Raw genomic sequence first — 240248 nt, 5'->3', positions numbered from 1 at the left:
GAATGTGGCCATCATACTGTGGAGCATATCATCCTGACTTTTTTAGATTTGTGCTGCCTGCCTGTTTATTTCTGAGCTCAGTCTGAAGTGCTTGTTTGAACCTTTGTAGTCCATAACTGTTTTAGACTAGTTCCTGAGCTAGCGGAAGATTTTGACAAGCTGCAAAATCTTATAGCACAACCTTTTGTGTGTTTGCAAAAAGGTTTTCCACTAGCTGATGCGCCACATCATAGAATACCATAGCTTCGTGCAGCTCCACAAACATCTTAAGTGTGTGCAACATATCTTGTTGTACTAGCCCAACACTAGTCTGGATGTCAGCCATTGTGCTTTGAATTCCAGCTGCTAGATACCATCAAGAATTTTAGATGCCAGCTGTTGGGGACCATTAAAAACGTTTCTGATCACAGATTACAACACCTGCTTCGGATGTTAATCTGGTAAATTGCTGAGCTTTTCTCTTATAGTATTACACAAAATCTATAAAAAGTGTCAGCTCTGTTTCAGAAGAGAATGAAAAAGAAATATTTAAGAAGCTGGAGAAGCTGGACCTTCTCAATCTACAATAATGTGGATGGTTGAAATAATGCATTAAATAACCCATAAAAAAATTAAAACAGTCTTAGGTGTGCTTCCCTCAATCACTGCTCAGTATGTAAATGTGAGCAGTGATTGCTTAAAATAATTATAATTGCACATTAAACAGAGTGCATAATTTTCCCCCTCAATGAACCATAGTTAATTTTATCTGGAAATTAGTGAGTACCATTTCAGAGTTAATTACAGCATGCTAACTAGATTGTCACTAATAAGTGGCATGCCCTTATCTCTCCAGTATGTGCTACAAATGGGAAAGGGAACAGTGTCTTTGTGATTCAGAATGTATAACGAATAATGTATACCTAAAAAGGCATTCATCACTGCAGCCTAACAGGAAAGGCTAATTGTCAGGTTAGGCGGGCAGTTGAAAATTAGAATCTCTGTATTCTACATAGATTAATGTGTGTGTGTGTGTCCATGTAATTAGGATGAAGAGAGCCACAACATTTTAAGAGCACTGGGGCTGCGTTGAAAGCATCCTCGCCATGCTCAATGTAAGTGTACCTTTTTCACAGGGGCTTACCTGTGAAAACTGTTTGTGTGAGATACGAGCATGGTTCAGTCTGAATTAGAGAAAAGCGGCTATGGCAACTGCATCCTGAGTAGGAGCTATGCCATCATCAGCACACACATATTCCTAAGCTGTGGAGTGTTTTTTCAAGTGATGTGAATTTATTCTATGGTGATTTATGAATGTGCACACAGAAGCAGTGTCAGTACATGGCATCCCTGGGCAAGTGGTGGGGGCCCAGCCAGCATCCTAGGAGGGTCCATGGGCACTGACTCTGTGCCCTTTACATTGTTTCCCTCCTTTCCACTGGCACTCCTGGCAGCACCAGTGCAGACCTTTTTTGTTTTACCATTTAGATTTTGAGTTTGTCATTACAATAACTATAAATAATTGATAACCACCTATAACCACCACCTCCCATCTCTAACTGATCCTTGCTTTACCCCGTGAATTTAATATATAATACCATTCAGTTAAGCATTCTAAAACCAATAGATAAACAATGCACATGAGAACATAAGAACAGCCCTGCTGGATCAGGCCCAAGGAAGCCCATCTAGGCCAGCATCCTGTTTCACACAGTGGCCCACCAGATGCCGCTGGAAGCCACAAGCAGGAGTTGAGGGTATGCCCTCTCTACTGCTGTTATTTCTCCCCTGCAACTGGTACTCAGAGGCATCCTCCGTTTGAGGCTGGAGGTGGCCTATAGCCCTGAGACTAGTAGCCGATGATAGACCTCTCCTCCATGAGGTTATCCAAACCCCTCTTAAAGTCATCCAGGTTGTTGGCTGTCACTACATCTCATGGCAGAGAATTCCACAAGTTGATTATGTGTTGTGTGAAAAAGTACTTCCATTTGCTGGTCCTAGATTTCCTAGCAATCAATTTCATGGGATGACCCCTGATTCTAGTGTTATGGGAGAGGGAGAAGAATTTCTTTCTATCCACTTTCTCCACACCATGCATGATTTTATAGACCTCTATCATGTCTCCCCGCAGTCGTCTTTCTCTAAACTAAATAGTCCCAGTTGTTGTAGCCTTGCCTCATAAGAAAGGTGCTCTAGGCCCCTGATCATCTTGCTTGCCCTCTTCTGCACCTTTTCCAGTTCTACAATGTCCTTTTTTAGATGTGGTGAGCAGAATAGTACACAGTACTCCAGGTGTGGCTGCACCATAGTTTTGTATAAGGGCATTATAAGATTAGCCATTTTATTTTCAACCCCCTTCCTAATGATCCCTAGCATGGAACTGGCCTTTTTCACAGCTGCCACACATTGAGTCGACACTTTCAACAAGCTGTCCACAGTGACTCCAAGATCCCAATCCTGGTCAGTCACTGACAGCTCAGATCCCATCAACATATACTTGAAGTTGGGGATTTTTGCCCCAATATGCCTGGCACTATACACTTGCCAACATTGATCTGCATTTGTCATTTTGTTGCTCACTCACTCAGTTTGGAGAGTTCTTTTTGGAGCTCCTCACAATCTGATTTGGATATCACTGCCCTAGTTTGGTGTTATCTTCAAATTTGGCCACCTTGCTGCTCACCCCAACTTCTAGAACATTTATGAATAAATTTAAAAGCACCGGTCCCAGTACAGATCCCTGGGCGACCCCGCTTTTGACTTCCCTCCATTGTGAAAACTCTCCATTTATCCCTACCCTCTGTTTCCCGTCCTTCAACCAGTTAGCAATCCACAAATGTACTTGTCCCCTTATCCCATGACTGCTAAATTTCCTCAGGAGTCAATGATGAGGAACTTTGTTGAAAGCTTTTTGGAAGTCCAGGTATATTATGTCAACGGGCCAGTGTGGTATAGTGGTTAGAGTGCTGGATTAGGACCGAGGAGACCCGAGTTCAAATCTCCATTCAGCCATGATACTTGCTGGGTGACTCTGGGCCAGTCACGTCTCTCTCAGCCTAACCTTCTTCACAGTGCTGTTGTGAGGAGAAAATTAAGTATGTAGTACACTGCTCTGGGCTCCTTGGAGGAAGAGAGGGATATAAAACAAACAAACAAAAAACTGGATCACCTTTATCCACACACTTGTTGACACTCTCAAAGAACTCCAAAAGCTTGTGAAGCAAGATTACCTTTGCAGAAGCCATGCTGGTTCTCTCCTAGCAGGGCCTGCTGTTCTGTGTGCTTTACAGTGTTGCTAGGTGACCACGCACAGAGCATCTGTGTGGTAGTGCGTCGAGCCTGTGGCACCCCCCCTGCCCCCACCACTCTCTCGCTCACTCTCCCCCCCTTCTCTTGCTAGCTGTGCGGTAGTGCACCAAGCTTGTGGCATCCCCCCTCTCCCCCCACCACTCTCTCACTCATTCTCTCCCCCCCACTCTCTTGCTCGTTCTCTCCCCCCACACCTCTCTCACTTGCTCTCCCCCCCACTCTCTCTCCCCCCCACGCTCTCGCTCTCTTCCCCACCACTCTCTCACTTGTGCTCTCCCCCACTCTCTTGCTCGTTCTCCCCCACTCTCTCACTCCTCCCACTTGCTCTCTCCCCCTCCCACTCTCTTGCTTGCTGTCCCCCACTCTCTCGCTCGCTCTCTCCGCATCACTCTCTTGTTTTCTCTCTTCTCCTACTCTCTCACTCGCTCTCCCCCAATCTCGCATTCACTCTCTCCGCCACCACTCTCTCTCTCACTCTCTTGCCACCACTCTCTCTCTCACTCTCTCCCCACCACTCTCTTGCTTGCTCTCTGCTCCAGTCTCCCCTGCCCTCCCCCACCTTCTGCCCCAGTCCATTCCCCATCCTTCCACAGTCCGTTCCCTACCACTTCCCCCTCCCTCGCACCCCAGTCTGTGCCCCAGTCTTCCCCAGTCTGTTCCCCGCCACTTCCCTTCTCCCTTCTGTCCCTGTCCATTCCCTGTCCTTCCCCAGTCCATTTCCTGCCACCCCAGTCTGTTTCTCCCTTCTGCCCCAGTACGTTCTGCAGCGCTTTATCTGCCTGTTTCTCTCCCTGCCGGGCTCCCTCCCTCCCCACCATTTTCGCCCACCCGCCTCCTCTGCCGCCCAAAGTTGGGGTGCCTGTCGGAGTGCAGTGGCCATTCAATGGCCTCCTGCCATGCGTGAGCCTCCACTGCCCAGCCAGTCTGGTGTCTCCGCCACCCAGCCAATCTGCTGAATGCTGGGATGCATCCCCATGCATCCAGACCGGCATGTCTACGGGAAAAAATTATATAGATCCTTGAGGATGCTTTTCATCAATTTGCCTGGAATGGATGTTAAGCTAACTGGCCTGTAATTTCCCGGATCACCCCTGGATCCATTTTTGAAAATCGGTGTTACATTTGCTACTTTCCAGTCCTCCGGTACAGAGCCTGATTGTAGGGATAAGTTATGTATTTTAGCAAGGAGGTTGGCAATTTCACATTTGAATTCTTTGAGGACTCTAGGATGGATGCCAACCAGCCCTGGTGATTTGCTAGTTTTCAGTTTTCCCAGACAGTTTAGAACATCATATTTGTCACTTCTATCTGACTCTGTTTTTTAGCCTCCATCCCCAAAAAGCCTGGTTCAGGAACAGTATCCTCTGCCATGAAAATGGATGCAAAGAACTCATTTAGCTTCTCTTCCATATCCTCCTTAATAATCCCTTTCACTCCCTCATTGTCTAATGGTCCAACCACGTCCCTGGCAGGTTTCCTGCTTTTGATGTGTTTAAAGGAGTTTTTGTTATTCCCCTGATGCTTTTAGCCACATGTTGCTCAACTCTTTTCGCCTCGCTTATTGTCACCTTGCATTTCTTTTGCCAGAGTTTGTGTTCCTTTCTGTTCTCTTCATTTGGACAAGCCTTCCAATTTTGGAAGGAAGTCTTCTCCCCTTTTCTCTCCCTTTTTGATGTTACCTGTTAGCCATGCTGGCATCCTTGTGAATTTAGTGGTACCTATCCTCCTTTTGAGTATACAGTCTAACGGGACTTCTAGTATTGTAGTTTTGAGTAAACTCCATGCATTCTCAAGCAAAGTGACTCTCTGATTTTCTCTTTCAACTTACTTTTCACCATACTCCTCATTTTGGAGAAGTTTCCTTTTCTGAAATTCAAAGTGTCTGTGTTAGACTTCCTTGGTGATTCCCTCCATACATGTATGCTGAATTTGATTGCACTATGGTCACTGTTCCCTAAAGGGGAAATGACACTGACATCACGCACAAGGTCCTGGGTGCCACTCAGGATTAAGTCCAGGGTTGTGTTCTCTCTGGTTGATTCACTGATACCAAACTCTTTCGGGTAGTGAAATCCATAACTGATTGTGAAGAGCTCCAAAAGGATCTCTCCAAACTGGGTGAGTGGGCGACAAAGTGGCAAATGCGGTTCAGTGTTGGCAAGTGTAAAGTGATGCACATTGGGATGAAGAACCCCAACTTTAAGTATATGCTGATGGAATCTGAGCTGTCGGTGACTGACCAGGAGAGGGATCTTGCGGTCGTGGTGAACAGCTCGTTGAAAGTGTCGACTCAATGTGCTGCAACTGTAAAAAAAGGCCAATTCCATGCTAGGGATAATTAGGAAGGGGATTGAAAATAAAATGGCTAATATAATGCCCTTATACAAAACTATGGTGTGGCCACACCTGGAGTACTGCGTACAATTCTGGTCACCACATCTAAAAAAGGACATTGTAGAACTGGAAAAGGTGCAGAAGAGGGCAACCAAGATGATCAGGTGCCTAGAGCACCTTTCTTATGAGGCTAGGCTACAATACCTGGGGCTATTTAGATGAGAAAAAAGATGACTGCGGGGAGACATGATAGAGGTCTATAAAATCATGCATGGTGTGGAGAAAGTGGATAGAAAGAAATTCTTCTCCCTCTCCCATAACACTAGAACCAGGGGTCATCCCATGAAATTGATTGCCAGGAAATCTAGGACCAGCAAATGGAAGTACTTTTTCACATAACGCATAATCAACTTGTGGAATTCTCTGCCACGAGATGTGGTGATAGCCAACAACCTGGATGGCTTTAAGAGGGGTTTGGATAACTTCATGGAGGAGAGGTCTATTGATAGCTACTAGTTGGAGGGCTGTAGGCCACCTCCAGCCTTGGGGGCGGGGTGCCTCTGGATACCAGTTGTGGGGGAGTAACAGCAGGAGAGAGGGCATGTGCTCAACTCCTGCCTGTGGCTTCCAGTGGCATCTGGTGTGCCACTGTGCGAAACGGGATGCTGGACTAGATGGGCCTTGGGGCTGATCTAGCAGGGCTGTTCTTATGTTCTTATGTTCCAAGATCAACTAGGGCACAGTCATTCAGCGTATCTAGAAATCTGACCTCTTTTTCATGACCTGACTGTGAATTTTCCCAGTCTATGTGTGGGTAATTGAAGTCACCCTTTATTACAGCCCTGCCTCTCCTTGACACCTCCCTGATTTCCTCCTGCAACTCCCAGTCACTGTCAGCATTTTGATCTGGAGGGCGAGAGCATGTCCCCAGTAGCACATTTCCTTTCGAGCCTTGTATTGTCACCCACGGGGTTTCTGTGGAGGACTCCAGTCCACCTAGGTTTTCTAGCTTGTTAGATTCTATCCCTTCTTTAACATACAGTGTTACCCCTCCTCCAGGGCACCCCTCCCTGTCCTTTCTATAGAGTTATATCAAGGGAGAACAGTGCCCCACTGGTTCCCACTGTTCCACCATGTTTCTGTTATGCCCACTATATCTATTTCTGTGTGAGCAACCAAGGACTCCAGTTCACCCATCTTGTTCACCCATCCTCGAAGGCTTCTGGCATTGGCATATAAGCACCTATACATTGAACCTCTCACCTGGTGTATGCTACTTTTCTTTTGACTCTCTGACCAGCTGGCACAGCCTTCTGTCTGCTCTCTGTATGGTTCTGCTTCGTCTCCTTCTGTTTCATATGAATCCTTTGCACCTTCACACTTTAAAGGATGGCATTTGAGAAGAAGGGGAAAGAAGGGGAAGAAGAAGGGAATTGAGAAGAAAGGGAAAGCCGGGGAACTGAGCAACTTACCTGACCTTGGAAATCATTAGTATTTAGAATTGAGTTTTTAACAAATCCAAAACTCTTGAATATATATTCACATACGGTTTTGTAGCCACTTGTTGATTAGAAGCAATTGTTTTCCTTGATTGCCAAGTCAAAAATGTCTTCAGCCAGACAGTATATGGTGTGATTGTAGCTTTCTAGCTTCTGAGGACGATCCATTTGGCATCCATCACAATTCTAAGGAACTACAGTCTTTGGCCCACTTGAGGGTTCCACTCTGCTGGTAAGAAATCCAAAATCATATGTTATGCTGAGAGTTCAAATGATGTACTTAATTCATGGAATTACTTCTTTCCCAAAGAGTTCAGCAATAGATCACAACCACAATATACCTCTTCTTTATTACATCTCCAACTGTTTCTGGTCAAGTACTACAATAAAGATCTATATATCTATGATATCTCCCAATAGATGCTGAGATCCACAATGCCAAGTCTAAAAAGCATTTCTAGTGTCCAGTAAGCTTTGCGAAAAACCTTACACTGGATGAGACATAGCCTCAAGTTCCGGAGGCCTGCTGGGTTGTTTTAAGGAGTTCATTCAAATATGATATATGTAGATGTGTTCCTAAGTCTGCCAACTATCTGAAAAATAGAGCAGTTACCTACAATTTTGTGCAATTTTTCACAAATAAGTGAATATATACATGTATGGCGATATCAGAACTGCCCCTGCCCTGGCTTGACACTCCAATTCCTAATTAGAGATGGATCAGTTTGGCTAAGGCTTCCTGTAGAAAGTGCTTGAGACTGGGGAAGATGGAAAGAGAGGGCGGGCAGGCGGGAGGCTTAGAAGGGCAAGAGGTTAGTTTACCTATCCTTCCTAGTTTAAGTTGGTGTATTCATTCGTTGCACATTGTTTGGCCTCTTTGCCAGTAGGCAAGTGGGGGAAAGCAAGAAAGGAGTGAAAGGCTGCACCTTGCATATTTGAGAGTCTGGGTGAAAGTAATCCAAATAGGCACTGTGCTCAGGCTTCAGGCCTCTTAGATGATGGATGCAGGACTCTGAGGCCATGTGGCTTGCTAAGGGCATATATACCTTGAAACATGCCCTGAGGCAGTTTCCAAACATTCCAAGCCTTGCTGCCTACCCAGACAGTAACAGATTCCATGAAAGACAAAGAAGCTCATTGCTACTGGAGTGTAATCTGGTTGAGTGGATCTTGTCCATTAAAGGCAAGGGTAAAGTTATGGAGATTTGTTTGTGATGAATAGAGCTGTACCAGATTGACTATCTAGAGAACAGGATGTCTCTAGGTGTACAAGATTACACATGTCCAGTTTTGATGCACTCATTTCCCTGAGACCTTGCCAGCTCAATTGTTAACTTAGATCGGGCTGGGAAATCTGTGTGACTCCCAATGAGTGCTTCACGGTTATCTCTTGTGAAAGGGTGGATTTCTTCCTTTGATCAATTTACCTTTTGGAATGGAGTCTGCTCGCTGGCTTCTACCTTCTCTTCTGAAAGAGAGAGGGGTGGGGTGTATGTGTGTGTCCCATTCAGTCTTAGCTATTCTGACACTGGGGTGCACTGCCCCACGCTTTGCTCATGCTGAGTGACCAGCTGTGGGTCTTGCTAAACCCTAACCCAGGCAGGTGAAAAGTTCACGAGCTCATGAACTGCAGCATCTAAAATGGAGGCTGTGATCTCACTGTCCCATATAGTTATAACAATCACATAGAGGGGTGCTGCCCAAAATTGGGCAGTCTGGCAACAATGGGCTCTTGGAAAAATTTCCACAGATGTATGGATTTAGCAGATCTGGTGTTTCTGATGCTGTGAGAACGTCTGGCCAATTTATTTTATTGTAGTTTGTTTTTGTGTATACTGTACAACATTTCCTGCCCTTTTAGTCTTCCTCTGAGCCACATATCCACAAACAGCCTTCACACAGCTAAGGGATCGGTTAAATGACTTAATCATGTGGGTCTTTCCCACAGAACCTGATGCCAATTCCATGGGAAAGTCTAATGTGATTGTCCCTCACTCTCATAGTAGGGTCATTTAAACATTCTCCCAGCTGTGTAGGAGCTGTGTACATATAAGCGGCTCCTACATAGCTTGGATAATGCCTTAAGGGGACCCGAGACTGAAGGAAACATGAGGAGAGAGGTCTTTCTACTGGATCTGGAAAAAGAAAGCTAAAGGGCTCACATCCTGCTGCTCAACTCCTCCCCCAATTCCTCATTATTTTTCTTCTCTAGTTTCGCCAGCCCAGTCTCTGCTGCTTTGCAAATTGTCAGGCACAAACATTCCAACAGTAGATTTGGACTTGTAGTAATCAGAAAACCAGAAGAACCACAAAGAACACAGCATGGATATATAGAAAGTGTAATCAGCTAGAACTGAGAGCTGACTCAGCACTTCACACTGGCGGATATGCCAGAAGAGTTTGCTAATGGAACATTTTTGTACCCTTGATTGAATTCTTTTTATATTTAGTTCTCATTTTATATGTTCGTTCTTTTTTGCATGTAAATAAAATTACCTGCTCTTCTGTTTTTGCTTAGTAGATGGCATTCCCTTCCAGTGAGTAAAGGAAAAGATTTTTCTTATTCCAGCCAATGCTAAATGTTGTTCCCACTAGAATGCATAACATTTCTGTTGCTGCTGCCTTTCATTCCCTTTGAAAATAAGGCAGATCTATCTCTTATGAACGACATTGGAATTTGCCTGTGGTTAACAACATTTTGTTTCTGAGAAGGGGAATTTCATATTGGTTGAAATATGAAAATACAAACTTGATGGTGACGGAAATGAAATCAAGCCCTTGTTTAAAGTCCTACAGCCTAATCCTCACCTTGTTACTTGGAAGCAAGTCTCTTTGATTTTAGATGAGATTTATTAACAAGAAGACATGCTAAACTGCAGTCATATGCATGCTTACCTGGGAATTAGTTCCATTTAATTCAATGGTGCTTAGTAGGATCATGCTGCACCAGTCACTTTACACTTCAGCCCCCTAAATGTATTGGGCATTCATTTATTCAAAATAATCTGTGTTTATAATGCAAGGCCTCTTCCACTGATATTATTTCATCCAGACAAAATGGTAGCACAAGCACCAACATGACTGAGTAGCAGTAGCAGCCTAGGGGCAGTGGGTATTTGAAGGGTACACTCAGCTGATTCTTACTTACTTACTTACTTACTTATTTAAACAAACAAACAAACAAACAAACAAATTTCTATACCATATACTATTCTTGACCCAACATTCCTGATCTGCTCTCCCAGTGCTCAGAAGTGAGTGGACAAGAGAGTCCTGCTGAGGAGGAGCTGTTCTCTTATTCTTAAGGGCCTTTTGCCAGTATCTTAGCCCATGCTAAATATTATCAAACCACACAGTTTGATAAGCAGTCCTAAAAACACACACAGCTAGGCTGGTTCTCATGATGGGAAACTGGGTAGGACAAGTGTCCTCTGCAGGATAAAAACCTAGGTAGGAAGAGGGGGAAGTGACTGCGTGGGAGGCAGGCGCAGGCTCAGATGATGCTTCCTTCACCTTTGATAATATGCTGAATAAAAGTGCTGGGCAGCATGGCGCTGTCTGAGCCGGCCCCCGCCTCTCACACAATTACCCTTCCCTCCTTCTGTTTAGGTTTCTGCTGACAGATGAGTAAAAATCAGAAGCCTGCACGGTTCTCAAAGTTAGGAAGGATGCTTGTCCTTTCCAGCTTATGGTTGTGAGAACTGCCTTACTATTTTTTCTGGGTGCCACTGCTGTGCTAGTAGCAAGTATTGCAGTGCTCAGCAGAGTGTAAACGAAGATTGGTATATATCTTTTTGAATTAGCCAATTGGTGAAAACTGCAAGCTTCTAAAGTTTCAGACAGCAGCAGATAAAAAAAGTTGTATTTTATTCTTTTTAACACTAAATAACATGTGAAACTTTCACTTCTGCATTTCTTCAGCAAAATGGTCTAGTGCAATCTATCATCTTAACATACTCTGCTGTTCTATTGTCTATTGGCTTTCTTTTTGTTATACTGCTACAACCTGTAGCTTACCCCCTCGAAGTTAAAAAGAAAACAAGCAAAGGCCTTTTTGACACTAATTTATTCTCAGGAGAACACAGCTTCAAACCCATTTGGTGTAATGTCAGATTTAAAAGGATGGTGTGATGTCAGCCAATTTTACAAGTCAAAGCTGTGTTGCATTAGTGACTTCATACTGAATTGCAAAGCTGTTTTTCATCATTGAAAACTAATGTGTGTTTAAGCATTTCTGATTAAATCATGCTTTCTGTAGCCATGCAGATTGTTTGTTGGGTTAACTGCAAATGTGCAGTGTTCAAGGAAAGCAAGCAAGTTTGGGTCCAAAATGGCATTTTGCCTAATGTTGTCTAGTTTCAATGAAGTATTGTATGAAATGTGGAAATGACTACATTTGCACACTGCAAAACAATCAGATTGTCTACAACAGTGATAACAGCAGCAAATGACTGCTATTGTGTTTCACTTCTTCTGCATAAGATTACATTACTTCTGACAACAAGTTTGAGTACATTTCCCCCAGGAGAGTTTCTGTACACATAGACAGATGAATGAAGGATAACAAATTTATTAGCAGACTTCTGTAGCTGTTCTTCTGCAATTGGTAGAAACATGCTAATGCTGAAAGGAAGAGAAGTGAAACAGCCACAATGAGGGACTTTACAATGGAATATTAAAGGTTGTTGCCATAACACTTCTTCTACTAATTATTTGCATTTCCTTTGTTGTGGCCAAAGATGACTGCTACAGCAACAAGTTTCACTGTTACAGTTCAGCTGTTCTTGTGACTGTATTCTGCAGTGAATTCAGAATGTAGGGCTTTATGATCTCAAATCCTTGTTTTTATGCAGCGGGTATCACCAGTTTTTACTCCCCCCCCCCGAACAAATAAGCCAGGATCAAAATGCTGCTGACTATATATATGTATGTAAATGGAACAAGAGAAACTAGAGGCCGGGGTGGGGGGACAAAACTTAGGCAAGTTCCCAAAGAACAGGTTCTTTTCGAGAATTTCTGCAATGATAAAGAAGAGGAAAACAAAACAAAAACATTTATTTCAGCCTGATCTTGCTGGTGCTCATCTGAATTGCTGTGGTAAACTTAAGTAGAAGAAAAACCTCTCATTGGTAAAAGCAATGGCAAAATTAACATTGCAAATGTTGGGATAAAGATTTCATTTAACCAAAGTAAATGAAGACTCTATCTATGGATTGAATAGGGTTGTATTCTTGCCTACAGCTAAGCACAGGATAGGCCAGGATTTTTTTTTTTAATACTCCTGTCTTTATCTCTATGCAATGAATAACATACAGTGCAGTGAAATGTAGGCAGTTCAACACCACCATGTGTGTCCAAATCACCACCGGGTCTATTGCGGAACAGGGCTGTTCTGCTCAGACTTTACATTTCGCAAGAGCAGCTGCACAATGAGCCCTTTATTATTTCCAGTGGAGGTCACATTGCACAACTCCTCTTGCACAATTTAAAGTCGGAGTGGAACAGCCCTGGTGGTGATTTAGACACACACTGTCTAACTGGCTTGGGCAATGCTGAACCACCCACATTTCACTGTGCAGTATGTCAGCCAGTGTGATTGTGTTTCATGGCTCAGCAACACTGACTTGCGCCCAATGTGTTACAATTGGTAACTGAGGTCTATATCTAGCAGCTGGGGTAGTATGAAATGAATGATAATAATACACTGCTCCTGGACATTTCATAATTATTCCTACAAGCCAGTATGGAGCCATCTTTGGTCATTGTGAATCTAGACTTTGGTCTAGATTCAGATATCTTTCAGAGCTTAGCGAGGTTCTTGGTCAGAGGTTGTAGCTTAGCAGAACACATCCAGTAGTTTGCATACAGAAGATCCCAGGTTCAGTTTATTGCACCTCCAGAAAAAGACCCCTGGATGGAGAACTGCTTCCAATTGGTAGAACAAGGGTTTCCAACCTGTGGTACTCCAGATGTTGCTGTCTCATAATCCCCAGCCACAAATTGAAGCTAGGGGTGATGAGGATTGTAGTTCAGCAAAATGTGGACTACCACAGACAGTAGTCGGTGTATTAAGCCTAATGGACCAAGGGCCTGGCAGTAGGAGACAGTTTCATATGAGCCACCTGCTCCTTCTCAGCCTTGCTTCTAATATCTGCAAAATAACAATACTACTGGTATACCCTAGTGTGTGCAACTTCTCCCTACGGCAGTTTAAAATCTTGTTGTTCTAACTGCAACTGTCATATTGGCAAGTGTTAGAATTGAGAGATTCTCCCTGTCGTTTGTTTCTTGGTTAGGTAATTTTTCACCAGGCACCAGCATCAAAGTTTCAAACAAAGCTTTATTTCATTTGCTAGCAAAACAGCTTCTGGGTGCGGCCGGCCCCTCCTTCTGGCAATTCATTGTCTTCTATACTGAGCTGAAAACTTTCGCACCTGCGCATTGCGTACAAGCCAAAGCATTACTTTTAACTCCCAAGGTTCCGATTTGCTTCTAAATGCCACACTTCACATTTACATTTTAAAAATATCTAGCTCGTGGCCTTGGCTTCCCCCTCCCCTTGGGGACATATTCCTCAAGGTGAGGGTGGGAGAAATTTACCAAGCACTGCAAGTGAAGCTAATAAGGCGTCTGTGCACACCAACCGTGCTTTTTGGCTGTTTAAGTTAAAATATTAGCCCTATTCACACCTAATGTACATACAATCTGTGTAGAGTGTACATACCTAATGATCTGTATGCACATACAGTTATTTGCGCTTTGTATTCACTGCATGTTCAATGGTCCACTTCCTATCTGTACCCTTCATTTGAGGGAGCCTGTACTCAGGTTTCTTTTTAAAATAAGAATATGATGAATATTTATATACCGCTTCCCAAGTTCCCAAAGCGATTTACATAGATATAAATAAATAAATGGCTCCTTGTATCCAAAGGTCTCACAATCTAAAAAGAAACCAGCAACAGCCACTGGAGGAATGCTATGCTGGGGTTGAACAGGGCCAGTTGCTCTCCCCCTGCTAAATAAAGAGAATCACCAATATGAACTGTGTCCACTTAATTATACAAAAACATGTACACGTGTACAGACACCTTACACATGCAAAATGTAATGTCTGAATAGGGCTACTGTGAACCATATAATTAGTCAACATATACACCTATTTTGGGCACCCCTACATGTACACCAAACATACCATAGACATCAACAAGAGCTGAAACAAATTAAGAATGCAAATAATCAGCATACCAAAACAACAAATGCTAGAAATGTTTTACAACTGATGGGACATCAAATGCAATCCTTTAATTGGAATCTTGATAATTGGTATGCTGTTTATTGGTATATTACATAAATTCTATTTATGGTATATTACATAAATTCACAAAGAATGTATTCCTGCAAACGATTTGCTAATAGGCAGTCATGCTTATGGAGATCTTGATTTAAATTAATGTGTTTTTGGAATGTTTTCTGCAGACAGTATTTGAGGTCCATAATAGTAGCACGTGCAACATATTTTGGCACACACTAGAGAAGTGTCACATGGCAAATATCTAAACCATATGCACAATTTCCACTTTCTCAGTTTCATAAGCTTAATTCGCTTACTCTTAAATAGTGGTCATGGACCACAGAAATCAATTCTGAACTTGTTTTTCTCTTCAAGAAATCAACACTTTTTAGAGATCATTTTGCTTCTTAAGCTGACTTGGAAATGTATGTATTGAAGGCTAGGGTATAAATAAATAAATAGCCAAATGCAGTTTTGTAATGAGCTGAAAAACACAACTTAATCTTATAAATGTTTATTACCTAGTTGCATAACAAAGACAGACAAACCAACATGAGAAAAAATGGTTTTAAATGTTTGCGTGACTTGAAATTTTACAGGCCAGGTTTAGTCTGGAAGAAAATTTTCCTGTACTATTAAAATGTCTGAGAAATAACTAAAATAGTTATAGTATAGTAGCTGAATATATCATGCTTTGGACAACTGCTTCAGCTGTCTACAGAACATCAGTAAGTGAGGCTCATAAAGAAAGAAAGAAAAAAGAGTCACATTTAAAACCCATGGCAAAACTAGTGTAACATGCTAAAAATGAATCAAGAAATACAAGAAATGTTGTATTTCTGACAGGGACAGCCTACAATTAATAACAGTCTGAGTATTCTTTAACCCTTTTCCTAACACAACTAAATGAAAAGCAAATGCTACTTAATTTCCTGCAAGGCTGAGGCATGCCAAAATTGAATTAGTTGATTTTTTTATTATTATTAAAGAAGAGCATTTTCACTATTCCCTACAGTACAAATGACCAATTCAGCTCTTCCTGTTGAGTTAGAATGGACTCTGGAAACTGGCAGAGAGATTCAAAGTAGAGTTGGAAAGGGGAAAGGAAAATAAAAAGATCCTTTTGCTGACTCTTGAGTCATTCGCTTAATCCTTCTGCTTGGTTGAGCATCAAGATATGCAGCCTTGAGTCTCCTAAAAGGGATCAAGACACACAGCTCAGAGTTTCAGACACACACTCAGAGTTTCAAAGGAATAATTGGCCAGTACTTGGGCTGCTTTTTATCACAGTTCCTATCAAAGCTGAGTTGCATGGTGGTCTCCATTGCTTGGATTTTGCTGGCACCCACACCGTAGAGTTTTTTCATTTCAGCCATTCTCCTCTCACCAGGCTTTTCAGCTGGGGGCTGTGCTGACCGACCTGTTGATAGGTGAAGGTCATGGTCAGCGTCAACATACATCTCCTGGTGTTCTGCCTCAAGCTGCTGCTGTTTTCCTAAGAAAGTAAACACACAAGACACTTCATAAGTTGGTCTTCAATAAGGCCAGCTGTGTTTTACGTTATGCCCAAATTGTATGAGCCAAGTATGCATACTTCAAGACTTATGGATACCTATAAAGGAAAAACCACACAAATATAACTTGAGGCTTGTAAGAGTGCTGGTTTCCCCTCTTGGAAGAAGCCTGAAGGAAACAGTCATGCAGTTGTTGTGCAAAGGAGGTCCTCCCAGCTTTATACACTCTGTAGAAATAAATGAGCCAACAGTGTACCAGGGTATTGGGAAAATAATTAAACTGTTAGACTGAAGAGTGCATGTGTGGGGGAGTTGCGGAAATATAGCAAAAGGAATTGGACGGAGGGCATATATTCATGTAGTGAATGCTTTAAAATAAAGTGTGTGCAAAATAATGGAGCAGATTTTGCATAGGAAAACAGATACACACAGAGAGATTAAACTAACTTTTCTCTATCCACAAAATGGAAGCAGCAGCTGTGGTGGTGAAAGGATAAAACAGGACAATGTAACTTTACCCAAGCCTCTGCCAATGAAAACTGCTGATAGTTTCCACGGGAAGAGAAGAGACAAGTCTCAGCCTGTGCGCATGTCTGAGCTAAGTTTGTCTTGTGAATCACAGCTGTTGGCATTGTGTTTACAGACACCTGCCAAATTTACACACTACTGAATGCTCACATACACATTCTCATTATTTTTCCTATTAGACAAACCCAGGGTAGCAGCAGCAGGCCTGATAAAGTATTAAAGTAAAATTACCAGCATTCAGGCTGATAAACTCCCATATCCTCACTGCCTGAATGACTTTAATTTCCGGTAAACACTGTTAAATATTTAGTTTTGCGCACTCATGGATCTAGACTTACAGCTAGATTTATCTGCTGGTTTGAGAAATGGATAATTGGGATCCACAAATTGCTCTCATTCTATGAAGGCAGTGGAATGCTAAATATGGCATTTAGAATATTACTTCTTTATTTAAAGACACCATACTGGTAGACCCAGGAAAAATGGGAACACCTATCTTAACACAAAACTGACATTTTTTAAAAAAGTAAATGTGCACATTAAAAAAACACATATCTTAACATAAGAACAGCCCTGCTGGATTAGGCCCAAGGCCCATCTAGTCCAGCATCCTGTTTCACACAGTGGCCCACTAAATCTTAATGTTTGTATGTTGAGATCACTTAAAGACCACACGCATAGTGGTGTTTTGCCAAATGTATTTTTGTTGTTGTTGCAGGAAACAGGCATGTACAGACTTTAAGCAACAGTACATATACTTGAATCGAATAATTTTAGAACTGCAAGTCTAAATCCCTTGCTGAGTGCAGGAATCTGCAGTATCACAGGCGACTATCCACTGTATCCAGCCTATTTTTGAAAAAAAAAATCTGTTGTGATTTCACATCAGCATCAGCCATCCTTGTACTTGTGAACCAACAGTGAAGAGGGAAGATCATCATCTTAAGATATTAGCAGAGGACCTGATTATGCATTTTACAAAAAAAAAAAAAAGGTTTAAAAGAAAAAATAGGTCAGAAATATTTACATGCTTGATTTCATTAGGCTCTGGCATTTCATATGATGCACAAGTGTCAACGCATTGCAAGTGCTACAAGCCCAAGTGTAGATATCTTTACCCAAGTCCATGTATGCCATTTTTCATTGTAATGTGTCACAGGAAAGGGTGGGGAACAAAGTGAAAATATTCCTGCCTATCTAGGCAACAGAATACTAGTTTAGTGAGAGAGGAGCTGGGGAGCGCCAGCAGCCCTATGATAGTTGTACATGCAGGTATTGGATAGACTAGGTGAAAAAAGGATATTTCTTACCACATGTAGGTGCTTGGGCTGGAACTTGATGCTAAGTTAAGACACATTTATTTACCCAGACTTTTAAAGACAGTTTGCTGAATTTTGCTGTTGTTGGTCCTGAATATGTTTTTAGCTCTCTCTCTCTCTATCTATATCTATAGATACTTACATATTTTACTTGATTTGCTAGTTTTTACAAGCTGCTGTGCTGTTTGAATAATTTTTCATCTTGTCTGCTCTACCCTGCTGTTATTAAAAAAAAAAAAAACAACGATTATACATGGCTGATTCAAGATGGCCTACAGTAATCTATAACACAACATAATCAATAAACAGTATTATTATTATTATTATTATTATTATTATTATTATTAACAACAACATTTTATATCCCACTCTTCCTCCAAGGAGCCCAGAGCAGTGTACTACATACTTGAGTTTCTCCTCACAACAACCCTGTGAAGTAGGTTAGGCTGAGAGAGAAGTGACTGGCCCAGAATCACCCAGCAAGTATCATGGCTGAATACGGATTTGAACTCGGGTCTCCCCAGTCCTAGTCCAGCACTCTAACTACTACACCATGCTGGCTGACTGACTGATATAGTCAGTCAAAAACAATAAAACCTGTATAGAGGAGAAAAAACAATCAAAACTTACAATTTATTCAAACCACAGGAAAGCTTGTTGGAAATAGAATGTCTACACTTGCCACTGAAAAGCTAATAAGGCTGATTTATTGAGGTAGGGAGTTTCAGAGGGTGGGAGCCTTCATTGATGAGGTCCTCTCTTGCATGGCCACTAAATGAGCTTCTGGTGGAGGAGCACATGCAGGAGGACCTTCCTAAATAATAATATTGGGTGGGCAGTTCATGTGGCAGTTCACAAGCTGAAAAGGTGCCGAAGATCTTTGGCATATAGCTGCCAAAAGGACTCCGAATATCTTTTGTTCAGTGCATCTGCCCAACAGTTTTCCTTGGATGTGAATGTCAGAGAGAATTATCCCTTGAGCAATGCATCATTTCCAGAAGGGGATGGTAATGGCAAGAAATTTCCTTGAACCCATTCAAACTTGCCTGTTCATGTAGGTGGTGGTACTGTCTGTCCAAATTTGGATAGCGGATAATAGGGAGGAATGCCTTCAAGGCCTTGAAAATAGCCAAGGATTATAGATAATTTATATGATGCTGATCCTCTGATTTTGTCTAGTGTCCACTTATGGAGAGGTCTGTCAGATGCTCTCCCCAACTGTGCTCTGATGCATCTGATGTAATAACCAAGGCTGGCATTGGGAGTTTGAAAGGTCTTCCTTCATGGAGGTAGTCCCAATGGGTTCACCAGGACATTGATCTCTGGATGTCTGGTGCTACCTGCAGAATTAGTTTGGGAGGATCTTTCTGAATGTGGAAAGCGACCAAGAATCAACACTGTAAGATTATCATCCTTGGGCACGATGCACCAGAACAGATGTTGTTGATGCCATTAACCCTAAGAGGCACTGAACTGCCTAGGCTGCCTGGCATTCCGTTCTTACAATGTGTTTTGCCACTGTGGTTCGATCTTGGACATGGTCCTCAGGAAGGTATAACTTTCCTCTGGCCGTATCCAAGATTATTCCCAGGAATCTGAGCTGCTGAGTAGGCCGTAAATTCAATTTTTTTTGGTAATTTATTTGCAGTTCTAATTGTTGCAAGAGTGTTACTGTCATCTGGATGGCAGAGGTGGTTTCAGAGGGCATCTCCTATGATCATCCAATCGTACAGGTACGTAAGTATCTGAATATCTAACAGATATATCTTGCAGATGGGTGACCACTACCGCCATACATTTCATGAAAATCCTTGGGGCAGTAGCAAGACCAAAGGACAGGGATTTGAATTGGAACGTGTCTGGGCCTATGCAGAATCTCATAATTTTGTAGTGTTGGGGTCATATTGTTATATGGTAATAGGTATCTTTCAAGTCTAGGGACGCCAACCAGATTCTTTTGGAGATAAAATCACTTATGTTTTTAATCTTTTAAATGATTTTAAATGTTAATTGATTTAATATTTTAAATGATTTCAATTGTAATTTAACCACCCAGAGATGCATGTTTTGGACAGTATATACATATAATAAATAAATATAAGAAGAATAGTCACCATGTGAAACCTCTTGTAAATTATTAAACTGTTTACTTCCCTTAAATCTAGGATAGTGTGCAGGCCTCTGTCTCTCTTGGGAATTGCAAAGTAAAAGGAGTACAAGTCTCCTGTGCAGCATTCTGGTACATACTGTATAGTGTCCTTTGCCAGTAAGGAGATCACTTAATCCCCAAGGGCTGTAGAGGGAGCTGGGATGACCTTCCTTGAAGATCCAAACCTCTCTAAGAATTCTAGGGAATAGCCTATACAGATTATAGGAGGAACTCAAGTGTTGGTGGTGATATACTCCCAGACTGAAAGGTACATCTCAGGTATGTTCCTACGTTGATTCATGTGTAGTCATTGTCTCTGAATAAGAGGGCTGCTTGCTCTTCTGGGTTGACAACTTAGCAGTTGTCTCTCGTCTGTCTTGCTTCCAAACAGAGCTTCCCCACTGAACGGAAGGTCTTCTATTCATATGAAATAGCTTCATGTGAGCTCATGCGAGCTTCCCAAGGATTGGAGCCAGGCATGGTGTCTAATTGCCAGAGTCTAATCATTTTGCAACACACAATTTGCAGAATAGCACAAAGAGTGCAGCTGCTGTTTGGTGAGGCAGTATGCTTTGTTCTTGAACACTAATGCTGCCTTTCTCTTATCCACTGGTAAGTGATCCAAGAATGGTAAGATTGGCTCTGTTCCTTTCTTGGGGGGAGGGTCCAGAAGTGCTGGGGGACTACTAGTGCTGGGGGACTACTGCTCGGCCCCGTGGCCATTGGCCTGTGGGGTCCTGCAGGGTTCGGTTTTGTCTCCCATGCTGTTTAACATCTACACGAAACTGCTGGGAGAGGTCATCAGGAGACTTGGACTGAGTTGTCAGCAATATGCAGGTGACACTCAGCTCTATCTCTCCTTGTCACCTGATCCTAGGGAGGCAGTGGATGTCCTGAATCAGTGATTGGAGGCCGTGATGGGCTGGAACAGCAGACTCTACAGTCTGTGTCTGTGGTGCACTAGATGCTTGGGGTGGTGGCTTCTTTTGTGGCAGCAGTTTCAAAGCCGGTATTGGAGAGTCAGACTACTGATGGAGTGAGATACCCCGATGCTGGGAAGCATCCCTTTCCATGCAACATTTATCTAGGTGCGATGGTTACCCAGGCAATCAGGATTGATGCCTCTCCTGGTGTGAATCTTGCAACTGGGATCGTGACTGGAACCAAGAGTAGTGATTTTACTTATGATTCCAATCTTGGTTTGAAACATGCCTTTGGTATCAATTGATCGGATAATAGTTGGAACTGTGATGACTGTATTCTGAGTGGGCAGAATATACATCCCAAGAGTGATGGTACTGTTGCATTCGATCCCAATCCCTGGTTTCATAATAGGAATCATAATAGTCATGGGTTGTGGATTTCAATGGACTCCGGGGGCGCTTTGGCAGGATTGGCTCTGGCTTGTGTGGGACTGGGTCTAGCTCTTTGGGTGAAAAAGAGAGATAGCTGTGCTCTGGCTCTATACTCAAGTAGTCAGGCTCCTCATTGATCAGTTCTGTGATGGGAAGCGATGTTTTGGGATCAGCTCCAGCAATGGCGAGTGATGATTAAAGGTCGAGTCACCAGGGGAAGGCACTGGTGAAATCTGCTGACCTCTGAGTGAAAAGGTGGTTTTGTGCACTCTTTGGGATATTCTCTCTTTGTCAACCATTTTGTTGGATTTGGTTTAGTGGTAGAAACTTGAGCAGCATTTTTTTAAAAAGAAAACCAAGGGCTGGTGGTGGTTCTTTTTCTGCTTTAATATTGGAACCTTGGGAATTTCTACTGGAGCTGGTGAAGGGGTGGATGGTACTGATGTTTGTGTTGGTGTGCTAGGCAACTGCAACCAACTCACAGGCTGTGTCAGTGACTATGCCCATCTCACTTCCCCCACCGGGGTCAGGTTCCAAATGATTGATTGATTAAGTGCCGTCAAGTCAGTGTTGACTCTTAGCGACCACTTAGATAGATTTTCTTCAGGATGATCTGTCTTTAACTTGGCCTTTAAGGTCTCTCAGTAGTGCATTCATTGTTGTCATAATCTAGTCCATCCACCTTGCTGCTGGTCATTCTCTTCTTCTCCTTCCTTCAACTTTCCCCAGCATTATGGATTTCTCAAGGGATCTGTCTTCGCATAATGTGTCCCAAGTACGATAGTTTGAGCCAGGTCATTTGTGGCTTGAGTGAAAATTCTGGATTGATTTGTTCTATGATCCATTTGTTTGTTTTCCTGGCTATCCATGATATCCTCAAAAGTCTTCTCAAGCTCCAAAGTTCAAAAGCATCAATGCTTTTTCTATCTTGCTCCTTCAAAGTCTAGCTTCCGTATCCATAGAGTGTCAAGGGAAAAAACATTGTCCAAACGATTCTAATCTTTGTAGATGTAGACATGTCATGGCATCTAAATATCCTTTCCAAAGCCTTCATTACAACCCTACCAAGTGCTAGTCTGCGGCGTATTTCTTGACTGCTGGATCCTTTACAGTTGACAGTCGATCCTAAAAGGCAGAAGCCATCCACCACTTTAGTGTCTTCACTGTCAATTCTGAGGTTGCTTGCTGTATCCGTTGTCATTAGTTTAGTCTTCTTTACCTTTAGTCGTAGTCCCATTTTTTCACTGTGCCCCTTGACTTTCATTACTAGAGCTTGCAGATTATCCACATTCTCAGCTATCAGAGTGGTGTCATCAGCGTTGCACAGGTTATTGATGTTTCTTTTCCCAACTTTAAAACAATATTCGTCTTCTTCCAGCCCAGCTTCTCTAAGCATATGTTCAGCATACAAATTGAATAAATAAGGAGAAAGTACACAGCCTAGTCTTATTCCTTTGCCGATCTGGAACCAGTCTGTTTTACCATGTTCTGTTGGGCCTGTCGCTTCCTGTCCTGTGTATAGGTTTCTCATGAAAACAATAAGATGTTCTGGGATGCCCATTTTCCTGAGAAAGGAAATGCCCATTTTCCACAACTTGATATGGTCAATGCTATTGAAGGCTTTTCTGTAGTCAATAAAGCTAATATTGACTTCTTTTTGGTATTCTTTTGGCTTTCTCAGTTATCCAGCATACATCAGCAATGATGTCTCTTGTTCCTTGGCCTTTTCTGAAACCAGCTTGAACATCTGATATTTCCCTTTCCACGAAAGGCTTTAATCTGTGTTGGATGATCCTGAGCATTGAAATTAACTAGCATGTGAAATTAAGGATATTGTGCGATGGTTTGCACAATCTGTTAAGTCTCCTTTCTTTGGTATGGGTATGTAGACTGACCTCTTCCAATTTGTTGGCTATTGTGGTGTTCTCCAAATTTGCTGGCATAGTTTGGTTAGAGCAGGGATTCTCAACGTGTGGGTCCCCAGATGTAATTGGACTTCAGCTCCCATAATTCCCAACCAAAGGCCACTGAGGCTGAGGATTATGGGAGTTGAAGTCCAATAACATCTGGGGACCCACACGTTGAGAAACCCTGGGCTAGAGCCTTGACTGATTCTTTTTCTGTTGCCTGCCGTATTTCTGCAGCTATTCCATCAATTCCTATAGCCTTCCAACTTGGTAATGACCAGAGTGCTGATCCAAATCAAATCAAATCAAATATTTATCATTACGGTCATTTGACCAGCAAAACACAAAGTACAAAAGCTTTACATAAAAGTGAGCTTTACATAAAAATGAACTTGGTCAAATAAAATAATGAACTGTTGAAACATAAACAGAACCATAACACCCAAGTTCATCCATTACATAAAACAGAGGGCTCCATGCATTGTAATAATCTAAAATTTAATCCAATCCAACCCCATATCTCACTTCTCAACATTTCTTATCCTAGTCTTATTAGCCAGAAAACAATACTTCGCCACGTTGTAAGATACTACATCCCAATGGTCTGTCAAAAGTAATTCCTGATAGAAATGTTCAGAATAACTGAGGTATGCTGTTAAAAAAGGACTTATATATCTCTCCCGCAAAGTCCGATAAGACTGACAGTTCAAGATAACATGGGCCGTTGACTCCACTTCTCCAGAACCACAAGGGCAGACACGCTCCTTATAGGGGATCTTGCAGTATCTCCACTCCCAGACAGCCGTTTCTAAGGTATTACACCGGGCCAGCGTCAGAGCCCTCCGGAAACTAGGTACTAATATTTTATTAAGGTATCTTGCTGGGCCAGACAGTGATGTTTGATTGCCTAAATAGGTGTCAGCCCCTATCTGGCTTCTGTCCATCTGTTTCTCCATATCCATAATGTGTTGGTGCAGACATGATCTTGCTCTCCCATAGCCCAAGACAACCAAAGCATCGCTGGAGAAGCCATAGTAATTCAACCCTTTCTCCACATAATATTTCCACCTAGACTTATATGTATCACTCAACACTAGGGGTGCTAATCCTACTGGCTGAAAAATCAGCTTATTACCAGCCAAACACTTGCCTCCACCCGAATCCAGCCTACTTCCAATCGTAGATATGGACTGGGGACACCCCGGGGGAGTTGGAGCACACTTCTCAAGAACTTTGATTGGATTGCCTCTAGCCTGGCAAGGTTGGAATAGATACCTAGCTGCGCCCCGTAAAGGAGTAAAGGCTGGACTTTGGCCGAAAAAAGTCTAAGGGTAGCTGGAACAAACAGTGCACCTTGCCTCCTATGAAAGGAGTTAATAGCTGCTGCCGCCCTCGAGGCATTTTGCATTATATATTCCTTGTGCGCATTCTTCCTAGTATTGGTCGGGAAGACTATACCCAAATACTTAAACTGTGATACCTGTTCAAGTCTATGTCCATTTAACATCCAACAATGCTTCTTAGGTTTGTTGGCAAAAGCCATCACCTTGGTCTTTTCATAATTTATGGTGATCGCCTGTGAATCACAGTAGGACACCAAAGCATTAAGGGCTCTCTTGAGGCCAGTTGGAGTCCGTGATAAAATCACTGCGTCATCCACATATAGGAGTATATTCAAGTGTCTATTGGCCAGCTTAGGGGTGGTGGTGGTGAAAATCCTGGTTATTCATCTGAGTAACTAAGTTATTCATATAGAAATTGAATAACATTGGGGCCAAAATACACCCCTGCCTGACTGCTCTACCCGTTCTGATTTCATTTGTAAGATGCCTTTTGTTACTGCAACGCACCTTTATTCTTGAATTTTCATGCATCTTAATTATTAGGAGTAACAACCGCCTATCAACGGATGATCTTACCAATTTCCCCCACAGTATTTCCCTTGAGATTAGATCAAATGCATATTTAAAATCTACGAACGCAACGTATAATGTAGAATTTGACTTTCCATTAAGGACATATAAACTCAATCCATGGAATGTTTGCACTAGACGCAGACCTGCAAATGTCCACACCTTATCTTTAAATCTCCTAGCCATCAATGGGCTGGGAATATCAATGCTGGGGGATTGTAAATGGAATTTGGCATATAAGGCTGCATCATCACTACCCAGTCTTGCATTGAAATCCCCTGCAACTAGCGGGCTGCTTGTGGATGAGCAGACTAGAGACCCTGTATATAAGACTCCAGAGAACCCCATCTCTGGTTAATCTGGGCATTAGAGCGAGAAGGGGGGAAGTATACATTAATTATCAAAAGTGATCTATGATCTAGCTGTATAAGGATCACCATGGCATACCTATCAAGAGTAGGCAGCTCTTCGACTTGGGCTCTTATTGAAGATGCAATAGAAATAGAGAGCCCTCCACTTGGTCTTCCCCCTCTCCCTTCTGTCCCAGGCCCCGACACTGCACACAAGGCAAGGGTCACAAACCCCTCCATATATATGTCCTCTCTCAGCCATGTTTCCTGCAAGAGAATCACATCGCACTCTGCCAAATACTTGATGAAGGAAGGATCGCATAACTTAGATTTTAATCCTGCCACATTCCATGAGACCACCTTTAACAAGGCACCTCATTGGTCCATGAGTCAGATTTCAGAATTTTCTGGACCATTCTGGCTACTTGAGGCAGCATGCCCCTCTAGGGCAACTTCTTCAAGTCTAACATTTGAGATTGATGTTTCAGAGCTCTTCTGGGTCAATACTCCCTCAACTGTCTGGGCCTCAAGGCCAACATCAATAGATGGACTCTTAAGAGGGTTCCTGTTAGGTATTCCCAATTGCGACTTAATTCGAGCCCCCTTCACGTGGCAGGGCGATGTTATAGCCTCTTTTTCACTCCCAAACAAGAAATTTCTGTTCCTCGATCTGCAGAATTCTAACAGGTTCCAAATATATCAAGGCTACAGAGTCTGTTCCCTTGGGCAGGGGGTCACCAGCATCCCTCAAATGCTGACTCCTCTCCGTACACTCCTCTGCACATAACAATGCAGTAAATGCATCAAAGTGTGGATCACTTGCAAACATCATCCCCGGTCTCAGGTCCATCAAATCTGGCTCCAGAGGAGTCTTGGCCTTTCTGGCATGGACTTCCCCTCCAGCCAATTGACAAGCAACCACTTGGGGAGACCTCTGTACATCTTCCTCTATCTCTAGCCTGGAGGGTAACTTTGCATGTGTTTTACCCTTATGGGTGGATTCCATTTCACCTAACTTATCGAATTTCTCAGATAACTCCATGGTCAGCTCAGCGATCTCCATGTTATCATAGAAGGATAATTCCACTTTATTGATTGAATTTGAAGCCACTTCCTTTAAATCAGAATGAACTGGGGTTAACCGTCTATTGCTTTCTGCCACTGATTTAGCATTGCTACGTTGATGGAACTGGCTAACAGCCACATCTCCAGCTGGCCTTGGAGTCTTAGATTGTCTCTCATCAGTGACGACAGGAAAAAGGGGGCATATAGGCATTTCAAACACTCTATGTGGATAAATCTGAAACCTGCCCAAAAAGTCTCGCATTCTAATTAGAGCTAATAGAATCACATCAATACCAAAAGTCAGAACAAGCCTCATAGTCCTAAAATTTCTACTACGAAGCCTTTGATAAGATAGAAGATCCACTTGTGAAATGTTAAAATGCAACAGCTTACTCAGCGAAATCCTTGCATAATATTTATTCGTCCAGCAGTTACTATTTAGGGGGGCCCATACTATTGAGAGGGACACCATCTTTGTCTGCAGCACTCTTTCCGAACTCCCTCCTCCAGAAAACCTAAGTTGAACAGTTTCCTTCTCTGGAACGAAACTTGAGAATTGTTTGTCAAATTCCATCTGCTTCCTTGAATCTTTTAGCTTGCCACAAGTGTCTTTAGGAATTAAGAGGCTTATGACCTTGCCTAAAGAGGTTTCCATAGCTTACAATTTCTTTAAAACCAAAAGGAACGACTCAGCTGAAATATTGTTAGCTTTTAAAAGAGCGTCACTGTCCACAGATGCCAAAGGAACCTGCTTCACCACCTCTGGAGAGTTGATCAACAATTCCTGCCTATTATTATTGATATGCTTATAAGTCCTTAAAAATTCCTGCAGAGCTGGAGAACCTTCAGCTGTTGGCAAATTTATTAAATCAGTAGACAGTTCATTACTACGCAGCGAAAGGGTGTCACGTGTTTGCTCAGCTGTAATGTTTTCACACAAATCAATTAGCTCAGAGTATCTATTCTCCAAAGGTAGGTCAGTACTTACATTTCCCAAAGTCGTTAAATACTGATCAATCTTTAAGTTTTTCAGCTTCTTCTTTTGCCTGTCAGGCTGCCCCTCTAGAGGAGATCTGATCTTCTTTTTGTTTTTCTTCACATCGTGCCTGTTAATCTCAGCAGTAGCAAAGGAGAGCTTGTTGTTGAATGAAATACAGCACTCTAATCATGGAGGAGAGCTTGTTGTCGAGTGAAATACAGCAGTTTAATCAGTCCGGCAGCTCCAAGGCCATACAACCAAGTTAGCCTGTAAAATTCAGCGTGCAAAAGACCTGAGAAACTTCCTAAAACTGTAACTCAGCGAAGGAGCTCTCTGAAAAGGTTACTTGACCGGTTGCCATCTTGTGCAACCTCTCGCAACCTTAACATGTTTGAGACTAAATGGCTTTTACACAGGCTTTGGTTAGGTTTGGTCGCTGATCCAACTTCATCTTCCCGTACTAGAGGTTCTTACAAGTAGGGATTATCTTCTAGAGTGTCTTGGATGTTGACGTCGCTGCTGTACAGATTTTCAGTATACTCCTTCCATCTCTAGTTTGATTTTCTCTGAATCAGTTACTATCTGTCCTTTGGCATCCCTTGACATACCAATTTGAGGTTGGAACCTCCTTCTGAGTTCAGAGATCTTTTGGAAAACTTTCCTTGTTTTTCCATGTCTATTTCTATCTTCAAGGTCTTCACAGATGTCATTGTAGTACTGCCCCTTGTCTCTTCTCACAGCTTACTGAAATTCCCTATTATGTTCCTTACTGAGGTCTTTATCTTTCTTGACTTTGGCTTCTCTCCTCTTCTTGGCAATTCCACCAACTGTTCTGACATCCATTTTGCTTTCTTCTGTTTCTTGGTCTCCAGCACCTTCCTATATCGCTGCTGCCCAATACAGGTGCCTGCTTGCTTTAGCTGGACAGCTCGGATGACCGCGGTTTGAGTGACCCTTCTGGGAGTATACCTCCCAGTGTACTTCACTCATCCCTCCCATGAACAAATGATAGGGACCTACAAAGGTATCCAAGCAGGTCCAGCTTGGGAACTCATTTCCACAGCTTCTCAAAAGGTTTTCTTAAAATTCCTTTTCTTAAAATGCTGAGCAGAGTCTTGAAGCCGTGTTCTTACAGGCTTGTTTAGTGAACCTCAAACCATGAGCACATCAATAATATGGGCCTCACCCAGGCACAAGAGACAACAATTACATCCATCAGTTGTGGACAATTTAGCACTACCCTTGTACACATTAAATGATGTTCTGCTTACACAGAGAGGGAAATGGGGGAGAAGAAGGGTGGGAGACAGACAGTAATGTATAGATAGAAATCCATGTAAAATGGTCCAGGGCTTGGGAATATGCTCCCAGTTGAAATAAGAGCATCTCTTTCTCTGTTTTCAGGAAGACCATCAAGACTCACCTGTTTTTGCAGGCTTTTAATTAGAATTAATTTTAATAATTTGTTTTAATAATTATTTTATGCTAATGTTTTTATTGTGTGTTTTATGCAATTTTTATTGTTTTGTGTATTTTAATCTGTGTTGATTTTTAAATATAGTTTTAAATTTTGTACATCGCCTAGAGATGTACATATCAGAAGGTATAAAAATATGATAGATAGATAAACAAACAAACAAACAAATAAAAGTGGCAAGATAGGAAGAAAATACAAGGAGAGATGAAGGTAAACCTTTTAAAAAACACACAAAGAAGGGAAGCAAGAAGGATCAAAGAAGAGAATCTCATGGCAGAAGGGGGGAAAAAGACCGAGGGAGAGGCATGAGGGTACATCACTAAACTAAAAAGGGAAGGGGCTCCTGCCAAAATGCTGTAGAGAAATAAGCTTTAGAAGGTTCCTTATGAAGTCTCTGTGCAGGCGCAAAGCCCAGGAGTGTGAAGCACAGAGACTACATTGAAGAACATGGTCCTTCAGCTATCTCAGATCCAAGCAGCTTAGAAATTCAAAAGCTAGTTTTTGCTTTTAGTCATTTTAGCTGTGTGTGTTTTTATTTGATTTTATCACTGTATTATTTTTAAGCTGCCTTGAAATATCTTAGGGAGGTGGGATATAGATATATTAAATAAAGGTTGTGCTCATACAAAAATTGCAATCCTGGTTAAAGAGTTAATCAGGATTGCTGGGCCCTGCAGAGACAATTGTGAAAACCAGAATTTCCAGGCAATCCTGGTCAAATCACTGTGGTTAAACCACATTTAACCAGGATAGATAACAAGGATCTGATCTCTACATAAAAGTGATCTCTACTAAATGCTATATCCCCTTGCTTTAGCCCAGGCTTGCACAACTCAAATGACCTGGTGGGCTGAAACTGACCGTGACTTGGCTCATGGGGGCAGAGGTAAATTTTTAGGGTGCTGATTATCAAAGTAACACTTAATATTAATCAATCAATCAATTAAATCAAATTAAAATGAAATTAATTAAAATGAATGGAATCAAAATTAACTTTTGAAGTTCTGGCAGGGCAAGAGTAATTTAAATTAAAATAAAATGAATTGAATTAAAAAATCTAATAAAATAACTACAATTTGTACAAAATACATAACAATAACATGCATTGTTTTTCCTTTCCACCTCTGCCAAATCATCACACTTAAAACGGAGCACTTTTAAGGAAAAAAATTAGAGAAGTTTTTCTCTTAATTTTTGATAAGAAGGTTACACTTTGATCCTTCATCACACAGGCATTTATGAGGGAAAAAGAGAAGTGAGACAAGAAAAGAAAGGGGCAAGCTTCGCTTGAGAGAGAGAATGACGCAGGCTTGGAGAGAGAGAGAGAGAGAGAGAGATTTTTTTTAAAAAAAGAAACTGTTGGAATTAATTACCCCACCGTGCATGGCCTGCGTTACGGCGAGCTTCTTCAGCACCAAGAAATCACTAATCTGCTTCCGAGATAAGAACAGGGGACTCAAGAATGCAACTTGGCCCTTTCTGCCTTTGTTGGCCAAACAATTATCGCACACACGGCAAGAGTGGGCTGCTGCAAATGTTCTGGAGCGCTGCAGTGGTGGCTGACCTCGAAGGTGTTGCAGGAATTGAGGCTGATGTCCATGAAGACCAGAGGGGGCCCCAAGCAAGGGAGATCCCTGGTCGGGGAAGCCGGGCTCTCTGCTTCCTCAGAAGCCAGCAAAGAAGGGCTCCCTGAGGAAGGCGAAGGCGACATGGCAGGAGAGGTGGTGGCCTCAGCCCCCGTCAAACTGCAGCTCTTCAGCAGCTCCTCAAGAGCTACCATGCTGCTGCTGCCCCCCACCCCACCATTCCGCCATTCTGCCCCTCCCATTCTGCTGCCCTGGGACCCCGGCAGGAAAAGGCGCAGCCCCTGTTGCGGAGCTTCTCTTCCCCATGCTCTGGAGCTGGCGGCCCAGGTGGGACATGGGAGCTCAGCCAGTATTCCTGAGGCAGCAGCAGCAAGCTGCCTCTTGCCGGCCAAGTAGTGCTGCAGGTGCGGGAAAGCTGCGCAGGTGCTCCTCGGCCACGTGGCAGGGAGAATGGCCCAGTGGACCAGGAAAAATGCCTCGTGGGCCGCATGTTGTGCAGGCCTGTTTTAGCCTTTCAGGCATGTTTAGATTGACCTGCACCTCAGATGTACAATGATGTCTATATCATTCTACCAGAAGTAAAATCCAGGAGTGCATGCATAGCACTATACAGCAGAATAGTGACCTAATTATCTGTTCAGTAGATGTGTTGCCTGGGATGAAAAGAGTATTTCCATCTCCAGTATTTCCAGCCAACCACTCAGAAGCAGCTAAAACTACCCAAAGGATTAGAAACACTGGCACCTTCACATCCATAGGCATGCACTTTCCTTTCTTTATAAATCAAGATACATTTCTATACAAAGAGCCAAAACAACCAATATTTTGGCATTACGGAATGCAGTTCTTCCCAGGGAAGAAATCCAGACTAAAAGAGGAACATGTCAAAAAGAAATGTGTTTCCTTGTAAAGCCTGCTGTTGGCCTGATTGAGAGTCTCGTTGGATAAACAAGTAGGAAAGATTTAATACTACTAAAGGGCAACCTGCAAAAGAGGACAGACTTGTAATAGGCAATCTGTTATGGCAATAAAAACAAAGGGATTGCCCAAGTCAAATACATTCTGTACAGGCTGGAGCACATCTTTTAAGCTAAGGGCCGTTTCTAGAGGAGAGCAGACAAGTAGCAGTCAAGTGCAACTGCTACCAAGAGAACAGCTTGCAATCACTATATAATAAGTGCTGCAACAATCTGGAAAAGCGAGAGCTGGAAGGGAACTGGTAATAGTTCTGCATCTCTGGACCTCTGCCTATTGATCTGTAAAACAATTATTACTTTCCAGTCTCACAAGCTCTTGAGAAGGATTCATGAACTAATGAATGGCTGAGAGATTTAAAGATCCTTGGTTAAAGAAGAAAAACTTCAGAAGCAATGACATCCGAATGTTTAGTTTTCCACTGGCTGATGTTCCTGCCCAAGGAACTGGGATTCAATGCCACAGTGCCTCCGAAGATGGAAGGTTCCATTTAGCCCCTGATAAACTCATGTCTATCTAACCCCTGCTAACTGGGCAAAGAGGCACCTTTTACCATGGTGATTCTCTTTATTTAGCAGGAGGAGAGTAACTGGCCCTATCCACCCCCAGCACAGTATTTCCATTGACTGTTGCTGGTGTCTATCTTATGTTTCGTTTTAGAATGTGAGCCCTTTGGGGACAGGGAGCCATCTTATTTATTTATTTATTATTTCGCTGTGTAAACCGCCCTGAGCTATTTTTGGAAGGGCGGTATAGAAATCGAAATAATAATAATAATATCTAGTCCCCCTTTAAAGCCATTTAAACCAATGTTTACCACTACATCTTGACAGTGAATGCCATACATGTGTGTGTTGCCTGTCTTGAATCTGCTGCTAATCTGTGTTGTTTTACTGTAAACTGCCCAGAGATGTGAGATTTGGGTGGTATATAAATATGATATAATAAAATAAAAATAATCAGCTACAGTGTGTGACACCCCAGATCTAGTATTTATGGGAGAGCTGAAGAAGCTCTCACTAACCACCTTATTTCACAGCATGCAACATTTCATAATCCTCAATCATGTACCCTCCCCCTGCCCTTAAGCTGCCTTTTTTTTCTAAACCAAAAATCTCAAGAACACCTGATTCTTTCCTTGCACAAAAGGTGCTCCAGCTCCTTAATCATTTGGGTTATCTTCCTTGAAGCCCAAACTATCAAGGGGTTTGTTCCAGATTTGAGGGCATATTCTCCTCTTCTTTGCTCCCACCCCTTAAGGGCCAGAAGTATTATCCATCTCTTGTACCGCAATAAGATTAGAGACCAGCTGACTCTGCACTGTCTCCCCACCCCCACAAGACTCCAATCTGTCACAGCCAGGAGTGCTGATGCTAGACAAAGCCAGTAGCTATGTTTAATGGAGGATTAAACTCAACTCATCTTGGCTTGTTTTCACTCACACAGTTTGCACATATGAGATAACACACAAACAAACTGAAATAGTGTTAAATCAAAAGGAAAATTTTCAAATGTCTGCTTTTCTATTTAATCAATTATTTTTGCCTGCAGTTTGTGATAATTTAGTTAATTAATGACTACTACAATTCTAAATACATTATAGCTCATGCTAACTGAGCAAAGAGATACTATTTAAAGTGGTGGCTTTCTTATATTTAGCAAAAAGAGAGTAACTGTCCCTATTCATACCAGATAGTGTCCCTCGCAGTGGCTGTTGCCTCCCTTGAGTTTCTTTTCAGATTATGAGACAGAAACCTATCTTCTCATTTATTTTCCTAGGTAAACCGCTTTGTGAAGCATTTTGTTGAAAAAATGTGTGTGTGTGTGTGTATCTACCTACCTACCTACCTATATATTTCTCTTAGGTGTACCTGTTGCTATAGGTGTACCCATCGCTAATTCCATGTGTGGCAGCTCTCACGAGAGTTTGCGAGCAGCTGCTGGATAGAGAAGGGGATAGGTGGGAGGGGAAAAAATGGTGGCATCAGCCGGGCTGGAGGCCTGGCGGGGGAAAAAAGATGGCAATGAACAGTGATGCTGGTGGGCCAGCCAGCCAGTGGGTAGACAAAATGGTGGGGGCAGGCGGAAGAAGGCAGCAGAGGCTGGGTGGGAAGAAAACAATGGCGCGGGGGGGGGGGGGAGAGCAGCAGCGGGGGCGACAAACTAGAGGCACAGATGCTCTGTGACCGGCCCAGCTATGTGTGTGTGTGCAGACAGACTAATATGTTAAGGACTGAAAAATTAAAAAGGCAAGTAATATACTGCACAGAGCCATGGACCAATGAATATCACATCAATATATAAATTTAAACTTCTGTTTTAAAATTATCTTTGTTTTCTTTCAATTTTTTAAAAAAGCAACTCAAATAAAAGATTATATTCTTGATCAATTGTGATGCTCAAAAAAGGCAGAATTACATAAATATGATTAACACATTCAGTTAATTTAAAAAGTCTAAGTGTTAAATACACTATGTGATTGTCAATTTACCTTTAAAAAAAAGGGGGGGGGAGTATGTTAATGCCAGGAATAGTATCTCCAGCTGTCTAGCAGTTGTCTGAGTAACTATTGGTACAGACACAAAGGATTAAAAAAAAAAGTTCCACTGATCAGGATAAAGCTGGTCTAAGGAAGTTCAAAAAAATTAAAATTGTTTCCATGCTTCTTGGCAACACAGCAGGCCATCCTGTCTATCAGTTTTGCAAGGGGCCCCTTGAGAGGGTATAATTAAAATGTGTGACTTTAGTAGGAAAGGATGTAGGATTTCACTCTATGCTCTCTTCTCGTTCCATTTCTTCTGTCCTTTTGCAACCAGATTATACTTAACTGTGTAATGTTTCATGGGTCTTTCATTTTATGTCTTTTTGGATTTGTTGTACACTGCCCATAGCCTTTGGATGGGGTGGTTTATAAATGTAATAAAACAAACAAACAAACAAACAAACAAACACACACACACAACCCAGATACAATCAGAACAACCTCTTCTCAATATGGTTATGTCAGCCAACAGGCCTGCAAGCTTGATAGTTACCGAAAGTCTACGGACAACAAATGGAGGCAGGACAAGGATATGCTTTATGTGACTGCAAGTGAAATACCTTCTGGTCACGGCAGGAAATAGGACTGACCTGGCAGGAGGGAGCAGAAACAAAAAATGTCTGCCTTTCAAGACAGACTTGCTTTCCCACAGTCACTGGACACTCCCACCAACACTAAGGAGGAATGTCCAATAATGTCAGCAACCTTAGTTTGGATCAGTAGGGTTCATACTCTCTCTTCCTGAGTAGGATGCATTTCAGTAAGCCCATATCAGGCCTGCAAAGTACTAAACCAATCCCGCTTTCAGCTCTTCAAAAGGCATTTAAAAGCTAGTCAACATTTGCTGCTGCAAATTTCAAAGTGTAGCTCCTTGACAATCCCTGCCTTTATCCTGCCTGACACATAGGTGAACAGCAGAACACCCAGAGTTCTACCTGGGCCCAGTTCTTCCCCTCTGCAAGGTCTGAGGACAACAAAACATTTCATTGGGGAAATGCCAAATATTCACACCACCTGGCCCCTTATTCCCCATCCCATCCTGAACTGAGGAGATGCAGAGCCATGGTAACCGTCTGACTTCTGAGATTAGCCTCAACTAGATAGTGGTTTAATCTCTTGCTGTCCTTATTCTTCCTTTTGGTTTCACCCTCAAGTAACTTTGAAAACTGATCTATATATGTCAGTCGGTCACTGGTTCAAATCCCATTTTGCCATGAGTTCACTAGGCACCCTTAAGCAAACTGTATTCCCTCAGACTAAGGTCACCCCACTTGTAAAATGAGGATATCAAATGAGCTCATGTTGTAAGAACCATATAATGTGAAGTGCTTTGCACATTTGAAAATACCATATAAATGTAAATTATTTTCATTATGTGACTCCACAATAGCCATTAAGCAGGCTAGAGCACACTTTAGCAGATGCGTAAAGTGATCACCCACATGGGTACAGGTTGAGTATCCCTTATTCTGAGTGCTATTTTGGATTTTTCCAGATTTTGGAATATTTGCATAATGAGATATCTTGGACATGGGATCCAAGTCTAAACACGAAAGGTTGCTGTATTTTATCTTTTTAGGTGTTATTTAAAGCATAAAAACAAATAAGCATTGAATTTACGATAACTACAGGTAGCTGTAAATATAATGAAAGGGTCCTCCCTCTGAGTCTCTAGTTTCCCCATTGGCATTGAAGGAAGAAGCTGACCGAGAGAATCACACAAAACAAGCCACCCGAGAAGTGGACCCACTTCTGCCCCCTCCCTTTCTCTCTCTCTCTCTCTCTCTCTCTCTCTCTGTTTGTTTGGGCACGGAAACCTCCAGCCAAGCATGCCACTGGGCTATGGGGAGGAGGGGAGGAAGTGGTGGTTACCAGAGCGCCAGGGAGGTTGCTTTTCTCTCCTCAGCATAGGAACATAGGAAGCTGCCATATACTGAGTCAGACCACAGGTCCATCTCTCTCAGTATTGTCTACACAGACTGGCAGCGGCTTCTCCAAGGTTGCAGGTAGGAATCTCTCTCAGCCCTATCTTGGAGAAGCCAGGGAAGGAACTTGGAGCCTAGATGCTCTTCCCAGAGCGGCTCCATCCCCTAAGGGGAATATCTTACAGTGCTCACACTTCTAGTCTCCCTTTTGTATGCAACCAGGGCGGATCCTGCTTAGCTTAAGGGGACAAGTCATGCTTGCTACCACAAGACCAGCTGTCTTCCCATACAGTGGGAAAAGCATGTTGCTTTTCCCTTCAGCATGCTGCCGCCCTCCTCTTTGACTTCCTCCTCCTTCTGCCACCGCTGGAGAGTTTCTGGAGAAACACACACACACACACACACACACGGAGGGGAACAGAAACGGAGTCTCTTCTTGGCGCTGGAGTCCTGTGTAGAAACTATCCAGTGGCAGCACAGGGAGGAGGAGGTCAAGAAGGAGGAGGGCAGCAGCATGCCGAGGGGAAATGTAACATGCAACATCAAAAACATTAAAAAGCTTCACAATAAAAACAGAGCTGCAACTAGAGAGAATTACAGAAAAACTCCTGTCACTAACAGCCTTCTGAAACAAGTGAGTTTTGACTGCATGTTTAAAAGCAGCAAAATTGGGAATCTGCGAGCGACTGAACTGAGGCGTTTTGTTTTTTGTTACGATGTGGTGTCTGGATTTTGGAGCATTCCAGATTTTGGATGTCTGGATAAGGGATACTCAACCTGCAATATTGATACTTTGAGAACAACCAGCACTCATGGTTACAGCACCAAAAGTGTGAAGTCCTGCCCTGGCACTGACACTCAAGCCCCGTACCTTGTCACTCCCAGTCACAGTTGCAGAGTATCACAATGCCTTTTCACAACCTGTTTTAAAATGCCATTTTTAAAGAGGATGTTTGGTTTTGAGCTTGAAACATTCAAAATGGCTCATTTCGATTTGAAATGTTTTGCTGTCAAGATGTTCTGCACATCCCTAGAAGTAACGTAGGAAGAGGGCTAGTATCTCATAATACTCTGAAGAGCACAGATGAATACAGAATCCAATCAAATGAATGCAAGATCCAGTCAGCGTTGGTGTGACCTATTCCTGACTAGCAGCCAGTGGCGATACCTAAGTGCAGCATGACCAGTAGTAAGTAGATCCATAAAGTGTGACATTACTTTTTGTGTCATTTTAAAATAGACATTTCCAGAATTTGTTTTGAGACCAAATTCCAGTGCAAAACTTGAATTCATCAACTCTATGTTGCAATCTCCTTCAAAACCATTTTTAGCCAAAGTACAGTGATTTTTAAGACCTGCTAGAGAATGCTAAAATTTATCCAGAGCATCAGGGATCCACAGTCCATACAGAAAGATCATTCCTTCTCATGGGCCAGGGGTGCAGACCTATATGCATTTACAGATACGACCCTTTCCGTTCTGATGCGGCTACTTACTGGGAACAATGCTTCACCCTGAGGAGATGGGGAAAAACCTGGTGCCAATTCTGTCCCTATTTCTACTTGGGCAGCACTACCATGGGAACATCAGCCAAACAATATACTAAGCTGGTATATTTTGTGACCACTGTATTGCTCAAGGACTACATTTCTAGTTGTAGATGCCTATGCAATTCTATGGACTGCAAGAATTGTGGCTGTAACATAATACTTAAAGGATCTCTAATATAAAATAAATAAATAAAAGGGAACTGGTTGGAGTTGTTGAAATCTCCCTGGGAAAAACTAAAGATGAGAGTTCCCACCGAGCGGCAGAACTGTTTCAACGTATACAATGCAATTATGTAGCAGCATTTGTACAATGACAACACAAATCAGCCAGCTGTGGAGCTATCCAGCTGTGGCATGACGAGCAAATTATTCTAAGTGACATTTTTATCACTAAGTGGACAGTTTCACTGGTACTTTTCCAACGATTGCTAATGTGCTTTCACGTGTCTGACTGGCTGATCTCCAGCCATACTGTCACAAAATCTCCCCAAGGGACCAGTATCACTTCATTCTCCTCAGTTCCCTTCATCCAGGTGCGCATCTTGGTCCCACTCAGAAATGTAGACAGGAAAATGCCATTAAGTAATGGCAGGCTGACAAGAATGAACGATGCATTGTGAAGCATGACAGAGCCCAGGTGAGTAAAGGAAAAATTAACAGTGGCCTGTGGAACTTGTTAGTGAAAAGTGAAAATGTTTCAAGATGACCTTTTTTCTTTAGTAAAGCCTCACAAACATATTCTAATTTTTACAGCTATGACTGAGGACCAAAGTAGTCATGAGGACCAAACTAGGTATCTACATGCCTGTCACATTCACACATTAAGTCAGGTTAGAGGGACATCTACTCTTTACAATAGAGAAATGTGAGGGAAGGAAGTGACCCCCCCCTTCTTGCTTTACCTCACCATGTTCCACGGCTTTAAGCAAGCAATACTGGAGGCAAGCCAGGCTAGAAAATAATTGCTGAAAGCTACACAGGGCAATGCAGTAAGGTAGGGATGGGCAAGTGTTATTCCCTTTCTTGTGAGCTTTTCATATAAAGGGCAGACCCATTGCTTTTGATTTATATATAGAAAAGATACATACAGTATGGCTGCCTCATCATGTCCAGTTTTGCCCTAAATACATACATGCATTCATTGATTTTACTTTTATATCCTGCTTTTCATCCATGGAGACAAGAGTTATCTTTATCCTCACAGCAACCCTGTGAGGTAAGCTATGCTGAGAGAAAAGTGATTGGCCCAGAGTAACCCAGGGACTTTCATGGCTGAACAGGGAATTGAACTCAGGTCTCCCTGGTCCAAGTCCAACACTATCCATTTATGCGCCAACCCTCTCCCAGTCATCTCACTGCACCCCTCCTCCCCCCACAATGAAAGATTATACTAAGCAAAGATTCATGCTTTTGCTTCTGGAATAAGAGAAACACTTCTTCTATAATCTGTTTCTCAATTGTGAGCCCAAGAGGTTTGGCCTGAATTGTGCAAGGCATCTGAGAACATAGCTAACTCCTAAGTGCATAGGAGGAAGCAGTAAATAGTGGCTTCTGCTCCAGACTAGATTCAGTTTCCTAGTAGGGTGCCCCTCCCTTCTGTGAAATTCCATCAATTTCTGTTGGGGACATTCAGCAGTGGCATAAGCTGCTCTTTACCTGGAGAGTGCCTGGTGTCACCAGACCATTAAAATGTTGGCTACAAAGTAACAGGAACTACAGAAACAGAAGGTGCTTTCATCTATTTCAATATGCAAACATGTATGGATTGCTCCCTCTTTTCTGCAAACCCCAGTGTACAGTTAAAGCCCTCAGATGCCTGTGGTAGGCGAGCACTTAATCACATAAAGTACACTTTAAGGAGCATTTCCTAACAAATGTCAACTACAAGGTTTGACTGAGTTAGATACATGGAATAATACAGTAAGGTCGTCCACACAACCGCTATTGGTGTGGCCGGGGAGGGTGGGGGGGAGGCAGAATTGCACCTATCCCCCCCACCCCCACAACAAGTGCAGACCTCTCTTCAGCTGTGCCGCTCGCACATCCACACAAAGGAACTAGGAAGTGGGGTCCCCACTTTAGAGGGCATTAAACTATTATTTATTTTAAAGTATATCCTTTCTTCCTTCAAGGAGCCCAGAGCAGTATAAATTGGTATTTTTATCCTCACAACAGCCCTGTGAAGTAGGTTAGGTTGAGAGGTAAGTGACTGGCCCAGAGGCACCCAGTGAGTTGTATGGCTGAATGCGGATTGGAACTTGGGTGTCTCAGGTCCTAGTCCAACACTCTAACCTCTACACCACACTAATTCTCCAGTATTTAGGATCCTCCAAAAGGATTTCTCCAAATTGGATGTGTGGGTGACAAAATGGCAAATGCAGTTCAATGTAAGCAAGAGAAGCATACTGGGGCAAAAAACCCAACTTCACATATACGCTAGTGGGGTCTGAGCTGCCTGTGACTGACCCCGAGAGAGATCTTGGGGTCCTGGTGAACAGCTTGTTGAAAGTGTTGACTCAGTGTGCGGCACCTGTGAAAAACGCAAATTTCATGCTAGAAATCATTATGAAGAAGTGCTGATATTTGTAATGCCCTTATACAGGTCTGTAGTATGGCCATATTTGGAATACTACATACACTTCCGGTCACTGTATCTTAAAGAGGATATTGTAGAATCGGAAAAGGTGCAGAAGAGGACAACCAAGATGACCAGGGGCCTGGAGCACCTTCCTTGTGAGACAATACTACAGCATACGGACGTTTTGGTTTGTAAAAGAGGCAACTATGGGGAGGCATGATAGAGGTGTGTGAGATACTACATGATGGGGACAGGGTGGTTTTTCTCCCTTTCTCACAGCACCCATGAAGCAGAAGGCCAGGAAATTTAGGACTGACAGGGGGAATGACTTTTTCATCACGCATGATTGGTCTGTGGAGTCCTCTGCCATGGGATATGGTGGTGGCCACTAGCTTGGATGGCTTTGGAGGGGGCTTAGACAAATTCATGGAGAACAGGCCTATTGATGGCTACTGATCTGGTGGCTGTGGGCCACCTGCAGCCTCAGAGGCACGATGCCTCTAAATACCAGTTGCAGGGGAGCAACAGCAGGAGAGAGGGCATGCCCTTATCTCTTGTCCATGGGCTTCTCAGAGGCATCTGGTGGGCCACTGTGTGGGAGGGGATGCTGGAATGGATGGGCTTGGTCCAGCAGCGCTATTCTTGTGTGCGTATGAGCTGCGCTGAAATGAGAAGTGTTCCCAGCATGGCCTTAGGAACGAAGCCCAGCTTCCAGAAATCCCACAATGCACTGCTCGAAGAACACGGTGCATTGAGGAATTTCCCCACTGCTGGGTATTCTAGCTGCCCAGGCTAGAGATGTAACATTAAAGAATCTCTTTTGAAGCAGTTTTCTTTAGCAAAAAAAGAGAGTCTATTTTCTATCACTTGTTCAAACAGTGTTTTGTAGCGCGTGTAGAGGGCCGATTTGGGCGAATGCCCCTCTCATGTGAGTAAAGGTCATCCTAGCAGGGCATAAGAACACCCTTCGGCGATGTCTAGGTGGGTGTGTTCTTCTCACCACATCCTTACCCTCAACACATGAGTTGCTGGACGCTCACCCAAATCGGCCAAGTATGAAGCAACAAGAAGGATTCAGCAACTGAATTCTAATTTATGAGCTCCAATCTGGAGTCAGAACAGAGTGCAGTCTGTGATTCTGCCACAAAAAGAACGGGCTTGAGAAAAAGCTGGACATTCCTGGGAAAAGAGCAAGCACCGGAAATAGAAACCAGAATTCAAGGCCAGGGGGTGAGTGGGGCCATGACAAGATGTTGCAGAGGGAGGGAATGATTTTTCCTGAGAGGTGCTCCTGGCCACAGTATCACCTGCTCCTTTCCCCAGCAGCTGTTCTCTCAGGCTCCCCTGGAAAAGAAAGATGGAAAACTAAAAGAAACCATTAAGGGCAGCTGCAGACACTAGCAGAATAAGGCCATTAAAAGGCCTAAGTTAAGAGCAGTGCTTAGGTGGGAAAGCCCAGAATCATGAAGCAAACCGTCCTCTGCTGTCCCAGAAGGAGCCACTGACAAGCAGTCCCCCAAATCCCTAGCTAGAGCAGCTGCCCTCAGAAAGCTGCCAAATTCCCCTTGTTTTAAATGACTCTTTTGTCCCAGGAATTATTCCTGTCTGAGCTCCATAAAACACAACAGATACAATTTATTTTATTTCAGACAGTGCTACTCCAGGCTGTCTCAGACTTGAAATTTTGATTTTGTAACCTTCAGTGCAATCCCATTTGCTTCCTCAAAGCAGCATGGAGTATTCTCTCCATCTATCCAACTTCAATGTCCTATGATATTATTCCCCTTTTCAGGGCGTCAGGAGTGTAGGGAGGTCTTTGGCGGCCAGAGGGCGTAGTCCTGCCGGGCAGCTCCCCCCACCCCCTGTGATTTTTGCCCTAAGCCACGCCCCCGGCATCTCATGTCAGACACAGGGGGTGTGGCCAGCCAGCCCCTGCAGAGCTTTTCCCCAGTCAGTGGTTCATTGAACTGGGGACTGGGAGCACCTTTCCCTGCCTCCTTGCAAGGCAGGCAGACAGGCAAGCAAGGAGCTCCCAGTCAGCAATTGAACAAACCGCAGACTGGGGAAGCTCTGCAGGGGCTGACAGGCCCCGTTCCCGGTACTGGCCATACCCCATGCATCTGAAGTCAGACCCAGGAGATGTGCCACTGCCCGGGAGAGGGTCAGCTTTGTTCGCTGGCTGGGTGTGGGAGAGGGCAAAGGGATACCCTGGCCAAGGGCAAGTGGGTGCTTTGGCAGCTCCCCAGACCCTGGCGGCCGAGGGACAGCTATCTCCCATTGCACCATTGTTCCCAGGCCCCTGCAGGGTGTTTGGATTCTTGAAGGTTCAGTAGGACTCTTAAATCAATCTACTAGGAAAGAGGCTTTCATACATAAAACCACTGGGAGAAATCGGGGCAGAAAGGCTATTGAGAACAGTGAAGACCACCCCCTTAAGGCATGAGGCTGTTAGGGGAACTGTAATGCATTGAAGAAAGCACCAAGAAAATTATTCCCAAATTCCTCATATGCTTTCTAACCTGCTCAGTCAAAGAGATAGCTGGGCACCCTGACTCTTATATTTTCCCCATGGCAAAGATTCTTGATCATCTATTCCAGCGCTGCACAACTTCAGCCTTCCTGCAGATGTTATACTACAACTCCCATCATCCCCAACTACTGGCTGCTATGCTGGGGATGATGGGAACTGTGGTCCAACAACAGCTGGAGGGCCAAAGTTGGGCAGCCCTGATTTCTTCTCTAACAAATATTATGCCAATTGCCTAATTTGATGAAAAGTTCTCTTAAACACAGAATTGCAAAGCCTTCATTAAGTCCATCAACTTTCCATTACTTTTGAAATAAATGAAATGAAAAGAAAAGCTTAATTGCCTAGAAGTTGAGCAGACTGCCTTCGTCCTTGCAGAAGCAACACAGACAATAGAAAATCTGATGTATTCTCAGATTCTGTATACAGGACTCTAAATGGAACCAGCTTAGAGGCAATGAAACATAATCTATACAGTGATGAGAATATTTCTGATTGATGACCATGGCAAAAACATTTATGCAGCTGCTTCTTTATGGACAGAGGCAGATGTGGATGACGGTTTTCCTGCTGTTGGGTAAGCTCTACCTCTACCCATCCTCTGTTCTCTACTGCTACTTGACTCCAGCACCTATTTTCACTCCCTCCTCACCCCACTCCCTGCCCCCAGCATATGTATCCATTTAAATGTTTATTCAAATACCTCCCTCCCTTAAAAAAGAAGAAGCACCAATTCATTTCTTTAAAAATAAAACTTGAAGCATTGCTCTTGAGGTGGAATTGGTGAAGTGGCATATTATTATTACTATTATAAATATTTATAAACTGTTTCACAATTTTTAAAGAACAATTCTCAAAGCAATAAACATAACAAAAGGTCCGAGGAAATCATTCCCTGTCCCAAAGGGGCTCACAATCCTAGAAATAAACAAGAATGACACTAGCAGCCGTCACTGGAGAGATGCTGAAGAGGGGACAGTTGCTTTTCGCTTGCTAAATAAGAGAGAACCCCCACTATGACAAATATGAATACTTGTACAGTATATACAACGCTTTTCAACAAAAGGGCTCAGAGCTGTTTACATAAATAAAGACAGTTCTTGTCCCAAAAGAGTTCACAGTCTAAAAGGAAATATAAGATGCATACTAGCAACAACCACTGAAAGGATGCTGTACTGGGGTTGGATAGGGCCAACTGCTCTTCTGCTGCTAAATATATGAGAATCACCATTTTAAAAGGTGCCTCTATGCCAGGAGTGGGCAATCTTGGCCCTTCAGCTGTTGTTGAACTACCATCATTCCCAGCCACAATAAGCAGTGGCTGGGGATGATGGGAGTTGTAGTTCAACAGCAGCCAGAGTGCCAAGAATGGCTACTTCTGCTCTATGTTTCGTTAGCAGTAGGTGCTATCCTATGGGATTCCCTTTCCCCTTTTCAGGAAACAATACAGTATCTATCACATTCATATATGCCAAGCAGATGGAGTTGCAGGCCATGGTGCTTCGTTCTTGATGGAGAAGAAGATCTGAGGCAGATACGCAGCCCTTGAACAATGGGTCTGCTGTCAGATGCACCTTTCTGGACAGGGGGACACACTTCCAAACTGAATCCAGTCCAGAAGCAACAGGTTTCTCTTATTTGAAGGGGATTCAGACTGTGTTGACTGTTGATTGGCTAGCTCTTGTGGTAATCACTAAAGTAAAGTGTGCCTTCAAGTCGGTGTCGACTTCCGGAGACCACAGAGCCCTGTGGTTTTTCTTTGGTAGAATACAGGAGGGGTTTACCATTGCCATCTCCCACACAGTCTGAGATGATGACTTTCAGCATCTTCCAATATTGCTGCTGCCCAATATAAGTGCCTCCCATAGTCTGGGAAAAATACCAGTGGGGATTCAAACCGGAAACCTCATGCTTGCTAGGCAAGTCATTTCCCGCGGTGCCATTAGGTGGCTACTGGGAATCACTAAGCCCTGTTAACTGGGCAAAGAGGCACCTTTCATTATACAGTAAAGTTTTCTGACAAAAACAATTTTATGCAAATGAGAAACAATTTGCATGGGGAAAATGTCCAGATTTTTTTCTGGTTAATTTTCCAATTCAATTTTTTCTAGAGAACTCACATCTCTGGGCAAAATGAGGTGCAAGAATTTACAAACACTTCAGACCTTTACATGCAACAAAGGCCTATATGCATGATCCAATTGCAGTTCTCCCTTGGCAACAAGAAAAGGAGGGGGGACCTTGCCCAAAATGGTTTGAATTGTTTTGGGGGGGAAATGAGAGGCAGGAGAAAGTGGGCTCTTGATCTTGTGACTATAATGGAAAACTAGATCAATCCTAATAAGTTACAGACCGTAATCCTGCATTAACACGTGATGTAACTGGTATAGTTTGGTTTTCCAAGTTTTTAAAAGTTAAAAAGGGAAGGGAAAATCTCAGGAAACTATTTCTGTGTCAGTGAATTCTTCTGGAGCAGATGTTTCACCACTGTTCAGCAACAAATAAGTAGCATTCTGTTCTGTTTCCCATTTTATTCTTGCCCTAATTCATTTAAAGAAAAGAAATCAAAACGGAGATAAAGAAATACTATGAAACTCAGCATGTGTGTGTTGACATGGAAGGGAACAATAATGAGAGAATCTTGCAAGCCTTCTCCCTCGCCCTAATATTTTATATTTTTTCAGTTCTAAAAATAAATTCTCTCCAAACCTGGAAGGGCTATTCTTCCGCCTTGTGTTCTTCTAACCAGCATTCCTGAACAGCTTCACAACAAAACACTGGATACATCTGACAGGTGCAATAACCCGGAAAAATGACTTCATACTCTTCATAAATAGCCTCTGGGAAGTCATTTAAACAAAACCACAAAACATCTCCTTCAGATCAGAATTACCAGTTCCACAAGGAGCAATGAGAAAGAGCAGCTAATATAAAAACAAATAAGCTACCAAATAATTTTGAATACTGGTGGGGGGGGGGGGAAATCACTGAATGACAACCTCTTAGCTCAGGTCTTGTCTGAACAAAAAGTAAGCAAATGGTTGATATCAGCAGGAAAGGAAAGAAGCATTTGGTATTTTTTCTTAATGGCTGCACCCATATTTCACTTACGGTATATGATTTTCCAGAGCCTAATGATGTAAATAACTTGGCATATTATGAAGGCTCAGAGTTAAACACTCTTCATGCAGTGAGTTTGGGGCCATCAAAGAGCCTGGCACATGATGTGAATTACAAAGAGTTGGAGAACACTTGAGAAGAATTTCAAAGAAAGAAAAGAAAGCTTTTTGAAAAAGAGTGGGCTTAGTTTCGGTGGGGAGGGGGGAGCACCCATCCTTATTGGAGTGTTAAATCAGGCACAGAGCCTCAAGAGTTGCCAGTTTTAAATGCTTCACTATCAAAGTTAGAACTGTAGCAGTACATGCTGCCAGAAATGAAGCTGAAGTGGAAAGAAAGCCACAGATTGTCAGAGTCTGCAGAGGTTCCTGGGGTGAAGGCGGAAAGCAGGAAGGAAGGAATGAAAAATATTTCAAGCCAGTGGCTGTTGTTTTCTCTTCCCTTTAAGAAAGATCTTAAGGAGATGAAGAAGAGGATTATTCAGTCCAGCCTCAATCACACCTCTCAGCTATTCTGGATTTTCCAGAGTATTGCATGGGTAAATACAGATGACCATGTACAAAGTGGTAACTCATCTCTGCTTGGCTCTGCTGAAGTCTGCCTAGGAATGACTACAGAATAAATGGATTAATTTTTCAATGCTTACTGGATATTCAGAACATTAATACAAACTCTGATTTTAATCTGGAGACGATCAAGCCTCTGGGCCTTGCTGCAGGGCGATGACATCATTGGCATATGCCAGGGCATCAGTCCCTGCTACTACCTCCTGGATGCTTGCCAAAATATCTCCTACTTTGTGCAGCTTGATGGGGAAAGGGGAGATGACAAGGAAGATTCTCCAGAATTCCACTGGATAAATCATTAGTTTTAATGTTACCTAGTTTTAATTGTAATTTTAATCTGCTTTTAATTGGTTCTCGATTTTAATTGTTAAGTATTTTTTATTTTAATGTAAACTGTCCTGAGCCACCTTTGTAAGGGCAGTATATAAATAAAATAAATTTTAAAATAGGGATGCTGTGGTGCATGCTGATTGCAATAACTCAGATGTTGTAGTGAGCACGTGTCACTATATCCCAGACCTCAAGGTTCCCACATGACCTCCCAGATGTGTTCCCTCCCACCACAGTAAATTATACAAAGTTGGGTGGGATGAGCAGCTCTATGCCAAGGCAGAGACTAGTGGAAATTGTGGTTCAGTTCTGGACTAGGCTGGACTCTAAGAGTCTGAGGCCCAGTCCAAAATGGAGCAGGCTGGTGGTAGTGGTGTAAACTCCAGGTGTCCATATTCCTACATTTTAGAATTTGCCCAAACAATGCCTGCATGCACAGCGAGCATGCAGCCATCTGGTAAGCAAATCAACCACATCATCCAGTTAAATGGTGAGGAGAATTATACCATACATCTGCACCTAACCCCAAAATATGGAAAGCTACAAAGGGCAGGAAGTTACAGACAACTATCTTACCAAGTGGTTATACATACATATACACACACACACATGTGCTGTGGTAACTTTTCAACTGACAAATGGCTGTTAAAAGAGCACGATCCACCTTCACTGGGCTAGCAGATCTGCACCCCATCCCAGGTCTTGAATCTCTCAGAGTAGCAAGTTTCTGAGCAGAAACAGCAATGGCTCTATTCCACCCCCTAATCACCACCTGCAACCATCATTTCTGAGAATACTCAGAGAAGGATTTGTAGCTTTGTTTGCATCTTCCATTGATAAGATCACCACCAGGCATCTACAAATCCACTTGCCAGCTGGCCAATGCCGAGTGCCCCCAGCCCCCTGGTGAGCAAGATGCCCAGCACCACAGAGATCTCTCACCAGGGGTCTCATTTCCACTGCTATACCACTGCAGGTAAGAAACAGCAGAAATCCTTTCTAAGCTTGCTTTGAAGAGGGCTCCCACTTCTTCATATTTATTTATTTCACACATTTCTATACCACCCAAAACACAAGTTCTATGGGCGGTTTACAAAATAATAAAAACAGCCAATAAAAGATTAAAACATTTCAACAATTAAAATCAAAAAGTTAAAACTATTAAAACACTATTAAAACAGTATCTAGTTAAAAGCCCAGTGGAAATGACAGAAGTCCTGCTTCTCTCCTAAGCCCTTTGACTGTGTGCCAGAAAAAGATCTGAGGGAAGAGAAGGGATTGGTGGCGACCACAAATAATACCTGCCTAGTGAATGCCTGCTTAAGCTTGAATTTGTGGATCCTTGATCACTGCACACAACTCCCATCCACCCCACCCCCCATACTAATTATGTAGACTATGTATATACCACTTTTCAACAAAAAGGCTCTCAAAGTGGTTTACATAACAAAAAGGAATGAGATGATGGGTTCCTGTCCAAAAGAGTTCAAGGTCTAAAACGAAACATAGGGAAGACACAAGCAACAGTCACTTGGAGAGATGCTACCATGGGCTGAAGTTGCTATCCTGCTGATAAATGTAAGAGAGGCAGCACTTTTAAAGTTGCCTTTTTGCCCAGTTAGCAGGGATACATTTACTATTCATTCCCTCTTGCATCGTCTCAGTGTACCCATTACTGATGAGTGGTTCTGGTAGATAGATTGCTGCATGCACTTTAGCCCTGTGTGCTCTTTTCTCAGCTTCCTGCATCTAACAAGTACTGGCACACATTCAGCCTATTGCCCATTCCTCCTGTAGGATATGAAAGCAATGAAGTGTTACAAAACAGGTTATAAAAGAAAAAAAAATGATGAAAATTACTGATATTTAACACATGTCCCTTTTCTGAATTGGATAATCATCATCATCATCCAACATGTCCTTTTTCAACACACACTTAATGTAGCACAATTAGTTTTACAATGCACTTTGTATTCTGCAGGATGCTGTACACTAGAGAAACTCCAGTAATGCTACAGAAATCTCCCATTAACCTCCAGGTTAAATATACAAAACCTGTCCTTTCAATACAGGAGAAGATCTTGTAGATGCCGAGTCTTAAACAGTTTTAATCTGGCCATTTCTCTCTGTTGCTTTGATGCTTTTTAATGTAATGTCTTATTGCATTCATTATAGCTTCAATGTTAATATTGTTGGTGCTTTGGGAGGCTTGCACCTGAAGAGCAGGGCAGAAATCTCTAAAATATATAAACGAAACATCAACTCACTTGTTACACTTACAAAAAAATGTAGGTTTTGACACCTATATGGTTTCACGATCTGGGCAAAATGCACTTCAGATGGAAGCTGAGCAGTATGAATGTGGTCAATTAGGAACAATCCTTTGCAGTATATGCTATTCAAAAAGGTTAGGCATAAGCTCAGGATTGCAGAGTGTGATGAAGCAAGAGCATGTATCACCAGGTAGTATAGTTGCCTGGGACCTCATGGAAAGCAAGTCAAAGAATGAATGGAGGGAAAAATAGAGGCATGACATCAGGAAATAAGGAAGAATACATAGATAAGGAATAATATGGAGCTAGTTTCTTGTCTGCCATGTGCTTTGTTGTGCCTGGAATAATCAGGTTGGGAAGACATAGGCACATTAGGAATGTCACTGCTTCGAAGACTGTGGCTGGACACAATGGCTGACATACAGATTAATGCAGCACTGGTGCTATGCGGAAAGAGCCATCTCGCTTTTCCTCTGAAGCCCGCTGTGCCTCCTGAAAAAATGCACAGTGGTCTCCAGAGGTAAGGTGAGATTGACAAAATCCACCCCTGCCCTGTAGCACCAATACTGCATTAGTCTGAATGCTTCCCTATTCTGTGATTTCACCATAACTGTGATTGAAGAGGGTGAAGCAGGCAGTTGAAGATACAATGACACAATGAACAGCGATACAATGAAAAGAGATGGCAGCGGACAAGGGTTTTCAAGGGATTTAGAAAGATATCAATAATCTGTTTTAACAGCACTGGTAGGATTGGTCCAAATGCTCTAGATTCCAGTAGTGTGTGGAACCACCTCTGTTACCTCAAAAAGACTTACTAAAGCAACCAGCTTACTGTAACTTTCTAATAAGGTAGCAAATGGAACTTTCTAAGACAGTTCTCCACTTGATAAAGATCAAGAGCAAAACGGAGGTCACTATGTCACCACATAGCAGACTTGTATGAAACAGATAAAATGGATTTCTATATAATGGATTGAACTACCATACTCTTTCATCGGAATATATTTAGTTCTGTAAGTGTACATTTAGTTCCATCAAGTGACATTTAGGCTGAATCTTTGTTCCATCTCATATGTTTCTAGTTCTGTACAGTTTTGTATGGTAATATAAAGGATATTTAATTATTATTCCTGTACATCATTACCGTCTGTTATATGTTCTTTATTAAATGGCCTTTGTATAATATGGTGGGAATCTGTTTGGTTTATGTCTATAAGAATTCTCTGCAGAGGATGAAAACTGAAACATGATAACATAATTATAGCATTCAGCTTAATCAAATTCTGTCCTGAAATCTTATTTTCCTTAAGTACTGTACTCAGCAAAATCAATAGCCCTGTGTAATTAAACAGAGTTAGTATATCTCTTCCACATCAAGTCCCAGGGGGCTCTGTCCAGGCATTACTACTTCCAACAGAGTTGGAAAAATACTATTCCCTCTCTGTTTTTATTCTAAAGAGACACTCAGCAGTCGGGATTCTTGCTGGGTGAGGAATGGTGCTATCCTAGAACACAGGCACTATATTTTGTGAATGCCTAAGTCTACAACTCGAATGGGAGTAATGATTTTCTTCATGCTATCGACTGCACTAATCAAATAAAAATCATTAAAAGCCCTTCTAAACCCAAGACATTTTAATAAAGAATTACACCGGGATGAAGATACTATTGATTTGCCTAAAGGCTGTTCTCTAAAAATTAGAGTCCAATTACAATTATAAAAGGGGAGGGGGAAAAAGACAAGTACTACAGTAAACTAGAAGCACCTAGAGGGAGAAAGGAGCATTGGAATTCACAATGCTGGATGAAACCAAAGGAAAAGAAAGCAAATGACTGATCCATATGAAACTCTACGTCAGGGCTTCCTCTGGACATTAACAATGCAGCTAGGAAATTGTTTTGAGCTGTTCCAAGATTCTGCCGAATTTAACCATGTAAGTTCCAGATTAATAAAACCCATACACTGACTTAATTTCATACATTTAGAATGTAACGATCAGCTGTAAGATTTTGGTAATGTTTCAAAATGTCATTTTGGAGGTGAAACTCGAAAATTAGCACTGCAGGTCAAAGAAGCAGGCAGGGTAGACCTCTGGGTGTCACAACGAGATGGGGAGGAAACCCCCGCCAGGGACTACTTCTGCAAATCCCATAACAGTAATCTGACTGCAGATATTCCATATGAGCCTGCTCATTCACTCAAGTCCAAAAATATAGCACTGTTCTGAGTTCCATTGTCATCAGACTGATGACAAGGAACAGCATGGTAGCACAGCAAAATCAAATTTTCTCCCCAGGAAATCCCACCAGGCCAGTTTTTAAAAGGCTGGCCTAACTGGTTTTCAGGCTGGATGGCTAAACTGTGAGGAGAGAACTAGGATCTGTAGCAGCTAAGAGTGCGGCGGGAACTTGCTGGTAGAAATCTAACTCTACTCATGAATTCAGTAGTTGGCCTTAGGCAAGTCACTGTTCTCTACCTCAGCCCCCATTTACAACATGGGGATAGTAATATTGGCTGTCATTACAGAGTTGTTGGGGGAATTCCTGTGGTAATGTATGTGAAGTGCTTTCAACACTTTAAACAGCTATATAAATGTGTCTGTTTTTTAAACCCTTTGCTGTTTTGTTTGCTGCCTCTTGATGGAGTTTACTGAAAAGTGTTCTCTTAACTTAGGCATCTCACACACAAAAGATACCTACCCTGAACCTACTCAAAGGCACAGAAGTACATTTTTATTTCAATTTTTTATAGAAGCTATGTGTCTGTCAGTCAATCTTTATTATGGTCAGTGACCAACTATATATTTCTCATATTGAATAGACAAGCATACAACGTGCCCTAAATGCTAAAAAACAAGATTTAACTACTTTATAAGTGACATAGGAATCACTATCCTCTAAAACAGGGCTGCTCAACTTCAGCCCTCCTGCAGATGTTGGCCTACCCTTCCCATAATCCCTGGCTATTGGCCACTGTGTCTGGGGATTATGGGAGTTGTGGTCCAAAAACAGCTGGAGGGCCTAAGTTGAGCAGACCTGCTCTAAAAGAAACTTAACATAAAAATCATCCAAATGTCCTGGGAAATTCATTACTAATGGTAAAATCCAATCCAATCTCAAATCTTGATAGAAACAACATTGCAGAAGAACATGCTTCGATCTCACCAGTGCCACAAGGGCATTGTTACTGTGAAACAGGTATATGCTGAAATCTACCTTCCAGTAATGCTGAAGGGAGGGCATTGAAATGAGCCCTAGAAAATGCACAGCGATATTTTGAGTATGTCAAAGATGAAAGATCTTTGCTGGTGCAATTATAGAGGATTCCCTCAGTGTCTTAGAGTAGCTAGGTAGCTTCATTCTGCTGTTCAATGTCCCTTATATGCTGCTGAATAATTTCCTTTGACTGTTCATGACACAAGGAAAGTAAAAAATGAGGTAAAAGACCACAGAAAAACAATTTACCCTCTATATCCCTCTGCCAGGCAGACTGGAAATTACCCACCAATATCAAGGGTGTCAGTTCTACAGGAGTAAAATTAAGCTTAGGCCAGAAATTAATAATGGCCATCCAATTTCTGGCTTCTACTCTAATCAAACCTGCTTCGAGTCTTAGTGCAGCACTGACAATACATCTCAGCATTAGAAAGAGGCCTCTTAAAAATCCAGATTGAACCCTCTCAAAATTAGCATGAGGGCCCAATAGAACTCTTTACAGGAGTTGTGCTAAAGATTTTGCCCAAATCAATTTGATAGTCAAAGGGAGGAAACTTCCACCCTGGACATAATGACATCTTAAAATAGCCACAGCACTTCTTTGAGATGACAAAGCAGCTTACTTGGCCTATGTAGGTTTCTTCTGCATTGACCTGAAAAACAACGTCTAAATATTTGAAACATCTTACTTGCTCAATAGGTTGGTTATTAATATACCAATTAAAAATTTTTGACCAAGAAGAAAAAACCATGGTTTTTGTTTTAGAATAATTTATAAACAGGTGGTCTTCCTTACAATAATGTGCAAGAGCCTTAAGAGTTCACCTTAGGCCAATATGAGCCTGTGATAAAATAACCACACCATCCTCATACAAAAGAATAGCTGATGTCTCTCTGCTAACGCAGGGGCATGAAGAGAGAGGGAGGGGAGAGAGAACATGAACAAAAAAGGTGCCAGAATACAACCCTGTCTGACACCCTTCTAAGTGGAAATGGGGTTAGACAGTTGATCCATTAAATTACATCTGACTCAAAGGGTACTTTTAGCATAAAGTGTATACATTAATAACAACAAATGTTTATCAATTGTTGAATTTTTTAGCTTTGCTCAAAGAGAATGTCTTGATATTACAGGGTGGTCAAAGGCCACCCTGAAATCAACAAATGTGGTGAAGGAGGACTTTTTAGAGCTACCGGCATATTTTTCTAGAAGATGTTGCAAAAATAAACAATGATCCATGGTTAAGCTACCAGATCTAAAACCAGCCTGCGCCTCCTCTAAGATATTCTCCAATCGTATCCAATCATATAGATTCCAGCAAAAATGTTCTGCATATAATTTGCGGATTATATTTAAAAGACTAATCAGTCCATAGTTAGTGGGGTCCTCTTTGTTTCCTTTTTAAAATATAGGAACAATAATAGCCACACCCCAATGATGAGGGATGTGGGCAGTTTGATCTATATAAGTAAACAGGGCAGCTGGTAGACGAGCCCACCATTCCACATTGGATTTGACCACACCATTTGCAATGTTTAAATCTAGCCTATTTGACATTTGAGTCAAATACAGGCCTGCTAGATTACTTATATTATCAAGGCTGTGTGTCAGTGTCTGCATACCCTGCATGTAAACTCAAGAGCAAGGATGCCAGCATGGTACAACTCAGGGTGTCAAGCTCAATTGGGTGGTGGGACAGATTTGATTACAATGCACCTCTGGAGGATGGGTGGGCTGCATGTGCCTCGCTGCCTTCTCACACCCAACTTGTGCTTTCTGTCTTCCTCCTCCACCTTCTTGCACTCTCTTCTTTCCTTTCTCCCTCTCCCCTCTTCCTATCTCCCTTGCCCTCTACATACTCCTCATGACTTCCTTCAGTCCCTCTTTCTTCTCCTCCTTTTCTTCTGTCTGTCTTCTTCCCCCTTCTCTCTCTCTCCTTCCTCATCCTCTTCTCTTCTTCTCTCCTTAGAGAATGTGGGGTACATACATGCTAAATAAGAATAAACAATATCACATAGAAACATAGGAAGCTGCCATATACTGAGTCAGACCATTGGTCCATCTCGCTCAGTATTGTCTTCACAGACAGGCAGTGGCTTCTCCAAGCTTGCAGGCAGGAATCTCTCTCAGCCCTATCTTGAAGAAGCCAGAGAGGGAACTTGGAACCTTCTGCTCTTCCCAGAGTGGCTCCATCCCCTGACCGGAATATCTTACAGTGTTCACACTTCTAGTCTCCCTTTCATATGCAACCAGGGTGGACCCTGCTTAGCTAAGGGGACAAGTCATGCTTGCTACCACAAGACCAGCTCTCCTCTCCCAATTAACTGTTATGGAGAACATGGCATAGACATGTACTTACGCAGCTCTTCCCTGTGCTTCTCTGTCTGTTCAAAATATTGGCGGAGCTCTTCCGTGATTTCCATGTTGCTAAGGTCATATTCGATGGCTTCCTCATCATCAGAGTTCTCATCTGTTTCAGAATCTCTCTCTGCTGCTTCTCTTCTGCTGTTACGAGGGGCAGGCTGAGGCCTGGGTGTGCACCTGGGTCTGATGCTTTGGGTGTAGAGAGAATATGGTCCAGTTCTCCAGAACTTTCCATCCCAGTCAGGGTAACGCACTCTGGGATGGTTTTCAGGAGGACAAAATGACTGGTTGTAGAAGGACTCCATGGCTTTCCTGTAAGCATTTTTGTGCCTATGCATCCACTCCATGGCTTGGTTGTAATGCTTCCAGTATCTTGCATACACTTTTTGCGAATACCATGGTGCTTCATCTTGAGGCATCGAATTCTCCTAAAAATGTGGAGAAAGCATCTTGTGCATATTGAAGATTAACACATTTGGGGATCCCAAAGACCAGACTGTCTAGCTGTGGAAGCTTAAAGTGATACTTAGAGCAATTGTGACAATAAATCTAATGGCAAGTTTCAATATATCACCAATACTACCTATTTTGCTGAAGGCTCAGTTTTCTAAAGCAAGGAAGGGTGGCTCATCAAATCACAGCAAAACATCTGGAGGCAGGAGCTTTCTACTATTTTTGCTGTTGTGTTCCATTAGGAGCCTGAAACCAGGCTGATGGATGTAACATGGAGGCTGTTTTTAAGGGACCCTGTTGGATGTCATTCAGGTAGACAATACTGCCAATTTCAAGATTTTGTCATTTAAACCAACAGACCTAATGCAGCAGTCAAAAATGAGCAAACTCTCCTTTGCTCCACCACACAGATGACACAATATATTATTTGGGCTTCCATGTGAATGCTTAGCTGCATAGAGATGCCATGTATGAAATCTCACCCCTTACTCTATTTGGAGGGAGAAAAATCACACAAATTGGGCGTCTGAGCAACTGGCTAGAGACTCTAGTTCACATATTCTGCCATCTGTAAGTGTGTACACGCACATGCTACTCTTTCATGTGACGTGCCCAGGTAACATGAACTGACACAATGAAATCCCCTCACTAGGACACACCAATGAAGCTCAGTATTTCACTGTTATGGCAAGAAATGCCATGTGCATATTTCTCTGTGAAAAAGTTGGCAAGATAAACTTGATGAAATGAAGTTGCTCTCTTTACCTGTGCTAACAGATATAAAACGAGAAGGCCAAATCATAATACTACTGAATTAAACAGGATTGACTTCTGCCAAGTGAATACCCCATCCTAAACTATTAAGCATAAATGAATTCCAAAAGCCTAATTGTATTTACTCTTTCCTTTCAGTTTTGACAATGAGTCTTAAGAGGTCAGTCTCCTTTTGTTTAAGGCTAGTTTTACTTTCTGGTTCCCATGAGCTAGGACGACACTTTTGTGTGTGTCAGACATACTTGAATATAAGTAAACGTCTCCCTCTCCCCTCTAAAAGGGTTTGGGGTGTGTGGGCTAACAATAGGTTTGATCAGTATCTTACTGAAGTCAATGGCAACATTCTCATTATTTTAAGGATTCAGATCTAGACTCAATATCCTTTTGAAGTCAGCCTTCAAGGGCACAAGAACAAATAGCTTACTTTTATATACAATTTTAAAGATTTTGGTTAGGTTTAAACTTCTTGAGATCATATATACTTAGGTGTTTTTTTAATGCAAGCACCTTAAGATGCCAGTCTGCAGGTAGGACGTCTATTTCAGAAACCACTTTCTGGATCCAAGTCATACACCCAGTGCTGACTGGGACATTCAGAGCAGCTCCTAACTGATTGGCACAGTCCTCTCAGAGGACCGTATCATTTCAGAATGCACACAGATGATTAATCATTTGAAAGTGCCCCCATATCAAAAGCTCAGTAAGCTAGTCTTCTCCTTCAGCATGTTGGCTATCCATATGGACCCCAAAGCATGGTCTGAGGACACATGATGCAGCCACCCTGCTGAAGCTTAGCAGGTCTATGTGTGGGCAGTGCCTGCACAGATGACTAGAGGGGGACCCCATGTATGCAGCCTTGGATTCCACAATGGAAGAAACATGAAATATAAATGTATGAAATAAATGTATATTGGGACCAAGAAATGTCTTGCAGAGCTAAGTCAAGATATTACTGTATTGTGTCCAACGAAAAAACAGCACTACTATTCAATAGGATTTGTCTGGAAGGAGGATGCTCGCTTCACCCACTGTGATTTTTCTTTAGAGGAAACATCAGCAATAGTTTAAACAGTTGTGAAAGTGGTTAGTCTTATATTTTTCTTAAGACTATTTTGAACTGCAAACTATTATCAGCTGTTCTTTTTTAACCAAAATGCTTCTCAAGCAGATCTTGGTGGCGACTTCACGGAAAAGTGGAATACAGCTGGCTGATTTGCCTAGCTGTTGTTAATTTAGGAGAGGAACACAAAGGATCGTTTCAAGTAGTCAGAACTGTGATTCTGGTGCTTAGCCAAATACTTCTTTTAGAGAGCTGGGGCGGGTGGAGGGAGGAGGAGGAAAAGGGGTGGAAGTGACCCTGAGAAACCTCTAGCTTACACAGAATACTAAGGAGAATTCTGAAAAAGAGTGTTTTTTCTTTAAAAAAAACATTTAAAAGACAGAAGAAGCTACGAAGGCTAGTCAAATTAATTCTATTTACTATAACAACTATGTTTTAAAAGAAGCATGAATATATGGCTTTTCTAAGCTCCAGAATATGGAAACTAGAGGGGACATTTTGTCAAGTAAGTAGCAGTTATAAATCTAAGTAACACTGTTGCTTACTTTTCATAGGCATCTACTAACACCCATACACCCCAAGTCATTTCTTGGCTTTCTCTCCAGTTCCCAGCACCAACCTGGGCAGACCTTATCTATTGCCATGTCCCTTCTGGTTTCCACACTCCAGAGCTTACCAAAAGAGCCTCAATGCATATCACATTTTAGGTGTACATCTATGTACAGTATGAATGTGACAATAAGCTAGGAAAGGCTTCCCTATGCCTCAGCTCCCTACTCTCTTTTCACATTTCCAGCTTTCCCAGCTGATTCCTTTCTTTCCTGTGTTGCAACTAGAATACAGCTAATGCCTGATGGGTCCTAATGCTCCTTCCATTTACCCTCTGTTCCTCTTCTCCCACAACTCCAGGGAGCTTTCTTTACAAACCTACTATCTATAAACATTCTTGTGATCCTGGTGCACAACACAAACCTTAAGATGCTTGTCTCTCAAAAAGCACCCATTAGAAAAGTGATCACTAGCTGTCTACTTTCCCTTTACATTTATGTACTGTATTTATGAACTGTCTCTCCACTAGACTGTATGTATGTCAGAGGGGTAAAACAAGCTATGTGTGCACCGTTGCCTTCTATGCTTGACACAGGCTGATGGCTTTAATATATGAAGAAAGCAGTCAAAGGCAATCAGGGAATGCAAAAAGGCTGCTCTGTTATTTGTTTCCCCACCTCAGGGCAAGTTGGTTCATAAGTAGGACCTATCTGTTTGGCCTGACCTTCCAGGGTTCTTAAACGGTTGTAAAGGGTTTTAATATACCTGGTTTTTCAGGGTTTTTAAACTGTTTTTATTGTTTAACTGTTGTTTTATGGTATTTTAAAATCTTTGTCTTAATTGTTGATTGCTTTTAACTGTTTTTGTTTTATCTGTAAACTGCCCTGAGCCATTTTGGAAGGGCGGTAAAGAAATTGAACAAATTATTATTATTATTATTATTATTATTATTATTATTAAGTGGCTCTGTGGCAGGAGTGAGGGTTGGGAGAAGCCTCTTCAGTTGGAGCCTCCTAGCTGCATGGTAGGTAGCTCTGCCCAGGTTGGTGCATCTTCCCTTCTCTTATTTTAGGGGTCTTGACAAAGTTGCCTATTCACACAATGCACTGAATACTTAAGTTCTAGTTTAAATAAATATTGTGTTTTGGGAACTTCAAAACCCAATCCATATATCTGTATTCTGCCAATATGAAACATGCCAAATACTATCATCAGCAAATAGAAGAATTAAAAGAATCTTACCATTATCTGTGGAAATTTGTACCAGTGATGAACACAAACTGAAGAAAAAGGAAAAGAAGGTGAACATACAAATATCAACATTTAATGTATCAATTAATATAAATTAAACCCACAGCCAGCTACTTTCAGGGCTCGATTCAAGGTGCTAATTTTGAGCTTTAAGCCAAATGTGGTTGGGGGCCAGGGTATCTCGGGGAGCATATGTTTCTCATATAAACATTCAGGGTTGCTCCTGGTCTTTGCATGAGCTGAAGCAAGATTAGTAGCTACAGGGATCAGAGTCCTTTCTTGGATATTACCTGCCTGTGAGATTCCCCTCTCAGAAAGGCCTGCCAGGTCCCAAAGCAAAATAAACATCCAGGAGTCACATGGAGAATAATAATTTAGATTTACATCAATATTACACTTTTGTTTGCATTTTAAACCAATGAGTATGATGCTATGAGGGCTGCACAAGGTACAAGTCGAAACTCCCAATTATCTTTTGCAGCAGGAATTTTTCATTGCGCCGCACAGCGGATCTGAATGAAAGGAGATGGGTGATATCAGGATGGCCTCCATTCATCTGAAATGCAAATGAAGGCGCTACCACAAGGCAGCACAAAGGCACAGCTAGCACAATTGTACGGCTGAGAGGGAGCCTGAGCATTAGTCACCAACCTTCCCCCAAAAGTGCTGAGGTACATGAGTAGCTCTCTTGCCAGCAGACTACTCACACGGTTGGGGGGGGGGGGAGAGTTGAAATCTTTCAGGCCCACAGATGTGAGGAAGATGGAATTTGCTATTATCCCCCTGATTTTCAAGAGCAGAGGGTGGGGGGACAAACCAGACAGTTCTATGCACAGTTTATTATTGGCAGAATACTGCAGAGACTTGCAGCATTTCTGTCCTACAGATCTGTAACATACAGGCTCCTCTTCCATTCTATTTGTCTCAAAGACTGTTTCCCATGCTCCACTTCCTTTAAAGTTTATAGATGCTCATTGCATTTCTTTAATATAATACATCTGGGCTCTAGCAAGGTCACTGCTAGAAACATAAAGCTCCTTTTCTCACATGTGGAACACAAAGTCTTTTGTATCTGCCTCTCATTTCCTGTCTATAATTAAAAAAATAAAATCTGCATAGACAGCCAGCCAGCCTGCCTTGACTGTTATTCTACTGCCCGACTGGCCCTTCAGCTCTTATTGGACTTCCATTCCCATCATTCCCAGACACAGTGGCCTATAGTTATGGATGGTGAGAGTTGTAGTCCAACAAGAGCTAGAGGGCTAAAGTCCATGCAACCCTGATCTAACTAGACTACCTCTAAACTGACTCAGGTCTTAGAAAACAGCACTTGTGCACTGCTTTTCATTGTATGAGATTTAACACTAGCCTTATCGAGACATTACGTTGTGCAAGTGTACACTTGTACAAAATAGTAAGCCCATCCACACAATCAAAAACAGGGTAGGACAAGTGTCCTACCCAGGTTTGGGAGCTGTGTGAGCTCCGGATTTCTGGTTGAATGTGAACAAACAGCTAGGTAGGAGGGGAAAGTGATTGTGTAGGAAACAGGAGCTGGGTAGGGCCATTTTTCTTCCTACCTTGGTAAATTCCTGGGTATGAAAGCTGAGTAAGAGGATGCGGTCCTACCCAGCTCCTGCCTCACACCCCATGAAAACTGGGAGCTCCCCGCCTCCAACTTAGTGGTTTGCTCACACACAAGTGAAAATTGGGAGCTCACATAGCATTCAAATCAGTTTTCAACTGTGTGAATGGCCTTAGCGTCTGAATAGGGCCAATACTAGCAGTGCATGTTTTTGTGTGAATGACTGTAACTGTGCTCATTTTAAAAGGGAACCCAGGTATAGGTCCCTTAAATGCATAGTACAGATCAGAAGCATACTGCTGTACCCATGTTCAAGACAATGTGTGAAGAACTGTACCTATGTACAGATCTATGTACACAGTACCTCACTGCACAAGTGTTGAACACAACCACTGAATCGGGCTACTGTGTCTGCAGTAGCTACTAGCATTAGGAAAAAGAAAGGCTGATACGAGTGTCCACCACATCATGGATCAGCAGTTTCCATGTTTACATGAATCAAAGCAGTCATTTGAAAAGATCCAGCTTACCAACAAGTTTTGACTGTTGACTTCTTGAGAGAATCTACACCCATTTGATTTTCACCATAGCACTATTCAGACATGACTCTATACACATACGTGTTTTTGTGTGAATGAATGTACATGTGTTCGCTTTAAAACTGAACCTGGGTACAGGCCCTCCCAAATGCAGGATACAGACAGGAAGTGGACTACTGTACATGCATTGAGCATAATGTGTGAATAACGTATATGTGTATAGATCTGTACATGCATGTACACAGAAGCCCTGTTCAGGTGTTATAAAAACTGGGGACGTTGTACTGGTGTACAGTATGCCCAAGAGTGTGCCCTGAAGTCCTATCTCTGTGCTTAAGTGCTCAGAAGCCCCACCTCCCTGCGGTCCATGGTTACAGCGTGTCTAGAGAAATGAATACTGCCCTCGTGGAAATCTTCTTCTGCTGACTGGAACACTGGGGCACCCCAGAATTCCACATCATGGAAAAGATCTGTCCACGAGTACAGCGTTATGGACAAATGCTGCAACCATGGACAGCGGGGGGTGGGGGGGTCAGGCTTCAAGGGGTGCTGTACACAAGTACAGTGGTCCCTACTTTTTCTAATGCCTGAACAGGGCTAAACTGGATGTGCACTGAACATGTACTTGTGAATAAGGCCCATATGGTGCAGCAATAATCAATGTTCCAGACTACATTACAGTAATATGCAGAATGTGTGGAGCTGCCTTTGAAGACTGTGGGTGGGTTCAGCCTAAATAGCAGTGGTTAGTTAAGAATCATGCATGTGTTTACATGTTGTTCAGTCTAGGCCTGGTTAGTAAGTGACGGATGGCAACTGTTGCTAGGTACTGGGCTGGACAGGGAGAGTTCCATGGATTGCAGAACCCAGGAAACAGTCAGTTGGAAGTTAACTGCCAAGGAGGCGGCTGGCAGAAAGGGACTCAAGACTGGAAGTCAGTAAATTGCAACTGAGTGTGTGTTGAACTGCATATTTCTTGGAAAGGATCAGCTTCTGTTTTATTTGTTTTGCTTTGGGAAACAGTAAATCCTACTTATCTTTGAAATATCTGGACATCCTCTATTGGAGTCACACCCCCTGCCTAAACCATTCCCTGCTATGAAGGACAATAGCTATTATTATAGGAGAGGCCTTCCTGAGACAAATGGTGGCAGCGGACACAGGAACCGTGACAGGCAGCACCTCTGGTGAGTGCTTCACCCATCCTTGCACGAGCTTTCCATCTCAGTAACGACATGCCAAGATTGGTCATGTTGTACAAAATCAACAGTTTTGGTATATCCTACCCTATTTACAGCAGAGAACCCGATGTCTATCACTTCCTTCAAAGCTAATCTCAATTACTTCCCTGTGGTAGGTAGGGTACGATATGCCGAAACTGACATGACCAGGCTTGGCATATACCTTGGACCACAAGTTGTCCAGGTTATATAGGCTACCAACTTGGACCAGCTTTAGGGGACACATTTTGTCAACAGAAACAAGTCCACTGATTGCCAGTCCACCTCCAAGCACAATTCAAGGCACTGGTGTTTAGCCCTCAACAGGGAGACATGAAGGACCACTCTCATTCACCATGAGCTTGCCCATGAATTGAGGTCACCACCAGAGGGCCCTCTCTGGGTTGTCGCATCTACTGAGATGACCACCTTTTCCGATGTGGTGTCATCTTTCAAATGCTCTCTCCCCAAGCTTGATGTCTTTTTGGTGGCAGTTGAAGATTTTTTTTAAAAAAATAATTTTTTAAAAAATCCAGGCATTTTGAAAATATCAGTTAAATGTAGTATTATTCTGCTCCTGTTGAGTGTTCCTGCTGTCAACTATACAATTGTTTTATTGGTTTTCGATCGTCAGCCACCTCAATAGCATGTTGTTGAGGCCTGAGAGTGTACTTAAAAACAACAACAAATATATTCAGACTCTATGGACAGTGGCGAGGGGTCATTGAAATTGAAGCCTGCAAATTACAGGCTATTTGGAAGCATTAGGCCTGGTCACACATGTGCCCCTTGCCTCTCCCTCCTGGCAGGTAACATTCTACATTATACAGGCAGTCTATGTGGCCAAGTATCCACATGGAGCAGCTGCACCATACATCTGCCTATTGCCAACCCTGCAAAGGCTGTTGTCACCCAGAACATGCCTGTTCATTTTTTCAAAAACTTAGTTGCATGAGTTCTGGCTTACTTCTCACTTTTACACAGTAAACTCTCCTCCACCCCTATGAGCCTCCATCCTCTCCCCTCCCCACAATTGCAAAATCATCATGCAACCATGGGAAATCTCAGGGATTAGGAAGACATTCTATAGCTTTGTGGAAAAAATACCACAATCCAGAGCAGACTCCGCTGAGAATGATGGGGGAGAATTAATGGGAGAAAATGATTCAGGTTGCCAATTCCTGCCCAGCCACCATGATATAAGAACAAGGGACACTTCATTTAAGAAAGGGGCAGTAAATCTGGAACAAATGGGAGAAAATATCTCTGTACTGTCTACACAAAGCAGTGCTTTATTATTACATAGAGAGATGATTGCATTTTTTTGAAACTATATTAATCTTATGTAAGGAAAAACAGTATATTATTTTAAAAATCCTATGCAAGGTAGGTAATTAGAACCTTCACTTCGACATATACAAGCATCTGAAAATCTTTGCTCTCGCTCTCCATTTCAACTAGAGGGGAGGGAACCTCACAAAAATGTCAAGTTCTTGTCCTTGATAACAGAATGAAGAGCATAGATAAGTGAGGCAACATTTAACACACTATTAAAAATCAGTAGAAACGCTTGATTCATATTCCAAATGTTTACTGTATTTAAAAATTAACCCTCCAACAATCACAGAGTGCTCATTATGAAGGCTAGAATAACATCTAGAGCAAGGAAGTGTCTAAAGAACATCTCTTCAACCACTTGCCATTCAGCCATAAATTACTACTCTATATTTTCTACAGACATTAATTCTAATGCCAACCATGTCCAATTATCACATGCATGCAAATCCCCAAATGTGCATGAATGACAGCCTCATTAGTTACACAATATAAAGTTTAAAAACCCTGTAGAAATTTTAATCTTGGTTAAAACAATATTCTGTTGATCTAATCAAGACGACTGGATTACTCTTAATTTACTGTAATACACATTCTGGATCAAAGTAACTCTCCATAAAGAAATCTGAACTCTGAAACTATAATGTTTCATATATTAATTAAGTGAGAGTGTCTGAATAAATCAACTTCTTTGCATGATTTATTCTTCTTCTGTTAGTCCTGAGAGTACACTGAACCCCTATATACAAAGTTCCTATTCATCTTCCTCCTGGCTTCTGAGAATTCACTAGACTATGCTCCCACACTTTTCAAGCCCATTTCTATAGCCATGAGAGCTAGAAACTTCTCTCTCTCTCAAAGCCGAGATACTCAGGAGGCCAATTTCTATGCTCAATCCAAAATCTAGGTTTGCATGAAATACACATAGTCCTCCTAATAAATTGTGCATAGGTATCCCTTGAATTACACTGTTAAGTTCATGTTCAGCAAACAGCCAGTCATTCACAAACCACACCAGTGAGTGCAATAAGGGCCAAACTCTGCAAGATCCAGGAGAGTTGTGATCAGATATCCCCAACATTACTTTTTTTAGTCAAGAACAGCTCCAATAGTCCCCAAAATGGACTGGGATAGCAACACTGGAGAGGGTTTTTATAAGCTGTTTTCACAATCTAAATCCAGATATCCCACCAGCTGCTATTTGTCCTGGAGGGGAAACATATGGGTGCCTATAGCATGCTTTATCCACCCACCCCACCCATGAAGCACAAACAGCAGCTGGGAGTAGGGAAGATTTAAGAAGAAAACAGCATGGGGCAAAAGAGCTAAACTCTCCCCCTGCCAGCATTGCTCTTTCAATACAATTCAACCCCCTTTGAACTATGGTAGAACTAGACATATGAAGGGATCCAAACATAGATCTCTCATGTTTTTGAGTAACCTGGCATTAATTTGTCAGTAATTTGTCAACTCTAAGCAGCAGACCTGTAGAGCAGCGATTCTCAAAGAGGTGCAGTCACCACTGCACATCTGCATAGCCACGGTTTGAAAGATGACTTTTTGAATGAATAAGTTGGAAATTTACAGTGGGCAGGGGAAGACACACCAACCCAGATTAAGCCTTCCCTTAGGATTTAGGGTCAAACACTCGTCTCCATACAGGATTTGTTATGACTGAACTTCCTCTCTGGTTCTATATGAATCAATGAGTGAATAGAAGTGGTGAGGGGGGGGCACGCTCCATAGCTTTCATAAGTGCTCTCTTCTCATAGTCTCACCACCTCTTTTCCACCAGACAGTGCCTCTTTTGATCATCTTCTGCCATCTCTAGAGAGCATCCTTAAAAGGAGTTTCAATGAGGTCTGGGGCCAACATTCCTGCATGTCACGCTCAGGAAGGGCAACTTTCTGAAGCAATCCTGCTTTCTCTTTGGAGGGTAGGAGTTCCTAGTAGAGTTATCATATTTTTATAACTGTATAGCACCCGGGAGGCAGATAGTCACCAGGAGCTGCTGGTCCCACTCACTGTAACACTATGCCAGGACAGGCCTCATTTGTTGATTTTTCTGATATATACTTAATTTAATTATTACTATTATTTAAAGCACACCACCTTCCCTGTCCATAAATTAGCTGGCAACTCAAACTGCTGATCTCCTCCAACAATGGAAGCGACACACTCCTTGGAGAATCCTGATACATTCCGTAATTGAGAAAAACAAGTTTGCGTAAGATGTGATGGCCTGAAAATAGTGTTCCCTCTAATCCTCCCACCCCGCAGCTGTGCAAGGAATTACTTGTGTTCTGGGTGGCAGCATCAAGACAGTATGTGCACACATGCATTTAGGAGAGCTGGTCCTGTGTAAGCAAGCATGAACTGTCCCCTTGGCTAAGCAGGGCCTTCCTTGGTTTGTATTTGAATGGGAGACTACATTTGTGAGCACTGCAAGATATCCCCCTTAGGGAATGAGGCTGCTCTAGGGAGAGCATCCGCAGAGCCGGACTGGGGGCACTGAGAGGGTGGGGGAATGTATGTGGGGAGGGGTCAAGCTTTGAGCAGAATGGGTAATTCAGGGTGGGAGTTGGGGCACAGGAGTGGGGTGGGGCGCACCAGGAGGAGCACACTGAGAATATGCCCTGTTGCCCTAAGGGCAGTCTGAGCCTACTTCTTGCGACCAATTGGAAGGAGAGGAGGTGGGGGTCTCCAGACAGGGAGAGTGGGGAAGGGGAGCCGGGCAGCTGGTGCGGGGAGAGCGCAGTGAGCGCAGGAGGCGAGGGTGCACTGGGAAAATGCCCTGCTGCTCGGTGAGCCAGTCCGAGCCTGAGCATCTGCCTGCTTGCAAGCAGAAGGTTCCAAGTTCCCTCCCTGGCAGCATCTCCAAGATAGGGCTGAGAGAGACTCCTGCCGGCAACCTTGGAGAAGCCGCTGCCAGTCTGGGTAAACAATACTGCGCTTGACGGGCCAATGGTCTGACTCGGTATATGGCAGCTTCCTATGTTTCCCTATGCAGAACGGGGCCTTCCTGAACGGGGTCTGAAATTTACTGAGCGGACATTAAAAAAAAAAAAAGCGCTCTCCGCTTCAGAAGTAAGCGAGAGGGAAGATAATTTCCTCCTCTTGTCTCTTCTCCACCCGAGCAGCATAAGCGGGATCTTTACTTTTTACCCACGACGGGAGCTGAATGTAAGAGGGAACAACATAAGCAGCTGGTGGATGCGGTTCCTTCCCAGGGCATCACCCCGCACCCCCCGGATCACTGACCAGGACTGCAGCTCAGCCTTCTTCTCTGGCTAACACTAACAAAGACAAACACACGGCGGGAACCGCGGCACACATACTTTGAGCGCAGGCTGCAAAACTGGAACCACGCCGCGCCTGCCCTGCTATTCTTTCCTGTAGGCGGGGAAAGGAAAGGAAGAGGAGGGGCTCCGGTACTGCCGGCGTGCAGGAAGCCGAGGTCCAGAGCTGCCTCTTTCGTAAAACGGGTCTCAGTTTGTTTTCTGTTGGGCAATAGCGCCATCTGCTGGATCAGTGCCAGCATCACAGGCAGCGTTACCGGAAATCCTTATGGCGTTCCTGGACGCTTTATATATTACATTCCAACCCCTGCAAACCCTCAAAAGCTTAAGCATAGTTGGCATTACAAAGCTTTGGGGAAACACAAATGATTTTTCTTCTTCTGAAAGAGCAAGATTTTTTTAACTAAGATAAACCAAAATGGGATCTAAAGATTATGGAGATTTTGCTTTGGCTTCCACTTGTTCCGCTGTGTGTTGACATAACCAACCATTTGTCCTCAAGATGTCATGGCTATACAGATTCCTATGATGGGATTCCCATGCAGAAGTATCTTGGCAATGATGCCAACTTTGCTATATACCAGAATTCCAGGTATTCAAATCAGTGGTATCAGACAAATTTGATTCCTGCGAGTTTTGATGTGCAATACCATTGGAGAGGGTGTTTTTGTTTTTTTTTTAAAGGAATCTGAAGCTGATGTTACCCAAGCACAGGCTGTTGTCCAGACAGCAACTCATAGAGCACCATTCTGTAGGAAAACATGTCCACCTTTTTGTCATAGACAATCCAAGATCGTATCTCTGGGGCTTGGTACCCAGGTGTGCCCTCCACACCTACAGCCCCTTCGTGGAAGGACTGTCAAGAAATCCTGTAGTCCTACAGTTTTCTATTGATGCCCTCTTTCATATCTTTTGCAGACACGAATGAAGATGCCCTCTACCAAGTCAAACCATAATTCTGTTAGCTCAGTATTGTCTACACTGCCTGGCAGGGGCTCCCCAGAGTTTGACAGGACTTTCCCAGCCCTACCTGGAGATGCTAGGGATTGAATAAGACCTTCTGCATGCAAAGCATATGCTATACCACTAATATACAGCCCCTCTCTACTGTAGCAGGGGAGGTAGTTCATATCTCTCCTACTCTTATGCTGTTGTCACAACCCAGCACAAAAGATCTGCACGTATTAGTGGTTTTCCATTCTCATTGCCAAATGCATATCCAGAATGGATCACATCCCTATCTGCACCATGAACTATGTTGCTTTTTGTGAAGCCCATTGAATTTGCAGTATGCATTTTATAATACATATGGAGATGCACCTCTGCATCTGGGTAACACACATCACTAGAACAGCAGCTAGATTTGGATCCAGTTTTGCACAACATTTCCCTAGAAAGACATTTGACATACTGGGAATATTTGTTCTTTGGGCAAAATGTAAACACATCCTTCATTTGACCCTGACCCTCTACAGATAAATGAGTACATTGGCTAAAAGTCATGCTGCTGTTAATATGATTTCCATGGTATATTTCTGGTGATTATGCTTTCATATCGGCTGGCATTTCAAGTAAGTACAGCATTTATAGGCAACCAAATAGCCTCCAAGCAATTACCAAACTGGAATTAAAAACAAACTCAAAAAAGGATTGATCTCTACAGACCTGACATGGTCTCCTCTCTCTGTAAGAGAGTATTGAACACAACTGATCATGACAGTCTTCTTATAATTGACAAGTTCTCTAGTTCCTATCAATCCTGCTCAGCCTAATAGCTGGGAGACAGCATAACTCCAAACAACTAGGAGCTGACTTTCACATACTGTAATTGGGTCTTAAAAATGCTTGTCTGTGTTTAGGGAGGAGAATTCTCTGAATTTATTTATTTATTTAATTCACAGTATAAATAAACTTTCCACCCTCTTGCACTAAATTATAGGCGCAGGCATTGTTTCAGAGTTGGGGGAGGAGGAAAGTATAGTCACTCTGCTCCTCCACCTATCAGCAGGAGCCAAAAGCCTGAGATCCTCTCTGGGAGTCCACCAGACCAACAAACTCCATCCCCGCTGATCATCTCATCTTTGGCAGCCCCTGCCTTCAATAAAGCCCTACATTTAGGACACCCCTCCCCCCCTCCCCATTTGCTTCTTCTTCCTGGCCAGGCAGGTGGATTGGCCAGCCAATCCCTGGCCTCCAAAGGGAACTTATTCTCCAACTCTACCCCCTTCAGTAGCCTTTCTACACCTGTTTACAGCTGTGGAGTTGATATCATCACTATTCCCTTCCCACCACTCTGCTGCCTCTTGGGCTGCACCAACCCATCCCCCAGCAGCTGTTGCACGCCTCTCTGAGCCCTTCCTGATTTCTGAAAGGTATTTACTGGGGTTGTCCTGGCATCTGGAGCCCCCTGCTTCTCCCGGCATACTGCCGTTTTACTGGGTAAACGACCCTGTCCCATGGAGGAGGGTAGAAAAAGCTGACAATGCTATACTTATTATTTAAAAAATGCAAATAAACAACTTCTTCCCTTATCAATCCTGAATTTAAGAGATGCTACATAAGAAGAAGTAATCAGTAACAATTGTCTCCTAGACGAAGATGAATGTTTCAGTAGTGGCCGGTGAGGGTGGTGCTGGCCAGAGGTACCTTTAAAAACCCATTACCTGCAGTATCCTGGGCGGCTGCTGCCATGGCTCTGGCACTCATCCGGCCTCTGCACATGTGTGGAGGCCATTTGCATGGTCAGCATGGCCTCCATGCATGTGCAGAGGCCGGATGAGTGTCAGAGCCACAGCAGTCACCACGCAGGATACCAGGCGGGGCGCCGCTGTTCATGGTGGCTTTCAGGTAGCTGGTGGTATTGTAGGTAATGACTCTTTAAAGGTACCTCTCGCCACCCCCACTGCACTGCCCTCACCGGCCGCCACTGGAATGTTTGATACAGCGTGTACAGCAGTGATCTTCACTGCTTTTCAAGGGAGGGTCACTTGGGGCGGGAGGAACCCAACCCTGCAATTTGAGAGTCATTTCCCACTGTGTTGACTTCCAGTAAAGCAGTACTGCTTTTTTCTTAGTGCTGCGTGGGCCCTTTAAGAGAGACAAAGCTGTCTTTTAAGTTCTCTGTGGAGAAAGCCCTGGGAAGGACTACATTTCCCAGTATTCCATGTAGACCTTCCAAGATGGTGCAGGGGCTCAAGAAGGTTCCATTTCCATTTCCCTTAAAGGAGCCCCACCAGCACTGGGCAAAGTGCAGCACTGCACAGTGGGGATGGTAGCCTCCACATTGTATTCAACTTCGGCAAAAGCTTCACACAGGCCCACAAAAGAATTAGTCAGGGAGCTGCACAGTAGGACCTGCCACTGGCCAACTCAATGTGCGGCAGCAGTGAAAAAGGCCAATTCCATGCTAGGGATCATTAGGAAGGGGATTGAAAATAAAACGGCTAATATTATAATGCCCTTATACAATACTATGGTGAGGCCACACTTGGAGTACTTGCATACAATTCTGGTCACCACATCTAAAAAGGGACATTGTAGAACTGGAAAAGGTGCAGAAGAGGGCAACCAAGATGATCAGGGGCCTAGAGCACCTTTCTTATGAGGCAAGACTACAACACCTTTTTAGTTTAGAAAAAAGATGATTGCGGGGAGACATGATAGAGGTCTATAAAATCATGCATGGTGTGGAGAAAGCAGATAGAGAGAAATTATTCTCCCTCTCACATAACACTAGAACCAGGGGTCATCCCATGAAATTGATTGGCGGGAAATACAGGAACAACAAACAGAGGTACTTTCTCACACAACGCATAGTTCACTTGTGCAATTCTCTGCCACAATATGTGGTGACAGCCAACAACCTGGATCGCTTTAAGAGGGGTTTGGATAACTTCATAGAGGAGAGGTATATCAATGGCTACTAGCTGGATGGCTATAGGCCAGCCTCAAAGGCAGGATGCCTCTGAGTACCAGTTGCAGGGGAGTAACAGAAGGAGAGAGGGCATGCCCTCAACTCTTTCCTGTAAGCTTCTAGTGGCATCTGGTGGGCCACTGTGTGATATAGGCTGCGGGACTAGATGGGCTTTGGGCCTGATCCAGCAGGGCTCTTCTTAGGCCACCAGATCTTATAATGAAGACTATTATTAGTCCCAAAGAACAGGATACACAATGGCAGGGAGAGTTAAGTCAAATGTGCAGATCTACCAAAGCATACTCTATAGTCTGTTTTATTAATAGAAGAGCACAAAGAGAACATTTGAAAATGTGTCTTGCATTACTTCTCCAGTTCCTTTATTTTGTTCCAAAAGGAAATTGGGTAACACCTTTCCATCACATGCCTCAACCTAAACTTCATAACCATGCTGTATTTGAACAAAGGATTAAACAAAATCTTCAACTTCTTGAAACATGATTAAGCTACTGTCAGTTTTCCTTTGATGTTCTTACGATTTATTTTTAACACAACATCCTCTTAAGCTGGCTAGCAAATTTCCATGTCAAACCAGCTTATGCCCCAGTATTCTATTTGGGGACTGGAGGAAATTACAATGTCCACGTGGGAGGTATAAGAATATGAATAAATTGTTTTCTAAATATTCTGGATACTCTACTAAAGGATTGTCTGAACCAACAGTTCAGCAGTGGAACAATTTGCATAGCAGACTCTCTTTTGCTGGAAATGTTCCTTTGGTGGAGGCTGCACGGTACTCTTTAAGGGATGCTGCAGTGGTTTCCTGCTCTGAAAGCCTCCAAAGTCCCTTCCAGCTCTAACATTCTGTGATTCTATTAACCGGCCTCACTTACACACACAATTAGGAATATGAGCGTGCATGTCCCTCTCCCTCTTCCACAGTGCTATTCCACTTTTCATAAGCACATGGGGGCACTAGTGTGCATTTAAATACTGCATTAAAGTTGTGTTTAAATTGCATCAGCGGTGACTGGAGACAATTATGAAAAGTGGAATAAGAAGTGCACTCATATGCTGATGGCATGCTGAACAATTGATATTTTGTACATACAATGATAATTTTTCACACTTAAAAAAGATTGGCTGAGGATTCCCTGTGCATTTGTATGAATCACTGAAGGACTCATAGCATATTAACAAGTGAAGATACACTCGGTGCTCCAACTACATGCACAATAAACCCCGTCACACTACATTTTTGTTTCTTATTTCTGCTTGATGACTATCTATCTATTCAGCGTTCTCTTCTTTCTTATTGTCCTTTCCATAAGAAAATCTGGGTCCACAGTGTTTCTCCTGTTCTCCTCTGTTTGAAAAAGTATGTACAATGTCAGAGGTCCTCTTTTTATTTTATTTTCCTGCCTTTTTGTAGTTCCTCTTACTAGATATAAGTCAACTTCCTGTTACCTCTTGTCTATTGTGTGCTGTTTCTGTATAGACAGCTTATCTATCTTTGCTGTTTGCATGAAAACTCTGCCTCACATACAGTGCAGTCCAGGACCACTCACCTCTCTCTCTCTCCCCGTACATATGTGTAAAATACCACCTGAACTATTGCAGAACAGGGCTGTTTTACTGAAACTTTAAACTTTTGCTGCAACTCTTTTGCTGCCTCCATTATTTCCAGTGAAGTAAGTCAGTGTTGCCCAACTGTGGTTGTGCAATTTTAAGTCACAGTAAAGCAGCCCTCTTCTGCAAAAGTGCAGGCAATACACACACACTCACTCACTCACAGTAGTGTGGGCAGTGATGAACCGTCCTTGTTTTGCTGCACCACATGTGACTCATGGTTTCATTTCCCCCCTCTTGTCTTCTATGTATTTGTTTCCCCACGCACTCTGCCACTCCCGGCTGCTGTGCCTGAGGGGAGCTGGGTTGTGCTCCCGGCTCCATAGACAGACAAAGGGGGCTACCATCTTGCCTCCCCTGGTATGTTATTTGAGACGGCCGATTAAGCTGTTATCTGGCCTCCCCCTGCATGTGACACAGGCCAGCCAATGAGGAGCAGGAAGTGCCTGAATACGCAGCAGGCTTTAGTAAAGTCTGTTAGTTGCTCTTGGACAAGGCACCCACCTGCCCATCCCATTCTCAGAAAGAGAAAGTGTGTGTGCCCTGAGAGGAAGGCAAGAAAGGAAGCAGCTGAGCCAGGGGAAAGCATAACAACGGCCCCCATCGAGACCAGCTCTGGCCTGTGAAAACTATTGGGGCAGCCCCTCCCCACACCTTCCCAGGAGTACAGAAAGACCAGTGTGTCATGAGAGGAAGGCGAGGCACCCAGGCCAGGGAGCTCTTGTCCTGAAAAGACCAACAGCCTGAGACAACTTTTTTTTTAATCTTCTGTAATTTGCTTCTTTTAATATTGTAAACCACTTTGGGTGCCTTTGTCAAGGTAGAAAGGCGGTATAAAAATGTAGTAAATAAAATAAAATAAAATAAAATAAAATAAAATAATATAATATAATATAATATATAGCCATGGAGTTTGGACTAGACAAGTGTGCTGCATTAATAATGAACAGAGGGAAAATATCAAAAACAGAAGGAATAGAACTGCCCAATGGAAGCAACATCAAGAACCTGAAAAAGAAAGAACCTTACAAATACTTGGGCCTTCTCCAGGCTGATAACATCGCACACACTGAAGTTAAAAGAAAAATTGGAAGTGAATACATCAGGAGAGTTAGAAAAATCCTCAAGTCCAAACTCAATGGCAGGAACACCATACAAGCCATAAACACCTGGGCTATACCTGGTGTTTCAGATACACTGGGCTATACCTGGTGTTATCAGATACACTGCAGGAATAATAGACTGGACCCAGGCAGAGCTAGAGATGCTAGATTGTAAGACCAGGAAAATAACGACCATCAATCATGCTCTGCACCCCCGCAGTGATGTAGATAGGCTATACCTCCCTTGCAGCTCAGGTGGAAGAGGAATGCTGCAAGTGCATCAAACAGTCGAGGAGGAGAAAAGAGGCCTTGAAGAATATATCAAGGTGTCAAGGTCTGGCCCAAGGCCAGGGAAGTTCTCAGCTCAGCTGCACGCTGTCGGCTGAATGACAAACGTTGAATCTCAGCAATGAGTCGGAGTTTGGAGCTGTGATTTATGGAGCAAGCCGAGAGCTCCCAGCTGGTAGGAATTTACGGCTTGTCAGCCTTCAACAATAGCTGTTTGCTCCTCCTAACCGCTTCTAATTGTGTCCTGCATTTAGAACACCTGCGTTGTTGCGGTGTCAGCGGTGTTCCAATGTCTAGTTCACCCTCTGATTGGTTCCTCACGCTTTCCGTTGACTCAGGCTGCTGAGCCTGTTCTAAATCATCAGCTGGATTTACTGCAGCTGTCTTAGGAACGCTGACAGCCGGGTTCTGCCCTTCAGACATTCCTGACTCGGCTGGAAAGCTGACAGCTTCCCCTTTCTCCTCACTGTCGGAGCTCGAGGGCATGACACAAGGACAGTGAAGAAGATGCACTTCAAATGTTCAATGAGAAACTATTCAACACCAATGAAACAAAGCAGGCCTACAAGAAAGAACAAGTCAAGAACCGAGCAGAAAAATGGAGAAATAAGCCCCTGCATGGTCAATATTTGCACAACATAAGTGGAAAATCAGACATCACCAAGACCTGGCAATGGCTTAAGAATGGCAACTTGAAGAAAGAAACAGAGGGTTTAATACTGGCTGTGCAAGAACAGGCACTAAGAACAAATGCAATAAGAGCAAAAGTCGAAAAATCAACCACAAACAGCAAGTGCCGCCTTTGTAAAGAAGCAGATGAAACAGTGGACCACCTTATCAGCTGTTGTAAAAAGATCGCACAGACTGACTACAAACAAAGGCATGACAAGGTAGCAGGGACGATACACTGGAACATCTGCAAAAAATACAAGCTACCTGTAGCCAAACATTGGTGGGACCATAAAATTGAAAAAGTGGTAGAAAATGAAGATGCAAAAATATTATGGGACTTCTGACTACAAACAGACAAACATCCTCCACACAATACACCAGATATAACTCTAGTCGAGAAGAAAGAAAAACAAGTTAAAATAACCGACATAGCAATACCAGGGAATAGCAGAAAAGAAGAAAAAGAAATAGAAAAAATCACCAAATACAAAGATCTACAAATTGAAATGGAAAGGCTGTGGCAGAAAAAGACCAAAATAATCCCAGTGGTAATTGGCGCCCTGGGTGCAGTTCCAAAAGACCTTGAAGAGCACCTCAACACTATAGGGGCCACAGAAATCACCACCAGCCAATTACAAAAAGCAGCTTTACTGGGAACAGCCTATATTCTGCGACAATATCTATAACAATGGACAATAAAATTCTGGCATCCCAGGTCCTTGGGAAGGACTCGATGTCTGGATAAAACAAACCAGTCAATAACACCTGTCTGACTGTGTAAACAAGAAATAATAATAATAATAATAATAATAAATAATTAAGCTTTTGGCAAAAACACCTAACAAGCCTCATAAACAACTATCAAAACAGTTTAACCACATTTTTCAAGGAGGTGATATTCAACAATGGTTAACAACCAGGAAAACTCATGTCATAATGAAAGACCCAGCAAAAGGTGCAGTTCCAAATAATTATAGACCGATAACCTGCCTGCCAACCATGTTCAAATTATTAACTGGAATAATAGCAGATGAAGTAATGCAACACTTATTAACTAATAAGCAGCTTCCAGTTGAACAGAAAGGAAATTGTCCGAACACCAGAGGCATAAAAGACCAGCTGCTGATTGACAAAATGATTTTAGAAAATTGCAAGAGAAGAAAAACCAATCTAAGTGTTGCATGGATTGACTACAATAAAGCCTCTGACTCATTGCCTCACACATGGAGACTAAAATGTTTAGAAACAACTGGTGTCAGCAAAAACATTCAGATATTTAATTTTAAAAAGCAATGAGCATATGGAGTACACGGTTAACAATCAATGGTGAGACACTTGGACAGATTAGCATTAGAAGAGGTATTTTCCAAGGGGACTCACTATCCCCTCTGTTGTTTGTAATCACCATGATTCCACTTTCACAAATACTAAACAATACAGGCCTCAGATGTCCAACATCTAAAACATCAAGTAAAATCAACCATCTGCTGTATATGGACGATCTGAAGTTGTATGCAAAGTTCCGGTCAGAAATCGAATCACTGCTAAACACTGTCCATATATTCAGTAGCGATATAGCAATGGAGTTTGGACTAGACAAGTGTGCTGCATTAATAATGAACAGAGGAAAAATAAGAAAAACAGAAGGAATAGAACTGACCAATGCAAGCAAGATCAAGAAACTGGAAGAGAAAGAACCTTACAAATACTTGGGCATTCTCCAGGCTGATAACATCGCACACACTGAAGTTAAAAGATAAATTGGAAGTGAATACATCAGGAGAGTTAGAAAAATCCTAAAGTCCAAACTCAATGGCAGGAACACCATACAAGCCATAAACACTTGGGCAATACCTATTATCAGATACACTGCAGGAATAATAGACAGGACCCAGGCAGAGCTAGAGATACTAGATTGTAAGACAAGGAAAATTATGACCATCAATCATGCTCTACACCCCTGCAGTGATGTAGATAGGCTATACCCCACTCGCAGCTCCGGTGGAAGAGGAATGCTGCAAGTCCATCCAAAAGTAGAGGAGGAGAAAAGAGGCCTTGAAGAATATATCAAGGACAGTGAAGAAGATGCACTTCAAATGGTCAATAATGCGAAACTATTCAACACCAATGGAACAAAGCAGGCCAACAAGAAAGAACAAGTTAAGAACCGAGCAGAAAAATGGAAAAATAAGCCGCAGTGGTCAATTACAAAAGCAACTTTACTGGGAACAGCCTATATTCTGTGATGATATCTATAATAATAATAACCACCACATTGATAATAAAATTCAGCCATCCCAGGTCCTTGGGAAGGACTCAATGTCTGGATAAAACAAACCAGTCAATAACAGCTGTCTGACTGTGTAAACAAGAAATCATCATCATCATCTCCTTGTTGGCGTTTTTCGTATATTTTTTTCGGTTAAGCGATGTTTCTTCCAGTAACTCTGCAGTCTCCAGCCCTGGTTGTTTAACTGAAGATCCTGAGTCCTGTTGCCCACTTGCCACCAGATGTCCAGGGACTCCAGCACCTGGCGCGGTCCTTGTTGACCCGGGCGACGACCGATCCGGTATAGATTTATTAAAGTTACGTCTCACCATATTGTTGATGGGAGAGGCACTCTTTGTCTGGCTCCTCTGATGATACCTGTCCAGTATGGTTGGACCTCTGGCATAGCTCTCACCTTCCTCAGAGCATGCAAGCCCCACAACCACACCAAAATAGTGCCTCACTGGCGGCCAAGGTAGTGCCTCACTGGGGGCCACAGAGATCACCATCAGCCAATTACAAAAAGCAACTTTTCTGGGAACAGCCTATATTCTCAGACGATATCTATAATAACAACAACAACCATATTGATAATAAAATTCAGCCATCCCAGGTCCTTGGGAAGGACTTGATGTCTGGATAAAACAAACCAGTCAGTAACACCTGTCTGACTGTGTAAACAACAACAACAACAACAACAACAACAACAACAACAACAACATAATAGTTATCCGGTCATCATCTGGGGCCAAGTAGGATATTTTTTGGTCACACCTGATTGGCACTAGCCTTTTTTCGCCTACTTCTCACTGAGTTTGATGATAGAGGCTCCACCAGATTTAAGATCTTTGGTCACTTAGCAGGAGAGTGCAGGTTTGGGGTAGATTATTTTGGTAATGGTGTTGGGCTGGAGGACCATTTAAGACGGAAAGGGGCTGAAGAACAGCCACTCCCGGTTTTGCAGCCCTCTGGCTGGCATCTGCCCTGACTTGGAGGGTTGCTTGGCTTCACCATTCAGTGTTTTGCGGCCTGGGTGGGTGTGGGTCAGGCAGCCCTCCCCTCAGTAGGGTTAAGCCCCATGGTGAGATGATATCAGGACTTGGTGCCTGGCTGAATCAGCACTCCTTATGAGGTTTACCCACATGTGGAGTACCTGCACTCTGATTAATTTAAGTTCATCGTTGCAGGTTCTGTGTTGTAATATCAATAAAGTTGCCCTAGTTTTCTCCAGTATTGTGTGTCTTGTCTTTATTGGGCCCTGGGGTTGCAATACATTAGACTGTTGTTAATACCCCATGTCTTAATTATTATTTATTATTTTTATTTATTTATTGTTAGATTTATATATCGCCTTTCATTAAAAACAATCCCAAGGCGGTTTACAAAAGTTAAAACACATAATAAAAATGAGTTAAAAGTATTTAGCTAAAAATATAAAAACAGTCTGATATTAAAATATATAATATACAAATACAGAAAACTATACAAGGATAAAAACACACAGAAGCAGCAACAAAACAATCATGTAAAGGCCTGGATAAAAAGCCAAGATTTAACCAGCTTTCTAAAAACTGTGACGGAGTCTGAGGAGTGAATGGCCACTGGGAGAGCATTCCAAAGCCTGGGGGCAGCAACAGAGAAGGCCCTGTCCCAAGTGCATGACAACCTAGCCTCCCTCATTGTTGGCACCTGGAGCAGAGCCCCCTCAGTTGATCTCGTCAAGTGGGCAGAAACCCATGGGAGCAGGCGGTCCCTCAGGTATCCCGGACCCAAACTGTTAAGGGCTTTAAAGGTCAAAACCAGCACCTTGAATTGGACCCAGAAACACACTGGTAAGCAGTGTAGCTCTTTCAAAATAGGTGTGATGCGATCACACCGGGCAGCTCCAGATAGAACTCTAGCTGCCACATTTTGTACAAGCTGCAGTTTCCAGATATTCTTCAAGGGCAGCCCCACAGAGAGTGCATTGCAGTAATCCAGCCATGACGTGACTAAGGCATGGGTAACTGTGGCCAGATCTGCCTTCTCGAGAAAGAGACGCAGCTGGCGCACTAGCCGAAGCCATGCAAAGGCACCCTTGGCCACCGCCTCCACCTGAGCTCCCAAAAGCAGAGCTGGGTCCAGTAGTACCCCCAAGCTGCATACTTGCCTTCAAGGGAGTGCAACCCCATCCAGAACTGGTAAAATCTCATCCCGATTCTCTCCTACTGACCAATATTACCTCCATCTTGTCTGGATTCAGTCTCAGTTTATTAGCTCACATACAGCCCATCACGGCTTCCAATCCATGTTTCAGGACATCCACCGCCTCCCTAGGATCCGGTGACAAGGAGAGATAGAGCTGAGTGTCATCTGCATATTGTGATGACTCAGTCCAAGTCTCCGAATGACCTCTCCCAGCAACTTCATGTAGATGTTAAACAGCATGGGGGACAAAATCGAAACCTGCGGGACCTCACAGACCAATGGCCACAAGGCCGAGCAGTAGTCCCCCAGCACAACTTTCTGGACCCTCCCCCCCAAGAAAGGAACGGAGCCACTCGAACACAGTACCTCCAATTCCCATACTCAAGAGGTGATCCAGAAGGATACAATGGTCGATGGTATTGAATGCCACCAAGAGGTCCAGCAGAACCAACAGGGACACACTCCCCCTGTCTAGCTCCCGGAAAAGGTCATCCACTAGAGCGACCAAGGCAGTTTCAGTCCCATATCCAGGGTGGAAGTCAGACTGAAAAGGGTCCAGATAATCCATATCATCCAAGACCCTCTGCAGCTGGGACACCACCACTCGCTCTATCACCTTGCCCAAAAAGGGAAGGTTAGATACAGGTCTATAGTTGTCCAGGTTGGAGGGATCAAGGGAGGGCTTTTTTAATAGAGGTCTTACCACCACCTCCTTGAGGCACGATGGCATCCTGTCCTCCCTTAATGAAGCATTAATGATCATCTCCAACCATCTGCCTGTACCCTCCCTGGCAGATTTTATTAGCCATGAAGGGCAAGGGTCAAGAGCGCATGATGTCGCCCACACACTGGACAGGATCCTCAGGCCGCACTAACTGAAAAGAATCCAACACAACTGGACCAGATGGTACCAAAGGCACATCTGCCAGAACTGCCCAAACTCTGGAGTCCAAGTCAGCATGGATCCGAGCGACTTTATCTGCAAAGTGACATGCAAACTGATCACAATGGGCTGTAGATTATTCCTCTCCCATTACCTGGTGGGATGTGTGGAGCAATGTTTTTACCACACGAAACAGCTCTGTTTGTCTGCGCTGAGCAGATGCAATGAAGGTGGAGAAAAAACATTTCTTCGCCACCCCCACCGCCACGGAATAGTCCCTAAAATGGACTCTAACCCGTGTTCGGTCGGATTCAGCATGACTCTTCCTCCAGCATCGTTCCAGTCATCGTCCAAGTTGTTTCATCGCCCTAAGCTCTGAGGAAAACCAAGGAGCCGAACAGGCTCCACCAAGCTGGAGAGGGCATTTAGGAGCTACCGTGTCAACAGCCTGGGTCGTCTCTTTATTCCAGAGATCAACCAGGGCCTCAACAGGGTCACCAGCTCTGGACACTGGAAACTCCCCAAGGGCTGTCTGGAATCCAAGCGGATCCATAAGCCTCCGGGGGTGGACCATTCTAATCAGTCCACCACCCCTGCAGAGGGCAGATGGAGCAGCCAAACTAAACCCCACCAGATGATGATCTGTCCATGACAAGGGAGTTATCTCAAACTTCCTCACCTCCAGATCAGAGTGTGTCCTGCCATGTGGAGGCCATGAAATCCTGAGCCAAACCCACTAGGGGGGCCTCAGCGTGGACATTGAAATCCCACAAAACAATAAGTTGGGGGGAACCCAAGGCCACCTCCGAGACCACCCCCACCAGCTCAGATAGGGAGACTGAATTGCGGTGGGGTGGTCGGTACACCCGCAAAATCCCCAGCCTATCTCGGAGGCCCACCCTCAAGGACAAACACTCAAAATTCTGAGATTGCCTGACTGGGCACCTGGAAATGGGGAGAGTCTCTCGATAGATGACTGCAACGCCTCCTCCCCGACCCTCCAGGTGGGGCTGCCGCACACTCAGGAAACCTGGAGGACAGAGCTGAGAGAGACCAACCCCGCCCAGCTCATCCAACCAGGTCTACGTCACACATATCAGGTCAGCACGCTCATCCACAATCAGATCGTGGATGAGAGATGTTTTAGCATTAACTGACCTGGCATTCAGCAGCAGCACCCTAATCCTAGAAGGAGTGTTCTCATAGCTCCCAGGGGTCTCAGGGTTGGGAGAAGGGCTGGAAAAAGGAACAGGCCTCAGTTGCCTGGACCATTTCCCCCTCTAATGGCCAGCCCAACTCCCACCGCCGTATCTCCCTCTGCTCGCTACCAGTGGTATTGCTGCCCCCACACCAACCCCACTTTCCTGCTCTCCCAGGCACACTCCTCAGTCCAGCCAACCACAGCTCCACTACTTAACGAAAACCAAATCCAGGACCCACACAACATATGCTGACTTCTTGATAGAAGAGATGTCAGGAAGATCTTCCAACCCCAGGCAGCTGACCCCAAGGCTGAGAGCCATAAGGACGAGAGCCCTTGTGCTCTCGCCCTTCGGCTCACGCCAAGAGGCTCGCACCCCTGGCTCAGCCTGAGTTTTAAAGCAGCAAAACCAGCCCCATAGATGGTACACACCTGGAAAAGGTGGGGCAGAATCAAAAAGCACAGTCAATGCCCTGCCCAAAATGTTCCCTCTTCCCCCATCACTACCCCATCTTTCAACTTCCCTCATCAATACCTTTGCTCTATGTTCCCAATTGTGTTATGTTTATTATAAAATGTTTTCCGCCCCCGATTACCTTGCAGGACTACTCTCATATTTTGCATTGGTGTAAGAATGTCCCCCCTCTGCTTAAAAAAAAAAGACACAAAACAAAACTATGGCCTATATCCAGACTAATGAAGCACTGATGATCCTAACTCTGCACATGTGCAATGGGGAGGGGGCAATTTTCATTGTTCTCCCCTTCCCTCTAAAGCCCACTATGATTCCCACAACTATATCCCTGAGGGCTGTGTGACCCTCAGGGACATATTTCTAGGGGTCACAGTCAGCTTCAGAGGGAAGGAAAGAGTGATGGAAGTCATGCTTCCCCCTTAGCACATGTGCTGTGTCCAAGCACTAGTGCTTCATAGTCTGAATTTTAGCCAATATTCTCATTTTTATAGGATGAAAAGAAAAACAAAGCACCATTTAAAAAATATGCAGCTCACAGAGCAACATACATCAGAGAGGGATGCTGTAAATGAAGGTTCTGGAAACAGATCAGAAACCAGCCCTGTTTGGGTGCCTTTGTATAGCTCAGTATAGCGGTGTTCAGTATGGCTACTGAACACAGTAGCTATACACAGTGCACACAGTTACAAAGCTACCAAGCCATTTGCAAACTTTGCAAACTTCATACCCTATATGACCCCCAATGCTATGCTGATGTGTTATATAACCCCCTCTCCTAATGCTCACGATTACAGCATTTGTCTGAAAAGACAACCACTATGTCTTAGAAGAGAGCCTCTTCATGATTAGGAACATCATGCGGTCATTCTCATGACCAGAAAAACTGGGTTTTAAAGAGAAAGCCCAGCTTTTCATGGTCATCTGCATGCACAAGAAGCCCTCACACCCACCCTATTCAGACCTGGTCCACACCAAGGTAGAAGGGAAACAGCTCTCCTCCCACCTTGATGGTTGGTCATCTGTATTGACGATCCAGTTCAACAGCTGCACTGGCAGCTGGCAGGACCGCAGAGTTCTGTGGAAAGTGGGGCCAGACAGAGCAGCACTGCTGCAATGCTGAGAGCAGCAGCTCTGTTGTTCACACATTGTTGGAAATTCTCTGTGGTGAAAGAATCCCTTTCTCATTATAGCAGAGTGCACAGAGGCACAACACACAGCGGCATTTAGTTAGGCATGCGTGTATGCTGAGAGTAAAGTAACTTGGAGCCAGTTCATAGTTTCAAATCAATATATAAGGCATTTATTAAGGAACTCCATTCTAGATAGGAAAGTGAGGAGTTAGGATCTCTAATCTATCTATCTAGCTGGATGCAGATGGATTCTGCATCTTCTCTGCACACATGGTGCAGGGAGAGAGGAGCTTGCCATGTTGCAAGGTAGAAGGACAGGTCGGGAAGAGAGAGAGGAAGGAAGTTAATCCCTGAGAGTACAAATCTACATTTCAAAGGGATAGTGTCAGAGCAGTAAAGAAGGGATGACCAATGTCTTGACCCTCTAGCCCTCTGACTTACTAGTCTGTCCTCCACTGTCTGAGACAAGAGACAGCGCAAAGTCCTTAACTTCCAACACATATTGCATTGTAGGACCCCGGAGGGCCCAGCACAAGCTTCCTTTCTCCCATCAGAGATCTGGAGCTTGCTGTTGGAGATCCAGTTCCAGATGGCATCGACCTTTTGAACCAGTAGACCTAATGACCACCAGTGGCATTGTGAGTTGAGATAGATAGTTAGGGTCTCCTTCTCTTTCCTGTATATCTCTGCCTCTATGACCCCTCTATGGATAGAATGTACCCAGGAATTTCCTGGGAGTGTCCTCCTCCTCTTCCTTCTCCTTCCTAGAATGCTGCTAGCTCTCTCTCTGAGCACCATGCTTCTTTAAGTCTCTCTCTGACCACCATGTAGCCAGTGGTTAGATATAGGTCTTTCCTATCATCATGGACTTCTGAATGAAGAAGATTAGTTTAAACTTACATGAATCTCCATGCTTATCATTTACAAGCTGTTGCCCCAGAGACTCTGTTAATGTCTGCTGTAATAAACTTTTTCTTATGGTCAGTGGGGCGGGTGAGGCTATATAATGCAGCAGGGGGGCTTGCAAATGTCATTGTAACTCTGCACTGTACATGGTTACCAAATGCCCGAACATGGCCAATGTATTCAAGCAATTGGTTTTGAGTATTTTTCTTCTTTTTTCTGAGATTAGATGTCTTTTCCTCCTAAGTTTGACATTATACTTTCAAACTATCTGTTTAGTTCATTTTTGAAAAATTTTCAGCAGGCTTTCCCACCTTGAATTTCTCCCCACACAAGGCTATGCCAGTCTCTATTGTACTATCATTTGTGCCTGGTAACTGAATTTAACTTGACACTCCCCTGCCTACCACTGCCTTTGCTTTCGATGTGTTGCCTATGTAACCCCCCCTCCCTTTTTTAATACAAAGCTTTTTTAAAAATACTACATGAATGTTATATGACATGCATTATAGAACATTCTGAAATGCTCGCTGTTATCTTCCTTAACATAGGCTCTGATGTCAACAATTCCTCCCACATAGCATTTCTACTTTTGCTCTCATGTTCATATCTGTCATTTCTTAAGTTTCTACAATTTATTTTCTACAATTACTTCAGTCTGCATTTGAACACCTTATCTGTGGCTTTCTGACTGCCTTTGTGTCATCCCTTTCTTCTTGCTTTAATGTACAATGTTTTCATCTTTTCATCTGTCATGGCCCAGTCTCAACCAGCCCTTGAACTAACAGACTTTACTGCTGCTACCAGGTAGATTTCTTTATTTTACTGGCTCTCTCTACCAAACAGCACTTCAGACCTCTGTCTACCAATTTACATTAGGTAGAATGATGAGGCATCTAAGTGTGGGGTGGGTAATACAGACAGAGACAGAAGTGTTGAATCAAAACAGTGAAAATTTTACTAAAAACTTTAGGTATGAAAAATAGAAACCATACTACAACAAACAAAGGTTGGAATAAATGCATTTAGCTAGCCCAGGGCTGCTCAGCTTCAGCCCTCTTGCAGATGTTGGCCTACAACTCCCATAATCCCTGGCTATTGGCCCTTGTGGCTGGGGATTAAGGGAGTTGCTGTCCAAAACAGCTGGAGGGCCAAAGCTGAGGAGCCCTGAGCTAGCCGATACTCTAGACCAGGGATTCTCAACATTGGGTCCCCAGATGTTATTGGACTTCAACTCCCATAATCCCCAACCAAAGGACTCTGGGGATGGGGATTATGGAAGTTGAAGTCCAATAACATCTGGGGACCCAACGCTGAGAATCCCTGCTCTAGACTAGCCCTAAAGCTCTCGCCAATCAGCTTCAGGTGAGCTCTCACTCTCTGTTGTGCTGTAGGCCTCTGGTTCCAATTTTCCATTAGCCTCTCTCTGTTTTGCAGTAGGCTTTGTTCTCTCTCTCTGCCCAGCCCTGGCAGATTCAGCTCTCATCTTCTGGCTCCTCTGCCCTTGACTCTTAGGAATTTCAATTCCTTTTCTGGAGTATTCCCAGTAACTCAGTTAGCAAGTGATTCCAGCGAACTCCACAACCAATTCTTCTGGGTGCTTTCCAGATTCCTCCCTCAATGGGGTCACAGTGGATCTCTGAAGTGTCCTTTCACACTTCCTGTGTTGTGACACCGCAGTTCCTACCCTGACAGCAGGGTTCTGTTCACATTTCCAATGCCTTTTTTCGAATCTAATCACTGCACTATAGTGCTATGACATCATGTATCCGGCATGAAAAGGTTGCTGTTTTTTCAGGTTGTTAGTTTCTGTGAGACTGCTGTTGACCCTGTTGTTTACGTTTCAAATGCAATTTGCCTGAATAGAAGCATTTTGCTGCTGTTGAGCAGCTAGTCTGGAAAGCATCCTGGTGATTTCAGCAGCTCAAACCGGCTCAAAACCAACTAACAACCAAGCTGCTCAAAACGTTATCTATCTATCTATCTATCTATCTATCTATCTATCTATCTATCTATCTATCTTCTCCTTTGTTCCCTGTTCATATGATTTTTGCATTTGTTTCTATGGGCGATTTGTTTGGGGTTATAATTTTTATCCCCTAGCTAATTAGCAGGGCACTAAAGAAGCTACCCACTCCAGTTACAGAGTAGTTGCAGAGTTTAGTTGTTGCAGCTAATTATAGAAGGTGCATGGAGAGTCTTGTAGAACTAAATACTAATTGGTGAAGTACACTTTGGATAGGAAAGACCTAACCCTAATCTATAGAACTACATAATGAATAGGTAGGGAGAGAGAGATGTTTCCATCTGCTCTCTAAGGGGAAAGGAAGGGATTCTGACTCTCAACAGAAAATACCTGAAGAGTACTAGCAGGAGTCATAGAGTAGAAACAGGTAGAACAGTTTGAGAGACCCTTACTCACTATCTCTACTCTAATGCCCCTTGTGGTCATTAGGACAGATCGTGCAAAAAGTTGATGCACTGGAAGTCCATATCCAACACGATTGCCTGTTTTATATTACTTTCCTATATTTTCCTCCTCAGAATTCTAAATTGGTCTATGGTTTTATTTGTGACCCTCCTTTCACTCACAATGTAAGTAGTTTATCTGCAGTTTTCCAGACAAACTGCCACTTTCAAATGTCACTAGAGCCCTATCCAGATGTTACAACATGTGTGTGTACAGATTTCTTTGCATATGTACATGTTTTGTATGAATGACTGTACATGTTTTCACTTTAAAAGTGAATATGCATGTAGACTCCCTTAATAGGGATGTGCACGGAACCGGGTGGGTGAGGCTTGAAGGTGGGGGGAAGTCACTGCTTTAAGGGCGATGGAGGGTGCTCTTACCCTTCCCACTGCTTTCCCCCGCCAGTGCTCCATTTCCCCAAAGTCGATTGGGGCAGTAGCATACCTCCCTGCTGCCCCATTGCCTTTACTGGAAGTAACTGGAAGTATCTGATGCGCCTGTGTGTGCTGGGCATGGGAGTGTACTGGGCGCACACACCGCATGATGCACACCCATGCCATGTGTGTGTGCGTGTGAGCCTGGTGTATGCAAATGCGTCGGAAACTTCCAATGACTTCCAGTAAAGGTGGTACACTGCCACCCTGATGGACTTTGGAAAAATGGAGGGCCGGTGGGGGGAAAGCGGAGGGAGAGGTAAGTGTACCCTCCCCCGCCCTTAAAGCAGTACCCCCTGCCTTCAAACTGGCGGAACCGCCTGCCGTTGAAACCAGTTTGGAGGCCCATAAAGGGCCTCCAAACCAGTTCTGTGCTCATCCCTACCACCTAAAGGCATGCAATAGATAGGAACTGTATTCAAGTCAATGTGTTGAATGTTACCTGTGAAAAACTGTATGTGCAAACAAATCTATACATGCACATGCAGTAAACAGATTGTATGTGCATTGAACATGTGTGTGTCAGACATCTGCAACTGCTACTCACTTTGCTTATATTTCATTTGGTGGCGCAGTGGTAAAACTGCCGCCCTGTAACCAGAAGGTTACAAGTTCGATCCTGACCAGGGGCTCAAGGTTGACTCAGCCTTCCATCCTTCCGAGGTCGGTAAAATGAGTACCCAGAATGTTGGGGGGGGGGCAATATGCTAAATCATTGTAAACCACTTAGAGAGCTTCGGCTATAAAGCGGTATATAAATGTAAGTGCTATTGCTATTGCTATTTAACCTTTTTTTCATCCCACTTTCATATGTGTAATCAGGCTGTGCAGAATGTGATTTAAAGTCCCCAGTGTACATTGATGTTAACTGCAAGGCAAATGCATTCCACTCAGCTTTCTTTTCTACAGAGGCTGGGTCTCCCCACACTCTATTTTCCACTTATGATATCAATGTGGACCTCCACCCCTCAGAAAAGCCCATGATTTTGCTGCAAACTTTCAGGGTCTCTGGTATCCGTAGCAACCTGGTATCCATGCCTGCTTCTTTCTTGGTTTGTTCTGGAACCCTTGCTCTCTACACATAGGACATCAGTTTTATCAGTAAGAAGTGTGATAACTATTACAAGACAAGATTGTTGAAGTACGCCCTCTTGTGCAACTCTACAATGAGTTGCAATTCTCTTTTGTGCCTTCTGCACAGGGATCTGAATGTCATTTAGAGATATGAAGGAATTCAGCTCTGGACAGAGAGTTTATTTTTTAGCAAGAAAAATAGGAAGAGCGAGATTAATGTTCTAGAAAGTGTACAGCTAAGTGGCAAACTTTGGTTATGACACAATATTCATTTTTGTCCAATAGATGGCACCATTGTCAGTATTAACACACATTTGGTACAATCACTAGTGTATAGCACCTGTTTGTATTTCTTGCCTCATAGGAGAAGAATATGGGAAAGGGGGTCAGAAAATAAATGACTAGATACGTAAAAGGAAAACTGGCTAAAACTGGTTGAAAATGTTTTGTCACATAAGATTTCCAGAATAAGGAAGGATTTTGTTCCTCTCAATCAGGGGTTCCAGACCATGGGCCCCCAGATGTTGTGGCTAGGAATGATTGGAGTTGTGGTCAATCAGTTGGAGACCCAAGGTTGGGACCTCCCACTCTGAATAATGAAAAAAAGGAGGACATGACCAGAATAAGAAGTGAATGTGAATTTTCTCCTTATACATGTCGATTGCAAGGACATCTGATCCAAATAACAGATATAAAAGAACAATTTTATTGTTTGTTTACCTTTGCATACACTGTTGTTCCAGAGAGTTTAGGAGAGTATATATAATTTCCTCCACATCCTTCTTGCTCATGATTTTATGCAACCTCTATCTAATTTAATCATCTTTTTACCATTTCTGTATTCCTTTATTTTAGTGTCCTGACATCTTTGAGTATATAGCAAACCACTGCTTGTTTCTTGCTTTAAAAGTTGTGTGCATTATAAATTACTAGCTTAACCTGCGCAGAGCATCTGCGTGCTAGTACTTGATTGTTCCCCTCACCCCCTGCCACAGCCCCCTCACCTCAGACTTCTCTTCACCCTCACCTAAACTGCACTTCTGCTGCTCCTCCTCCTCCTCCATCCCATCACTTCCACCCCCCTCATCCCCTCACCCCTCTTGGTTGCTCCTCCATCCAGTTGCTCCACCTCCCTCACCCTTCTTGGTCATGGCAGCGTTGCCGGTGCCGAATGACATTAACTAGCTCCTCGTCCCTATCTGCATATGGAATGCCTACTGCCCACTCACTATGGTGCTCCTGCTCTGTTACCTCCGATTGGTAAAACACTGTGTGGGCAGGGCTTGCCATACACCATTTGCCACGGATCACATAAGCCCCCCACCCCCCTCTCTCTCTACACACACACACACACACACACACACACACACACACACACACACACGTACGTTTAATTCCCAGACATGTATTAAGTAAACTTCCCAGAAGCTCCTTGGCTGAAACACATGTTCGACTACGAGCAAGTTACACAGATTTGCATGCTTTGCCCTCTTCTGGTCATTTCTACATGCCTTAAGGAAGTGTGCCATTAAGTTCCCAACCCTAATGGAGCCAAGAGCAGGAGTTGAGGGGATGTGAGGTGAGGGCTGCATCTAGGCTTGTAGCCCCCCAGGATTGGCCTGGGTTTTCTAGGAATCCGTGTCAATTTCAGTATCAGTATTAATATTTTATTACTATTACTTCTGTGAAAAATACTAGTAAAAATATTGGGGGCAGGGGAAGGATCTCTAGGAACAGCTCCATTGTTATGACCCAGATCCAGGACCCCTCCTTCCCCACTTGAGGGATGAGACAACAAAGTTCATAAGACAGGCTGGGGATGATTTAGGATCCAGACCAACTGGGACCCCTCACACCTGGCGAACCAAGCAAACACAAGCCAGCACTCCCACCTTGGGCCAGGGACAAGCCCTGCCTAGGGGTTTCCTGAGGACCTGCTGGCTGTGTTGCGGAGGCCTGCTACATAATGGATTGGGGCAGGGATGGAACTTTGTGTTTAGAGTGGCTTGGCTTGTGAAGTTACAGCCTGGCTCCAAGAGAAGCTGAATTTTAAAGGAAGGAAGGAAGAAAAAAGAATGAGCAGGCTCCTCAGAAGAAATCTATTCAAAAGAGAGAATAAAACTTTTGCAAAAGAGATGCTTTCATCTAGCTCTTTCCCTACTTTAAAACTTGTAGTGAGGATCCCAGATACAGTATATGGTTCAGCCTACTTTAGGGAATGTATTAACTTTGTTAATATTCAAGACCATTATGTTCTTCCCTGATCTCATGTGGAGACAAGTGAAATTATTATTGCTAGATTGACCTGCACAGAGCATCTGTGTGCTAGTTGCTTTTCTCACCCCCTGCCACAGCCCCCTCATCCCAGAGACCGCCCCACCTTTCAGCGTAATGGTACTGTAGCAGCAGCACTACTTTCTTTCCCTGCACCGCCTCCTCCTTGGGCCTCCCGCCTCTGCCACCCTCCTGCTCCTCCTCATTTCTCTTCTCTGGCTGCCCCATTGGGCTTCCCTGGTTCCCTAGCCACCCTTTAGCTTTCCCTACCTGCGCTGCTGCCATCACGGGCCTCCCTTTTCTGCTGCCCTCTTGCTCCTCCTTGTCCTCCTCAGCTACCCCATCAGACTCCTCCGGTTCCCCAGCTGCCTCCAAGCTGCCTGCTTCAGCCGCCACCATCATGCCACTGCAGCTCTCTCTCTCTCTCACCACGCATGCGCTTAGTGTGGGCGGGGCTTGCCACATACCACCTAAGGCTTAGATAGATAGATAGATAGATAGATAGATAGATTCTGACATGCATTTTGGATTTAACTGGAAGTGTACTTTTCCTGCCGCCTTTTAAAATTGTTTGATGAAATTATTTAACATTGTGATGATGGGGGAAGGTTTTGTGTATATTTTAAAAGGTTAATTTTTCCCCTTTCTGATCTTCACAATAGGCTCTTGTTTTGCTGCCACCATATATGCTCTCTTAATAATCAAGAACACTTTATAGAGGTCTTCAGGTTTGGTAACACAAAGATATTGGCATGGGGGTACTTTCAGAGACACTCTCCTTTGTTATTTCAAAAAACAAATAAAGATTTATTAATTTACAGTTGCTGCTGTTTGCTTGTTTCTCTGCTTAATAAGTAGGGTAAGTCTCTTGCTTGGTTACAAAACAGTTTCTTTGATAATGCAGTTTACCTTCAGTTACTTCCAGTAGCGGCTGGTGAGGGCAGCACGGGAAGGGGTGGGTGGGTGGCAAGAGGCACCTTTAAAAATAAATTAACAGGTGCTTACCAATGTTGGGCCAGCACCGGCAAGCTGCATCAAGCAGCGATGCTCCATCCAGGATCCCAGGGGGGTGAGGGTGGCATCCCACCTGGTATTCCCTGTGAGGTGGCAGCATGGCCCTGGCCTCTGTGAGTGTGCAGAGGCCAGAGCCACGCCACTGCAATGCAGGTATGCCAGGTGGGGAGCCACTGGTCCACACGGGATCCCAGGCAGAGCGCCGCTGCTTGAGGCATCTGTATCATAGAAGGTGTAACCTTTCTATGCTTTTATACCCACTTTCTTCCCAGAGCTCATATATTAGAATTACAACTGTGTTCATTCTTTACAGGACCTTCCCTGGCTCTCCTTAGCCCATCCTTCTCCCAGGCTGTATCTCAGACACCTCTCTGTGTCTTCACAGTACACACTAGGGATGCACATGAACTGCGGTTCAAGCACTTTTTGGTCAAGGGGACCAGGCACTTAAAAAAGCAAAAAAAGGGGAAAAAAGAAAAAGAAAAGGAGAGCAGGTCCTTACCTGCTTTCCGCCATCCCATGCAGCTTCCTGCTGGGGCAGTGCATGTCCCTAGAAACCCCACATTGCATTAGCATGCACATGGCACCCACATATGCGCGGATGCCATGTGCTTGCTAAGCGGCTTCTGGGGACAGTTTGTGCACATCCCTAGTACATACACCAACTGACATTCTCTGACTGAGTTCTAACTGTTCTAACTGCTCTCCACTGGGGGTTTCTAAGACATAGCTGCAGGTCTTATCTCTGCTAGGCACACTTACAGTTTATTCTCCAAACTCATTTTTAAATTTGATTTATAATTGTAAACTGCTTTACAACCATCTTAAAAGGTGTCATATTGATGGGCAAAGATAGATGATGTGGCTACCTTACTGAAAGTAAGCAGAGATGGCCTAGGAAGCCAGTGTTTGCCGTCTTCAGCTCTATGATGGAAGAAAGGTAGGGTATAAATATCATTAAATAAATACAATCAAAGGCATGAGCATGCTGATACCCACTTTAAACAGAATCTAGTAGGCTCCTGTAGGAGCATCTATACAAGCAGCAGGCTTCCTGAGTCTTCTCCACTGATCCAGATAGCTGCTTTCCAAGATGTTTTTCAGGTCTTCTGAAACAATAGCTCTTCAGGCATTATCTTCAGCATGTTCTAGTAGTTAGAATATTGGACTATGACTGGGAAGATCTGAGTTCAAATTTGTGTTCACCCATGAAACTCACTGGATGACTCTGGGCCAGTCAACTTATCTCTCAGCCTAACCTGCCTCAAAGGGTTGTTGTTGTTGTTATTATTATTATTACATTTATATCCCACTCTTCCTCCAAGGAGCCCAGAGTGGTGTACTACATACTTGAGTTTCTCTTTCACAACAACCCTGTGAAGTAGGTTAGGCTGAGAGAGAAGTGACTGGCCCAGAGTCACCCAGCAAGGCTCATGGCTGAATGGGGATTTGAACTCGGGTCTCCCTGGTCCTAGTCCAGCACTCTAACCACTACACCACGCTGGCTCCCGTATAACAATAAAGGGTTATTGTTGTTGTTGTTGTTGTTATTATTATTATTATTATTAATTTTATTTGACATATTTTTATACTGCCCAAAACTTACGTCTCTGGGCAGTTTACAAAGTTGTGACAATAAACATAACCATGTACTTTCTGGGCTCTTTGTAAGAAGAGCAGGCTATAAATGTAAAAATAAACAATCTAGTACTAAGAAAAAGTGTTATATATTTACTAAATCTCAAACACCTCTACTTGCATTATCTTAGTAATCCTCATGAGTTAGTGGTCGAGCTGGAATTTGAATTAGAGATTAGAACTGGAAATGTTGCCTCCTCACAGCCCATGAATGAATTTAGGCTACTGACTATACTACAGCAGAATCCATGCTGTGGCATGATAAAGCCACCTAACTCTAAACCCAAGATTTGACTCCATATATTCTAGTTATTTTTAAAGGTCCAAATGTCCCCCCAAATTTGACATTGTGAGCTATGGTCATATACTTCATCTAAATAGAAACAGCTGCTAGACATGCCAGAAAATATATGGACAAAGCAAATCAAATTTATGAACACACAAAACATATTTATTACAATGAAAATGAATAAACCTGGCAATAAATGAATTATGCATGTCCATAAATTTCAATCAATTTGGCTATTGTGAGTTGTTTTATTTTCTGTATTGCTGCAGTGATTGATTGAACCAATTTCCCCTGTACAGTAATGTCAGTGATATTGTTTCAGCCAGAGTGTTCCTTCAGATTATAGGTTTTGATAGAAATGTTTACTATTTGTCACATTGACATTGGCCCTCACACCATAGGAACCAATGCTTCAGCCAACCATAATTAGGGTTGCCAGCTATTTTCCTACTGTCCCTGAGAGGTCCCGTATTTTTAGTCTTTTGATACACAGAGGAAATTGCAGTCAGGTTTTTCTGATGTTGAACTGAGCCAGGAACTGACACCAGATAAGATGTGAGAGATGGAGGAGACAGCATCAGTGCTAAATTTTTGAAATAAAAATGCCAGAGCTAAAGCTTGGCTGGGTTTCACTACTACAGAGATATAGGCACTTCCCTCTTATGCTACACATGTGGGACTAATTCTTGGGAGTAGATAGTGAAGAAAATGAATTTTTAACATCCTCAGGGCTACAGTACCCCGTTCTACACCTCCCAGGGAATTTTGGCACTCGTTTTGGAAACGAGCATTTGAACATTCAAATATTCGAACATTCCTTCCTGCAGCCCTGATCAGCTTTGGCTGGCCATTTGTGTGGTCAGCATTGTGTTGCTGACCATGCAAATGGCTGGCGTGCGTGCGCCCTGGCCATGTATGTGCCGATGCCAACTGGGGCTGCAGGAAGAAATGCTGCAGCCTCCATCATGTAGTTGTTTCTAAAATGAGCACTGGCAGGGGAAAAGCAGTGGGGATGGGCCGAGCAGGTTAAGAGCTCCCTACCTGTGTTTTAAAGGCACCTCTCTCCGCCCCACAAGGGAGTGCAGAAACAACACACACACATCCCTAGTTGGTACACTGGATGGGATGCTATGGGAGGGAAGGCACAGGATGCTTTTGGGTCTGATCCAGCTTCTTAGCAAGAAAGATTCACAGTGCTTTAAGAGTGGGGGGGGGGCACCATTAATTTTCGGTGGGATGTGCATTTGCCATTCTTCTAAGCATACTTATCAGGAGGTAGGCCTCATGGAACTCAGTGGGACTTCTAAGTAAATATGTCGAGACTTCTGAGAAAAGAATTTGAAGATGGCATTTAAAACGTTGTAGATTTCAGGGGGTATTGATCAGAAAGAAAACAGGCCTGCTTCATTAAGCATCAGGAATATAAGAGGTGTAAGAGCAACCGGAAGAAAGGCAGAAAGCATATGCTTCTTTCTCAAGTAGTTGAAGCTTAGTAGAAGTGACATGAGTTCCCAAAGCATTAATTAGATATTGCAGCAGCGTCCATCTTCTGCTAATTTACATGATCCTTTGACATTTTAGCACTTCTATTTGGTGTGCTTTGATGTTTCATCTTAATAACAATAACAAAGAAAGAAAGAAAGAAAATAAATGCAATTCCAAAAATTAGCAGTAATTGTTCTATTCACCCCAAAACTTAGTAACACCTCATTGTCTTTCCTGTAGTAGTAGTAGTTCCTTGCCAAATCGCATGGTGAGTCAGCCATGTGATTTGCTGCTGGGGTTCAGCTGTAGTTGGGCGATCACCCACAACTACCCTGTCTTTCACAAGATTTTTTAAAGTTGCCATGCCCCTTTCCTCCCATTTGGACATATCACCTAAAATAGCTCTATAATTGATCTGTTCACTATGCATGATGTGTATGGAGAAAGACCAGGTGCCAACTTATATTTATATTTCCTCCAAATCTGAAATATTTAACAGATGGATATACTGAAATAATATCAAGATCGTTTTTAGTACAATACCAAAGAGCATTTTAAAGAGATCGATATATACAATTCTGTTCAAAATATTCCAGTCCAGTACCACTAACCCAGTTCCAAATAACTGATAGTCCACAAAGCTTCATCCTATACCATAAAAGCCTTCGGCGTGCGGCCGTGCTGCCCGTGTCTTTTTGGGCCGATCTGGGCATGCGCTCCGCGCATGCCCAGATCGGCCCAAAAAGACACGGCCGCCCAGACACGGGCGGCCATGTTGGAACAGGGGAAGCGGCGGCCTAGGAGAAGCGGCCACCGCCAACGAGAAAAGAGTGCTGGCGAGGCGGCAGGGGAGCCACGGCCTCGGCCAGAGGTGGCAGTGGCCGCGGCGGGGTGACTGGCCCCGATGGCGGCGGCGGCCGCCAGCGAGAATGCGGGTGAAGCGGCGGTGGCCGTGGCGGGCGACTGGCCCCGATGGCGGCGGCACAAGTGCGGGTGAGGCAGCGGCAGCTGGCCGACTGGCCCCCGATGGCGGCGGCCGCCGCCAAGGGAGTATGGGCGAGGTGGCGGCGGAGCTATAGGTACGGCCGAGGCAGCGGGGGAAGCCAGAAAGGGGAGGCCGAAGGTGGCGGGGCGGACTGGGAAGGACTGGGCCCGCTGGCGGCCGCACTCGGGGGGGCAGGGGTGGTCTACTAGCGCCCGTTTATCTAACGGGCTGAAAATTGCTAGTAGTAATATATAGAGTTAGATAGTTCAACACCACCATTCTTTAAGGGCTTACGTAAGGAGCTCAGTGCTATTCTAGAACTTTTTTTGGGCATATTAAGAAGTACATATTAGATTGCCAACATTTTAATCTGCTTTTTAAAATTTCCAAAAGTATATTCCAATGGTATATAACTTCACGTTCTGGATGAGGTTAAATTCCCCCAGAAAGAATAGGTTCATAGCTTGGGAGTGCTCTTGGACCTGGGTCTTGCCCTGATGTCTCAGGTTGAGATTGTGGCCAGGAGTGCTTACCATCTGCAACTGATTCAACAAATCTGCCTGTTCCTTGAGGAGAATGACCTGAAAACAGTGGTACACTAGCTGATAACCTCCAGGTTGGTTTACTGCAATGTGCTCTATGTAGGGCTGCCTTTGTACGTAGTCCGGAAACTTCAGTTAATCCAAAATGCAGCAGCCAGATTGGTCTCTGGGGTGTCCTGGAGAGACCACATGATGCCTAATCTTAAACAGTTGCACTGGCTGCTGATATGTTTCCAGGCAAAGTACAAAGTGCTGCTGGTTATTACCTTTAAAGCCCCGAATGCCTTAGGTCCAGGTTACCTGAGAGAGTGACTTTTTCCAGTATGGGGAGGGCATCCGTCATCAGATGGGTTGTCAGTCACTGCATGCTCCGAGACAGGGCCAATAAGATTTAAGCACTCTCAGTGCTCCCTCTGTCGAGCCCCAGCATACCCAGTTCTGGTCCTGTCTTCGCTCTGGGACAGTTCTTATTTTGCTGGCTCAGCCTTCATCACTTACCTTCCTTTCTGCTGTGTGCGAGGGGGGGAAGGAGTTGTTGGTGTTCTAGTTGATCTCCCATTGGTGGGCTAAGTACCATTTCCTAAACTTGCCTCCTGTTTTCCAGTTGTGCTTTGTCTGTTACTGCTACTCCTCACCGCTCCTCCGTTCGTCCCCCTCCCTTCTCCTCTCGTACGCTCTGTCAGTTGCAATGGAAATTTCACATACGGGCGATATGCTAACTGGCCCCCTTTCAGAGGGACCACTGTCTGACGCCCCCATTATTAGAGAGTCCCCAATAGTTCCTTCAGGGGCTGGGGAGATTAGCCTGCCAGTGGCTTCGGGTATGGCGGCTGAGGAGAGCGCGTCCGTGCACAGTACCGGGAAAGAAACCCCGAAACAGAAAGAGCACACAAAGGCAGCCAAGAAAGCTAAACATTTAAAGCCTGATGGCACAAAAACAAAAAAGAAGAAGAAGAAAACTTTATCGGCCAAATAGCCACTGAGCAAAAGGCTACAAATGAGGGCTGTAAGAGAACAGCAGCCGGGAAAAGAGCTAACGGCTCTTCCTGTGCAAATCGTGCCCGCCATTTTGACTACAGCCGAACCGCTCTCAGTGATTGCCCAGTCAGCCGGGTCTGTTTTAGTACCATCTGCACCAGCACTGCAAGCACAATTGGGGGTGTTGGACAAATCGATCGGGTCTGTACCTTCGGGATCGCGCCTGGTTGTTTTGGGCCATTTGCAGCATATAGCTGACTCCGTGAGTACTGCTTTGGTGAGTGCAGTGTCGGAGCAAGGCGCGGTGGGGCCAGGCGGGGAAATGCTCTCTGCCAGGGAGCTTGCCTGGCTGAGCGCCTTCGTACAGAAAAACTGCTTGGCAATAGTGTCGCCTCTTTTAGCTGCACAGGGTGCTGCAGAGGGGACTGCCTCTTTATCAACAAACTCTGTGCAAGGTCCCGGTTTACAAGGGACGGAAAATTGCAGGTCTGTGCAGACAAGCACACTGCATAGCAATAGGGATCCCTCCCCACGGGCTCCCCCGTCACACAGAGGGAGGCGTCCTTCATTCTCATCTTCCCCGGACTCCAGCCCGGCCAGGCAAGCGATTCCTGTAGGAGAGAGAGTTTGGCTGGCCAGGCATGCAAGAAAGAGGTGCCACAGGAGAATGGTGGAGGAAGGGGACTCTTCCACGGTTAAGCGCCCTTGTTTATCTAGGGATCCCGGTTTTACCAATAAGAGCCTGGTAACCGGTTCAACCCAGGCAGCCCAGGAGGTGTCTCTAGCCCACAGGGTTCCTGATGCCACTGACTGTGCAGTTAACAGTTCCAGGGACTCGGGTTCGAGTTCAGATGAGTCAGAGAAGGAGGAGGGGGAGCTCTCTGATGATCAGGCTCCATCAGATAAGCCTTCTACATCACGACTTTTCTCAATTAGTGAATTTGAGATCCTGTTAGCTAAGGCCAAAAGGGCTATCAAGGATGTCTCTAGCGAGTCTAGTTCCCAACCAGCAGCGGGTCTGGACCAGGAGGTCTTCCCTGCAACCTCGGCCGCTCCAGCCACAGTTCTCTTTCCATCGCAGTTTAAGGAGGTGATGTTGGCAGAATGGGGGGTACCGGTGGCGTCGAAGCCCGCTTTCAATTTTCCAAAAAAGTTATATACGTTACCTAATGATATTATGTCACTCATAGCAGTTCCCGTGGTCGATGCTCCCGTGGCCCAGTTGGTGACTGGAGCATTGGTGAAGAAAGAAGGCGAGGAATTTTTAAAGTCACCAGAAAAAAAGAAGACAGATCATTTGCTGAAAAAGGCTCACGAAGCTTCAGCAACGGTCATTCGGGCAGCGTCCACCAATTCCATCTTCGCAAGGGCAACGATCCTGTGGACGAAAGAATTGGCCAAATTAGTACCACCAGAGCTGACCAAGCTACGTCAGGGTTTGAACAAAATTGCCAGGGCCTCCGCACTTATGGCGGAGTCAAGCCTGGAATGTATACAACATGCGTCCAGGGCTATGGTGGCTAATGTTGCGGTCCGTAGGGGGCTGTGGTTAAGGCATTGGAACGCTGATACGAAGTCTAAGACTACTCTGGCCGCTACTCCCTTTCGGGGGGGTTAAGCTATTTGGGGAAGCACTGGATCCTGTTCTTGTAGAAACTCGTGATAAGAAAAAGGCGATGCCGGTTGGACGGGGAGAGGCGAGAAGGCCCTTTCGAGGGGGAACACCATTCCAACCTTCCTTTCGTTCCTTTAGACCCTATGGACGATCGGGAACCTCTGGTTTCAGAGACAGAGTCAGGGACTTCAAAGGGAACCAGTTCAGGCAGCCATGGCGTCAGTCCTGGAATTCCAGAACCAGAGGTACCGGCAGAAGAGGTGGTTCGTTTGGTGCCGGACAGGATCGACGTAACCGTAAGCAATGACTGCTCCCACATAGGGGGCAGATTGCGGGCCTTTGCCAGGGTTTGGGGGATCACGTCTTCAGACCGTTGGGTCCTTCAAACCATTACTCAGGGGTACCGCATAGAGTTCACCTACCCTCCTCCAAACTTTTTCTTCACTACTCCCCTTTCAAAAAACCCTGTGAAGAGGAAACTGATGCAGGCTGCCATTCAGCACCTGATGGACATTTGAGCAATAGAACCGGTGCCAATCCATCAGATTGCCGAAGGGGTCTTTTCCCTACTTTTTCTCATTCCGAAGAAGGACGACTCTTGGAGGGCGGTACTAGACCTCAAAAGGCTGAATCGATACGTGCAGAAACGGCATTTCAGGATGGAGTCGTTCAGATCCATCAAGGCGGCAGTTTTCCCAGGGGACTGGCTGGCCTCGCTCGATTTGTCAGAGGCCTATTTGCATGTACCGATTCACCCAGATCACCGCTGTTACCTTCGATTCGCATACGACGGCCACTACTACCAATACGCGGCCCTGCCATTCGGCCTTTCATCAGCCCCAGGAGTGTTTACGAAGCTGATGATAGCGGTCATCGCCCATGCCTGGATACAGGGGATCCATGCATATCCGTACCTGGATGATGTTTTAATCCGAGCACATTCCGCAGAGGAAGCAGAAGTGACAGTTCGTCACATGGTACGGATTATGCAGGAACACGGCTTCCTGGTCAACATGACAAAAAGCCATCTGCAGCCGTCACAGACCCTAGTACATCTCGGAGTGCTGTTCGATTCGCAGGCAGGTGTAGTTCGGCTTCCAAAAAAGAGAAGACTAAAGAGCTCCAAGATGGCCTCCGCATGCCTACGCGAGAGGAAGGTGCCACTGATGCGCTTGGCGCAACTCCTGGGGATGATGGTGGCCTGCTTTGATTGCACTCCCTGGTCAAGATGGCATTCCAGGCCTCTGCAATGGTTCCTCCTCCCGTTTCAGGAGAACATCATGGACAGAAAGAACATCTGGGTGCATCTTTCATCGAAGGCACGAACCTCACTGGCATGGTGGACATCTCCAGCTTTGCTCCAGGGAATTCCCTTGGAATTTCCGCAGAGGTGCATCCTTATGACAGATGCGAGCCTGATCGGGTGGGGAACACATTGTATGAACCAGCAAGCTCAAGGGGTTTGGGGTCCAGAAGACCTCAAACACAACATAAACTGGTTAGAGTTGAAGGCGGTGCGTCTGGGTCTACTGACCTTCTGAGGCCTGTTAGCAGGCCAGGATGTTCTCGTACGTACAGACAACATAACAACAAAAGCCCACATAAATCACCAAGGGGGCACAAGATCGCGGACCCTGATGCGGGAATCGGACGCACTGTTCTCTTGGGCAGAAACTCACCTGAACTCCATAGCGGCAGAGCATTTGGCGGGTCAAGTGAATGTCTTAGCGGACTGGCTAAGCAGGCAATATCTGAACCCGGGGGAGTGGGCACTCCACCCAGAAGTCTTCCAACAGCTGACTCGAATATGGGGTTTGCCGATGGTGGATCTCTTTGCTTCACCCCTGAACCACAAGTGCCCAAGATTCTTTTCCAGACACCTTTGTCATCAGGTAGAGCAAGTGGACGCCCTTGTATGCAGGTAGCCTCGAAATGTTCTGCTTTACGCATTTCCGCCAATAACTATTCTGCGGATGGTCATCAGGAAAGTGGTGGCTGAGAGGGCAGAAATTGTTTTGATTGCACCATTCTGGCCGAGGCGCCCTTGGTTCTTGGATCTGCTGGACCTCTCCGTACAGGAACCCTGGGCACTACCCATGAGGCCCGATCTGCTGACACAAGGACCAGTCCTCCATCCGGACCCAGATTGGCTGTGCCTGCACGCATGGAGATTGAGCGCAGGGCGCTAGAGGGTAAAGGATACCCAGTAGCAGTGCAACAGACGATCTTGGCGGCAAGACGCCAGTCCACGCGTAGAATATATCAGATGACATGGGCAACCTTTTGTTCATGGGCTAAGATTAATCACCTTGATCCGTTACTGGCAGGGGTGGCTATGGTCCTTAGATTTCTACAGGCAGGAATGGATAAAGGCCTCCGCACTAGCACTCTGAGGTGCCAAACTTCGGTGCTGTCCTCCATTTTAGACATCTCGGACAAACACTCTCGCGCTTTACATCCTGATGTTCAACGCTTCTTAAAAGGCACAGCAAACCTTAATCCTCCTCCGATTCCTAGATTCCCTTCCTGGGATTTAGATAAGGTCCTTCAGGCCCTTACGAAGGATCCCTTTGAGCCCTTACGAAAGACCTCCTTGCGCTTGCTGTCCTATAAAGTCCTTTTTCTGGTCGCAATTACCTCGGCCAGGTGAGTTTCGGAACTGGCAGCTCTATCTGTACTAGATGAACTCTGCACCTTTCAAAAAGAATCCGTCGTATTAAAGTTGGATCCTACCTTTTTGACCAAAGTAAATTCTGTCTTCCATAGGGCCCAAGAGTTGGTTTTACCTTCCTTTTGTCCTAAACCGAAACACCCAAAGGAACCTGTCTGGCACACGCTGGATGTTCGAAGGGCTCTTTGTATATATATTAGCCGGACGAAGGCCCTCCGAAAATCGGATTCTCTATTCATCTCCTTTTTGCCGTCCAAATTAGGGACCAAGGCCTCAAAGGATGCACTGGCACGCTGGTTGAGAGCTACCATTGCCCTGGCGTATGAAACTTCCAAGTTGAAGGTGCTGCAGGGTGTAACGGCACATTCTCTTAGGAGTGCATCCACTTCTGCTGCCTTCTCGGCGCAGGTTCCAGTGGAGGACATCTGTAAAGCAGCGGCGTGGTCCTCCACATCACCTTTTGTTAAGCACTACAAAATTCCGTCCTTCTATGAACCGCAGGCAGCCTTGGGTCGCACGGTTCTACAAAAGGTCTTATAGTAGCGTTATCAGCATCCGCTGCCCACCCAGGGCATTAGCTTGGATATGTCCCATCTGATGACGGATGCCCTCCCCATACTGGAAAAAGAAACATTGGTAGACTTACCGTGAAGGGTTCTTTTTCAGGTATGGGGAGGGCATCCGGCCCGCCCTCGGATGCGTGGGAAGGGTTTTCACTATGGGTGGTGGAGCAACTCCTAGGGTGCATAGTTTCAACTATCACTGCTCTTTGTTTCCGATCTGTTCCGTTCACTTCTGTTTGTGTGTTGCTATTTATATGTATATATATATATATTTCCTCTTCTCTGAACTGAGCTGAGAACCAGTCAGGTGTATATTCGTCGCTCCACGAGACCAGAACTGGGTATGCTGGGGCTCGACAGAGGGAGCACTGAGAGTGCTTAAATCTTATTGGCCCTGTCTCGAGCATGCAGATGATGACGGATGCCCTCCCCATACCTGAAAAAGAACCCTTCACGGTAAGTCTACCAATGTTTCTTTCTCTGCAAGATCCCCACCACTAATTGAGTTTATCAGGAGATAGCCATCTTTGGGTGCCACCAGTTCATCTGGGGTGACCTGGGACAAGGCCTTCTCAGTTGTCACTCTTAGGTTGTGGAACAACTTCCCATGGATATAAAAGGATTATCTTGCTTGGAGGACTTCAGAAGAGCCCTTAGGAACACCCCCCCACCGCCGCCCTTTTTAGCTTGGCTTTTAATGATATCTAGTTTTAATTTTAATTTTAATGTTTTAATCTGGTTTAAATGTTTTTTTAAAATTTTTTAATTGTTTTATTGTGTGTTTTTTATTTTAACGTAAACCACCCTGAGCCACTTTAGGAAGGATGGCATATAAATTGAATAAATAAATAAATATTAACCAACATAAACAACATTTTTGGTAATAATGTTGATCTTAATTAACGATACACATCCCATCCAACTTAAGTTCAATTTGTACCACTGCTTTAGACCATTTTGTAATATTTGGTATAACTTTTTGTGATTGAGTTCTACTTGTTCTTCCATATTTTCAGACAACCATATCCCTAAATATTTAACACCAGTTGTTTGCCAGTTAGCTTGATAATTTTGAGCCAATTCATCTTTTTGCTGTTTATATTGTCATACTGATACCCATCCAAGTAGACTTAGTATAATTCATTTTGTAGCCAGATATAGTGGCAAAATTTTAAAATAATGATATAGCCAATGGAAAGGTTATTGTTGGATCACCAAGTGTTATAAGTTTATTCGGTCATTGACCAGCAAATCACCAAGTGTGAGAATTGTATCATCTGCATACAGCAATAACTTTGAATATGTTGTCTGACATTTAAAACCAGTTATATGTTATTGTATTATATATTATTATTATTATTATTATTAATTCACACAGTCAGACAGATGTTATTGACTGGTTTGTTTTATCCAGACATCGAGTCCTTCCCGAGGACCTGGGATGCCTGAATTTTATTGTCAGTATTGTTGTTATAAATATCATCACAAAATGTAAGCTGTTCCCAGTAAAGATGCTTTTTGTAGTTGACTGATGGTAATTTACGTGACTCGGATGGTGCTCATCAAGGTGTTTTGGAATTGAACCTAGGGCGCCAGTTACCACTGGGATTATTTTGGTTTTCTTCTGCCACAATTTGCTTTCAATTTCGATTTGAAGATCTTTATATTTTGTTATATTTTCTGTTTCTTTTTCTTCTGTTCTGCTGTCACCTGGTATTGCTATGTCAATTATTTTGACTTATTTTTCTTTCTTCTTGACTACAGTTATATCTGGTGTATTGCATAGCAGATGTTTATTTCTTTGTAGTCAGCAGTCCCATAATATTTTTACATCTTAATTTTCTACAGCTTTTTCCATTTTGTGGTCCCACCAAACTTTGGCTCCAGGTAGCTTGTATTTTTTGCAGATGTTCCAATGTATCATTGCTGCTACCTTGTCATGCCTTTGTTTGTAGTCAGTCTGTGCAATCTTTTTGCAACAGCTAATTAAGTGGTCCACTGTTTCATCTTCTTCTTTACAAAGTTGGCACTTGCTGTTTGTTGTTGATTTTTCTACTTTTGCTCTTATTGCATTTGTTCTTAGTGCCTGTTTTTGCACAGCCAGTATTAAAACTTCTGCTTCTTTCTTCAAGTTGCCATGCTTAAGCCACTGCCATATCTTAATGAAGTTTGATTTTTCAGTTATATCGCACAAATATTGACCATGCAGTGGCTTATTTTTCCATTTTTCTGCTTGGTTCTTTACTTGTTCTTTCTTGTAGGCCTGCTTTGTTTCATTGATGTTTAATAATTTCTCATTGTTAACCATTCTTCTTCACTGTCCTTTATATATTCTTCAGGGTCTCTTTTCTCCTCTTCTACTGTTTGCTGCAGGACCTGCAGCATTCCTCTTCCACCCGAGCTGCGAGGAAGGTATAACCTATCTACATCACTGCGGGGATGCAGTGCATGATTGATAGTCATTATTTTCCTGAACCTACGATCCAGCGTCTCAGGCATCCAGTCTATTATTCCTGCAGTGTATCTAATGATGGGTATAGCACTGGTATTTATGGCTTGTATAATAGTGTTCCCACCATTGAGTTTGGACTTTAAAAAATTTCTAACTCTCCTGATGTATTCACTTCCAATTTTCCTTTTAACTTCAGTATGTTTGATGACTTCAGCCTGAAGAATTCCCAAGTATTTGTAGTGTTCTTTCTCTTCCAAATTCTTGATGTTGTTTCCATTGGGCAGTTCTATTCCTTCCGTTTTTGTTATTTTTCCTCTATTCATTATTAATACAGTACACTTATCTAGTCCAAACTCCATTGCTATGTCACTACTAAATATGCAAACAGTGTTTAGCAGTGATTCAATTTTTAATTGGGACCTTCTGTACAACTTCAAATCATCCATATAGAGCAGATGGTTTATTTTACTTGATGTTTTAGATGTTTGGTATGCAAGGCCTGTTCTGTTTAGTATTTGTGAATTTGTTTGTGATTTCTCTGTGTAAACCACCCTGAGCCATTTTTGGAAGGGCGGAATAGAAATTGAATTTATTATTATTATTATTATTATTATTATTATTATTATTATTATTAATTAGTCATGGCAATTACACATCATCATCATCATTAATTTATTCAATTTCTATACCGCCCTTCCAAAAATGGCTCAAGGAGGTTTACACAGAGAAATAATAAATAAATAAGATGGATCCCTGTCCTCAAAGGGCTCACAATCTAAAAAGAAACACAAGATAATCACCAGCAACAGTCACTGGAGGTACTATTCTGGGAGTGGATAGGGCCAGTTACTCTCCCCCTACTAAATAAAGAGAAATAAAGACGTTAAAAAGGTGCCTCTCTGCCAAGTTAGCAGAGATGTTGACATTTCCTAAGAACTATTGCCAGTGATTCAAATGCTTTTAAAGAATAAAATGCTTCTTAAGAATAAAGATTATTGGGGGGGGGGGGGTATTCATATCCTTGTCTTGTACCTTCTATTTAGTTTGAAAATTTCTGATGATATCCCATTAATAAAAACCTTTGCTGTTGTATTGGTATACATAATATCTATCTATGATCTAAAAGTTATCCCAATATGAACTTCAAATATTTTATAAAGATAGGGCCATTCAACCCTATCTAATGCTTTTTCTGCATCCAAAAATAATGAAGTGCGAGATTTTTTAGATTTGGGAGGGGGGGCGGTGAATGATGCTACTTCCTTTTATAATGTTTTGTGTTAATTGGTGTCCCTTTAAAAATTCTGACTGTCATTTATCAAAATATTTTTATATAATGCTGCTTAAACTTCTAGCCAGGATGGTGGTCCAAATTCTAACATCTTGATTCAATAAGGATATTTGATGGTGAGATGATATCAATTACATATCCTTTCCTGGTTTAGGAGAAACTACAATTTTTGCCTGCTCCCATAATTCTGGCATTTGCCTATTCTGCATTATGTGCCCAATTGTCAATAGTAAAGATGGCAATAATTCATTTATGATTACTTTATAGAATTCACCAGTAAATCCATCTATTTTAGGAGCATTGTTGCTTTTGAGATTTAATATCACTTGTTTAATTTCTTCAGATGTTTTAGGGGCCTCCAAAAACAACAGACTTCTTGTGTTGGGACATATAATCCTTTTAAAAATTCATCAGTTTTACAAGAATCTAGAGAATCAGACATATATAGTTCCTCATAATACTTTTGAAACTCTGTAGCTATGATTTCCCATCATTTTCTCATATTAATGATTTCTCTGTTTTAATGCATTTTTAAGTTTCCAATTTTTCCGTTTTTCATATATATATATATATATATATCTCAGGTCTCCTTATGTTGCTTTTCCAACACTCTAATCTCATTTTCTAATGCTCTAATCTCCTGATTCCTTTCCCTCTTTAAGATGCTAGTTTCTTCCAATCTACCACTGAATTTAACAAATTCTATTCCTTTAATCCTTTCCACTAGTCTTTTGTCTGACAATCATCAAATAACGACAAACATTGAATCCACTCTCATTTGCTACCAGAGATTCTACTCTCAGAACAACTCAGAAACAACAAAACCCAGTGCCTCATGGGTTTGTGGGTTTGAGGTTGGTTAGCATCCTATGTGCACTACACCACCACTCACTCTGGGCCACCCTGGTGCTCCCCAAGTGGAGTTATGGGGCTTCAGAAATCTCCATTATTCCCTATGGGGGAAAGCTTAAAGATGCACTAACCAGAAATTCTTCAAGAACCACCCCTTTCACCAATATATTTGAAATCTGGATGGTAACAGGCACCCATTAGTGCACAACCACCTGACCCACTCTTCTGCCCCCCAAACCCCTTTTCTGCTCTGAATCTGCCCCAAAGACATGCTATCTTCAAAAATTCTTTAAAAACCACCCCTTTGCCCAATTCTTTTGAAATATGGTGGTAGCTGCCTTGCACCCATTGGACACTACCACCCACCACAACCCACCCTGGTCCACCCAGGTGCAAGCCCCCGGGGAGTTATAACTAAGGCTGCTGAAATCCCCATTATTCCCTATAGGGGAAAACTTAATGATCCATAAACTACAAAAAATAATTTAAAAATCACCCCCTTGCCCAATTTCTTTGAAATCTGGGTGGTAGCTTCCTTGCACTCATTGGGCACTACTACCCACTGCAGCCCGCTCTGGGGCACCCTGGTACCCCCCACGTGGAGCTATAAGGTTGCTGAAATCCCCATTATTCCCTATGTGAAAAATCTTAAAGGTGCACCAATTTCAAAAATTCTTTAAAAATTACCCCTTTGCCCAATTTCTTTGGAATTTGGGTGGTAGCTTCCACTCATTGGACATTTCCACCCAACCCACTTTGGCCACAAAATGGAGGTCTGAATCTCTGGATTTTTTGGGTCTGTATTGGGGGTGATTTGTTTTGTACCTGAATCTGGGCAATTGAGGACAGGGGTCATTTGTTTTGTCTAGAAATCACTCAAATCAGCCAGATTTTGATACAAATCATTTTGTACTCAAATTGTTTCGCACATCCCTACTATAAACATCAAAAGGTTTCCCGTTTTCCTAAACATAAAATTTGTACAGCTTATAATATATTCAAGATTTTCATTTTGATCCAATAGATGTTCCAACTTCCTTTCTGAGTTTCCTCTTACATTCTTGAATCCACACCTCCTGTGTTTTCACTGTCTTCTTAAGGTTACTTTCAAACTATAATTGTGCTTGAACTGGCTGTTTAAGTTTAACTCTTTGCTTTTTTAGTTTATTTTAGTTTAAAACATTTAATAAAATTTAGTTTATTCCTAATGTTTTAATCGTCTGATCTAGTTTTTGATAAATTTCCATTTTGAATGTATCTAATTCTGTTCTTAATATAGATGCAAACTCTTCTGGTGTCATGTTCTCTAATGCCTAAATAATCTGTTTCCTACCAGTTCTTGTGCCCTTTTTCTGTATGAATTGAGCTATACTTTATTGACTCCCACTCTTTCTATTACTGTACCCTAAACAAGTCTCATTCAAGATAAACAAAACATACTACGCTTTTAAACTAATGTTTAAAATTATAAAATCTACTATAGTCTGTTATGACGATTGGGTTAAATCTTTAAACATAAAACTGTTGAAGGGATTAATACACAAAATTCCCACAACACAAGATTAGGTGACAAAAAGCCTTTGAGTGTCAAATCTTAAACACTAGACTATCCTATCCGTAACAGAGAAACAAACACTGAGTACAGTCACGTAGAAGGAGCAGACTTGCAATTATCCTACTCCCCTTTTTACTTTATTTTCTTCTTCTCCTTCACACAAATAATGCAGGAAAGAATCAATAAGCCTGATTCTGCAGATAGTTCTCAGCTTTTGAACATGTCTGATGAAGAAACACCCTAAAGTATTCAGATTCCATCTAAAGCAGGGCTTCTAATCTACCATGGTGAATTGGGGTAGAGCAGCAGTCTCCACAAATCTATTCAAATATCTGAAAATTCTCTTAATGGGGCTATAGAGTCACTACATGCACCACTGAGACTTGGTATTTTCCTATGTGCCCCAAATGTTGAGCCCTAGGCTAAGGGTGCTTTGGTTCTTGTCCTTCAACTCACACCAAGGTTCACACCTTGGGGCAAGGGCAAGGCACCAGCAATATATAGCAGAGTCAGGACACTGGACTCTCCATGGCTATTCTTTACTTCTTCTCACCTCCCTCAGGCAGGGCCTCAGAAATTTTGAGGGGAGGGGGTTTGGTTCACCTAAGTCCTCTTCCTCCAGGCTCCTCAGGGTCACTGTGGCACTCTCTTTCCGGAGGCCTCTGCTACTCACTCTCCAACTGCCCCTCTTCACTGGCCGAGCCTGCCTTAAATATCTCCTGACAACTGATGCATGCCACGCCCCTGCTAATTGGACCTCCACCCTGCCATATCAGGCTGCTCTCATCCTTATCCCCTTCAGCTGTGCCTCTGTCTGCAATTGCCTCCTTCCTCTCTCACTCCCACCCTTCCCCTAGCCCCTCTAGCCTAGCTCCTTGGTCCCACAGCATCTTGGTTGGCCACTCATCGGGCTGCTCTGCCTGCCTGCCCACCCTGCACTGGGGCCTCTCTGGCCTTAGCCACTGAGGGAACGTCGGAGCAGGTAAGGCCGGTGGGGCCTCCCACTGGACAAGCAGTTACCTGCAAAAAAGAGGAGGAGTGTACAAGCTCACTCAAACTGTTTCTAGGTGTTACAGCAAGATAAGACTTTCCCTGTTGAGATTTTCCCACACTTTCTCCTCCTCTTTTCTACTCCCTTGGAAAAGGAAAGGAGAGAAGTATGAAATAGTAGATGACCAATTGGTATAGAAGTAGGTCGGTATAACTTGATGATACCATTTCCTCGCTGAAAAAGTAAAGCAGATGTCTTTATTGCTGCAGAGAAAGACAGTTTAGTTGGATGGAAAAGTGGCCATGGAAGGAAGGTGGGAAAGGTCATGACTAGGAAAAGATAAGACTGTGGTTAAGAGAGAATAACAGCAGGGAAAGGCTGAGGCAAGGCACAATATAACCTCATTAAAGTATTCAGCCACAACTACAATTTAATATTTTTAAACACTGCATGTATTTAAAACATACAACATGTGTCATACAATATGTCTTATTGCTCTTGGCCAAAAGGAGGTTTTTATGCCATTGGCAGCATAACTTTTACCTCATGGGATTTGTTCTGCCAGGAATAGACTTAAGCACAATGGAATTTCCTGTATTAAGCCAGCTGGAATCTCAACATATATAAAAACATAAGGAGTCCTGTGGGGCTGTGTTGTTTAAAATGTTCGTCATGACCTTCAGAAGAGCTTTTGTGCATTTTAAACTATTTACTTCCATGGTTTTAAATAGACAGAGCTTGTTTGCTCTTACTTCCTCAAAGGCTTTCCTAGCCTATGGAAATGATGTTTTCGTTAGCAAAGAGAACTGTGACCTGTCCTATTTTCTGTTGAGAACATTGCTGAGATACCTTAAGGCAACAATTCAGGAAAGAAAATTCTAAGGAGACATATGCCATCTCTGCCAAGACCCTTGACTTCAGATAATATCATCTTGTCTGTCTTAGTTGCCAATCTGGCCATAGGGCTACTTGTTTTGCAAGCATCTTTTGATGATGTGTCCCCTCTCACTGCTTGTTGGATTCTGGATAGAGTGTTCTGTGGGAGAAGGACTGATCATGCCTCATTGTCTAGATGGCCCTTTGATCTCTTCCTTCTGCAATATTCTATTGTTTTAATTATCTTCAATCTTAGACACTGCATCAGCTTGTAATAGCAAAGCATGTGTGCCATGCATAAGAATGAATAATTATTGAGTATCTGAGATTAAAAATTCTGTTCTTATCTTCCATTAATTTGTAATAGTGGTTGTGCAGGATTATTCAGAAGCAACATTTTTTGTGCTTTAGTACCATTGTACCAAATGTACAATAGTCTCCAGTTTGAAGGATTCCCTCCTTCCCAAAAAGCTGTATATAGATAAGTGATTCTCAGACTATGTGGTGGAATCTCTTAGAGGGCCCGATGCCCCTGGAGTATGTTTGGGATGAGTTAGAGACTATGATTCTGATTACTAGAATAGATTAAATGATCAACAACAAACTTCTTAGAATAAGGCGTCTTAGAATTCCATAATGTCCAATGATATTTTCTGTTGTCACTTATTTATTAGTCTTTTTTCCAAATTCAGTTTCCTTAATGGATTGTATTTCAAATTGTATTTGTTTAAATATACTGGCTCAGTGCAATACGTCACCAATCCAAGAAAGGGGAATGTGTGCTGCTTGCAAAGATGGGGCTGCTCTGTGCCTGCTAGGCCGGTCCAGAGAGGCTCAGGCCACTTCCAGCTTTGGAGGCTCCTAGTAATAAAAAATAAAAATGATGCCATGTAAACCCAAAATAAGACACCGAGAGAGAGAGAATCTGAATTTTTTTTTAATTTGAGAAATGCTTTCCTAGCCTTTTTCTATGCCAAAAAATTAACGTGTCTAAACTGACATATAGAAATAGAATAGAATCTATCATTATTTTAAGCTGTTTTAGTATTTTAATATTTTTGTTTTTAATTTGTGTTGTTTTACTGTAAACCACCCAGAGACGTGAGTTCATTTGGGTGGTATATAAATGTGTGTGATAAATAAATAAATAAAGGCCCCGTTTGAGCTGATCCCTCTTAGATCAGTGGTTTACTGTGCTGTATGTGAGTCATTTTGATGATAGTCAATATTTGTAACTTATAAGAAAAGGAAGACAGGGAACCAGATCTCCATAATTAAATAATACTTGGAGTTGTCAGGTTCAGTGGAGGTAATACAAACACATGTAGTTAATTATGGAGTCAGACTATCAGTCCATCAAGCTCAGTATTGTCTACACTGATTAATAGTGACTCTCCAGGGTTTCAGACATGGATCTTTCCCAACCCGGTTATTGGACTTGGGATCTTCTGCCTGCAGAGCAGGCATTCTCGACCATGAACCTGCAGTCCCGACTCAGCTCTACCACTGGCTGTGGTCCCCTAATTGTGGAATGGCCCATCAGGCGAGTCTGGCGGGCACCTATACAGTTAGGCCACAGGTTGAAAGAACTGTTTTTATTCTTCAAAGCTTTTAATGAGAGATTGGTGGCTGCTGCTTTTATTGATCTGTTTCCCTCTGATTTTACTGCTCCTTTTGCTGCTGATGTTTAATTGTGGCTTTATAATTTTATGTCTTATTGTAAACAGTCTTATTGTAAACAGCTTTAAATAGTTTTATAGAAAAGCAATATATATATATAAAAATAAGAGTAGTAAGAGTATTAACAGCAAGGAGATGAAAATGTCAAATATTAAATTTCATAAAGCTTCTGATTGACAGTGATTATGTAAATTCCATCTTTCCTATTTTCACTATGATTGCATAACTATTTCAATCCATCACCGCTTCCCTCCTTAGTTTTATCATCCACTGAGAATTTTAGTTTAACTTTCTGTACTTTAATGGGATATTGCATTTTTCAGAAGCCTTAAGGAATTGTCATTATTGCATTATCTTTTCATAATTTACATCCTCTTTCTCAAATGCATTTCGCTGAAGCTCTCTGCGATTAACCGGCAGCACTTGTGTTAAGCTTTGCCTTGCTTGCAGTTTTTGACACAGTAGCAGTAAAACAACGAACAAAGGAATGCACACTCAGAATGTATTATTGTGTCTTCAGAGTTTATTTTGAAAAGGGTCCATGATGTAACAATAATAGCACTACTGTGTTTTACGGCCAGTCTTAAAACCAGTGCTCTCAATGTAGTGTACCAAACTGAATAAGAATGCAATGAGAAACACCATGAGATTATACTATTGTAGGACTATTATGTCAATGTTGCATGCAGATCTTTCTTAACATTCTGTTTAAAAAATCAAAATATGATAATCTGATTTTATTTGAGTGTTAGGTGGATATTCATGAGCTACTTCTAATATAAGAGATCATTTAGTACTAGGACTGCAGATAGGACTCCCAAAGGTCCCAAAGTAGGTTCCAGACTTGGATGATCCCCTGTACCCATAGATTCCTACTAGCCTGAACCTTCTCAAAACTGCTGATTGAATATTCACCACAAATGGGTCTCCCTAAAACTAATATATAGTGTATTTTCTAAAGCCCATACTATATAAATATTTCATTAAGCATGAATAAGTGGGACACTATGAAGTTTAGAAAACACCATTGCCATAATACTGGTGTTCTAAAATATGTACAGCTTATAAAATCTGTTAAATATGGACAACAAAGCAATATAATCATTCTGTTGTCAGATCTTTCCTTGTACTTTCATCCTTATCCAGAGCAGATGCAATAAAGCTCAATTCCTGTGTGTGCAGATTTCCCCATTTATTTAAATGGCTGGACAGATTTGGTTTCATCCACTTTCTATTTATGGAAACATCACATCCGGGGCATCTCATAGTATTCAGCACTTTAGTTTATCCACAGATATGTCTATACCTACTGCCCCACAGATACAAAAACCAGTTTCAGGAGGTTCAGGCTGGAACCAATGCTGGAGTGGGAGGCAGAAAAGGTGGGCTGAAACTCCAGGCTGCAGTACCAAGACGAAAGCAGAGGCTGAAGCAGAGAGCATTGTTAGAAGGCAGAAGCTGAGGGCTAGCTATATGAGGAGCTCCTAGTGTAGAACTTTTACACCAGCGAAGGGTAGAGCTGTTGCACCAGCAAAGGCCTGGCAAATGCTGAAAAATAGCTATAACCCCACCTTTCGCAGGAACTAGGTGGGTCTCAATCCAGGCTACATCTCAGACTTGCTTTGTCACTTTCCCAAATATATGTATTAGAAGGAAGGAAATGGGTGGGCACTTTGATTATGATTTTAGAGATTGCCTCTGAGTGGTTGCTGCTGTTCCTCAGATCCCAGGAGTAATTGAAGGAGTCTGGAACTAGAGCAAGGGGTCTGTGGTGGTGGTGGTGGTGGTGCTGGATTACCCAAAAGCTCAGGCTCTTTGAAATAAAAACCCATAGGAAGGGCAACCTTTTTAGGGGCTGTGATCACCAGTGCCACCAGCCCCCACAGGGGCTGGTTCCTCCCCATTCCCAGAGAAGGCAAAGAGGTAATCTAGCACCTTCCTGGACCTTTGCTCCAGTTCCAGACCCTTTCCATCACCCTTTGAATGTCATGAACAGTGGCAATAACATATCAGGGTTGACCTCTAGAAGCATCATCAAAGTGCCCATCCAGTACCTACCTTACAATATGACAATTTGGGAAAGTATGAAAGCTCTGGTGTCTACTCAGAGCCTGAGTGGATTCTATCTGGCTGCTTGAAAGCTGTGGCAGGCTAGTCAAATAAATAAACATGTACTTCAAATCTAAATCAGATTTTAATAGCTTAACCATTGCTGCTATAAGTTAATGCATAACATGATCTATTTTTATTTTCTTATATTATTTTCTCTATTATTTATTTTGAAACTCTTACTTTAATCATGCAAAAAAAAAAACCCCAAAAAGAGCTTATCTTCCTGTGCATTCACTGTACTTCAGTATTTCAAATAATGGGCCAAATGTCCTATTATTCTTGTCAAACTGGCAGTTTTGGGAAAGAGTTGCATGTCAAGGGCAGAGCAGCTGATTTGAATTACAATAGACCATGGAAAGTACTCCACCAATCATGGTAATTTCTACAAGTTATCAGTCACATAACCTTGCAAGCCTTTAGCTATAAAATACGGAAACAATTATCTTCATGAAGAGTTTCCTGGACCAAGATCACCTTGTGCTTCAGCAGCTTATTGATTATAACCCTACATCATTTTAATTTGCTTACATCAGAGAACCAGAGCTGTATACAGTAAGAACCATTTAAAAACTACATTGGTATCCTAATCTTTAATGTTTTTGTTGGCATAATGTCATTAGGGTGCTGGTGCAACAATACTGGCCTGTTCCATCCTAACCATGTTTGCTGTCCGGACAATCTAGGATCAGGATAGTTATTTTTATTTTATTTATTTGTTTTTTTTAATTTGTAGACCGCCCAAAACCTCTGTCTCTGGGTGGCTTCAGAGTCTAATTATACATGACCCCTCCTCACTTCATGTCACTCTTGCATTTGGGATCAGGGCCATATGGAGCTAATCTGTAAAATAAATGGACCTTTTCCAGGTTACTTCCAAGTTAAATTTGTATTCTAATGATGTATCAGCAAATATATCATTTTTAATAATTAGCCCCATGGGCTGGGAGAGTGTCATGTAGTGAAAGGGGTCAATACTTTCCCCCTACATCTCCTATCTTTTAGACAAGAACCCACAAACTCCTAAGGTCAAGGCCAGCAGGGCAGGAGAAGGCAAGGCAAGCAGCTCCAAGGGGCAAGTTGCTCCAATACTGAGCTTTCAAATATTTCTGAGTTTAGGTCTTCTGGATTCTGCCTCACTGTCTGGAGAGAGAAAGCCACTATTTGAAAAGGTAGAACATCTAATAACAACGAGTGATTGGTTGTCAATGTAATCTAGAATTCCATAAGGATTTGTGTGCTGTTTCTAGGAAGGACATAAACTCATCTCTGACCACTTGTCTGTTTATCATGTCTGAGAAATAGTTTGATGTTTATCTTGACTGGGCTATGAGGAAACAAAAAGAAAATCCTTTTGGCCTGATGTCTGGCATGCTGCCTTCTCTCTGTCAGATTCTGGTATGTAGATAACGAGGAGTGCATAGTCTTGGACCTGGGAGATGCTGGCTCTTCATGGGGCTCAAACTCTGAAGATGTCATTTCTGGGGGACCTGGTTCTGGGATTTATTCATACTCTGAATGAATGAATGTGTCAGGGCCTGAGACTAGTCTAGTGCTGGTCCTGCCTCCTCAGACTCAGAGTCACTAGCCAGAATGAGGATAATGACCCAATGACATTCTGAAAATATTGAAAAATCTGAAAATGAAGTGACAATTTGCTCCTGAAGTGGCAATTGGCTACAAATCACTATGTGGAGTGGGGCGGGTTTGGAGCAATTACTGGCATAGTGTCACGAGCCTGCCTGATGGCCGACGCCTAACCAAAGATTTACTGTATGCCACAGGAGCCAGTAGCAGGAGCCAGGCAACGTGTTGTTTCCAGTGGTTGTTTGCTGCCCACGCCACCTGATTTGCTAAAGATTCGGCGTTTTACCGAACTTCTAGATCATTTATGAATAAGTTGAAGAACATGGGTCCCAGTACAAATCTCTGGGGGACCCTACTTCTTACTTCCCTCCACGGTGAAAACTGTCCATTTATTCCTATCCTCTGTTTCCTGTGCTTCAACCAGTTACCAATCCACACATGAACCTGTCCCCTTATCCCATGACTGCTAAGTTTACTCAAAAGCCTTTGGTGGAAAACTATGTCAAAAGCTTTCTGGAAGTCCAAGTCCAATACTATGTCAACCAGATCACCTTTATCCACATGACTGTTGACACACTCGAAGAACTCCAGAAAGTTAGATCATTTCAAGGTGATCTAAATTGAAAAGTAAATATACTGTAGTTGTAAATGCCCATGAGGTATGGCCGCATCTTTCCTGCATCATTTGAAGAGAATTCAGCCAATCACAGCTCCTAGGAGCATATGTGCTGCTTATTTTTGGATGCATAGATGTCCTTCAAGCATCACAATAAAGACGTGGTCAACCTGCAATGGAAATGGAAGAACCTATGTTTTGGTGTAATGTGAAGCACCCCACATAAACATGCAACACTCTTTTGTAATGGGGTTGAATGTGCATGTTGCCCAAGGACGCCCCCAGCTTTACTGGAGGACAAACAACCAAAGGCCTGTTTTGATTTAATAAGGTCAGGAGATTATAGCTATGCCAGCAGATTGAGTGATTGTTTGTTTATAACTATCAGGCAGAGGGGATCTGAGCATCTCATAGACCGGAAGTTTCTGTATCAGTTATTCACTATTTGTCAACTCTTTTTGGGATAGGGGTCATGAAGAGAGTTTGTTACACTTAATTTTATTAAGTGAGGGCGGAGATGTACTGTAAATAGGTGTATGTTTAAATCAATTCCATTGCTAGACATATGTACTTCCTAAAATATTCATGTAAAAACTAGCTGATCCGGCGCAGAACATCTGTGCCCCTAGTTCACGCCCCCACTTTCTCCCCCACCCCATCCACCCCCATTTTTTGCCTGCCCACCGTCGTCTTCTTCTGACCCCGCCCTGTAGCAGCCTCCTCCTCCTCCTTCTTCCCCACCCTCCACCCCCATCTTCTTCTTTTGCACCTCCTGCCCTGCTGCTGCCATTTTCTGGCTGCCCACCACCACCACTACTGCAGCAACCATTTTATTCCCTCCCACCCGTCCCTTGGCCATCGGGCAGCTTTCAGAACACTTGTGAGAACTGCCACGCATGGGATTAGCCATGGCAATGGTAAAACCACTCCTGTATTCTGCCAAGGAAACCACTTGGCTCTGTGAACACCAGGAGTCAACACTGATTCAATGGCACAATCTTTCCTTTCCCACATCTTAGAGAATACAATATATAGATGTTTTAGGTGGTGACTCAAGGAACTTCAGAAGGGATCCTAGTCTGTACTGTTAGTGTAATATGCAGCTGATGAGCTGCAACATATAATGATATATATTCCAGTTGCAATGCACTGTGTGTGGACATTTGAATAGAAACCTTGGTAACAGCAGCCTTTGAATAGGTAAGCAGCATGAATGTTGAGCCGCTTTCATATTTGACCTTTCCTCTAGCTCATCTCTTGCCACCTTTCAATAGAGGGTGCTTCCAACTTCCAAACATCATTTTCTTGAGTGTAAAAAAAAAAAGTGTACATCTGTTTTGTGTGAAAATCCTGGAGCCAAGTACCCAGCAAAGTTTCAATGCCAACTTCCCTAGCCTGGATCTCTATACTGGCTGAATTCAAAAAGCGTTTTTACACTTATCACAGCAGCAAGCAGCCCAGTTTGACCCCTTCTATGAACTATATTTAAGCAAAAAGGATATGTGACTATAGTATATGTCTGTACAGTACACTACAGAAGGAAAAGCCACCAGTCTAGGAAGAAGTGCCAAGCTGCTTTCCTCCCCCTTTTTCATTTCTTCCTCCCCTCACATACTCAGCAAAACTGGATGTGTCTTAGTCTCTTAAACCAGAGTTTTCTCTGATGTTCAGAAGGTCCCAGATTCACTCCTTGGCATCTCCAGGTGGGACTGGGAAAGACTCCTGCCTGAAATCTTGGAGATCTACTGCCAGTCAGTGTAGGCAATACTGAGCTAGATGGTCCAATGGTCTGATTCGTTATAAGGAAGCTTCCTATGTTCGTAAGCACTCCATACAAATCAGGATATCAAATTTAAATTGTTGTGATGTTTTAAACTTTTCATTTTTGTTTTAACTAATGTTTTACTTTCTGTTTTTATTTTGTTGTAAACTACCCAGAGGCGTAAGTTTTGGGTGGTATAAAAATATGTTAATAAATAAATTTAAAAAAAAAATCAAGCTAATATTATTTGAAGTATACATACAGCTAAATGCACTAATATAAGGTATACGTCAGCATGGTTTTATTTTGTTTTCTTTGAGAGGGGCAGTAACAGGAGGTTGCATCTTTAATTGAACCATCATAAGCTGGTGATTTATTTATTTATTTTTGCAACAAACCCAAATGCATCCTGTTTCATCAGTAATATTTAATTTAGTAAAAGGTATTATTTTACCTATTTGACTCTCTTTATTGCTAGCCATTAAAATTCATTCAATGTATGTAGTTATCCTGGAATATATTTTGACTAATCTTATTAGCTGCATAAGGAGACTGCAACATTAGAACTTTTGTGCCTTTTGTCTGAAGTCCCCAAGGCACTTTACAACCACATCATAAAAACATGAGCACAAAAGGTGTTACATCTGCTGCTGCTCTGATTCTTCTAATCATTGCTCCTCAAAGCTTCTATGCTCAAGGTGGGGAGAAACATCTACATGAAACCAATGGGAGAGATCATCAGAAGATTTGGTGCTGGGTGTTATCAATATGCTGATGACACCCAGATCTACTTCTCCATGCCAACCTCATCAGGAAATGGCATATATTCCCTAAATGCCTGCCTGGAGGCAGTAATGGGCTGGATGAGGGATAACAAACAGAAGTTGACTCCAAATAAGGTGGAGGTACTGACTGTGAGGGTCCAGGACTCGAGAGGTGGTTTAGATCTGCCTGTTCTGGATGGGGTTACACTCCCCCTGAAAAATCAGGTATGTAGCTTGGGAGTGCTCCTGGACCCAAAGCTCTCCCTGGTTTTTCAGGTTGAGGTAGTGGCCAGAAGCTCTTTTTATCAGCTTTGGCTGATACATCAGCGGTGTCCATTTCTAGATGTGAATGGCCTTCAAACACTGGTACATATGCTGGTCACCTCCAGGCTTGACTACTGTTATGCACTCTACATGGGGCTGCCTTTGTACATAGTCCGGAAACTACAATTGGTACAGAATGCAGCAGCTAGAGTGGTCTCTGGGAAAACATGAAGGGACCACATGACACCAGGCTGCCAATATGTTTCTGGGTGAAATGCAAAGTGCTGGTTATTACCTATAAAGCCTTAAATGGCTTGGGTCCAAGGTACTTAAGAGAGCGCTTTCACTGTTGTAAACCCTGCAGCCTGTTACAATCTTCTAGAGAGGTCCAGTTATGGTTGCCACCGGCTTGCTTGGTCGCGACCCAGGATCAGGCTCTCTCTTTGCCTGCCCCAGGGCTTTGGAATATGCTCCCTCCTGAAATAAGAGCATCTCTTTCTCTGTTTGTTTTCAGGAAGAACCTCAAGACTCTCCAGTTTTCACAGGCTTTTAATCAGAATTAATTTTAATAATTTTTAAAACTTGTTTTAATAACTATTTTATTCTATTTTTATTGTGTTGTGTATTTTAATCTGTGATTTTTAAATATTTTAAATTTTGTACACTGCCTAGAGATGTACATATCAGGCAGTATAAATATATGATAGATAGATAGTCCACTTGAAAGTGTGCTACCTTGCAAATCAGTCTAGGTAGCACCAGATGTTTTTGGCTCCAGGGGCTGTACCTCTTTTCAACCTGGCAGCTAGGTAGTCTGCTGCTCTATTGGCAGGGGTGGCTATGTCCTGCAGGGGGGAGACAATGATGAAAAATATCCACTCCCTCTGGTGCTGCAACTTACAGGGATGTACACCTTGGGATTTCAATATCTTTTCCAAAGTCTAGAAAGTTGTGTAGCATGTAGGAGCTGTCTGTTCCATCGGCTCCCAAGGAACTCAAGAAATAATGATTTTCTAGTTGGGACTATTGTATAGAAGTTTTGTTTTCCTATGTGAAAGAATATTTGTTCCATAAGCTGTATGATGCAGGGCCATAGCTAGGGGAGAGGTCCATGTTTGCTCCCTCCCCCAGTGGCCCTGCAGAGTGAGAAAGAAAATGAAAGACAATCGGGAAGGGTGGAACTAGGGGGCCCTCAGGAGTTGGGTAGTCTGGGTTATTTGAATCCATCTGCTCAATTATAGCTACGCCCTAGTATGACATCAGATGTGTAAAGTGTGGGTGAGGAAGATGTTGGGAAGAAATTGTGCAGAGAATTTAGGCTCCACAAAAGGTTTATATTGTGTGTGGGTAAGGTCTAGTAGATCTAATATTTTTGGAGCAGAATGCAATTTCATAAGACTTTTAGAAACACTGCATTATGTGGAAATAAGTTTCACTGATTTTAGTATACTGTGTTTCCATGTAATTGAAGTTTACAACTGGTTGCTTTGGTTGCATTTCTCAAGTTACTCTATCATAACATGATCATCCATAGGATTACTCTGGCACAGAGGCGGATCCAGCAGGAAATTACAGGGGTGACACAGGAATACTCTCCCTCATAGCTCCCCCAATTTATAAAAATGTTGGGGCTTGGATTTTCTCTCTCTTGCAAATGCACTATGCTAGGAATGTGACTCAGAGCTAATGGTGAGCTGGATTGGATTCTGATGCACCTCTGGGGGATGCATACATAGTCTTGTGCTGCTTTCTGTTGCCTCACTCTCACCTCACACCACTTTCCATCTTCCTCCTCCCCCCTCTCTTTCTCTCATTTCCTTTCTTCCTACTCTTTTGCCTTGCCATTCAAACTAGCTGGATGCACTACTTTTTACACCAAAATACACTCAGGGAAAGATAGCATTTTATTTTTATTTTTAGAAGAAATTCTGAACAGCATAGCTGTCGATACCAGACTTTGCATGGACAATCCTGCCACTCTCCCCTCTTCCACTCTCCCTTGCAGAGGTGTTGCTAGGTACTTAAAAGATCCCTCTATTGGTACTGCTGCACCTGTAGAACTGCCATCTCCTTTGACAGAGAGAAGGCGTCAGTAGCATGATGATTCCATACTGGATTCTTCAGAAGTATTCCCATATGAAGTATTGGCAAAACAAACACTTCTGATTTTAGAGAACCTCCTTGATATTTATGATAAGATATATAATTTGGATAAGAAAATAGACACTCCAAGTTTGGCGATGACCTCACTAAAGAAGACCTGCGCAGTGCAGGTGATTCCAGTGGACAACCCTTATATTGCAAGCGAGGACAAAAGATCACCAAACCAGACTGTTTTTAAAGACTTGTACATCTCTCAGCTCTACACTTGCAGATTATCAAAAAACCAAATTGCTATAGCAGTAGGGAATCTACCTCGCAATTATGGCTGTTGGTCTGATTGGACAAGGGTATGAAGATCCTTAGGGCAACTTCTCAACTGTAGACCTTCTTCCATTGACATTAAATCAGTGTCCTGGCTTCCTAGACAGGGGTTACAAAAAATATTGGTGGTGGAATTCTACCGGGAGGTAATCCCTTCTAGGTTGCTTGCGATTAAGAGTTACTTCGAGAATTTTCATATTCTCATAACCAGAGTTTTCAGAAATGAGATCATTGCTCCGCTTTACCAAGGTAACAGACTTGATTTGGCCGAAGTGGAAATGTTGGTCTCAGAGGGGAAAAAGGCGGTACGAGTGGGAAAGAATAAGTCTCATCATTTGCTGAATCAAGTGACTAAGCCATTTGGGCCATCCAAATTGCGAGGTCCCAGGTTGGAAGACAATTGTTGATCCAAACCTTTATCTGGAGTGGCAGTTCCAATGAAGAACCCACAGAAAGAAACTGAAGAGGTCAGGGAAACTATCAATTCCCTTAAGGACATCCAGACCCTTTGGTTAAGGAGTCAAGACGCAGGTTTACGTGGGGTAGACATGGGGCCTGTGGAAGTTAAACATAAGCTAACTAAAAATCTGATTGATCTGGAGACCTCGAAAAGTTGTGTCATTGATAAGACGGAACCGGTTTCTGCTGACATCCATGGAGCAGAAGTGCTGGTGGCAGAAGGGTCTACTAAGAATAATTTGGATCCACTTGTGTGGTCAAACCCTAGTACAATTACACTGACTAGCTCTATAGGCTTGGTTCTATCATAAATTTTTGAGGGACACTTTACCTCACACCAGGAGGTCTCCTCTTGCCAAGGTCACAGTTATGGAGATGCAAACAACAAGCACTGGTGAAAAGGATCTGAGGCTAGCAGCTCAGGACAAGGACAAAGACATCAGTACCCTGTCAAGGATTGAATATGCTGGTGAATCTGTTCTTAGTTATAACCTTAAAGAGACATCAGGGATGATTTCATGCTCGCAGAAGGCAACTGAGCTGCAGGGGTTTGACCCCTATGAGGTGGAGGAATTGGAGGTTTGTTTTCGTTCTATCCCTCCTTCAATACAAAGTCCGTCTCTTCATCAGCATGATGTGAATTTGACAGTATCTTTAAATCTTGATAGGCAGTGCTTGCAGTCTGAATTAACACCAGTCTTGGACACATTGAGATACCTATCGGAAGACTGCATCCAGTAACGCCCCAGTTCCCACATAATGAAGTTGCCTTTTTGGCAATATCACTGGATGGGCAGCAAAGATTAAGGATACTTCCTTTTTGGAGTATATAGTCAGATTTGATGTCATCCAGGGCCTGGGCCCACAACCTTCCCACATTTTGATAAAATATTTCATGTTCTCTAAATGTATCCAACACTCTCCTCCTCACTAGTTTGCTTCACTGCTAAAAAGCTCCTTTTTCTCCTATAATCAATACCCACACCATTGAGAACCAGTGTGGTGTAGTGATTAGAGTGTTAAGACTAGATTGGGGGACTTGCATTCCCCATTTAGTCATGAAACTCACTGTGAGACTTTAGGTGACAGACTCTCTCTCTCTCTCTCTCTCTCTCTCTCTCTCTCTCTCTCTCTCTCTCTCTCTCTCTCTCCCCCCCCCCCCAAAACTGCCTCACAGGATTGTTGTGAGGATAACAGTGGGTAGAAAGAACATGTACACTACTCAACTCTTTGGAGAAAAGACAGGATGTATGTCATAATAAAATATATGTATATGTGCCTATAACATATACATATTTATGTTGACTTCCAGCCACATGCACTCCTATCTAAGCATGTAAACTCAGAAGTAAATTCAAATAGTGTTTTACACTTATCACAGCAGCAAGCAGCCCAGTTCAACCCATTCTATGAACTACATTTAAGCAAAAAGGATATGTGACTATAGTGTATGTCTGTACACTACAGAAAGAAAAGCCACCAATTTTATTTCAACAGGATAGCAGAATGCCATATATGGAGTTACCCCAATTTCTTAGATTTTCAAGACAAAAAAGCATTTCAAGGGCAAGAGAGCTTTTAAAATGAGTTTCCTGTGATCTGATTTGCAAAGCCTTATTTTGAAGCAAGTGTATAAAAATACCTTTGGTGGGGGATGGGAAAATGCTTAATGTTCATTTTAGCAATTTGTGAAGCTTCTTAAAAGAAGCTGGGGTATTTTAGTCCATTACAAGCTTATTAAAAAGACAATAAATAAGTTAATTATATAGGAGCTATTGTTACAAGCACGAAGCAAAAATAAAATAATAATTATGAGAAACATGTTGCAAAACATTTTTTCATATATTTTGCTATTTAAGCCATTTTGAGAGCTTTGTTGCTAAAAAACAAAGCAGCATATAAATATTTTAATAGAAAATATAAGGCAAAGACACAAGGAAAACACACCCAAATTAGAGCTATAAGTAGTTTAGTATCTTCAAACACAACAGTCAGCACATGGTAAACCAAAAGGCCAGAATAAAAACAAGAACAGATACACGTTGTTAGAGCATTTTTTCTTCCCTCTTATTCTTTTTAATGCTTTTAAGAACATAAGTACAGCCCTGCTGGATCAGGCCCATGGCCCATCTAGTCCAGCATCCTGTTTCACACAGTGGCCCACCAGATGCCTCTGTAAGTCTACAGGCAGGAGTTGAGGGCATGCCCTCTCTCCTGCTGTTACTCCCCTGCAACTGGTACTCAGAGGCATCCTGCCTTTGAGGCTGGAGGTGGCCTATAGCCCTCTGAGTAGTAGCCGTTGATAGACCTCACCTCCATGAAGTTAGTCATACCCCTCTTAAAGCCATCCAGGTTGTTGGCTGTCACCACATCTTGTGGCAGAGAATTCCACAAGTTGATTATGCATTGTATGAAAAAGTACCTGTCAGCAATCTGGCCACCCAGAAGGGAAGTCCAGGAAGACAGTCCACAATACAAACTGGGCTGCAGAAATGCAACACAGCTCAGAATAGTTCTTTATATCAGGCTCAGGCTGAAAGCGGTCAACACGAGGATTGACAAATGTTGTCTTCCAGCAGCTAACAGAAAGCTGCTGACGTGCTTTATTGTCCAAGCTGATAACTCTCAGCTGGCAGGGATTCAAGGCTTATCAGCCCTCTGCAAGAGGTGTTTACTCCTCCTGATAGTTTCCAGCTGTGCTCTTTGCCTTGTGACAGGCCGTTGCTGTGGAGTCAGTGGGGGTTGCCTGCATAGCTCATCTTCTAGTCTGTCTGTTGCTGTCTCCGCTGCCCCAGACTGCTGTGCCTGCTCCGAAACATCAGCCAGACCTTCCTCAGCCGTATCTTGGGAACTGACAGCTGGGCTATGCCCCTCAGGCACGCCCGCATCGGCTGAAAGGCTGTCAGCCTCCCCTTGCTCCTTGCTATCTGAGATTGAGGGCATGACAGAACCTCCATTTGTTGGCCCTAGATTTGCTGGCAATCAGTTTCATGGGATGACCCCTGGTTCTAGTGTTATGTGAGAGGGAGAAGAATTTCTCTCTATACACTTTCTCCACACCCTGCATAATTTTATAGGCCTCTATCATGTGTTCCCACAGTCGTCTTTTTTCTGAACTAAATAGCTCCTGGTGTTATAGCCTTGCCTCATAAGGTACTCTAGGCTCCTGATCATCTTGGTTGCCCTCTTCTGCACCTCTTTCCAGTTGCACAATGTCCTTTTTTAGATGTGGTGACCAGAATTGTACGCAGTACTTCAGTTGTGGCCGCACCATAGTTTTGTATAAGGGCACTATAATATTAGCTATTTTATTTTCAACCCCCTTCCTAATTATGCCTAGCATGGAATTTGTGTTTTTCACAGCAGCCGCACATTGAGTCAACAGTTTCAACGAGCTGTCCTCGACAACTGCAAAATCCCTCTTCCAGTCAGTCACCAAGAGCTCATATCCCATCAACATATATTTGAATTTGGGTTTTGCTGTCCCATTGTGCATCACTTTACACTTCTAATACTTTTGTACTGACTAATTTCCTCACAATAAGTTATATTGTTGCACTGAGGAGGATTTCTTACAAGTTTGTACTAGAACAGTTTTGGCTTATACTTGGCACCTTGCTGTAGTACTTTGATTTAAAAAAAAAAAAAAAAACAAAGTTTAAACTCTCTCTCTCCCTCCCTCTCCAAAGTGGGGAGGGAAGGGGAGGGGAGACACACAAGCAAACTGGCTTTCAAATGCACACAGTCATGTACAAGTTTTCAAGCTGGGAGGGAAGAAACAACACACACAAAAGGAGGTTTTCAAGTGGGAGTGGGGTGTCTCTCACATGTGTACACACATGATTCATACTGTGGGGGAGAAACACAGTGGCTTAAGCAAGGGATACAAATCACACACAGATAGAACAAACTGATAAGGGTTGGGTTTTTTTTTATGTTTTACTTTCCTTGAGGGAGACATGTTGAATAGCCAGCTTCCACCTTCCATTTAGCTCCTCCACATGGCTTCCTTGCTCTAAAATAACATTCAAATGCTGAGCGAGGGAGGAGCACTAAACTCCAGGGGAAAGAATCAGGTGGCTGCTGCTGGTCCTGCTGTGAGAGGGCAGGACTAGCAGCAGGAGGGCAAGTTAACCCTCTTTTTACTCTGCTACTGCTGATTCTAATCCAAATACATGGGGGATGCACCCCTTGCACTCTTCCACCCCAGATACGTCCCTGCTCGGCCATGAGTGGTTTGAAGATGACATTTATGGGAGCCTCTAGTGCTACTGACACTCAGTATTTCAAAGTAACCATTTTGACTTAAGCTTCTGAGACACTTAGCAAGTTTTGAAAATATTATCTGGGGACTCCTGTATTCACCCCATTAAAACTGAGAAAATGCCATCAACTCCCATCTCTTCACAAAATGATCTAATAGAAGCTTTTCTTTAACCTGTAGAGCTTTTTAGTAAATATATGCCAGTGGTTTCCTGGCCAGTTCCCTGGAGTTGACAGTTCTAGCTGGGCTTTTAATAATGCAAACATGATTTTAGCAGAGTATGTAATCTGTTAGAAGCACAGAAGTTCCCATGGAATCAGGTTTTGTAATAACTCCGAATGCAGGAGAACTTTCTTCACTATTGCTTTCCCCCCTTAAACATTTTATAGTTGGCTTTTCTTTTGGGGTTTTATTAAAGCCAACTGCAAATGTGTAGAATGCTTATTAACACATGAACCCAGATCTGCCAGTATAATAATGGGTCAAAGCCCATGTATACATTAAATTTTTCAGCTGGGGAGTCTGTCCAAATATCCCTTATTAACTGTGCCCTCCAGGTGTAGGGAGTTTGTAAGGAGACCTTTTGTATCCATTACATACACACACATTCCATTTTTCACTTGAATCTGGACATAAGAATGTCTTCAAGAGAGCTAAATCCAGTGAGTACTGCACAGATCTGTAAGGCAAACAAGAAGAAGAAACCGGGCAATACAGTATAAAAATGCAGACTCAAACATTCTGCTTGGTATTAAGCTAAAACATAAACCAATAATTTGCACTTTGCAATTTGCTTTAGATTCTATGCTTTCTGAGCAAAGCCTCCTAGTCTTTTCTAAGATAAATGATAGTGGTGTGTTTCATGCAAACAAATGGTGCCATATTCATGAAATGGAAATAAATAAAAGAATAAGCTAGCATTTTTTGGCATTCTAATGTGCATACTGTAGAATCCAAGGGGAAGAGCTGTGGTATGCAAGGACAAGGCAGTGGAGTGGAATCAGGAATATTAATAGTTTAATGAAATAGATATTATGCACAGAGAGGCAAGTGCAACCTGTTTTTCAGTGCTCTTGCTGCTGGTTGTTAGCCCTGCCTCTACTCTGGGACTGGAATACAAGTAACTAAAGCCCCATTCAAAAGCTGGCCTTGATCAAGGAATGGATTAACCAAAAACACCACATATAGCTAAACGAGATATGCTATGGGATCCACAAGTGTGTATTTTCTGGCAACTGTAAGTATAAATCTGTTAACTATAACAATCTTCTTCCTATTTAGCATTCATCGTTTGACCAGGAAATTATTCAAAAATGCTAAGAGTTTTTAAGGGGATTTCTTAACATTCAACCAACCAAGTTCACCTTCTGTTGATGTTTTTGTATGCTAAATGGCTGCACATGTGTTATTTTAAAAGAGTATATCAGTACAAGCCCCTTCAAATGCATGGTGCAGAAATGCATGGTGCCTTCAAATGCATGATGCAGTGTACTACCATGTGTGCACTGAACTGAACATGCATACAGATCCATATGTGGACACACTGCTCACAGATTGTATATGTGTTTAATATAACACGGGAACATGGCAATTGACTGGCCAAAGTCAGCAGTATGAAGATCCATTAGCACACTGGGTTTTGTATGAGGGCACATCTATGAGCAAGAGGATATTGCCATTCACTAGGCTAATGCTGTGCTCTAAACTGAGAAATCAGATGATGATGACTACTACTATGTTTGGCTGACATACTGCACAAGCTTCCTTTTGCCTTGTTATGAAAGCATGTGCTCAACTGCACAAGAGCACTCTTGTGCAAATGAGCAAAATTGCATCTAGTTGCACATTGGATGGCTATTATTTCTAATGGCCATCCATTGCTTCGCTGTGCTGGCACACTGCTGCATGTTTGCACAAGAACACTCATGTGCATTTTCCCCACACACTTCATTACATGGCAAACGGCAGCTTGCACTTGACGTCAGCCAATAGTGCTATCACATCAATGTAAAGTCATGACTTTTAACACATTGGGGGTGCTGTTAGTACAATTGATAAATTATGCTTTGATGTACCCCATTGACTTCAGTGAAATGTACACAAGAGTAACTGGGGTCAGAAATGCATCTCTAGAGTTTTCCAGTCTAGAATCAATGTCCTTCATTCTTCTGGTGATAAACCAAATATAGCCCCCTTTGTGGAAAAGATTGCTTTTCAGTTGTGGAATCTATTCATGGCATTACTAAAAAGTCTTCATTTCAATCATGACACCTACTTTTAAATTGCACAGATGGAGAAATCGTAAAGGAGCAATTGAATAATTTTGTTGTTGGAAGAAAGAGTCCCATGGCTGTAGAAGGTATCAAAAAGGAAACATTTATTCTAGAGGGGGGGAAATGATTTGTATTTTGCCAGGTATGTTTTAGCTCTCAATTTATAATCATGGCTTTCTATACAAATTGTTCTGCAGCCTTCAGCAAATTTTCCTTTTTGTATTTTTAAATGAACCTCTTAGGGGAATGTGTTCCTTTCTATTTAGAGATATAAACTTTGGTTCCAGCACTCCATAGAGTTGCCACTAATCAGCAGTGGCAGTGCAGTTTACAGGGATGCTGTGGAAGAGGCTGTCTGTAGGTGTTGCAATCTTACCTTTTTCTTTTTTCAGCTCCTGTTATGCTGTTAACTTGGCTGATGGTTGAGCATAGGACTGTGGCTGACTACATCACATTGGCATTAGCCCACCCAGGGAACTGGCACTCTATGCGATGTTCATTCAAGACCGTTGATGTTTCCAGTCCAGACCTCCTGTAGGGAAGGTCTGTAGTTTAGGGGTAGAGTATGTTTTGCATACAGGTGATCTCTATTTTAATTCCAGGCATCTTCAGGGATAACTGGAATAGACCCCTGTCTTTTCAGGCAGAGCTACTGCCTGTCGGTGTAGGAAATACTGAGCTAGATGATTTGGTATAAGGCACCTTCATCTGTTCAAATTCTGCAATCGATATGCATAGCAAGGAAAAAGCCAAATGAGATTTGGAAGGAAATTAAACAGGACAATAACAATACTTCTCACTTTAGGAGTGGCCGAAAATGAACTTCTGCCAGAATGCTTCTGAAGGGGTTTGAGATGAAATGTGGTTCTTGTAACAAATTGCTGGACAGCTTCTTAAATGTGTCACATGCTTTGATCAAGAGTTGTTGAAAAGATGGGACGTGTGGGTCATTCTTCTGGTCTGCTGCTTTCCTAATTTGCTGTAATAGGAACACAAGATTTCTTATTCTGATTGTCACTCACCTTATAGCACCAAGTTTAAAATGCTGTTTGTTGAAAAGCAATTACTGTTTCAGCAGCAGTTCCCCACCCCACTGCAAACGCCATGTATATGTCATGGCCCTTATAATTAAAATACTTTCTAAATAGTAAACATTTTCTAAATAGAAAATTTAATTCATTTTCCATCAAATCAGCTCAGTGTTCCAAACTAGATATTCTTGAAATATCTTCAAGAAAATGTTGGTGGTCTTTTGTTGTTTTTTTAAAACATTTTTATCACAATCAAGCTCAGGAGTAGGTCTAATTATTGTACTTGCACAATCTATCAGCAAGGTTCATTATGATAACATGACCTTTGGGTTTTGTTCCCTGGCAGTGAAAAGAGTAATGGTACAGCTAGGTAGGGGTTGAAATGGTGACAAATGCTTGAGTAGAGCTGCATACCGTGGTAATATGGCACTTGCACATGTGTTGGAGAAAAAATTGGCCACCCCCATAAATAAGAGTGCAGACTGGGAATTAGGAATCTGGATGCAGTTCTTCTCTGTCATTACTTGTAGCATTAGTGATTCAACTCTAGTTGACTCACTTAGCTATGTGCATCATTGCATTAGCTATAAATAAATTATTTTCAATCTTAAACTAATTCCTGTGGGAAAGTGACACAACTTGACTTAAAGTCTGCTATATTAAGTTTGCCTCACCCAGGATAACTAGATTACAGCCTTACTTTCTGCAAAAGAAACTACAAGCCAACTGAATAACAAAAAGCTCACATTGCTGCCTCTTGTATTGAATCCACAATGAACTATCCTAGACAAGAAACTTTGAGCTATATTGAAAATGATGTAGGAAATATGTAAACTGGAATGATGACAGCTTGGAAGGGGAAGAATAATAATTAGATTTTCTCCTATGCCAACTAAATGATGTGTAGGATAGTTGTCTGTCTGTTCCAATGTACTATTGACTGCTGGAGCAGAATGGTGTATATTTATCAACAAACAGGACAAAGAAATCTTGAAATTTTGGTACACCAAAGGAACTAACTTAATAGGGAAATAAATTCATTTCAAGAATGAAACCATTACGAATGGGGCCCATTTGTTCATTTTTTATTTGTTATGAAACAAAAGTCAGTTGAAACAAATGAGTAATAAATTACAATCATTTTCATTATTCATTCATTTTAGTTTAATGTGGGTTTTTTTGTTTGTTGCCAGCGCTGGTGGCTCATTTTGGTGACTGCTTCCTGGCAGCTGCCTTTTCCTTTTTCTTTTTTCCTCTTTTAAAAAAACTGCTGTTGAAGAGTTTTATCTGCAATTGCTTTCTTCACTATATTTGTCTTCTGTATCTGTGGATCTTGTTGCTGTTCTTTAGATTATGGTGTTGTTCCCTTATTTACTGTCTTGTAGCTCTTTTACTTCTTCTGTTTGACATTACTCTAGGTCAAGCCTGCTCAATTTAGGCCCCTCCAGCTGTTTTGGGATTACATCTCCCATAATCCCCAGCCACTGTGGCCAATAGCCAGAGATTATGGAAGTTGTAGGCCAACATCTGCAGGAGCACCGGAGTCTGCTCTAGGTCTTGAGCACCGTGACCTGCTCTAGGGGGTCACGGTGCTCATGTCTGCCAGTTTGCCCATCACTTCCTCAGTTCAGACATATAAACATGTCCTGCACTGAGAAGGCCTCTAAATGTCCCTTTCAGCTCTAACATTCTATGCTTCCATGGGAATGGCACAGTGATGTGAAGGATGCTCAGCCTCCTCAGGTTAAAAAATAATATAATTAAATTAAAATGGGTGTTTGTGCTCAAAAGTCCTCAAAATGGCATGGGGTGTGAGGTTAGTCACCTGCGATGGCACAGGCACTAACCAATAGGTGCTCATGGCGGTAGCCACAGCCAGCACCGTGCAACAAATGAAATGGTCACTGGAGTAAAGCTGGGAAATTGGATCTCTTCAGCAAGGATGGCGGCGTGAGCAATGGAAAGATGTTTCCTGCCGCTACAGGGAAAGAATCGTGCCCCCTTTGCCCAGGAAAGCAACCATCTGGAAAAGCCCTGAGTTTTCCTTCCCCAAGACCCTCGCTAGGGCCAGCCATGGGGAACAGGAGCAGAACACAGCGGAGAGTCTGCTCTTAGGAGAGGAGAGCTGGTCTGGGAGAGGAGAGCTGGTCTTGTGGTAGCAAGCATGACTTGTCCCCATAGCTAAGCAGAGTCTGCCCTGGTTGCATATGAATGGGAGACTTGATGTGTGAGCACTGCAAGATATTCCCCTCAGGGGATGAAGCCGCTCTGGGAAGAGCATCTAGGTTCCAAGTTCCCTCTCTGGCTTCTGCAAGATAGGGCTGAGAGAGATTCCTGCCTGCAACCTTGGAGAAGCCGCTGCCAGTCTGTGAAGACAATACTGAGCTAGATAGACAAATGGTCTGACTCAGTATATGGCAGTTTCCTATTTGAAGAGTACTATTATGACTCCCCACAGTCTTCTCTAGTTCAGTCTAAACACACCCAGTTCCTTCCATCTTTCTTCCTAGGACTTGTTTTCCAGATTCCTGACCATCTTTGCTGCCCTCTTCTGAACCTGTTCCAATTTATGCACAACTGGGATAATGCTGGTTCCAGGTTGAGGGGCCCCTCAGCCAAGTGCCTTTATGGGCCTCCAACCTGTGATGGGGACTTACCTGAGCATCAGGGCAGTAGGCCAAAGCACCTAGCATGGTTGTGCTGGCAGGCACCATCTTTTAAAACCACAATGCAAAGTGCCCATTAGAAAAATGTGGGATTAGCTGTTAATCTTTGCTGGTTGCCAGCTACAGGGTGGCTGACATTATAGGCTGGCAGAGTCCACTGTATGCTGGCCCTCTGCACAGGCACACCTTCTCAGCAACTACACCATATGAATCAGGCCCTCTTCCCACTTAGTAATAATGTCTGCAAAGTGCACAGGTCCTTTCTTTCCTTGTTATTGTTGTGGGAGCTGGAAATGCTATGTACATCCATAAATGAATTATGAATGATGGATTATTCTACAGCAGGTATTCCCACGGCTATCTCTGCCATTGGTATTTTGCCTGGAAGGGACAGAGATCCTCATTTGGACAGAATCGGTGTTTTGTTGTACATATCCAACGTAGTCCTCTCCACAACACTGCCTAGGTGTTGGAGATGAAATATAGAATATATTAGAAACCTATAGAAACCTTATAGAATGGTAATGTTGTTAGTTAGTTACTGTGATTAGCATCCAGACTATCATGGTGCTGATGCAACAGTGGCTGACAGCCCGATGAATGCCATCACAAGAGCAAGGAGGAGTACTTTTAAGTTCTCTTCCCTCTGAAACTCACTGTGCCTCCTGAAAATATGTCATGGTGGGTTGCACAGCCCTACAAGATATGAAAATCCAGCTTCTTCACAATGGAGAAAACTCACCTCAAACAATTAGGGTATAAGCAAAACAACTACATTTCATGAAAGCTGTTGCCCAAACCTTTTGGCCAAGCTGCATTCTTTGGGGGAAAATATGATGGAAATGACATTATAGCAACTAAGTTTTCTATCCATCATATTCAATCAACATGATTTCTTTTGATTTCTCCTGGCTTCATGAAACTCTGATGCCACATTCTTTCTTCCCATCTGCATTACCTATACAGACACGAACCACATCATTGCAGTCAATATTCCAGTTAATTTTGTGCCAGCACAGCTGCCCATGGAGGCTGCAACAAACCTGTTGGCTTGAAATGGAAGACTGATACTTAACAGCTGCAGTGCAGGGCACTTGGAAGAAGGCTGATGACTATACCTCATTGCCATAGCAAATGGGATCTTAATACTGCTGTTAAAGCCCAGTGTGCCCAATGTTTCATATGCAAATCAAAACAATGCTGATCATTGCACATTATCATTGCACAGCCTCTTTAATGTGTTACTGGTCACAGTCTCAGTTGACCAGGGCAATGGAGAGGTACAACACTCGCACCTGTGAACTGAGTGTGCAGCTTTGAAAATGCTCTCCAATCCTCTGCAATGTTCAGAGGTTTAGTGGTGGATCCCCAGGGCACCTTGATAGCCAAACCCCTTAAGGTTGTAAGTTTCAAAACCACTTTGATATACCACTGTGCATCAGCTGTCCATACTTTTCGGCTCTCAAATAATGGCAAGTGAAGGTAAAAGAGCGGCACACAGACAGCAGCAAATGGAAAACAGGAGGCAGACTCCAACAAGGTGCAAAATGATCTGTGGGATTCATTATGAACATGTAATCTCTATATATATTTCAATGGTGTACCATCTTCAGGGGCACTGCAATAAATAGATAAATTGTGTATATTCATTGTTTACTTTGCCTATTTATTGTAGGGTCCTTAAAAAGGTACATTGCTGAAATGCATTGGAGATATAGTGATTATAATTTCATGACTTTGTTGGACTAGGTATTACATACTGACAAAGACCTATTGTCAGATGTCACATGGTATCACATAGAAAAGTCCATCACATGACCAAAGTAGGGAGGGCTGGTGGAGGCGGGGAGAGGCAGGACCCTACCTTCCTTCACCTAGACGACCAGAGCCTCTTCGGGATTCCTCTGCTCATGTGCCCACATGACTGCTAAAGTGCAGATTCCAGAAGTGGGATTGGGAGGAGGAGGTCCTCCCACATTCCATAATGGACCACATGGGCAGTGGAGAAGCAGCCTGCGGTAGTGGAGTTGCACTCCTCTCCCTGGCCTCACTGTACACCAGACTGTATGGCTGCCACTCCTGGCAGCATTCCAAAAGCTGTGGTGCTGTAGATGACCACAAAGTGGTCCACCAAAGATGGACACTTTCCCCCTCCTGCTTCATATTTTGCCTAGGTAGCAGATCTAGGCTACCTGGTTCTGCAGCAGGTAGGTTGGGAGGCCTTCCGGTTGCCCAGATGACACAAGATGCTGGGGTTAACTTTCTCCTACCCAAGCAGTTTATGCCATGAGAATAGGCTCAGTGATTCCTAATACTTGAAGAATATTCAGCAAATATATGAGTGTGAGGAGAATATTCTGATAAAATATTCGGAGAAGAGAATATTCGGAGAGATGGACATGTCTGGAAGTCAGTTAATTTTTTTGTATGTGTGCTGGATAAAATATAGCAGCACTAGTAGGGTAATATTCCATCCCACTGAATGGGGGAAGAGTCGGTAGTTTCATTGGTTTGGGGGGATGGGGATACATCATTCACTGATTTTTTTGTTACTTTATCCAAATTCAGAAGTGCTTTTTTGATCATTCACTCACTTTTTATACTTGTATTAAATATAAAATCTGGGGGAGGAACCAGTTAAAGTCAAGAATGTTTAAGTCCCATTGGTTTCAGCGGGAGAAATGTAAACAAATGCTTAATTTTTTCCACTTGTCAATGGGACTTTAAGATGCCTGAAATTGGCTGGATTATGGTCTTTGTTTTTATTGTCTAGAAAGGCCCTTTGAGTATGTGAAAAATCATCCTATCCAAACACCTTACCGTTGCTGCTTGAGTCATTTCCTTCCCTATGGACCTGTTAGAACAGCTAGAAACCAGGTGTTTGTTTTGCTTGCTGTTCATCAATTTGAAGGGAATGTTTTTTTGTGCTCCTTTCAGTTATGATATCAATAGCCAAAGATACGAGTTTGATAAACATGAACTATCCACAAAATAAAATGTACAGTAGATCCCTTTACATTTCTATCACAAAGTCAGAATACCAAAGTGTGCTTTATGTTATGTTGCAGAACATAGTATAAGAAATCTCATTGTGTATTGAACACATATATAAACAGACTGATGTGTATAATAGGTATCACCCAGTCAATGGCAAAATGCTTCTGTTAGCATTTACCACTATCAGCTGGGAGTGGCGTGTACACAAACTGATTGTTTTAGGCTTTGTACTGGCTGTTGTTTGCTTTGGAAGCATCTCTTTGAATTGGGACATACCTATTGTTGCTTGTGTTTCTGGTCTTCTGGTCATACTTTGTAATAACATCTCACGTTCTCCTCCATTGATTTCAATGGGAGAGCACCAAGTAAAAGGTGCTTAACTTTGACCGAGTCATTCCCTGTTGTTTTTAAACATTCATAAAAAAATAAGAGTGGTCAAATAGGTAGGTGTTTTTTGAGTTTTTTTAGTAGATTCATCATTTAGTCAAAGTTTAACCAACTGGAAAAATACACTTAAATATTGCATTCTCTTGTGTGTTTTTAGATCTGATTTATGGTATGTTTTTTTAAAAAAAAAATAAAATGTAAATGCAGTTCCAGTCTGTCCACTGTAGACAAAGCACTCTTAAGCTTTTCAGGTCCCCTGTATTGCCAGGAGACATTTAAATTATACACTTCCAATTTGTAGGTTTAACTTCTTCTATTGCTTCAGTTAATCCAGGGTCGAGGATTATTGGGTAATTGAGCCTTTTATAACATTTTGTGAGTGACCCCATGCCTGTTCCCATGAGGTAAAATCTTTATCTCTTGCATCTGTTTATTATTTAAATAACAAAACTGACATGGGACAATTCACAGACAGGCTATTCAAGGGGCAATGACTTCCTCAGCTGGGATACAGATGAAGCAATAATATGGGCCAAACCTACAAGCAATAATATTTTTTGAAGTTGCCAGGTACCTTGCAGAATGAAAATTACTTGTGAGTAGATGTTATCGAACAGTGGTTCATAACCTTTTGTTTTATGCAGATCACAACATTGTCATCAAAAGCTTTTACAAACCACCACGTAAGCAAGTCATTTTAAATATTTTTAACATAGCCTATGGCTTATGGGAGTTAAACTTATATTAAGGCGTATTAAAAACACATCTAGTTGTCAGCAATATGCAGATGACACTCAGTTCTATCTCTCCTTATCAGCTGACCCTAGGGAGGCAACGGATGGCCTGAATCGAGGGCTGGAGGCAGTGGATTTGGGCTAATAAACTGAGATTGAATCTTGGCAAGATAGAGGCACTGTTGATCAGTGGGAGAGCCAGTTGGGATGAGAGGATTTGACTGGTTCTGGATGGAGTTGCATTGTTGCTGCTGCTTTGTATTTTATGGCCCTAATGTGTGTGTTTTTAGCCTACTTTTCAGTAGGCATATGAGATCACCCGGCATTTCTTGTGTCCATGTGAGTGCAATGCCTTGACCAATATGAACCAAATTTGTTGCAGTTGTAGGGACACCTCAACAGCATAGTTTTTGATGACTGAATTCACCTCAATTCAAGATGGTAGATGCATAAACATTTGAGGTGCATGTGGGTTAATCTTTGAACTGCCTAACCGATTTGAACCAAATTTGCTATAGCTGTAGGGACACATAGGGATGTCCCAATGGTGTAGTTTGTGATTATATCATCCACTCCAATCCAAGATGGTGGACGTGTGAACTATTGAACTGAACCAAATTTGGTTTAGTTGTATTGAGTGACACACAGGGACACCTCAATGGTGTAGTTTGTAATGATGTCATCCTCCCTGATCCAAGATGGTGGACACATGAACATTTGAAGTGCAAGAGGTCTAATTTGTGGACCTCAATTTGAACCAAATTTAGTCCAGTTGTAGGGATAGTGAAAGGAGAGCAGGCAGATTAGTTCTAACTAGAATAACTTGCTTCAACTTTTAATTAATTTGTATTTTTATATTCCAGTTTAATATTGTTATTGTGTTTTATAGTCTTATATTATTTTAAATGTTTTATAAACTGCCTTGATATTGTTTTGATGAAAGGTGGTATAAAAATTTAACACTAAATAAATAAATAAATAAAATTTCTAATAATTTATTTGTTATATTATACAATGATTTTTGTGAAGTGAATTATTTTGCAAATAATTTAATATTGAATATTAAATATTAATATTAGAGGGACTCACAATTATATTATATTATCCCCACCCCACTGCCCAATGGATCACCTGCATTTCCTCCACAGATCACCAGTGGTCCACGGAGCAAAGGTTGAGAACACCTGTTATATTTTTGGATTCTGATATACTTGGCCCTGGGGAATGATATTACTAGTTAATATATTCTTTATATTTATTTCTCTAAGGTGTATCCATGGCTAATCCCATGAGTAGCAGCTCTCGCGAGAGTTCACGAGCAGCTGCCAGATAGCCACTGGTACAAGCAAGAAAATGGTGGTGGCAGCTGGCCAACCAGTGGATAAAGAATGGTGGTGAATGGTTGCCTCCAGGCAGAGAAAGCAGTGGGAAGGCGAGAAAACACAGTGGTGGGCTGACAGTGGAGAGGGTGGCACAGCCTCTCTCTCTGGCCCGCCTGCTGGCCAAAAGGAAAGGTGGCCTGATCCACTGGGTAAAAGGTGGCTGGCCGGCCAGCGGGCAGGCAAAACTGGCGGGTGGGCGGTGGAGAGGGCAGCACACTCCCTCTCTGGCCTGCCTACTGACCAGAAGGAAAGATGGCCTGGCTGCCAGCAGAAGTGGTGGCCAGGCCAGCCGGCAGCCAGGAGAAGCAGAGGAGAGAACAAAATGGGGCTGTGCGGGGAGAATGAGGGGCACAGATGCTCTGCACCAGGTCAGCTGATAGTTCTGTAAAATGCCTTGTAGAGACTCTGTTTTGATTGTGCTTTCAGCAATGTTCAGCAGCATTGAAGGGCTCTAGTGTGGAAGTACCTCTTAGGGTAATTTACATGATTAAGAATAGTGTAGGACAAACACCCTGTCCTTATTCAGGAGCTGTGCACACTGCTGTTTTGAATTCATCTGGGAGGGGGAAATCAAGGTCAGAAGGGCAGAAAGTGATTGTCTGAGAGAGAGGATCTGGGTCGGACAGCATTTCATTCTACCTCAGTAAAATGCTGGGCATGAGAGCTGGGTGGAAGTGTTCCTTGCTCCTAAATGATTACGTCCTCCCCACCGACCTTGATTAACCCCTCACACATTTTCATAAAATGGGAGCAGGCGTAGCTCTTGAATTAGGGTAGGGTGTTCCTCCTACCCTATTGCAAATTGTGTGTGTGAGACTCTTGTTTTTGTATATAACAGAGGCCAGTTTTTAAAAAGTCTTTTTTCCTCCAGAGACTCTTCAATGGATGTGTGAACACAGAATTAACACATCAGTCAAAAATGGCATCATGGTATATGTCTTTAGTATTGTACTCACTACTATTCGGTGCTTGATCATTGTTATGTTGGGACCTTGAAATCCTGATGCTGTGATAATCCTAGAATCAGGAAGTGCTAGATGTCTGGATTTGATTAGAAGAATCCAGGTTTGCCTGAGGATTGGATCATCTGTCAGATTTAGGTCTAATGATATTTGGCCAGTCTACCTAAAAGTTAGTCATGCAGCTTTGCTACAGTGTACTTATAGGCAAACCTTCTCAGACAGATGAATTCCCCCTCCCCCCTTACTTAGTTCCTACTGCACTGCCCCCCGCTCCAATGTTTCCCATGTCAGAAAGCATTTCAAAATAAATTGCACTAATGTCAGCATTCACAAAAGTGTCTGAACTATCAGAACAATTTGCAACTGGAACACTTCAACACAGAAGTATGTCAGTACTGGTACCAGAGAAACACAAATTACTCAACAGAAAGTGACAGCATTTGATCCATTCCCACAGTGCTGAGGCTATCTGGGCTTGCACAACCAATTTTTGACCTGTCTGCTGAGACAGAAAGGTATAAAGATGCCATTGCACACTGTCAGAAGGTATCTATGTACATTAGACTCAGATCGGTTCATTCTCTGGCTATTTAGATGGCTATCAGCAAGTGCTATTGGTTTCATACATTTTGACAGCTTGGTAGAGGAACCGAGACTGGTTTAGGAAGCCAGGTTTCAAGTTCATTTATCCAGGGATCACAAAAATATGATCCTAAAGAGATAACATTTCAAAAATGTTAATCTTCTATTTATTTAAAGCATGTGTATACCACCTTTCAAATAATTTCTAAGGTACTTCACAATGAAAAACATATATAACTTACATATGAAAAGTATATTTCATTTCATTTCATTTCATTTCATTTCATTCATTTGATTTCTATACCGCCCTTCCAAAAATGGCTCAGGGCGGTTTACACATAGAAATAACAAATAAATAAGATGGATCCCTGTCCCCAAAGGGCTCACAATCTAAAAATAACCATAAGATAGACACCAGCAACAGTCACTGGAGGTACTGTGCTGGGGGTGGATAGGGCCAGTTTATCTCCCCCTGCTAAATAAAGAGAATCACCACGTTAAAAGGTGCCTCTTTGCCAAGTTAGCAGGGGTTATATAACATTACAACAATAAAAATGGGCAGTTGAAAATTAAAACCCTTAAAAGAAAACCATGTATGTGCCAGACAAGTCTCCCTGCAGAGCAAGTTCCATGAATATGAGTCCACAGTGGAAAAGAACTTCTCTCCAGTCCCCACCACAAGCAGCAGGAACACCCAGAAAAGGCCCTCCAAAGACCACCTTAGCAGCCTAAGTATTTTGTATATTTTCAGCTTAGCTTGAAATTGAAGGACTCCCCATTTAATCGTAGAAACAAAGATTGAGCCCAGTTGGGAGTTAGGAGCAAACACTCTAAATTATGTCTATGTGTGTGTGTATATGTATGTGTGGGTGTATGCGTGCGCGCGTGCGCGCACCCACCCACCCACCCACACACACACACACACACACACACACGTAAGTCCAAATAATGTTAATGGGGCTTATCTCCAGGAAAGTGTGCTTAGGTCAGAACCCAAGTCTAGTCCCCCTGCTTAAGCAGAATAGGGACAATAAATTCTTGATGAATATCCCGATAAAATTGACAATGCAAAAGGATATTGTCCACTGATTCAGCTTCCAGATTACCACACGGGCATAGTCTATTCCTATATGGGATGTTATGAAATCTGCAATCTAAAGCAGCCAAAAGTAAGATATCACAGCAAGCCTTCGTACAAACTTACCTCAAGTTTGGAGTTATAATTTATTTATTTATCATATGTTTATACCACCTGATATGTACATCTCTAGGTGGTGTACACATTTCTTCCAAATTGAATTTTTATTGATTTTAACAGTAATAATATTCATTCATAACAAACATAATAAACAGAAGTGGACTTCCCGCACATCTCTATTCGTGAAACATCAGCTATAAAATTTACCCTTGCTATAATAATAATTCAAAACATAAATTTAAACCCTGACAAACACAATTAGTCTACCCAACCTGCATTTTTTCTCTCTCTCTAAATTTCAAATCCAGCTGTAAGGTCCATAGTAGGAAAATAGTTTTTTAGATACAACAAAAATGGTTTCCAATCTTCTTTGAAACATTCTAAGTTTGGGTCTCTTATCAGTGTTGTAAGTTTTGCCATCTCTGCATATTCCAAAATTTTTATCAGCCAATCTTCTTTTGAGGGCAGTTCATTACTCTTCCATCTTTGTGCGTATATTATTCTGGCCGCCGTAGAAGCATACATGAAGAATGTTAAATTATTTGTAGAAATTAAACCTTGTGTTATTCCCAGTAGGAAGGATTCTGGCTTCTTAGGAAATATCATTTTAAATATTTTCTTTAACTCATTATATATAATATCCCAATAGGCCTTAGCCTTCCCACAGGTCCACCACATATGAAAAAAAGTACCTTCAGAATGTCCACACTTCCAACATTTGTTTGAAACATTTTTATACATTAACGCCAATTTTTTGGGTGTCAAGTACCATCTATACATCATTTTATAATAATTTTCTTTTAGAGCATAGCATGCAGTAAATTTTAAATCAGTTTTCCATAACTTTCCCCAGGCTGCCATTTCTATATTACGCCCCACATCTTGAGCCCACTTTATCATGGTCGTTTTAACCACTTCCTCTCTTGTCTCCTCCAGAAGTAACAGTTTATACATTTTAGAAACTAATTTTTCATCATTTTGACATAATTCCTTCTCAAAACTTGAAATCTGATCCTCAAATCCAACATTAAAGTCTTTCTTATATATCTCATTTAACTGATGATACTGAAACCAATCTCTAACCAAATTTTGTATTATATATAACTTTTTAACTTACAATCCTTGTCTTGAAAATGTAACAAATCCCTATAGGTACCCCAACACATTTGCATATTTACTTCTTTGCGTGATAAAGCTTCAATTGGAGATATCCATAATGGAGTTTTAGGTTCCAACCAATTTTTATATTTTAACCACACCCTCATTAAACTCCTTCTCACATAGTGATTCAAAAAGTCTTTGTGTGTTTTACTTTTTTCATACCACAGATACGCATGCCATCCAAACCTTCTATCAAATCCTTCCAAGTCCAGAATTCTAGGGTTTCTTAATGTTATCCATTCTTTTAGCCATGTCAAACAAACAGCATCAAAGTACAACCTTAAGTCTGGCAGGGTAAGACCACCTCTTTCCTTTGCATCTGTTAAATTCTTAAAATTAATTCTTGGTCTTTTCCCCTGCCAAACACACTTAGTTATGTCCTTCTGCCATTGCTTAAAACAAGTTAAAGTGTTAATTATGGGAATAGTCTGAAAGAGAAATAACATTTTAGGCAAAACATTCATTTTCACCACTGAAATTCTTCCCATTAAAGACAAATTCATTTTGGACCATCTTTGTAGATCAATTTTCAGGTGGTGTACAAATTTCAACATTAAAAATTACAGATTAAAACAGATAAAACACAATAAAAACAATATAAAACAACTTATTAAAATTATTAAAATTCTAATTAAAAGCTTGCGAGAAAACAAACCTGAAAACAAACAGAGAAGGAGATGCTCTTATTTCAGCTGGGAGCTTATTCCAGAGCTCTGGGGCAGCCACAGAGAAAGCCCAGTCCTGAGTCACCACCAGACGAGCTGGTGGCAACCGTAACCGGACCTCGGCGGCAGCGTTCATGACAATATAAATAATTAGCTGGCTTATAAATAATAAGACAAGATAAATAATAATAATTATTAAAAGAGATCTTAGAGCAGACTATCCTCCTCTGGGTCGTTATGCTGTGCGTGACATAAGACAAACTGTTGCCATTGGTGTCATCAGGGTGGTTGACAAGAAAGCAGCTGGTGCTGGCAAGGTCACAAAGTCTGCCCAGAAGTCTCAGGCGGCTCAATGAAAATTATATCCATTACAAAACAGTTAGCTGGCTTATAAATAAGTCTACACTCTCCTAATATAGCATAGTTAGGAAGAGCTCAAATTCCTCTTCCATTCCATACACAAAACGCTGTGCCTCAGTAAACCCATCACATTGTCATAACCCATTGTAATTAGCAACTGCAAAGAGAGTCCATATGTCATAAATTTTCTAATTACTAGCCAACCCACACAGAGCATCTGTGCGCTCTTTGGGGCTGGCTGTTCCCTTCTCCCTCCTGCCCCACTCTCCCTTCTTCCCCACACTCTTGCCTCTCTTCCCCTCCCTCCCACCCCACTCTCTCTTGTCCTCCCTCCCCCTCCCTTCTGCCCCACTCTCTCTTGCCCTCCTCCCCCCTCCCACACCTCTCTCTCACCCTCCCCTCCCTCTCACCCTCCTGCCCCAGTCTCTCTTGTCCTCCCTCCCCTCCCCCTGCTCCTCTCTCCTGCCCTCCCCCCTGCTCCTCTCCTCCCCTCCCCCACCCCACTCCCTCTTGCCCTCCCCTCCCCCTGACACACTCCCCCTGACACACTCCTTCCTGCCCTCCCCCTCACCCCTGCCCCACTCCCTCTTGCCCTCCCCTCCCCCTTGCCCTCCCCCCCTCCCCCTGCATTTTTAAAAGTTCTACTTACCGGGCTGCCGCCGCTCCTCCTCCTGGGTGGCGAACAGGAAAGTCCCGCTGCCCGGTTCCCTCCTACCCCAGTTTCCCACGGGCTCCTCCTGTCCTCAGCGGCCAGTCCTGGTGCTGCCTGTCTGAGAGCCACCTCTGGGTCCTGTCCCATCGGCGGGCCCATCATGCCAAGTGCCGCCTCCGCGGCCTGTCGTGCCCACTGCTGCTGCTTGCCAGTCTTTGCGGCCGGCCGCAGGTCAGCCACCTCTCCCCCACCCCCACCTTCTGCCCCGGTATTAGGGCCTGCCGCCTGCTACCTCACTGTCTCGGCCCTCGGCTGGGCCCACCACTTCGCTGTGGCCGGGCCCGCAGCCACCACCCGTCACCAGGCCGGGCCCACCAGCGGCCCTCGCTCGCAGCTGGCCAATTCTCCTCCTCCTGGGTGTGCCAGCCAATCAGGCGCCTCCGCAGCCCAGCCAATCAGCTGGGCTGCCGGGATGTATTTTCCCTGGCACACCCAGGAGAATATATATATATATATATATATATATATATATATATATATATATATATATAAAAAATCTTTGACCAATTCGTATTATAGGGATAATTTAGTACCAACGTGGCCAAGATGGATTAAAGGAAAATTAATTTTAGCAAAAAATTGAAGATATAAAACCAGGCAAGAGTTTCAACACTTGGTCATCCTATCTCTAGGCACACAACAGTTTTGGGTGTGCAACTTGGAACTGCTAAAATTGATCTAAGGAATTAAGATTGTACTACTTCCAAAGAGCAAAAATCCCAGTAAACACATATCTGTGAGCCATATAATAACTGAGGGAGAAATCTAGCCTGAAAGACCCTAATAGCTGAAGGGGCATGATGACCTCCTTTAGAAACATAGAATCTAAAAATAGCATTTGCTGACCCCTGGGCATTCTCCCACACATACTTAGCATGAGCACTCCAACTGCTTGTGGCTTGAAAAATAACACCCACATATGTGTAGCACATCTTCTGTTCAATAATCACTCTGTTAATCTGCCACTTATGTAAAGGGTCTTCTTGCAAAAACTGCAGCCTTGGACTTCTGATAATTTATTGTTAGCTGTTCTAGCCTGCAAAGGTATGTAACATCCTGCTCATACCAATTAATGTTAATGACAAAAGTACTGCATGATCTGCATAAAGTAGGACCCCTAGATGTCTGTCCCATATTTTGGGAGAATGAAACTTAATATCTGCTGGTTCTCTAACCATGTAATTAATATAAAAATTAAACAACAATGGGGCCAATATACAAGACTGCAGACTGCCTTTGAGACTATTACAGGTCTAGTCAAATTTATTTATTTATTTATTTGTTCGATTTCTATACCGCCTTTCCAAAAATGGCTCAGGGCAGTTTACACAGAGAAATAATACATAAATAAAATGGATCCCTGTCCCCAAAGGCCTCACAATCTAAAAAGAAATGCAAGATAGACACCAGCAATAGTCACTGGAGGTACTGTGCTGGGGGTGGATAGGGCCAGTTACTCTCCCCCTGCTAAATAAAGAGAATCACCACGTTAAAAGGTGCCTATTTGCTAAGTTAGTAGGGGCCCTGTTGGTCATAGTGTACCCTAAGACTGGTACTCTCATAGAGTGTCTATAGAAGTGGCTGCCAATTTCATTCATAGTCATTCTCTTGATATATGGTCAAAGACAGCTCTAAAATCAATAAATGTAGTGTATAAAACTCTTTTAGATTTGCCAACATACTTATTTACCAGATGTTGAAAGACTAGTCCATTGTAGTTCAACTGGCTCCAAATCCTGCCTGTTCATCTGCAATAATATTTTCAGAATCCATCCAACTTGACAGTGGTGATTCTCTTTATTTAGCAGGGGGAGAGCAACTGGCCATATCCAACCTCAGCACAGCATCCCTCCAGTGGCTGTTGCTGGTGCCTATCTTATGTTTCTTTTTAGCTTGTGAGTCCTTTGGGACAGGGAGCCATCTAATTAATTAATTAATTAATTAATTGAATAAAGTAATTATCTATGTGAACCACTTTGGGAACCTTTGTTGAAAAGTGGTATATAAATATTGGTAGTAGTAATCGTAGCAGTAGTTTCAGATACAAGTGCCTAGTATATGGCTTGCTTATGACACTCAGAAAGCTAATTGACCTTTAATTATATGGTTCAGACCTATTTCCCTTCTTAAAAATAGGGATAACAATGGCAAGCCCCCAGTCTTTAGTTACATGAGCAATCTGATCTATATAGGTAAATAAAACTGCCAGGACTGGCACCCACCAATTGATATTAGATTTGATTAGTTCTATAGGTGAAAAGTCACCTCTCCAGGAGCCTTGTCAGACTTTTGCTGTGCAGCGAGGAAGCAGCTTCCCTAGGGAGCAAGAGGCTGTAAGTTTGAATCACTGCCGTTGTGCTTCCCAGATTGTGCCTAGTGAATATATATTTGCAGTCACCTATATTGGGCAGCAGTGATACAGGAAGGTGCTGGAGGCGGATGCTCACTTCAGTGACAATGGCAAAAGCATCATCTCATTCTGCATGGGAGAAAGGCAATGATAAACCACTCCTCTGTTCTACCAAGAAAACCACATGGCTCTGTGGTCGCCAGGAATCAACGCTGACTCGACAGCACAATCTTTGCTTTTTAATGGGGCTTACCTCCAGGAAAGAGTACTTAGGTCAGAACCCAAGTCTAGTCTCCTAACAAAAGTGTTACAGACTGGGATTTTTGATAGGAGTTAGCAATGCTAAATACCTGAAGAACTTATTAAACAGAATTATGTGATGACCTAAATTTAAACAACATTTAGGGACCCTTCACATGTTATCCCAATGGGAACCACTTTCCTATGAGTGGCCTCTGCATCACTGGGCTGACATTTAAATGACCCACTATATGGGTCTAGGGCTGATTGCATGGGTTCCTCCCATGGAATCAGAATTCTTTTTTATAGCTGCTTTCCTCATAAACACAAAGCAATCTTTTGTTTGTTTAACTCAATTTTCCTCCTTCTCCTTTCCCTCCCTCTTCCTTTCTGACTCCACCCTCCACAATCTAGAGGATCCCCCCCAGGGACAAACTTCTAATTAACAAAACATAAAAGATTGCTAGATAGAATACAACACATTCCTTTTCTGACAAGATGCTGATTCTATGGCCAGAATGTGTGCGATTGCTCCTCACCACCATATGTGTGATAGGGTCATTATAAATCAATAACTGCATGAGTAAAATATTTCCATTATTTACTGTGCCTTCTTTCCCTCAAAAACCCAGTTGCTCATGGTTTATCATATTGTAAGAACATAAGAACAGCCCTGCTGGATTGGGCCCAAGGCCCATCTAGTCCAGCTTCATGTCTCACACAGCGGCCCACTAGATACCTCTAGGAAGCTCACAAGCAAGAGGTGAGGGCATGCCCTCTCTCCTGCTGTTGTTCGCCTGCAACTGGTATTCAGAGGCATCTTGCCTATAGCCACCAGACTAGTAGCCACTGATAGACAATGTCATTGCTATTGTAATTAGTTGAAAAAAGCAGGTGTGTGTGTCAAATACCCAGTTCATGGAATGAAGGAAAATTACAGTAAAAAGGATTTAAGTGCATTTAAGTTCTGCTGAAACCAATGGGACTTATAGCTCAGTTCTGCTTAGTCAGAAATAAGCCCTACTAATTCAAATAAGATTTCCCAAATAAATGTGCTATGAATTTAAGCTACTGCTGCTTTAAATTTCCCTAGAAATAAAGCCCTGCCATAATCTTGGTGCTCTGCATAAAGGAAGAGACCAGTCACTGATTTGTTCAACTCAGTTCTGTTGAGTCTTATGAGATATCCTATGTAAAGTCAAGAATGGGCTTATGCTTACTATAGGTCTGAACAGCTCTGGAGGCCACAAGGACCAAACACTCTAAGCCAAGAGCAGAAATGGCAGTGTATGGAAGCGGGGGTGGCTTCAGGGGGGCAAGTGCCCCCAGACAAGTAGATTGCTAGGGATGTGCACGAATAGCATTTCAAAGAGCGATTCACAGCACATACCCAGCACCTTTAAAAGGAAGGAGAGCAGCTCCATACCTGCTCCTCTGCTGCTTGCTGTAGCTTCCTGTTCGGGTGGTGCACCCCCATTTGCCACAGTGTGCTGGCGGCGCTCTCCCCAGCTGCCCTCGTGTGATGGTGGCATGCACATGGCCTCCGGATGTAACGCTGGCACTGCGGAACCAGAGGTCTAGGCAGTGGACTTCACTACAGACTGAAGGTACAAATACCTGTCCAGGGAGGGAAACCATGGGTCCATTTTATGGCAAAACTGTGGTTGTCCACAGTTTTTGAAAGTGGAGGTCCGTTTACCTCCTGTTTCATGTTACATGAAAATACGACCAGTGTGACTGTGACAGTGTTTACTGAGAAGGTTGGGGTTGCAGGACCCTCCAGGACATAGTTTCAGGAGGCACAGGCAGCTACAGAGGAAAGAAGGGATTCCTAAAAATCAACCAAAAACCCTGCTGCATTGGCCTAGAATTAGTCTGGATGTCAGCCACTGTCCAAGTTTGTTGGATTAAAAACAAAATATCTTAACTTATTCCTTCACATGATTTCCTAAAGCAGGGGTAGGCAACCTTGGCTTTCCCCAGCTATTGCTGAACTACAACTCCCATCATCCCTAGCCACAAGAAATTGTTGTAGTTCAGTAACAGCTGGAAAACCAAGTTGTCTACTCTTGCCCTAGGGAGTAGTTGCTAAGCATATAACTGCATTTCCTTTTCTATCAGTGGGAGTTAATTTAAAATTTCCACCGAGATGTGGGGTATGTTGTGGGGAATACAGGGCACTGTGTATTATAACACACTAGACCTTAAAAAACAGTTTATGCCAGCCTTAGTAAGGTTTTTAACATATTGTGCTATTTGATTTGTAATAAAAAAAGAAGGGGAGGATGTCACAAGAAAGACACATGCAAAATAAACTATGAAGGATTTTTTTTTGTGGGTCTCTTCTCAGACCATTGTACCATGTCAGCTCAGTGTCGCTCCTTTTGTTGCTGCTGTAACTATTGGAGCTCACAGGAAAAGCATCTACATTTCTAGAGGTAGTCACATTTCATGATTTGTACTGCACAGGCTCAGTTAAGATCTTCAGAGCTTCTCAGTAACACATCTAGTTTTCAAATTAAGGAGTTTTTGGGTTTTTGTGTGTGCCAAATTCTGATAAGGACATGCAATTTCAGTTGATATTAGATGTGGCAAACCATTCCACCAGAAACATGAATACTGCTGAAGGAGGCATTGCATGCCCATCTGCTGCTACTTTTTTCGATATTAATTTGCAATGCATCACTTCCTATTATTTCATGTCATAATGATTTTAAACTATTTAAAGACATCAGATGTGACTGCAGTGCATAGAGTATGTCACATCATATCACATCATGTAAACATTATGTTATAGGTAAGCTTTTAAATTTGCTTTTTTAAGTTGAGGAGTTGGGCCAGTTAGATAAATAAGTTGAAGGCGGAGTGGGGGTTGAAACTTCTGTAAATGAACAATATTAGGACAAGCTGCCAAGTGCCTGTTTGAAACATTGCTTGTTCAGTACCCTGTGCATTTATTTTCACTTCAAAGAGAATTTCATGCAATTTCATTCATTAAAAATACCACTATTGTTTTCTGTGTTTCCAGGGTCTTTTACACACAGCAGGCTTTACCACAAGTTTAGTGGGAAGCTTTACTGTAAACTTGAAGTTGTCCCAAAAAACTGGTGCAAAAAGTGGATTTTTTTAAACCCCGGATATACATCGGGCTGCCCTCTCAAACACAGTTTAAAAAATCTGAATTGTGTGTGAACTGCTCCCCGATAATTCGCAGGGACTTTGGGATAAATCTGGCCAATATGTGAACGCACTCCCTCCATTCTGTAGGAAATGCAAGTTAAAGGGCTTTAAAAGTCCCATGTGAAAAACTTCCAGTGATATGCTTCCATGTCTCAACGTTGACAGGCTAGCGGCTTTAAGCAACAACTGTGCAACAAGAGCTGGTCATGTGAAGCATGAATTGACCCCATTTGCTAGGCAGGGTCCACCCTGGTTTGCATTTAAATGGGAGACTACATGTGTGAGCCTTGTAAGATATTAATTAATTAATTAATTAATTATTAGAAACATTTTATCTACCGCCCACTCCGAAGACTCTGGGTGGTGTACAAAAACATGCAAAACAAGACAGCATTAAAATTACATTCTAAATAAAACTAAAGTAACTAAAACAAAAGAAAAAAGGGAGGAAAAAGCAAACAGGTAAACTACAGGGTAAAAGAAAAGTCCAATAGAGATTTAAAAATCAACAAGAAAGGAGCTAAACGAATCTGCAGGAGAAGGGAATTCCAGACAAGTGGGGCAGCAACTGAGAAGGCCCTTTCATGGGTCCTAGCACCCCGAACCTCTTGGAAATCAGGGTCCAACAAAAGGGCCATCTGAGCAGATCTCACCGGACGGGATGTAACTGGATGGGAGAGGCGGGTCTGTAGGTAGTATTCTTCTCAAGGGATGGGGCTGCTCTGGGAAGAATACCTGCACACTTGCATGAAGAAGGTTCCTTCCAAGTTCCCTTCCTGGCATTTCTTTCAGATACAGCTGAAAGAGACTCTCCTACTTGCAACCTTCGAGAAGCTTCTGCCAGTCTGTGTAGACAACACTGAGCTAGATGGACCAATGGTCTGACTAAGTATATGGCCGCTTCCGAAGTTCTTATGTAATTGTGTCTCCTCCTCCTTTAGGGTACATGCCTGCCCTTTTCCTTCATTTGTTTCCCCCCTGTCCACATACAACATACCCATTTTATTAACAGGGAGAGCAATTGTGGTATCAAGACTGGCTACCCTTTGTTACCACCAGAACATTTAGAGGGAAAACTACCTCCTTTGTCCAAGGCTATCTTTCTCACCCACCAATGTGCAGGCATGTGCCATATGACAGCACTATAGTAATTTCTGATGATGTTTTATGACTTTTTGCTTGGATTCAGTCTATGATACTTTGCCCTGTTTTTGTTTTTGCATTATATACTGTGGACAGAGAAAAAGATTCTGTAAAACTTCAGGCTCCATGGAAATAAGTAAGACAGGACTATAATTGTTTGCAGTGAGTGAATCTGTCTGTAGTTTCCATTCTTGTGATGATAGCAATAGCAATAGCACTTACATTTATATACCGCTTTATAGCCGGAGCTCTCTAAGCGGTTTACAATGATTTAGCATATTGCCCCCAACATTCTGGGTACTCATTTTACTGACCTCAGAAGGATGGAAGGCTGAGTCAGCCTTGAGCTCCTGGTCAGGATCGAACTTGTAACCTTCTGGTTACAGGGTGGCAGTTTTACCACTGCACCACCAGGGGCCATGTGTTTATTGAGTATGGAGAACTTCATGTGCTCCTACTAATTTTTCCTCTGTGAATTAGCTCACAGGGTAAATGAACACATCTAACAACCCGATGATATTAGGCAAAAAACCTTATATAACATAATGGACCGGGTCTCACGATCCGTGAGACCCGGTTTGGGGCGGTGAGCGGGAAGAGTGGGCTAAGCCCACTCTCCCTGCTCATGAGCAGTGAGGGAGCCCTGGGTGGCCATATCGGCCACCCACACGATTGCCGGCTCTGAGACGGAGCCGGCGGGGGCTGGGGAGCTCGGGGGCTGCGCGGACCCTGGAAGCCCCAGTATGCCCTGCGCGAGCGTGCAGGGCATACTGGGGAGACCCCCAGAGCTGGTAGGCGGCTTTTTGCCTCCCCTCCGGGGGTCTACTCATGAGTTGGTGCCGTGGCTACTCACGATTTAAAAAACCAGGTTTGCGGAGTGCTCGCTCCACAAACCTGGTTTTGGGACAGGTGTTCTCGAGCGGTTACCCGCTCCAGAACCAACGGGCTCGCAGCCGAGCCCGGTGTTTCTGACGATTGGGAAAAATCGGGATAGGCTTTCCTAGCCTGATTTTCCCCGATTGTGGGAATAGCCCCAATACATGCTTGGGAAGATATACTGTACCTCTTTTCAAACATGTTACCTTTAAGATCTGACCAACCAATTCTAACAAGAGGAAAATGTGAACACAGCTAATCTTTTCAGGACAACCTTTACCTGTCATTGTTCTTCTGTCAAAATCAAATTGTTTTCATCTAAAGAGAAATGATTCAAATGAGTTGCTTACACAGGGTTCTTTGGGATACTGAACAAAGTCATTCTTTTATCTTAATTGCTTGGGGGGACGTATCCCTTCACTTTTTTTTATTGCTATTAGCACATTCCAGCTGTAAGTAACTGATGAGAGGTACACTATCAAAGTATTCCTGGAATAGAGCAAACTAGTAGCAAGATCTGAAAAACAATTCAACAAAGCAAAGGGATAGAAGTAGGGACTTTATGGGCTCATTAACAGCTTTGTGTCTGACTTAAAAACCAATAACAGAATGGCTGAGACAACATTCATTGTTCTCTCCATGGCTTTCAAATGTAGAAGTTATCAAATTATGCACACAAAAGACTAAAGTATGAAACAAAGGAACCTGTCTTTCACCTTTGTGCAACCTTTACTTGATAACAAGTAAACCCCTGCTAACTTGGCAAAGAGGCACCTTTTAACGTGGTGATTCTCTTTATTTAGCAGGGGGAGAGTAACTGGCCCTATCCACCCCCAGCATAGTACCTCCAGTGACTGTTGCTGGTGTCTATCTTATGTTTCTTTTTAGATTGTGAGGCCTTTGGTGACAGGGATCCATTTTATTTTTTTAATTATTTTTCTGTGTAAACTGCCCTGAGTCATTTTTGGAAGGGTGGTATAGAAATCGAATCAGCAACAAAAACAACAACAAAATAGCTGCTCTAGAATCCCTGTAACTCATCCATTGATACAGCAACTCATAGAACACTTGGTTGCAACTTTCTGGGATTCTTGCTACACTATAAGCATGAATGGAAAGAAAATGATATTTCACGACATCAAATATAGGTTGACATCCTGACTAATGAAGGGCTGGTGTAGCATTCTAAATCAAGGCTGTGCCAGTGTGCTTGAAGTGATGATCTCCCTTCCTTCTGCAGCTGCCTATGCCATTTGAAAATATGTGCCCAAGTCTCAGGGGCATATTTTCAGGTGGAATGGGCAGCTGAGATGGAAGGGGAGATCATCTTGCCCCCACTTGTGCTGGTGCCGTCTTAGTCTGGAATGTAGCACTGGGATGACACTGGCCAACATGCTAACTAATGAAGTGCCAGTGCAGCAGTGCTACATTGCAGTGCTACATAACCCCCGCCCCCGCCCCCCCACACCAAATCTAAATGTGTATTGGAGAAGTCTCTTATCTAGCATTAGCAACATGTTAAAATGACTGGTTTTGGAATGGTTAATTTCCACTCATGTGACCAGAATATATACACGTTCATCATGAAAGCAGTAATAGTAGTGTGCATGGGCCAAATTGGGACCGACCCACCAGTCCTTGGACCGGTTCAGTTGAACTGGTCTGCCGGTTCGAGCGGCTATTTTAATGTAAAAAGTTGCTTGTAATAAAGGGGATAAAAAGCTTGAGCTGCCAAGCAGAGGGCCCTGACAGGATCATATTATTTGGCACATTTGGTCTTGATTCATTAACAGAAAGGGAAATACAGCATTCAGATAATACCGTTTCATCAGGACATGAATCACAGGTGTAATCGCATGAGTAAAAGTAATAATCAGACAGCTGCCATCTTGAAGAAGAGGGTAAGTAATTGTTCTGTCCTAGAAAGAGGACTAGAAGTAGCAGAGGAAATCCATGCTGCAATGAAAAGTAGGGCCAGAGAGAACACAGGTTAGCAGATGTATGCTGTGTCTGGAACGACTTGCTTGCATGCAAGACTACTCAGCAAATCCATGAATGAGTAGAAATTTGAACTCAGATCTCTCAGAGCAAATAAAAAGGGTCATAATTCAGTGTGAAAGAGCTCATGCTTTGTGTGCAGTCCCAAGGTAAATCCCTAGCCTCTCCAGATAGAGCAGGAAAAGACCCCATTCTGGAGAACTGATGTCAGTATAGACCAGGGATTCTCAACATTGGGTCTCCAGATGTTATTGAACTTCAACTCCCATAATCCCCAACCAAAGGCCATTGGGGCTGGAGAATCCCTAGTATAGACAATACTGAGCTAGATGGACTAATGATCTGATTCAGCAGAAGACAACTACCCAGCTTAGTTGCCTGATCTGCTGTTCCAGCCCACCACTTTCAGCCCACCACTTTTCTCCAAGGACAATGAAAACACATTTTCTAGATACTGCTTCTCTTAACAACCCTTCTGTAATACAAGTTGACTGTGGAGATCTCCAGAGTTGCATATACATGTGCAAGCCTATTGCTTTAAAATAAAAAAAAATCTGCACAAATCTTTTTTTTTGCACAGAGGCTGTGTACATCAAGGTGATCTTGAAGATTAGCAGTGGGCCCATTGCCCAGCACTGTTGACTCTGATGCTTGGGCCTTTGGCAGCTGCCTTACCACGTTGACCCCTGTGCAAAAACTTTCTACACCTACCTTTGTGCCAAACATCTCATCTCTTACATAAAAATATCAACTGCCACTGGAATAATCCATTCTGGTTTCTACTAGACTGTTTCAAATGTGGTTGGTTTGGTCTTTAAAGGCAAGCAATCCTGCCCAACCAGTTAACTGAGAATCCTTAGCAGAAACTAAGTCTTTTTGTAGCTGGACGTCCGACTACACGTCCCTGTCTCCTCTTCCCAGCCTGTCTAGGCTTATCAGGGCCGGCCTCAGAGCAGGGACAGGGAGGGGGTTGAGCGTCACCCTTTGCCTCCTCTGTCCCAGGCTGCTTGTTCCTACTCTGCCCCTCTCCGGGGGCCTCTGACACCAATTAGAGGGCCAATACCCCTCTTTATTACCTGTAATTGATTACCCCTTACAGCTGTTGCCAATGCCTCTTCCATTTTTCTTTCCTCCTGCTCAGACCCCCTCCCTTTGGGAGGCATGCTGCTGATGTTATTCTTGCGTGCCTCCCCTTTGGTCTTATCAGGGCTCATCTCCTCCTCCACTGGAGCTGAATCCTAGCCTGTTGGCAGTCTTTTCTCCATCTCTCCCCGGCTGCTACCCGTCCCTGTCGCCTTGGGCCCTCTCACCGCTCTGTCCTCAGAGGTAAGGACAGCCGGCCTCACCGAACACTCAGTTTGACTGGAGAAGGAAAATCCTGTCTGCATACTGATATCTGTTATACTTTAATATATTCATTTACCATAGATGAAACAGCTCCTGTATTCTGGACAAGTATGTGAAGGACTATTTGCACACACTGATTACTCATATATTCATTATTCCCTCAGCAACTGCTTAAACTAGGCTTAAGTTGCACCATCTGTTTGACCAGCTACAAGGCACGTTTTTCACCATTGAGATCTGCAGTTGTTACATCAAAACTATCCAAATTCTTCAGGGAAGAACTGTAGTATTTTCAGTATTTCCAGTCTCCAAAATTCAAATTCAGACTCCTCTCTGCTACTGAGGCTGTCTACATATTCTGTGATGCTTGAATAGGAATGGTTGTTGCTGAAGCACAGAGTTGGAAGAGGCATTGCAGGGTATAAGAGCATAAGAACAGCCCTGCTGGATCAGGCCCAAGGCCCATTAGTCCAGTGTCCTGTTTCACACAGTGGCCCACCAGATGCCGCTGGAAGCCTATAGGCAGGAGTTGAGGGCATGCCCTCTTTCTTGCTGTTACTCCCCTGCAACTGATACTCAGAGGCATCCTGCCTTTGAGGCTGGAGGTGGCCTATAGCGCTCTGACTAGTAGTCACTGATAGACCTCTCCTACATGAAATCCATGCCCCCCACCAAGCAGGTTTAGAGTTCTGTATTTGCATAGGCTGACTTCAGGCCTTCAAATGAAAGTGCACAGGCTGGGGTCAGAGCCAACTATTGCAATGCTAATTCCCACTGTGCACATCTACCCAAAATGGGGAGCAGGTGATAGTGATCTCCAGGCCTCTTGTGTGGGTTGGGCTCATAAAGGCCTCTGGGTCATTGTGGTGGAAGTGGAAAAATCATATTTTCCTGCTTAGCAGTTAGGACTGTTGGGCAGCTGAGAGTTGATTAGTAGGGGGAGTACGGGGGGAAAGCAGGGCAAGGGTACCTAATTAAATTGTTCCTACATTACTAGTGTGGCATAGGAGACAACAATAAGGGAGCAGTTCAGGGAGGCAACCACACTGCAAAAGTAACAGATGAATTGTGCTCTTTAGAATGATAACCTTTTATAATTATACTAGTAAAATGGCTTGCAGTTTTGCAAGCATATGAATGTCTTATCTTGTTGTGGCTATAGTCTTTTTATAGCTCTACAAGATATCGTTCCCCATGCTTTCCTAAGGGAGAGTTTTCCTGCCTTCTCTGGGACATTCTTGGACATTAATGAATTTTTCTAGGCTAATAGATTTATGTGGTGTTGTGACCAAGGTCTGGAACCTACCTGCGAAAATTGTGTGTTTCTTTCTTTCTTTCATGATTTGGTCTAGGAGTTTCATGTCAGTCAGTGAGTGACTCAGTGAGGGCTTGCAGTCTGCAAGCATATGATCATCTTATCTCACTGTGATGCTAGTCTTTTTCTAGCTCAATGTGATCTCATTCCTCATGTGTTTCAATGGCAGAGTTTCCCCAGATTTTCAGGTAAAATAATGTTTTATTCCAGGGGTCTGCATATTTGTGGGCAAGGTCTGGAACCACCTGCGAAAATGGCATGTTTCTATCTTTTTTGGTTTGGTCTGAGAGTTTTATGTCAGTGAGTGAGTGAGGCCCAAGCAACTTTATATTACAGATAAACAAAATACCAGATTAAGTGCACTGAGCCTTTCTGTATAATGGAGGCTAACTCTAAGGTTCTGTTCTTATATTAGGTGCAGAAACCACTGCAGTGTGTGACTCCTTCCTGCATCACCAGGGTAATTTGAGAAGCCCCACTCCATGGGGGTGGAACTCATATCACAGCACCTCCAACTTGTCCCGGTTTCTGAGAGAGGCAATGCTGGCAGGGGAGGAGCCTCCTAGCTCATCCTAGCTCATTTCATCTCATACAATTCTATAGCAGGAAAAAGCCATCTTGTAGCAGTTCCTCCATCTATTATAATACCTATATAAAATTATAAGTAGAGGGCCCAGGAATCTGTGCTTAAAAAGACACACAACATTAAAGGCACAACACACCTTTTAACAAGATTTTTCACTGAATGAAAATGAGATTTACTGAAATAATTAACATGTGTGTTCAGGCAGCAGCGATATAGGAAGATGCTGAAAGGCATCATCTCATATTGTGCAGGAGGAGGCAATGGTAAACCCCTTCTGTATTCTACCAAAGGCAACTACATGGCTCTGTGGTCACCAGGAGTCGGCACCGACCTGACTTTACTTTAAAGGAAATAACTGACCCATCTGTGTGCTGTCTTAAACAGGCAACAATAACAACAACAAAAGTCACTGTGGGGAATGGGAAGATTGTTCTTCAACTGAATGAGAAAATGAAGAACAGTCTTCAAAAGTGTTGTTTATTGCATTGTGAAAAAGCCAAGGGTTATGGTGCTATAATTCACAAATATATCCGGTTTCTGTGCGAAGGTGACGTACAAAGAGTTAATCAGAATGAAAAAGTTAATTGTATTTCTGTCTGAGGCAAAAAGGCTCAATGTTGCTTCCTTATTAAAATTTTAATTAATTTGTAACTTAATTGCCTGCTTGGCTCATTACCACACTGAACTAGCAGCACTATGGAAAATGGGTTCAAATAAAATGATGTGGGCATAACCATAGGCACATATTTGTTCAACTTACAGACAGCAGGAGGAGAACAGAATTAATTTGAATGCAAGAATAATAGAATATTCGAGTTGCAAGGGACCTCACAAGTCTTCTAGTCCAGTCCTCTAATCAGTAGAGGAAACTGCTACAGCATCCCTGTTGGACATCCAGCTCTATCTGAAAACTTCTAAGGAGGAGAGCCCACCAGTGCTAAAGAAGAGAGCCCACAGCTGAACAGCTCACAGTTAAGAAATTCTTCTTCTTCAGTTCTAGCCTAAATCTCCTTCTTTGTAATTTCAGTCCTTTTATTCTAGTTCTGCCCTCAGGAGCAAAAGAGAACAAGTCAAGTCCTTCTTCTATTTGACAGGCCTTCAGGTAGTTGAAGACAGCTATCATATTTCCCTTCAGTTTTTCTCTTCTCCAGGCTAAATATCCTTTCATTTTGCCCCTTTTTTATTTTTTATATAAATTCAATAGTTTCTCATCTGAATGACCTTGCGCTTCATCCCCCTAAACTTGCAAACAGGCATGTTTCGTTATTGCTTTACGCAGATGATATTGTCCTATTATCTCAAACCAAGATAGGGCTAAGCCGTGCCCTAACTTCCCTGAGCGTCTATACTGTGAAGGAGGCCTTGGAGGTAAACTATACCAAGACTAAGGTGATGGTTTTTGCAAAACGCCGCCAAATCCATAAATGGTCCATAAATTGACATAATATTGAGCAGGTCAAGGTTTTCAAATATTTAGGGGTTGTATTTCATTCCAGCGAATCTCGGAAAGCCCATCTTAGCGTTGTTTCTCACAGTGCCCAACAGATGGCAAATGTGATTAAATCTTTTTTACTTTTCGAGAGGCTCTCTTTTTGTCCCAGTGGCTGTCAAATTACTGAAGGCTAAAGTATACCCTCACATTCTTTATGGTGCACAAATTGGGCCTTTTGATAACTTTTCAGTATTAGAAACAGTTCAAACTAAATTCTTAAGGGCCATCCTTCAAGCCCCCAGAGGCATAGCCAATATGGCTCTTTGTAGAGAGGTTGGGGTTACCACCTTGAAAATGAAAATCTGGTTTTGTATAATCAAATTCTGGCTGCATTTCGTTTTCTCCCGTCAGTCTAGCGCCTTTAGTGTTAATCGCCAGCTTTACATCTAAATGGGAAATAGCTCTGAAAATGAAATTGCATTATCTGTGCACGTCCCAAGAAAACCTTATAGGGAGGGGTTTAGATCAGGCAACATGTTTCATCAGACAACGATTATTGGACATAGATCTGCAGGAGGAGTGTGAGGGGAATGTATATAGGCTCCCAAAATTTCAGTCATAAACCAGCTGAGTATTTAGATCATATATTTTTACCTAAGTTTAGGAGAGCATTGACCCTTGCTCGTTTGAATGCCCTTCCTTCTGCACTCCTAGACGGGAAATATAAACTAGTTCTGTATGCATTGCATCAATGCCCTTGTGGTTCAGGGGATATAGAGTCAGTTGTTCATGTTATTCTGTATCACCAATTTTATAGGGATGCTGGTATTAAATTTATTGCTCCTCTCTTAAAGAATCATCCTGGCCATACGGATCAATTTTACATGGAATTCTTGCTGTCAAAAGTTAAATCTGTTACCTCTATTAATGTGGCCAAGTTTTGTTTTGTTGCATCCAAACTTCGTAGAGTTTGTATTATCAATCTGAATATTTTGTAAATTATAAATGTATTATTTTAAATGTTAAGCTGGTCTAAGGACCATAATAAACTTACTGCTGCTGCTACTGCTGCTGCTGCTGCTGCTGCTGCTACTACTACTACTACTACTACTACTACCTCCTTCATTTGTTCCTCATAGGACTTTGTTTTTAGACCCTTCACTGTCTTCATTGCCGTCCTCTGAACCCGTTCGGGTTTATCAATTTCTTTCTTAAAATGTAGGGTCCAGAAATTGACACAGTATTCCAAGTGAGGTCTGCCCAGAACAGAATAGAGTGGAACAATAACTTATGATCTGGATACCATGCTTCTGTGTTAATGTAGCCTAAGGTTGCGTTAGACCCAGCAGCTATAAAATTTCTTCTCATATACAGTAGATTCAGGTAATTCATAAAGTTTCATGATTTTATACCTATCAAAAATGTGTTGGGAATAAAGGATGTCATCTTGAATCTTGCTCCCCACCCCTGCACTGAGAGCTAAGATGCACAACATCTTAGATGACCTGGCCTACTGAGGATATTGTGCCAGAGTGAATAGCAATAGTAGCTCCAACCATCCACACGTACCACCTTTTTGCAGAACTTTGTATTGTGTTTCCAGGTTTGATGGTGCTAGTGCTGGAATGATGTTTGCTCTCCATTCATCCACAGTTGTATTCTCCTGAACACTGAATGATATTGGGACTTCTTTCTTTCCTGCTGCATGCCATTTTCTTGCCTCTTTGAACAGGGACCCACCTTTCCTTTATTTACTTCATTTATAAACCGCCTAACACCTGAATCTCGGGGTAGTGTACACAACTTAAAACAATAAATAAAACTCAATAAAAAACAATGTAAACAATTTTAAAATCATAAAAATTTTTTAAATAATTTTAACAAAAGCATTTTAAAAATAGTTTAGCAAAAGGCCTGAGAAACCAGGTACCTTTTCCCCCCCTATGCTATTTCTGCATCCTGTGTGATATCTGCACAACATCTGTTACCTTAGCATAAGCATGTTTGCTGCAAAGTATTGCCCTTTGGAATTATCCAGAATTTCAGGCAACAGGATCTCAGGCAGGGGGATTATTGTAAACCCAAATGGTCTTGTTGACTGCAGTTCCTTCCAAATTCTTTACTAGGGCTGTGCACTGAATTGGCCCGATAATTGGTTCTGATGCGATGCAAGCCATATTGGGGCATTTTTCACCAGAAATTATTCTAATGAAAAATCTTCCCAATATTGAAAATAGATTTGATGCAATGCCAAATCATATTGGCATTGCATCAAACGTATTAGTCTGTGATTGTAGAGCATGGCCATTACTTCCCCCAGTAATGCACCAGGAAAAGGATGCAATGTCCTGATGTTGTCCCCTGACTAGGTGCATTCTGGGCTGAGAAGATGGGGGGAAAGGCAGCAATCTGAATCACTACCACTGCACTGAAGCTTTTGGACAGCTTCTTTCTTTAGGGAATGCTGGATCTTCAGCAAAGATAAGCCCCCCATATCCCCACCAGTTCATCAGGCCAATACTGATGTATCGACTTAATGCAATTCAGAGGCCCAATACTCAAATGTACAATTCAGTCATAAGCAGGACTGGGTCGAAACCGATCCTGTTCTCAATAATGGGTGCCATGCACAGGCCTAGTTGTTACCATCTGAATTATTTTATTAACTAGGAAAGCAATGTATTAGGGAAAGAAGATTTTGCAGTGCTTTTATTTTCTCGTAAAGAAAATATCTAACAAGAAATATCTAAGTTATTTTACTCAGAATGTCAAAGCTGATTTTGTTTAGTTGCTGTTTAGAACTGTGGGTTTGTCTCCCAGACTAACAGTTAAGCTTCCTTGATAATTAATAAACGTTCACAGGTTCCCCTAAGGAATGGAAGTGCTAGTCAATCTTAGCATTTCTGCCCAAGCCCCACTGCCTTCTAATATAGTCCACTCCATCTCTTTCCTGAAATCAGTGCTTCAGTATACAATTAGCAACAGTGCTATAGATAATGCAGTACTTAAACAAGGTGATCTAGACAGCCACAAGATCCTACCAATAGTTAAAAAGGGATGTGCATATTCTGTTCTTTTTTTAAATTAAAAAATAATCAATTTATATATGTATCTTTTTCTCAGGAGCCAAGCCATTAAAAACTTGGGTTCACTTCCAGCTCAGCTTCATTAGTATTTTTTAATTCTTTAGTTCAGATCCTGTTCATACACTAACATTAAAAAGTGGATTGATAACCAGTTCAGGCATTTTGAACTGATTTTGTACTTATTCTACATTTCATGCACTATAAGTTAGAATGCTTTTGCTTGCAATGCAACTCTATAAAATCATTATAATCGCAAGAATTTCATGAGTTATTTTTTTGAAAGCCCTGTTCATTTTTGAATTTAAAAAAAATAGTTTTCTAAATGAAATACATCTAACAGAAAGTAAGAACAACAAATTACCATGTTTCAGAATGGCAGCAAGGAGGAACAGAATGGCAGAATGGCAGCAAGGAGGAACTGCAGTGCCGAGGAAACAAGAACTTCCCAGTCTTTGTTTAGGAACCCACACTGAAGCCTTGTTGCTGGACAACAGATTATGGGTGGGCAAGCCTCTCCCTGAAATGCAAGAGAACTATCGATCTCAGGCCTTGCCTACCAATCACTCCTGCAGGGGTGGCCTGCTCATTTTGGCCTGCTCAAAGTGAGGCAACTACCTGAGATGGCAGATTAATGCAGGTGGCAGATTTGCTACCTCGGCTAATTGATACTGGGCTTTCTGCAACATCTCCCAGAGACAGTGTGAGCTAGCACCACCACTCTCCCAGTCCCCTTACTCTGTTGCTTCCTTCCTTTCCATGGCTGGCCTGGGAAGGGAGCTGATTGAAGTAAGAAATGTGTTGAGGCCAGCATTCTACTGACCTTAGCACACAGGCCAAGTTGAAGATAGATAATCTATCTATGTGGTTGCTAGGAGTTGACACCGACTTGACGGCACTCACTCACTCAATCAATCACTACACATCCACTCTTTTTCACAGTTTGAGAGGAAGCAGAAGACCACAAGGTGGTGACTCATGCTACCAACAGAGAAGGCAAAGCAAGCCTAGAATGGGATGATATGGGATGTGATGGGGAGCGGAGGGGAGAGCAGTGAGCAGGCAATTATTTGGGGTGAGGGTTCTGAACATAACCACTCAGAGCACTTTGTGAACCATGGGGGTGGATGCCTGGGGTGAGTGGCTTCTTCTCTTCTATCCAGAAGAGGGAAAATATAAGTTATCCAAATAGAGCTGGAGCAGAGAAGAGCTCCGACCACCCCTCAAAAGAACCTTGTGAATGCCTGATGATTGAACTGGTTACACCTTTTTGTTGGATTTGGCTCAAGGCAAGGCAAACAAGACATTTTAGGTTTAGGTTTTGTTTCAGTTCACCGAAAACACCAGCTGGCATGATGAAGAAAATTACTCAAAGTTGCCCCATTGAAATTATATCATTTTAGTATCAATGCAACTATTTTGAGTAATTTTCTTCATCATAACAGCTACCTTTCTGAATTGGGTTCTGAGTTCAGGTTCAGATTTGGGTCAATTCTTTTCTTTTTCTTATTTGTATTTTTCACCAAAATACAAAGAAAAAATGAATATAGAAAAAATAATAATAAAAAGATCATGTCCTATTTGGGTCCAAAAATATATAAAATGACCGAAGAAAACAATTCATACGGAGCACAAGCAAGAAAACAAAGATTATCAGGTCAATTAAACAGTAAGTGCATAAATATGTGAATGTATTATTATTAAGGAAACAAATTGTTCTGGTAAGAATTAATCTGCCTACTTTCCTTTCACTATAATTTTAACTGATAATTACCTTCCTCCCAAGTTAGCCCACTTCAGCCTTAAATATTCACATGCCTGCCATCGTGAATTGGGGTGGATGACATCAACACAAGGTATGCCACTGAGGTGTCCCTTTGAGTCTCTACATCTGTAGCACATAGGTTCAAATTGGTTAGGCGGTTCACAAGTTAGCAAACTTGCACCTCAAACATTCATGTGTCCACCATCTTGAATCAGGGGGGATGACATCATTACAAACTATGCTGTTGAGCAGTCCCTAATTGCTACACCTGTAGCAAATTTGGTTAAAATCGGTTAGGTGGTTCACAAATTAGGCCACTTGCGGTTCAAACGTTCATACACCCACCATCTTGAATTGGGGTGGATGACATTATCCCAAACTACACCATTGAGACATCCCTATGTGTCACTCACAACAACTGCACTGAATGTTGTTCAAACTGATTAGGTGGTCCACATGTTAGCCCACTTACGCCTCATACATTCACACATCTGTCAACTTGAATTGGGGTGGATGACATCATCACAAACTATGTTGTTGAGGTGTCCCTATGTGTCACTCATGACAACTATACCAAATTAGGTTCAAATCAGTTAGGTGGTCCACAGGTTAGCCTGCCCACATTAACCCATGTATGCCCCAAATGTTCATGTATACACCATCTTGAATCAGGTTGGATGACATCATCACAAACATCATTGAGGTGTCCCTATCTGTGCCTTCAGTTGCAGCAAATGTGGTTCAAATCGGTAAGGCAGTCTACAAGTTAGCCTACTTGCACCTCAAATGTTTACACATCCGCCATCTTGAATTGGAGTGGATGTCCCTGTGTGTCCCTACAACTGTACCTAATTTGGTTCATATTGGTCCAGGCATTGTGAAGTTGATAGTGGGGGTCACACACACAGAATGACGGGTGATCTCATAAGCATACTTTTCTTAAGGAAAGTAGGCTAATAAAGTATTTCTGAAATATGTCTTTCTAAAAAGAATGCTAAATGAAAAGAGGGTTTAGGAATAGACAGATGATTATTAATAAAATAAAGGGATACCAAACAGCAGAGAAAGTATGAGGTGTTCTTCCGACGCCTCCGGAGAACCGCATCTGATGGCTTAATTTATCTATGATGTATGAGTGTACCAATTTTGTAGCTGACACAGATCAGGTACCTCTTTCTAGTGCTGCACAATCTCCATACATGCAGCAACCAGGAGATATACAATGAGTTCTTTGTGTAGAATTCTCATGAGCATCCCCAGAACTGACTGCTTAGACTCCAGATTAATGGCTTAATGCTTTCTGGTGGTCATGGTAAAGATGGTAAAGTTCTGCCGTCGAGTCGGTGTTGACTCCTGGCGACCACAGAGTCCTGTGGTTGTCTTTGGTAGAACATAGCAGGGGTTTACCATTGCCATCTCCCGTGCAGTATGAGATGATGCCTTTCAGCATCTTCCTAGATCTCTGCTGCCCAATATAGGTGTTTCCCATAGTCTGGGGAACATACCAGCGGGGATTCGAACCAGCAACCTCTTGTTCCCTAGGCAAGTTACTTCCTTGCTGCACCATAAGGTGGCAGTGGTCGTGGTGGGTCTCCTATTTTTCTGGGTGTCCTATTTTTGCAGACCTAGCCCTGGTGGGTAGACATGCGCAGCTGGTGGACAATGTTCAACTTGGCAGGTCTCAAGGGGGAACATGCCTGCTTTAGAATGCTCAAAGAACTTCATAAGTTATCTCACTAATGTTTACAACTGTTACGTAGACCAATATTAATATGGCTTGCCTAAAGCCATCTAGCTTTGTAGCTGAGATTCATAGCTGAGGCAAAATTTGAATAGAGGTTTCCTGGTTCCCAGCTCTCATGCTTAGCCACAATACTATACCCAAATCTCTCAATTTCTCCTCTGCTCCCCTCTGCATTGATACAAAATTTAGGATGGAGAGTAAGTGGGGAAACAGACTACTATATATGAGGCTATTTGCCTTTATGTGATATTGGTATTGCTCAGATGTTCCTTTAATGGCAATATGCTTGAAAATTCATAGTACTCCACTTAGACTTTAATGGACCATAGTATAAAACACATGTGATCTCATTATTCATTTATAAGTGATACATGACTCAAATCTACAATGAGTTTGACTGCATATTAATCAGCTATTGAAAATGGGATAGGGTGAGCCAAAGTTCACTGAAATGGTTGAAAACGAAGGCCTTCATTAACTGTGCCCAAAATGACATTGCAGTGGCTTGTGTAAGGTCTATTTGACTATGACCTTAAGCCAAGTTTGGTTGTACAGTCAAAGCTGCTGCAATAGGACACATTTAGATTAATTAAAACCAGCAAAATCAAGGAGCTATGTCAGAAAAACAGTAATACAATTAGTCTAGCTCACCAACCTTGCAAATTAAATTAAATTCTGCAAAACATTTTCAAATCTTGGCAGTGTGTACAGCAAATTGTGAGACCTTAACAGCAAGATAAGTATCGTTATCACTGAATTTTTAAAAAAGGCAGCACTTGATATCAAGGTCCAGCCCTGTATCCTATCAAATAACATGCCTAAGGTGCTTCCTTCTATCTATGAATGATGAGATAGAAATGTGATTATTAATGTGAATATTAATGTTTCCTCTACAGAGCAGCATATTTATCAGGAGGACAGGTGTGCAACGAAAGCTAAGAGATGCTTGTTGGGACACAAATCTGGAGAGAGGAGAGCTGAGAGCTGATCTTGTGGTGGCAAGCATGATTTGTCCCCTTAGCTAAGCAGGGACTACCCTGGTTGCATATGAAAGGGAGACTAGAAGTGTGAGCACTGTTAGATCACCATTAGGGGATGGAGCCGCTCTGGGAAGAGTATCTAGGTTCCAAGTTCCCTCCCTGGCAGCATCTCCAAGATAGGGCTGAGAGAGATTCCTGCCTGAAACCTTGAAGAAGCCTCTGCCAGTCTGTGTAGACAAGTCAGAGCTAGATGGACCAAGGGCCTGACTAGAATATGCCTGCTTCCTATGTTCCTTTGTGATAGAGAGATAGATAATTGAGAATAATAGCTCTGGAGGAGGCTGTATAGCTGCTACCTCCCCAGACCTCAAAATTGCTTGCTGTGGACCTCATTGACTGGAAGGTGGAATGCAATATATGCCTGTTTTAAAACTAAGGAAATTCACGAATGACAGATAACTTGCTTTTTTGGGAGCTCAAATAAAGGAATAAAAAACCCCAAACGTTGGTCCTAGAAACTTGACTTGCTTGCTGCTAAATCACCTTGAAGATCAATAGATTGAGGTTGAGGAGAGAGTGGAGCCACTTGAGGTTGGTTTGCTTGTTTGTTCCTTCCACCTCTGCAGTCAAGTCTGAGAGACTGTGCTGCTTGCCTTTAAGGTAAAACAGGGAGGACAGGGAGTTATCTTATCTTATCTTATCTTATCTTATCTTATCTTATCTTATCTTATCTTATCTTATCTTATCTATTTATTTATTATTTCTATGTGTAAACCGCCCTGAGCCATTTTTGGAAGGGCGGTATAGAAATTGAATATAACAACAACAACAGTAGACGTGTAAAAAAGAAAGTAGTACATCACCTAAATGGAAGATTGGATTAGAAAATAAAATTGCCTGGCTTAGATCAGATGCTAGTACATTGAAAGACATGAAAGACAAGAAGCTGAAGAATGAAAACAACAAACAGTATCTGATCCAAAAATAACACCAAGATTCAAGGAGAATTAGAGAAGACCTGGAAATAATAAAGTAGCAAATAACAGTAGTGTCAAAAAAGATTAGCAGATACGAAGCCAGAATTACACAACACAGGCAGAATCTCCAATTCCAGGCGAATCAGAGAAGTTTCTACCAAAGCATAGAAGAAGAAACTGCAAGAAACGTAGAAACACTAAATAAAGAAGAAACAGTGCGATTCTGGGGGAAATTATGGGACAATCCAATAGATTATAATAAAAAAGCAGGCTGGGTGAAAGAGGTCGAAAAATATAACCAACAAATGCAAGATCTAATAATAACACCAGAATTAGTAAGTGAAAGAGCAAAGAAAATTAAAAATTGGACTGCACCAGGCGACGATGAATTGCATGGCTTTTGGCTTAAACACCTAACAAGCCTTCATAAACAACTATCAAAACAGTTCAATCACATTTTGCAAGGAGGTGATATTGAGCAATGGTCAACAACTGGGAAAACTCATCTCATAATGAAAGACCCAGCAAAAGGTGCCATTCCAAGAAATTATAGACTGATAACCTGTCTGCCAACCATGTTCAAATTATTAACTGGAATAATAGCAGATGAAGTAATGCAACACTTATTAACTAACAACAGCTTCCAGTTGAACAGAAAGGAAATTGCCCAAACACCAGAGGTACAAAAGACCAGCTTCTGATTGACAAAATAATTTTAGAAAATTGCAAGAGAAGAAAAACAAATCTAAGTGTTGCATGGATTGACTACAAGAAAGCCTTTGACTCATTGCCTCACACATGGATACTAAAATGTTTAGAAACAACTGGTGTCAGCAAAAACATTCAGATATTTATTTTAAAAAGCAATGAGCATGTGGAGTACACAGTTAACAATCAATGGTGAGACACTTGGACAGGTTAGCATTAGAAGAGGTAACATTTCCAAGGGGACTCACTGTCCCCTCTGTTGTTTGTAATTGCCATGACTCCACTTTCACAAATACTAAACAAAACAGGCCTTGGATACCAAACATCAAAAACATCAAGTAAAATCAACCATCTGCTGTACATGGACGATCTGAAGTTGTATGGAAAGTCCCAGTCAGAAATTGAATCACTGCTAAACACTGTCCGTATATTCAGTAGCGAGCAATATAGCAATGGAGTTTGGACTAGACAAGTGTGCTGCATTAATAATGAAAAGAGGAAAAATAACAAAAACAGAAGGAATAGAACTGCCCAATGGAAGCAAGATCAAGAACCTGGAAGAGAAAGAACATTACAAATACTTGGGCATTCTCCGGGCTGATAACATCGCACACACTGAAGTTAAAAGAAAAGTTGGAAGTGAATACATCAGGAGAGTTAGAAAAATCCTAAAGTCCAAACTCAATGGCGGGAACACCATACAAGCCATAAACACCTGGGCTATACCTGTTATCAGATACACTGCAGGAATAATAGACTGGACCCAGGCAGAGCTAGAGACGCTAGATCGTAAGACCAGCAAAATCATGACCATCAATCATGCTCTGCACCCCCGCAGTGATGTAGATAGGCTATACCTCCCTTGCAGTTCAGGTGGAAGAGGAATGCTGCAAGTCCATCAAACAGTAGAGGAGGAAAAAACAGGCCTTGAAGAATCTATAAAGGACAGTGAAGAAGATGCACTTAAAATGGTCAAGAACGAGAAACTATTCAACACCAATAAAACAAAGCAGGCCTACAAGAAAGAACAAGTCAAAAACTGAGCAGAAAAATTGAAAAATAAGACACTGCATGGTCAATATTTGCACAATATAAATGGAAAATCAGACATCACCAAGATCTGGCAATGGCTTAAGAATGGCAACTTGAAGAAAGAAACAGAGGGTTTAATATTGGCTGCACAAGAACAGGCACTAAGAACAAATGCAATAAGAGCAAAAGTAGAAAAATCCACCACAAACAGCAAGTGCCGCCTTTGTAAAGAAGCAGATGAAAACGTGGACCACCTAATCAGCTGTTGTAAAAAGATCGCACAGACTGACTACAAACAAAGGCATGACAAGGTAGCAGGGATGATACACTGGAACATCTGCAAAAAATACAAGCTACCTGTAGCCCAAAATTGGTGGGACCATAAAATTGAAAAAGTGGTAGAAAATGAAGATGTAAAAATATTATGGGACTTCCAACTACAAACAGACAAATATCTGCCACACAATACACCAGATATAACTGTAGTCAAGAAGAAAGGAAAACAAGTGAAAATAATCGACAAACAATACCAGGGGATAGCAGAATAGAAGAAAAAGAAATAGAAAAAAATCACATAATACAAAGATCTACAAATTGAAATTGAAAGGCGGTGGCAGAAAAAGACCACAATAATCCCAGTGGTAATTGGTGCCCTAGGTGCAGTTCCAAAAGACCTTGAAGAGCACCTCAACACCATAGGGGCCACAGAAATCACCATCAGCCAATTACCAAAAGCAACTTCACTGGGAACAGCCTATATTCGATATCTATAATAATAACAGCAACAACATTGATAATAAAATTCAGCCATCCCAGGTCCTTGGGAAGGACTTGATGTCTGGATAAAACAAACCAGTCAATAACACCTGTCTGATTGTGTAAACAAGAAATAATAATAAAAATAGGGTGGGTCAGCCCGAGGCCTTGTGCTGAAGTTGGGTATAGTGGAGCCAATCTGTCTGTCCCTCCCACTCAGGGGCGTACCAAGGTTGGAGTGGGCCCAGAGACGAGATTTTAAAATGGGCCCTTTACTGCTATATATATATATATACAAATGGGGTGAACAACTCAAATGCCCTGGTGGGCCAGAAGCAATCGTGATTTGGCTTGTGGGGGCTGAGATGAATTTTTAAGGTGCTGAATATTAAAGTAACACTTAATATCAGTTAATTAATTATTTAAATTAGTTAAAATTAGAGTGAAATTAATTAAAATGAATTTAATTAAAATTTAGCTTTTGAAGTTCTGACAGGCCAAGATTAATTTAAATTGAATTAAAATGAATTCTTATCAAATTCATAAATATAATACAATCTGTATAAATACATAATGATGTAAACTGGATTGCTGTTCCTTTCCACCTTTGCCAAATCATCCCATTTAACATGGGATGTTAAGTGGATGATAAAGAAAAAAGAGTTTTTCACAGGCAGCCTGACCCTTCCTCAGGTATAAGTCACACTGTGTTCAATGGGGGCGTCTTCTCCAGGAAGCATGCACACGATGTCAGTCCGATTGTCCTATGCATTTACTGTAGAGCAAGTCCTGCTGAGCTGTTCTATGGGACTTGCTCCTACGTTCAGTCTTAAAGAGAACCTTCCTCTGGCAAACTTCCAATTCCTTTAACCAAACAGAATATACTAACCTCCCACCCCCAGGTTGTCCCAAACCCCTTCTGAACAGCCTGCCCCACCTGCCATCCCACCAGGCAGCCCACCCCCAAATATATGACCCACTCACCGGGTACACTGGAGAAGCGGATGGAGGGTGATTGCGTGGGAGGGGGTGCTCCAGAAGTCGGGAGCATTTAACCTTCTAAGAGGGATCAGGAGAAAGAGGAATAATCTAAGAGCAAGGCACAGAACGGGTGCATTCTCAGCACCGCCACCAGAGGAATCCAAACTTAAGATGCTTGGAAGAAGTCGCAGCATTCTAGAATGTCCTGGCATCCACCTGCCAGCCAATGAGAGCCTCTGGATGGGGCCAGGATGTGGAAGGAGGAGTCTATGAGTAACGAGGCAAAAGGGAGATGGGGAAAGGAGGGAGGGAGGGAGGGAGTGAGAGAAAGAAGGAATATAGCACGGAACGAAGGAATACCGAAGGAAGCCCAGGTGAGCGCTGGATAGTCATGTGACTTGCCTGGGGGGGGCTGAGGCAGCAGGCTAGGAGACAACTGTCCCCCCTTGCCCAATGGATGGTATGCCCATGCCATCCCACTTGGGCAATTAAGCCTGAAGCTCAATATCTAGAAGACTGTGCCTTTATTCTCACTGGCCTTGTTCTGAGATTCTGGTATGAGCCAGGGCAGAGCCATCTTGTAAAAGCCTCCTTTGTCATTCCTTGCAGAGTGTAAAATTATTAGCCTGAGGTTTTGAGATAAGGGCCAGGAGGGTACTTACAAAATATGTTAATACGTAACTGGAAGACAAAGGAAGAGAAGGACAAGATCACACATGCAAAGTGTGAAGCAAGAATGCAGATAGCAAGAGGGGAGGGGGCACCATGACAATGTAAATTTTAGGGTATAAAACTTGTGTGAAACAAAGGGGCATTGCTCTCGATTTGGGTGCGACCACGAAAGCCAAAATAAAACTTTGAAGCTTTTCCTCTGGTTGCGTGTTATTGGCGTCTACACCACCCAGATGAGAACCAGCCTTGTTCAGGCATATCAAAACCACACCTGCTTAATAGTTAATGAATCTGGGCCAACCAAGAATTGTTAGAAAGACGATCATGAGAATCCAGTTTCATTTAAATGCAATTTGAGGAGTCTAGAATTGTCCATGCATTTCAACATCAGCTGCTAATTTAAACCTGACAAACCTTTTCCCAATTGATGTGGAACGTGTTGTATTAGTTTCCAGTCACATTAGAGTTGCAGAAGTGGTGGCTGGCCAGGGGGAAAAAGGTGATTGAAAGAATTGATTTTGAACTATCCAATAGATTACAGCTGCCCCAATGCCACGTAATGACACCTTTCAAAGACTATTAGAACAAAATCAGTCAAGTTTCCCATGTGGCAGGATACGTGGGGAACCATTACACCACCCGGAACTTCTTGGAAAAAGGACAGGATACAAATTAGACAAATGAATGAATTCCTCCCTTATTTCTAGAAACGTGAAAAATGCCTAAACTTGTGACAATCTTAAGCCGAAATACACAATGCACAACTGGATTTTGTCCTACTTTCACAGTTACCAAGAAATCTTTGGATCTTGCTTCTGTTGGAGCTTTCTGAATGCTTCTTTCAGAAAGGTCTGAACATGAAAGGACAGTGGAACAGATCTGAGTGATTTGTTTGCTGTAATGAGTGCAACAGGGGAGAAAAGAGTGGCACTTTCCAAATGGAGACTGTTCTTTTTTTAAACTCCTGGCAGGCAGCAAGCCATTCTCTAGAGACAAATGAGAGATTCTGCAGAGTGGATGCAACTGAGACATTCTGTGTAATGCCTGCCTAATTTGCATCAGAAAAATATTAAGAAACCCCCAACCCCTAATGATATTCCTGACAGTCTTATTAAAAACTGAAAAAACACAACCCACCCAAAGAGATGCATATGCAACGCATTGTGGAGTTAGTTAATTAGATTAGAGTAGGCACAGCCCTGCCAGTCATTTAGGAAAATGGCTAGTCTTTTAGTGGCTATATTTGCTAATAAAGAGTAGCTGAACAGGCACACATTGTGAAGCATTAATGGTAATGCTAGCTCCCGACTAATAAAGTATGGAGTATACTAAACGATGCTCTCCCAGCTGCTGCCTCCCATTGCTTTTGACTTCATCAGTCTTTGCCTGCAGCAGTTCAGCAAGACCAAGGGAAACAACATTAGACTCTTCATTATTTATAACCTCCCCCCCCACCAATAAAACAGAAATGCCATAAACACTGTTTCCATGGAAACTCAAGCAAGACTCAAATTACCAGGGTAATCCCCCCCGCCCCATCTGGATCTCTATGGCCATAGGTAAGAAAGGCTTGGAACTGTCTGGGTGTGATAAGGTAAGGGGGGGAGCATGAATTATATTTGGCTGTGCACTAATATGACTCACATGCCTACCATTGCAAAGCACCTTTCTTTTCTGAAAGTAGGAGAGATGTTTTCCATGTTTGTATAGAAGCTTATATTTCAAGGAAGTTCCGTCTTTTCTAAAGGTTAGGTTTTAGTTGTGTCAGTTTCCCACAATGCATTCCCACAGCACCAGTTGCTGAATCTTGGGAAATTCTTTCATTGGATCCAAAGCCAAGACCTAGTCCTAGCTTTTTTGCTTCTTAACAGTAGGATAGATGCATTTGAGCAGAAGGTCTTATAGGGACAATAAAATCTGAAAATGAGCAAGAGAGGAGAGATCAGCATGCAAAATCTGGCTTCTAGATATGAGATGCTCTGCTTTTATTTGTACTCTGATTGGTCCGTAGTGGCCCAAGACCTCAGTGCAACTTCCCAAAGGGGAAGTTGCTGCTCTTTGTTCCCCGGTGGTCCCAGGTGGGCAGACTACAGAAACACCAGGACAGTGTTAGATCCTCACTCTCAAATTTCCTGGGTTCGAACTTTTGTTGCAGCATATGTATGTAATTCACCGTGGGGAATTGCAGCCGAGGGGAGCCCTGATTATCAGCAACCCCAGGAGAGTGGAGTCGCCATTCTGGGCAAAAACGAAGATGGACATATTCAAATTGCCAAATGGACTAGAAGATGGCTTGCTTTGAGTGCATCTTCACGGCAATCATTGACACAGGGAGGGAGAGGGGTTGCCGGGTTATCTGTCCCTGCGGCTTGCTTGTGTGGAGCAACCAGACAGGATGGCATCTGCCATCCGGTCTGCATGTGTGTCTCCATGGCCTAACACTCTAATGAGAGAGAAGGTAGTAAGTAAGTAGGAGAAGGGCTATCATCACACATGATTCGTGATTCTGTCTGATCCCCCTGTCTCCCCCGGACAGTTCTTCTCATGAGTTGTGAATGGGTATCCCTATGGCCTTCCATTGTTATGAGAGAATGGTCGAGAGCAGTCTCCTCCAGAGCAGCATCCATCATAATCACAGAGGAAGAATCTCCCCTATAACTCAAGGCAGTGCTGCTCCTGCTGAGCCCGGTGGTTCCCACAAACAGTGGAAAGCGGGCTAAGGGCCTGCTTTCTGTTGATCGTGGAAATAGCCTCAGTATAGCTTACAATGGCCATTTATGTTGTAGGAAGCTGGTTCCACCACAGCAGCTTCTATGGGTCCAACTGACACGAGTTGCAAAATTAGGCCTCAGTTAAGTGAGTGATTCAGAATGGGAAATTTGAAATATCATAACTTTAGGAATATCTATCAGATTTTCACCAAAGTAGCCTGAAGCGCACACTTGTGATATCCTTCCTTTGTCTACACTGCCAAAAGAAGGCATTTAAAATACATTTTTTGCAGTGCAAAAAGAGGACTACAAACAGTGTGACAAAGCAAAAGTTTAAAACTGCTGGAATCAGGGGTATAAAAAACTCATGGAGTGTCAGAAGCCTGTGTGTCGTCGTCCCCCCCCATCATCGACCCCTGTGGCTTGTTTGTGGGGGCCAGCACTAGCCCTTCTGCATAGCTCCCTGCCTTGCCTTCCTCCTCTCTCTGCTGCCCTCATTACACTCCCTGCTGTTTCAGGGCAAGCAGGGTGTGCCATGTGTCCCATTCCCTCATTTGTGGCTCCAAGAACCTGCTGGGAGTTCCCAGCACGAGCCATGAGTGAGGGGATGGGATGCCTCCTCTCTCTGGCTGCTTGCCAGGAAGCGTAATGGGGATGGCAGCTGCCACCACCACCTCTGCCACCTCTTTCCTCCTCCTCCTCCTCCTCCTCCTCCTCCTCTCACTACTGCCACCTCCATTACACTCCCCACTATTTTGGGGAGGGTGGCACGAGAGAGGATGGCTCCTATCCCCTCACCAAGAACTCCTCCCAGGAGCTGTGAGTGAGGGGACAGGAGCCAGGGCATCCCAATGTTCACCCTGAAAGAGTGGAGAGTGTAATGGGAGCAGCGGCGGTCATATGAGGAAGGAGGAAAGGCAAGGAAAGGGGTGGCATAGAAGGGCTAGCACTGGCCTCAGCAGATCAGCAGCAGCTCCTGGGGGGCGTGGTGGCTTGTGTTCATAGTGCATGTGTGAACACCAGTGTCTATGCCCCTGGCTGAAACTCAGCCATTTTTCATCTCCATTTCCTGAAATGTGGTCAGGCAATATGCTTCACAGGGCAATTCTCTGTGCCAAATTTCCTGTTAGGAGCACAAATTGTCTTATTTTTTGATTAACAGCATTTCTAGACTTTATAATGAAAAAGGGCTAAGAAACCTTCTTACCTTAACTATAATTTAACTCTCTATGCCTGTGTAATAAGAGGCAATAAATAACTGGGGAGGGGAGCTTCCACATTTCCCCCCCTCTTCTTCTGTCTTGGCTACTGAAGGAAAATAGATCATGTAAACCTAGTAACAACAAAAGGCATTAGGGCCATTTGTGGGGCAAGGTGGTGTATGCAGTTACATGCATGCTTTTTAGAGATCCAGTTCCAAGAAGTAAATGGAAAGCATACCACACATCCATTTTGTTGATAATCATTTAATGGAAAAAATGTATATTGGGTTTTTTTGTTAACTGTGTTAAAAGGCCACTGTATTTTTGCATCCATGCTCCTGCTGGAATAGCATTTGTAATTGAAATATTTGTGGTATTTCTTTTCCTTTCCTGGCACAGTGAAACTGTTTAGTAAATGCTGTCTTAATATGTGGCGATTATTAGTTTAGCTGAAGCAAAGGAAAGTTTAAAATCCTTCTATGTTATTTAACTTGAATTTAAGGAACATTGCAGAAATTTGTTTCTAATGCATAGCTTTTCAAAATCTTTTTAAAAAATGAAATCATAAAAGTATTTCTCTGAGCTCAGAGTGATTAGATTCCCCCCCCCCATCCCCATTACTGGGATAAGCAAATACAAGTTTCATTGTCTCCCACAATCCCTTGCTACTAGTACAGCTCCTCTTTGGTCTTCTGCAGTGGCGACTGACACAGGTGAAACAGGGGTGGGGGGGGAAGGGCAAGACTTGTTCTCAACCCACCCTGCTGCCTTGCTTTCTCTCTCGCCTCACCCTGCCACAGCATTAACCTCAGGCACACGGGTTCCTCATTTCCCAGGTTGGGGATTCAGTTGCTGACCTGAAACTAGCCAGGTTGGGGATTTCAGTCCCCAACCTGGCAAATAAACAGCCTTTGCACCTGAGGTTAACGTCACAATAGGGCAAGCAAAGCCACGGCAATGGCTCATTCTACCCACCAGCCCCACCTGTACTGGCTACCACTGGTCTTCTGTTCACATCTGCTATTTAGTAGATGTGCACAAACTGGCTTGGCACTCCTTTTGTGGAGCGCCGAACCAGTTTAAAAGTCCAGTGTTCAAGCTGGTTCGGAGGTGGGGTGTGTGTGTTCCTTTAAGAAGCAGGGAGGGTGCCCTTACACACACAACACTGTCTGGCGCTTCACACATGTCGTGTGAAGCACCTCGTTATGATGCATTAATGCAAATGGTGCTATGCAGTGGGCATGCACAAACTAGGGACTGTCCTCAAACTCTAACATAACAATCCTATGTCCCAGCTAAGATGGCCACCACTATGCCATAGGTTGTGCAACCAATTGATATTCACTGTTCTTCCAGCAACAATATCAGAAACACAGTTAACAACAATTGAAAAGATAGCTAACATAGTATTAATGATGGCCTTTTCCAGAGTCGCCAGCTACCAATCACAACCTTGCTCCTGAGAATAACCCTACATTAGCTATCTAGGGAAGGCACCAGTCAGCTTGTATTTATGGTAGGAATTCCATTATGGCATCGTTTAATTCATTCTATTCCCTTAGGCATCAGGACAGCTAGTGCCTTAGCACAGTGGTTTGAAGAGCATCAAGTGATGCCTTTGAGCACAGGCATTAGGGACCCCTAGTGAAACTGTGTGAAACAGGATGCTGGACTAGGTGGGCCTTGGGTCTGATCCAGCAGGGCTATTCTTATGTAGTGAAGACTCCCTGGCACTCTCTCACCATTGGAAACTTCATTTCTGGGATAATAAGATACAGTCTCACATGTTTGGGGGCGGAGGAAGCCGCTCCAGCACTGGCTAACCTTGTTTCAGTTCTGGTATATTTGACTCAATCCAACCCTTGCACACGATGCAGGACCAGATTCTGCAGTTGTGTGTCTGCACACAGATACCATGTATCAGAACAGTCCATCGACACTCCCTCCTTCCCTCCCTCTCTCGTTCCCTCTCTCTTCCCCCCCTACTGTGGTGTCACAGCTTAGGAGATAAGAAGTCATTCCAGGTCTTCTCCTTTCAGCCCACAGCCCCCTATGTACTGGATCTATGTGGGAGCTTTTGTTGGAAGTGAAGGACTCTGCACTGTCTCATGTCTCAGTGACAGGGGGGACATATTAGTGAGTCAGAGGGCTAGAAGGGTCAAGACATTGGTCATCCCTTCTCTACTGCTCTGACACTATCCCTTTGAAATGTAGATTGCTATTCTCAGGGACTTCCTGCCTGCCTGACTTGCCTCTTCCTCTTCCCCTTTTTCTTCGCCCTTGCAACCAACATGCTCCTCTCTCCCTGCACCATGTGTGCAGAAATGCAGAAACCATCCCTCTGCATCCAGCAAACTAGATAGATTAGAGATCCTAACTCTCCACTTTCCTATCTAGAATGGAGTTCTCCAATAAAGACTCCTTATATTGATTTGAAACTATGAACTGGCTCCAAGTCTCTTTTACTCTCAGCATACATGCATGCCTAGGCAGACTCCGCTGTGTTGTGCCTCAGTGCACTCTGCTGTAATAGAAGGGTATCTCTTACCAGAGAGAATTCCCAACAGCTTTAAGGATTCTACAGGTGCTTCCTTTGGCTGGGCATTGTCAACAGGTGTACACTTTACATGAATGCAAAATCAGATTGGGAGTTATAGCTGAAAGCTGTATTTTCCTGCCCCTTGCACCCTATAGTTCTGGCCCTATAAAATTACGACATCTGAGCAGGCATTGCAACAGAAAACTTACCAGTTCTCATGCCTCAGTAAACTTTGCGCTATCATTCCACTTCCCAAAATAGAGAAATATGACAGCACCTTTCTCTCCATTTCTTCTTAAGGGTAACTTTAAAGATTAATAAAAAAAACTAGCTTTTTATACAATTTAGGTGAGAGATGGTGCGTCTCTCACCATCTTGCTCTCAATGCTGTGCTTTTCATTTTTATTGCTAAACTGTGCTTTCCAGCATTGCTTCTAGTGCAGGAGTAATTGCCTAGATAAACACTAGGTAAATCTTTCTGTGATAGATGGAGGCATCTTAACCATTATTCAGCACTTACTAGAAGAAAAAGTTGTCTTTGTCTCCTGATAACCCTGCAATTTGTTGTGCCATGTTTATTGTACCACATCTTTCTGACTCAGTTCTCTGAAGCATTGGCATTCACATCAGGCAGTTAAATCCTATGGCCTTGCTATTACATGAGAGTGTAATGTCATGGTGTAATCTGAGTGCAGTTTGTTTATTTACTGGATGTTCAAGTCACCTCTCATTTATGACCCCAAGGTGGCTCATGGAAAATTAAACAACAGGATTAAAATAATATACACTAAAATACAAAACTAAAAATAGATATAGAAGAAGATAAAAATGAGAGAGAGAGAGAGAGAGAGAGAGAGAGAGAGAGAGAGAGAGAGAGAGAGAGACCTGTCTGACTGTGTAAACAAGAAATAATAATAATAATAATAATAATAATAATAATAATAATAATAATAATAATATCCCCTATGATATAGGGCATGCTAAGAGAGTGTCAGGATGTTCCCCACCAGTGTACAGTGGGCACACTCTTGGTGCACCCCTGTACTTATTGTGTGTGCCAGCAGGTCTGAGCCAGCTCACTTAAAGAGCATTGATGGAAAAATGATCCGGACTGGGATCATGCTGTGGGGGGAATGGGGCCTTCACCCTTTGTCCCATTGTATACCCAGTTCAGATTGGCGTCCCTAATGGCTGCTGTTTCACCCATGAGGGACAATGGGAGTTTCCGTCCTAGGAAAAACAGCAGCCGCTGGGAGGTGGGGTGGGAATCTGAGTTTGAACCATGGTGCAGGCAAATGGTTGAAACCCCCTTTATCAATAACGTCTCAATCCTGATTGCCACCGCATGATATCTCTTTATGTTATAAAAACCAAGTATGTCAGCTCGAATCATATGATTAATGTGTCTGGCCCTAAATACTAGATTTCACCTGAATACATATTTTGCCATACCCACCTTTTGAAATGCCAAAGAAAGCAGGGAGGTTTTCTACCAGCAAAAAAAAAAAAAAAAAAAAAATCATGTTACTATAGACACCCCCTCCCTTGAAATCCACATATGCCATTCTCATTGACATTGCTTTATTAAATCTACTTTTTATCCTGCCTTTTAAAATAATGTTTTCACAAGGTGGCTAACGAATTAAAAGCACAAATGCAATAAATAATATTAAAAACATGAAACAGTCAAAACTTACAATACAAAGCACAGCAGTAACACTATTTCAGGGGATAGAATCAGCCAAACATTTTGTGGAGTACAAATGTGGTTCATTTTGAAAATCGACAAGTTCTTATTAACTTTCAGCCATGTACAATGTAGTCCTATGCATGTCTATTCAGAAGTCCTGCTGTGTTCCATGAAGATTATTCTCTAAAACTGTGCTCAGGATTGGACCCTTTGTTAAACCTTACTTGTTTTGCCAGGCCTTTGGAACCCAAGGGTATGATTTGATATTGGATTCAACAAGACTATTGCAAATAATTACTGCTGCTATCATGTTTTATGCGGATGCGCTGTTTTACCAGAGGGGTTTTGAGTTGTTTTAAATTCCCTTTGATATTTTATTAAGATGGTTATTGGTTTTCCATTGGTCTTTTATCTTGTTTGTATTTATAACATTGCTTTGATCATTTTCTTAATGATGTAATTCATAAATGACAAAAAAGAAAAAAGAAAGCCCACTTGAGCATTTTTGGTCACTTAACCATATGGCAGCCTCACATAGGGCCCATGGAAATGAAGTGGGACTGTGCAGAGCAGTGCTTGAGGGACTGAACCCTGACATTTGCAGGTCTATGTACACATATTTGGGAATAAGTCCCAATGAAATCAGTGGCACTTATTGATGAGTGAACATGAATAAGCTGTTGCATGTCTGTAGGTAAAATGAAGATCTCTTCACAAGCAAAGTATTTAAAAGAGAGAGAGAGAGTTTAAAATTGATTTAGAGTTAACTTGCATCATCTACCTACATGATAAATTAGAGTATCAAGAGTTAGCACATATCTGTATGTAATCTTCTTAATATTCAGGCTGGACGGGCTGAAAAGATATAAGGGTTTAATGTATAGAATTGTTCTGTGTGCAAAGACTGCAAAGGCAGAAATGGATGTCAAAAAAGTAAAGTAAAATCTAATAACAGGCAGCAGTAACAAACTGTACAGCCAAAAAGATTCAATCTAGCCTTTCCCTTGACATGCTAGTTTTCCACATGCAGGGTATTTCTTTCACAGAGCAGTATTCAACCATGTGTTCCCCATTGGGATAATTGTACAATGTGGGTTTTGTGAATTATGCCAGTGAATTTTTCTCTGAACATTTTGTGAACTCTGGCTGGAACCTTTAAAAAAAATTATTCTTCATTTCTGGAGTGTGCCCTAGCTTGTTACAATAGTAAGCCGTATTTCATCCAAAGCAAAAACTGAAATTTTGAGAGTGACGTGAAGTTGTGTTATCCTGTTTGGGCAAAAGATCCAAGGAATTTTGAAGGAATAAAAAAATAGTTGCAATAAGATTAGCAGTGAGATTGTGAATCCTATTTGGAACAGGGAACTATCCTTTTTTATTTAATATTTATTTTTATGTGCAAACTGCTTTGAGAACTTTTGTTGAAAAGCAGTGTATAAATATTTGCTGCAGTGGCAGCAGTTTCCCCCCTCCTCTCTCTTTGTGTATGTATGTTCCTACTCAAAACTCAAGAGATGAATGATGTAAGTAGACCAGAGACATCACTGAAGGAGGTGGAAGTGGGATGTCTGAAGGCTGCAGACATCCAGGGACCACCAGCTGTCTCCCCTGCCCTGCCCCACACTGGGTACTCAATCCCGACTCACTCAAGCTGTAGCTGTTCCATGAGGCAGAGGAGCTGCACTCATTCCAGCAAGAACATGCAGCCCTGTAAGGCAGGCCTGTTCTTGCTTGCATGATGTCATCATTGGCCTGATGACATCTATAATGGAACTAGGCTATGTCAACTCAACAAGAGTGCAGCTATCCCAGTGAAGGTACGCAGTGTGGGTGCAGGTAAGTGGTGAACAGCGAAGGTATGTGGTGGCAGGGGGTGGGTAGTGAAGGCAGATCGGGGCGGGGGTGGGGGTCCATCTTCTAAAACTTGTCCCAGGGCTTCCTCCAACCTCACTTGGACTGTATTAATGTTCAGCACACAAGCAAGTTCTACATGAGAGTTTTCTAAACCTTCAGTTTGCTCTGAATTTCTCTATTGACTATAGTTAGAACTTGTGGAAGAAAGAAAACATTTAATATCTGCTATCATGGACAAGATTTACTTGGCAGAAGTTGGAGGAAGTAATATAGCCTTAAAAAGCACAATGCAGTTATACCTGAATTTCGTCAGCTTTGTGATTTTTATCCAATAAGTCAGCAGAAAATAATCCTCATTAAGTTGAACAACAAGATGGAATAGGGGAAACACAGTGGATGCACTCTCCATCTGACAAAAAGGCTAACAGCAGAAAGAAAAATCACTCAGTGTGGGGATGGAAAAAGAGAAGGGTAGAAATGACAGGTGCTATTGCACAAGGAGAAAAGAGCATGCAAGAACAAAGCTCCTATCACTTGTCTATGGTACAAGGTGATGCTATTAGGAAAGGCTATAACTAGGCATAAGAGGGAGATTTACAATATATATGAGACAACAGCATGAACGCACAGCAGGATTTCTACCTAACGAGGACAAAGAACCAAAAACCGATGACAAAAGGATTGCTATGCTTAAGTCGCTTATTATTTACAACTTTTTGTAAAATTCCTTGAAAAAGCAGAGGTTGTCATGAATTGGGACTAAAATAATTTTTTAAAGTTATTAGCTGATGAGATGAAAGATTCAGGCTGCAATCTGGTACACAGTTGCCTTCAAGGGAGTTTAAGCAGCCCCTCACTATGTGGGAATAGCAGATGCACTTTCTTTGTCTGGTGTAAGTTCCTGGCAAGACTTATGGCTCTACAGAGCCAAAACCTTTCACTCGGGAGTAACCTCATTGACTTAAAAAAACTTACTGTAAAGCAAGTAGCTTGAAGAATGTGATTAAGGGGCATTCAAAGCAATTTTTTCCCCAGGGATGTTGCTAGGTCAATGAACTTTACTATTTTTTAGTGGGGGCTACTTTGGCAAGGAACTTCAGTGTGAAAACCATTTCTCACTGTGCAGACCTTCACACAGTCTTGTTCCTTTCTTAGTGCTGGGAGGGTCCTTTAAGAGAGGCAGAGCCCTCTCTTAAGAACTCTGGGGAAAGCACTGGGAAGGGCTACACTTCCAGTTCCCCTTAAAGTAGGGGTGTGCAGAAAACCGGTTTGCCTGATTTGGTTCAAGTCCAAATCAGACTCAAACTGAACCAGGCATGTTTGGTTTTGTGCCACCCCCCCAAAAACCCCCTGGCTTCACTTGAATTTGAGCTGGTTTGAGCTGATTTCTAATATATATAAACACTCACCACTGGGTCTGCTGGTCTCGGGGGGTTCTGCCATGGGGGAGTCTCTGCTGTTTCCCCCTTCCTCTGTCAGCCTCCCCCAGCTTCCCAACGGCCATTTTGGCCCATTTTGGGGCCATTCCAGCCATTTTTCCAGTGGCGGTGGACATTTTGGAGGCCACTGCCCATGCCTCCCTGGTAATTTGTGTGGCCTTGGGATGATGAAGCCAAACTGGACCCGGTCCAGCTTGAGGGTCAAGCCGTATTGCATATGCCTACTTTAAATGAGTTTCACTGGAGCTAAGCAGAGTGCTGCACTACACAGTGGTAACGTTCACCTCCACATAATGCCATGGGGACTATGCGGGGTATTCAGCTTTGGCCAGATACAGGCCAAATAAACAATTAGTCAGAGAACTGCACTTAGGGTTGATGGGAGCACCCACTGCCTCCTGGGCCTTACAGTGGCAAACACTGTGCTAAATGCTTAAATGATCTGGGGCCCAAGCCTATAGAGCCTACCTCAGGCTTATAACCCCACTTCCATTTTGATAATTAAACCTTTTCATGGTCTCTCAAGGAATCCAAAGCTCTTTTCCAGCTTTGGACACCGTTAATCACTAATGCATCCACCAGGACAGGTCATGTCTTGGTACTAAAGGCACTGAGGCACTAAAGAACTGATCAGAGGCATGTGCCTAGGTTTTCCCCACTATAAATGTTACTTCTTGTTGAAGAAGATTCAAAAGGCTTCCCTTGCATTTCTGCTATGTAGATAGGCAAGTGTGGAATTCCGCTTTATCAGAATGACTATATCTGTTTTTGTAATTGAAATGAAAGCATTTTTGTAAGAGTAAAAAGTAAAAATTCCCAACACATTTCAGTCACATACTGAGGTCATTCACACAATCAAAAACTGTGTTCTACCCAGGTTTGGGAGCTGTGTGCTCCCAATTTTCAGTTGTGTGGAAGCAAAGTTAGAGAGAAACCTGAGTAGAAGTGATTGTTTGGAAGCAAGGTAGGAGGAAACTTTAATCCAGGGTAGCTTCCTAGGCTGCCAGAGAGATGCCATTTATGATGTGGATAATTAGAAAGCTGTGCAGCACAATACAGGTTCCTTTTCACTCTGACCATTGTGAAAAGAAATTTAAAAGGTGCTGCTAAAATGCTCCATGTTGTTTTGACAAGATATACGCTTTGGGGAAGAGAAATAAAATAGTAATTCCAAAGTGCTTTCTGGACCCAGAAATGCAACTAGCATTAATTAGTCCTTTGAAGAAAGCAGGAGGGTTGATTCCAGGGAAGGAAAGTTGCAGGAGGTGCTGCGGGTGGATAGGGCCAGTTACTCTCCCACTGCAAAATAAAGTGAATCACCATGTTAAAAAGGTGCTTCTTTGCTCGGTTAGCAGATGAGCTGGTGGCATCCAGAAGCTCGATGACCTTAATCTGTGGTGGGGATAATGCAGAAGAAGGTGCTCTCCCAGGTAATCTGGTCCTAATCCAGTTAGACCTTTAAAGATAATTACCAGCACTTTGTAAATGTTTGGTATTGTAAAGCCAATGGGATAGGCAAGTCCTTTCTACACAGTCGGTTGCCTACATAGAAAAACTTGTCAGGGAATGTAAGGAGATGGTAACAGGCTGGTGGAGGAGAACTCAAGGTAGGGTGAATGCTTATGAGGAAGCGCAAGCTGGTGGCAAGGAAACAGGGGTCCTTACAAGCTAGATGGGGACTGTGGTAGCAGGGTGACGAATGGACTTGCGAAGGATTTATGGCAGCAATGAGGTGGCAATTGTACTTACCAGGTAAGACCTAAGAATGGGGAGGGATGCCCCCCCAACATGCCTGCCTACCATCCTTTCTCCTTGCTGCCACCCACCTGACCAGAGCCCGACTGGCGGCAGCCTCTGCAGCAGCAGCCCTCCTTCCTTCCTTGTTTTTGCCGCAGTCACCACTTGCCTTCACCACGGCTGTGCCTATCTGTTTTCTGAGGTGGCAGCTCACAGATGCTAGTGAACAGGCCCGTCTCAAAGGAACCTTCTGTTCTCACTGGGATTGGGGCAGCTCTGGGATCTTGGCCATGTGGTATTAGAGAGCCGCTGGATTAGCACCCAGTGGGGGTGGGCGCAGGCGTGGGGGAGGCAGCTGGCAGTCACCAGGCAGCAGCAGGGCAGCAGCGCAACCCTTGTCCCAATTGTATCTATGCTCCTGGTTGATTCACATGAATGTTTAGATTCAGTGTGAATATTCTTGTCTCTATTAATATTTGTTTTTGCCATTGCTCAGGAACAGAATATGTTGAAGTGAGAAATTGGAAGTACGATGGGTGCATTGATTGTCATCTCTTCTGCTCAAACAGAAGATAACATGCTAGATGTTAAAAACAACAACACCCTGTTATTTCCACCACTTCCCCCTTTGTAGTAGTTCTTGGCTTACATTTCAGCTAATGGTCCTGACCTTGTCTGTCAATGAGGCATCTTGTGAAAGGTCATTCTGTTTTTTAGTTGGAATTTTTTTAAAAACACCATAACTCAGATAACTCATATCTGTGAGGCAGCCACTGAAGCACATTAATCTTAATCTTATAAACAGGAAGGCCATATCATATAGACATCATGATTCCTTGACTAAAGTCAAAGGCAGATTTTCTGCTTACTGTCTTTGCCTGGCTTCTGCATAGATAAGTAGAGGCAAGTAATACTTCTTTTACTGTCAGGCTTTGAGAATGATATTCCCCTTATAGTTTGACCCAGCTGCTCTCCATGATCATTGATGCCATTCTGTGGCATAAAATGTATGACAAACCTAGTCAGGGTAATTCAGGCTCATTCTATCATTCTAGGGTGCCCTATCCCATTCTGTGGACAAGAGCTGACAAGGTGGGGCAGGTTGCAGCACCACAGACAGCTCCAAGGGACAAACTAATCCATCATCAGTCAGAGGTAGACTATCCCTCCTGGTCTCCATCTCCCTTCATGGAGAGTATAAGGTTTAAGGGAGAAGCCTTCTGGTCTGGAGTCTGGTACTTCTCTCTCTCCTTCTCCACCTGATCCAGCCTAGCTTGTTTCCCATGCTATTGTACAGATATCACATGGAGTGCAATAGCGTGGGATGAGCTAGCTCCTCAAGGGGCTCATATTCTGAGGATGACATTTCTGGTGGCTTATGGTCTGTGGATGTTGTTTCAGGGGGTCCAGTTCTGGAACTCTCAGGCTCTGGCCTGGTGTCAGGGCCCAGGACTGGGTCCCGTGCTAGTCAGGCTAAACTCAGAGTCACAACCTAGGGTTGGAGTAGTGACATTACTATTGCACAGTAATTACATATTTTATTTATTTATTTATTTATTTTTGCATTTATATACCGCCTTTCGTTAAAAAGATAACCCCAAGGCGGTTTACAAAAGTTAAAAACATACAATAAAAAGACAATAAAAATATCATGTTAAAAATATAAAAACATAAAAACAGGCATAAAAACAATACAACAAATAAAAAAATAAATATTCTCCATAAGTAATTGAATGAGGATCCAAATTTAACTGAGAAACAAGAGTTTGATATTTATTACTAACTAAACATAGGCTAAGAAAACAATAAACAGACTAACAGTATCTTATGCAGAGAGAGGGAGAACCTCTCAGTTTGAATTCAAGGCAACATGTATGCAGCAGACAAACACACTGCGACTCCACCCCCAAGCCAGTACATAGAGACATTCACATAGAAAAGCATGCCCCATTCAAAGAACAAAGACAATGTCTATGGCAAAATCCCAACAACTACACCAATGTCACTATTGGACATAATAATGTAAGTAGGATTTCTAGGCTTCATACCTTACAGCTTCCCATGATTTGAAGGGACATGGATGCATGTAGATGGTAAAGCTTGGTGAATGTACAGCCCAATCCTATCCTTGTTTACTTGAAGATAAGACCAACTATATCCAATGGTACTTATGCTAAAGTGATGGCACACAGAACTGGAGCCTTAACTCAGGCTGATCTTTTTGGAGAACTACATGCAGATATTTGATAAGGCCTTTTGTCACTCAAATCATCTGTCCAGATTACACAAATTTTTGGTTAAAAGCAATAATATTTATTCTATTTATTTATTTATTTATTTATTTATTTAACATATTTATATATCGCTCAAAATGCAAGTCAGATATTGAAGCAGTAGGCTTCAATATCTGTTCACTTGAAGCAAATTTGCAGCCATTTCTAGCAACACCACTTCCTAGATCCCTACTTTCATATTTAGTTGGTTTCACAGATGTAAATTCACATGTAGGCTATGTGAATCTAAAGGCATATCAGCAACAGATTAACTTTATATTGTACAGTACAAATAGTCCATGGCAAGCTACTGTTAAAGTAGATCTATATATGACAAACCTCACTAGCCTATCTGTTTCACTGCACTCAAGTCTCTTTCATTTTTCATCTTTCTGTGCACTGCTTCTAGATGCTATTTATCATCATGCTATGTGAGCAGTAGGCTTCAGGAGTTCCTCTACCTCCAGCATTTCTGCCTACTTCCAGTAGATTTATGCTTACTTCTGATGCTTGACCTTGATGTTATAGTGCTGAAAGGTCAAATACCCTATGGACTATCATTCTAGCCATATTCACATATTATGTTCAAGGCACATAAAATCTGTGTACTATGTACACACATTCAGTTCTGTACACCACACACACACACACACACACACACACACACACACACACACACTTATTCACACATTATGTTCAATGCATGTATAGTAGTATCTGTACCCTGAATTTGATGGGGTCTGAATTTGATGGGATTGCCTATCCACCTAACTTGCACAGCAGGCAGGACAGGGGGGTGGTGTTCCAGAGAGAGAGGGAAATTCCATTCTTTGTGCCCCATCCAGGGCATGGTTTCAGTCAGCTGTTTGTGGTGCCAGCACACCCTCCCACTTCATGCCCATGAGGTGCATGGGAATGGCCTATTTTTAAAATTTGTTTAACATATTTCTATACCGCCCAAAACTTGTGGCTCTGGGTGGTTTACAATTAAAATCATAAAACCATTAAAATCAAATAATTAAAACAATGAACAATTCTGGCCCTTTCCCTGCACACTCTCCTTGGTTCTTGGACAACTTGAACCCTTTTATGTCTGATTGTGTGTGGGCCCCCTCTCCCCTGCATAGTCAATGTTCCCAGCCCATGGATTCCCTTCTTGTCAGGGGAGCAAGTGCAACTCGGGCAGGTAGCAAGAGCAAGCCCCCAACTCCCTTTAGAACATAGTGGGCTTGCCCATGGTGTTTTTTTAAAAAACCTCTAAGGGGACCTCCTAGAACTTCAACACTGCCGTGTGCATGCAGACCCTCGATGTGTCAGTGCTTCCCCCCCTCCAGCATAGACATGAACTTCCTGTCCTTGGCATGGTGGCAATGGATGTGTAGGCAGCAAGAAAGAAGTATGCAACAGTTTTCAAAGCAAAGACAAACACTTTATTTCAAGGAACAGACAAGTCTTCTTTGCAAACTTCAAAGAAGAAAACAACCAGTAGGGATTATTTGAACAAGTGGGTGTGAACAAAGGACTAGAAGCTGTGTGTGGGCTTGAAAGCTTGTGGTTTCAGGGTTAACACACTTCTGGGGGGTGGGTTCTAAAGAAGGCTCTTGATAGTGCCTTCTAAACATACAGCAAAGCAAGGTGGGATGCCACAGCTATGTCTGCTAGGTGCCATCCACTGGTTCAGGAGCATGTAGACAATGGTAGAGTGGTGAGCCTACATGGTGAAGGAGAATTGGGTGGGGTTTTTCTCAGACTTCCCTCCACACTGCTCTTGGGGAGCAGTGGCTTGTAATGGCCATATTCTCCTGTCTCCCAAGTCTTGCCCTTTGCCTCAGAGCAGCCCAAGCATAAGTCTGGGTGCACAACACTTCCTTGCACAGTGGTGTTCTTTTTGCTGGGCTGACTCCCAATAGCCCTGCATGTGGACCCAGAAGGGGAGGTCTTAAGGGTGTCTCAGGTATGGATGGCAAACACCCACCCTGTGGAACCATGAAGGTCTCTTGGGGTGGGCCAGGGGGTGTACGGGCCTGTGGGTGCTCTTGGAGGGGAGCAAAGAACTGGCCCTCTGCTCCTTGAGAGGCCAGGGTGGTTTGGAAATGGCCTGGAGCACGGGCAGGTAGGGCCCTGACATCAACAACTGAGGTTGGCCCAAGAAAGGGCATCATTGTGTAAGTGATACACCCACACCCAAACTTTATTGGGAGGGGTACATAGATCCCAAAGAGGGAGACCTCTCAGGGTGCAGTGTTGTTGTGTAGTGCTGTGTGCACAATTGTTTCTTTACAGATGGCCACCAGTATGGCTTTAACAGCCTGACATGTACAATGGTGGGTAGGGCTGCCTCCCCACCTCTAATCTCCTCAAGGAGGTTTCACCTTGAAAGCAGTAGAAAGCCTGCAGAACCTGAAAGGTCTGTGTCTCTTTAAGCACTCAGAATATGATACTGTTGCCGGTCAAAATGTGGAAGAGAAAGGAGGAGGGTAGGGGTGTGGAACTTTAGCCGAGAGGTGGCCATTGAGAGCCACGGTGTGCATAGAGCTGCCACAATGTGCATAGAGCTACCACGTCCCTGGGCTGCCCTCTCTATTATTACGGTTCCAAAAGTAGCACAAAACCATAGTTATGGCAGCGTCCACGTTCGGACATATTGTTGCTGCTGGCAAACCTCAAGTTGGGATGGCAAACCTTATTGCAAACTGAAGGTTCAAATTGGAGTTGGGCTAGGCAAACTGGAGGTCGCTTTTGCCTCAAAACTGCAGTTACATGCATTCAGACATAACAGAGTTCCAACCTCTGCCCCGTTTAACTCCAGTTTCATTTTACATCCTAATGTGGCCAATGTGAACCTTCTTTTACTGAGAATGTTCCATAGAAGCCAGCTACTCTACAGGCAGGTTTGCACAATGGGGCAAAAAGTAAGCAGGAAGGAACTGGAGGTTCCTGGGGAGTATGCTCTCCTGGCAAGCATGTTGTCCAAAGCCACCATGTTTGGTGGAGAATGTCAGGTTCCCACCACCACCCAACATTCTCAAGTCAACTTTGAATGTTGGTTACAGATGTCAGGCAAATGTTGGGCAGCGGTGGAAACCCAACATTTCCCACCCAACATTTGCAGGTTCATACAATATGGAAATGGCTTGTGTACCAGCTCCCACTGGGATTGCTGCTGCCCAGAAACCTCCAGTTCACTCCTACTTACTTGAGGCAGAACATGTGAACTGCCACTGTTAGTCTCCAAGTCTCCACGACTTGGAGATGCATCACAACCAAAGTGATTTAGCAGTGAACACTCTCAGTAGAAAACTAAGAAATGTGTTTAACTCAAGAATGCTCCACATCCTCAGAGTATGTCTAGACTAATTCTGTCACAATCTAATTTTGCATAGTCACAGCTTGCCTAATTTGATTCCATTTGAAAATTCTATGCCTATAGATGACTTCTTTATATTCTTCCCTTAGCTAGTATGCAGAGTTATTGCTTATTGAGAATAACTAGAATTCTTTTGAGGATTGATTAGATTACAAGGGAAAGGAGTGTATCATCCAGGCACGGGCCGTGAACATGCCTCCGGGGGTGGTGGTGGCTTCTTCAAGTGTAAATGGAGCCGGTGCTCCATGCCTCCCAGCAGCCCCTGCGGCGGGGAATCGCCTCTGCCACTCACCTGGCTCCCACGGAGGCGAGCCCCCGCCGGCGGCCAGGTGAGTAGGGGAGACGATTCCCCACCATGGGGGCTGCTGGGTGGCATGGAGCATCGGCTCCATTTACACTTAAAGAAGCCACCCGCCACCACCCTGGACGTGCATTCAGAGCCCGTGCCTGGTATCATAGACAGAAGACATCCCTTAAGCAAACACTTCTGCTGGTTGCATCACAGAATGAAACAAACTGCACCTGTTGAAATTGCCATTTTGATATAACTATTAAAGGTGCTTGAGCTCTCTTTCAATTGCACCTGGCCTCCCTATTTTGCACAGCCTGCCCTCGATATTATCCCATAGCTGCAGGTCTATTTTCAAGTAAATGGACCCCAAACAGAACCCATTAGGTTTCAATGAAGCGATACTTATTTACATTTAGGGAATAATGTATAATGATCTCATTTAAACCATTCAGTTTACCGTGAATAAAGGTAACAACATCAAAGCCTCAATTATGATTTATTTCATACTTGAAAGAAAATGTGTATTCATTTCCTCATCTGGCTAAATTATTGTATTAGCATCTCCTCTTACTTTTAAGAAATGAAAGTATATAAGAAATGAGACTGTATCCTCAATTTATAAAGGGTGACATTGTCAACCGTATTGCCAATTTCCTATAGTAGCACAAAGTAATAGAAATTCCCTTTAAAGTGCCGAAAGCAATCTTAATGAGATTGGTTCACATGTGTTGCATAATAAGTACCATTAAAATTGGCTAGCTCATTCTAATCTTTTACAGATATCTAATTTGGAGCTGACTAGTACATTTGCATGCCCTCCTGCAAATATAAAAGCTGTAGCCTTAAGAAATATGTAAAGATTAGGCAAATCAATCAAGAGAATTATACTCTCCCTTTAATCTCTCTGTCCTTTGGTTTGGTTCCGAATTGTCCGTTTCCTCTTCAATGAGAATGAAGTTGTGCAAATATACTTTTTAATATTAATATATTGGAAACTTGTGGGAACCAGCGGGCTCACGGCTGAGCCTGGTGCTCCCAAGGTGGTTAGCCCACTTAAAACATCCTCCCCCTTAATGAGGTTAACGGAGCGAGTGCTCTGTTAACCTCATTTCTTTGCTCATGTGTCGCCGCAGTGCACGGCGACATATGAGTAGACCCCCAGCCGGGAGGCTGCAAGAAGAGGCTCGGTGGTCTCTCCAGAATACCCCATGCACTCACGTGAGGCATCCTGGGACTCCCGGGGGCAGTGTGGCCTCTGATCCCTGCAGGCCCCACCAGCTCTGTGACAGAGCCAGCAGTCGTGTGGGCACCGCCCAGGGATCCACCACCTATCATCTGCTAGGATAGCCAGCTCTCCCCACAGACCTCACTGAGGCGCTTCACAGCAATCATGTGAAGCGCCTCACAGAGTGGGATCCTGTGTATCAGTGAACCAACTGAGCCCTATCACTTGTCTTGCTGCAATTATAAAAATGAGGGAGATATATTCAGAAAGGCCAAGAGCATAACAAAGGGACAATAAATCTAACTACATATATATAAAGTGATTGTTTCTTGGCCTTTTGGCTAAGATCAAATGTAGTGTGTGTGTATATAGTGATCTCCGATGCAATACAATGAAAATGAATGTTCTGAACATCTGTATTGTTGCCGGGTCTTATACCGCAGTGGTGGCTTGTCGGAACTCAGAATTCTCTCTTTTGTTGCAGCTGTGTGGGCAGAAAGGGAAGAGCTGGCTAGGGGCAGCCAGATGGGGCTCCTCCTTGACTTTAATGGGAATGTTTGAAATTCTTCTTTCTGTTTTGCAGGCATAATGTTATGTAATTACAGGATATGGGAACAAACCCACCACAGGAACTGGAGGACTTAAGAACATGATCAGTCTGTGAACATGTGAATTAGGCTGTCGTCTCCAGTCAACTTAAGAGGTGCAGAGGGGAAATGCTTGACTAACAAGCAGAAGGTTCCCGGTTTAAGAACATAAGAACAGCCCTGCTGGATTGGGCCCAAGGCCCATCTACTCCAGCATTCTGTTTCACACAGTGGCCCACCAGATGCCACTGGAAGCCACAAGCAGGAGTTGAGGGCATGCCCTCTCTCCTGCTGTCACTCCCCTGCAACTGGTACTCAGAGGCATCCTGCCTTTGAGGCTGGAGGTGGCCTATAGCCTTCCAACTAGTAGCTGTTGATTGACCTCTCCTCTGTGAAGTTATCCAAACCCTTCTTAAAGCCATCCAGGTTGTTGGCTGTCACCACATCTTGTGGCAGAGAATTCCACAAGTTGATTATACATTGTGTGAAAAAGTGCTTCCATTTTTAATCCAAGATTTCCCAGCAATTAATTTCATGGGATGACCCCTGGTTCTAGTGTTATGTGAGAGGGAGAAGATTTTCTCTCTCTCCACTTTCTCCACACCATGCATGATTTTATAAACCTCTATCATGTCTTCCTGCAGTCATCTTTTTTCTAAACTAAATAGCCCCAGATATTGTAGCCTTGCCTCATAAGGAAGGTGCTCTAGGCCGCTGATCATCTTGGTTGTCCTCTTCAGCACCTTTCCCAGTTCTACAATGTTTTTTTAGATGTGGTGACCAGAATTGTAAACAGTACTCCAGATGTGGCTGCACCATAGTTTTGTATAAGGGCATTATAATATTAGCAGTTTTATTTTCAATCCCCTTCCTAATGATTCCTAGCATGGAATTGTCCTTTTTCACAGCTGCCGCACATTGAGTCAACACTTTCAACGAGCTGTCCACCACAACTCCAAGATCCCTCTTTGAGTCACTGACAACTCGGATCCCATCAGCGTATACCTGAAGCTGGGGTTTTGTTCCCAATGTGCATCACTTTACACTTGCCAACATTGAAGCGCATTTGCCATTTTGTCGTCCACTCCCCCAGTTTGGAGAGATCCTTTCATCTGCAAATTTGGCCACTTCACTATTTACCCCGATTTCTAAAACATTTATGAATAAATTAAAAAGCACCAGTCCCAGTACAGATCCCTAGGGGACCCCACTTCTTACTTCCCCACTGGTACTATATCAGGCAGCAGCAATATAGCAGTGATATAGGAAGATGCGGAAAGGCATCATCTCACACTGTGTGGGAGGAGGCAATGGTAAACCGCTCCTGTATTCTACAAAGAAAATCACAGTGCTGTGTGGCACCAGGAGTCAAAATTGACTTGACAGCACACTTTACTTGTTTTCCAAACACGTTCTATATGCTACAGGCACCAGTGGAATCATATAGTTTGGGCTGCACTTACTTGGAAGGAATACATAGGTTTCCTGCTGAGCACACTCTTGCTTATTGAGCAAGAAGGCCCCTTTCAAAATGGCAATTCTCCTATATTTAGAAGGGGGAGAGCAACTGTCCCTATCCAACCCCAGCACAATATCCCTCCAGCGGCCATTGCCACTGTCTGTTATGTTTCTTCTTTAACTCTTTTGGGACAGGGAATCATCTTTTTTATTTGTATGTGGACACTGCTTGAAGAATGGGAGGAGATTTATGGGAAGAGAGATGGTCTTATGGTAGCAAGCATGAATTGTCCCCTTTGCTAAGCAGGGTCCACCCTGGTTGCATTTCAATGGAAGACTACACATAGGAACCAGGGGTGTAGCTATAATTGAGCAGATGGGTTCGAAGAACCCAGCTCCTGAGTGGCCCCCAGCTCTATCCCTCTCTATTTTCTTCTTATCTCCCTCACTCCAAGGGGTCACTGGGGAGAGGGGTGTACATCGGCCCCCTCTCCCTTAGCTATGTCCCGGTAAGCACTGTAAGATATTCCCCTTAGAGCTGCTCTGGGAAGAGGATCTTCATGCTTGCATGCAGAAGGTTCTAAGTTCTCTCCCTGGCTTTTCCAAGATAGGAGAAGCAATGGTCTCCAATGGTCTGACTAGGTATATGGCAGCTTCCTATGTTCTTAGCCTTTGTTGCAAAGTGGTTAATAAATATTTGTAGTAGCAGGCTTGTAGTGTAGTGTAGCAGTGTAGGTTGGGCTGTACAACCTAATTATGCACACTTTCAATGGTTCACAGTAACTGTGATAGTTTCAACCTTTCTATTAGACAAGTTTGGGAATTAAGAGAGATTTATTCTATCTTGCCTATCAAAGTATGACCTGAGCTCTGATTGGTCATTTGTTCATTTGCAGATCAAATTATGATTTGATTTGGAGGTTCTTGAACATTTTCAGTCTGCATCCCATGAAATTTGCAAGTGGCTTCATAATCCTTCAATAGAAGTGGCATTTAAAGAAAAAAACAACAACAAAGGCATTTAATTGCCAACAGGGTTATAGTTGTTAAAAATAATGTCGGAACCTATTATCTTAATGGAGTTTGGAAATTCTATGGCTAATAAAGTTGTCACATTTCCTAAGACCTTAGAAGACCCATCTTTTTATGGTGGCAAGTTGTCAGTACGAGGTAAGTTATGGGAAGCTTAGAACATGATCATTAGCTGCTAAGCGAACTGTATAGCAGTCTCTTGATATACAGCTATTTTATAGGTAGCTGAAGTAAAGCATAGAAATGGACAGCACAACTAATGCATGTTGCCAGGGATAATTCAGCCAAGGATACTAGTTTTAAAGTGCCTTTTGGGAGCAATCTAAAAGACATTTCATGATCAAAATATCACAAATTCATCTGAACACTACATACAGCTCCTTTGCATAATTTCTGGACAGGTTCTTCCCTTGTTTTATTTTATATTGAATTTGTTTTCAAAGCAATCCTTCACAGACACAGTGTGATGAGAGGGATGCAAAGAAGGACCTCTGCACTTATAACTGTTGTCCAATCGAAGGAATTTCAGCAGATTAAGCTTTTCTTCCCATGAATGAAAGCCTGTGCCTTCCAAAATTGTCCTTTTCCTACACAAGCTTTGAAGGTACATGGAAAGACCCATGTCTTCCTTTGCAGTGAGTTATCCTATCCAAAGATAGTCAAATTAATGGATCATAAGGGCACATGTTTAATCATAGTCTATGACTTACTGAAGATATCCTCATGTACCATCCAGGAATATATGAAGCAGAAGTTTCCTTGGTGGTGTTTTACAATGGTGTAACACAATTGTTTTGTTATAATTATTGTTTCTATTGTGAACCACTATGAGATTCTGTAATTGGTGGTCTAAAAATGCAGTGCATTCAAATCAATCAGTTGAAGAAAGTCTGAACAATGTGCCCACATAAACAATTCTGAAATTCCTGCAGTTCTTCAGCTGTTATGCCCTTCCACACCCTTAAAGAGCTGAACTAAAATCATTGTTACAGTATCTTATTTATTATATATTTTGAAGAATTTGTTTGTGCAAAATAAAGTCATACTTCCCAATAATCTACAGATACCAAATCTGGCATACACAATCCTGCACTTTTAATTAGCTGAGTGCACTGCTTTTTACACTGGGATATTCTGGCTGAAAGATTTAAATAAAATGTGTTGGGTATTTTTTAGTATTGGTATTTCAATAAGCAGATCAATAATTCCAAAATGCCCAAGAGAAGCAGAAGATCTTTCTCAGATTCAAATTGACTATGAGTCAAACTTACCTTATATGGTAATTATTCAATAAAATGAATAATGTTTGAAGTTGAAATGCTACAAATTTCAAACTGTTCTTTTACTTCCCAACTGAGCCTATTAATAAAAAATTCTATTACATATATTTAATTTCTTGAACTTTCCTGTAATCTATGCAAAATAACTTTGCTTGGTCAATTAAGGGCCTCACCTACTAGTAGTCTCCATTTTAAGAAGTCAAGAACTAGGGCAGAGGTATGGTCTATAGCTTCCACTGTCTTTATCAATGCTATTTCTCTTTCTGTAGAACAAAAAATTGGACATGTAAATTGCCTTGCTTTTTACAAGTTAAATAACTGCAAATACTTCTGGGGAATCTGAAAGTTGGAGGATCCAGCTGCTGCTACAGATGGTCTCCAAAGAGAGAAAGTCAGAGGAGAGGTCTATATCAGGAGTTCCCAACCTGTGGTACTCCAGATGTTGCTGAACTACAACTTCTATCATCCCCAGCCACAATAAATTGTATCTGGAGATGGGACGTGTAGTTCAGCAATATCTGGAGTGCCACAGTTTGGAACCCCGGGTCTATATTGCTAAAGAATGGGAGAAACTCATGGCTCTGGGAAACCATAGAATTATGGAGCTAGAAGAGGAGCAAAAGGCAATCTAATCCAGCCTCTCTGCCATGAGATGGTGTCGTTATCCACCCTTGCCCTCACCTCAGCTATCAGACACAAACTTCATGCAGATGCTCTGCTTCATGTTTTAGAAGGAGCTGCCCTTGTAATACTCTCCCACCACCCCAAGCCTCTGGTCTGTATTGATTTTGAAGTGTGATGCTGACAGATATACAAATTACCTCATTAGTTCTTGTGAGTCCTTTTCACAGTATGCACATAGAACAAGTAATTAAAGCCGAAATCACAGCAGGCTGGAATTCCCAAACTAAATATTTGTCAGGAAACATATTATATTAGTGCCTTGTAAAGCTGAAAAGAATTAGACTGACCTGCAGGTTGCAGCAATTCTTTGAGTCTAGCTATGCCTAAGAAGGAATGTATTCTCAGTTCCTGGTTTGAAAAAAATTAATCCAAATAATTACTGGGCCTGCAATCATCAGTCATGGCCAGAAGGTTTGCACTGCATCCTATATTTTAAATCCAGGCATGGTATTATTTTTGGTGCAGATACTGATTAAATTATTGATTTATATAACAGAATCTGGTTTATGTGCCCCAGGTTTTGACTGTATTAGTCAAAGTGGATATCTAGCAATCTCTGGCTCTATAAATAAGAGCCCTGAAGCAAATGGCAGTTCCCACTGAAAATTAGCACAGGTAGTGTCAAAACAAAGCATACCTAGGAAGGCAGTAATTTTGCAACATGTTACCTAAACCAATGACCTGCCATAAGTATTTGATTTTGAACCCCAGATGCCTGAATTCTGGCTTATTTTTCCTTTGGACCTTATGAAGGCTCACTTCACCAATATCCAGTGGGTCATTCTACAATCTCCCCTGTGTCACCAATCTAAGTACAACTAGGGATGTGCGAAATGGTTTGAACTTGAACCGGTTTGAATTTAAACTGGGTCACTTTGATGGTTCGAATTTGAACCAAACCAGCCATCAGGTTCGAGCTGCAGGTTCAAATTCGAACCCAACTGGGGGTGGTTTGATTTGAACTGGTTTGAACTGGTTCAATCTGGTTTGGACCTCCAAAAGTGGGTGGTGTGGTAGCTGGCACCCATGGACACCTATCACCCAAACCCCAAAGCAATTGGACACTTGTACGATTTTTCATGCATTTTTGAAATTTATTTTTATTTTTTCTCATAGGGTATAATGGGACTTGAACCAGCCCATTATTCCCTATTGTGGAGCACCCATGGGTGCCAACAACCACCCAAATTTCTGAGGTGTTCTGAGTGTAGATTCTTTGGTAGCATATGAGATTTTCAGTGACAAACCATGAATCCACTCTCATTTGCTAACCTTAAAGACACGTAAACTTCAAAAATCACTTAAAAATCAGCCCTTTGCCCAATTCCTTTCAAATAATTCTGGTAGCTTCCTTGCCCCCCCTTGGGCACTACCCACCACACTCTGCTCTAGGCCACCCCTCCCCCCCCCGACGTGAAGCTATACATTTGCTGCAATCTTCATTATTCCCTATAAGGAATAAAAAATACTTTAAAAATTCACCAATAATTGGAGGAGTGTCCGATTGCCTTGGGATTTTATGGGTGGTAGGCACCCCTGGGTTCCTACCACCCCTCCCACATTTGTGCCCCTAGGTGCTCTACAATAGGGGATAATGGGCTGGTTCGGTTCCCATTATACCCTATGAGAAAAATAATTAAAAATATTTCAAATATTCATAAAAAGTTGTAGGAGTGTCTGATTGCTTTGGGGTTTGGGTGGTTGTTGGCATACATGGGTACTCCACAATAGGGAATAATTGGATAGTTTGAGTCCCATTATATTCTATGAGAAAAAATAAAAATAAAATTCAAAAATTCATAAAAAATCATGAGTGTCTGATTGTTTTGGGGGTTTGGGTGGTAGGTACCCATGGGTGTCAGCTACCACCCTACCCACTTTTGGAGGTTTGAACTGGTTTGAACCAGTTCAATGTGGTTCAAAGCGATTCAAATTCGAACCAAACTGGGGGTGGGTGGGGCTTCGAGCAAAACCAAAACCAGACCTCCCCCTCCTGGTTCAAACCCGGTTCGAATTTGAAACAAATTGGGCAAACCAGTTTTGTGCACATCCCTAAGTACAACACCATCAGATATCTGTTGATTTTTTTCTTTAGATGGTAGGTCGTGTTTTGGCATAGACATGGCATCATATACAGAGGGTTAGTTACTGTTGAAGTAATAACAAGAACTTTTTAATTAGGGAATAATTAAATGTATTTAAGCTGTGTGATTCAAAGTTGCATAACTTAAAACATAAGTAAATAAATAATAAAATCTTAAGTGACTGAAGGATTTGTCCAGTTAGGCTAGGTTTCATCCTAATCCCTACCCAAGCCCTGGTCCAGATTCCTTTTCTCATAACAGTCACTGAAGCAACTTGGTGAAACAAGCCTCAATATTAAAGGGAAAATCCCCCCCCCACCATTCACAGCCTCTGATTACTGTTAAGACAATTAACCCTAGAGTACTGAGCCCTGAAAGTCCCACTACAGCTGTCTGACTGGTTCTGTATGCCTTGTCTGCTGTCTCAGGCTTGAAGCCTTCAACCTGGTCCTCTACTTCATTGCTGCCCAGTTAACCACTTAACTGCCAGGCTCCATGAAAATTTGTTATGTTCACTAATCAGCTGCTAGACTTCAGGCGCAGAAGCAAAGCTTAGCAAGGTGCTCAGGCCAGATGTTCTTTTGAAAGTGTCTTGGGCAGAGCCAACTTTCCTGCTCCCCTCAACCGTTTTAGTGAGCAGCTCTTCAGGGTCTGTCCTCCTTCCTGAAAAGCTACCCAGGTTTTCCACCTACTTTGCTTCCATACAATCATTTACCAGAAACAGCCATAACAAGGGACCAAACAGGGGTGTTGAAATGGGTCCTGGGACAAGAAGTGAAGATGCCCCCTCCCCCAGTCGTTGCTGCATAGACTATATGCACATGGTGAAAAATAAAACATTCTCAACATGTAGGGTTGCCATATTCTGGCTTTCCAAATCCAGGTGCCTAATTTGCATATTATATAAATCAGCTTGAAAATAATTTTTTGAGCAGAATAGTGACTGCACATTTGCTCCATAACTCTGCTTCTACAAGGGCTAGAGCTTAGCTTTTTTTTTTTTTTTTTAATGAAAGCTGAAATCCAGGCGAAGATGGATGGGCTAAGCAATCTGGGTGTGATGCTTAAAATCCGGGTGAAACCCGAAATTCCAAGGGGCATGGCAACTCTATCAACATGCCCTTTCTCTTGCTCCTACGCAAATAATAGCACACACTCCCCACACTCCAGTCAGGAGCCAACAGCTTGCCAATGAATCAGGGAGGCAGAAGATAAAGAACAGGCTGTTTCCCAGCCAGTGAGCCACCACTCCCGCCATGGGCCCAGGCCAGGCACATTTGTCTCTCTCCCCACCCATTCAATTATAGCTATGCCCCTGGGACCAAATGACATGCTGGAATAATGGTATATGTAATTGTGCTGCTGTTGTCTGCACAGGGGCTGAAGCGATGCTAAGCACAGCACAGGTTGCTCCCTTACCACTCTGCTTCTGCTTCAGTGATGGGGCCATTTGTATCATGGCCTGTATTCCTGCTTCCTGCCATGCTGAAGTGGTGTGGCAACATGCCCTTATTGTCCATTGAAGAACATGCATATTATGCAGAAGACTTACTTTAGATGGTTGCATACTTTCAAAAAGAGTTTTTCATTTTTCAGTGATTAATATGGATAATTAGAATAGAAAGCTGTAACATAGAAGAATGAAAAAGCGTCTTCAGCTTCTTTTAGATTTGAATATGCATCTTACAGTCTACTCTGTGTGGTTACCTGAGGCTGAAGCTGGGGTGGCTGTTCTTACCCTCTGAGGACATGGATAGCTTATTGTGAAAAGATGCTTTTGTCTGTTTTATTGCATTACTTATTTATCAGAGATGCAGTAATAAAGCTTATGCTCAACAGAGCTTGGGAAAATAATTTCAAATGCCTAAGGTATTCTTACAAACAGATCCAACAAAGACAAATAGAATTAGAACACTCGGGTCTGTATACTTTATCAAGAAAGAAAGAAAGAAAGAAAGAAAGAAAGAAAGAAAGAAAGAGAAAAGGTTTTTAAAAGGTGAAGTGACAAACTGTGGGAATGTTACTGGTTCAATGCTAAGCTGCACTGGAGATATTTATATAGGTTTGTTCATGTCTATATGCTCTATGCATCTATATGGTCATGTAACTCAAAAATTACATTGACACAACTGTTGAGTCAATCCTGTCTCTGAGAAGTGTGTGTCTGTTTGATACATGTGCTTCCTAACACCCATTGTTTCATTCAGGTTTTACATATTTTAGATGCAGTGGAATAGAGAAGGCATGGGCACCCTGTGTTCTCATGGGCAGTCCGCCCACAGTGGTGGCGGGCTCTGCTCTCTACCCATCAGCTACAATGGTGGAGGTGCAGTGAGAGCAGCCTCCCTGCCTCCAGGGACAGTGGAGGCATGCTCCTACAGCCCATGTTCCAGCTGGCTCTGACCCCAAGACTGCTGGGAATGAAGTGTGTGTGTGCATGTGTGTGTGTGCGCGTGTGTGCACATGCCCTCACTCCTAACTGCCTCAGGACTGTCAGAACCCCAAGCGGCTAGGAAACAGCAGTGGGCTGCGCGGTGTGCCACCATGGAGAGGAGCACAACGGCAGGCAGCAGCAGGAGTGGCTGGTGAGCTGGCCAGCAGCGGGAGAAGCAGGGGCAGGTGAACAAGGCAGCCCTGTGGTAGGGTGAAGTGGCCCCGAAAGCAGGACAGTGCGGGTTCTTTAGACCAGGGATTCTCAACGTTGGGTCCCCAGATGCTATTGGACTCCCATAATCCCCAACCAAAGGCCAGTGGGCCTGGGGATTATGGGAGCTGAAGTCCAATAACATCTGGGGACCCAACGTTGAGAATCCCTGCTTTAGACCCATCCACCCTATTGTAGCTCTGCCCCTGTATAGTTGCACACTTTCTAAATATATTTTTCTCAGAATCTTTTATTCAGTGTTTTACTTTGTGTAACATAGGACATAACACATGACATAATATATGACTCACATGTACTGGCCTTACTAAATGGAAAAGAGGCATCTTTTAAAGTGGTTACTTAAATTCTTATATTTAGCTGGGGGAGAGCAGCCCAGCATATCATCCCTCTAGTGGTTGTTGCTGTTGGTTTTTCCTTCTTTTGTTTTTTGTTTTGTTCTTTAAAATTAAAAGAAGATTGTGAGCCCTTTTGGGACAGGGAACCATTTTCTCATATTCTTTTGCTGTCTTAACCCCTTTGAGAACTCTTTTGTTGAAAAGTAATCTAAAATAATAAATGTAATCTAAAATAATAGTAATAATAAAATAATGAGAAGTAATCTAAAATAATAAATAATAATAAATGCAAATTGCATGCTGATTCACAACGTGGTGTAGTGGTTAGAGTGCTGGACTAGCAGCCTAACCTACTTCACAGGGTTGTTGTGAGGAGAAACTTAAGTATGTAATACACTGCTCTGGGCTCCTTGGAGGAAGAGCGGGATATAAAATGTAAAAATAATAAAATAATAGTAATAAATGACAGATTTGTAAGAATACATATATTGACTTAATTGTTATCCTTGTATAGCAATGAATTTGAAATACAATTTTTATATCTCTCATCTATACAGATGAGCTCAATTAAATATGGCTGCCTTCAATTTATATGAATTTAACAAATTTACCAAGTATTCCATGCAAGCCTTATATCATAATAACTCCATTACATGTTAATAATTGCTATCAATGCAATTTAAAAAATCTTAAGCACCTACATGGAAAAAATGTGTGAAAAATGTGTGAAAAAGCCCTAAGGTTCCTTACACATTTTCTACATCTTGGAAGTTGAATACTTTTAGTTACCAGTTAATTATCCTATTTTGTGTCAGTGCCAGGGCTGGATTATGTCCTGCTGAGGCCCTGAGCTATAGCAAGCAAGCTTAAGAGGCCCCACAGCACTTTAAAAAAATTCTAACAAAAAGAACAATAAAAATCAAAATAATAAAACTTTATTTTAACATGTGCATTTGGCAAAGATAACACTAATCTCAGGATAATGGGATCCCAGAATCAAACTGATCCTGGATCAAATATCAGATTTAAAAAAAACTGGGTCCTGGTCTAATGAAATTTTGATATAACTTACAGTTATGTCTGCACAGATGTATAAATTCAGTATGATAATTGTGTAACCGTATAAGTATATTTTTATCTTCTCAGAATAATAATCTCTGTTTTGGGGTCTTTCCCCCTCACTTTCTTATTTTTCAACCAATTATGGACAACTTGAAATTTAATCTTTTTATTTATTTATTCAGAGGCCCCTCATAAAGTGAGGCCCTAAGCTGTAGCAGATTGTGGCTAAATCTGGCACAGGTTAGTGATACTGATTGCTATGATTCCCATGACTCATGAAACTTGTATGACTATAGACTATTCCTTTAGTAGTTTACCTTCAGTGGTTAGGGGAAGTGGATTTCATCTCCAGGACATGGGCTTACCCAGGATTCTGCTCCAATTGGCTTACCAGCATCCATTAAGTGAATCACATGGACATTTAACAGTGTCTGATGACTGCTGAAATGTTTCCAGTGTGGTGGCTCTAATCCCTATGGCCTAGTTCTAACAAATGGCAGAAAAGGGGGCAAAGACTGCAGGTGAAATCTCATATGCTGATGCAATGCAGGTACCGTACAACGAACTCAGCCCAATTACTCTGTTTCTAGTCTGAGAAAAAGTTACATCTGTTAATTTTCATACAAGCTGCTAAAAGCAACAACTTAGGTCATGAAAAGTGGCAGCATCCCCGCTGGCACTAGTATCACTTTCCTGTTACCTGCCTTCTTGATTGCATTTCTATAGCATCATAAGAAGAGTCCTGCTGATTCAGACCAAAGAGCCATCTATGTCAGCATCTCCTTTGAAACAATGGACAGCCAGATGGCAGAGGTGGGGCTTGGTGGTGGGAGGGGAAACACCTGGTGAACGTTACTGAGCAGCTACTTTTTGGCTTGCTTGGAACTCACACAAGGGCAAGTTATTCTGCTCAGGAACATAGGATGGGTCTGCTAGAGCAGTCCAAGAGCCCAACTAATCCCACATCCTCTTTCCAGTGATGGCCAGCCAGATGCTTTTGTGAAGACAACACACATGACATAGAGCTAATAGCCCACCCACATGGTTTATTTCCAGCCACTGCTATTCAGCTTCCCTCTGAACATTTCAAGGGCAATAGCTGTTGACAGAGCTCTCCTCCCTGAATTTGTTTAACCTTTTTAAAGCCACTAAGCTAGTGGCATCATGATGGCCATGAGTTCCAGAAGTTAATTCTATGTTGTGCAATTAATCTTAGGCTTTATGGCCTTCATGTGCCCTCTGGTGTTTCTGAGCAGCAGAAGCATATGCTGTGAATGTAAAAGACTTCCCATCCCTTACTGAAGCCATAGTGCTGTCATCTAGAGAGTGCTGCACTTGACAGTTGCTAAGGGTTACCTCATGCAAAGGTCAGCATGCTGCTCTGTATCCACCTCTGACCTTTGGCATATTTGACATTGCAGTTCCCAAAGCTGAAGATAACTAGTTATAACCAGCAGATGTGGCAGCTGGAAGCCATGGTCTGTTTTAAAGGGAATATGAGAAGGGTTTGGAGACACCAGGGTTTGGATGAAACAAGAAGTTACCCTTCTATTTGGTGACTTTACATTTAACAAGTTTTCCCTTTCCCCACACCCTGGAATAAAATATACTGACCCTTTTTCCACAGTACTCAGTGCAACGCACTCAAAATGTCCCAGTTGGTAAAGGGCAGCAGTTTGAGGTTTTCAGCACCAGAGACTATCATGGCGTTTGCATGGCAGATCTCCCACTCTTGTCTTCTCCTTACAGTCTGTGATGATAGGGAGCTGAGAATGGTGTGTTTGAAATGTGTTTTTTTAAACTTCTTTTTCTTAGATGCTACTCAGGCTTATATATACACTTTATCTCTGTGGCCACCAATGATATTATGAAGCCTCTGATTCTTACAGTCTCTTTAGCCCACTAACATGGCTTTTCAGACATGAGGGTTCAACAGAAATCATTCAGTCAAGATATTTCCATAATATAACAAGGGTAGGATTTATTTAAGTTAGTTGTATTTAATTTTTTGCTTTCTCTGCTATTCAGTAGGGCTGAGGAGTTGCTTGGTTACAGATTTGTTTGTTTACTACAGCACTTGGCTGCTTAACACATCACTCATATGGCTTTATACACGGGCGGAGCCACCACTGAGCCAATGGGTTCAAAGAACCCGGGCCACCGCTCCTCGGGGGCCGCCCCTTGTGTCTCAGACATGCCCCCTGTGTCTGACATCAGATGTGGGGGGGGGGCATTATTTAACTCCCAAACAGGCTGTGCAACCCCATTTGGGAGTTAAATCAGCCAGCCCTGCATTCGCAGCGCAGCGACTCTCCCTGCCTTTTAAAGGCAGGAAGAGACTCTCCTGGCTGCAATGTGAATGCAGCGCTGGCCGATTTAGCTCCCAAACGGGGTCGCTGCTCGCCTCCTTCTGCAGCTGGCTTTATACACCTGAACACTGTTTCTTCCCAGAACTGTATTTCTCTATAGATTCACTTGTTTTAACTCTTGTTTACTATTAGAGTCCAGTCCAGGCACCCTTTATTCCAGCCTTCATCAGGCTAGCTTCACTCAGTGATTGACTCCCATCTCACACTGACTCCAACTAACTGCCACTGTCTTCACCAACAGTTGTTGTTTCTTTTTTAAACTGCCAATTGACAAGCAGGATTTTAACCACATACCTGCTGAGACTTGTAGAAGTGTTAACCCTTAAGCTGCCAACCATCTGTAATTATGTGCTAAACCAATTCCTCACACAGTTGTTCTGTCCTATGCTGGTCTTCTGATGATCTCCCAAGGTGCCAGTCCTTCACTTCTCCCTTCAATTCTTGATTCCTCTTCTCTTCCCCACCTCTCTCCCCACCTGTTTTCAACTGCCCTGCTCTCAATCTTCCACACCCCTTGGCAATGGTTTTCTAGCACCTGTTGCCTGGATAGTCCTTCTGACATCAGCCACACAGATATGCTGAGGCACATTACATGTGGAGTCAGTGGTATATACACTAAAATGCCTATCAAGTTGTGAACGATACTTGTATCTCTCCCCCCCCCCGTTTTGTTTCCACTACCCCCATTTAGGAAAAAGCAAATGTAATGAAGCACAATGAAATGAGTGAGGTGATTAGATGAGACATCCCTGAAGTCAATTGATAAGTAATTATTTAATAAGGCATCTATGCCAGAACATACAGGGCAGCTGAAAATTCCCATCCACAGTCAGCATAATGGCCAATAGCAGCTGCAGTCGTTGCTGAGGGTCCTGAAGCCAACTGCTGTACAGTAATCTCACTGAAGTTAGTAGGATTACTGGGAACTGGTATTAGACTAAGGCACCCTTCAGTGCTTGCAGAGTTCAAATGCCTGCTTTGGGAAATACTTAGGGCTGCCATATGGAAAGGTGTACTGGTCTCTTGTACCTTTAAAAGATGCACAGAAGAGGGAATCTCAGTAGGTGCAGCTTTTCTTCCCCCTGCATGACAAGCTGCAGCTGCTGAAATTCTCTCTTCTATGCCTCTATTAAAGGTAAAGGAGACTTGTCCTCTTTTCCATAGGCTAGCCCTAGATATAATCAAGATTACATCGCCAAAAACAGCAACATAAAGAAAATTCCCTTACTGTGGTTACATTTTTATATATCTTAATAATAAGATATATAAGTGCTCCTGGACATTAATAATATGTGATCTGAAACACAAGGTAGACCGTAAATGACCCTATCCAGCCTCCCTAAAATCACATTGCTGATGTTTTTTTTGGATGGGGTTCTCCTCTGGCTTCTGGGAGACATGGCAACTGATTTGTAACACCTGAGCATTATGAGCTTGACAAATGTGTATACTATACTAGGAATATGTGAACTTCAGTGTCATCACAAGTGAAAACCCCAGAAGAAGAAAGGTGGTTATCATATAGTTTTCTATATGAATTAATCCATAGGATAAGAAATAATCCTATGGATCATCCAACAGGAATAGTCCATAGATGAGAAAACCAACAAAGGATCTTCCCATATGTTTATTAATCTTAGTCAAATCCCAGCACTAGACCCCTGGAATGTTTGCCTTTCTTTTTTAACTTTCTATAACATTCTGAGATACATTTGAAGAAGATTAATTTAATACACAATCCCTCATATTCTATTAGATAGGAAACTTTTTTTGGGGGGGGGAGAGAAATGACCAGGTTGATCTTTCAAATTTCCACTGAAAATGTTGCTTTACCATATGGAATATATCAAGACTTTATTTGAATCACATATTGTGGGCTCATTCTTGTAAATAAAACAATACAGGTGTTGGAAACACAAGTAAGTCCTTATTAATTACTCTCATTTCTTGGAATTACATTTCATGAAAGTCTAATGAATCCAGTCTGTGAGGAAGAATATATTATTGACAGGTATTCAGCAAAAGGGTTATTTTAAATGTTCCTTAAAAAAAGAAACATCTAGGCCATTAATCTCTGATACCAAAAGGCCAAGAGTTAGCTTTGGAAAAGGTATTTGCTATTGTATATTCCAAGGTCTTCGTTTTTCCAAAGTATCCATTGTGTCCAACTGTAAATGAAGAAATGCAGATTAAAAAGTTTACACCAGGTCATTACCTCCAATGCTCTTTGGCAATCTATAAATTCAGTTGTTTCTTTTACCACTACTCTCAACCTTCATCTTAAAGGTCACATTTAAGTGCTTTGAACTTTCTATAGTCTCTTGGAATTTGTTAGAAATGACTTCAGAGTTGCCCCTGGAACACTTGATGCTAGAATACCTTGTGTCAGCTCCTTTTCTTTTCTTCAGTTCTATTTTCATTTGGATGATGGAGTAGACCCAGTTAGTTTAATTAGCCTGCTCCTCCAACAGAAAGATCAAGTTGGGTTCAAGAGAGCAAGGTATTAGGGATGTGCATTTCTTTTCCTTGTGATTAGCATTAAAGCAGCAGTCTGCAAACCACTTAGTGCAGAGCATTCTCAGGGAAATGTCAGTGATGGAACTGACCTGGCTCTGTAGAATAAGGATGAGTTCATTTCTGCATGTTTATCAGCTGATGACTGCAGTGTAGCGTGTGTAAGGAATCAAGGGACCTTGGCAGTAGGGTGGCACAATGGGGAAGGTAAACAAGCCACAGGTGCAGCTCTTCCCCACTCTTCTTGCCCCACCCAGGCTGCCTCACTCTCCCTTGTCTCTCCTGCCATAGCATGAACCCGGGTATGTGGGTTGGCCATTCATCTGGTTCCTCAGCCTAGTGAATGACCAGCCCATGAACCTGGGCAAGCTGAGGGAGAATGCTGGGCAATATTTTATTTATTTATTTATTTTTTACATTTATATCCCGCTCTTCCTCCAAGGAGCCCAGAGCGGTGTACTACATACTTGAGTTTCTCTTTCACAACAACCCTGTGAAGTAGGTTAGGCTGAGAGAGAAGTGACTGGCCCAGAGTCACCCAGCTAGTTTCATGGCTGAATGGGAATTTGAACTCGGGTCTCCCCGGTCCTAGTCCAGCACTCTAACCACTACACCACGCAGGCTCTCAGGGCAAGGTGAGGGAGAGCCAGCTACAGCCCCAGTTTGAGCTGGTTTTTGTACAGCCCCAGATTGAGATGTCAGTCCAACTACCTACTACTGCTTCCTGGTGATGATTTATTTATTCTGAACACATGTGCTGATTACATGGAGGACATCCTGTTACAGAACTATGCTCCTTAAAGGCTGAATTAGCACTAATAAGTGAGAATGATGAGTGTGTCTGCTTGACCAGTTAGCTTGTGTCTGCGAGGTTTGTATTCCTGAACTTTACTGGTACTTATTTTAGCCTGCATTATCCTTCAGAACTGGAAACTGAGCTAAACTTAAAGAAAAGGACACAATGGTGGTTACAGGAGTAACAACCCATGAGCAAAATAATTGTGCCACTAGTCTTGCCTGCCCAGGGATGCTTTGGATTTCTAGCCACTCATTTGCATGAGAAACTGCCTGTGGTGGGCATGGTTTGTGTGTATTTGTGTCCATCAGTCTGTCTGCTTTGGAGAAGAAACCAGAACTCCCACTGGGCACACACCCAAGGCCTTGGCATTCTAAAAGTAGGTTTTGGGATCTTGGCTGTGGGCTATACAAACTGAAGCCTGTTTTGCACAAATCCTCTTGTAACACAGCAAAAACTAAACAAGAAGGATGATCATTAAGACAATTTGTATGAAATATACTTTAGACAATTATTTTATGGACAGTATACCCGCTATAATTGCTGTATTAACAATTCAAGTGTGATAGTTACATCAATTTGAGAACGCAATTTAGCAATTTAGCATTAAATCCTTAATTAACTGAAAATGTTTCTGTGTGGTTTTACGAGGCCATATATACTGATACTTAATTCTTAATTGGCTCTGGCTCCTATAGTATAATGATTCAACATACTTTCCCCTCTAAAAATACATTTCAATGCTATCAAAAAGAGGGACAATTATTTTGGCTAGTTTTTCTTGGAGATGAAACAGGTCATAGGAAGAACAATAAAGAGAAAAGATAATAAATAAAGCATTGTTTAAATAGAGGTTATCAAGCAACGCCTTCTTGGTATTGCTCGGCTAATAAACAACTTTGTTAACTGGAGGAAATATTGCATATGTGTGGGTCTTTCCCTCCCACCTTTGAAATTTTTTTTAAAAAAAGTATAGTGCTTCCCTTCTCCCTCCCGTAAGTTCTACCTCTGCACTAGCGGACTCCGAATAGGTTAAAAGGAAGTAGGAAAGTTCTAGCACCTCCTTCACCCCTTGAACTTCTGCGTCCGTCTCTGGGATAGTCCCTGGGCCTGTAATGGGTGAGCTTACATGGATGCCTCTGCTGTCAGCCTTGTTCAGCCCCTCCATTCTTACACAAGGCCTGGCATTTTCTGTCAGGAAGAGGAGCTCTTGTCTCACGAGGGTTTCCCCTCTTGTCAGGACCCTCTGTGTGGGAATCTAGTGCAGGCTGCTCCATTGACTCTACAGGGAAGATGCTAACAGCCCCACTCTACTACTTCAGTGGTGTGGCTGGCTCTGCCTCTCATTCACCTGATGATCTGTCAGGGAAGCCCTGCATGCCACATGGGCATGATGGAGCACGACTGCCCACTGTGGCAGACTATGGCAGATTAACATAGTAGCAAATGTAGCATTTGCTATGGGCCCCACATTTTTGAGGGCCCCACACACCTGGCTTTCAACTGGGAATTAAAGTTAAAATTTTACCTGTTTTATTTGGTCTATGTTAGATAAAATATCCCTTTTCTGCTAAGTGTACCTTTAAGAGAAGGCCCAGCACATCATTTGTCCAGTGGCTGTTGCTGGTGCCTACCACATTTTTCTTTTTAGAGGGTGGGCCCTTTGGAGACAGAGAATCATCTATCCACCCTTTATTTTTCTATGTGAATTCTCACTTTGAGAATGTTGACTGAAAAACGGTATATAAATGTTCACTGTTGTTGTAGTAAGTATGAGTTTGTGGCTTGGTCTCCCATACTCCAAAATATAGCAAATGAAAAAAATTGAATTACTTGACTATGCAAGTAAATAATTTATGTTTTAATATTTATGTGCATTTTTCAAAATTTAGGGCCCCTTTATAATCTTATGCTACAGGCCCCACACTAGTTTAATCCAGCCCTGCTGGCAGAACTACTCAATCCCTGACAGACCTTTCAGTAACAATGTTTGTGGTTGCAAGTATGCATTGCCTCCTTTGCTAAGCAGGGTCTACCCTGGTTTGCATTTGAATGGGAGATTACATCTGAGTGCTGTAAGACATTTCCCTCAGGGGATTGGGCTTCTCCAGGAAGAGCACCTCCATGTTTGCATGCAGAAGGTTCCACGTTCCCTGCATGGCATCTCCAAGATAGGGCTGGGAGAGAATCCTGCCTGCAAACTTGGAGGAGCCACTGCTAGTCAGTGTAGACAATACTGAGCAAGATGGACCAATGGTCTGACTCGGTATAAGGCAGCTTCCTATGTTCCTAATGCATCTATTTGTCATTTAAACACCAATCTGACAGTGCTGTAAAGACTAGCGAGGAGAAGAAATAGGGAGGGTTTGCTCTTTGCTCTGCCACCTCTGCTAAAACATTGTGAGACAATGGTGCCATAGGCAGGTGTTGGACCTCCAGAGTAGACTGAAAACCAAGGGTGAGGGAATCACTTGGTAGGTTCTAATGTGGAAGATCTGCATATGGAAGTCAATCTGTCTCTGCCAATGAAAACAACTTTTATCAAACATATTTTTAAGCCATCTTAAAGATCTAAGTAATTGAAAGGTGGAATATAAATTTAAGTAGAAAATAATAAAGAAAAATAAAAGTAATATTTCCACTGCCCTGGAAGAAAGAGCAAAAACTACTGATGTTAACTAGGCCAAAACTTTAGTAAAATAATAGCAGTATTAACTACAATTTCAGCACCAAGATTGGCCCCAAGTGCTCAACTGCCAAGTGCGCAGCTTCCCTATTGCCATGCTGAATCAAAACTGGAACAAAGTCACATGACTTTACAGCATGATTTCCCTGAAGATTACTTGGACTACTGTTGGAGATAGAGTTCCAGTGCATCAACCTTTCGTACCACCTATCCTAATGACCACTAGGGGCATTGGGAGTAGAGGTAGTTAGTGAAGCTCCCCTTACCTTAATGGAGGTGAAGTCTAATGACTACTAGTCAGAGGGCTATAGGCCACTTACAGTCTCAAAGGCAGGATGCCTCTGAGTACCAGTTGCAGAGGAGTAACAGCAGGAGAGAGGGCATGCCCTCAACTCCTGCTGTAGGCTTCCAGTGGCATCTGGTGGGCTACTGTGTGAAACAGGTTGCTGGACTAGATTGGCCTTGGGCCTGATCCAGCAAGGCTATTCTTATGTTCTTACCTGTCCGTGCTTTGCCTCTACTCCATGACCCCTGCCTTGACTCCTCAGGTATTATCTGTAGTGAGTCAGTTCTACTTATTTCCACCTTGGAGAGCAGATGGGAGCATCTTTCTCTCTTTCCCCTCCTCTTCACTATGTAGCTCATAGTTAGTTATCTCAAATGTATTTAGCCTAATAAATCTTATTTACTTTATACTGCACTACAGTTTTCATGCTTGTTCTTGACTAACTGCAACAATAAGGCTCTGCACTACTTTATAACTAGAGTGGGTAGCTTCCTCTGGTGCTTTGCTAAACAATCACAAATTACAACACTATTTGGCAAATTGACCTCCTATTGGCTCTCACGCTATCCTCTTCACTTCCTGTAATTGAAGGGGAGCAAACTCTTTCCCCAACTTGTTCTTTTTGGCAAGGGGATCCATTTTTAAGGTAAAATGTGGTAATCAGCTCTCCCCTCCCCTAAAGAGTAAACTGGAAGTGAATCCTGTCTTGTTTGTCAGGCAGTGATCTCTGGGATCAGCCATTCTGCACATGGTGGCTGGGGCCTGGAGGTCCTGGTGGCAGGAAGTGAAGTGAGTCTTTGTTCTCAGAAGGAGCCAGGAGAAGAATGAGAGAAGGTGGGGAGCAGGCTTCGTGAGCACCAGCCATGAAGTCTGGTTGCCTCATGGCCAACAGCCAGCCCTTCTCTCATGGAAGGGCATCTGCAGATCCTTGAGAGACAAGATTGCAGAAAACTTGAATTATTTTCTGGAGTTTGGGGTGAGTTCAAAGGAAAAGGAAGCCAAGGGCTTTGGCTTTGGGAAAGGTTTAGCCAGGGAACTGTGTGTTAGGTAGCCTACTTTAGTTTTCTTTTGACTTCCTGCCTTTGCACATCCTTACAATTGGTCTATAGTGTTTTTATCTGCAATGTAACTAAGTGGAACTGAACCTGAAACCTTTTATCCAACCTGGGCTCTGTAGAAGTCTCTGTACCCTGTAAAGGTGCTTTTAAAGGTTCCTTGCAACTGGGGATGGGGTGATTTTTGAATTATCTGTGCAACTGGGTAACCATGATCTTTAAAGTGTGCCACTCCAAATATCAGCTGGAGTGCTCTTTGAAAGTGTTCTTGCAAGTACTGAGTGTTTCTGTTACCTGTAACTAAAGCTGAGAAAGTCTCAGACAGAAGCAGTCTGTAGTATTTTGTAGTATTTTTTTGCCTGCTTCTGAGTGGATTTTTAATTCAGGTAAAGGGGTTTTTACACTGGTGCAAACATGTCTCAGTGTTAATTTTTCAGCAACCTACCAAGTTTTCCCACCACATGGAAGCTGCACATGGAAGGGTTTTTGTGCTTTTTGTCAGATTCCTAGGGGACGAGGTGGGCTCCTAACCCTTCTTGAACTCCAGAATGACTGGATCAACCCCAAAAAGGTCAGGAACAGCCAGGGAAGGAGGTTAGCTTGTCACCTCCTGGCTTGCTACCTTCAGCCAGTTCCCTCTCCTGGAGAACTTCTGGCTCTCATACTAAGAAGCAGCCACTCATCATCAGCTGCCTGGTCTTTAAATACCCCAGTGCAGAGCTGACAGGGCTTAAAGCCAACTTCCAGCCCTGCCCCCTTCCTGATCTTGCTTCCTGTTTCCTGCCACACCCAACCTAGCTGTCTTCCTAGAACTGTTTCCTGCAGCTCTACCTGCCTTGCCCTCTCAACCCCACCGGGATCCAACCAGCCTGTGACCTTTTCATCCCCATTGTCCCCTAAAGGGAACAAAAGCCTCAGAGGAGGGGTGCCGCACCCTTCTCCAGCTTCCACAGGGCCACCCAAGCAACCAGGTAACAAGGCATCCCAACACTTTCCCATTAGTAAATGAGAAGGAGAGTTTCCCTGGAGTTTCACCCACACTGGGGAAGGGGGGGGGGATAAACTCTGTTAAAAAGTGGGCATGGTGGCAGTGATTACCAAAGGAACAGTTTTAAGTTTTAAAAGAACAGCCTTTGTTGAGAAAACATGGAGGAAATGATGCAGCATTTTTCTTTCCCCCACGTTGCTTGCTCTGAGACAAAGGCTGGGCTTAAATCTGCTATTCAGTAAAGAAACCCTCTAAAGTTTAAATGGATCAAAATACTAATTGGTAGCTGCATGCATGTTAACAGTAGAGTTATATCATCATCATCTACATTTTATATCCCACTCTTTCTCCAAGGAGCCCAGAGTGGTGTACTGCATACTTAAGTTTCTCCTCACAACAACGCTGTATACATCTGACAGCAGTTCAATTATGCAGAAGTAATGGTCTGGGTGGGTAAATAAACACAAATTAAGTAAGCCTATATATTTTATTAGACTGTCACTTTACTATTCTATGAAGCTGTTCTCACAGTCAGTGAGAAGAGCTTCTGGCAGGTCTGCGGGGAGAGCAGGCTTAACCCGCTCTCCCCACAGATGATCTTGCCTGCAGCTCTGAGTAGCCGGATCGGCCACCCACATGACTACTGGCTCCATCATGGAGCCGGTGGGGTCTGTGGGCATTGGGGGCTGTGTGGCCCCCAGAAGTTCCAGGAAGTGGAAATACACAACGCACAACTGGCTTTTCTCCTAATCTGGGGGCATTCTAGAAAGACACCCTAGGTCAGGAGGCTGGCTGCAGCCTGCTGGTCAGGGGTCTACTCGTGTGTCCTCGTGCGCCGTGGCAGAACATGATCAAAAAAATTAATGGAGCACTCGCTCCATTAACCTCATTTAAGGGGAGGGGGAATTAGGTGGGCTAGCAGCCTTGGGACCACCGGGCTTGCCTGTGAGCCCGGTGGTTCCCGCAATTGGTAGATTAGTATTAAGCGGGATAGGCTCTCTTAGCCCCAGGGGCATAGCAAGGTTGGAGTGGGCCCGGAGACAAGATTTTAAAATGCCCTCCTTCTCACTGAAGCTCAACTCATGAAGAAAAGAAATCTTAAATGAGGTTGAATAGTGGTAACAAAAAGCATAGTAAAAATCTATCTATCTATCCAATTTGCCATAATAGAACATCATCCTAAAATTATTTTTTTAAGGTTTTGTAAATTGTGGATGATGCAAGTCATTTAATGGTACTAGAGAAAGACATGCTGTTCTGGTAGCTCCAGGTCTCAGCACATACATCAGTTTCGGAGGATGAATACAACTGAAGGAAGCCCAGGCGGGTGCGTGGCAAGGGGAGTCAGTCATGTGACTTGCCGCTGCCCCCCCCCAAGGCATCTGGGCCCCCAGACAACTGTCTCCTCTTTCCCTATTATATTTATGCCCCTGCTTAGTCCACTTTCTACTGACTGTGGGAATAGCTTCTATGTCTCCTGAATGAAAGAGGCCTACACGAAATTCAATTCAGATTGGTTCCGATGCACAGGCAGAACTTATTGCCTTCACTGTTAGTGGCAACTCTATGTACACTGTGGGGAAGTAGTGGAAGGGCTGTTCTAGAAGTTAATGAGGAACCCTTTCCTTGCACATTGGTGTTCCTAAACATGAAAGGAACTCTAAAAACACGGAGTTATCTTTAAAATTGCCAAGTTTTAGTGGGCGGGGGAGGGGGATGAGATAAAAAAGGACCAAGTAACCCTGGCCCCCAGTTTGCTTTGTCTCTTACTTCTGGTGCCCTGATCTTTTGTTGGCTTCTTAACCTTGTTTCTTTTAGTGAACCAATTCTAATAAGTTTAATAAATGTGTTATCATCTTCAGAAGAATAAATAAAATCACAGTGAAGTCCTTTCTGGTACTCCTTTCTCCTGTTAGTAAAAATGTGAAGAAGAAGCAATTTACGGTAATAAGGAAAAGGAGAGGATGAACCTTGAAATAGTTGTTCTTCAAAGTCACCAGTAAATAAGATCAATGTGTCTGATCCTTCTCTCATTGGGTGTGGGAGTTTTGACATTGACTTCAACAGGCTTATTATCAGGCTCTTAATTATCAAGTAAATAACACTGAAAAGATAATTAACATGACACATCTTGGGGAGCCTTATTTAATTACTAAGAATAATAACCACAATATTTACTTGCCATTTCATCCTTACAGCTTATTAGCTATTTACAACATGCATCAAAGACACATTGAAAACAGGGGCATAAAGGGCGGGGGAAAGAGGCTCAAGCCTGCACAAGGAATTCGAGCAATAAGAGACATCATAAACACTTCACCAAGCTCATATAATGATCTCTAATTATTGGGCACAGAAGCTGAAAATTGTCCCCAACATTCTAAAACTACTAATGGCCAGCCGGTGTGAATGATACTCTGACTAGCCCTTTAAATGTCGGTGTGGGTGTGGAGTATGGATGTGCACACCTCCCCACTACGTGGCATGCCATTGTCTCATTGTCTGATTGTGGGGTAAGTAATCTAAGTTGCCCCTCAAAACATGGTTTTAATACTTCATTAAATTAGTATTAAAGGAGCACATTGAGGGATCATTCAGATTAACCTCTCCTGTGCAACTGATGGCATGCTGGTGCCCCAGGTGGTGGAGGAGGTGCATGTTTCTACACTCCTCCCCAAGCATTTAAGGGACAGGTTCAGAATACTGTCCAAACTAGCCCACTCTCTCACATCTCCTTCAGAGCCACAGCCTCAATTAATGTATTTATAATATTGATTTTTAAAATTATTAAAAATCAAGTCAACCTGAAAGACTTTAATATTATTATTAAGAATAATATACCAATTTCCAGCCCCCCCCCAAAGTTCACAAAATGTTTTACATAGCAGTGAATAAGAAGATAATTTCCTGCCCAGAAAGGTTTCACAATATAAAGGGAAACATACAGAAGATTCCAGCAACAGCCACAGGGAGGGACACTATGTTGGAATGAGTAGTGATCTCTGTCTTCTAGGGATGTGCAAAATGTTTTGACTCAAAATGGGCTGTTTAGAGCTAGAAACAAATCACCCTTTAAATAAAGGGCCTGTTTTGAGCTAGGAATAAAACAACCCCATTTCAATTGAGTGTTTCCCCCTTGCTGATTGTTTTTCTGGCACTGGCTTCTGATTGGCTTGTGATCTCCCTATTCCCTGGTTGGGTTGTTATTATACAAATCAAGTTTTGTCATGGGCAACTGTATCGCTATTGGCTGGGAGGAGGGGCAAGGTGGGAGCGGGATGGAGGACACAAAAGGAGGGAGTTTCAAAATGTATTTAAAGGGACTGGGAGACAGAGAGATATCTTATACTATGTCTCTCTTAGGAACATAGGAAACTGCTATATACTGAGTCAGACCATTGGTCTATCTAGCTCAGTATTGTCTTCACAGACTGGCAGTGGCTTCTCCAAGGTTGCAGGCAGGAATCTCTCTCAGCCCTATCCTGGAGAGCCAGGGAGGGAACTTGGAACCTTCTGCTCTTCCCAGAGCAGCCCCATCCCCTGAGGGGAATATCTTGCAGTGCTCACACATCAAGTCTCCCATTCATATGCAACCAGGGCAGACCCTGCTTAGCTATGGGGACAAGTCATGCTTGCTACCACAAGATCAGCTCTCCTCTCCTTAAAGAGAGGAGGTAGGTGGGATTTTTTTGTTTTGTCAGTACCAAGTATAATTTGCTATTTGGTTTTAAGAACATAAGAACAGCCATGCTGGATCAGGCCCAAGGCCCATCTAGTCCAGCATCCTGTTTCACAAAGTGGCCCACCAGATGCTGCTGGAAGCCTACAGCAGGAGTTGAGGGCGTGTCCTCCCTCCTGCTGTTACCCTCTTGCAACTGGTACTCAGAGGCATCCTGCCTTTGAGGCTGGAGGTGCCCTATAGCCCTCTGACTAGTAGCCTATGATAGATCTCTCCTCCATGAAGTTATCCAAGCCTCTCTTAAAGCCATCCAGATTGTTGGATATCACCACATCTTGTGGCAGAGAATTCTACAAGTTGATCATGTGTTGTGTGAAAAAGTGCTTCCGTTTGTCGGTCCTAAATTTCCTGACAATCAATTTCATGGAGTGACCCCTGGTTCTAGTGTTATGGAAAGGGAGAAGAATTTCTCTCTCTCCACTTTCTTCACACCATGCATGATTTTATAGACCTCTATCATGTTTCCCCGCAGTCATCTTTTTCTAAGCCAAATAGCGCCAGGTGTTGTAGCCTTGCCTGATAAGAAAGGTGCTCTAGGCCCCTGATCATCTTGGTTGCCCTCTTCTTCACCTTTTCCAGTTCAACAATGTCCTTTTTAAGATGTGGTGGCCAGAATTGTACGCAGTACTCCAAGTGTGGTCACACCATAGTTTTGTATAAGGGCATTGTGATATTAGCTGTTTTATTTTCAATCCCCTTTCTAATGATCCCTAGCATTGAATTTGCCTTTTTCACAGCTGCCGCACATTGAGTCGACACTTTCAATGAGCTGTCCACCATGACCCCAAGATCCCTCTCCTGGTCAGTCACCGACAGCTCAGATCCCATCAGCATATACTTGAATTTGGGGTTTTCGTCCCAATGTGCATCACTTTACACTTGCTAACATTGAACCGCATTTGCCATTTTGTCGCCCACTCCCCCAGTTTGGAGAGATCCTTTTGGAGCTGCTCACAATCCGTTTGGGATTTCGCTACCCGGAAGAGTTTGGTATCATCTGCAAATTTGGCCACATCGCTGCTTACCCCTGCTTCTAGATCATTTATGAATAAATTAAAAAGCACCGGTCCCAGTACAGATCCCTGGGGGACCCCACTGCTTACTTCCCTCCACTGTGAAAACTCTCCATTTATCCCTACCCTCTGTTTCCTGTCTTTCAGCCAGTTAGCAGTCCACACATGTACTTGTCCCCTTATCCCATGACTGCTAAGTTTCCTCAGGAGTCTTTGATGAGGAGCTTTGTCAAAAGCTTTTTGGAAGTCCAGGTATACTATGTCAACTGGATCACCTTGATCCACACACTTGTTGACACTCTCAAAGAAGTCCAAAAGGTTGGTGAGGCAAGATTTACCTTTGCGGAAGCCATGCTGGTTCTCTCCAGCAGGGCTTGTTCTTCTATGTGCTTTACAGTTTTATCTTTGATGATGCTTTTCATCAATTTATCAGGTTGAGGTGGTTTCTCAGGTTGAGGCAGTGGCCAGGGGTGCTTTCTATCAGCTTCGGCTGATACGCCAGCTGTGCCCATTTCTTGAGTTGAACGATCTCAGAACAGTGGTACATTTGTTGGTAACCTTCAGACTTAATGCGCTCTATGTGGGGCTGCCTTTGTACGTAATCCGGAAAATTCAGTTGGTTCAGAATGTGGCAGCCAGGTTTGTCTCTGGGTCATCTCGGAGAGACCACGTTACACCTCTGCTGATGGAGTTACACTGGCTGCCTATAGGTTTCTGGGCAAAATACAAAGTGCTAGTTATAACTTATAAAGCCCTAAATGGCTTTGGCCCTGGGTATTTGAGAGAACGCCTTCTTCATTATAAGCACCACCGTCCATTGCGGTTGTCTGTGGAGGTCCGTCTCCAGTTGCCGCCAATTCGTCTGGTGGCCACATGGAGATGGGCCTTCTCAGTTGCTGCCCTGGGACAATGGAATGCACTCCCTATTGAGATACGATCCTCCCCATCTCTGACATTTTTTTAAAAAAAAAATGCTTAAAAACCCATCTTTTCATTCAGCTTTTTTATAGATTTTTAATTCTGTGATTGACTTTTAAATTGTTAGTTTTTAATTGTTTTTATGTGTTTTTATGTGTGTTTTTAACTGTTTTATCATTGTGAACTGCCCAGAGACACGAGTTGGGGCGGTATAAAAGTGTAATAATAAATAAATAAAAATAAATTTGCCTGGAACTGATGTTAAGCTAACTGGCCTGTAATTTCCCAGATAACCCCTGGATCCCTTTTTTAATATTGGTGTTATATTTGCTACTTTCCATTCCTCTGGTACAGAGCCTGATTGTAGGGATAAATTATATATTTTACCAAAGAGGTTGGCAATTTCACATTTGAGTTCTTGGGTGGACTCTGGGTGGATACCATCTGGCCCTGGCGATTTGCTAGTTTTCAGTTTTTCCAGACAGTTTAGAACATCATCTCTTGTCACTTCTATCTGACTCAGTTCTTTAGCCTCCAACCCCCAAAAGTCTGGTTCAGGAACAGGTATATGCTCAGTATCCTCTCCCGTGAAGATGGCTGCAAAGAACTCATTTAGCTTCTCTGCAAGCTCCATATCCTCCTTAATAATCCCTTTCACTGCCTCATTGTTCGCAGGTTTCCTGCTTCTGGTTTTCCTGGTTCTCAGATTGACAAAAGCAGAATCTGGGTCTCTGCCTTCCTTGAGTGTGAAGAGATTTCTTTGTTGTGGCAAGAAATGGACAGTGGCAGCGCTCTCTCTCTTTCTCTCTCTCTCTCTCTGATATTTGTTGGTGATTGCTGTGATAGGCTCCATGTCTGGCCTGGAGACTAAATAGTGCTTCACGCTCTGCTCTGCTCTGCAATCTGCATTGCAAGATGTGCATAAAAACAGCCCTGCTGGATTAGGCCCAAGGCCCATCTAGTGCAGCATCCTGTTTCACACAGTGGCCCACCAGATATCGCTGGAAGCCACTGGCAGGAGTTGAGGGCATGCCCTCTCTCCTGCTGTTACTCCCCTGCAACTGGTACTCAGAGGCATCCTGCCTTTGAGGCTGGAGGTGGCCTATAGTACTCAGTCAAACTGTCGCTGAAGTTGCTCTAGTTAAGCTTTTGGTGATGTTTGCTGCTAAGGATGCTGCTGTGGCAGTTGTTGCAATGCTAGGAAGTAAGGAGTCATAATTGTGTGCGAGAGAGTAACTTGTGTCAATGATATTACTGCAGCACAGGCACTGTGGCTGGCAGTGGATTCTGGGCCAGTGATTCTTTTTTGGCCATTTCTGGACTGTGTTTGAAATGTGTATTCTGTGTTGTGAGGTACAGATTCCCTTTTATTGTGTGTTTCTGCAGCGTAATTGCAATGCAACACTTGTGTGTGTGCTCTGTGAGTGCAGCTTGTTCTGGCCATAGGGGACAATGGGGAAACTAAAAACACCCAATTGCTCCCCATGAGTAATTACTAGGGACATGAAAGTAGATTGTGTACTAAGGTATGATGGGTGCTATCTACCACCCAACCCACAAGAAGTGGGTAAGCAGGTGATATTGAACACATTTTGAACCATTCTCCCAAACCCCTATAGGATCCTATTTCCCTATGGGCAAAGCACTCGAAACATTTTGAGTCTTTTTTTGTCAAAACAAATTCAACTGCTGTTTCAATAAAATCTTCCGGCCATCAGTGTTTTGTTTTTAGCTCAAAACAAAACACAAAATCAGTTCTGTTTACATCCCTACTATCCTCCTGCTAAATATAAATGAGGCACCAGTTTAGATGGTGCCTCTTTCCCCAGTTTGCAATTGTCAACCTGAGGGAGAGTATAGAAATAGAACTGTGTGGGAGATCCAATCGCAAATCTTCGTCTCCCTCCCTCTCATTCTTTATTTCCCAATAATAGAAGCTTTTGTCAAGACCTCCAGTTGTATAGCAATTTTAAACTCATTTATTCGGTAGCTTTGGTTTATGTATGGATGTTTTTTAAAAATGCAGGTTTTGTTTTCTGTTTCTCTTTTCTCCCCTGCTTTCCTTAAGGACTATGTTCTAAAGATATTTTATCATTTTAATAGATTGTTTAGAATGAAATGTAAGTATTTAAGAATGTCTAAGAATCATTCTTAATCCTGTTTTGGCATTCAGTTTTAATCTTCTTTTTCATATAATACTTTCCTAAGACTGGCTCACAAGCTGGCTAGGGGTTAAGAGCCCAATTCACTTGGAAGTTTTCATGCACAAGCCGTATGGAAAAGAACAAAAACCGTGCAACTGCAAAGTCAAGTTTACAGGTCACAAGCGAGTATCCATTTCCAGGCGGCATAATCCGCCAGTAATAAATCCACAGATTATCTTACTTTTGTGGCAATTTAATTCTCCAATTGATTCAATTTCCTTTTAATGTAAGCTATTTGCCTGACAGACAAAGTGGTATTTTAAAATGTCTTCCAGAAGTGAATATATATTTCATGCCATAAAATCCTTTACTCTCCTGTCTCAAATTTAAACAGGATTCAAAAATGGCCAAGAAATTAGTAATGTAACATGCCTTCGAGATTTCTAGTTACATTAAGTTCAGTGCCAGAGTGTAAGGCATTTGTCCAACCTATAAGTTCATACTGTAGATATTTCTTTGCCTCCATCACTGCAACCCAATTTCAAATATATGCTTTTTAGTGGCAGATTGAAAAGGCAAGTATGAACCTTGATATTATAGTGCAACTTTATGTTTGAATGGCAGATATTCTATTGAATTATGGTCTTTTAATTTAGGTGAATGAATCTATAGCAACTAGGCTTGTGCATTTTGATTCGGGTACAAAATATTTTGTGCCCGAAAATGGCAATTTCAGAGGTTTTGTAACCAAAACAAAACGAAGAATTAAAAAAGAGATTTTAGTTTCCAAATCAAAATGACTGTGTTTTGGACAGAATGCTTTATTCTTCGGAAAAGCATTGCAATTCAAATTGACTTCTCTGACTCTCTCCACTCCAGCTGAGGCACTGAGTGATTAGCAGAAGATAAGATATGCAAAAAGCTTTTTAGCATGAATGGTTTAGTTAAGTATGTGTTGTATTCAGTGTGATTGAAATGCAAACTGACTAGGGATGTACGAACCGGTTCGGAGGTTCAGATCCGAACTGAACCACCCCCGGTTCGGTTCGAATGCGAACCGAACCGGGAGTGGTTCGATTAGGACCAGTTCAGACATCTGAAAATTGGTAGGATGATAGCTGGCACCCAGGGGTACCTGGCACCCAAACCCCCAAGCAATCGGACACTCGTACGATTTTTTATGAATTTTTGAAAATTATTTTTATTTTTTCTCATAGAATATAATGGGTCTCGAACCAGGCCATTATTCCTTATTGTGGAGCACCCATGGATGCCAACAACCATGCAAACCCTGAAGCAATCAGACACCCCTATGATTTTTTATGAATATTTGAAATATTTTAAATTATTTTTCTCATAGAGTATAATGGGACCCGAACCAGTCCATATCCCCTATTGCTGAGCACCTATGGGCACAAAAGCGGGGTGGGTGGTAGACAGACAGGGGTGCCTACCACCCCAAAAATCCCAAGGCAATTGGACACTCCTCTGATTATTGGTGAATTGTTAAAGTATTTTTGAATTCCTCATAGAGAATAATTAGGATTGCAGCAAATGTATAGCTTCACATCGGGGGGAAAGGGGTGTCGTAGAGTGGAGTGTGGTGGGTGGTAGATCCTAGGGTGGGCAAGGAAGCTATCAGAATTATTTGAAAGGAATTGGGCAAAGGGGTGATTTTTGGTTAATTGTTGAAGTTTATGCGTCTTTAAGGTTTTTCCTCATAATAAGTTATAATGGAGCTTTCAGCAGCCCCATAAGTGCACATGGGGGGTGCTGGGGTGGTCCAGAGCAAGTGGTGGTGTAGTGCACATAGGGTGCCAACCACCCTCATGGGTTTCTAACCCATGGAGTACAGGGTTCTGTTGTTTCTGAGGTATTCTGAGTGTGGATTCTATGATAGCATATTAGAGTGGATTCATGGTGTCTCATTGAAAATCTCATTTGCTAACCCTTTGGGGTACTGGGCTTTGTTGTTTCTGAGGTGTTGAGTTTAGATTCTCTGGTAGCAAATGAGATTTTTTATGAAAAAACAAGAATACACTCTCATATGCTACTAGAGAATCTACTCTAAGAACACCTCTAGAACAACAAAACCCTGTACTTCATGGGTTCGCAACCCATGTGGGTGGTTGGCATCCTATGTGTACTACACCGCCACTTGCTCTGGGCCAGCCCAGTGCCCCTCAAGTGGAGTTATGGGACTGCAGAAACCTCCATTATACCCTATGAGGAAAATCTGAAAGATGCGTAACTTCATTAATTCTTTAAAAATCAGCCCCTTGCCAAATTCCTCTGAAAAAATTGTGGTAGCTTCCTTGTACCAACTGGGCACTACCACCAACCACACTCCACTCTGGACCACACCTCCCCCCGCCCCACCGTGTGAAGCTATACTTTTCCTGAAACCTCCATCATACCCTATGGGGAAAATCTGAAAGATGCGCAAACTTCAAAAATCAGCAGTTTACCCAATTCCTTTGAAATTTTTGTGGTAGCTTCCACTCATTGGGCACTATAACTCCCACCCACTCTTTTGACCATGTGACCAATTTTTTAATCTGAATGGATTTGGATTTGGATTAATTCAGATACAAAACAAAACTGGGGTGATTTGGAAGGCTTAATTTCAGACAAAATACAAAATGGTGTTGATTCGGATTTGGTACAAATCGAAACAGAAAAAATACAAAGCGCAACCCTAATAGTGACTGCTACCCATTGGCTCCACAATCACATTTAGCAATGTAGGTATAGATGTGCTGAAAGAAACAACCAATCAACTTACCACATTGTAACTACCCTAGCTGTGAAAATGACAGGGGTTAACAAATTCAATAATGTAAGGCCCGTGCAAGAGAGTGATTGTATATGTGAGGAGAGGTAAGATATCTCCTTTCATGTGTGAGGCAGAGATGTTTGGAATAAGATATCCTACAAATTTGAAGGAAATAATGTCTCTCCCTTGCAAAATGTTAGGATCATTAGGAGCTACTTTTTATTGTATTTGACGAATACTATTTCGGTATTCTACAATAATATAATTTTGATTTCTTTATTCATCAGCTTTTGTCCCTATGATGAAATGCAGATCTCTGTCTTAGCTCAATACACATACAGTCCACTCTGAGTGCTCTAAATGGGGGACATTCCTCCCGTTTGTTACTAATGGGGACAGTTTCTTCCTTTTGTTATTGAGGGGACAGGGTCATTGAGCTACAGGCCTAAGCCCTTTTTTACAATAGATGACCAGCTCAACCAGGACTCAACTTTAGACATGTAAGTTTAGGCCTATTAAGGAGGAGGAACCTCCAGTTTGGAGGGAAAATCTCAAATCCCATCTGGTCCAAAACCAGAGTGACATCAGAGATGCACCAGGCCTTCTCATTGGATCCAAGAACTGTCTATCCTGGGAAGAGGAAGACAGCTTTCCCTCTCCAGAATGGCTATAAAATAGTGGGCAAGGGCTTGAAAAGTGCTTACCGTTTTCCGTCTGCTAATGGATGTTCCAGGATAAAAGCTGTAGAGATTAACGCTATCTCATGCAAGGACCAGCCTACCGCTAGACTGTATAACTCAGTGTTAGTTAGTTAATGTTTTTGTATATTCTTTTGAATTCCTCTGTGCCTTTCTTTACTTCCAGTTTCCCCAGTTTCCCCCAATTCCTTATTCTGTGTACAACCCTTGTGTCTTTCTAAAGTTTATATACGTCGAAGTAGCTTAATTCCGATTTAGGGATAAGAGATGCATAGAGTACTGATTAAAATACTGAATACAGTAAGATTAGGTACTAATGAAACTGTGTAATAAAAATGTATATCTTTTACTGCTAAGAAAAGGGACTTTCAGATGCATTTATGAGACTCAAAATGGTCTCATAAATGCATCTGAAATGCATAGTCTCATAAATGCATCTGGTCTCTTTGCCAGGAGGTCTAGGACCAACAAACGGAAGTACTTTTTCCACACAATGCGTGATGCACTTGTGGAACTCTCTGCCACAGGCTGTAGTGACAGCCAACAGCCTGGATGGCTTTAAGAGGGGTTTGGATAACTTCATGGAGGAGAGGTCCATCAATGGCTACTAGTTGGAGGGCTGTGGGCCACCTCCAGTCTCAAAAGGCAGGATGGCTCTGAGAACCAGTTGCAGGGGAGTAATGGCAGGAGAGAGGGCACGCCCTCAACTCCTGCCTGTGGCTTCCAGCAGCATCTGGTGGGCCACTGTGAGAAACAGGATGCTGGACTAGATGGGCCTTGGGCCTGATCCAGCAGGGCTGTTCTTATGTTCTTATGGTGTTATTAAGCCACTTCTGCCATCTAGAAGTTCCTTTGTACAATGCCCACTGAAATTAATGGGAGTGGCCGAAACCCTTAACCATGCTGTTGTGCAGTTCCTATTAATTTCAACAAGTTTGTCCAAGATAACTTCCAAGTAGATCATGCCCTTTGAATAAAATCTACTAAAGAGAACATATTCCCCACTCATGGGACATTTTTTGAAAATAACCAGGTAAAGCTTCTTTCCTGTTTAAAGATAAGGATTTAAGATAAGGATTTGAATTAGATTCAGATAAGCATGCTTTGTGAATGCAAATATGAACATAATTAATAGAAGAGGAGGAATAGGAAATGCAGTCCTCTGATGATTATGCAGTTAAAACTGAGTGTAGAGGGAGTTTCTGCATAGAATTCCTTTCTTTTTCTAACATTAATGAAATAAGGAGGGCAAAGGAGCCACAGATAGCTTGTCACCAGACAAATGCCCTTGCCATATATCAGCTATAAATAGCCTACTGATCATATCTATATCTATGGTGCAACAAGGGAAAGACATGAAAAGAACAGATAAATGCATTACAAAGGGCATTTTCATCATGTGATTTACTACCACAAGTCAATAGGTGTCATCAATTTTGTCACTTTCTGATGATTTAAAAGCAGGGGTATACACAGAATTTTTTATCTACTGCATTTTTTTCAAGGAATCAATGAAAGAATTCGCATATTAAAAATACTGGGGCCTTGGAGAGATCCTTTGCCTGGAATGTCTAATTTCTTTAAATAAAGATTTCCTGTCCCTCCCCAAAATGGAACTGATATTCCTTAACCCAATTACTAGTTTACATTTAATTCAATGATTTAAAGATGCTTGACAAATGTCGGATGCTTGACAAATGTGGATGTCGGTGAAACTGGTTAAGATAAGCTATGCACAGTTTTACCATCAAAAGCCAGCTCCCACATGGGACTAAATGATTTTGCTGCTAGTGACTTTAATACAGCTCTGCAGAGTGCATGATAACTGCACGAGTCTTCTGTTTCTGTTATGTCCCCTTCAGAATTCTGCAAACAACCATTCCTCTACTTTTCTCCTACATTCTCATGTATACTAAGCGCTCATATGAAAGCGCTCAACACCATGTTAACATTAGGGATGTGCGAAACGTTTCGGATACAAAACGTTTTGTACCCAAAACAGCCTGTTTCGGGTGTTTTGTAAACAAAACAAAACACCTATTTTCCAGATCCAAAAGTTTTGTATACAAAACAAAACGCCCCTGTTTCGGCTACAAAACGTTTTGTTGTTTCGGACCTCCATTTTGTAGTGATCTCTGAGTCAGTCTCCATTTTGTGTTTGACATCTCTGAATTTCCCATTCTTCCAGCCTTCTGATCGGTGACCTAAATCATGGGCTGACCTGCTGACAATTCCCTCCTTGTTCCCCATTGGCTCTTTTGCTTCTTGCCACTCTTCGCTGACCCCACATTGGCCAGGGGAAGGATTGCTAACCCATGGGGTGCTGGGTTCTGTTGATTCTGTGGTGTTCTGAGTGCAGATTTTCTGGTAGCATATGAGAGTGGATTCTTGTTTTTCACTGAAAATCTCATATGCTACCAAAGAATCTACAATGAACACCTCAGAAACAACAAAAACCAGTACCCCACGGGCTTGTGGGTATGGGGGTGGTTGCCACCCTATGTGCACTACACAACCCCTCACTCTGGGCAACCCCAGTGCCCCCCAAGTGGAATTATGGGGCTTCTGAAACCTAAACCTCCATTATTCCCTATGGGAGAAATCTTAGACACGTAAACTTCATCAAATCACAAAAGATCAGCCCTTTGCCCAATTTCTTTGAAATAATTCTGGAAGTTTCCTTGCCCCCATTGGGCACTACCACCCACCACACTCCGCTCTGGGTCATCCCTTTCCCCTTGATTTGAAGCTATACATTTGCTGGAATCTCCATTATTCCCTATGGGAAAATTCTTAAAGATGTGTAAACTTTAAAAATTCACAAAAAATAAGCCCTTTGCCTAATTCCTTTGAAGTTTGGCTGCTAGCTTCCACCCATTGGATGCTACCACCCCCCCCCCCACTCTTTTTGCCCTGGGACCCTTTTTAAAAATCCAAATAGATTCAGATTCGGATTCGGAAAATTTGGCTACAAAACAAAACAGGGCTGATTCAGATTCAGAAAATTTGGGTACAAAACGAAACGGGCATGTTTCGATTCGGATACAAATCAAAACAAGAAAATTCCAAAATGCACACCCCTAGTTAATATCAGTCTTAATGCTTATTCTGGTACAGTTTCCAACTTCCTTCAGGACTCTTGAGAAAAGGAACCATTCTACTCCATACTAGGCCAGTACATGACCCCCAAAGTCAGATTCCAACCCAACCCACCACAGTTGGGAGGGACCATATCTACCCCTCACAATTGTCAGGGTAGGTCAGAGATCCAACAACTCTATTGAACCCTCCCCCTCACCACAACCACCTCCTTCTCCTCCTTTCCTTCTCCTCTGTCTTCATCTCACTTTTGTGGCATGGTATACCACACATGGTACCACACCACAACACCACACCATCTCCACTCCCCGACACAAAATCTCCTTTACAGAATGGAGAACACAGCCTGTAACTGGGTGAGGGCAGAGGACAGGTTGTGGAGCATGGTTTTCATGTCAGAGGCAGCATGCAAGGAGCTGCCTTGCCTTCCACAGTTTGTCGGGGTTAAAGTGTATCTACTTTACATTTTAAAGTAAAGGGCAGGGTGGGTGGAGATACCTTTTTATTTTCTCACTAGGATCTGGGAGTGGCACAGTGCTTCTGGCAACCATGGCTGAAGTCTACCAATCCCAGAAGCACCGGAGGCACTCCCAGGTCCTAGAGGGAAAGTAAGACTTCTATTTTTCCCTTGACTTCAAAATGTGAGCTTCAGAAGACAAGGCAACTCCTCCCATGCTCCCTCTGGAGCAAAGACTACACTGCCGGTTGTCACTTTGCCTCCTCCACCTGGTCACAAGCTGTGTTCTCCATTCTGGGTTGAGGATTTGGGAAGAAATCGAGCAGAGAGAGGGGAGGTGGTGATGGGGAGATGGTGGAAAAGGAGGAAGAGGAGAGGGCAGCAAGGAGAAGAGTCCAACACAACTGCTGGATCTCCAATGGAGTTGTGCTACATAGCATAAAGCTTCCTGACAGTTCTGACTGTTAGAGACTCCCTCCTGGCATGGCAGAACTCTGTCCGTCAATTTTCAACACAGGGCAAGTAGAGTAGGGTCCAATAGTTCTGTTGGACCCAATGTGAGGCACAGCCCTACCCCATTCTATTCACATCTACAGTATCTGTTGTCTATGACCGACATCCAGTACAGCATTATGTTCCTCTAACACTGCCCTTTAAAGGCAGCATTGGCGCCATGCAAACAGTATGGCTGGGCAAGTGGCACATCTGCTGATTTCCCTCTTGTCCTGAATATATACTTACATGTGAAAAACAACTGTGTAGGGTTCCATTTTCAAACTGCTGTGCCTCAGTCATTAATGGAGCTGCACCAAGTCTGGACACTTGCTGGTGCTTGACACCTAGTCAGTCTGTCCAAATTTCAGGCAGATTGGGCAGATGGTTTGGATTTTATGACTGACAGAACGTTCTGTCAGTCATAAAATCCATTGTGAGTTGCAGTTTATAGTTCTTACACCTCACCTATGCAGGACTCTCTGTTGTGGCATACAGCAGTTAATTTCTACTTCACAGTAGAGGGTGAAGATAGGAAAACTGGAGGAGCCATACTTTGATAACAGTGACTCCTAAGGGACACTATTCCCTTTAACAGGGATTCCCAGATGTTGTGGACTAGAGCTCCCATAATCCCCAAGCAAAAGCCATTGTAACTGGGGATTCTGGGAATTGTAGTCAACAAAAGCCGGGAATCCCTCTTAGAGGGAACACTGCTAAGGGATCATATTTGCCTCTCCAGTAACAACCAGTAACCCTATCTTTGCTTGCTGATTCCCAACCCCATGGTACATATCTCCTAGCATGTGATGGGACATACAGGTGAAACTCGGAAAATTAGAATATCATGCAAAAGTCCATTAATTTCAGTAATGCAAATTAAAAGGTGAAACTGATATATGAGACAGATGCATTACATGCAAAGCAAGATAAGTCAAGCCTTAATTTGTTATAATTGTGATGATCATGGCGTACAGCTCATGAAAACCCCAAATCCACAATCTCAGAAAATTAGAATATTACATGGAACCAAGAAGACAAGGATTGAAGAATAGAGCAATATCGGACCTCTGAAAAGTATACAGTGTACTGTGCTTGATTGGCCAGCAAACTCGCCTGACCTGACCCCATAGAGAATCTATGGGGCATTGCCGAGAGAAGGATGAGAGACATGAGACCAAACAATGCAGAATTGCTGAAGGCCGCTAATGAAGCATCCTGGTCTTCCATAACACCTCATCAGTGCCACAGGCTGATAGCATCCATGCCACACCGCATTGAGGCAGTAATTGCTGCAAAAGGGGCCCAAACCAAGTACTGAATACATATGCATGCTTATATTTTTCAGAGGTCCAATATTGTTCTATTCTTCAATCCTTGTCTTCTTGGTTCCATGTAATATTCTAATTTTCTGAGATTGTGGATTTGGGGTTTTCATGATCTGTACGCCATGATCATCACAATTATAACAAATTAAGGCTTGACTTATCTCGCTTTGCATGTAATGCATCTGTCTCATATATCAGTTTCACCTTTTAATTTGCATTACTGAAATTAATGGACTTTTGCACTATATTCTAATTTTCCGAGTTTCACCTGTAAAAGGTATGTGTGTTTTGCAGAATGGAAACAAAGAGATGTTGTATATTTGCTAGGGGCCACCATCTGTTTCCTTTAGTCATCATTCAAATTCTTGGCTGCTGACACTCATCAACAACAGTGATGGTTCACCATCCTGTGGGCACAACTGGAATTGCAAATGCTGTTGAGAATGACATGGCTCTGTGCTTCAGCCTGAGATCATTTATCATGGTCTGAAATATCCCCAGAGTCCTCTGTACCAAGTATGATTTCTCAGGTGTACAGTTGAGTAGACACCATAGGTAAATGAATGTGCACATTTTGAAAATGGCTTTTGAACTTCAAATGTTCACCTTTGAATGTCTCACTAAATTCTGATGGGTTTTAATTGGGTCTGTTTGGGTTGATCTGTTAATTTTATATTGTCTAGTGTTATCTGCTTTAATTTTTTGTTTTTAATTTTATACTATTTTTTATTATTATTGTGAGCTGCCCTGAGTAGTATTGTACTGGAGAGATGGAATATAATAATAGTAAAGTTTTTCAAAAGATAAGATTTTCAAACTGATACCATTCTAATGCAATCACTCAGATGCTTTCCCTTCTTTTAGATAGTAGTAACAATGTGTACTTCAATACATATGTCAACTGGAAACACACAAAAGTGAATATTATACCTTATAGATCTTGGCCAGGATCTAGACAACTGTGAGCAGAGTTCTGCTGGAGTAGCAACACTTTTCTGCGTCCTCCATTGTACAACAGCCCCTTGCAGCCTCTGAGTATTCATTCCTGGGGACTGGAATAATGAGAAGTAATATGAGAAGAGCTGGAACTCAGGGACTTTTCCTTGTGCGAACAGAAGCTCCTTCTGCTCCTAGAGGTTCTTTGGTTTCTAACCTCCTTTACTTCTGTGCCAGTAAGTCAGAATTTAGCAAGTTAACAGCACATCTGTACTGGCACAGTGACATAGATGCCAATTATGGCACTCATAAATATTGGGACAAATCCTAATCCTTGTTCTGTGATCATGAATAGATATTACCATACCAGGATCAATGTGAAGGATATATGGAGTCTCTATTACTATTATTATTGGGCAACATCCAGACTAGTTAGACCTGACTAAGAAGAACACCATTAAACTCAATGAGACACGTTAGCTATAACTAACTTAAATCCCATTAATTTCAAAGGTGCTTAGTACCTAGTCTATTCTAGATGTTGCCCATTATTTGTAAAGTAACATTTTCTACACCTAACATTTCTAAGTGCTCTACAGAGATTTAAAAGGGCTCTGCCAACAGGTTCAAAAGCTACGAAACATGATTCAAAAGGGGAGGGAAGAGGAATAGAAGCCAATCTACTTAGCAAAACATTCAGGAGCACACAGTAGTAAAGAAATGTAGCGTGCAAAGTTTATTCCAAGAACCTTAGGAATAAGATAACAAGCCCTGTTATGCTGAATGGAAGTCTTACTGAGCTGACTGGGGATTACTGCTGTGTAAGCATTTTTAGGATCAGATTTCTCATGTCCTTAAAAGCAAGAGGATGGGACAATTAGCCTACTTGCAGGTTAATCCTATGTATGTTTGCTCAGTAGTAAGTCTCATTGGATTTATTATAATGGGACATTGTCAGCACGGAATTGAACCCAGAGTCATTGGAACATAAGAACAGCCCTGCTGGATCAGGCCCAAGGCCCATCTAGTACAGCATCCTGCTTCACACAGTGGCCCACCAGATACCGCTGGAAGCCTACAGAAGGAGTTGAGGGCATGCCCTCTCTCCTGCTGTTACTCCCCTGCAACAAAATTACCTTTTGCTGGATGGTGGCTGATTCAAGTAAAGGATTTGTTTACACTTTTCTATTTTGCTTTCATATCTAGTGGAAATATAACATTCAATCACTGCTCCAATCTTCACCTCAAACCAGTCAGGAGTTATCATATCATAACATTTCACATTTAAAAAAATATTTTAGGAATGATTCACAGCCAAATAGAAGGCATTTTGAATTCACTCTTTTTAATACTATTTTCCAAGTTAGTATAAAATCCCGTCCTTTGAGAATTCTGCAGATGGCTCTCTAGATTGTTGGCATCAGTTTATCTGACATACCGGGCAGCAAATCTATCAGGCCTTTTCCTATAATGCAACATGGATTTCTCTGTGGGTCTAACTTTGAAAGAGGTTTAAAAGCTCCAGCTGCTCAGATTGATCTTCACCTTGTATCAGAAGCTCAGTGCAGTTGTGTATATTTAATCAGGGCAAGACTTTTTTTTTTTTTTTTGGAAACAAACACAACAAATGAAAGAGAGAGATAAAAGTCTAGAATGCTCATATTATTCTCTTGTACAAATCCTAAGGGCTGCAACAGCATACTTGCTTGCAAATAAATGTCAATGGTTTAATATAAATTCTGCTCAACACTCCCCTTGTTAGAAAAATGGGTGTCCTGTGTGCAAGCCAGCTGACTGCCAAAACAGAAGGTGGGCATTTGGTGTTAAGGGTGTTGGAGCTAGGACCCTGGCAGCATCAGCTCTCAGCTGCAATGTCTCATAGGGACCACTCGGGGGAGATTAGGGTCATGGATAAAAGTGCTGGACTCCTCCCCTCTTTGTTCTTCCAGTGTTAGTCTCCATTTTGTGTTTCCAGAGATGGCTTTTTGTTTTGGTCTCTCTCTTCAGCCATGAGCTACAGCTGAAATTAAGCTGTAGGCTCTTTCACATTTGTTTGTAACCGTTTCTTTAAATAAATCCTTGTAGTTCTTCAATACTAAAGAACTGTCTCAAGACCTCTTGCTTTGCTGCTTTCTCACCAAACAGGCTTGGCTTTGCTATTTTGGGACTGAACGGCTATTCTTCCCCTACAGAGGGGACTTTGGAAGTATACAGGGAAACCTTGCAGTTAGTTTGAAGTGTCACTGGTCTGAAAAGCAGCAGTTAACTATTTACAAATGTTGTAGACTTTGCAGTTATGGACACAGGGGCATAGTCACCATTGTGTGAACGGGTTCAAAGAATGGGAAATAGATGCTCTGGAGGAGAGAGAAAGGGAAATAGATGCTTTGAGGCAGCAAACCCCTGGTGGCGCAGTGGTGAGCCCCTGGTGGCGCAGTGGTAAAACTGCCGCCCTGTAACCAGAAGGTTACAAGTTCAATCCTGACCAGGGGCTCAGGGTTGACTCAGCCTTCCATCCTTCCGAGGTCGGTAAAATGAGTACCCAGAATGTAGGGGGGAATATGCTAAATCATTGTAAACTGCTTAGAGAGCTATTGAGCGGTATATAAATGTAAGTGCTATTGCTATTGCTATAAATGCTGCCTGAAAAGGATGGGAAAGCTGTAGTGCTCGCTCATGGGAGGGGAGGGGATTCTCTTGGGGTTCAGCCATGGCCCATGCGCATGACGTCACACGTATTATTTATTTATTTATTTATTTATTTATTTGATTTGTATTCCGCCCTTCCAAAATGGCTCAGGGTGGTTTATTATTATTATTTATTACATTTATTATTTATTACATTTATAAACTGCCCCATCCAGAGGCTCTGGGTGGTGCACAACAACTTCTAAAAAGACATAAAACCCACAATTAAAACAATGCTAAAAACAATATAAAAACAATTCAAACATGATTAAAACTATTTAAAACCAATTAAGATACTTTTAAAAACAACAACACTTTATATGGGAAATCATATGGGACAGCATATGGGACATCATTAGAGAGGCCGCTGGGCGGGGCCGGACCCGGACCCAGGCTGCCACTTGGCTGGCTCCACACATGTATAGACAAAAGACCAATTTCGAAAGCTGACAGGGGAAATATAGCAGTATAAGAGAGTCAAGATTCCACAGAGCAGGGGTTCTAAAACTTGGGTTCCCAGGTGGTGTTGGTCTACAGCACCTATCATCCCCTGCCACAGTGGCTTTTGGCCATTGCAGCAGGGGATGATGGGAGCTTTACACCTGGGAACTTAACAGCAACACCTGGGAACTTAAGTTTTAGAACCCCTGCTTTAGGGAATAATGGAAACCGTACACACACCATACTGTCATGGAAAACAGGTGAGAGAGTGAGCAAAATAAATAAACAGGAAAACACTGGATACAGAAAACCATGGAGTAGTTCAAGTTTAGAGAACAAATAAAGTTAGAAAAGAAGTTATAGGAACTTGAGTAGGGAAAACAAAATATACGAATATGAGAGCAAAATAAGACGTTGTATGAGGTAAATATTGACAGCAGTGCTGAGACTGAAGAAAGATAAGACCTAGCAATTTAGAAAGATACTAGAACAAACCCAGTGAAGGGGGGGGTTAAAGGCAAAAGGGGGTTGTTTAGAACAGCTGCTTCTAAAAGTGGCCATATATAAAGCAAGGGAGTGAGAAGGTGGGGAGAGTGTTTAAGTTCAGTTGCTAGGCAGTAATAATATTCCAATAACAGCTGGCAATGGTGTGTAAAAATGAAATTGTGGGGGGAAACATGTCATTAATAGAAATAGAGATATTTGAAAGTATATTGCCAGAGAAAAAAATACCAGTAACAATGCAGAAGTTTCATATGTATAGTATAGTATAGTATACAGACTGAAGTGAAGGAGGAGGGAGCATTGCATAAATAGGAGTGAGAGAAATCTATAAGTTGGCCAGTGAAGCATAAGCAAAGTTGTTCTCATAACCAAGCAAGGTGGTGGCACAGAGCAAAGGCAATTATTATGAACAAAAAATAAAATTAACTTCAGGTATTAATAGCAGATCAAAGCAGAGTGACAAAAAGGGTGCAAGAAAAAAATTGGAAGTGGAAAAAACATTTCTAAAACAGACAGGAGGAAAATGAAAATTCAACAGACAGCAAAGATATGCAATGCAAAGATAAATATATATGGGCACTTTGTAAAATAGGTTGAGGTAAATGAGGGAGGTAAGGTGGCTTACGTCCAGAAAGCAGAAATATACAAAAGGAGAAAAGGAAAGGGGGGGAAAGAAAAAAGTCAAAAGTGAAGATCAGAAAACATTCAAGTTGTGTACATGTTACACCATTTTTTACAATTTGATATACATACTGCCCAGCCAAATATTTCAGATATGAACATTACACAAATGAGGAAATATACGATTTTGATTGGCAGTAGATTCAGGACAGACAAAACAATCTTGATCCAGAAGTGCTTGAGCAGAAGCATGGGTGTTTCATTCATGGAAAGTGCCTCTGCCCAATTTTTGAACAATCTCCTCTCCTGCTTAAGCCCTCCCTGCACCATCCCACCATCTTCTGGAGGGTCCCCGGAGCTTAGGGCAGGCTTTTGGCATGTGCAGATGGATGCTGTGGAAAGGAGGGGAGAGGGAAATAACATTGTGCAAGCTTCTTTGGATGCATGCCATTCTTTTTCTGCATGAGCAGAATGCCTTTCCCTTCATACAGACAATGCACAGATGTTGTGTGTAGTGGTCTGACAACTGGCTGTGTGGAAGTATTGCTTCCATAGTGGGGCTCAAACCCTTCTCCAGAGCAGGATGCTGGGGTGGGGAGGAAGAATCTTTCCCCCCTGTAGACTTTCTACCCACTGAACTATGCTTAGTCCTTCCTTCACTGTCTGGTTCTGGCTCTTCACCAGGCAGCTGCTTGTGTCAGTCAGTTGCCATGAAGGCGCTGAAGGTTGCAGCAGCACAAGTCCCGCCCTCTCCCCCTCTCCGCAGTGCTACAAGCTTATGCAGGGGAAGGTGCTATCTTTCCCTGCCTGCTTTGTCTGTGGATGTATTGGATAGGGTGATATCATGGGAGTATTGCATTGTTGCTGTGCATTGATTGATACCTTTCACACATAGGGACCTGGGAAGCATCATCAGTATGCAGTGTTGTGCTTGGGTGGCAGCAGAATTGCCATAGATACTGGGAGAGTAGAGACGGGTGTTGCTGCAATAGCACACTTCTCCTGACATTCTTGTGTTTTAACTTGGCTGCTGGGGGTACCTAGAATTGCATTATACTGCTGCTTTGCCAACATAACTATATCTCCTTTCAGACATTAGTTATATTATGTATGGATGTTTGCCCTCATATCCATGCATTTGTGTAAATGACTGTACATACATTCCTTTTAAGAGTGAACTTGGATACAGGTCCCCTCAAATGCAAGGTACAGATAGGAAAAGTGTTACTGTTTGAATATATGTGAATAACTGCACATGTGTACAGATCTGTACGTGCTTATATTGTACACACTTTGTACATTTTAGGGATGTGCAGAATGTTCTTAGGTCACAACGTTCCACCTTGAAAAAGGCCATTTTGACTATTCCAAGGTGGAATCAGAACAGCCTTGAAAACGGGGTCCCGTTCTGAGTTCGGAATGGAATGACCCGAGGTGGAATGTCCGACCCTGTTCTGAGCGCCATTTTGGATTCCAAACTTGTGATCAGAATGGGGGTCTGATGGAACGCGGTCCATCAGACAGAACGTTTTACGCATTTTGTGTACATGCATTGAACATAACATGTGAACAGGACATAACAAAGTGGTTGCCAGTGTAGCAGAAGTATAGTTAAGGGCTTCGCTCATCCAAACCTTCTTTGGAACAAAAGTGAGGGTGCTGTCATGCACAATCTTCCAGTGCACCATTTGCAAATATTAGTTTTCGGTCTTTTATTCCTGATTTACTTGTGATGTCTTCAAGCAAGCATATCTGAAGGGGGATAAAGCAGAATAAGATAGTAGATTCTTCTACATTCAAATAAGTCAGTTCCTGGTATCTGCCACAATCTTTTTGGAATTTCATGAGGCAATATAATTCTGAAAGTGTGAGATCTGGTGATGACTGTACCAAGATTTCAGTTTGAACACACATAGCTGCATAGGGAACAGCTTCTTGAGCCGTTTTCTTACAGAACTTGATTTACAGATGACTCTCATGCACGCTGGGGGGATATGCTTGACTAACAAGCAGAAGTTTGCCGGTTCAAATCCCCACTGCTGCTGTATTGGGCAGCAGTGATATAGGAAGATGCTGAAAAGCATTATCTCATATTGTGCAGGAGGAGGCAATGGCAAACCCCTCCTGTATTCTACCAAAGAAAACCACAGGGCTCTGTCAGCGCCAGGATTCAGAATCGACTTGATGGCACACTTTACCTTACCTCATGGACAGTACTCCATGTATTTAATATCATCTGGGAAATCTACATTTCTAGCTGGTCATCCCTGCAGAAACAACATCTTTATTTATTGGCCACCCTATAATAATTGTTTACAGGAGGGAAAAGCACATTAAAAACAAACCTACAATAAATACAAAGACATTTTAAAAAACATTTTAAAATATTTTAAATAGTTTGGGTGGAAAAGAAGGTTTTCACCTGACATTTAAAATAACGTAGTGAGGGTGCCAGTGAGCCTCACTGGGGAGGCTATTCCATGAGTGGGGTGGCACTGTTGAAAAGGCCCTTTCCCTAGTAACCACCTGCCTCAAATATAAAGTATCCCACTTTGAAAGCTGAATGCAGCTTACATGGGGTCTTCCATCAAAATACTGATCAGGACAACATACACCTAGCTTCTACAATGATACCATACTAGATCCTCTGCCATTCACTTACATTTTAACCTTTTTGTAGGATTTTCAAAACTCTAAAATTCACAGTAAAGTAAGGTAAAGTTGTGCTGTCGAGTTGATGTCGACTCTGGGCGACCACAGAGCCATGCGGTTTTCTGTGGTAGAATACAGGAGGGGTTTACCATTTCCATTTCATGTGCAGTATGAGATGATTCACAGTAGCTGTATGAAATTATGGTTCTGGCAAATAAAACATCATAAGGTGTATAGCATCCTCGGCTTCCTCAGAATTTACGCTTTTGTTCCATGCATACATGTCATGATAGAACACCAGCAATTAATTCTTTGCCTGGTTTATACACCACGGTGTTCATATTATTCATATTTATACACCACGGTGTTCAAATACAAGGTGCTGTTTATAACCTATAAAGCCCTAAATGGCTCGGGCCCTGGGTATTTAAGAGAATGTCTTCCTCGTCATGAACCCCACCACCCATTGAGATCATCAGGAGAGGTCCATCTGCAGTTGCCACAGGCTCGTCTGGTGGTTACTCTGGGATGGGCCTTCTTCGCTGCTGCCCCAAAGCTTTGGAACATGCTCCCTGCTGAAAAGAGCCTTCCCATCTCTGACAACTTTTAAAAAGTCTTTAAAGATGCACCTATTCACCCAGGCTTTTGATTAATTTTTTAAAAAACAGTTTTAGCATCATTTTAAAATGTTGTTTTAGAATTTGAGTTGTTGTAATGTTTTAACTTTTACTATATCATTTATTTTGTTTTAACTAATGTTTTAACTTCTTGTTTGTTTGCTTGTTGTAAACCACCCAGAGACATGAGTTTGGGGTGGTATAAAAATATGTTAAACAAATAAATAAAAATAAAATATTTCTGTAGTACTAGATAGAGGTCATCTTTGAATTCCTGGAAGTGTGTTATACAAAACAATTTTTTAAAAATGCCTCCAGTGCTTTGAAGTCTGTTTTGCACAAGTCTTTGTTATTATCAGAGATGAATCTGAGGAATCTTGTGCATCCAAACATTATTGCTAACATTTATTTTTCTATTTGGGAATAATCTTGTGGGATAGTAGATGCTGCTCTGGAAGATATACCTGCTACAGAGCATTTCTACAATAATAGATTACCTAATCCTAGAACAGCCTTTTATACTGACACAGTCAATCCCTGAATCTTTCACATTGTAATACACAGGTGCTAGTATTAGTACCTCCTGTAACTGCCTGAATGCTGTTTCTAGATTGGTAAAATTCAGCATTTTGTGTCAACACTGTCTTAATGAATTTGTCGCTGGCAATGCTGCATGAGGACGCACACACGCATGCAGTTGCTGTGCTCATGCGTAAAGCAACATGGGTGCTTGCACGGGGGTGTTATTATTGCCAATCCTCCCTTCCTCCTGAAGTGTTATGCACTACCCCCCCAAAATTCCCTGAGGGTTGTGTAAAGTAAAGTGGGCCGTCAAGTCGGTGTCGAGTCCTGGCAACCACAGAGCCCTGTGGTTGTCTTTGGTAGAATACAGGTGGGGTTTACCATTGCAAAGAGGCACCTTTATTATGGTCAGAGACCAGCATAAAATTATATGAATACATATTAATACTAAAAGTTAATACAAGTTATATGATGATGATGATATGATGATACAAATCATGAAAGGCTAAAATTAAGGATGATTGCAATTTAAAAAGAGGCAAGTTAAAATAGACATGTAAATACATATTACTACTAAAAGTGAGTATAAGTTAAAAGTTATGATGATGAGATGATACATATCATGAAAAGGCTAAAATTAAGGACAAGATAAAAATGATTACATATGTACATGTTAATACTAAAATATTAAAACTACTAAAAATAAAAGAGATAAAATAATACTATTTCTATTATAAAGATGCACAGAAAAGATAAAAAGGGGAGTATCAAATGGTAAAAATATTATAAAAAGCAATAGAAAAGCAATAAAATGCAATAAAGAACAATGGGAAGGTAGGCATGGGCAAGTGCAAGGCCAATCCAGAGTAATCAAGAATCAGATTAAGGCTAAAGGGGCTCACAGCCTATCATCCTCCAATGGATGCCGATCGCAGCCGCACAGTACCTGGCAACGCTATACATGATGGCAGGCTTAGTGCCAGAGAGTAACAAAAAGCTGTAGAATTGTCTCGGACGTCCCAGAAACTTGCTCAAGAATGGGAGAATGAGAGAGGCACAAATGTCTCCATAGAATGGGCAGTATAGGAGGACATGCTCAGTAGTTTCGATCTGTCCTGCGCCACAGGGGCATAGTCGCTCTGCAAATGGGATAATTCTGTAACTGCCCTCTAGCACTGCTGAGGGGAGACCATAACAGCGGGCCAAGGTGAACGCCTTTCTGTGCTTTGGGACCTCCAGTTGAGTAAGATATGGTGCAGGAGAGGCAATATATCTAAGCCCCTCACTGATATAAAATTTTGAGACACTGCTGAGATAAGTTTGGTGCTCAATGTCTGTAATGCGCTGCTTAAGGGTTGCTTTTGCCTTGTTGAGCAGAGTCAGTGGGGAGAGGCCCAGGGTAGCTAATTTTGCCTCAATTGTCTGAGCCAAACTAGATTGGTAATCATCATGAAGGGTTAGAGAGGCAAGACCAATTGGGCAAAAGGATAGTCTGAGCCAATAGCAGAGAGTGGCCACCCACATCCTAGCCTCAATCTTGATCTGGCCTGTCTCCAGGTGCAGAGTGGCATTGGAGACACATCTTGGTACACGGAGCGCCGCCCTCAGGAATTTGGATTGTACATATTCCAGGGTCACAATATTGGGGAAAGGACTCAGTTGAGCACCATAGAGTAGTTAAGCTAATGACTTGGCTTTGAACAGTTCGAGAGCAGCGGGTAAGTAGTGGCCTCCTCTTGTACGCATGAACTGGAAAATGACAGAGGAACTTCTCTGAGCATTTAAAGTCTCGTGTTCTCCATGGGCTTTTCTAGAGCCACCAGATTGAAAAACTACACCCAGTTACTTGAAGTGTGCCACTTGTTCAATCTTACGTCCCTTGATCCTCCAGGAGTGGATCTTGGGCCTCCTAGCAAAGGCCATGATTTTAGTTTTGTGATAATTAATTTCCAGGCAATCTTCCTTGCAGTGCAACATCAGGGAAGGCCAATGGGATTACTTGAGAGGATGGCTGCGTCATCTGCATATAGCAGGATGGCTATTTGTCTTCCTGTGAGCTTTGGAGGGTGAAAATCTGTATTGCTGAACTGGCCCACCATTGAGTTGATGTAGAAATAAGAATGGGGCCAGAATGCACCCTTGGTTTACCATTGTCATCATCTCCTGTGCAGTATGAGATGATGCTTTTCAGCATCTTTCCTATATTGCTGCTGCCTGATATAGGTGTCTGGGAAACATACCAGTGGGGATTCAAACCAGCAATCTCTGGCTTGCTAATCAAGTCATTACGCTCTCTGTGCCATTAGGTGGTGAGGGTTCTGTAGGTTATGGAAAATCTAAAATGATGCCCCTGCTAAAGGGGGAGCAACTACTGCTGCTCACCACTGCCTGTAAACTTTCTAGGACCCAATGAGGAGGCTGACTGGGCAGTAGAGGTAGCAGCAGGTAGTTCTCTTAAAGACTGGGTTTAGTTAGGCAGGCCTTCAGGCCTGTGACCAACCTGGAAACACCTAATGTTTTCAACTGCCCTTGCAATGTTCATTTTTGGAAGTGCAGGGAACCAGCAGACCAGTCCTGAGCAACTTTCATGGCGGTGGTACTCCACAGTCTCTCTGTAATCTGGTGGGAATCAGCTGGTCTGACCATATGCAAGCTTTAATAGGTTAGTTGATCTGGCACAGTGCAACCTCCCCAAACTTAGTTGTTCTGCCAACAGCTTTAAATCGGTCACTTAAGGAGCCATTCTTTCCCTTCACTCTGAAACCGAGTAAAGAATGTGTGCTCTTCTTATGTAACGTTTCTTCTAGGTGCATACTGCAAGTTATGAATAAAACCTTGAACATATTATTCATTATCTGCATTGTCATCAAACTGACAAGTGTAATATCTCTTTTG

At 42.7% G+C, this 240248-nt stretch overlaps 1 protein-coding gene and 1 long non-coding RNA gene across 6 annotated transcripts; one reads left to right on the top strand and one right to left on the bottom strand.

Annotated features, from left to right (window-relative positions):
• Positions 1 to 14913: 14913 nt before the first annotated feature.
• Positions 14914 to 91121, bottom strand: GEMIN8 (gem nuclear organelle associated protein 8). Of its 5 annotated transcripts, none has more exons than XM_053304985.1 (4): positions 91014 to 91121; positions 58603 to 58640; positions 54520 to 54952; positions 14914 to 15910 (listed from the first exon to the last, which is right to left on the bottom strand). In XM_053304985.1, the coding sequence occupies exons 1-4, from the start codon at positions 91030 to 91032 to the stop codon at positions 15654 to 15656; spliced, it is 747 nt and encodes a 248-aa protein (XP_053160960.1). In that variant the 5' UTR covers positions 91033 to 91121; the 3' UTR covers positions 14914 to 15653. The 5 variants fall into 5 exon arrangements, with proteins under 5 accessions (XP_053160960.1, XP_053160961.1, XP_053160962.1 ...); XM_053304986.1 differs by lacking the exon at positions 91014 to 91121 and adding an exon at positions 66629 to 66745; XM_053304987.1 differs by lacking the exon at positions 91014 to 91121 and adding an exon at positions 66552 to 66633.
• LOC128349081 (uncharacterized) lies at positions 61629 to 157865 on the top strand. The gene is made up of 2 exons (XR_008318545.1): positions 61629 to 61922; positions 156131 to 157865. It is a non-coding gene; the product is annotated as an uncharacterized LOC128349081 (long non-coding RNA).
• The last annotated feature ends 82383 nt before the right edge of the window (positions 157866 to 240248 follow it).

This window comes from Hemicordylus capensis, chromosome 3 (assembly GCF_027244095.1).
Source record: "Hemicordylus capensis ecotype Gifberg chromosome 3, rHemCap1.1.pri, whole genome shotgun sequence".
Lineage (NCBI taxonomy): Eukaryota > Metazoa > Chordata > Lepidosauria > Squamata > Cordylidae > Hemicordylus > Hemicordylus capensis.
This window is presented reverse-complemented; position numbering and strand designations above follow the sequence as displayed.

Excerpts from the sequence above, each read along its gene's own strand:
- GEMIN8 (XM_053304983.1), bottom strand. The coding sequence starts at position 58,959 with ATGTTTATTTTGCTTTGGGACCTGGCAGGCCTTTCTGAGAGGGGAATC. Across the intron at positions 58,641-58,901 it reads GAGGGGAATCTCACAGGCAG|TTTGTGTTCATCACTGGTAC; the intron begins GTAATATCCAAG and ends CTTTTTCTTCAG. Across the intron at positions 15,911-54,519 it reads GAAGCACAGGGAAGAGCTGC|GAAAACAGCAGCAGCTTGAG; the intron begins GTAAGTACATGT and ends TTACTTTCTTAG.